The 288358-nt window shown below is 43.3% G+C and overlaps 6 protein-coding genes and 1 long non-coding RNA gene across 12 annotated transcripts in view; 3 read left to right on the top strand and 4 right to left on the bottom strand.

The window, feature by feature from the left end:
- Positions 1-29324, bottom strand: part of LOC144950132 (dual oxidase 1-like) — a 46814-nt gene extending 17490 nt beyond the window's left edge. Inside the window, exons 1-23 of the mRNA XM_078880197.1 lie at positions 29237-29324; positions 28572-28908; positions 17294-17403; positions 15439-15516; positions 14071-14235; positions 13587-13768; positions 13144-13351; positions 12685-12851; positions 12040-12109; positions 11514-11610; positions 10648-10714; positions 10452-10548; positions 9526-9686; positions 9012-9187; positions 7735-7853; positions 7012-7149; positions 6768-6881; positions 6081-6280; positions 5219-5407; positions 4805-5018; positions 4213-4306; positions 2621-2796; positions 1301-1373 (exon numbers count right to left, since the gene is read on the bottom strand). Of these exons, the coding sequence (XP_078736323.1) occupies positions 1301-1373; positions 2621-2796; positions 4213-4306; positions 4805-5018; positions 5219-5407; positions 6081-6280; positions 6768-6881; positions 7012-7149; positions 7735-7853; positions 9012-9187; positions 9526-9686; positions 10452-10548; positions 10648-10714; positions 11514-11610; positions 12040-12109; positions 12685-12851; positions 13144-13351; positions 13587-13768; positions 14071-14235; positions 15439-15516; positions 17294-17403; positions 28572-28908; positions 29237-29324 (3320 nt within the window). The remainder of the gene's footprint in view (positions 1-1300; positions 1374-2620; positions 2797-4212; positions 4307-4804; positions 5019-5218; positions 5408-6080; positions 6281-6767; positions 6882-7011; positions 7150-7734; positions 7854-9011; positions 9188-9525; positions 9687-10451; positions 10549-10647; positions 10715-11513; positions 11611-12039; positions 12110-12684; positions 12852-13143; positions 13352-13586; positions 13769-14070; positions 14236-15438; positions 15517-17293; positions 17404-28571; positions 28909-29236) is intronic.
- A 22013-nt stretch (positions 29325-51337) lies between these two features.
- Positions 51338-83247, bottom strand: LOC144949529 (dual oxidase 1-like). The gene is made up of 32 exons (XM_078879458.1): positions 83127-83247; positions 80741-80905; positions 79115-79296; positions 78043-78250; positions 76193-76359; positions 75997-76057; positions 74180-74276; positions 72852-72936; positions 72642-72738; positions 71345-71517; positions 70634-70809; positions 68673-68791; positions 67256-67393; positions 66981-67094; positions 66086-66285; positions 64978-65166; positions 64545-64773; positions 63893-63986; positions 63536-63711; positions 62651-62723; positions 61501-61563; positions 61022-61200; positions 59979-60209; positions 57903-58002; positions 57714-57763; positions 57252-57379; positions 56465-56618; positions 54483-54715; positions 53297-53458; positions 52933-53088; positions 52214-52342; positions 51338-51760 (listed from the first exon to the last, which is right to left on the bottom strand). Exons 1-32 carry the CDS (start codon positions 83245-83247, stop codon positions 51638-51640), a joined length of 4572 nt encoding a protein of 1523 aa, XP_078735584.1. The 3' UTR covers positions 51338-51637.
- A 7102-nt stretch (positions 83248-90349) lies between these two features.
- DUOXA2 (dual oxidase maturation factor 2) lies at positions 90350-101641 on the top strand. The gene is made up of 10 exons (XM_078879448.1): positions 90350-90486; positions 93532-93712; positions 94605-94662; positions 94984-95118; positions 96456-96666; positions 97457-97674; positions 99498-99605; positions 100294-100394; positions 100951-101026; positions 101314-101641. Exons 2-9 carry the CDS (start codon positions 93566-93568, stop codon positions 100978-100980), a joined length of 1008 nt encoding a protein of 335 aa, XP_078735574.1. The 5' UTR covers positions 90350-90486; positions 93532-93565; the 3' UTR covers positions 100981-101026; positions 101314-101641.
- A 1967-nt stretch (positions 101642-103608) lies between these two features.
- LOC144955776 (coiled-coil domain-containing protein 33-like) lies at positions 103609-195821 on the bottom strand. Its single transcript, XM_078885924.1, has 25 exons — positions 195780-195821; positions 189095-189280; positions 179065-179425; positions 173450-173925; positions 168362-168541; positions 152306-152469; positions 145536-145669; positions 142883-142992; positions 141656-141757; positions 138902-138993; positions 137573-137687; positions 133945-134074; positions 133398-133531; positions 131125-131196; positions 128106-128297; positions 118257-118498; positions 116660-116705; positions 114544-114739; positions 113790-113878; positions 110901-111032; positions 108660-108741; positions 106955-107073; positions 106231-106317; positions 105293-105409; positions 103609-104667 (listed from the first exon to the last, which is right to left on the bottom strand). The coding sequence occupies exons 3-25, from the start codon at positions 179336-179338 to the stop codon at positions 104617-104619; spliced, it is 3336 nt and encodes a 1111-aa protein (XP_078742050.1). The 5' UTR covers positions 179339-179425; positions 189095-189280; positions 195780-195821; the 3' UTR covers positions 103609-104616.
- On the top strand, positions 114664-118239 carry LOC144955777 (uncharacterized). The gene is made up of 3 exons (XR_013641808.1): positions 114664-114724; positions 116522-116605; positions 118213-118239. It is a non-coding gene; the product is annotated as an uncharacterized LOC144955777 (long non-coding RNA).
- LOC144955775 (receptor for retinol uptake stra6-like) lies at positions 168424-218177 on the top strand. 5 transcript variants are annotated; one of them, XM_078885920.1, is made up of 21 exons: positions 188129-188182; positions 189197-189271; positions 194046-194147; positions 194858-194994; positions 195803-195869; positions 196512-196597; positions 200333-200472; positions 201443-201609; positions 203757-203864; positions 204163-204236; positions 204420-204481; positions 205003-205064; positions 205182-205344; positions 206899-206974; positions 208441-208525; positions 209125-209173; positions 210244-210361; positions 211451-211552; positions 211999-212162; positions 213246-213389; positions 216243-218177. In XM_078885920.1, the coding sequence occupies exons 1-21, from the start codon at positions 188150-188152 to the stop codon at positions 216449-216451; spliced, it is 2223 nt and encodes a 740-aa protein (XP_078742046.1). In that variant the 5' UTR covers positions 188129-188149; the 3' UTR covers positions 216452-218177. The 5 variants fall into 5 exon arrangements, with proteins under 5 accessions (XP_078742048.1, XP_078742046.1, XP_078742045.1 ...); XM_078885919.1 differs by lacking the exon at positions 188129-188182 and adding an exon at positions 188282-188378; XM_078885922.1 differs by lacking the exons at positions 188129-188182; positions 189197-189271 and adding an exon at positions 168424-168504.
- Positions 218178-221415: 3238 nt separating this feature from the next.
- Positions 221416-231949, bottom strand: ISLR2 (immunoglobulin superfamily containing leucine rich repeat 2). Of its 2 annotated transcripts, none has more exons than XM_078885918.1 (2): positions 231129-231949; positions 221416-228664 (listed from the first exon to the last, which is right to left on the bottom strand). In XM_078885918.1, exon 2 carries the CDS (start codon positions 228628-228630, stop codon positions 226429-226431), a length of 2202 nt encoding a protein of 733 aa, XP_078742044.1. In that variant the 5' UTR covers positions 228631-228664; positions 231129-231949; the 3' UTR covers positions 221416-226428. The 2 variants fall into 2 exon arrangements, with proteins under 2 accessions (XP_078742044.1, XP_078742043.1); XM_078885917.1 differs by having other exon boundaries at positions 221417-228642; positions 231129-231947.
- Positions 231950-288358: the final 56409 nt, after the last annotated feature.

Below are 288358 nucleotides of genomic sequence, written 5' to 3'. Positions count from 1 at the left end.
GCAGAGGTGTGTTGTGGCTAACATTTAAGAGGCTTTTACAACTTAAAAGCTGAGGTAGCTGACGCAATGTCAAACTGTTCCGCGGATGGCAATAGATCATGTGGGTTGGTGCTGTGGATGTGATCGTCTAGTGTACGGAATAGTTTGCATATTACAACAGCCAATTGAGGGAGGCTTGTTTTCCTGACAAGTGAAAGCATTGGGTAAACAAGTTTGGCCTCGTAAAATGTGAAAACAAAATTGCGTGTTTCTTTTTTACGGATAAAAAAAACACGGCAAAACGCAGTCGAGCGCACAATCATTTTCTAGTTGCCGATGAAATAAAAAAAACATTTTAGGAAATTGAAAGCAATAAGGAATAGAGTATTGGGCACGCGAGTGGAACGGCATGGGTGACTTGACGCGTAATGTCAGTCATGTCACTGTTTCACGCAACACCACCACCACCACCACCCGCTAGCCATGAGCAATCACGCGCTCGTGAATGCTGACGAGCAGAGTTGAACCACTGACGATGGTGTCTCAAGCCACTCCAAACCCTCCACTACCTGTCCCGTCAACCTTATCCACATCTACAACGGCCCTTAAAGCATCGCTTAACTATACCATTAGTGCAGCGACGTACGAATGAGCACATTATTCTTTGGTTCTTTCGGTAAAGTCACGTATAAAGATAAAATAATAAATTAAATAATAGCATACTACTAGTATTTATTATTATGCTATTATTTTATCTTTATACGTGACTTTACCGAAAGATCCAAAGAATAATTCCTGCAGTCACGAAACCTCCAAAATTAAGATTGAATGAGCACATTTCAATTCGCATTTTAAAACAAACTGCAATGGTTTTGAACTTCACATTCCTGAGAAAAAGCGCTCACCCATCAATTTAGACCAAGATTACCGAGAAGGCTTTCTTATCGCTTAGCACACGGACGTGCATTGCGCATGCATTGACCGTTTGTCAATCCACTGTTGGATAAAGGCCTCCCCGTGCGATGCGGGCCATGTGAGTTATTTGACTATACATCATCACGCTGGTCAGTGCGGGTTGGTTGGGGGGAGTGGAAAACAACAATGGATTTTTCTGCACTGCCTTCTACTGCCCACAACACCGACTACACCTGTTTATCTGTGTGTGGTGGTCACCCTTCTATGTACTATCCAGGCTCAAGCCAGCTTAGCTTCTGAGTTCTGACGGGACTGAGTGATTTGGCCATCCGCATGTTGATGTGTAAAAAACATAGGAGTAAAGCCCATCAGAGTAAAAAAAAACACAAGTTTTTTCCAGTTTTACCTGTTGACATTTCTTTGTTGCATAAAGGAGACATTTTTCTCGAGTCTTGATTTAGGCTTGGGCACATTTATGCCTGCAAAGAATAAATAATGCACACATGATCCAGAATGAATACAAGTTGCTGTGATTTTTTTAAATGATCAGCGTTGCAAAATACTTTTCAACAGTTTGAAACCATGGCTAATTGTGAACAAGGCGAAGGAATTAAGAAAGAAGGAAAATATAAAAGGAGTCACCAATGCTGCTGTTTAAAAAAAAAGGGGGGGAGGGGCTATAACATGGCCTCGTGGAATGCGTTCGCCCCTCGTTGTAGAGGTTCTTGGTTCGAATCCAGCGGCTGCACTGGTTAATACTGTTGCTGTATTAACCATAAAACCCACTAAAAACACGTCACGAATACATGTTGTCCGCTTCATGGTGGCAGTTAAAGATCTCGGCGTCAAGGTCCCAAATTTGCAGAGTTTGAAAAATGACCCGCAAATCACTCGGTTGGAATATAGATAGCGATCAGCTCCCACTCCTGCAAACACTTGGCTAGAACCTCCTGAAAAAAGGAGGCATGAAATTTAATGAGGCTTTTCTGTGTAAATAAGTGTAAGCGAATTTAATTACAAAAATACATTTAAGTATAAAATGGGCAGACCATGCCGTGATAAAGATGAGAGATGGACAAAGTTTTTTTTTTATTTGAGTGTGTTTCTCTCCCGTTCTCCTAATTTTCAAGCTTGCGTACCGTACCACACGTCGCCCTACTCATTGACATGCTAATTTTTTCTTTGCCCCCTCCCTCTCTCCGCCCCCGCCCCCTCTCTCTATTTAAGGCCTCGTGACAGAGACGATCTCTCTCTCTTTGTGCCGAGGCGTTTTCTCTCTGTGTGTATCTTTGTGATATTTGTCTGCTTATATGTCTGTCTATAGTTTTCTGGTTAGATTTTTGTTGCTATTTCTTTTATACCTGATGATGATTGCTTGTGTTGCAATCGAAACGTCGTAGTATGCTATTATTTAATTTATTATTTTATCTTTATACGTGACTTTACTGAAAGAACCAAAGAGTAATCCCTGCAGTCACGAAAGCTCCAAATTAAGAATGGACAAAGTTAACCAAGGAGTGGAGACCACGAGAAGGCAACTGACGCAGAGGAAGACGGCAAAAGACGTGGAGAGACAATGACATTAATTGTAGGCTACTATTGGACCAAAACAACTAGGGAAACGAAGGAATGGAAGTATATGGAGGAGGGCCTTTGCCCAGCAATGGGATGTTACAGGCTGAGAATAAAAATAGTAACAACTTTGACCAATGGATAGATTGCACACCTTTGAGATGAATCTGCAGGTTGTTCGCATCTTGGGAGTGCTCATTCAAGATTGCGTGCAGGTCCTGCCAGACGAACATTGTCTTATTGCTGAGCCCATGCTCCATAAGCAACGAATTCAAGATGCTGTCCTCCTTTTCCGTTGGCAGCCTGTAGTTGGACATCTCTAGAAATGACCTGCACAATGGCGAAAGGGTAAGTATTACAAACATGATTTAACAGGAGTGCAAATGCATGTTGTGCGTTGCTGTACAAAATTGCATTTCACGCACATGCCCAAACACGTTTACAATAAACAAGCTGTGAACCTACGAATACGATAAGACACTAGTGTAAACAAAATATCATTATTAATGGCCAAAGTGATTTCCTGCTCAAATAAGATTTATTCATTCACTATTTATTGGTTGATATGTCGATGATGGCAGAGTCTTAAATGTTAGCCACAACACACAGTTGATTGGTGGTCACAATGTGTATTCCGTGAGGTAGTGGAATAAATTCCATATTCCTATGGCAGGGGCAAGTCTATCCATAGAACAAACACTGTTGACTTCCTCACAAAGTGGTGTTTATTTTATTGATCCCAGAGGGATGATGGGCTGAATCAACCCCCAAGCTAATATTTAAACCTGCAAACTGCTGATTTTGAGCCGCTTGCTCAACCGTTGAGCCATTTCGGAATGTTTATGAAACATTACAGCGTTGTTTACAGTTAATATGAAGTATTCACGCAATAGCAGCAGCACGGAAGAGATAGTGTATTTCCAGTATTCACATTTCATCGTAGTCTGGAATAGCTCGGCTGGCCAAAGCAACCTTTCCGTGATTTTCTTTTGCAACTATTGAAAATTTCTCCCCTCCATTTTCCTTCAAACAAACTTTTAAAACGTGCTTTTTACCAAGCCGATGCAAGGCCGTTGCAGTAGAACTCCTCCCAGCTGTGACCCTATTATCCGCCACACCAATTATCCACATGACCTCAAAAGTCCACGAAATCTCCCATTATCCGTGCCCATATTCTCCCTGTCGTTCGTGAAATTTGTTTTGTGGATAAGTTGAGCAATCTCGCGATAACGCAGCGGATAATAGAAACAGTTATTTCCATCCACCACATGACCGCAGATAAGAGGCGTTCTACTATATCGTACAGATATGCAGCAGACGCATTGGATGATGGTGGCCAAGTTAGCAGCAAACTGTACAACAATGTTCTATGAAAATAAGCCGATCCTATAAGATATTGTTTTTGTCTTCTTGGTTCTTTCGGTAAAGTCACGTAGAAGGGAAGTAATAAAATAATAAAAATAAAACATAATAAAACAATTCTCACGACGTTTCGGCCACAACGCAAGCAGCCATCCTCAGGCGTTGTGGCCGAAACGTCGTGAGAATTGTTTTATTATGTTTTATTTTTATTATTTTATTACTTCCCTTCTACGTGACTTTACCGAAAGAACCAAGAAGATGAATCCCTGCAGTCACGAAAGCTTTAAATCGAAAAATATTGTTTTTGGTAAAAAAAATATTTTATTAGTGTAAAACATTGGGGGAGGCGCAGGGGAAGGGTCACATATAAACTAGTATACCAACCTTAGCATTGTCCTAAACGTTTGGTCTTTCATGTGGCCATCACTGTTAATATCGAACATGTGAAACATGAGCTGGGATTTCTTCTCTGGAGTGCCTGGTCACGAAAAAATACATATACATTAAGAGTCATGTTTACATTATTTCGTCATTATTATTTCGATATACAACTTAAGATGTCATTAATATTCAATTTTGACTCAATACTACCTGTACATATGTACTGGCTTGATTAATGCAGTAAAGTATTGATACTTTAGCATTTTCATATAGACATTTTCATAATAAAGGATTTATGGTGTTAGATCACATAAATGTGTTATTAAACCATCACCCACCCGACACAGCCAATTCGTAAGCTTAGTCACTTAAACAAATCGTGCCAATTAATTACTACTTCAGCACACTGGGTGTGTTGGAGAGTAAATCCAGAACATTTACAATTTGAGTACGACGTTTCGCCGGTGATTTACAACCGGCTTAATCGGGCGATTTTTCAGCCCTATGCATGTTTAAAGAGACATGTAAAAAAAATGTTAAATAAAAAAAATAACAACAAGAAAACGAAACAAAACAAAAAATCTAATCATCTCACCATTCACGAAAATGGTGAGAATGTTGCGCAGCTCGCTGAAGGACAGGTATCCGTTGCTGTCCTTGTCCGCCGCGTGGAACATGCGCTGGAGAAAACTGGAGTCGGGCTTCAAGCCGAGCAATTCTCCCAGCTCGTCGCGGGAGAGCTCGCACGCGAGCGACTGCTGGACCCACGCCTGCGCGTCCAACTCGTCTGGCGAGTCGATCTCCAAAACCTGTCGAGTCGGACAGAAGAATTGTCAAGAGCCCAAATCCCGTCGGATTAATATGTCCCGCGGCCGGAGTCTTGTATGATAGTTTTGCCCCGTTAACAGCACATTAAAGTTTACAACCACAGTACTGTAGGGTGTCCAATCGAAGTATCATCCGTTATATATATAAAAAAGAAGACTGATGAAATAAATCTTGACGTTACCTTGGCAAAGAATGTTCTAAAGTACTTCTCCAATATGATTTGTCGTTGCGACTTGGTAAATGCATTTTTCAGCAATGTCTTTTCACTTCCCACGGATTTGAGAACTGTAAGAGGATGCAAATTGCTTATGCTGCTTTCTATTTTGTCTTCAAACGTTCTCCTCTGCATGATAGAATCAAAGAACAACACCTGGGGAAAAATATTAGTTCAAATTAATAAAATAAATAATACATTAAAACAATAACAATACTACATTTCATTAAGGCGCTTTTAAAAATACTCTCAAGTTGAGTAGTTGGACAATATTAAGAGAATGAATTCTTTGTAAGCATAGTATCATGTGAAAAATGAGAAAATCTTCACGGAGAGTCAACAGTGAGACTGGCCTCTACCATGGCAATGTGAAATGTCCACCACTAGCTGGGAGCCACCATTCAAGATGAGCACTTCCTCAGCAGAAAAACCTCTTTGACGTTCACGCATCATGCACATGTACAGGCCTTTAGCCAATCCACTGCTGAAGGCCTGCAGATTGTTGGAGAGGCGGGGAAGGCGGGGGGGTGAATTGACCATACCTCAATACGCTGGTTAGCTCAGGTTGGTGAAAGGAGGGTCCAATCATGGGAACGTGAAACCAGGAATCATGGATGTGAGGGCATCGAAGTACAGCACTCTAGTCATATTTATTTTGCTGCACTGCCCTCTGTTGCCCGCATCATGTTTACCAAATATCGCGCACTCGTAACCGTAACGGCATTGGCCTTTGACCTCTTGACGGTGCACAGCTCAACGCCGGTGCGCAGCACGCCAGGTGACGGTGCGATGCGGTGTGGCGGCTGCGCCGCTGCTGCTGCTGCCTCACCAGGTCGTACTCTTGGGGCACGTGCACCAGCAGCAGGTTGCCCCTGTCGTTGGCGGAGAGCAGCTCCACGCCCGACAGGGCCTTCACCTCCAGGCTGCGCAGCAGGGCCCCGGCGCAGTCCAGCACCTTGATCGACCCCGCGTCGTCGAACCTCAACCGCACGTCCCGCAGGGGTTCCTTCTTGCCCTGCCATTCGCTGGCTGACGAAGGCAATGCAGGTGAAGAAGCAATTAACGTCGTCAATCAATAAGTCACCTTGCCAAACATTTGAATGTGATTATGTAGAGAGAAAAAAAGGAGGAACACACGGCTCACAATGACACGTGAAATATTGGAGATATAAATTTGACTGTTAAGTAAATTAAGTGGGCTTGGACAAGACGCGTCGTTGGAATGAATGATGGCCGGCGGCCCAGAATAATATAGAAGTCGCAGCTAAGTCGGGAAACACACTCGAAAGGTAACCGCCACGGAGATGGAATGATGAGATCAGCTTGTGTAGGAGAAGGACGGATTGTTGCATTGTGGGAGCATGGAAGACGGCATTGACTCTAGGAGGCCTTCATGCAGCAGTGAATGAGTCATGGCTGCTGATGATGACTATGATGATGACACCAAACAGAATTTATAGAAACATCTACGCATTCACGTAGACGAATGAAATTGTTCAAAAATAAATGTTGGTACCATGATGCTCCTCCACTTCCGTCCTCATCCCTACGCTTGGCGTGTTCCGATTGCTCATCTTCTCAAAGCTCTTCTTCCGACGACGGGACACGTAGCACAGAACAACAAAACACACTGTCGCCCAACAGCACAAAAGGGGGAATTGTGAGCGTTGATAAACAAGGGGCAGACTTTAGCAACGATACTCTGAAAATGTCGCTCATGAGATGCTTCATGCGTTCACGACCGACAAAATGTCTCTTACGTGTGGGTAAGAGCAAGAGGGATAAATTCGTGATTATGAAGGTAGCAACGCTGCCCGAGAAGTAATCCATCGACTGGGGAGGTGTGCACGCCTCCATCATGTCCACAGTCAGCTGCTCCTGCTGTGCACAAGGGTCCCCTGATGGAGTGTACAAAACACAACAGCCCGAAACATGACATCGTATCGAATAATAAACAATATAATATACGTCATATCTGCATATATATACGTGCAAAATGATTCTATTATAACAGAATTGTCGGGATTTTTTTACGAGAATGAAAATTACTGTGCTATTATTATTATTGTTGCAGTAATTGGTACCACTTTTGATCGTCACTTTGTGGAGAAGGCGACAGTGGTTGCCCTTTGGTTAACCCCGGCCCTGCCATAGGAATGAGGAAATCCACCACTGGCTCAGGGCTGTAAATCAGAGATGTGCACCGATTCCTATTTTGAGCAAAAAAATCACTGAGCAGTGAATGCGTCATGGCTGATGACTTCTCATAACACTACCTTCAAAAGCGAAGATGATTCACAACTGATCAACACACAAGTGGTTCACATTGTGACTGAAAAACATCTGCCACGAGGACATGAGAACCAAAATATAGTCCGTAAATAAATCTTCGTGTTGGTGACTTACATTCTTCCTCTGAGCTGACAGCATGAACCCAAACACTCTGCAGCACAGCATTATTATTTTTTTTTGTCCAAACTCACCATCTTTCCAAAAGAAAACTTCACCCTGGATGCTGCTGTTGTCAATGTCCATCACGCTTTGCAGGACATGTGAGAACCTCGTAGCGAGCACATCCCTCACCTCGTCCTCCGTGAATATCCTGAACGGCAGAGACACGTCCCACTTTAAAAAAATATATAATTTTCCGTTACAACAATTTGTGTCACCCTTCTGCTGGATCAAGTGGGTTGACCACACTTCAGCAAAGTGTGGGGTTGGTGTAGAGGAGGCGGCCTGGACTATTTCAGAGAGAAGCGTGGTCACGTCATCCCGTTGACTGAGGGCTTGATCTGACAGTGAATTGACTAGGGGCTGTAAACTATCTGACATTGTCTCCTTAATGCTGGCTCAAGCAGCAAGACAGCCTGACTTGTCTATTATACCTGTAGAATACAGTCCACGATATTTAATTTGCCTAAACTGTACCCCATTGCAACATTGAACATTTACGGAATTTCAAACGTATTACATTTTCAGTTACACAAAGAATATACTGTGTACACTGTGGCAAGCTTAACATTACGAGTGAGCGACTCGCAGTCGGAAAGTTGCAAATTTAAATTCTCGCTGAGTATTGACTGAACTCCTAATCCTTCCACGGTCTATAAAATGACGACCACTTCATGGGGAAGTCAACGGTGAGTGTCCTATTGGTAGACTTTCCCTCGCCATAAAAATGTGACTCAGGACTGTAAACAAAATATAAAAAGCAATGGGCATGACTACCTCGCGACTTGCACCTTGAACACTCATTAAATACACTGGTCAACACACTTTTTCTGGCATAAGGTATTCCAACGGTTATAATGTAATTTTGGGGTGCTGATTCCAAATCTGGCATCAGTTTTTTGTCTATCACATCAGGTTTTTGAAATATCAAATATTGCATTTTCAATAAAAACTGCAGAAGAAAAATATTAAATAAATGTGGATATCTACATAAAATGATATAATAAACACACTATCCTAAAAATACAGCACCATATTTTAACACTAAAGCAGTCACTGACTCGCAACAACTTGCAATCATAAGTGACAGAGTTAATTTCGTGTAAAATCAATGAAAATGGAGTATGAGATGATAGATCGAAAGTATGAGATGTGATAGAGCGAATCTGAGATCAGATTTGGAATCAGCACCCTCAAATTAGTCTAAAACAGCTGCAAAAGTCCAGGCCAGAAAAAAATGTTTTTTTTGTTGACCAGTGTTATATTTTACCCATTGAGCAGTAAACGAGCACGAGTAGCAGCACCTCACCCGTTGTTGGTGTTCTCAAACCAGAAGCGGTCCCCGTCGCGGATGCGCTCAAACTGGTCGACGAGAATGCGCGAGAACAGGGGCCCAGGCCCCCCCTGGCACTCCATTAGCCCCCCCGGCCACAGCTCCAGCCGGGAGATGTCACCGTTATAGACCAGCTTCAGTTGATTAATCACCTGTTACACACACACACGGACATACACACAAAGACAAAGATCACCCGTATAGACTTTAACAGACTATTGCGGCAAGTGCTGTTAGCGAGCACCTATGAAGGCCGGCGTTTAAAAATATATTTTTTTATGTTCCAGTAATGCAAATAATTTCGTATTCCTGGAATTTGGAGATTGGTGAATTCGTTTAGTCACCAGGCTTGGGGGGGGGGGGGCTGTGTGGATCCGCGGAAATGTTTGCATCGGCTGAGTGGTCCAACAAAGTTTGAGAACCACCACCGTTCTCGAGGAACACCTTCCACCCCACCCCCCGTATTTTATACGAGACAATGGCCTCTTACCTCCGTGTTTGTGTGATTGAAGTCTTCCCATTCGGCGATGGGGGTCATGTGCAAGGCACGCCGCATTTCATTGTAGGTGGGCGCCCCGTGGTCTCGTCCTTGCTGAATGGTTAAGGCCATGAGGTCCGAGCGGGTGGCCTTAAGTGGCCCGTACATATTGTCTGCCGCGAGCAATGCGAAAAAGTGTACAACGGAAAGTGTAAGACGAACACTAATGCAATGTTGGTTTAATTAAGATGCGCTTCTGCGGCCGTCTGGAACGCTCTTCCGATATTATGAAGCCACTGGAGATATGCACTTTCACATCTAGTTTGAAAACTAATTTCTTGAGAACTGCTTTTGCGCTTAGTTTGTTGTCCCCCCCCCGCACCTCCGATTTGTACGGTTGGCTACATGCCGTGCGAAGGAGTTCAATATACGTGCATGCATGCACACGGTGGAGTAGTGCTGAAATATGAATCCGAAAACCCCCAGTTGAATTCCTGGCCAAGGCTAACATGAGCGGCAAATGATCTCAGAACCGTTCCTGGCTACCCACCCCTCTTCACCAACCCGCGCTGATCAATGTGGTGAGGCATGGCCAAAAAAAACCATGTCAGACAATGCGAGATGAGACTTTCATTTAAATGTGGATTAAGAGTGGTTGGTGTTCACATTGTGATGAAATGTTAATATTTGACACTTGGAATACAGGGTAATGTACAAAGGTTCTCAGACATACAGCAAGAAATGGAATTACGGCAATTTACGAAATTGTGTGCGGACTTATTTTTCTTTCATGCTGCAGAATTTATGTATATAATGTAATATTTTATACAATATCCACTCTTTTCCCATGCATTAACATTTACCCAAAAAAACGAAGACACTAAAAATATGACAAGCCAGGAAAGGCCTAAGAGGAGGTTATTTTGGGCCAAACTCACCTAAGAGGTCCTCAACAATGATGTGATCTTCTCGTTCAGCGATTTGAGATGCCATTCCCATGATGATTTCATCAACGTCTCGGCCAGACTCGAAAGGCTAAACATAAGAGATCGATAAACACATTTTATGACAAAGACGTAAACAGTCAATTATGTAATAAAAATATTGCATGAAAGTATAAAACCAAACAATTACCATGTTTGTCCAGAAGTGGTTGCATAATCGACTTGCGTTCAATTGATTAAAGCTGCAAGTTGCATTCCTGTGAAGAAAAAACATTCAAAAGACGTGATATTAATGAGACGTATTTAACGAAAAACTATTTAATAATTTGTCAGTCAACTGCTGGATGAAGGCTTCCCCAAGCCATGACAGTCATAGGGGTCATTTATCCATACTTCACCACGCTGATCAGTGTGGATTAATATATAAGTCGCCACTGAGTTAGCCGTGGCTAGGAATAAAACCCAGGTTGCCGAGTTCAAAGCATGCGAACCACTGCAGCAGACTTCACACCCGATGTCAAATGTTATTGTTAGAATTCGCCTTTCTTTTTGTTCATGAAAATTACCATCAGGTGACAGTGGGGTAATTAAATCATGATAAAAAAATTAGCTTAACATCGACACACTTACCGATGAGAAAATAAAGCAATGGAAATAATTATAATATTATTTCTTAAGCTCAAAATACATTAACAATATAGTATATGTAAGAATCAATGTATATATGTTGTATGCATTGTGCTTATGTCCCCACTACCGCCATTTGAGGTGCGGCCAATCAATGTACTGTAATGTAAAATAACACAATTGATTTAGCTCTTGGATGTGATGTTCGTAATTTGAGTCCACGCGCTGGAAGCGTTTTCGGGAACTGAAATCCAGTTCGGGAACTGAAAAATTCCGTTTTTGAAGAAGCTTCCAGCAGCGAAACATCGGGCATCACGCTGAACAACGCATGGAACAAATCAAACACACACCGGATAGCTATACACCACAGCCGCAAACACATACGTGGCACTAAACAATTGATCATTGAATCTAATTTGAATTGTTTACCTGCTGTAGACACCTGGCGGCATCATAGTCTGGTGGAATTTCATGGCAGCCACCTCAAACTCCACCGCAATGCCCGGGTGCACGTGTGGCTTGTACTCTGTGGTGCAGGGGAAAGCACTGAGACAACGTCTCATTCTGTATCTGTCTATTGCTCTGGCTGACAATTGCAGCCTTACATTCAATTCCATGTTTACTTTAAGAATAAATGCGAGACATTACAAAATAACAAAATCGCATATACCCAACTCGCTGGTGCCTGGTGTACAGGCGGATATGTGATATTTAAAAAGGGACATATATATATACAATGACAGCCACACCATTCACACATAGGTTACTGGGCAAAAATAAAGCACAACTGTTTGAAAACATGGGAGCGTGAGATTAAGAACAGATCACTCTGTGTGGAACGGTGGGATTTGTGCACAAATACTGGACTGGTGTGGGCGAATAATTTGTCAGGGCGAATAAGTCGCGGTCGGATACGTGAACTTGTACTGATTTATTTTCACTGCATATTTTATACCTTTGTATTCGGACACTTGAAAAGAGCTTCCATTGAGCATTGCTGGCAGCCATTCGTACAGGACAATGTTCTGAAATGAAAAGCAAAGGCAGTGGATGAATCTAATGAAAATCATGTAACAAAAACAATAATAATGTGCAGTCCTTCGTCCATACACTGCTGAATGAAGGTCTCCATTATTGTGCAATGTATTTACGAAATATGCACAATGGCCTTCAAGCGCAATTAAATAACGTAACTACATAATCGCATCGCAGCCCATTTTGTTGAGAAATAAATACCGCAAGTTACATTTTGAACAACTTTGCACGAAGCAATATGTACTGTACAGCATGACTATTTAGCAATGATTACAGTCCATTATTGAGTTTCCAAACGTGATTAAAACCCAATGGTAAGGAACTACGGGAAATTATTGAAGAAGTTAAATCTACAATACCATAAAATGTATTCAATGCTCATCGGAATTTAATTCTGTGTTCGAATGTTTGCCTATTCCTCAGTACCTATAATTTTTTATGTTGTTTTCAGTCTGTGCTGGTGCACCTGGCAATCTTGCTGGCTAACTGGCAAAATGGGACATTCCGTGTCACAAATAAACATTGTTTGATGTAACCAGAGACCCCTGCCAATAAAACACTGTACCTGGTACACGCCGACCACCCATTTCCGCGCATTTAGAAAGACATCTTCATCACTCCAATCAGAGTGCTCACTGTGGATCTTCGCTGCCCAGAAGTTGTGATAACGCAACCACACAGTGCCCAATGCTTTCAAGAACGGGTTTTCATTTCCCCGTGGATTTCCAAAATCTGCAAAGACAAATTGAACCGATTCGCAAGGTTGGCTACTACGGTGCGAAAGAAGTTCAACATACATATATGCATACACATCTTATCCCACCATAGGTGGCATGTTGATCAACTGTAGTGTGTCCATTTCATTCTCCTGGGCCAACAAAGGCTGGAGAATTTAAGAACCAAAACGCCAACCTCTGGATTGCAGCGAACTATTACACACTACTGCAGCATCCATAAATGGATCACTCTGTATTTGGGGAGTAGTATTTTGGAACTGTGAATGCGATGGACAATGTTCTGTTACCGTATACGGTTTTGTTTCTCGAGCTGCCCGTCTCGTAGGATGGGCAAGGGGCATCGATGAGCTGCAGAGAGCGGCCGCTGACAGGGGGAAGTGACTCGTCGTAGCTGCTTCTCATCATCCCTCTGTCAAACGTGCGCAGCGCCTGACACCAACTCCTCGAAGGCCCGTATATCGCACTGCCATCAAGCCACGACGTCACCTTATTCACCTGGAAGTAAAAACAAAACTCCATTGCCAATTCCATTTCCACAATTGTATGCCATTTCAAAACTGTTATTTCAATTTCCACAAAAAGCTATTTCATTACCTGTCCCCCTCCTGAAAATGCCCTGGGTTTCCATGAGGTCAGAGATTTCAATCAGCCACCTTGCAGGATATGCAAATCTACAGGTCACAATTGATTGGTTAATTGATCAATTTTAATGGGAGACTGCTCAAATTACCGGAGTTCTGGGGTTGTTGGTGGAGACACCGGTGGTCTTATCCCATTGGCTGCGCTGGAAGGGCAGGACTTTGTACGGGCTATTGGAGAAGGCTGGGTCCCCTGCTGGGATGGGGATGTTGAAAAACTCGGCAGGACAGCCCTCCCGTCTTGTGTCCATAATCTCGTCCATGATATGTTGACCTGCGATGGGCAAAACATGCGGGATTATCAACATGAAGCTCATAAAACAGGAAACTCATTCAAATAAGAGTTGCACTTGAGGAGTGAGGTCGATGATGGGCAGTAGGGAAATAACAATACTAAAACTGATCATTTACAGCCAGCCCTTTGTCAATCCACTGCTAGATGAAGGCTTGCACGTGACATCCCATCCATGGGGATTGTTTAACCATACTTCAAAAGTGAGCGAATGCGGTTCGACACGTTGTAAGTTGAAATCATTCTCATTATTGTGTATGTATTTGGGATGAGGGCATTTCTACCGAAGAAGACGGCCAGCACGGTGCGGTTGAGGGCCGAGGGAAGGCCGCTATCTCCCCGCATGACGCTGCTGCTCAAGCGACGCGCGTTGGGCACCGTGGGCTCGTCCCACATCTGGTAGACGCCATCGGCAAATGATGCCGGAGCCAGGCGGAGCAGCTTGCTCCCTACGGGCAGACGGGGGGGCACACGAAAGGGAGGAAAAGGAAGTTCATCAACGAAGTCAAGATCTCAAGAGGAAAATTGACATCGTGGCTAATGTGACTGCGAACATGACAACCTTGTCACTATCTTCTTGGATCTTTCGATAAAGTCACGTAGAAGGGAAATAATAAAATAATAAAAATAAAACATAATAAAATAATTCTCACGACGTTTCGGCCACAACGCAAGCAGCCGTCCTGCGTTGTGGCCGAAACGTCGTGAGAATTATTTTATTATGCTTTATTTTTATTATTTTATCATTTCCCTTCTACGTGACTTTACCGAAAGAACCAAGAAGATGAATCCCTGCAGTCACGAAAGCTTTAAATCGAAATGTAACCTTGTCACTACTTGCTTCCTTTTGCCCGATTCCCACAAACGCATTGTTATAATACTCTTGAATGTATTGTGATTTTTGTTGTTATTGCAATTCATTGATTGGCAGGTCTGGGAATGGTGGCATGTCGGGGGAGGTCACCTCTGCCGGTCGTGGGGGTACCCACACTTTATCCAACCTCCCCACGTGCTGATAGACTGTGGTGTACCCACTTAGACTGCTGGGTGGACAAAGGTGGCGGGGGGGGGGGGTTTGAGAATATTGCTCCGTTGTTTCAACTGGGAGATTGAAGAGAACCGGTGACTTCACGACAACAAGCCCGCGTTATAAGTGTATACTGTTGTTATGAACTGGTATTCATATTCTTGTTTTCTACTATGAATGGGTAAATAAGCTGATAGAATTGGCAGATGGAATCATGAGTTACTATTTGTTCTAACAATTATATTGATGTTTGTGTTTTCCCTATTGGTGTATTAAAATATAATCATTATAATGATGAGATATCAATGTATTTATTTATTTTTGATTGACACATCACAGGTCAACATCTTATTGAAATTACTGGTGTAAGAATGATGGAATATCAATATATTAAACTGCATACAAAACGAAGTAAACAAGCATTACCCACTGCTGTAATGGTCATTTAGCCAAGCACGTGAACACAATCGTGCTAAATTTCACTCAAATATATTGTTTTGTTATCTATGAAACTAAAACAAAGAGGATTACTACTTTATTCTTTATAGAACTACGAGTGTCCACTGCTTTTACGGTGGTAAAATCTTCAAATGTATCCCACAAGACAGTTTTATAAATCAGTTACCTGCACTTCCCCAGTCAATGTTAAGCAGGTTGTTGTACCACCCATCGTAATGCTGGACTTCAAAGTTGGGAAGGCAGTCTGTAAAACAGTTACATTCAGTGTTGAACATCGGCCATAGCAGCATTTGCTCTCAAGGAAGCAGAGCAGCAACGGCCAACACTTCAGTGAACAATGCTTATGCAGCAAATTACACCGAAGGTACATTTCCCATGCATTACGTTTTTTGTTCATAAAGGTAGCAAAACAAATATTTACGTGTGACATATTCGTAATAAAGGCTTTTGGGTAAGCTCGCGTAAGTATAAATGTGTCGTAACCATCCACCACCCGACACAGCCAATTAGTAAGGGATCTGTCAAGTAAACTAAACGCCAATTAGTGACTACTTCAGTCCACCGGTGTGTTGGAGAGTAAATCCACAACATTTACAATTTGAGATGTAATTACCAGCGAAACGTCGTACTCAAATTGTAAATGGTGTGGATTTACTCTCCAACACACCGGTGGGCTGAAGTAGTAACTAATTGGGTGGTGGAGGGTTACGACACATTTATACTTCCGAGATTTAACCCAAACAACTTTATTATTAATATTGGTCGCGAAAGCCTACGTGTTAAAGTGCCTTATATTGCCCACAGCAATGTTGATGATTATTTTGTGTTATATATAATAGTTTTGCATCACACAAGGACCCATATTTAACAGAGAGGGTCCTTGCCAATAAATATCTGGTGCTTTATCAGCATTAGTTAAAGCAAGTATGACTGCCAATGAGACACTGAAAACCGGTGAAAAGTTTGTGTTAAGCTGCAAAGAAATATGCGCTCCCAGAAGGCTTGTATGGTTGATGAGATGTGTACATTATTTTTATAAGCAGAGGGACATTTGTGATGGAAGGGTATTTTCTGTTTACTTCATGATTATTGTGACTTATATTCTTTACAACGACGCCTAGTTATTATTTTGTGCATTTAATGCAATGGGTTAGATTGTGTTTACATATATCCGTCCAATATACTTAACAGATTTCGAAGCGATGTGCTTTGCAAAATCTTAAATTGTACTGCACTAACTCGTGTGAATTCCTGAATATATTCATAACAGCGAATAGCCACAGGACCACATTGTAAGCATGTTTCACTCACATAGCAAATATTAGAATAATTTGTTTTTGTTAAATGGTGCCAATTGACACAGTTGGATGAAACGTGAAAAAGTGTTCCCTTCTAAAGCATGGTTAAATCGGTCAAGCAGTAGTATACATGATCCTTAAAAAAAACGCAACACGTTTGTCATTAAATGTTAACTTGTTTATCAGTAGTGCATATGACTAAAGAGTAATGCAAATCCAGATGATTCACAGGAAGCCACGCAATTAAATTGTTTAATAATTAGCAGTGGACTATGGCTTGGACACACGTAAACCCAGATGATTCATGGTATGGCACTCACAGTTATACAAGACTCGTATTTCAAACTGTCATTTACCTTGCACCATAAACACATCACTGCACTCATACACTTTGGTTCTTTCGGTAAAGTCACGTAGGTAGAAAAATAAAATAAAAAAATATAAATCACGACGTTTCGATCGCAACACAAGCGGTCGTCCTCAGGCGGAAAAATATATTTTATTTTATTTTTCTGCCTACGTGACTTTACCGAAAGAACCAAGAGTATGGATTTCTGCAGTCACGAAAGCTTCAGGTCAAGATTTCACATCACCGCATGCAATTGCTGGAAATTCCCAAGACATGTCATGTAACACCGCCAATGGTTAACAATGGTAGTACCTGAGATTAGGCTTATGTATACAAATAATTTATTTTTTCAAATGAGGAAATGAAATGCTAACCTCCAGACAGCCAAAACAAGCAGAAGGGCAGCAGAAGGATGGCAACCATCCTCCTTAGCGAGCTGGCTGAACAGCAAGCAGGAGTGGCCTCAAAGAACTTGCTGAAGAAACTGTGCAGATACAACAAATATATGCAACACATTAGGCCTGGTAAACATTGAACACCAAATGCACGTATATTTAGTGGCAGCCTGCGTATCTGTGTATCTGTTCTGTCGCAACCTAAGATCAAATTGTTTGCCAATGGCATAAGAAAATGTATCTCACCTACAAGGTTGTCGTTATTCACAAGATTCCAAACAATTCTTATTAGCATGATGAGGATTCCAAACGTCATGATAACACCTGTGTTTATTTCTGAAAATAGTATAAACGAAAATGCAATGCAAACTGGGAAGCCTCACTTGCAATTGTGATCGAATATGGATTGAAAGAGGGTGTCTTATGGGTGCCGTTGTGCCACAGAGGTTAGCACCACTGTGCTTTGAACCCAGTGACCTATGTTCGATTTCTGGCCATGGCAACATTTGAACTACTGCTCGGACCTGCCCCAGCTGTTGCTTCACGAACTCACACCGATCATCAGGGTGAAGTATGGTCAAATAACCCCATGAGCAAACACGGGGAGCCTTTATCCAGCAGTGGATTTTTTTTCGGATGTCTACGTTTGTTGAGAACATAGGGGCAGCTGCAAGCTCTCCAATTTGATGACAATTCACAATAGCGTGAGATTAACATTACACCAACATTTTACGCCTGGACAGCTCCGTGGATGATCTTGTTTGAAAGGGGCACATTCAAAGGTTCGGGAGTGGAACGACAGTCAATGTAAAACAAACATTAAACAAATGATAAACGCTTAACAGAATTCATATTTGGATGATTTGCTTTGTTCCATTGTGCATTCTCGAGTGCTCACACACAGACCGTAAAATATTTGAGCAATTTTTTTTATACGACTTAGAATTTAAAAGTGTCTCAACACCTTCCAACCCCACTGACCACACACACAGAACAATATCGGTGAATAAATATTATGGCTCTGCAAACACGACGTTGAAATGTCTAGGCAGCAATCTTTGCGGTTTCATACAGTGCAGCATAGCAGGTCAGTTAACATGTTAGTTACTATGTTGTCAACTGTATGACCTTGCTCATAGTGCGCTGCACCGTTGTGTAATCATCACCACAGACACGTGGGTCCTAAAGGGTCCCCATGAGGTTCCAATGCATGCATATGCCTCGGTGTTCAAACAGTGGAGTACAAAGGGGGCAAAATGGTGTGCAACCGAGGATGTCAAGAAGTAGAATATGATTGAGCGATCAGAGGCCCTGCCTTCTGAGCCCATTCAAGTTCATTGATTAGGTATAGCCCTGTGAGCCAATCGGCTCTTGAATCGGGTGCAACCGCAACAAACAAAAACATGAACAAAAAAACATCTTAAAGTGAATATGTGACTGAGTGCAAACAGAAAATCTAAGAAAAGACAGCAAAATATTGCAGAAAAAAACACCGTACACCAACGCTATGTGCAAAAATCCCAGTGGGATGCAAGTCAAACAACCAACAACAACCACAAGACAACTTAGATTAAGGCCATCAGTCTAACTTTGTACTACAACAAACAAACATGGCTAAACCAATACACCTTTCGAAATCACCAAAATAAAGCCATGAAACCAATTCCATCCCTGTAAAGTGCTCCACCTCCCCCTGACAACTCCACCTACTTGTTCAACTTTTCAATAATAATCTTCAGTTGCTGCAATGGAAATGTGTACTACACATTATTTCGTCTCCATGTCAACACATATTTAAATCTAATGAAGCTGTCTGCAAGCTCTGTTTTTGTTGTTGTTGTTGTCTAAAATTTAACTTTTATACATTTCCACTTGGAACAATTCAAAGCTTATGGCGTTTTCATGGGAAAAGTGGGGAAGTTGTCACATTTCAGTCCAATCGAAAACACAAATAAAATATTCGGATCATCCGAAATTTCATACCCTCGACCCGATGTTCAGATTTTCCAAGTTAAACAGAAAATAAGGGACATATCTTGTGACATATGATCTTTCTGCAAAAATCATGATTACAGCTCAAAAAGAGTGTCTAAGGCTGTTAAATAATGAATTGTGTAATCATTCTACAATGCTTTTTATACTTCAGGTATATTACATAAGAATTTAGCAATACATATATATTATAATAAACATTTACGTTACTAATGTAGATTAAACAAAATTGCTTATTGCGACAGACGAAAGACAATAATCTCTTGTGCGGTGTTTAGTAGGTAACCAGTCTCGGATGGATATACTGCACTATAGTATTGCTTACAATAGAGTATATTATTCATTGTAGAAGTCGTCAGATTAGCACATTTTGAAAAAAATTTAGATAATTGTTAATGAACGTTGCCCAGCTTCAGCGAGAATAAAACTATTGAACCGCAGAATTAAGTTAAATAATGTACACATTATATGCAGTTTAACTGAGAAATACATTACATTCCCGTAATTCAAGGTTTAATAATATAAAAACGGTATATACGTTTTTTTCTCCTTTATTCACGTAATTTCTATTACAATGTTAAATAGAAAAAGCAACTCAACTGGCTCAGGTAGCCCGGAGTCAATGGTGGTAATTCTCTATCCCTATGGTCTGGCCACTCTGCCCATAGCATAACAGCTGTTAGCCAAGGCATACTACGAAATAACAACTACGGTAGGTGCTGGTAGGTTATACATGACACACGTTCATTTAACTTAAAAATGTTAATTTTACAAGCGTAAATAATACTTACTGCGGTACAAACGAAGTGCCTTGATTCTTCTCGATGGAAGACGAGTGTAACCGTCGCTCGTCTGTCTAAAAAATAAGAACGACTTCCCTAAAGCAGTCTCACATATACCGGTATATATAGCGTGTGAAGATAACCCTTTAATGGTCAAGTTGAAAAGCCAGTGTGGACATAGGGTGCTTCAGGGAGTATGCAAACTAACTTCCGACTGCAGTAACAAACCTCATAACGTTCCTCTCGAAACGTGTACACACTGGGTGTGCTGTCAAGTAGTAAGTGTTACTTTAAAAGTTGTCTTATACAGCAGCATGGACATTACACAATGCTTTCTTTTTGCCTGTTACTATTATTTTAAGAGGACGTACAATGCGGCATTCACAGTTTAGTTCCACGTGTAATCACACACACATTTATTGTGAATTTTGATCACGCGGTGACCTCAACATCCATGTTGAGGACTCAATCTGCCAGACTGACCGCGTTTGTTTCATCCGCGCCGAATTCCACCACCCCACTGCAGGCTCCAAACCACCTTCTCTTCCTGCCTCTTTCCCCACTACTGAGATTCCCTCCGATCGTCTCTTTCCCAAAACTCTAAATAAGCTCGTTCGATGCATTAAAATGTGTCACATATTCACTTTAAGATGTTTTTGTTGTTCATGTTTTAGTTTTTTGTTGTTGCGGTTGCACCCGATTCAAGAGCCGAATGGCTCACAGGGCTATACCTAATAAATGAAACTTGAAACTTGAACTTGAAACTTGAACTCCTTTTTGATTTAAATTTCGATTTAAAGCTTTTGTGACTGCAGGGATTCATATTCTTGACTTTACCGAAAGAACCAAGAATATCCTTCTTGATGTATTGCAACTCTGCAAGGACGACGGGCCGAGTCAATCTCCGATCGATGTAATGTTAAACAGACTTAAAAAAAAAATAGATTGATTATGCAAGATCTATCAATAAAGCGAATACATTTTACAATTGGGGTGTGATGCTGATTGCATCGTTTTGCTTTGAAAAAACTAAAACTAATTATGACTGACATCGATGCTTATTTATAACGATGAGAATATTCTGAGTTAAATCTTGTGGTTTTTGTGGTCAACGAACAGACATGCCTGTTGCTGTAATTCTTCTTTGTCTCTGACATGACGCTGACCGTAAGAATAACAAATGTCAAATAATGGCTTCTCATCACAATCCACGATTATACAACACATACCACTGACATGTCTGTACCGTTTCCATGCTAACACAAAGTATGATTAATGGCAACGTTTAATCATGTAAAATAATATTTAAAAAAAATCATAATATAAAAGCATTCAATGCAATAGGTGGCAGCGGTGCAGCACCACCACTGCTGGTGGAAGGGCCTCCACTGGAGGGAGCTCGAGGAAAAATTAACCCGTTAAAACAAAGTTTTTCACTATAAATCCTTTATATGCGTGGCATCGGTTTTATTTTATTATTCATTTCTGTTTTTCTTGAGTAAGAGTTTCATTTTTATCACATTGGTATTTTAAATTAATTATGAAAATTTTTTTTTCCTAAAAAGTGGAAAATTTTGGAAAAAAATTTTCACGAAAATAAATTGTCACGCACAACGAGTCTGTGTGCAAAATGTCAGCTCGATTGGATCACGGGAAGTGGGTTAAAAAACGACCGAAAGATTTGCACGGTCGTAAGCGCGCAAGCAAGCAAGTGAACTTAATATAAAGGATTTAAAAATAAGAGAGCCTCTCCAGATGGCATTCGGCCAACTCTTCCTCACTATTTAACTTAACACGTGAACAAAAGTGCATGCAATAAGATCTATGACAGGTCTTGGAAGACCTCTCTAATTGAGCGAAGACAGAATCACAAAAAGGAATGTTCTCTGCAGAAACATAATTCAGAAATCCTCCAACTTCCCAGAAATGAAGCTTGTACAATTATATCTCAACAATAATTCTCATGATAAAATGCAGTACACTGTGACCACCCTACCCTCATGCTTCCCATATCCTATACTGGAACTTAAACACAGATTTTTTCATTCTATGCAGTTATGTATTTTCACAAATGTTAGACATATCTGATTGCATTTGCTTTTTTGTAAATATCGCGTGACTGCGATGCCAATGTTGTGTCGTATACTCCTGATGATGACGGTGGATTTTGGCATTCAGCTCAGGTGATCTGACCCAAAAATTTGTTTAAAATGAATCACAGCAAAAGTCGAAGAGCTTACGTGTTTCAAGTGATACTTTATACCTTGTATGCGTTGTTTTTTCCCAGAAAAGCGGATATAGTGCGCGTGTGTATGGGCACGCTTATTAAAACCCACTTCTAAATGTGGATTCCCTCCTGCACTGAATCACAGAGCACTCACAAAAGAGAACAATGACACGAAAGCAAAACATAAGACAGTTTGATGCCCTGTAGATCACAGGTGATCATGCAATATTCAAACAACACAAACGTCAGATACCGTCACGTTGTGAACTTTGTGGAACCTCGAGCATATTCCTCAACAGGGAAATTACTTTAAGGAAGTAAATGCCGATAAAACAATAATTTGCATGACAGGTGAACGATATATTGAGTCACACAGACATCATATTGACCTTAAGGAAAGATGTCGTTCAAGTTCACATGTAAATTATGTGCCAGTTATTTATGACATTGTTTGAAGTTCATATAAAAAAGATGGGGTGTATAGTAGCGTATTTTAAATAAAAGTCAATAGTCCAATGTACCCAACATTATGCTCATACGACCTTTAATATCTCATGGGAAAAAAACATGTTTCTACATTAATGTGTATATACGTCACAATGTGCGTGTGTGTGTGGGGAGCGGTGGTGTAGCGGGCAGCGCGCTTGCACTACGAACCTGGCGACCCGGGTTCGATTCCAGCTCACGGCAAACACCAGTGAGGATTATCTGGGCCTCCCCTAGGTCGACTCAGCCTCAAATGAGTACCTGGTGCGGTGTATAAACATCGCCGCTAGAGAGACAAAGGCGGTCGGGCGTGGTGCTGGCCACCCACCCCCTCATGTACCGTTCCGGCCTTCATAGGTGCTCGCTAACAGCACTTGCCCCTACAGTCTGCTAAGGCTATATGGGGGATCTTTGTTTTATCTCTGTTGTGTGTGTGTAAATTATGCTGAACTTGCAGTATACCATTTTTATTCGATCCAGATGACACTGCGACCTACGACCAAAATCACCCGGAATGCAATTGATGTCGTTAGATCACGGATGCTAATCAGCATTGAGCCTGGGTAGTGTCGGGATGGGAAACGACGATATGCAAACAAGTTGTCATCGGGCAGCAGAGGTCAGTGCGGCAAAGTCTACTGTTGTCCTGCCCTTCTATGCTCCCACGTCTATGCTCCCCCACCTTCATCAACCTCCACTGACTGGCTTCGTGAAATACGGTGAGATAACTCCCGTGACCTAAACAGGCATAGGCAGGCCCTCATCCAGCAGTGGATTGACAACAGGGCTGTACATTTACAAATCCACACGTAGACGACACTGCAGTAAGAACGCTTGACAGCTACTATCCGAATGCTGCCAATTAAATCCCCAGGCAGGTGCTCATGCCTCCTATCAGCAAACATAGACTACATCACACATAAAAGGTGGCCATACATCTATCGCCCATTATTTAAGTATTTGGTCACACAGCCCCCCGTGTGAATTATGCATGCATGTTGCACTTCTTTCGCACCGTACGTAGCCAACCGTGCTAATCGGAGTATGTTTGACTACACTTCACCATGCTAGTCAGGGCAGGTTGATGACGGAGAGGGAGGTAGAAAGCAGGTCCAGTCCAGACACATAAAAATAAACCCGTAAAAACAAAGTTTTTCACTATAAATCCTTTTATATGCGTGGCGGCTAGAGTCCTCTCGTCCTCTGGCTTGAGATGGCTGCCACCTATGGGTCAGATGATTGCCTGCCACCATTAAGCAATTGGTAATTAAATATAAAAAATAATTCCTAAAAAGTGTAAAGTTATGGAAAACAATTTTCACGAAAATAAATTGTCACGCACACCGAGTCTGTATGCAAAATATCAGCTCGATTGGATCACGGGAAGTGGGTTAAAAAACGACCGAAAGATTTGCACGGTCGTAAGCGCGCAAGCAAGCAAGTGAACTTAATATAAGGGATTTTAAAAACAACAGATCTCTGCCAAGGCTGGGAATTAAACCGAGTTGGATGATCGCCTCCCTCGCACTATGCCAGTCACATGCAGTTGTTTTTACCATACTTGACCATCATGAGACCTCCTTTGCCAGTATTAAATTATGATAATAGGGGCAAGGCCATAGCCATGAAGTCAACATTGGGGGGGACCAAATCTTCTAGGGGGTCTGGGGGTCCGTCCCCCCCAGAAAAAAAATCTAAATATGAAAACGAATTTCCTGCCTAAAATATAAAAAAAAAATCACTAACACATAGGATGGACCTTTTCATTTATTTTTCACAATAATGTCTAATAGTGTATTGTATTAGATTTAATTTTTTTATTTTTTTTACCTTTTTTTGTTTCATTGCATGTAATGGTAGAGATTCGGGATTAATAAAGTACAACCATAACCACAATAATATAAACAGAAATTTATTTTATAGCAATATATTGGGGGGGGGGGGGCATTTTGAGCATATTTTAATATTGGGGGGGATGACAACATGGTTGTATATATTGGGGATGTGTCCCCCCCCCAATATATATTATAATTACGGCCTTGAATAGGGGTTTCCCCTTTCTGCCAATAAAAAGGCGTCCTCTGGTCTAACGCCAAAAGGCGAACAGCACAAAGACTTTGTGTTGTGTACGCCTTTTGGCCTGCTCTGGTCTAACACTGTTTGAGACTAGGCTCTAAATAAAGCTGTCTCTGGTGTGGACCAATCAGTTTCAAAGACAATGCACATACTGTCACAGCATGTTTTTATTTTATTTGTTTGCACGTTCACCACAAGTACCTGTGGTTAATGCATTCATGATTCCTTGCAAAAGGTTTCAGTTTGGCGTTGTAACATCTTATCACAGCTGTTTTATTGCCACAAAGGGGAAAACCCCTATTGCCATACTTCACCACGTTGTTTCCGTGTGGATTTAGTGAAGGGTAGTTGGAGATCTGGTGGGTTGGGGGTCAGGGCATGCTCGGCTATAACTTGCTGACGATGTTCAATGACTAATACAGGAGGGGCATTTGCATGAAGTTTACATTTTAGTTTTCTCCCTCGTCGTTTAGTGGGGCAATCCACAACGACTCGTAACGTGGATGTGATGCACGCGATCGTTTCACACCACGTGGCCGACGATTTCGTTTAACATCGAATTCATTTCTGAGGAACGTGCCGATTGATGCTGTCACCGGCGATGTTGGTTGAACGTCAATAACGGAACTTGGGTAGCAGAAGATTGCTCGCCTTAAAGTGTTATGAGGGGGTGGGGGTGGGTTTTCCCCCTTGTTTCTTTTGCTTCACTCTGAACTTTTTTTCTCTTGGGCATTAATGGAATTGCTTTCTTTAAGTCAATAAGACACGTCGCATTGACTGACCATTTCGCACGAGTGACCACGCGTCCGTTGAACGGCAGTTTGGGTGTAGTGGAGTAAAATGCTCAGTACAACACCGTGGTCAATATAATCCATAATAGAGGTTTTTGAGTTAGATCGCGTAAATATATAAATGTGCCGTTAAACTCGCCACCACCCGACACAGCCAATTAGTAAGGTTTGTCACGTAAACAAAACATGCCAATTCCTTACTAAATTTGAAGCTTTCGTGACTGCAAGGATTCATATTCTTAGGTGTTTTCGGTAAAGTCACGTAGGTAAAAAATTTAAATTAATAAAAGTAAAATAACTTAATAAATAAATCACTTGATACAGCTATCGTGCTGTGACAGTTGCACCTGAAGACGGAAGCTTGTGTTGCCTCCGAAACGTCGTGATTTTTATTTTATTTTACTATTATTAATTTAAATTTTTTACCTACGTGACTTTACCGAAAAAAACCTAAGAATATAATTCGTTACTAGTACAGCACACAACCAGAGATGGCTGTCGCCTGATGATGCTGGTTGTAATTACTGGCGAAACGTTGTACACACCGGTATGCTGTACTAGTAACGAATTGGCATGCTTTATTTACGTGACAAACCTTACTAGTTGGCTGTATCAGGCGATGGCGGGTTTAACGACACATTTATGTTTATGCGATCTAACACCTCTATTATGAAAAGTGGTGGTACGCATACATCTCGCCAGCTTGGAAGAATAGGCCAATTACCCTCCCAAAGGGGCTCTTGACAGTTACTCCTAGCAGAGGTCCTTGCTCCAGCAGTGTAGTGACCAAGAGATTACAGGGGTTACACCTTGACTTTTTCACATTGCTACAACACACGGTATAAAATAACATATACATAAAAATAACAGGGCAAAACAGACACAAAATTACACGTATAGTCATGAACACTGCTACGATGTGTGCAGTAGAATGAGCGATCAACTAGTTGAGTACGAAACAAAGTACAATGGTAGGCTATTACAAATTTGCATGTTTGCATATTGATATCCCGCAAAAATGGACAGAAACCAATTTTTTTAAACAAATAATACATAACTCTAACTTAACTGCACGATAGTCTACCTCACCTGGACATGTACCACAACTTTTACGAAACTCAATCAAACCATGTAGCACATCCAGGAAACATTCACCAAAAACCCAGCAACATATATTGTAACCGGCCTTATGAAAATAAATCAAATAAGATCAACTCTATTAGAATGTGTTTAAAGTAGTAAAGATACTTTTTTTGTATTTACTGGATAAGCATTTCAAATATCGTAATTTTTATTCACTCGTGAAAATAAGTTATATTATGCATTTATTTATATTTCGTTCGTGTTTTGGGTTTCAATAAAATGTTTGACGAAGCAAATGTCAGCTTCAGGAGGAAGTTTAGGGGCACTCAGTAGGTTGAGCTTCACTTGGAATGCACGTCTCCAAACGTGCAAAGTTCACGGGCAATAAAATTCTAAATTGCATGTAAATCGCTAGTATTTTCCCTGTTTCAAAAATGTCTACGCCTATGCACTTGATTTTTCAGCACTGCCAGGTGGCCAAAACCCGGATTCGAACTGAGGTCAGTGCCTCTGATCTAACTTCATCATCATGAACCCCCTTGAGCCAAGCGGCCACCTCAGGCCCCACGTATGTAGTTGAGCACAACCTGAGCCACAACCAAATTGTGAAGCTCTGGCCTTACAATACATTTACATCTGACTTGTGGCCCAGCAGGACCAGAGCATGGAGATGATCATTTGTGAATTGACTCATGGGGACGCCACCGACATGACTAGGGGTTTTGCAGTGGATACTTGGTCATTGTTAAAAAGTAGGGCAAAACAACATAAAAAAGGGTTATCTAGAGCTCCCTCTAGTGGGGGCCCTTCCGCCAATAGTGGCGTCAGAAGGCAATTGCAGGGCTACACCTTTACCTTTTATATTATATGGCAAGTATGGTACAAGACACAGCACCACATTTGCAAATGTGAATATTTTTAATTTCCACTAATTTTTTTACAAAAACGTCGACAGGGCAGTATAGCAGGCTAATGCTTTTGGTAATGGTCCTTTTTAAGAATAAATATGCAAGTCAAATAGAAATAAGTGCATACCATTAAATCACACCATTATATCTTCTTGGTTCTTTCGGTAAAGTCACGTAGAAGGGAAGTAATAAAATAATAAAAATAAAACATAAAATAATAAAAAATAAAACATAATAAAATAATTCTCACGACGTTTCGGCCACACCATTATAATAATGTCCTGCAGTTGGAATACTATCCATGTCTACAATTGCAAACATGCTTTTTTGAACGACATACCTTGTTTCTACCAGCAGGTGGAAGTGGTAAGTAATATTGTGCTGGAGACGAGACATTGAGTCATAGTGGAATGACTCTCGGACTACACAAACTGTAGAGGGTTGCTTTATTTAGGGCGCTTCACGCAGATAACTTGGGCCAGGGATGGCACGCAAGTAGCGACGATGTGCAGACAGCGACGGCGTGAAGACAGCGACGACCCCGATCCCACGGCAGCCTCTCGCCTCCTTTTATCCCCGGCGTGGCCCTCACCCCCCTTTCTCGAACTTTCCGGCCCATTCTCGAACTTCCCTGATGGTTCCCCCTTGTCACAACTCGCCCTCTATTAAAATCAATCTTCTGTAATTACTCGTGACTGCTGGTTCACACACTGTCCCTGTACCCGCACTGTCTCCACACATGCACTGTCTCTACATCACCCCCCCCCCCTCCTTAAAAAAAAAACAGTCTTCTCGGCTATTAAAAACAATTTTACAGTGTTTGGGCAGAAGAACCGCTTAAACATTTTAACTCGACGTCCGACGATCGTTAGGGCGGAAGAACCGCATATGTAAAAAACAACCCGCGCCAACCCTGGGAGATCCGCCTCGTGGAATCGCAAACACTTTGACCGGGTCTTTGATGCTGGTCCATCGCTTAGGGTGGATTTCTGCGCCTCTCCGGGCAACGGGGGCTCGCACAAAAGCCTTGAAGGGGTAGGCTCATCCCTGGACTCTTTGGAGGAATTTGACCAGGCTCCAGCCAGCGGTCCATCGCATGTGGCGGCTTCTTGTGATTCCCCGGACTTCAAGGGCTCGGAAACTGTGGGTGGCACAACGCATTTTTCCTGAGGCACGGTTTCCCCGGCCGACTGCCCCGGCACATCGGACACACCGGTGACCGGCCGCACAAGACTTGGGGATGAGCCGTCTATAGGGGGATGAACATGTCGTTTCAGGCGCGACGGGATGAACAAACCAACGCCGACGTCCTGCCTGAATTCTTACGCACTGTGGCCGTTTGACTTCTACAAACCTCAACGGGGACCATCCTGTATGCTGTCGAGACTCCCGGAACGTGCAAGTCAGAATCTGTCTGGGCCTCATTAACTGCCTGACAGAGCATCGATGTTAAGGTTCTGTGCAGGCGTTCCACCATACCATATCTTTGAAGATGGTATGGCGACGCTCTAATATTTTTGTACCCATTACGTCGCACACTCCGTGCAGCAGTTTGGACGATAAATTCCAAACCTGACCTGTGAGAAGCTGCTTGGGGGCTCCCTCGTCCATCACGTAGCCGTGCAAAAATGCATCGGCAATGGATGCAGTCAAACCATTGGCCATCGGGAAAAATACTCTACCCCGACCAGGATCAATTTATTCCCCTTTTGTGAACTCGGAAAAGGTCCCAGGATGTCAAACGCAACCAATTCGTTAATGCGGGACACTGTGATGGACTGCAACGGGGGATTGAGACTTTCTCGCCTGTGGCTTTCGGCGCGCGAAATCAGTGCAACCTTGACCAAATGGTAGACATAATTTGACATTCCTGGCCAATAAAAGTCTCGTTGCAGGGTTAGCAAAGTTTTTCGATGCCCGAGGTGCATCAACTTATTTTCGTGTACTGCCCGCGTTAACCTACCACGTAGGGAGATGGAAAACACTATACACTGATGTTGCAAAACCTCATCCCACCTCATCAGCAGTCCTTCCTGGTTAGTTTTGGCGTGGCGCCGACGTTTCGGCCACAACGTAAGCAGCCGTCCTCAGGTGAAGACCAGGTCTGTCGGACAGCGTCTCCCCGACAGACCTGGTCTTCACCTGAGGACGGCTGCTTGCGTTGTGGCCGAAACGTCGTGAGAATTGTATTTTATTATGTTTTATTTTTATTATTTTATTATTTCCCTTCTACGTGACTTTACCGAAAGAACCAAGAAGGTCTTTCTCCTTTGACCCTGAGTCCTTTCTGAGGTGAGGTGTAAATTGAAACCATGGCCTCCTGTATACCACCGTGGTGTCCCGATTATACATCTATACTCGCTACCGATATACTGATAGAAACTGCACCACACAACAAAAACTCAAAGCATTCTTCATGACCACTTCCTTAAAATAAATAAATAAATGTGCGCGCAATGTTGCAAGAAATGGCCCTTCTGAACAGCATATAAACGAAAACTGTAGTTTCCCAGAAAAGATTAGCCTCAAAAGCAAAATCGAGGAAGGTTAGGTTCATTTAGCGTTGTTGCTGTATGTGTTGAAATTTGACAGCCAACCATAGTGTGCGCAGATAAGGAGTATGTTGAAACCAGTTCTGCAAAAAAAGAATGTACTATTTTTCGTTTTTACAGTATAATATTCACCATAAAATTATCGCTAGTTACATATTTTGTTAAACAAGGCCTCAGATTTACAGTATATTTCTGAACCTATATAGACAATTTTTTAAGATGCAATATAACTTTTAGTTTTCGTAAGAGATGTCAACGAGTGCAATACTCTAATGTACGTTTGGGAAGTATTGTAATGTTATTGCATTATTTGTTTCTTTCGTACATAGAGCATTGTACCAAGTGTAAAATACTTGTGAAAATCAAAAAATAGTTTATAATTGCCACGTAAGTTCCAATTTAATCAATCATGTTCGTAGTACCGTAGTAATTAATATAATTAACTATACAACCATTTGTTTAGCAATCTGAAAAGGAAATTTTATTTTTCATCAAGACTTTTTAATACTGTATGTGATGTATTAGATAAAATTTTAATGAATTCGATTCGCTATAAAAAAAAAAATGAATCTAATTTGGCTGGGAACATTAAACAAAGCATGTTTTACGAAGTTGAACTATGAAGGTCAACATTTGCAACTGAACGCCTGTAAAATAGTGAACGCAACATATGAGACAATTATTAAATACTCGCCTTTTGCCCGTCCAAGGACGGGTGTATTGCAGTAAATCTGAAACTTGCAAGCGAAAAGCAGACCGCGACGTGATATTCATTGCATCAATGCGTGTGCAGTTTGTAAGGGCGCGGTGACACACACCTATTTCAATTAAAGGTTATAATCCCTTGTTCATCACGACGTCCTTTTTACTTCGATGTCTCAGTAGCGTGACGGAGACCGCGTGACGTGAGGGTTCTGCCTTTGTAGTGAGGGTTGTGAGTTGACGCCGAGGAGGGGGGAGGAGGCGCCTCGCCCCCCCATGTGGAGTGACGTCAGCCGCTAATTATTGGGGGGGGGGGGGTCCATGTGGAGGACGTAACCTGTTCATGATTATTAATGAGGGGGGCTGATCGACGTGGAGTGACGTCACGAGCGTTGCACACGGACATTCTCGGCTCATTATAGTAGGTAATAATGGGGGGGGGGGGGTGTCCATTTGAAGGACGTCACCTGCGCATGATTATTTATGAGGGGGGCTGTAGGATTTGGAGTGACGTCACTTGCTTCATGATTATTAGTGAGGTGCGGAGTACTCCATCTTGATGATTATATTATTAATGAGGGGTGGGGAGGTGTCCATTTGGAGGACGTCACCTGCTCATAAATATTAATGAGGGGGGGGGGGGTGGATGTGGCGTGACGTCACGAGCGTTAAGGATATTCCTGGGTGATTATAGTAGATATATGCGTGGTTTGCAAATAAGTCTAAAAACTAATGACAATGTTACCCCCTTCCCACACACCTCCATTAAGTTCAAGACTTCACGGAAAAAAAAATCTTGAGAACAGAAGATGTTTGAACTGCAGATTTAACAAAATGTGGTAAAGCTATTATAGGGGATGTTTGTATTTCACTGGAAGTCTTAGTCCACGTGACAAACCAGACTGTAGAGGGAGCTAATGCCAACAAGAGTGGCAACATTACAAGGTTAACAGCATCAACAGTAAATGTAAGCATTTCATGAATTCGTCTGTATGGTGTTAGCCTGGGTTTTTCCATGTTTTAACCGCAGTCTTACCAGTTTTAAATGCAATGACTGCCATAAAATATGTACATGCACATGTCTAAAGTTATGAGGCAGGGTCAATTTCAGATGCCACATGTGTATTAAATCTGAAATATGTAATGGTAAAAATGGGCGGGGCAGCTAATGTTAATGTAAGTGATGGGCAGCGACCACGTCTGTGGTGGGTTTCCCACCAATTAAAGGGCTGCCAGGTAAAAATTAGCATGTTAATGTAAGATCGGTGAGCGGCCTCCATGGTGAGCGCGCTGAGGTGGCTATGTTAATGTGAGAGATTAGCATCTTAATTAGCTGCCCCGCCCATGCTGCTGACATTTGGGCTACGCCCATTTCAAACCTTTGTAAACAGTTTGCCTTTAAAAGCTAACCCCCTTTTCCTGATGACGAACGCTTGCGTTGCGATCGAAACGTCGTAGGTTTTTGTTATTTTCTTTGAACCTATCTACGTGACTTTACCAAAAGACCCAAAAATATGTCACTCCACATGTAGCACCCCCTCCCCCCTCATTAATAATCATGAAGAGGTGACGTCTTCCAAATGTACACTCCCCCTCATTAATAATAATTAGCGGGTGACGTCACTCCACATGGGGGGGCGAGGCGCCTCCTCCCCCCTCCTCGGCGTCAACTTACAACCCTCACTATAAAGGCAGAAGCCTCACGTCACGCGATCTCCGTAACGCTATTGAGACATAGACGTAAAAAGAATGTCATGATGAACAAGGGATTATAACTTTTAAAAGAACGAAGTCTGTGTCACCGTGGCCTTACAAATTGCACACAAATTGATGCAATGAATATCACGTCGCGGTCTGCTTTTCACTTGAAAATTTAAGATTTACTGAAATACACCCGTCCTTGGACAGGCAAAAGGCTAGTGTTAAATAGAGTGCGTCACGGTGGCGAGATGTGAATTACCTCGCCTGGTGTGCAGGAGTTTGTGGGTTCGATCCCGACTCTGACGCCTGCTACTGTATGTTTGGAGTTCTGCACGTCTCTCTCTCTCTCCATGGTTACGTGGATTTTTCGCCGGATCCCCCAGTTTATCCCTCCATGTTTAGAATCACGCGTTTAGAGTTTTTCGGCTGCTATACATTTACACGTGATAAGCAACTTGGTTGGGCTATCGTTTGTGGCCAGGTCGCTTCTGAAAAAAATATCTATATAGCTCAGTGGGCCTTACCTGGTGAAATAAGAAAAGTTTAGTTCAGTTTAACGGTGCTACTGGGACATGCTGGGGGATGGGGAAGGACAACAGACATTGCTGCAAATGACTTGGTGGACGCCAAGTTCTGTTGTCCGACTCTCAATTTTGATGCGTTAATTTGGTCACCGTGAAGTTATTTGTGCTGTCGAGGTAGACTTGCAGACGCCATGAACTCCAATACGCGAGGACTGCCTACTCAGCATTTGCTCACCTCGGGGTGAAATGGCAGTTATCGGTCACCGCTCCTTCTCGTCAAGTGGGCTGTCTGTACGAGAGGTGCAAAAGCGCAATGTGGGGCACAGCGGATCGTATGAAATGAAGTCGCGGGCCGTTCCTCGAACGTGACAGTCTTTGTATGTCCCCCCTTTTGAGTTTTCTTTCTCCGTTCCTGTATGCCAACCCATGTTCTTTTTGACAGTCTTCAACCGCTCTAACTTTTTAAGAACAGGAGTCTGTGAAGTAGAGTACTTGCAAGACAGTAAATGCATGGAAGGCCTAGGGTGTGGGAATTTTAATGCAACGGTGACTTTTGAGTGATTGTAAAATGCTGTTTTCACACCCTTGAATTCGAAATGTATTGTATCAGTAACAAGCTGGAAAGACATCGTTTTTGGTAGTGGGCATGGATCAGTAGTGGGCATGGATCACGAACGGATGGGTCTGCGAGGTGGTAGCAATGCTGATTGTAATGATGCTTCTCGATTTGAAGCTTTCGTGACTACAAGGAATCATAATCTAAATGTTTTTTCGGTAAAGTCACGTAGGTAAAACGACGTTTCGGAGGCAACACAAGTCTCCGTCATCAGGTGGGACCGTCACAGCTAAATTTACTGTATCAAGTGAGGAAAAATCCAAGAAACAAGCTCTTAAATACAAGTTAAGGGCGAGGGGGGGAGGGGCTTATCTGAATGTGGTAGCCAGGGAATGGAATGGTGGGGGGGGCGGGGCTAAAAGAGAACAATTGGTGCACCTCAACTTGGGGTTGCAGCCGATGTTGGCTGACAACTCCAAAATACAAAATAGCAGTACTGTTAAACGCTGGGGATGTCAACACTCGGTAAAGTAGACTAGTACCTGTCAAATAAGATGGTACAAATATGTGTAGTTAAATCTTTTTTACATGGTTAATAACATATTTCCAATGATTACTCAGTTTGTACCCATCATCACGGTTGAAGTTATGTCTGTGTTTGTATATCTGGATGGCTTCGTGTACAAACCTTTGATGGTAGCCAGAAGGTTTGCAGAGCACCTTGGTCTCGGAAAAGACAGTATCATGAGAGCCCACCGCGTTGATTGGCTTAGCAATGATTGGCAACGGCGGAAGACTCAATTTTGCCGTGTTTCAGATCTGACTTGTGCTCGCGGACACGATCGGAGACATGATGTTTCGTTTCCCCAATGTAACAATCACCACAGATGCAACTCAGTTTATAGATTCCAGGGTATTGCAAGTCAGAAATGACATCTTTTACAGATGCGATTAGATTACGGATTTTAAGTACTGCACTGAATCGGACTTGGATCTTATGTTTGTTTAGAATTTTGGAGATCTTTTTGGTCACGCCTGCTATGTATGGCAACGTGATCGTTTTGATCGGAGTATCCGTTCATCTCGAGGGCCCGATGTACATGTTTTAATTCACTGGCCAGGTGGTGTTGGTCAGAGATAACATGAGCTCTGTGGTGTAGTATTTTGATGAGAGAATTCTTTTGAGCTGGGTGGTGGTGGGACTCAGGTCTCAAGTAGGAATCTGTGTGGGTGGCTTTCCTGTAGACAGAATGTCCAAGGGGGGACATTCTGTCTACAGGAAAGCCACCCACACAGATTTCTATTATTTTATTTCTATTATCATTTTTTTTATTTTTCATTTTTACATACGTGACTTTGCCGAAAAAACATTAAGAGTTTGTAACGATGCTCCTGATACTGCTTCTAATTAATGATTATTCTACCGATGCTGCTGTTGCTGCTGCATCAAAACAATCTTACGCAATTCACACATGCACATCCATGAAACCATCATAAAACTTCCACATTTCCCAGCCAGTTGACTTGTAACATGTGTACAATTTCACGTCAAGATAGGATGACTTTTATCTGTAACAATAAAACATAAGACATTCATGTTCAGCTAATTGCTCTGGAGCAAATGGCTTGCACGTTTTACTATGAAGGTGCCTCTTGCTGCTCATCTAAAGTACTTGCTATTACCTGACTCCTGCAGTCTTGCATAGCTTTCAGAAGAGATAAATGATAACTCCTGCACATTGAGCATACTATCTCGTCGTGCATCGTCATGCTTTGTCATAAGAGAAACATGCGTAATATGTTTTATATTCGTGCCAACGTGCGGGAGGCCTGCACCGTATAATAATTCTGCATTTACGTTTCTTCCTGCAGCAAACTTAGTCACCTGCAATGTTGGTGTTTCTTGACAGCTGCCTGCGTGCAGACACGCAAATGTGTCTATATTTCACATACAGAAACGCCTTGTAAACGCATTGCCTATTTTAAGTGGAAACCAAAAATTTGCATGACTTGAATGGTATGGTATTTCTGACAAATGGAAATGTAATTTGTTGAAACTACGAGAGTGTAATGGATTTTACAGTTCGGTGCTCAATAATATAAGCCAGTAGAATGCCTCATTACCTTCCAAGTAAAAACAGAACTAAAAGAGATTTTCTTTTAAGGTTACAAACAACATTTCTTTCCCGCTGGTATTGTAATGGACAGGGATGCTCAGAAAAGCAGGGCAAAAGAGGCAATTATCCCTGGGCCTCACACAAAGACAAAGATCCCCCTAATAGCCTTAGCAGACTGTTGGGGCGGAACGGCATACAAGGGGTGTGGGTGGCCAGCGCCACGCCCGGCCGCCTTTGTCTCCCTAGTGGCGATGTTGGCACACCACACTAGGTACTCATTTGAGGCTGAGTCGATCTCGGGGAGGCCCATGACTGGCTAAGATAATCGTCACCTGTGTTAGCCGTGAGCGGAAATCGAACTCGGGTCGCACAGCGCTCTAACCATTACACTACCGCTGCTTCACACACAAGAAGCCCCACGACAGGGATTCTGCCCTGGGTCTCCAAACCCGGGCCTCAAGAAATATCTGGGTGGCCCTGATAATGGAGTATTGCTTAAATTCCGTCATTCTTATGAAATATGAAGTACAATGAAACAGTGGAACACTTTTATAGCAGCACCAGGAGTGGAGTTGGGGCATGGTTTACCATACAAGTCAAAGCATATGATCGAGGCCTGAACATGGGAAGTAATTGCAATTATACACGTGACATTGTGACAACATCGTGCTAATCTTGGCAGTCACATCAATGTAATATATCTGTTACAGTGTACATCTGTTTCATATACCGTAATTAGTAAAACAAGAATCACTTGAAAATTAAAACAATGTTTATATTACATTGTTTCAATTTTCATAATAAAGCTCAGTTCTTTCATGTGGAAATTTTTTACGTCTCATTTCAGTAAAAAAAAAGTTTTCCCAGTGTTTGCTAGTCATGACATAATAAAACATGACTTTAAAACTGATGCCATAGTTTTCTATCATTTAAAAAATATCATCATTGCATGACGACTTCAAAAAAAATTAAACAATTGTAAATATACTGCATACAATACATATCCATTGTGTGTGTGTATATGGTATAAGTATCATTTTTGTCACAAGTGCAGAGTAAACAGTTTGATTCAATGTATTGCATGCACCAATGAACCAATTTATCTGCTGTCACAACTCTTTTGTTGTTGTGCCTTTTGTTTTGGTGCCATTTCTTGTTGTTTTGTTTATTCATTGTTCTGCTTGTTGGTAGGGTTTTCATTTGCTGGGTATTGGCTGTAAGTGGGATTTTATCCTCATATTTATAATAGGTACACAGCGTTATGGGATGCTATTAGCACGAATGGCACTATATGAGATGAAAATAGTATTATTACACTAAACTATTAAATGTAGTATTGTAAGTTGAAGTGTTTAATTGACTGCACATAACTGCATGTACAGCTCACGCAGCAATGCGTAAATACGATGCAACGCATCAAACTTCACCGCTTTTGACCCTGTACACTTACAAAAAAACGAGAACACCGATTAAAAAATACTGTTTGACTATGGCATGCATTTGATCGCAGTGTTACCACATCCATACGTAACAAAGTATATTGTGACGGGGCATTCCCACCACTACTGATGACCTATTGCAGATCTATGCCGGTGGCTACGTGATTGTGTTTGTTTCCACTTGACACACATTGCAACATTTTCTTACCCTTATCTGTTTGGTGCAATCTGAGTATCCATTACTGTCATAGGCAGTCAGGACCCACCGATCTTTCCCAAGTGTAACGAATGTCGGTGACGGCTTTTGCAACATTTATTGCCTTCAACTGCAAGACCCTCTGAACAATAGTAACCCACAATCTTATTTCACTTCTCATTCGTTCGCTTGTTATGTACCCAGTACCAGCTCTTATCAACTGTCCCCATGCCTTTTACACTTCAACAAGTCAGATATCCAAACCAATTTTTTATTTCATTTACATGTGTAGTGGTGATACGCGCTGGGTGTATATGTCGTGTGCCAGCGCGTATGTACGGGTGTGTGTGTGGTGACGCGCGCTGACGGGGAGGAGCAGGCGTCAGTGCGCGGGTGGGGGTAGTGCTGCTGATTGGCTGTGTGCCGGTGACGCGCCCAGAGGGAGTGATCGGGTAGCAGCGCGGTGTGATTGGTCGGGGAGTGGAAACACGCGCTGAGCGGAACCGGATCGTAGGAATAGCGCGTGGGGATTGGGTAACTGAGGAGCGGTGCCGACGTTGAGGTCCGCATCCGCTCCGTCTCCCGGGAAGAAGGGGTATATAAGGTGATGCACAGAGGAGCAGGGGCAGAAGTGGAACCATCTAAGAATGAAGACGAAGGTGCAGAGATAGAGCCCGGAGAGGAGAGTAATGGAGAGTAATGGAGAGTAGAGGAGAGTAAGGTATAAGTGTGTAGCCAGCGAGAGAGAACGGTCTACACGAGCTGAGTAATGTATAGTGTGTAGCCAGCGAGAGAGAACGGTCTACACGAGCTGAGTAATGTATAGTGTGTAGCCAGCGAGAGAGAACGGTCTACACGAGCTGAGTAATGTATAGTGTGTAGCCAGCGAGAGAGAACGGTCTACACGAGCTGAGTAATGTATAGTGTGTAGCCAGCGAGAGAGAACGGTCTACACGAGCCGAGTATGCATACGGTGTAGCCAGAGAGAGAGGAAGGTCTACACGAGCCGAGTATGCATACGGTGTAGCCAGAGAGAGAGATGCAAAGTCTACACGAGGCGAGTGGAGAGTGTAGCAGAGGCGCAGAGTCTACACGAGGCGAGAGAGGAGTGTAGCCGAGGCGCGGAGTCTACACGAGGCACAGAGAGCCGGCAGCACAGAATCCAGAGTCAAGAGAAGCGCATTGTGAAGAAGAGAGGCCACGTGTTGTATTGTTACAAGTCAAGATTTAATAAAAGAAGTGTGTTCCCGTCAAGGAGTTTCCTGCCGTCATTTTCCAATACTTCATCTGGCGTCAGAAGTGAAACGGGCTTCCAAGTATGGAGACGAGGAAGACCCGTAGGACCCACGGGATTGACCGCGAGGAAGACCTGGACGACTCGGGGCCGCTGGTGGCGGGGGGTGAGGAAGAGGACTTGCCCACGCTGCAGGGTCCGTCGACGGCGCCGGCCGAGCGACCGGGGACAGACGCCGGGCTTCGTGAGGCGCACTCCCGACTGGCGGAGCTGCTGCTCGCCGCCGCGTCCATCTTGGCGGAGATCAGCTCGTCGGGAGGAGCGGGGACGGTGGGGGACATTTTACAAGGTCGCCCCGCAGATTCCCGCCAAAACGAATGGGGGATTCCCGCCATTGCGCCTGGGCCTACTTTTGGCGGGAACGGCGAGCGCCACGTGGTGGTGGGTTCCCAAGCGCGCGCATCGACGTCATCAGCGCGCGAGGGGGTCCGCCATCTTACGTCTGCTGCTGGAGCCGCCATCTTAGACACCGACGGACAGGCGGAGAGGAACCACGAGGCGGATGACTTCATTTTTCAGCAGCGCCTGCCCACGTTGTCAGCCTTCAAGGCGGAAGGCGGAGACTGGGGCCAATTTCAGCGAAGGTTTTTGGCGCATCAAGAGATGTCAGCGTGGTCCGATGCTACGGCGCTGCGGGCATTGCCCGCCATGCTGGACGACGATGCGCTCACGGCCTTCAGGGCTGCACGGAAGTCGGACCGCTCCACGCTGAAGGATGCGCTGGGGTTGTTGGCCAGGGTCTACGGGCCTCCCTCTACGTGCCGCCATCAGTTCTACGCAAGACGGAAAGCGGCCACGGAGACCGCGCTGGCCTATCGCACGGCGTTGCTGGCTCTTGCTGATGCTGCGTTCCCTCGGATGGACGAGGAGGGCCAAGACGCGATGGTTTTGGAGCAGCTGCTCAAGTTGGCGCAGGACCTGGGGGTCCCTATCAACACAGCTGACGAGATTGATATTTCTTCTTTGAGAGTCGCCACGAGTATTCAAGCGCACGAGGCCCTACAACGGAAGCAAGGCGTTGGTTGCAACGCTGCTGTCGTCGCAGCCCCGGGTTTGGTGGTCGCCGAACCCCAAGTCGTCAGCCCACGAGAGGAGGCGTTCGCCACGGGACGACCAGGGGACTGGAGGCCGGGGGCCCGGTCGCCTCTGCGATCGGGCCGAAAGTCGGAGCAACCAAGATCTACTCCGACCCTCGTCACGTGCTATAACTGCGGCCTCCGGGGCCACGTGGCGTCCGGGTGCCGCGCTCCGCGGCAGCGCGCCATGGGAGCTCGGCTGGACGACGACCGAGAGCCCAAGTCATCTCTACAATCCCCGGCAAGTCGCGGCACCTCACACGCTCGGCCTGTTTATTCGGCACACATGGGACGCCGCGTTGCGGCGGAGGAGGGCCGGTTAAGGTTCGGGGATTCGGTTCGGCGAGGGGGGTTCGGCCGGGACCAGGGAGACATTGAATGGGCGGAATTGGGGCATAGAATTGTGGCTGCTTCGGCGGGTTCGTCCGTTGTTACGGGATCTATTGATGGGGTTGAGATTAGGGTGTTAGTGGACACGGGGGCATCGGCAACTATTATATCGGACCTCATTTATAATATTCTTCCGGTCCAATGTCGTCCGCTGCTTCCAGTGGATGTGCCATTTTACGCCGCTAATGGGGGATCGTTGGGCATTATCGGTCAGGTTAGGGCGTCCATTTGCATTGGAGATATCAAATTGTCGGGACCCGTTTTCGTTTCGTCTTCTTTGGCAGTTCCGTGTCTTTTGGGCACTGACTTTTTGGCTAAAATGCCCATTAAAATTCTTATCGATCAACGATGCATTGAACTGCCATCGGGTCGCCGGATTTCATTTTTGATGGGCCCTACTGACATTCGGACGGCGTGCGCTACGATACAAGCGGTGGCGACGCAGACAGTGCAAGTGCCCCCGGGTTCACAGATGTTGATTCCCCTCCGGTTGCGGAAACCATGGGTGAGGGAGGCTTCGGGACAGAGTATGCTTTTGGGTCCTTCTAACAAGGCTGTCGGGGGTCTTGATTTATCGGTGGCTCACACTTTGGTGCGGGCTGACAGGGATCCGTTTGTGATGGTTTTGAACGCGGGGTCGCGACCAGCTGTCATTCCGCAGGGCACCGTGCTGGCTCACGCGGCGCAGGTCCCTGGGGATGATGGGTTGGTTGCGCAGGTGGGCTCGAGCCCTGCGCGGAACGTTGAGCCAAGGGAAGACCTTGAGTGGGTCCATTCGTTATGTGCCGCCTCGGACGATTTGTCGGCGGCGCAGTTGGGTGCGCTGCGCGAGTTGCTCATTGAATTCTCTGATGTATTCAGTAAACATAAGTATGACATTGGGTGCACGGATTTGTTGCACCATCACATTGAAACGGGCGATGCGGCGCCGGTCAGGCTAAATCCCTTCCGACTGAGTCCCGTGGAGAAGGAACATGTTCAGTCGGCTGTTAACGATATGCTAGAAGCCGATATTATTTCGCCCTCCTCTAGCCCGTGGGGAGCGCCTATTGTGCTGGTTAAGAAGCAGGACGGGTCCCTGCGATTCTGCGTTGATTTCCGTCGCCTGAATAAGATCTCTGTGGCTGACGCGTATCCGCTCCCCAGGATGGATGAGTCCCTCGATGCATTGTCTGGTGCGCGATATTTTTCGACTCTTGATTTGTTATCGGGGTTTTGGCAGTTGCCGCTCGACGAAGAGTCGAAACCTAAGACAGCATTTCGGACTCCAGGGGGGCTGTTCCAGTTTAACCGGTTACCCATGGGACTTCACTCCTCTCCAGCGACGTTTCAGCGACTTATGGAGCTGGTTTTGTCGGGCTTGCAGTGGGATACATGCTTGATTTATATGGACGATGTCATTGTTTTCAATAAAACGTTTGAGGAACACCTCCGGCGATTGAGAGGGGTGTTCTTGCGAATGCGATCGGCTAAGTTGAAATTTAAACCGGCCAAATGTCACCTCCTTCGTAGGTCCGTTAGATACTTGGGTCACATTGTCGATTCTTCGGGGATCTCCACCAATCCCGCGAAGACGGATTGTGTCGGTTCGTGGCCGACACCTACGTCCGTTTCCGACGTGCGTAGTTTCATCGGGTTTGCTTCTTATTATCGGCGGTTCGTTGAGCACTTCGCCACTATTGCAAAACCCTTGCACGCTCTAACGGCGAAGGGAGTGAAGTTCAAATGGGGACCGGAGGAGGAGGCCGCGTTTCGCTCCCTCCGGGACGCCTTGGTGGGTGCCCCACCCTTGTGTTATCCCGATTTTGCCAGTCCCTTTTTGCTGGACACGGATGCTAGCAACACGGGCATTGGGGGGGTGCTATCCCAAGTCGTTGGGGGTGTCGAAAGAGTTGTCGCCTACGGTAGTAGGGTGTTGTCTCCGGCGGAGCAGCGCTACTGTGTCACCCGTCGCGAGCTGCTTGCCATTGTTTTTTTTGTGCAGCAGTTTAGGCCATATCTTTATGGTCGTCACTTTACAGTCCGAACGGACCACGCGGCGCTACAGTATTCATTGAGGGTCGCCCAGCCCTCGGGCCAGTTGTCGCGTTGGTTGGAAGTCCTCCAGGACTATCAGTTTACGACTACGTACCGTAGGGGGTTGCGACACACGAATGCCGATTGCTTGTCGCGGTTGTTGCCTTGTGATGAATGCGCGTGTTTGTCGGGATCGGCGCGCTGTAAACCGACGCTTGCGGGGGAGATGGGGGCACTGGCTGCGACAGCGGGCGCACCGATCGGGGATGATTCCACTGCCTCTCAGGGTCGGGACTCGCTGCTCTCGCTGTCGCTCAGCGAATGGGGCCGCCTCCAGATGGCGGACAGCTCGCTGCTAGCATTGCGCCGCAAGGTTGGGGGTCCCGAGGGGGACCAGGAGCGTACCGGCTCCTATGTACTTGAGCGGGGCGTGTTATTGAAATGGGACAGTTTGTCCCGGCGGAACGCACTCGTGGTGCCTTCCGCTGTGAGGGGGAGGGTTGTCTTGGCGGCACACGAACGCCTCTTGCACTTGGGAGTTAACAAGACGCTTGCCCTGCTTCAGCGTGACTATTACTGGCCGGGAATGGGAAGTGATGTGGTGCATATTCTGAAGGGGTGCGTTGAGTGCGCCAGGCGTAAACCACCGGCCGTGGCAGCTAATCCACCGCTGCAATCTATTCAGGTCTCGCGTACCAACGAGCTCGTTGCACTCGATATTTTGGGGCCCTTCCCAGTCACGCCGAGAGGGAATAAATATTTGTTAGTGGGGGTCGAATACTTTACCCGATGGCCTATGGCGTGGCCTCTCGCTAACCAGTCGGCAGCGGCTGTGACGGATGCCTTCGTCCAGGGCTATGTCCTGGACAAGGGGGCTCCCGAACGCCTGCTGACCGACCAAGGTAAAATTTTTTCGAGTAAATTGTTGCAAGAGGTGTGCGATCTGTTGGGTACCAAGAAGGTGCGTACCTCCCCGTACCACCCGCAGACTGACGGGATGGTGGAGAGACTCCACAAAACCTTGACTTCCATGCTGTGCCAGCAGGTGTGCGAGGCACATGTAGATTGGGACCTGCAGGTCCCGGGAGTCCTTGCCGCGTATAGAATGGCCCCCCATGCAGCTACGGGGTTTTCCCCATTCTATTTGATGTACGGTCGGGAAGCTGACCCGCCAATAGAAACGCAACTTGGCCTGTCCGCTCCACGAACTAATTCTAATTTGGCAGAACATATTAAGTTTAATATTCACAAGCTGACAGAGGCGAGGGAGGCCGCGCGGCTTAATTCGCGGGCTCGCCAAATTGCTAATGAACGGTTGCGGGCACGGAAGGTGTCCATGCACGAATGGAAACCAGGTGACAGGGCCTGGCTGCATTGCCCTCAGGCACCCTTGGCTACGTCGCCTAAATTGTTGAGACCGTGGAGGGGACCCGTGGAGGTCGTGCGCGTTGCACGGCCCCAGTGCGTTCAGATAAAGTGGGGAAAGCGCCGGTGGTACGTTCACCCCTCCCGACTGAAACCGTTCTCGCCTCCATATGGCCTCCCCTTGTGTCGTGATGGCCGGGCGTGTGACGTGACCGGCGACCCAGAGGGGGAAATGTCTCTGCCTGATCCACACGTATTTTCGCCTGATCTGCTCCCAGGTGTCTCGGAACTGACAGCTGCCGATCACCGGCGGCCGGATCTCCGCGGCGGGGCCGGCCCTTTCAGGCCCGTTCCGCGCCGTCTGGAGCAGCCGGAACCGCCGGACGGTCGTCAGTGTCCCGCCCCATACGATGGACCAGCCAGACGGACTCGCGCCAGGTCGTGCTACTTTGCATGACCTGCCTCGTGAGGAGTCGGGGCAGTTGGAGCGCCTCGTCAATGCGTGTAGTCGCAGGGACGTGGGGCGCGTTCGTTTCGAATTTGCTCGTATCGTGTTATTGTTGACTTTTCGGGTTCATTGTCAATCTGTACATAGTTATTCTTGTTGTTGTTGTTGTGTTATGTTACGGGGCACACTCGGGGGGTTACGGGTTTTTTTTGTTGGTTGTCGTTTTATCGTCGCGGTTGGTTGTTGTTAGCAGCCGGGCCGGCTGCGAGCTATGTGGGAGGGGGTGATGTAGTGGTGATACGCGCTGGGTGTATATGTCGTGTGCCAGCGCGTATGTACGGGTGTGTGTGTGGTGACGCGCGCTGACGGGGAGGAGCAGGCGTCAGTGCGCGGGTGGGGGTAGTGCTGCTGATTGGCTGTGTGCCGGTGACGCGCCCAGAGGGAGTGATCGGGTAGCAGCGCGGTGTGATTGGTCGGGGAGTGGAAACACGCGCTGAGCGGAACCGGATCGTAGGGATAGCGCGTGGGGATTGGGTAACTGAGGAGCGGTGCCGACGTTGAGGTCCGCATCCGCTCCGTCTCCCGGGAAGAAGGGGTATATAAGGTGATGCACAGAGGAGCAGGGGCAGAAGTGGAACCATCTAAGAATGAAGACGAAGGTGCAGAGATAGAGCCCGGAGAGGAGAGTAATGGAGAGTAATGGAGAGTAGAGGAGAGTAAGGTATAAGTGTGTAGCCAGCGAGAGAGAACGGTCTACACGAGCTGAGTAATGTATAGTGTGTAGCCAGCGAGAGAGAACGGTCTACACGAGCTGAGTAATGTATAGTGTGTAGCCAGCGAGAGAGAACGGTCTACACGAGCTGAGTAATGTATAGTGTGTAGCCAGCGAGAGAGAACGGTCTACACGAGCTGAGTAATGTATAGTGTGTAGCCAGCGAGAGAGAACGGTCTACACGAGCCGAGTATGCATACGGTGTAGCCAGAGAGAGAGGAAGGTCTACACGAGCCGAGTATGCATACGGTGTAGCCAGAGAGAGAGATGCAAAGTCTACACGAGGCGAGTGGAGAGTGTAGCAGAGGCGCAGAGTCTACACGAGGCGAGAGAGGAGTGTAGCCGAGGCGCGGAGTCTACACGAGGCACAGAGAGCCGGCAGCACAGAATCCAGAGTCAAGAGAAGCGCATTGTGAAGAAGAGAGGCCACGTGTTGTATTGTTACAAGTCAAGATTTAATAAAAGAAGTGTGTTCCCGTCAAGGAGTTTCCTGCCGTCATTTTCCAATACTTCACATGGAGCCTAAGGTGGCCGGTTGGCTCAGGTGGTTCATAATGATGAAGTCAGATCAGAGGCACTGACCTGGGTTCGAATCCTCGTTTCAGCCCCCTGGGATTAAACAGGTTTCTATGTTTTCCTGCCTCAGCCGCTCTCCCGCTATATATATTTTTTCACCTGATGACGATTGCTCGTGTTGTGATCGAAACGTCGTGATATTTTTATTATATATTTTTTATTTTTTTTTACCGAAAGACCCAAATAATAGGTTTCTGAAGTGTAGTGAGTTGATAATCTCCCAAATATCAACGACTTACATAAAGGCCCAGTGACTTATGTGTTTTTATGCCGTAACTCATCGCTTTCTTCACTCCCATTGTCTATGCTGTATGGTCACTGCAAGAAAATTTGTGGATTTCACACCTGATGACGATTGCTTGTGTTGCAGTCGAAACGTTGTGAGAATTTAATTGTTTAATATTTGTTTAATTTTATTGTTTCCCTTCTATGTGACTTTACCGAAAGAACCAAGAATATAACATATACAGTATACTATAAAAAAATATATATATATAATTATAATAACACTTTGTGATCTTAAAATCTCATCATTGCTTCACTGATTCTTCTTTAAAAAGTTCAAATAATGTTGAAACAGATCATTGCTGTAACTATACATTGCAGGCATCAATGGTTACCTTTGATCTGAGACTGAAGTAAAAAAAAACTGTTCTACAATTTTGCTACTCACATGAATGCCGCCTCATAAAAAAGTGTAGTGACATTTTGTGGAAATGTTAATAAACTGTTCAGGTGTTTCTTATGAAATGACATAATTATCACCGTCAGCACGGAAACAAATATTTGATCACCAGTCCTCTTGCCTCTCACTTGGCCAGGTCACTTGCAGTTGTATCGCCAAGAATCAATTCATCAGGGACGTGCGGTCAGGGGAGGCAGGGGAGGCAGAGCCTCACCTGCCATGCTCCAATGAAAATAGCTGTTACGATAAGTAAAAGAAAAGAATGATCGAATGAAATAAATATTAAAATTTTTCCACGGATCTGTGTTATAAATTCCAATCATTTTTATAGTCAAAATCGCCAAATTTGCGGAGCTCCGCTGCAAATACAAGAAGTGACGAGAGGTGAGGCAGCGACGAGCTCAGCCTCCCCTCTGATTGTGCAACCCCTCAGTAACTGGATGGAGCGCGGGCAATAAGCGCGTGCCTGTTTCTATCTCAGTATGTCCCCAATGTATTCTTTGTAGACCCCTTCATTTCATGTCCTCGCCTTCCATACTCCAGGTAACTTATTTCACGTATGTGTATAAAGATATTTAGGCTCGCTGGTCTCGTCATGAAACGGCAATGAAAAAGCACCAGGGGAGGCAGCTATCACATCTGCCTCACTGAGGGGGACGAGTCTAACACGCCCCCCTCAGTGAGACCACGCCCCCTCCGCGAGGCCACGCCCTCCTCAGTGTGTGAATCTGGCTCTGACACGAGCCAGTGCCTCCCCAGCCATTGACCTCACCGCACGCCACTGCAATTCACAGTTATGCAAATAAGCACTTCCTCAAAACCACTTTGTTCTGTTTGATGGTATGAATCTAGCTAATTTGCCTAAACTATCCTATAACACCCAACTCCTTTATACAAATAGTTACCTTGTGGCTTCCTTTAGGTGGGAAAGACTAGAGGTGGCGAGGTGGCTCAGAGTTGAGAGCGCTGGAATGGCCCCACTGCTTTATTTACTTTTCTTTTGAGGGCAGTGTTATTGGTGTGTGTGTGTTTGGGAAAACAATGTGTTGTTTAATCTTGATTTGAAGCTTTCGTGACTGCAGGAATCCATACTTTTTGGTTCTTTCGGTAAAGTAACGTAGTTAGAAATAAAATTAAATATAAAATAAAATAAGTCACAACTACGTGACTTTACCAAAAGAACCAAAGAGAATGTGCTGTTTATGTAAAAATTAGCTGGAACCCCATCAAAATATTTAGAAAAGTCAGCTGCTGTATGATGGAAATCAAATACAGTGCAGTATGTATAGTGACATGTTAATAGGCATATTGACTTATTATTGTTACTCCAGGATTTGTTGTACAGAATTCATCTTAAATGTGGTGATGTGCGGGACTAACATTGTGGATGCTGTGATCCGCAAGGTTATGCAATTCTTTACTCCGCTTATTCACAAGGGAAAAACATGTGGATCATAAGAGGAATAAGGTCGTAACGAAAAGTTTTCATGGATCCCTATATCTCACTTGGATAATATTATCACAGATATGTAATGTAAGACATGTATTAACTCCAAGCATTCTCATACATTCCTGTTTTCCATTAAAAAAAAAGTCAAATTTGTTTGTGTAGAAGTATAAACGTTCATGAATTTGTAGTTTACTCAATGTGAATATTAGAAGCTGACTTCTTCTGTGCAGAAAAAATGTTTAACAAAAGAAAAAATTAAGTCTGTGTGTAGTATAATGTGTAGTACAATAATGTATTCGGGGCCGAAGGGTGTACAGTATAATACGCCTTTTTAAATTACACAACGCAAGCAGCCGTCCTCAGGTGAAGAACAGGTCTGTCGGAAAGACAGCGTCTGAATGAACAATAAACTTTGAATGAACATTCGGACGCTGTCTTTCCGACAGACCTGTTCTTCACCTGAGGACGGCTCCTTGCGTTGTGGCCGAAACGTTGTGAGAATTGTATTTTTTATGTTTAATTTGTATTATTTTATTATTTCCCTTCTACGTGACTTTACCGAAAGAACCAAGAAGATACTGCACTGTACTTTCGTTTTCCACACAACCAGAGCCTGGTCTCCACCAACTGATTTCACAGGCCCCTTCACCTTATAAACCCAGTGATGCACGCATTGGTGCTTGTGCGCCAACACTTGTTCACACATATGAGCCAAAGACCATTAATTTGTGCTGCCATCCCTTCACCTTGCATGCTCTCAGTTGGCTCAGCAGCAAGTGGGACAGGGAGGGGAAATGCTGTGATTGTACTTCAAGAGTCCTCTGGAAACCCAATAGCACAGATGCCAAGCATTTGCCTTATAATAATAATAATAGTTCAATTTATAACGCGCGCAAATTTGCAGACGTAGTGGCCGCAACTTAGAGGCGCGGAGCCAAGCTCAGAGTCGCTCGAAAGCATGATTGTAAAGTTGAGTTTTTAAGTCTCTCTTGAAGGAGGCGATTGAGGTGATGCTGCGAATGTGCAGAGGGACATCGTTCCAGATTGTTGGGGCTGCCACCGAGAAGCGGCGCATAAACATGACCATCCTGGATCTTGGTATCAAGAGGGAGGTCGTGAGTCGCGCTGCGCAGGCATCTGCCGTGTGCTGAGCTGCAAGTTGTCAATAATGAAGAAAGGTACGGCGGGCAGGCGGATATGAAGGCATGGTGGCAGAGGCAGGCGGTCTTGTATGTGACCCTACTGGCGATGGGTAGTCAGTTGAGAGCACGGAGACAAGCTAGTGAGTCGAGAAAACTTGACTTCATAGGTAGGTCGAATTCAAATTCTGTAAGTTGACTAATTTGTGTTCATCAAGAACAGTTACTCCGTATCTCGATATCATCGGTTCTCAGAGAATGTAAGCTGAGGTGAACCTTTTTCACGTCTCAGGCCATAATGTACACTTAGAGGAAGGAGTCTTGTGTATTAAGTGGTCTGCTTCGCTTGGTTTTCTATGACAATAGAGGAAAGGAGTATTGAAAAAATGTGAAGTGTTGCTCTCAAGTTCTCTAATGGACACCATTGACACTCTTAATTAAAGGCAAGTGGTTCAAAATGAGCTCCTAAGTGCTTTTCCAAAAACACTTTAACAGGTACAAATACAAAGTGTTGAGCTCAGTTCACCTCACGTAATCCCAGAGAGAAGGGATGCTGCTGTCTGCAGGATTTTCATTCATAATACAGGTTTTTTTTGTTAAAACTCGTAAATATATTTATAGTGCTTTGTCCATATATTTACGCTGTAAAAAGTGTTTTTGGAAAAGCACCTAAGAGCTGTAATATGGACGATATTGTTCGCGAAAGCCTACGTGTTAAATTGAGGATTTTAATTGTGTAAATTATAAGTTGACTGCACTGCATACACACAATTGTCATAATTTACAGTGCTTTGTCAAGACACTGCTACATGAAGGTCTCCCCTCTCCACGTCGATCAAAGCGTTAACCATACTTCACCATGCTGGTTAGTTAAGGTTAGCGAATGGTTGGGGGGGGGGACAACTGGTTAAGACATTACTCACCACTGACGCTAGCCAGGGGTGGGATTTGAACTCGAGGCGCAGAGGTTAGCGCAGTATGCAGCAAACCACTTCGGCTGGCATCTGACAAATGCACGGAGGAATTTGCTTTCTCAATTGAATGCTAAGGGTAAGGGTGTATTCGAGATATTTGCCTCCTCGTGAGAAGGTTAAATAAAAGATTATTCTTCTTCAAAAAGGTTTTACCCATATGGATTACACCCGCAGATAAACACACGTGCTTTTCTGTCCTATGGAAAGACAGGGTCACGGTAATTGTAATGTGGAATTCCCACCATTGAATTAGGACTGTCAATGGAGGCGAGCATCCCACAAAGCTCATTTCACACGGGGGGAGATGCTTTGACGTTTTTTTTACTGGTCCGCTAAGGTCGCTCTACCCACCAAGATTAGATCTATTCCCATGGCTTGCTGGCCTCCAAATGTTAACATGCACACCACTGTTCTAATTGAAATACCATGTTAAAAGGGTGCTGGCATTCAACAAAATCAAAACAGATATATATTCACTACGATAGATCATTTATTGAACCCATTCAACAAGAAATGTACACCAATGGTATTGCATTCAAAAGCGAACAGCTTCAAACAGATTCATTGTAAGATGATTGAGCTATAAGAAAACAATCCTTAATGCCAATACGAACGTTTTGTGGCGGTGCACCGGTAGTGAGGGCTATTAAAAAAGGCAAATTTTTGCAATAATTTTGTATTTTTCCTGGATCCGCAACTCCGGTCTGAAGATCTTGTGGGGTGGCGGTGCATCAAAATCAGTTCTCGTGATGTCGAAGCAGTTGGAAGACGAATGTCAGTTAAAATGTAGATTTTAGACTGTTTTACAAGGGCCGGTGTGTTATGCTGCACCAGTGTACAGCCAATACGTCCATATATATAATAGCAAAAAAATGAAACGAACATTTTGTAAGAACCTTAAAATATATACGAAAAAACTGTTGTAACTTTGTCTAAAAAGTGCAATATAGGAATGTATTATTTGGTATTAAGGAAAACAGCAAATCACATTTACACTTTGGTAGTAAAATGACCTAAAAAGCAATATTATGTTGGAGTATCCATTTATTGCATGATTTTTGTAGTTATGTTATGCACAAATCTCGTAAAATTAAATCAAACACACCTTTCAGTGATGCACTAAGCTAAACAAATTAACAAGTTAAACATCCTTAAGCAAGTTAGGTAGTCTTTAACATTAGTGATTTTTTTGTTGGTTCTTTCGGTAAAGTCACGTAGAAGGGAAATAATAAAATAATACAAATATTAAACAATAAAATTCTCACGACGTTTCGACTGCAACACAAGCAATCATCATCAGGTGTGAAATCCACAGCAACAAAATTTGATTATTTTTCAAAAAATTTTGCTGTGGATTTCACACCTGATGATGATTGCTTGTGGTGCAGTCGAAACATCGTGAGAATTGTATTGTTTATATATGTTTTTTTAATTATTATTTCCCTTCTACGTGACTTTACCGAAATAACCATGAATATGAATCCCTGCAGTCACGAAAGCTTTAAATCAAAATTAGTGATTTTTAAAATTGTTTAAGCAGTACTCGGTCACCACACAAAATTCCACCAAAAAAGGAAGTTCCTTTGAGAATCAAACTTCCACAATTATAATATTCGATTGATAATTACCTTGAAAATCATGAAGACCGATGGACATTTCCACTTCTTTTAAGTGATAGTTATTTCAAAACATATTTCTCTTATATTATTGTTAGAATGGAAACTGGAATAAGAAGTTCTTGTCATGGTGGACAAAGCGAGCCTAAATTCCATGTAAATATTGAATATTGAAAAGCCTTCCTTTAGGAAATATTATTCTGCTTATTTTCTGACTGCAAATTAATGCAACACAATCAAAAATATCACAACATAGCTGACCGTTTAAAGTGTACCACTTGTGATATAGTAAAATTCTAAAACGGTTTTCATGACCAGCGAGTTAATCATTTTGTTATTGATGAGTAAAATGTATATCAGGCATATGCGATGAGTGCAAAATTTGTGAATTCAAAAGTTCTCGTAATGGTGGACAAAGCGGGTTTGATCGCAGCGGTTTAACTGGCGGCAAGACTTCTCAACGGTCTTCGTGAGGCCCGGGGGTCCGCAGCTAAAAATGCCGACCGTTCCAACCTTGAAAACCAAACGACGAAACAACAACAAAAACAATAACAGCAAATCAAAACGTCAGGATCAGTTTCTTGACTTAACCTGGAAAAATCCGATGAGCTAAGAAGCTCTTTCTCGCAGATGTCCAGCACATGTCACACTCGTTACAATGCATAAACATTCACTTCGGCAAACTCGTGTGTATACTCAAAGGCAGATGAAAGTGCTTCTGTTCAGCTAATAAAAAATTAAGCTAAATAAACACATTTCTGAAGAAGAAAAAATACATTTTGCGTACACCCAATAACAGTAAACAGAAGCAATTGCACCAAAACGAGCATTGGATGATAAACCTCAAGTGATCACAACTGTAACTCCAAACAACATTCGATTAAGCCTTCTCTGAAGACAATAACTCAAAATCACTGTGCACCGATGAGATTGTACAAGCATATCTATCCGAATAACAAAACACACCTCTGGGTGCAGTTTCTGCAGGGAGTTGAGGAAGGGCACAAACTGCGGGCGGCCAAAGTGCGTGATGGAGCGAAGGCCCGTGAACAGACTGCGGTTGGACACCTTCTGGAAGTGACGCTCGCAGATGTACTGCAGGAAAAAGAAAGAATGACGTTGGTAAAGTTATTCATTGATGCTCGGGATGCTTCTGTAAGTGGATTGTTTAGTGTATTGGATTTGCAATGGGCAAGTTTCTTGAATCTTCCTCGCTTCACATCCACACTTCCGATTAGCACGGTCGGCGACGTACGGTGCAAAAGAAGTTCAACATACATGTACTCAACCGGCTGTAGAAATGGTTGCATCAAGTCGCCAGCGAGGGAAAGTAGGCCAAATACCATCTCCAATGGGCTCTCTTGAGCAAGCTATTTTTTGGGATGAACCTTTACATTTCATAGTCTAATACAATTAAGTGTCCATTTCTGCTTGCCGGTGAATGACATATCTGGTGTGATTCTACAACGTCTTTTTGGTTTGTACCGTGTGCTATTCAGCATGATGTACAACTGAATTTCAGTTCCTGCACTGAATTCCAGTTCCTGGAGATGCCCCCAGGACATAGAGCGAAAATTGTGCACGTCATTCCAGATAACACGCTGTACTACCCCGAAAACACCCACTGGGAGAGCTTTATCGCACAACAGCGGGAGCCTACGAGGTGATGGAGTGCTGTTGTTCACCAGCATAGTTGTGCGCAAGTCGAATTTCTCCGCGAACTGCGTGATGTAGATATGGATGGACACCAAGTCGTTCTTGTCGTTTTCTTCCACCTCCTGGATGATGTCCGTCAACCACTCGAACTGCCTCTGGGTCCGTGTCACCCAAATGAAGTACAGCTGTTCGCCCATCACACGCGATACCAAAAACAACATCCCCAATTTTTAATTCACCATCACATTTCCATTTACTACAATTCTGACATTAATGAGTCAACAAACCGAAGCATAAATCAAAATTGCTCACGGACACGAGAGTTCCGTGGTCTCGCATATATATTTTTTATTACCAAAGATTTGCTTCGACTTGAAAGTGCTCGTCACTCACCTTTCTGCAGGCAATGAGCCTGGCGTTAATGGAAGACTTGTAGACGACATCCTTGAGGATGGAAGCAAAGGGAGTGACTCCAATGCCTCCTCCCACCAGCACAGACACCTCAAAGTCATTCCAGTGCTGGTGGCCCTCTCCAAATGGACCGTCCAGGTATATCTGTACACGTACACAAAGACACAAATTATTGTCCGCCGTTCAGCCCCAGATGCACTCGTGTAGTAATGATAGACCAATCCAAAGATCACTGGTATGAAAGTTGAAACAATGGAGCAGATCTCTTAAATCCATCCCTGCCTCTGACCATCCAGTAATATAAAAAGGGTACTTCCTCGAGAAGTGGATCAGCAGGTTGCATGTGGTGGATTGTAAAGTGTGGGTATATCCAATTTCTCTTCCAAGAAGTCTGGCTAGTGTGGGGAGCAGTAGTGTAGCGGTTAGCACGCTGCGCTATGAACCTGGTGACTCGGGTGCGATTCTCGCTTACGGCCAACACCAGTGACGATTATCTGAATCGGTCCGGGGCCTCCCCTATGCCGACTCAGCCTCAAATGAGTACCTGATGCAATCAAACAAAGGCGGCCAGGCGTGGTGTTGGCCATCCACCCCCTCGTGTGCTGTGCCGGCTTTAATAGGTGCTCGCTAACAGCACTTGCCCCAACAGTCTCTTACAGGCTATGCGCGGAATCTTTGTCTTGTACATCCTATTTTCTTCAAAGAAGTCTGGCTAGTGTGAAAGAGTAGGCTAAAATACCCTCTGCTAGCGAGGCTCTCTAAAGCTTCTTCGTATGGAGGAACTTTCACCAGGAGTGGTGTGAGCAGGAAATTTTAGCGCTGCACATTTACCTTCACCTGTCGAATCGCAAGTCAGACAGGCAGCTTTGCGGCAGATAATTCAACTCACGAATCAGGAAGTTGTATGTTAATTCCTGAAACGCTGATAATTAAGCAGCGTTTCTCTTAAATGTTCGTATCAGATGAAATGTGGAATTTCCACTTTTCGGTCAGTTTCATCAGTTGAGATTTTTTTTTACTGCCCCAGACTTACTTGAGCTGGGACACATTTGTCCTTGCACTCGATCATTCCACATGAATGTAGTGCTATTTGTGAAATTATTAAACACGTGGCTTTACAAGTTAGCATTTGAAGTGACATTCAAATTATACATGTATTTCATCAAACCTTGGAGAAGCATCCATCACTGCTGATGCTCTTTGAAGAGTAGACTTCACGAAGGCGGGTGGTCCATGGGCCCGCAGCGCGTACGTGGATGCTCAGGGTGCCCTCATGGGGTGCGGACGTGAGCGTAAAAGGGTGGTACTCGCTCCGGCCCAGGGTAAGGCAGGCCACGCGCACCCACTGCCCAGACTTGTACTCAAATCCCTGCGGGCGCTTAAACTGCAGGTGAGTCACTCCTGCAAATCAAGGTCAGATCATGTAAGCGCTCGGTGACACGCCCATGACAGTCGCAGGCTCAGAATGACACGCACAGGTGCAAATACTGATCGTTTCAAGAGGTTACTTCAGGTCTACAAGGTTTGTCGGGGGGAAAAAAAAACCTCTATTACGGGAAAAAATTGTTTGTTAAAGGAATAGCTCTTTGATGTGTTTTTTTTGCGGTTGTACCCCCGTTGTGTTGTTCAGTATGGTGTCCCGATGTCTTTCTAAAGAAGCTCCCAAAGTGGAGTGAATTTCTCAGACAGCAGGTGGTAGAACCAGAAAACACAGAGGATCACGAACACGTCAGCACAATTGCGTACCTCCACGCTGCAGCTCCTTGCAGTCATTAGTTAGGTGCCAGATTTATGAAGCGCTGCTGTTGTATCTCCACGAAGCATATTTTTTCGATTTAACCAAGAATGTGCTTGTCAGACAGATACATTGTTTCGAAGATGGTTCGATTTCAAACCTATTTGAAGCTTTGTAACAGCCCAGGATATGGCTGGGTGACAACACTATTGTAATTTCGGGTGGGGTTTTTGGTGCTCATTGGTGTGTGACCACCATTTCACAAATATAATGAGCGAAGTTCACATACAATAACACAGCTAAACATACCTGTTTATGGGGGAAGTGTTGTGTAAAACATCGGTCTATGTCCAGAAATAAATTGTGGTCACATTCATGTTGGGTTCCCTGCCATGGACATATCTCAAGTATTTCAAAATACAATTTGTTGAGATCTAAATTACACACGTTAATATGTTTTACACATGCTATTGCATGGGCAGAGTTATTATTATTATAATCATCATCAGGTATGACCCAGGATAAACAATGAGAGTATTTTACTCACAATGTGAAGTTTGCCAGTTCAAATCCTGGCAGGGATTGAGCCTAACAACCCGACGTGGCTCTTAAACTAATGACCACTTTGTGAGACGTCAATAGTGCTCATCCTTTGCACGGACTTATTCACGCTGTAAGAATGTGGACAATCCACTACGAACTCAGGTTCACCAAAGGGGACGAGCTCCAGCCCGTTGCTCGTTTGAGCAGCGAGACACTGACTCCACGACGCTGTTTCATTGCGTTGAATCGATATTTGCGTAACTTCACCGGTGCTTACAAATAATTGCATGCCACACCCAGATTCCCTTACTTTGTCCTCGTTATGCTGCAGTGGCATGCAAAAAAAAACACCAGTTATGAATTATGCTCCGGGTTACCGGATGGCCTTCAGGGCAGTACTTGAATGTAACTTCCTTGTCCTTAAATATCACCAACGGAAACAAAATCTTCTTGGTTCTTTCGGTGAAGTCACGTAGAAGGGAAATAATAAAATAATAAAAATAAAACATAATAAAATAATTCTGACGACGTTTCGGCCACAACACAAGCAGCCGTCCTCAGGTGAAGAACAGGTCTGTCGGGAAGACAGCGTCTGAATGAAACACCACCACGCTTGGAGCGTATATTTAAGCTGGGTTGGAGGGGGAAGAGCGCCTTGACAAAATAATTTACATTCGTTTTATTTTTATTATTTTATTATTTCCCTTCTACGTGACTTTACCGAAAGAACAAAGGAGATGAATCCCTGCAGTCACGAAAGCTTTAAATCGAAAGGAAACAAAATCTGTACTCTCAAATTGCATGATGCATGCGACGTCAACATTCTGGAGACCACCGAGTGAGAAATGAGGCCCGCGGATGAGAGGCAGCACCTGAGGGAAGCAGCTCAGCCTTGAGCACAGTGATCTCCACCTTGCGTCGGCTCAGGCTCAAGAGACGGTCGCCCAGGAAAATAAGAGCTGGTGGCAGAAAGTATACGTAGAACATCGGCTTCTGGATGAGGCCAACACTGCCGTGCAGAATGGTCTGTGTCGGAAGGGCAAACGAGAAGAAATCAAATGTACAAGTGTGAGTATCAGCATTGCACACCAATGTAACAAGGTTGATAAAATAAAAAAAATAATAATGGAACCAGTTCGATTTATATGATCGAGACTTTATATCATCATAATCGTAACAATAAATGACAGCCATGTGTGAATGTGTTGTTGAAGGCCTCCCCAGGCCACGTGAGTCATGGGGGTTGATCACATCTTGTCATGCTTGTCCATGTGCTTTGGTAAACAATTAAAAATGGGGGTGGTGCCCGAGACAGCTTCAGATATTACTTGCCACTGACGGTAACCATGGTGCAAGAATCAAACTCAGATCACCCGCTTGAAAGGGCAGCGTAAATAACATGCCATAGTAGTTGCCATTGCAATTTCTGGCCATCGACACATGAATGCAACCTCCAGCACTGGTCAGATCTGCCAGCGGGGATGAGTGCCGATTGCCTAAATCAATGGAGACTTTTTGTCTTTTACATTCGATTTAAACAAATGACATGATCACCCGGGCTCTATAATTCGATTAATTCCATCCGCATGTTGCGTGACAATTCAAATTCATTATTGCATGCAACAAATGAGTCAATAGTTGAACGGAACAGCTTCCTACCAAAACATAGAGCAGGATGTACAGCTGGTGGGTTATCCAGAAGGCATTGAAGGTGTGACTGCGGGCAAAGCGGCTGGCGAATATGTACAGCACCGCAAGTACCGCCAGTATCAGCACACCTGTCATACCTGGCAGGGGATAAGTGATGGGACAGTGATCAGCACACTGATGAAAACAAGAAAGAATAAAATCCTCATTTACAATAATACGAACATATTGTGTCACCTTTGAACTAACTTACCCACGGGCAAGGTACACGGAAAGGCCAGCTCAAAATGTTACTGGAAAATGTAATCACCAATTAATCCCAGAATTGAGCAATATCATTCAGCAATATGCAAGTGAGTTGCTTTGCATACTGTTGAATGCCCTATAAAGAAGCCTTTGAGATAAACAGGTGTGTGCCTGCGAGCCGTGTAATGTTGCACGGAAATAAGTGAGTCACCATCCTGGCAAACGTACCCGGAATTGTTTGAAAAAACCACCAGTAGAACTTTTTAGGCATCTCGGACCTAAGTTTCAAGATAGAAGCAGTTGCACAGCATTCATTGACGTGGCAAACATAGCATCAAACGGCACATGAAGTTAATAGAGTAAAAAAACAAATGAATTCATGAATGAAAAAACCCACATTGTCATTGCGAGCCTCACCCGTCATTGAAGAACACGTTTGGGAAGAGGCAGGACAGCACGCTGAGTGGCAGCACTGAGAAGTGGTACACGTTCACGACATGGCCAATGCTGTGCAGGACTAAGGAAGAGACACGCAAAAAAAGGCATCAGATCAAATTGTGCACACTCCACAAATAGTATTACCACACAATGGAACCGTTAATATACACATAAAAACGTTTATTTTGTTTAACCCGGGCCAAACGCAAGAGGCCATGGTGTAGTCTCATTTTGTTCGAGTAACCTGGGTCGCCAGAACGACAAAAGTCAATGGGGTAAAGTACAACAGCAATGACGCGAATAACGAAAACAAATCTGAGGTCAACCAACCGAATTAGAAATCGGCGCAAAAAAAACAACCACATTTAAGGAGGAATCTAAAATTACTGCGCAAACATAAATCAGTCTTGCATAATGTGTGATACATTTCCCGCAGCAAACGTTCGCTTGGGTAATTTATTTTGATTGATCATTGTGCGTACAATGTGACAATTATTATTGAAAAATATTGGAAAGCTAAACTTTTTGTAAACATTCAAATTAGCCAAATATGCTGACAAATCACAGTGTGAAAAAAGCATATTGTTAGTCTTGGAAGTAAACAGACAAGGATTCACGGACTCTATGAAGCTCAATATTCAGACTATATTTGCATATTGTGACTTGATACAATCCTACATCATTCAAATTAAGTGGCATGTTTCCTTGTGTTTGGCACATATGCATGAGTTTGTACACTGATATAAATCTGTGTGGTGGTGGTGGTGGTGGAATGAAATAAAAATGAAAATATACAGGTTTGTAAAGGTAAAAGTCGTTTTTCATGCTTTGTCGAAGTGTGCAATCATGGATAGGTCTGTTTTTTTCATTTGATTTTCTGCTATGTATCCAAAATCATTTCACGAACAGAATTGCAGTTCACTTGGACGTTTGCTCTTTTTCCCTCTTCACCGAGCATTTGCTACGTGAAAATTTGGGTAAAGGTGCAGCCGTGCATCGACTTGTTCACGCCACTGCCGGCAAAAGGATGACCAACTAGAGGGAGCTCTGGAGAGCCCTTCACTTTTAGCCTTCTCTTCCCTGATGGCCATACATCTTGGTGGGTCACTTGTCAACGTTCTTTATCCTGACTCCAACATAAAAGTCCTGTTTAACACCGTATTGATCACGATACATTGTGGAAAAGTTGTAATATTAGACGCAAAAAAATGCAATGTTTTTAGTTTTTTTAGCCAGTATTCGGATAGCGCTGCATGCTGCAAGCAGATGTCTCCACGTATTTAAATTAATGGTGCTGATGTGGCCAGCGCATTGTTCAGCCTCCTTTGTCGCCTCAGTAGACAGTGCACCAAGTAACAGTCTCGATGTTTGACCGGATCCCCCCAGGAAGGTCTGGTCCACATTCAGATGTTCATTGATGTGATACATGACCAAGAACTACAGACAGGAAGCAAAAAAGTCAGTGCCAAATAAAAACACCACACATACCCTGACTGCGATAAGCGTTTTTTTTTTTTTACAAAATCATATTATTTAAAAAAAATCTTTATACCTGGTTAGCTGGCTGGCACGTGGGTGGTCAAGTGCGCACGGTGGTGACACCACACCTCGCACCACCACCCTCCACCCTGGCTGTGTATCCCGTATGAATTCAAGGACGTGCTAGCAGTATTTCAAACATGTTCAACTGAATCTTCGAGACACCACTGATTTCACCTTTCATAGCGTCACCCCCTCCGCAAGTCTAATTTAAGCGGATGCGTGGAAGTGTCGATTTGAAATCTGTAAAACTCTTTGTCATACATTGGTAGGTTTTTTTTTACTTGGGGGGGTGGGGGTGCTTAGGAGGTCCAGGAGTGCTGGTATTACCTTTGTCTCCCTCTTTCACTCCCTTATTTATGCTTCGAATGCCCCATTCACCACCACACACCCAGTATACAAAGCAAGCACATCCACGTCTGGAAAGGTTTTGATTTCAAATCGGTTTGTTCATTCTGGTGTCATGTGCTTTATTAATTTGATGAAGAATAAAAAAAATGCACTGCCTAAACTCACTGGACAGAATGACGGCGGTCATTGCGATGATTTTGTGAAATTCCACGGCCGAGTCGAAGGGGATGTAGTGGTTGAGCGCCGTCTCGCGCAGCGCCGTGATGATGTTCCGGCACATGGTGAGGAGGATGAACGAGTAGCAGAATGAAATCCCGGCCGCCGTGCCGCGCGACAGGATGATCCCCACCTCCGTCACCTGCCGGATCCCAAAGTGCTCTGCACCAACTGCGTAATCTATGGGTGAAAGGCAGGTGGAATTAGGAACAACGAAAAACAAATCAGCGAATGAAATAAACGTTTCGCAGCTAATATCAAAGCCAAAGTGGCCCTTGCCCAAATGAGCATGGGGGACAGTGCTCATATCCAATGGTGGTCCTGAGTCAAGTGGTTGATGAAGGAGTCAACACTTTGAGGTGTTTTTGAAGTCGCAACTTCTGCCTCTGAGACGAGCGCCGTTGCACAGGTTTTGTTTGAGTTCTCCAACGTGTGTTCGTGTTGTACCACGTTGTTGTTTGGCACGATGTCCTACGTCTCGCTCCGCATGCCGGGAGCTTCTTATGGATTCAGTAGCTCAAGGGAAGCTGCCAGCACGTGGAGCCGAACTTCATTCGTCATGCCGGACAACACAAGCACTCTGCCCAAAGCATCAGCGCGTGATAACAGTAAAAAAACAAATGTCAAAATGTTTCCATGCTCGATGTGCCAATGCTCGTTGCTGTTATACACCCTGAGGCCTTGGTGGAAACCTTACATTTCCATCATGGCAGCAAGCGTTTAAATATTCAAATCGTCATGCACCATCATTGGCCAACACTTCAATCCACTGCTGGATGAAGACTGTTCAAGCCACTGCTGGTTGAAGGCCTCCCAAGCCATCAACACCATCTCATACAGCCCTGCGATGTAACAATTCACTAGCCATCTATCTTTCTCCAACAACATTTTTTGATATTCTCCTGTAAGAAAAAATCGGGGGGGGGGGGGGGGTGCGGTGGGGGGTAGTTGTTGAATTTTTTTAATTGATCTCGAAGGCCAATGTGACTTACAGTAGGCGCGCTCGACCATGACGCCGGCCATGATTCCGTAGAAGATGACCACGCAGAAGATGTGGCGGCGGTAGTTTTCCACGTAGCGCTTGACGGCCTGCATCGACTGCCCCAGCTTGCTTCTATTATAGTGTTGACGCCGGGCTTCTGTAAACAAGCGACCTCGCGGGCTGTTCGTGCTGTAACAGGGAAACGGGGGGGGGGGGTAAAATTATTTATTCGCAAAGGCCGACAAAGCATTTCTTGCGGAGGCAAATGGTTATTAATTTTTCTCTCCAATGCATGCTCGGTTTGCACCGCTCCTTACGCAGAAAGCTACTTCATTCAGTTCCTGAAATTCCCAGAATGTGGAGCAAAACGTCAGACGTCGTGCCGAACACAACCCAAAGACATGTCGGAGACCTGTACTAATAAATCTAAGTACGAGTATATCTTATTTGTATCATATCGTTAAGAATGAGGGCATCAGTTTCACTCACTGTCTGTGCGAAGACTCTGCGGGCTTCTCATCTTGTTTACCAGCGACTCTCCCAGCATTAGAACTGATGGGTTAACACGCACACATACACACAAATAAAGCACATTTTGCATATGAAGCATATATGCATTTCCTATATGTGTATTCCATATACAGCACTTGGGGATGACATGACTGAACTAATACCATAACAAGACTTATTTATTTTATCACGAGTGAAAAGGGCAAGCTACACTTAAACTATTAACAGTGTACCCCTGCTTGTATGAGAATTGGACAGTGTTTGCATTCTTTATCAACCTTCAACTAGCAGTGGAAATTCAGATATTTGCATGGCAGAAGCCAGTCTTACCAACTTGGTACTGATTTTATTGACACTGAAGAGATGTGCAACTCAGTTGACCACCAACTGTAAATTGAGTTAGCAACTCTTTAAATCGTGAGTTGAGTGGTTTCTCTTTTTTTGACAGTGCTACCTGGCCTGATATTTAGATAATATGAAAAACATTTAAAAAAGTAAATAATTTGCATAACTTTAGAGTGAATGACTCCTTTTAGTGGAAGGATTTTGTTGTTCAACAAGTCACTTTGTTCGGTGTCTGGTGTTGTTTCCTCCGTATGCAAATAGATGAAACGTCCGGTGGGGTCTGGCCGCCTATGTTTCTGCAAAAGCACTCCGGCATATCATGTGTGTGTTCCAAGAGCAATTCGAGCGAATAAACACTGTTGCTTTTGGCAAGTGCCTGGCAGTCACACGCTACCAGTTTGTATACTTTTCCGAAATCTACACTCATCCAAGTAGACTTTTCCGCACCGGTGCGCCCTTCTGGGTTTTCAACTATTTTCTTTTCCAGCTTCCCTTTTTGACCGCGTTTAAAAGCCCCTCCGCTCCACCCACCCCTTAGCTCCAACACTGTAACAACTATGCAAAGCACCGAACGGTTTGAGAAACGATGTTAATGGATCCATGGTAAGTAAAGTTGGGGGGGTTGGGGGGTAGGGGGGTTGGGGGGTGGGGGGGCACACTGGATGTGCAGGCCTAAATGCGCGCACACGCGGCTCTGCGGGAGCGAGCGCGATTCCTCGAGAAGTCAAGTGCCGTGACGGCAGTTATTTATTTATTTATTAACGCGAGCGACCTCGCGATTTACCCATCGTGCGATTTGCGATGGTGGATGAAGGAGATGGTGTGCTCGATTCTCTTCGTCTTTGGCACGTGCATCCCTGTAAACAATGCAAGCAAATTTGGGTGAACACAATAGCCTATGCGAAATGAAGCATATGTGACGTTGTTTTAACACCAGGTTATCGTGTTGAAAATTTGTGTAATGTAGATACGTGTATACAATTTCTTAGCAACATGTACAAAAAATATATGACACCCTAATGAATTTGTATTGAAAATGCATTCTCAGTTTACCTGTTATATATCTTGTATATGTAATTGATATGCTCTATTTAAGAATGGCAGAAAATTCACTATTTAATTCTATATTTGCATATTTCCATCGAGCAATATGCAGCACAATTGTAGGTTTTATATTCGTTCCAATTATACATAATAGCGCGGTGCGAATGAAGTTCAACAAAGACAAAGATCCCCCGTATAGCCTTAACAGTCTGTAGGGGCAAGTGCCGTTAGCGAGCACCTATGAAGGCCGGAACGGTACACGAGGGGGTGGGTGGCCAGCACCACGCCCGACCGCCTTTGTCTCCCCAGCGGCGATGTATACACACCGCACCAGGTACTAATTTGAGGCTGAGTCGACCTAGGGGAGGCCCGGGACCGGTTCAGATAATCGTCACTGTTGTTGGCCGTGAGCGGGAATCGAACCCGGGTCGCCAGGTTCATAGCTTAGCGCGCTAACCGCTGCACTACCGCTTCAACACACACACACACACATTTTTGTTGAAACTGGAACAAAAAAAACCAACGTGGTTTCTTAATGCTTAAGTGATCGTATGCTATTCCACTTCCCCCCCAGAGTGCACCCTGACTGAGTGGTGCGTGGTGGCTTCGCAGCGGCGCTCTGTACCAGCGACGTGGATTTGCAGGTTGCTGGCATCATGGTAGTGCTCATTCAAGAGCTTGTGCAGGTCCTGCCACGTGAATTCTGTTTTGCCGTTGAGGCCGTACTCGCTGCACACCGAGTCCATGATGCTGTCCTCCTCCTCCTTTGGCAAACTGTAATCGGACAACTCCAGAAACGACCTACGTTACCACCCCGTAGACAAAGGAAAGAAAACAAAACGTGAGAAAGTTAGCATTCGTGCTCATTGTGAATGGAGAAACTAGGCTCATTACTATTGAGGCGAGTTATGAAAAAGAGAGCTGTATATGTGTCTCATATGGATGCGTGCGTGCGCGCACACGCACACTCTGGCTTACGAACCTAAGCATAGTTTCAAATTCTTTCTTCGTCATGCAGCCAGTTTGGCTGACTTCGTACATACGGAACATCAGCTTAGATTTGGCCTCAGCAGTTCCTGGTCACGGGAAGAGACAAGTTATTTGTCTGTATGCAAACACATTGGTAAGCAGCAGAGGTGTGGACTCGAGTCATGTGACTTGGACTCGAGTCAGACTCGAGTCATGAATTTGATGACTTGCGACTCGACTTGGACTTGCATAACAATGACTTTGTCCCACCTATGAGATGTGGACTCGAGTCATGTGACTTGGACTCGAGTCAGACTCGAGTCATGAATTTGATGACTTGCGACTCGACTTGGACTTGCAGTGATTATAAAGTTGAATGGTCAACACTCTGATGTGCTTTCAGGTTGTACCACATGTTGCATGTTGCATGTTGTCTGACATTTCTCTCCAAACTCTGGGAGCTTCTTCAGAAACTCAATGAGTGGGAGCGAAAAACGTACGACATCATTCAAAGCAATGCAGTACAACCTAGAACATAAACACACATACATCAGAGAGCTATAGAGCACAACGACGGAAACTGACGCAAAATTCACAGTCGATGCCGTTTATCAATTTCACCGCACTTAAAAATATATATTGTAACCTCAGTTTCAAGGTCTTACCTTTGATGAAGACTAGCAGCACGCTTAGAAGCTCGCTGAAGCACAGGTAGCCATTCTTGTCTCCATCCGCCAGACGGAACATGTGTTGCAGGAAAGTAGAGTCGGGTTTAAGGCCTAACAAGTCCCCAAGCTCACTGGGGGACAGCTCACACTTCACAGGTGACTCGTTCACCGGCTGGGCGCTCACATTCAGCTCGTCTTGTGGTCCAAATGATTCAATCTGCAAAACCTGCCACATCCAATACAATGGTTTGCTTGTGATCTCTCTGTAGGTGTGGATATCGATATTCTATGAAATATCTCCTGTGACGTATATATATACAAGCTAAACAAGAGCTGGTTTATTTGGTGCATTTTATTAATTGCATATTTCATTTCGATGGGAAAATGTGATAACAAATTTTTACATCACAGCAATGAATTATAATAATACCGTTGCAAAGATCTTTCTGAAGTATGTCTCCAGTATGAGTTGCCGTTGCTCTTTTGTAACTGCATTCATGAGCAGCAACTTTTCATTGCCACCGGATTTGGAAATGAAGTGACGCTCAAATTGTCTTAAGAATGTATCCAAATCTTCTTGAAATCTAGTTCGCTGTAAATCGGAATCAAAAAACAGGACCTGTGGAAGACAGAAAAATGTTAATATTTCGAACACAGGTAAAAAAAAAATACTGGATGTGATGACCTCTTGCCCTTCTCCATAAGTATATGGCAATTAATAGAATATTTTGGCTGTAATAGTGCTCAATTAAATGTATCCATGTATCTTGATTTGAATCTTGATTTGAAGCTTGAACTTCTTTCGCACCATACGTAGCTAACCGTGCTAATCGGAGGTGTGACTGTGCTAATCCGAGGTGGCCTACATTTTCACATTCATGACCACAGAACGAAGGAGCAAAGAGTAGAGTCAGCATTTTGACCACTGGCTCAGGAATCTTCAATGAAGATTCTGGACATGCTGCACTTGTTCCGGCAGAGAAAACACGTTTTTTTTGTTTAACCCATCAGTGTGCTTAACATAAGCTTAAGGCAATCCTTGCAAAGGCAGTTGGTGTACAACACACCGGTAGACCTCTGATGAGCACGGTTAGCTACGCACGGTGCAAAATAAGTTAAACATAAATTTCGATTAAAAGCTTTCGTGACTGCAGGGATTCATCTTCTTGGTTCTTTCAGTAAAGTCACGTAGAAGGGAAATAATAATAAAATAATAAAAATAAAACATCATAAAATTGTATTATGTTAAAACATAATAAAATTTATGTTAAAACATAATACAATTTTATTATGTTTTATTTTTATTATTTTATTATTTCCCTTCTACGTGACTTTACCGAAAGAACCAAGAAGAAGTTAAACACACATGCATACATTGAGGTGGTGACACATATCGTGCGCGGTATCGCACACTCGTAACGGCATTGGCCCTTGACTGCCTGACGTTGCACGGCACAACGCCGGTGCGCAGCACGCCAGGTGACGTCACGGTGCGGTGCGGTGTGGCGGCTGCGCCGCTGCTGCTGCTGCTGCCTCACCAGGTCGTACTCTTGGGGCACGTGCACCAGCAGCAGGTTGCCCCTGTCGCTGGCGGAGAGCAGCTCCACACCCGACAGGGCCTTCACCTCCAGGCTGCGCAGCAGGGCCCCGGCGCAGTCCAGCACCTTGATCGACCCCGCGTCGTCGAACCTCAACCGCACGTCCCGCAGGGGTTCCTTCTTGCCCTGCCATTCGCTGGCTGATAGACGCAATGCATTTGTACTGCAGGTAAAAGGTGCAGCCTTGCAATTGCTCGCTCACGCCACTGCTGGCAGAAGGGCCTCCATTGGAGGGCGCTCTAGAGAGCCCCTCGAGAAGGAATTTGTACTGTATGTTGTATCTTTTTTAACTAACCTCTCATTGCCAATTCATTGGTATTTCGAATTGCAAGTGCCTTTCACATTAATTTTCAGCCAAAACACGTGATTAAGTTTGAGAGGATACTACCGAAATAATGTATGGCTCCGTGAATTATTTTGTCCGGCTGCCTACCTCAATGAATACAAAAGATATCCCACACGTTCATGCGGTACCTATAATTGCTTTAGGCTGCAGGGGAGCTCTTTTATATCCTTGGCCAACATTTTCATATTCATGACCAAAGTACAAAAAATTCTGCATTGTGCTCATAGATTCCTGGTTGAACATTTCCATAGTAACCACAGTTATTCTATTTGCCCAGAAGTCCTCATACCAAAATGGAAAATTGAATTGTGAAAGCACATCGTGGTTTAAAGCAACAACAATTGCCATATGAGGCATGTAGCAAGTCACGCACTCACCCAGGCACAATTAACAGGACCAGAGCATAGTGTTAAATGGTGTTGCATATTTACATCTTTGTTACCTGCTCCATGTAGACCCCTTTCAAAAGTGTAACGCTCAATTCCTTACCACGAATTCCATCTGCTCCGGGCTTCTTTCCCGTCTTCAGCTGCTGCTGATCTTTCATTTTTTCAAAGCTTTTCTTCCGTTGGCGCGACACGAGGCACAACACTAAAATGCACACTGTTAAAAGAAACACAAAAATATTCACCACAGATCGGTACTTGGGAGATATCTTACCTTTACACACGTGTACAGTCCGGTTCTCAGGACCAGTTCGAATATCACCCGCCACTGTGCATCGTTACCATTCTATAGGGCCAGGCCTCGGTTTTTTTACGTACCTACAGGCAGCAGCAGAAGGGCCACGATGGTGGCTGCGAAGCTGCCCGTACTTCCTGAGAAATAGTCGATGGTCTCCGGGGGCGTGCACGGCTCCAGGTCGCTCACGGCGAGCTGCTTGGGCTGCTGGCAAGGGTTTCCTAACACACAATGAATTGGAGAGAAGCAGAAATTACGAAAATATGCATTTGTCCAGGCAAGCCTTACTGAGCCTAAAGATGTGGCATTTTTTTCAGGAGGGGTATTGCTTGGTGGGATACTGCAAATGGTTAGCACACTTGACGTGCATTCCAAGAGGTGACTTGTTTGATCTCCTGGTTGTGGCACTTGAAACAATGGTGCACGTCTCATGAATCCTCCCTGCCTGTGTCCACCCAGCACGAGAGTCAGTAAGATCTGCACGACGCGTGTGGCGGGGTGAAGTGTGGGTGGCCAGTGTGAAAGAGTAGGCCAAATACCCTTTTAGAGGGGCTCTCTAGAGCTCCCTCTAGTGGGAGCCCTTCTGCCAAGTGGCAAGAACAAGACATTACAGGGCTACTCCTTTAATAATTTTACTTTTGTTTGGGACGTGTTGCCAATTTATTGAATATTTCTGTCACTATTTGTGAACAGTAAGTGCAATGCCTGCAAGTACGTGGGCAGAACACTCAAGCGCCAGACAAGTAGGTTATTAACCCACTTGCTGCGCTGCCTCCTACAAATCCTTCATTCACCTTACGGTAAAGTCTTTCGCAAAAAAAAAATTAAGGTAGAGAATATTATTCCAAAGCTAGCACACAAAAGCAATGGAACACTTAAGAGAGAAAAAATTAACCCGTAAAAACAAAGTTTTTCACTATAAATCCTTTATATGCGTGGCATCGGTTTTATTTTATTATTCATTCCTGTTTTTCTTGAGTAAGAGTTTCATTTTTATCACATTGGTATTTTAAATTAAAAATGAAAAATTTTTTTTCCTAAAAAGTGGAAAATTTTGGAATTTTTTTTTCACGAAAATAAATTGTCATGCACAACGAGTCTGTGTGCAAAATGTCAGCTCGATTGGATCACGGGAAGTGGGTTAAAAAACGACCGAAAGATTTGCACGGTCGTAAGCGCGCAAGCAAGTGAACTTAATATAAAGGATTTAAAAATAAACTGCTGCGCCGGACACCTGCGCTCCTACATCTACGCTCCCCATCATCACCAAACACCGCAGCGACCAGCACGGTGAAGCATATTCAACTAACCCCCACTACCCGCACAATGTGGGGAGTAAAACCGACAAAGATCTGTGCAAGTGGAGTAATTGCGGTGACTGCGTTGCACCATTGTACTGTTAATTTTTGTGTTTTCATACACGGTCGGTGGGTTTGCCCTCCAATTCATCTATAGCCCCACTCGATGGCAAAACGCAGCGGACCTCTCGGTCGGCCTCACCGGCTCTCCAGAAGAACACTTCATCCTGGATGGTGCGGTTATTGACCCTCATCACGGCTTGCAGGACACTCGAGAATTTCGTCCTTCGAACAGCGTCCACGTCCGACTTCGTGAACATCCTGAACGGCAAAAGGAGGTTCCCCGTAGTAGACACGTTTCATCATCACCCTCGTTATCGTCGTCATCATCATCATCATAAGCTATGGCCAATCCACTGCTGGATTAAGGCCTCCCCAAGCTTACACCATGTCACGTTTCAGCATGGAACAAATTAAATGAGAAGGTATGTAAAGATTCATTGCTCTCACCAATTCGATCAATTCTTACGATTCGATATTTTTTTTAGATTGCGGTGAACGTCGCGCATCGAGTCGGCCGCTACGAATCGAGTGACCTCATTGCTTCCGACACACACACAGAGTCGAAAATAAGGGCTGCTTGTTTCTCACATTGCACAATTCGGTGCATGTAGGGTGAGAGAAAGAACAGAACATGGCTCGATGAATCCCATCGCATTCAATCAATCAATCTTGATTTTACGTGTCAATATCGCCCTAAATAAATTAGGCATGCCTGCACATTGCGGCAGAATGGCGACGATGAGCACGGTTGGCTACGTACGGTTCAAAAGACTTTCGATTTAAAGCTTTCGTGACTGCAGGGATTCATCTTCTTGGTTCTTTCGGTAAAGTCACGTAGAAGGGAAGTAATAAAATAATAAAAAATTAAACATAATAAAATAATTCTCACGACGTTTCGGCCACAACGCAAGCAGCCGTCCTCAGGTGAAAACCAGGTCTGTCGGGGCGACAGCGTCTGAATGTGCTGTCGCCTCGACAGACCTGGTTTTCACCTGAGGACGGCTGCTTGCGTTGTGGCCGGAACGTCGTGAGAATTATTTTATTATGTTTTATTTTTATTATTTTATTACTTCCCTTCTACGTGACTTTACCGAAAGAACCAAGAAGATGGGTTCAAAGACGTTCAACGTACCAACAAACTTAGAGCAACAGGAATGAGAAAAGAAACGCGTCATGCCCACAGCGGCTAACACCGACTGAGCAAAGTAAATGACAACCGAGCGCAAAATAAAGTGCAACAGTGCGCGATGAACAACATGAGAAATGTAAGCAGTAAATAAAAATAAGTAAACAGACAAGTTTTTATTTGAAGCGTTCGTTTTTTTATGAGACGGTGCCTGAAGGTGAAAGTATTCCCTTAATCTTCAGAATATTTTATCGAGCAATTTTTCCACGCATTGTTGCTGCGCGATCACATACAGAAGCCCACTGCACGTGGGGCATGATGTATAGTTAAAACATAGTGCATTATACATACAAAGGGACAATCAATAATTGTATAAAAGACCACAATGCATTATAATTCTACATGCAAATGTGGAAAATCTTTCACCGCGGCATTCTGCATGTCTGTATGCGGCCTACTGGCAATACAAGTGCCTGCCAACATGACAATTGGTTTTGTACCCTTCTATCTGGCAACAAAACTGACACCTTTTTTACAAGGAGTCATGTTTGCATAGACCACAATACCTGCAGTCGTAATGCAAACAAAAAACATAACTGATAATGTATGCACTGTCCTTGAAGATGATTGGTCCACACCCGAGACAGCTTTCCTTAGAGCCTAGTCTCACATGGTGTTGGACCAGATGACGCCAAAAGGCGCACAACTCAAAGACAATGCACCAACAGAGTATGAGAGCTCGGGGTAAGCATTTACACCATTGGAACCTCATTTGCCATGAGGTAACCAATGGTGCCTGCCAACAGTTGCACAAATACTATCTTTTTTAATCGCATATCAATTCCATCAGTGGCACTTCACTTGTATTCGAACACGAGTTGTTGTGTTTCAATGGCAATAAGTGGGTTACAGCGCCATTGCAAGAAACTTGGAACTCAATGAGCAGTAAACGAGCACGAGTAGCAGCACCTCACCCGTTGTTGGTGTTCTCAAACCAGAAGCGGTCCCCGTCGCGGATGCGCTCAAACTGATCAACGAGGATGCGCGAGAACAGGGGCCCAGGCCCCCCCTGGCACTCCAAGAGCCCCCCCGGCCACAGCTCCAGCCGGGAGATGTCACCGTTATAGAGCTGCTTCAGTCGCTCGATCACCTGATAAAAGACAAAGATCCCCTGTTTAGCATCGAAAGACTGTTGGGGCAAGCGCTGTTAGCGAGCACCTGTGAAGGCCGGCACGGCACCCGAGGGGTGGGGCGACCAGCACCACGCCCGGTCGCCTTTGTCTCCCAAGTGACAATGTTTACACACAGCACCAGGTACTGATCTGAGGTTGAGTCGACCTAGGGGAGGCTCAGGACCAGTTCAAATATTTGCCACTATTATTGGTCATGAACGGGAACCGAGCTCAGCGCAGTGCGCTAACCATTGCGCTGCGGCTTTCCATCTATGCAAACACACATACATACACAAATACAGAAAGATGTCATCAACATCAGACACTCCATCATCTTGTACACACATAGAGACACTCAACCACTTACTACTATAGGCTCGATCACGTAGGATAACTTTCCTGAGTGTTATAATGCACTCTGACCCGAGTTGAGGACAGAGCTAATGTACATATACTTTCATTCTTCTTGAGAAAACGTTCAAAAGGTTGCGCAAGACCGCACGTCGGACGTACCTCTGGATTTCTTTGACTAAGCGTGGGATTGATATCTTCCCACTTGGTGATTGGGTCCAAGTTCATGGCTTTCCGCATTTTAACGTAGCTGGGCAATCCGTGGTCCCGTCCACGTTGGATGTTAATGGCCATGAGGTCCAGGCGGGAAGCCTTCATAGGGCCGTACATGCTGTCTGTAGCAAGAAATGGGGAAAAGGCACGCGTGCAACGATTGTAATGGATTCTAGATTTGAAGCTTTCGTGACTGCAAGGATTCATACTCTTTAGTTTTTTCGGTAAAGTCACGTAGGTAAAAAATGAAATTAAAATTAGTAAAAATAAAATAATAAAATTCACGACGTTTCGGAGGCAACACAAGTCTCCGTCATCAGGTGGGACCGTCACAGCCAGATTTGCTGTATCAAGTGAGGCAGGGATTCCAAGATGCCCCCCCCCTCCCCCTTAACTTGTATTTAAGAACTTGCATCTTGGAATCCCTGCCTCACTTGATACAGCAAATCTGGCTGTGACGGTCCCACCTGATGACGGAGACTTGTGTTGCCTCCGAAACGTCGTGAATTTTATTATTTTATTTTTATTAATTTTAATTTAACTTTTTACCTACGTGACTTTACCGAAAAAACTAAGAGTATGATTGTAATGGACTGCCAAAGCAATTTCATACTGGTGAGTGAGGCATACATGAGTTACGATTGTTGAAGTGAGATGCAATGTTGTTGAAGGCAGACTGGGACAAAATGGCGACCTAAAACGATTATTGAGAGCAGGATGGAATTATTTTAGGGAAATGCATTTTTGTCACGAAAAGCCACTTATGAATGTGCTTGAAGAAATAAACAAAACCGATATTGTCCGCTATGGTACATGCGTCAGAAACATGGACATTGTGAGAGGAAATGAATCCAAATCTGAAAACTGTGCAAAAAAGCGTGGATAAATGCATGCCAGGAATTGCACTGAGATGAGGGAGCAAATGGAAATTATAGTCACCACATTGACTTAATGAAAGCAAATGGGGCTTTTGCTTTCATTGGCCATCATCATTGGAAACGATGGTGGCCAAAGGACGAGACCGGTGATGGAATTACAGCCGCATGAGGTGGACATGCTGGAGAAGGAGAGAAAACAAAACAACTATTGTAGAGAGATGCAGCACTGACATCAGCTCTTTTGTAAGAGTGATTGTGGCTTCACGGGACTGTCAGGTAGCGATGGTGTGGGGGAGGCCTAAATAAATTATGGCCGATGAACTGAAGCTTCAACCGTTAAGCAAGAAGCAGTGGGTCGATTATCTCACCTAGGAGGTCCTCGACAATGACGTGGTCTTCCTGTTCGGCAATTTGAGAAGCCATTCCGAGCACGAATTCATCAACTTCGTGTCCTGATCGGAAAACCTGATGAAAAAAAGGAAATGGAATCAGATTTTTCCGGAGAAAATGCAATGTGTATGGTGAATTTCACAGCTCGTTCAGCCATTTGAAAAGCAATTTAAAATAGAGAAAAATACCTCCTTGGTCCAGTAGTTGTTGCACATGCGGCTTGCATTATATTCAGACTTTGGATCAGATGGCTTAAAATTGCAAGAATCATCCCTGTGGAAAGTTTACATGAACAAACTCAAATCAATTATGCTAATTAACAACGACAACAAAAAACATGTTGATTCAACTCAAAGACATAACTATAATCATGAAAGACCTTAATTTTATTTTCCATAATGTTAATATCCAACGTGGGAAAGATCGGTGATGTGTTTTGTTTTGACAATGCATATATTATCAGAGCAAGTTTGTTTTGATGTTCACCACAAGTACGTGTGGTCCATGCGAACGTGATTCCTTGGAAAAGGTTTCTATTTGGTGTTTAAACATCTTAACACCTGTTTTATTGCCAGAAATGGTCAAACCTATTCTTGGTTTTTTTCATACGTTTTGTTTTGTTTGATATACGACCACTGGAAACCCAGTGACCTGAGTTTGAGTCCTGGCCTTGGCGAACATCAGTGGTGACTGACATCTGAACTCATCTTGACGATCACCTTCACCATCCTGCACTGACTATTGTGTGAAGAAGTATGGCAAAAAAACGTCCCTGACTGATGGATATGGAAGGTCCTCGTCTATTCATTATTATTATTATTATTATTCAATGTTACCAACGTGGACATTTACAGCATTAAGTAATGTGCACGTATACCCTTTTAAAAAAAAATCAACGCTGCAATTTTATTTCGATTATTCCTATGAAAATTTTTGTTCCACCATTCTGAATGACCCGTAAAACTGCTCATTGTTATTTTAAATGCGCATGCAGCGTGTTCGATCTCATGCACCTCAAACAACAAGATTGTCCGTTCTCAGGGATAGGGACCAATCAAGATCTGAACCGTGCTTCCATTTCAAATGATTACTAATTGCAATACCACAGGCCAACATATCACATGTAAAGGTGAAAAGTAAAGGTGCAGCCCTGCAATTGCTTGCTCGTGCCACTGCTAGTGGAAAGGCATCCACAAAATAAGAGAGCTCTGGAGAGCCCCTCTCGAAGACATTTTGGCCAAGTCTTCTACACTGGCCAGATAATAATGTATTATTTTAAAGCACCTTTGTCTTGGAATAGGGTGAGAGTGCCCACACTTTGAATGACCACACATCACTTGCTGATCAACAAAACTGTGGTGTCCCTGTTGATTTTTCTGGGTGGCAAAGTGGTGTGGGGATTTAAGATGCCTGAACATCGTTTGAGCACAGCTAAATATAAAAGAAACAATCACTGTCATGAATGACGACGTGAAAGGTCATGACAGTAATAAAACACAAGTGATCGTTTTCTCACCTCTTGTAAACTCCCGGTGGCACCATAGTGTGGCCAAACCTCATTGCGGCCGCCTGAAACTCCACAGAAATGCTGGGGTTCACCTGGGGCTTATACCCTGTGGTGCAATGGAAAGCATTTGTTCAAAATAATGCCTCAGTTGTTACATGTTAAATTCAGTACGTATGTGAGGGCACACTTCAAACAATATTAACATTAAAAATGGCGTCAAGTTAGTTGAGATACAAACGGTATGCAATAATTGGAGTAGGTTGGACAAAGTTTGCACAATTAAGCAACGGGAGTCACCACGTTTTCTGAACGAAACTAAAACTATTTTTATTTAATCAAGTAAGACCCACTGAGATATATAACTCTTTGTCAGAAGCGACCTGGCCGCAAATGATAGCTCAACAAAGTGACTTATTACGTGGAATAGTATAGCAGCCAAATACTCAAAGTGCTTGTTTCTATACTGTATATGGAGGGAGGACCTGGAGAAAAAATTCACCGGTAAAAACAACGTTTTCACTATAAATCCTTTATATGCGTGGCGGCTAGAGTCTTCGTCCTCTGGCTTGAGATGGCTGCCACCTATGGGTCAGATGATTGCCTGCCACCATTAAGCAATTGGTAATTAAATATAATTTATTTTTTCCTAAAAAGTGTCAAGTTAGGGAAATTTCTTTTTCACGAAAATAAATTGTCACGCACAACGAGTCTGTGTGCTAAATGTCAGCTCGATTGGATCACGGGAAGTGGGTTAAAAAACGACCGAAAGATTTGCACGGTCGTAAGCGCGCAAGCAAGCAAGCAAGTGAACTTAATATAAAGGATTTAAAAATCCAAGCGGCCACGGGGAGAACATGCAAACTCCACATATACAGGCGTCAGGGTCGGGGACGAACCCACAACCTCCTGTATACCAGGCGAGGTAGTTAACACTCTGCCACCTTGGGGCAACGTATGCAGGGGGTGAGAGCGAGAAGAGAATGTGCGATGGACACAAACAAATCGTAACGTTACTCCGTCTGATAATTGTTTATTTACCCTTCTATCTGGAAACAAAACTGACACCTTTTTTACAAGTAGTCATGTTTGCATAGACCACAATATCTGCAGTCATAATGCAAACAAAAAACATAACTCTGAAAATGTGCACTGTCCTTAAAGTTAATTGGTCCACACCCGAGACAGCTTTCCTTAGAGCCTAGTCTCACATGGGTTGGACCAGATGACGCCAAAAGGCGCACAACTCAAAGACAATGCACCATCAGAGTATGAGAGCTCGGAGTAAGCATTTACACCATTGGAACCTCATTTGCCAGTAAAAAATATGATAATTGGTTTTTTACCCTTTTATCTGGCAACAAAACTGACACCTTTTTTACAAGGAGTCATGTTTGCATAGACCACAATACCTGCAGTCATAATGTAAACATAAAACATAACTCTGATAATGTACACTGTCCTTGAAGTTAATTGTGACTGCAGGTATTGTGGTCTATGCAAACATGACTCCTTGTAAAAAAGGTGTCAGTTTTGTTGCCAGATAGAAGGGTAAAAAAACAATTATCATATCTTTTTACTGGCAAATGAGGTTCCAATGGTGTAGTTACTCCGTCTGTTTGGTCTTCAACGTTTGTTTTAATTTTGTTTAACATTGACCTAGTTAAGGCCCTCGGCGTTTGGGTGCCTCCTCCCTCCCTTTAAATGCACTCCAGGGATGCTATGTTTAAAGCTCCAATAAAGGCACCATGTGAATAAGTTACACGGATTGCGAACGGGGTGAAATTTCTGACCGAATTGAGGATATAATTTTAATGATGCATCGCTACCTTTGTATTCCGCCGTGTTCTTCCCAAGCATTGCTGGCAGCCACTCGTAGAGGACAATGTTCTGAGAAAAATATGCAACATGAAGTGTTTTACCAGCAGCGAATAGCTGGAGTTTCCAACATGTTCATCGGCATACAGTTGAGTAAGTGCTGTGCAATGCATGTTACGTCTCACGACTGGAAAGTGACCTCCCTACCTGATACACTCCGACGACCCATTTGCGTGCGTTTATGAAGAGCTCCTTGTCAGACATTTCTGGGTTTTCTTGGCGCATTTTTTCCGCCAAGTGGTTGTGGTAGCGCAGCCACACCGTGCCGATGGCTTTCAGGAAAGGGCTCTCATTTCCTCGTGAATTTCCAAACTCTGTAGCACAGAAGCACAATCGTATTTTTTCTGTCCCTTTCAAAGCGTGTCTCAAATCGATGGCATTTCATTCACTGTTTTGTGAAAATGGGATCGATGCCAACGACGGTTGTTACAATTCTAATTGTTCATGATTACGAATCAATACCAAATTTCACGACATGACGATTATCAGGATATGAGTTTTACAAATCTTTGTAATTGTATTAACATTTTTATTACATTTTTCTGTGCTTTGCAGTTCATCTCGTAAGAAAGAAAGGTTACTCAATGCGTCTTCAACGGTAGGCATATAATCTTACACACATCTGCCCCAAACGCCCACTAATAGTTATTCTGATATATAAAACTTATTATGCTAACAACGCACACATTTCTGTTAGTTATGCAACAAATATAAGATCAATAAACAAACTACGAAAGTTACAATCATAGAAGCAGCTCCACTGAGTCAAGGGACTTTGTTTCAGGAGGGTCCTGCATTGCGAATGTATTGTAAGATGTGTTCAGCCAATCAACGACGAGTGTTTACTATGCAAGCATGGAGAAAACCATAGCACCCGAAGAAAACCCACGAGCGCGAGGAGGCAACACTCTAGCCCGTACGAATGGAAACAGACGGCGATTAATCCATTTGCCGTACTGCCTTCTCCGGGCAAGCCAGAGAGTACGGTATCCAGGGGCGGTTTCTTCATTAGGGCGATTGGGCGACGCACCACCAATGTCATTCAACCACAGAGTCACGCTAGCCGTCACTGTCAGCCCCTGGATATAGTCCAATCAGCGTCATGTCACGTTCTGTGGAGTACCGCCTCTTTTTGGGCGATTTCACTACGGCTGAGAATCGCCCCGAGTGGCCCCATAGACTTACATTCAAAGATGTTTTTTTTTGAACGGGGGCGCTGCAATGCATTCTCTATGGCTTCCGGGAGGGCATGCACTAACGTGCTTACGTCATCATACGTGCTAACGTCATCATACGTAAGCACGTTTCATCCAACAATATAATTTATCGCCACCTAGTGGAATCTTTAATAAAATAAACTTGAGTGGTTTGTTTTAATAGTGAGTATATAAACAAACAAGATGTATTGTAAGAGTCACTTTATTTTTCATTAATATTAAAGAAGTGAAGTTGCCTTTACATGCTTAAGCTGTTAATTTATTCATTGCATGGGTGGACCTTATCAATCATCCAGACATTTGCCCCCCCTGAGAGATTTTGCAGGAGCCGCCACTGACGGTATCTCAACGCCCATGAGAAGGAAGTTTAACAACATCTGTACAATCCACCGACCCTCGCTCCCGCCTCCACACTGCTCGATTATAGGCAACGTCCATGGCCACCACCCGCCCCGCTCTGAAAGAATTACTCAATAACTCTGGAAGATATTTTTGCAAAGCACTTATTTTTTACGGCTAATATCTAAGGATTTACAACTCTACTTTTTTGCTTGCTATTTCACGAATATTTTGTCAGGAATTTAAATCAATAAGAGAAACACATTTCAGCAAATGATATTCACGAAATCACTACATTTGACAAAATGGACAACACAATTGCCGTATGGAACTCGCATCGTAGCACCCGTCGCAGCGTCGCCGTTATCGATCGCGGCAAATTCTAATATTGCTCCTGCGCTATACTTCGAGAAAGCACGTGAATGCAACCGGCGTTGTTACCGTAGAGGTTGCTGTGCCCCGAGCTGCCCGCTTTGTAGGATGGGGAAGGGGCACCAATGAGCCGCAGAGAACGGTCGCTGACAGCGGGAAGGGAGCCGTTCTCGCTGCTTTTCAGCATCCCTCTGTCAAACGTGCGCAGCGCGTGACACCAACTCCTCGAACAACCGTATATCGCACTGCCGTCAAGCCACGATGTCACCTTATTCACCTGGAAGAAACAAAAAAAAGCAAAAGGATTTGTTAAATATCAATATTGCCATTTCGATTTCCAAAACAATATGCTTCTTCATTATTTGTCACTTTTCACACTAAGCTATTACGTTTTTCCCCCTGAAAATGCCATGGATTGCATGAGGTCACAGATTTTAGGATTTCACTGAATTGCAAAGGGAAACCACATGTCATGTTCCTGCCCTGCAATTGCTGGCTCACGACACTGCTGGCGGAAGAGCCGCCCTGAGAGAGAGAGAGCTCTGGGGAACCCAACGAGACCCCTGGGGAGCCCCGCTCGAGACTATTATATGTCCTACTCCTCCACGCTCGTCAAGCATCTTGAAAAAGTTGGAAGCACCCTCCCTGTATACCCTCACCAAGTGTGGTGAACCAAATTATATACTGCTGGGTGGGTGGGGGGGTATTGAAGAAACCTGCCCATTGTTTAACACCAGCGTGGACCATGCTGAACCACGCTCAAACACAGCACGGGAGATGTGCCACGTACACGTTCCATAAATGCAAAATCAAATAATCGCCAAACTGCGACTGTGGTAAACCCCAAACCATCAAACGCATCACCGACGAGTGAGCCATCCACGCACACCCTCGCGGGATCGTTGAAATCCGTACAGTGTCTACTGGGGCCTTGGATTTGTTGAAGGACCTTAACATTCAGCTATGACATCATCTATATTAACTTTTGGTTCCACCCCCCCACCCCCTATGCCATACAAAAGAAGAAGAATACTCTGGTGGACTGGGTGATTCAACTCGTGACCCCTGAATTGCAAGTCCAGTGTGATAACCGCTGCTTTAGGTGCAGCAGCATCCCTATTGTGCAAATCACGTGACTTACCGGCATCCTCGGGTTGTTTGGGGCCGAGCCGGTGCTCTTGTCCCATTGGCTGCGCTGAAAGGGCAGCACGTGGTAGGGGCTGTTGGAGAAGGCCGTGTCGTTCCACGGGATGGGGATGTTGAGGAACTCGGCCGGGCAGCCCACTTGTCGTGTATCAACGATCTCATCCACAATGTGCTGACCTGTCACCCCCCCCACCGATCCCCCAGAAAAAAAGGAAAAACTTTAGTTGTTGCTTTTTTTTTCTTCTTGGTTCTTTCGGTAAAGTCACGTAGAAGGGAAATAATAAAATAATAAAGATAAAACATAATAAAATAATTCTCACGACGTTTCGGCCACAACGCAAGCAGCCGTCCTCAGGTGAAGAACAGGTCTGTCGGAAAGACAGCGTCTGAATTTCTGACAGAGCTGTTCTTCGCCTGAGGACGGCTGCTTGCGTTGTGGCCGAAACGTCGTGAGAATTATTTTATAATGTTTTATTTTTATTATTTTATTATTTCCCTTCTACGTGACTTTACCGAAAGAACCAAGAAGATGAATCCCTGCAGTCACGAAAGCTTTAAATCGAAATTGTTGCTTCTTTGTTTCATTCATAACTTACACACTCAAAACATATGCCACGTCAGCTATGCAGGTATATTTCTCAGGCACGTAACTATCTCCATGTGATCATTAATATTGACCTAGCTAGGGTGATGCAAATGTCTCACCAACCTGGAAGTGGTAAGACACGACCCCATCTCGTGTTGAAATGTTCTATGGAAAATATTCACATGCCTACCTACAAACGTTTCTTTTATCCTTATTTTACAATTTACTCGAGCCGTTTTTCACCAAGGTATAGCGATTAAGAATGTGATTGGAAGTCGGGGAATTGCGTACAATAATTTAAAATCTGTTCATTTTGACGAGACACATTTGCGTGAGAATTAATGTATTACAGTAAAACCATAAATGATTCTCAGACTATCTTCATAAATGTCTCGTTTGATATGTTTGGTCGAAGTTATAAATTAGTAATTTTGTTTTGTTTATAGGTGGAAGTACTGGGAGAAATCCCGACATGTGTATCTGAGAAGTAATTACAGGTCAGCTCACAGCTTTGCAGGCGTGAATCTCATGAACATAACCATCTCAGTGTGATAACAATATTTATGAAGAGTACATTTGGCATTAGCACCATTATTATAGAACGAGTCCATCATGACGGCGCTACATTTCACAGATAGGTATAGTCTGGCTTTAAGGATAAAAGTTAACTTCAAGTAAATCTACTAAATGTGGCAAAATTTTAACCAAACAGTGACGCAGGTACACATGGCATACTGCTTTTCAAATAACATCATAGGATCTTTAACATACATTGTGAAGAAGCCAATCTTAATACACGAGGAATATTAACCAGGGTGGCCACCAGGCTCGGACCGCGAACCTCTGCAATGAGCGGCAAAACCGCCACCGCTGGGACGTCACCACCTAATCCTGAACTCGCCTCCTATTCGACTGCATCACCATGCCTGGATTAATTGCCAAATATTCACAGAAGGGCCTCACGCAAATTAAACATTCACACAGCAGGCAGCACTCGCCCCGAGTGTAGGAAATTCATGACGAGGGTGGCCGTACCGAAGAAGACGGCCAGCACGGTGCGGTTGAGGGCCGAGGGAAGGCCGCTCTCTCCCCGCATGACGCCGCTGCTCAAGCGACGTGCGTTGGGCACCGTGGGATTGTCCCACATCTGGTAGACGCCATCGGCAAACGACGCCGGAGCCAGGCGCAGCAGCTTGCTCCCTTAGGGCAGACCGGATATAGGGAGAAGGGATGCGAGTGACGGGGATGTTGCAGCTCTGGGAGTATGATCACAACACCCGGAGAGTATATGAAATCTCATTCTGAACAAAGCCTGCAACAGTTGGTCAGTAGACCTGATCCAGCATGGTAAGGATAGGATTTTGATTGTAGCAATAGGATTGGTTTGATTCGTGATTCAGGAGTTTGATTCATGATTAATGAAAACTGTTGGCTACGTATGGTACAAAAGAAGTTCAACATAGATACAGTACATGCTCCTGTGAAAAACACCAAACAATAGACCCAATAATGAGGAAATTGGCCAAAGGTCCCAAGTAGGCCCCCTCCTTGAATAAAACCTCAAATTATTACATTAGTTTAAGTATTGAAAGTGAATTCTCATATTTTGGTGTTTTCACTGATAGATAGAATACATCTGCTTCAGAGCGAATTCACCCATTATTCTCAGGTCTCTTTTTCAAAGATGATACGGATCAACAAGCGATAACACAGGTCATCAGCTTTATAGCACGGTGGGCAAACCTTTGCACCACCGCTCCACCCTCTGACTTGTGCACGTTTATTTGAGCAGTACTTGTCCGTTTAAGCCTTGTCATATAAGCGTTGTAATTTCTGCGTATGTGCATGAACACATCCCCCTTTTGTGTCAACCCATTGCTGGCTTGGTGACCCAGGTCGCTGTTGTAAAACGAGACTCTTTCCCGGTGGCTCGAGTTGTCACCCGCTGAAACAGAGCAAACATTGAGCTTCAACTTGGACGAGAGCCTCCCACCCCACGCCGTGGAGAGATGTTAACTACCTCGCCTGGTATACAGGAGGTCGTGGCTTCAGTCCCGACACTGACGCCTGCTGCTGTATATTTGGAGTTTGAGTGTTCTCACCGTGGTCGTGTGAATTTTTTTTTTATCCGGGTACTCTGGTGTTTCCTTCCTCATTTAGAAACACTTGTTCAGAGTATGTGGCTGCTATACATTTCCACGCAAAATCAGCGACTCTATTTCTGACCTTCGCATATGATATTCACATATTATGAACGTTATGAGGAGAATTAAAAGTAACTGCAATAATCAAGAAGATGAAAAAATAGGTATTAAAACGGGGATAAAATAAAATTATTCCTGAGTGGGTGAGAAGGAGTGCACAGCTAGAATAATTAATATTTATATTCTTTGGTTCTTTCGGTAAAGTCACGTAGGTAGAAAAATAATAGATCCCGACGTTTCGATAGCAACACAAGCCATCGTCCTCAGGTGAAACAATACAGCAAGGCAGACTGCTAAGGCAAGAGGAAATGTAGCGAGAGAGCTACGCTACATTTGCCTCAGCAGTCCGTCTGCTGTAATGTTTGACCTGAGGACGATGGCTTGTGTTGCTATCGAAACGTCGTGATCTGTTCATTTTCTACCTACGTGACTTTACCGCAAGAACCAGAGTATGGATTCCTGCAGTCACGAAAGCTTCAAATCAAAATTAGTATTTACTTAAAACCTCACCCAGTTTTGTTTGCGATGTTATACTGCCAGTGTCCTACTGGTTACTATTTAGATGTAACGTTTTCACAATTTAATTACGATCTTTAAGTAATGCTACACAAAACAGGCTAGCTTATTTGTGTACAATGTGCCAGATGTCGGACGCGTACACGTTTTACTTTTAGATGTATATGCTCAACTCCAAACCGCGCCACCTAGTGGCTGTAAGAACAAGGCCCCTTGCCATAAAACGCCACCTGTTGTATATTGTTTTCCCTTTAAAAGCCACTTATTGATCAATATGTTGAGTTTCATTGTAAATTATTTGATGATGCACCATCATCATAGAACAGTGGTTGTTAGGGTCCCCTGTTTCTCTAGCATAGTAAGCACTTAAAATGTGTTCGCGAGTTTCAGAACAGACAAAAAAAATCATCCGCTAAAGCAGGCCACATATAAGATATTTTTGATGATCCACAAAATTGAAATTGGGGTCAATTTGAGAGTAAGGCGTCAGAAGAACGGCCGTGCGTCACACGGCATCAGGCGACGTCACTTTTGTTGAGCACGGAGTCACGTACAACGATGACACAATGTAACATTCATTAACTATCACGTGCTTTTACTTTTGACAAATTGCAGACGATTGCCATTCGGACTGCAATGGCAGTAGTATTGCCCTCTTGCAACACAATCATTACCGGGTGCGGTTTTGCAGTGACCGTTACCTGTGCTTCCCCAATGAATGTTAGCAAGATTGTTGTACCACCCATCGTAACGTTGGACCTGGCAATCTGCAGACGGAAACAATGCAGACACTTGCGTTAAAATGCTCGCCAAGAAATACATCCCGTTTTCAACCTTCCGTCAATCCACTGCTGGATGAACGTCTCGCCTAGCCATTTCGGTCATGGGGAGTTGTTTTTCCATACTTCACCATGCGGGTCGGGTGTGGGTGAAGGGAGTGCACCCAAGACCGGTTTGGATACCAATCGACACAGATGTTGGTCGTGAGCAGGAAATAATTGAGGGTTTTTTTAATCTATAAAAAAATGTTTATTCCATGCGCTACAAGGCGGGTCACTTCGTGATGCATTTTTGAAATAGGGCGCCTACTCGTCGCGTTAAACCGGTTTTAATCTGTAAACAATTTCAAATCTTTGGCAGTGATTTGTCAAGATTATCTCCTGTATAATCTGTCTTGAAGTAAAACAATACAATATTTCACATTCACCGCGGGCAGGCGTTGTGGATTCATTATTTAAGCAAAGGAAGCTAAATATGGCGATGAGACATAGTTATTAAAAACATTCATACAATAGTGCCACAGGAACGTATGCAACGGTAACATGAAACGCAATAAATGTGTTGTGGTGATGATGATGATGATTCCTACGACCATAAAAATATAGACAGTACATGTGACCGACCAACGACCAAAGCGCAACTTCGGCAGCATAAATGGACAGGAACTGTAGGCGTGAGACCATGTCAATAAAACACTGAGCTGTCGGGAAGCCCGGCATAATATGTAATGTAGTCACACGCATTGATTCTGAAACCAGACTGAGTCAATGACCCGACTGAGCCAGTGACGCATAAGCGTCATTGACTCAGTCGGGTTTCAGAATCACGATAGCTGTATCACAAGTAATCGTGCTGTGACGGTTCCACCTGAAGACGGAAGCTTGTGTTGCCTCCGAAACGTCGTGATTTTTATTTTATTTTTATTTTACTTTTATAAATTTTACATTTTTACCTACGTGACTTTACCGAAAAACCTAAGAATATGAATCCTTGCAGTCACGAAAGCTTCAAATCTAGAATCAATGACGCTTGTTTATTGTAAAGGGACAATATAAACAGCTTACCTGCTGCGGACAGACAGAGTAAACACAAAGAGAGAAGCCGGGTTGATGCCATTAAGTGCGCGTCAGCCGGGAAATCCCGTACTTTAAGAGCCGCTCGGTGTCAGTCTGGGTGGGTTCCTGTGAGAAAAATACACACAAAGGTATCATCCCGTTCATACATCGTTAGAAGTACAGCAGTTTGAGATACGTAAATGCAACTAAACACGCGCACACTTATTGCCAACGCTTAATTTCAGCCAGAACGGTCTGAATCACAGTCCTGGCAATTATTTTGGAACGCCACATTCTTCTAGCTTTGTCTTGCATTCGTGGGATTGTCGAGATGTAGGCTACACTAATAGAGGATTATTGTGGATGGAACACGTTGTACTCGAGTGGATGTGCCTTTTGCCGATGAGCTCTACTGAAAGTCAGCCTCGGAGCGTTCCAAAAAGAGACCAACGTAGCCCTGCTAAAGCGTATTAAAGACGAAACTATTTTTTTATTGTATTTTACCAGGTAAAGCCCGCTGAGCTATATAGCTATTTTTAAGAAGTGACCTGGCCACAAATGATAGCTCAACAAGGTGGCTTATTACGTGGAAATTTATAGCAGCCAAATACCGGAGGACCTAGAGAAAAATCCATGCGACGACACAGGGAACATGCAACCTCCAAATATGCAGGTGTCAACTCGTGCTCTCCTGTATAACAGGCGAAATATTTAACATCGTGCCATCGTAACACCATAAAGATCATGGGCAACGTTTTTTGGGGGGGGGGCACAGGGGGGGCAAGGCCCCCCCAAACTGGGCACCTTTATCAATTATTTTTTAGTTTCTTATAATTTACATTAAAAATAAATTGATAAATAGTATGCACCCGCGATTCCTAATGTGAGGGACAAAGTGAACCCGTGGACCCCCCGCCCCCCACCCCAAATATAGAAGTTAAACTCCGCATATGATGAAGATATAATTTATACGAGTTTCATCCCTCTATACCAAGTAATGTCCGAGCACATACACGTGTATGAGCACTCTTTGCAGGAGGCGTCCTGGCTAAATACGTACTGTAATTATTTGTGTTAATAATTGACATTTGTAACATCTACGAGTTTTCAATATTTTCCTGCTGTGCATTTTTTAAACTGACGATAATCCGTACGTATATACCCACTGGAGCTCACATTGCACGTACCTATGTCAGTAAATACACTTATAAACTGCCAGTTAAAGTATAAATTTACTGGCGTGTATAACCACCCGCCTACAAATAGATCTTAAAAGTCAAAAATGGAAATTCCCAACCGGTCAATTAATCAGAGTTAAGCGCGGTGTACTTTTTTAAATTGTGCAAACACCTTAAAGTTTGCAGAGCAGTTAACAAAGGACTTTAACGAGGCTGTCTATAGTCTATATATTTACAGATTATCTTCTATCTTAAGTGGCCCAAGGGTGAACTTTTGGTTGCTCTCTCACAAGCAGGAAAACAATGCACAATACATTAACAGTTTTTATACAAAACATAGAGGTGTTAGTTTTACAGATAAACCCTCTCAAAGCGTCATCATTCACGATCGATCCACTGCTGGATAAGTTTTTTTTTTACAGAATTATATTATCCAGCAAAGCCACCCGTTGGACTCGTTTTCAGGACGGTCCTCCGTGTGAGCTTTGAAGTTAAAACGTTTCTCCCAACGTAGACGACTTGTGGGAGGAAACCCAGAGGAGGGAACACACGCGCACGAGGGGCAGCACTCAATCCCCGTGCAGATGGAAACAGGTGGCGATTAGTCCACGTCGGTTGCCAACGCCGCCCGGCTCGAAGGACTCTGACAATTCTAAATTTGAAGCTTTCGTGACTGCAAGGATTCATACTCTTAGTTCTTTCGGTAAAGTCACGTAGGTAAAAAATGACAAACCGTTGCCGCCTTTCAGTGACCTTGCAATTTTAAAATTATAGAGAAAACCTGTTTTTTTTTCTCTCTCACATGCCTTCCACTAATCTCAATGCCCTTATTAACTGTTGTAACACGCTGTACTACGTCAGATATGAAGCCATCGTTTTAACAATACTGTATTCAATCTATTGAGGGAATCAAGTAAGATAAAAAATATCCCATTGAGTTCAACATACATACATTAAACAATCGATGTGATAGCATACAAGGATCGCCCTATACGATTACTCATCGACTTGCAGGGCTAATTGAGCCAAAATTAGTTGTCGACTGGGAAACTTTGTAAACTTGGGAGCATTTAATAAAACGGTTGTATTTACGACGGTGTGTTTCATAAAGCACATTTATGTTTTCAAATGAAATGCTGCCTGGGTCTTAGACAGGTTGATATGTTTTTCTTAAAATTACCTCTGGATGTGTGTTAATAGTCCAATCACACTGGGGATGTTTGTTAAATTCCTCAAAGATGTATTTGCATTCGAGCGCCGAATTACATTTTGGGTGAATACCCACGGATTATTATGAGAAACTACCAACGAGAAAATCCGTGCAGGTAGGTAATCAATTATTTCCATCTTCACTGATGGGTTCTCAATTGTTTTTCGTAAGTAGGTTGGAAAATACAAAAAAAAGATTAATTACCCCTGGTATAGATAGACAAGACCTACAGGGCTTCCTGTTATGGCAAGTGTTGTTCGCGAGACTTAGGCCAGCATGGTGCAAGATGATTTTATTTTCATTTACCAGGTAAAAGGCCACTCTGAACAATTAGATTTTTTCAGAGGTGACCTGGCTACACGTGATAGCTCATCGAAGTGTCTTACATCATTCGTGGGAATGTATAGCAGCCAAATAATCTAAGACGCACGTTTCTAAATGTGAAGGACACAGAGAAAAATCCACGAGACCACCACGGGGAGACCATGCAGACTCCACAGATACAGGCGTCATGGTCAGGGTCGAACCCATGAACTAGTACAGTGGTCCTCAAACTTTTCTTGGCTACGATACCCCCTTGTTGAATTTAGTTTCAACCGAGTACCCCCTTGCCTGACCCAACGTGGTTCTTGGAAATAAATGAATGAATAATGAACATCATTATTTTAACCAATTGTCCATTTTGTGAGGAATCATAACTAATTCTAGATTTGAAGCTTTCGTGACTGCAATGATTCATATTCTCAGGTTTTTTCGGTAAAGTCACGTAGGTAAAAACATTAAAAGTAATGACTAATTACTTTTAATGTTTTTACCTACGTGACTTTACCGAAAAAACCTGAGAATATGAATCATAACTATCTGAAAACTGCAAGCGAATAAAGCAAAATCAACGAACGCTTTGCATGCGTGACGCAATTTGTTCGCACTCAGTTCGACGCTCTTGGAAACCCACCATTGTTGACACCGTTGTAGGTCCACACATGCATTCAAATGTTTCAGTTTCATTCATTTTATATTGGCATATTCGTACATGATTATTCACCAATGACTCCCACGTACGATATAATGTCATACATTTATATAAATCACTTCACGTACCCCCTGGAACATTGCCACGTACCAAACCCCTCCCACGTTGAATACCACTGCACTAATGCATACCAAACGAGAGGGATAACATCTCGCGGTGGCGAGCCAGCTCCATCCTCAGCCGCATTTGTTTCCCCAGTGGCGGATGTTTTTTTTTTATTCACCACAACAGGCACTTATTTTAAAGCTGAGTGGACCTAGCTGGGGCTCGGGACCGGTGAATATGTTCCTCACTGATGTTGTTCGTAAGCGGGAATTGGAAGCGAGTTGGTCGGATTAGGTCCCAGCGCAGTGCACTAACCTCTGCACCACTGCTGCCCAAGAATAAAATGGGAAATAAGATAAAAACACACGCGCGCACATGCAACAAAGTATGAGTAAGAGACTTAACGTTTTTTAATACATCTGCAAAACCTCCCCGTGACATCAAAATTGAAAACGAATTTCTTTAGAACTCCTTTTTGAGTTTAGTTTGTTCTTGTAGCACGATTGGCTACGTACCGTGTGAAAGAAGTTCAACATACACACATACAAACGTGCCGTCAATAAAACGTTTTTCAAAGATTGATCGCAGCATTATCACTACCATATAATAATGTATTTCCTAAATGGAGATTAATAAAGCTGAAAGGCTAAAATAGCATTTTGTAGTGAGCGTGCAGCCTATCCAACACGTAGGACCACATTTAGAGGCGAATACACAGGTCACAGACCACGGAAAAAACATCGGTGGCGAGTGATATCTTCACCGGGTCTGGGACCATAGCCCTGCGCCAACCCAAAACTGACAAGCGTGGTGAAGTATGGATAAACGACCCCGAAGGGTGGACACACCACGTGTGGACGCATCCAGCAGCGAGTGGACGTTATATGAAATTACTTTTCATTTACACGTGTTTGTTTAGTCATACGTTTTGGTCATTTAAGGGGTTGTCTTGTCTTGCTCAAAAGCGACGATAAAGTAACTGTTCATACGTCAATTTAGAAATTGGTCATCGACAAAACATGTATACATTTTAATTCTTATCAGACCCCATGGTGTATATTGTAGTCTCCAGCTCTTTATTTTATTTTATATCGGTACTATTCTGCATAAAACCGACTATATAATAAAGGAATGGGGAAAACCGACTCGTATCAATAAACTATGCAATGTCCATGCCAACTAAACACAAAGGCAATTGCTAACGAATTCAAGAACGCACATTGGGGGGCACTCGGCTCAGTTTGCGTGTGTAATAAAATGTTTACAGGTTGGACAAAGTTATCGTTTTAGCCTACGGCAATGCGTCTATTTCGAGCCGTTGTTGTTAAGTCCAAGTTAAAAATAACAGTTGTAAACAGCCTATGTGTACTCTATGTGTGTTAATTGGAAGGAGGGGGGGAGAGAGAGAAGGGGGGGGAGGGTGGGATTCGTCCCATAGCGTCACTCGCTCGCTCGCACGCACGGACGCGGCGGGAGGACGTGTGCCGCGTGCGTGCGAATGACCCAAACGTAGTAATGGTGCATCCACACACACACACGAGCGAGCGAGCGAGCGCCGTTTCGAAATGTCGAATTCGCAATTGCGCACGCCGTTTAACTGCCACCGCAGCTGACAATTGCTCGCCTTGAGCGTCCGATTGCACACGCGCGCGCTTCCAACTAAGGCAGAGGGCGCAAACAACTTCAACGTCGGGCAACATGGGGCAAAACCATGAGCGTCGATCGATACCCACCGACGGTTGCGGCCAAGGTAGCTTCTGAATTATTTTGTTTTTTTTAAAAGACAACTCGCAATAGTCTTTGTTTTTTTCGGTAAAGTCACGTAGATAAAAAAAATATGAAATAAATTAAAACTCGCAATAGCTCAGCGGGGCCCTACTAATGCTGAAATAAAACAAAGTTTCGTTCGGTCAGTCCTCCGATTGCTTGGAGCCAATGTGCGCGCCGTTCGCCACCAACAGGAAGCAAATTTGACGCCTACAGCCGATGACTTTAATGGTCTTAATGAGCGAAGCGGCGCATACATTTCCGAAGAGGAAGAACTTTAGAAATCAATTGACCCTTTTAAATGCGGCTGTATAACAAGGTAGTAGTCGCAAGGGTGTTTTTTCTCGGTATTTTACAAGGCAGTTAACAATCATGTACGACGTGTGTGTAGGTGTGTGTGGGTGTGTGTAAAATATTAAACACAATACCTCGTGCTGTGCCGAGTGCGCTGTAGCCCGGCAATAGGGATAGCAGATCTCTGTGGGAGTGTAAAAAGCGGGGAGTTTTAAAGGGCTAGGTAGACATGCGCCCAACCTTCACCTGTCCATCCGCATCCGTTCTCACGTAGCTCGAGTGTGAGTTGGGCTCCACACTAAAATAAAGAAAGGGAGAGGCAAATAATTGGACCAATCTGAACGACCCTCGATCTCTCTCCCACACCACCCCTCCACACCTTCCTCAGCACCACCCTCCACACGCACTGGCAGAATTTCCCCCCGCCCCCAACCCCCTCTCTCCTCCTTGGATGCAAATTTAGTTTTATTGTTTGACGAATGCGTGACTTCATCAATATTCAAATCGCTTTGTTTCCGTGACCTATAAAGGGGAGCACCGATTTTGGGAGTAAGGTCACTTTATTGACAGCTATTGACCGACCCAGTTTCAGTTGGAGAATATAAAACACTGCCGGTGACCACCAACAGCGACAAGTCAAGGCGAACACTACGACCACCAACAGCGACAAGAGTCAAGACGAACACTACTACGATCCAGGTACGTCGCACACTTCACAGAGGAAGGATCCCCGTCGAATCGCAGAGCCGAGAGAATAACAGTTGCGCATTGTTGCGTTCAGGTACTGAGCCATATTTATGTTCACTCAAACTGTTAGAATTCGTAGGTGTTTTTTCTTCTTCTTCAATGTCTTCAATTTAGGACACTCGTGTTTTAACAGGGAAACGTCGTAAGTCTGGGGTGGCACCAGACGTTACCGAAGAAACCTAAGAGTATGAATCCTTGCAGTCACGAAAGCTTCAAATCTAGAACGTGAAGTCAATCCGACCGACGTCTCTCTTTTTTTTTTCTCCGAATGAGGAAAACTCGATTTTTTTTTCCACCAAAAATATATACTTAAACCCTGTGATAATTTACAACGTATATTTCCTCAGTTTAATGCTATTTTAGGAGCTTTAACTGTTATCGGAAAAAAAATGTGATTGTGGCTCTGACACGTGATACTGAATAACAATACGAAGACAATCCGACGGCAATGTGTTGTGTGCCTCCACTCACGTGAGGTGGATGGCTGGGTTCATTGAAACACACAGACGCAGCTTCGCGGCAAAAGCGATTGGTCTCAATAGTAAGTTGTCTTTCTGTCGATGTGTATCGACAACAAAAAAGGACATTCAGTTTCGGATTAAACAGATGTCATCGACATTTGACTCTAACTTTGCAGCACGTTGGCTACAACTTGAATTACAATTGCAACGAATGACACTTAAAGCGGATTCCATACTCATTTCTGTTGTTTCAATATTTGACGATACCCGTTTTTTTGTCGTAATACGCTCACCTAATGCCACCTGCAGGCAATATGAAGCGAGCTCTTTTTTTTTGCCGACCGCGCCTCACAATAGTAATCATAATAAGAATACCAACTCGCGATGCTGTGCGTACGTACGCACATGGTTTCAGACACCTGGCAATGATTGTGAACCTGCGTGGTCACACGGTCTCTTGACACACGCGTTGCACGCTGAATGCAAAGTGGCACAGTTAAATTGCGTAAAGATAAAAAAGCATACTTAACACAGACCACCGGTTTCCTCGCTTAAATATACGATTTGCTTCATCGCCTTTAATTTGATATGTGATGTAAGGAATGACTAATACACTGTATACCGAATGGACTTCTTTCAAGTTGTCCACTCTCCTTATTACAGTACTTATATTTTAAACATATATAATCAGACATTAGCTTGCGTTGCTTTTCGTGTGGATGGAGATTTAAAAAAGTTCAGCTTATAGTTAGTGCAGTAGTGCATTCTCTTGCAACTTGTATGTTTTAAAAAACACATTTACATTATCACGAGCACACCGATATGCGTTTTGACCATCGTTCTATACTAAAACATATGCGTGAAACAAATCTTGTCGTTACATCGCAACAGAAGGTACGACAAAAGATTTGGGTGGCCTTCAAGCTTAGGCTATCTTTGCTGATTGCTCTTATTGATGCAGGTTAATTGCCCACGCATCGCTTTTGCAAAAAATGTAAGCGGGCTTAAACAAATTTTTATTTGAAACTGTGTAGAATAATAAAACGACATTTGCTAACCATTTCACATGGGGATGATTGGACAATAGCTAACACGCATACAAAACTGCACGACAACACGCATTTGACAATTCGACACAGTACTTAGTTTGAGAAAGGTTATGACCAATGCTTAAAGTTATATTACGAAGTAAACTTAGGTACAAAACCTCGACCCTGTTATCGATTGTATTTATTCCCGAAACATTAAAAGTAGCTTAGGAATGAGATGTATTACGTAGGTAAGCACGGCTATGTTAAAGATAATGAAGCCAACTTTATTCGTGCATAACCTTGAACTGTGATATATAGACGACAAAGTGGATCGAATACTTTGGTAATGAGTGCACTTATAACTAACTACCCACATTAATTAGCAAACAGCTAATGAATTCAATACGCGGGCTTCAGTAAATGGTATCAACGTCGAGTGCTACCCATCAGGCTTGGTTAATACAGCTGTCCAAGTGATGTTTTTTATACAACATTTTAGATTGAACACAAAATGTGTGTGTGCAATGTAAGGTTGCTGTTTCATCATTGAATGTGTCATTAATATGCCCACTTTGTAATTCTACATTTATATTGTTCGTATTTCATGTACGAAACATTGACCTCCCGCCGGATATCTTCGCATACAAAACTAAAAACAAGCCCCAAGTTTCCAGTCGCATCACATAAAACTGCATTTCACCAACCATACAATATAACAATCTGAAAGATGTATGCATGTACTGCGTTCTGAAAAAAATAGATTTCTAGCTCAGTGGGCCGACCCTGGTAAAATAAACTAGAGAGATATTGAACTTTTTTTGCACCCTAAGTAGCCAAGCGTGCTAATCGGAGGTGCGAGACTTAAAAAAAAAAAGTAGCCAACTCCCCCTTCCAGACTTTTCCAGCTTTCACGCTCCACTGCTTTCTCAATAGCAAAGCCCCCCAATGCAAACAAGTAACTCCAAACGCGTCTCGCGGCTCTACAATCGGCCAAGCTCATTGCAACCGCAGGAGGGATTAAAACAATAACACTCCGAATGAAATCCTCAGGCAGCAATAAACGAACGTAGACTTCCATTGCAAGTACACCGCATTATATGCATGTAATTAGAAGAGATAGAGAGTTACAGCTATTGTTTAGGACTGCTGTTTTTGGCATTTGGATCGGTTGTGCCTAAACACACAGAGTCGGTTTAAGCAACCTAAGAAATTCTGTTTGCGAGCCTCCCCTTTAAATGTATGAACTCTTGGTGGACAACGATGCATGCCAGAAAGACAGAGATAAGAGATATTAATTAGCTGTGTTATGTGAATTCGATTATTACGATTACGTTCATTCAGATCTTAAGTAGAGCTGATAATTGGCGCATCTGACTTTCCTCAGGAATTCGAGTTTCCCCCCCCCCCTTGAGATGTTTGGCGCGGTAAAAATTCCCCAATACCATCAGCCACCACCCCCCCCACAAGGCATAGGCGTAATTACAGCGTTGGGTTTCATTGCGCAGGTCGCCCTCAAATCAGCCGGTAACAAAATCGAAGATGACAATCGGAGATGGCTTCCCTCCGTTCTACGGCGAGCGCCGTACAGCCGCCGGTGTCGACCTGGAGCAGCTGATCGTGATCGTCGTCTTCTGCGTCCTCGCCGTCGCCTTCTTGCTCATCCTGCCGGGCATCCGTGGCCGAGCGGTAAATCATCAGGCACTTTCGCCGCGCAACATTGTTCAACTCTCACCTACACTTCTTTTAAAATTGTGACTGAAAACTTTCGCGACTGCAGGAATTCATATTCTTGGTTCTTTCGGTAGTCACGTAAAGAGAAAATAAATAAATAAATATTTATATTAAAAAGTCTTTTTTATTTATTTGTAATTAAATTTGATTTTTATTTTCTATCTACGTGACTTTACCGAAAGAACCAAGAATATGAATTCCTTCAGTCACGAAATTAATTAAAATAAAAAATACTAATTTAATAAATAGAAAAATTTCTACATTACTTTACCGAAAGAACCAAGAATATACACTTCTTTTGTTTAAAGGCCGAGCGGTAAATCATCAGGCATTGTCCCTCCACATATTGTTAAACTCTCACCTACACTTATTTTGTTTTTAAAAACCAAAGGGGTCACATTTATTTATACAGAGTCGGCTGGCCAGATTTTTTTTATTTTATCTGCATGCACTTTAATTCTGTGCCTCTTCTCAAAAGTCACACCACCACTATCCGTAGCACATATATCCTCAATGCACGTATAATTAAGACCCATCGACTAACATAGACAGTATAAATGGTTTCATAATTCGTATAGGAATGGCAATGGGTTAGTGCAGTCAATGGTCAGAAGCTTTAGCTATTTTGCACACTGCGATTAAATAATAAAATTTACAATTATTTTCATTTCTGCAAAGCTTGAGTTTCATTGTGCATTATGTACAAACTACATCTTATCAATTATTGATGCGTGGAATTTGTTCCATCAATTACATGTCGACGAAAATTAAGTTACCTTTTGTAATAGAATGTGTATTTGAACGTATTATAACATTCCGATGTCATTTGATGTATCTGTGATTGCAGAGAATCTACTGGTTCATTCGAGTGCTCCTCAGCCTGCTGATCGGATGCATGATAGTCGGTAAGAAATCCGAAACGTTTCTTTACGCATTGCATAAATTCCACAAACTTTAATTACCTGTGAAGATGGGACGCGATTAATGATAAGCTTACCTACACAGATAAGCTTTGGGAAAGATATATTTACAACAGCGCGATATACATACGAATTGCAAAAAAACACAAAGTGTTCACAACATTAGTGCCACAATACAGTGTTGCTTGTGCAACATCGAGCATTAGCCTGTACGCAGTTAATCCGAAGTGGCAAACGCGGTTCGCACTGTGGAGATAAACGTTCGAACGATGGCACTCTGCTCTCCCCCGCCGCCACCCGCTTCAGTGGTGAACTTCCAGACGCACTGGGAGGTCGGCCACGTGGAGACACAGACGGAGTACCGCGTGGCGGATGGCAGCACCATCAAGGCGCGTATCGGCCTCGGCGTTTCCCTGCACGGCTTCAACATCACCCTGAAAGGTACCGGATAACGCCCAGCCTACGAAACACACAGCACCCCCCATCCACCCACCCATCCACCCACCGTGTGCTTGCAGGTTGTTCCCGCGTGTTGTTTTGGCACGATTTTGGACGTGTCGCCGCATGTTATAATGCACAGCCTGAGAAACCCATCATAGAGCTATGCGAGCACAATGGCGAAAACCTACATCGTGCCATGAAGCATGCTGCACCTAAGACCTACTACGTAAGAAGAACAGCACGATTGTTATTAACGGGAAGCATAATTAATGTCCTGGAAATGATTCAAGCAATACGTTGACTACTTAATGACCAATGTAAATACTACAGATTGTCTAGAAGGGATAGAAAGCTGGAATTTGGCATAAATATAGCCGAGTCAAAATAAATAACGTAAAAATTGGGCACCCAAAATTGCATCCCAGAGAATAAATTGGTTTCACTCGTAGGGCAGGGTGAGCCAGACATTTAAATTCCTATGTTGAACACTTACAAATAGACACTCCCCTGATCATCAGTGATGCAAGTAATTCACCCCCTGTGTATGTGTGTCAATAAAGCCAATGGAGAAATTACTTGCATTCACGCGTACACCCGCAATGCATATCATTTCTATTTTCTAATTATTTAAAATGTATAAAAAGTATTCAGCAACAAAATAAAGCGTCTCCGTCCAAAGTGGCAGCGCTAATCTCCATTTGATGCCAAGCCAATGCTGCAGATTCCACATTCATTTTTCAAGGACCATTGTCTAAATACGACCAATATTTACTTCCCAAAGTGATATTCATTTCATAAAGACACTATGCAGGGTGATGTATAGAACGCATGCTATTTGGTGATGCTGCATTGGTAGTGGTGCACAAGCAAACATCACAAAAAATGTGAAGACATTCGTCAATAAAACTGCCTTGAAAGGAAATCTGTATAATAGGTCCCGTTTGGCCTTTCTTCATAGCACATTCATCATCAGGTGCTATGAAGAAGGGCTGTCGCCATTAATAAGGGCCATTACCCAAAACGTCAGCTATTATATATTTGTTTTCCTTTAAAGTCAGTGTTATTGACATGCCATGGGGGAGATATTGCAATCCAGCCTTAATCGCACTAAACGATTGATTGACAACGCATGTAGGGATACCAGCGTGATTCACATCTGTTAATCCATACGGTAGGTAAATCATCTCTTTTAAATCTAATATTTATCTATCATGCAAAAGGAGCCTCAATCAATCCATCCAACGATGCGGTCAAGCCCAAAAATGACACGCGCGGTCATATCACCCCGCCCAAACCTCCTTATGAATCGCGTTCTGACACCGTCACTTTCACCACAGGAACTCCGCAGATTCAGCTGAACGAGATGATCGACTACAACGAGCGCTTCACTTGGCAATCCGGCAACATCGACGGCGACTACCAGCATGCTCTTCAGAGGGGCCTTCCCGTGCCCATCCTGCAGCTCGCCGAGACGTTCGGCAGCAACAGCGCCTGCGCCAAAGTGTCCCAGTACGCGCAGGCGGGGCGATACGCCTCTGCGCTCATTTGGTGAGGCCACAGCAGCATTTTTGTTGCTTGCCCAACATGCACGAGCGGATGTCGTACGGTTAAGTTCCATACAGCGTGTGGTTTTAACTCCCAAGTACAAAAAAAATTGGGGGTCTCTCTCCGGAGGCTGTGTTTTTTGGGGTCGTACCGCGAGCTGTTCGGCAAGGGGTCCGACGTTTCGCCGCACGTTGCTGTGAGCATCATTCGTGCAAACAACACGCGCAACAAACTCTAAAACGCCTCGGAGAGCTGTACGGCGCACAACTTCTGCGGAAGTAAAAAAGTCTTGCCAAAGTTTTTTGCCTAAAAAGCTCATCGACAGCACATCAGCCACCCCAATTGTTTTTTACGGTGCACCTTTAGTGAGAAATTCGCTTCCTCAAAAGCCATCAATTCTATTGACTCCCTGTCTCGGCTCAATGCCTTATTTTGCCTCTATGACCGATTGCACTTTTCTACGAAATAAAAATGGCCAGTTTCTGCACAGCATCGATAGATTGTGGCCGCATTTACATGCTACGCAAACCTAAATTGCATTCTATTGTTCGTTTACCATTGCGAGGGTTTAACAGCATCTGCAAGTATTATCACGTGTGTACCAACCGCCACCATTCCGCGGGGGTGGATACATCGAGGAAACGCGTCGGCCAGTTTTTTTTTCTTAAGGAACATCCGATGATGGTAAATGCTTCCCACGACTTTTGGCTCTTCTCGCGTGCATTCGCGAACGACCAAATCGAGCACCGTCGTGAAACCACCTTCCGCGCTGCGTCCACCCCAACCGTTGCAGGGTGGCGTTTGTCTGCTGGGCCCTCTCCAACTTGCTGTTCGTCATCGTGCTCCGCTACGGCGGCGCGGCGCTGCTCATGACCGGCTTCTTCCTGGTGACGGCGCTCATCTCCTTCGGATGCACGCGCCTCGCGCCGGTCTGCCAAACCCGACTGGGACTCGAGAGCATCTCACTGCAAACCACTTTTGGATACAGCTTCTGGCTCACGCTCGCCAACGGTAAGCGGAGGACAGCGTTGGACACAATGGTGTAGAACAAGAAAGAACAAAAAATAAACGATTCTAGATTTGAAGCTTTCGTGACTGCAAGGATTCATATTCTTGGGTTTTTTCGGTAAAGTCACGAAGGTAAAAAATTAAAATTATTAAAAGTAAAATAAAATAAAAATCACGACGTTTCGGAGGCAACACAAGCTTCCGTCACAGCACGCTCTCGAGCAATCGTGCTGTGACGGTTCCACCTGAAGACGGAAGCTTGTGTTGCCTCCGAAACGTCGTGATTTTTATTTTACTTTTATAAATTTTTTACCTACGTGACTTTACCGAAAAAAACCCAAGAATATAAAAAGAAACGATTGTTAAACGCTGCACGGAACGAATGACTGCAATGGCACGCTAATCAATACTGCACTTGTGCACCCGTTTGTATCAAAATCCCACCGATTTATTTACAGTGGGTGATTGTTAAAACCACCTGACCTAACGACAATTTACAATTTGATTATTAAAGCATTGCTAATAAATCGTTTGCAGCTATTGGTGTGTTAGAGTAGCAGTTTTTATTTTACTTTTATCAATTATAATTTTATTTTTTACCTACGTGACTTTACCGAAAAAACCTAAGAGTATGTTAGAGTAGCCTTGGATTTAAACCTGGCTTTGGCAATTGATTTTAACTAAGGTTGATTCTACTTATTTGAATAGCTACAGCGAAACATGTATATATGTCATCGGAAATAACACATCCCATTGAAGTTAAAATAGAGGGAAAACTTTAGCGATACCTAGTTAATAATAAAAGACGACCATAGATTACTGCCCAACCTTGTAGCCAACAGTATAAATACGCCTCGTATTATCCAATGTCAGGGATGCTACGATGGCGTAATAGTCGTAATCTCCCCGACAGCAGTTGAAACAATGGTGCAAGTTTATTCAATCCACTCACCTCTGTCCACCAAAATCCGTTGATTGGCAGTTCGCGTGTGGTGTGGTAAAGTGTGGGTACTCTCTGCCGCTTCCAAGACGTCTAAACAGTGTGAAAGAGTTGGGGATGTTCACTACCTCGCCTGGTGTACAAGAACTCGTGGGTTCGATCCCGACTCTGACGCCTGTACATTTGGAGTTTTTTTTTTATGTTCTCCCTGTGGTCGCATTTATTTTTCTCCAGGTCCTCCGGTTTTTCTCCTCCACATTTAAAACATGTTTTAGAGTGTTTGGCTGCTCTAAATGTCCACATGATAAGCCAGTTTTTTGGGCTTTAATTTGTGGCCAGGTTACTTCTGAAAAAAGAGCTATATATAGCTCAGTAGGCCTTACTTGCTAAAATAATAAAGTTTATAATAGTTGAATAAAACTGCCCTCGAGAGCTCCCTCTATTGGAGGCTCTTTATGGCAGGAGTGACTCGTGCAAGCACTTTAAAAAATGTATTTTACCAAGTAAAGCCCACTAAAAGCTATATATACATACATAATAGCTCAACGAAGTGGCTTATTATCATGTGGACATATATAGCAACGGCGTGTTTTAAATGTGGAGGGAAATACCGGAGGAACCAGATAAAAATCCACACGACCAAGAGGGAGGAATTCTAGATTTGAAGCAAGAGGGAGGACACGCAAACTCCAAATATACAGGCATCTTTAGGGTGGGGATCGAACCTACGGCCTCCTGTATACCAGGCGAGGTAGTGAACATCTCGCCACCGTGGCACACGCACGGCCGTGCCTTGACCTGCCATTACATGGTGTCACCGCCGTTGTTGAACCGTGTTATTAATTCTTACTAATTCCCCCTCCCCACCAACCCACTGCATTCTCAGCCGTGCTCTGCTTGCTGCTGGGAAGCCTCGTGATTGGTGCTCATCTCATGGCTCCGCACAAGCTGGAGGAGTTTTTCTCCAACGAGGAGGACGAGATGGAGGACCTTGGTAATGCATGCGCACGTCGTCAGCTATGCAGACACTTGCTTACATTAAAAACAAAACACGTGATGTCCCCAGAACAGCGCAGACATCAATTCATGCACACGTCATCGTACGACCCCTGCTGTCATTCCACTGCTGGATGAGGGCCTCCCCACACCATGCATGTCGTGGGGAAGGCAGGGAGCATAGAAGTACTGAACAACATATTTCTGCACTATCCATCTGCATCCTACCACTTAGTCTCTTGGCCCACAACAACATCCTGTGCACGGTGCTCATCACTCCAAGCACTGGTCCAGGCTCAAGCCTGCTTAGCGCTGTGTGTTCTGGCAAAATATACCACGCTCTTGGAGATTTGGTCATAGGCATCGATTCATTCATCCACACCTCCGATTAGCACGTTTTGGCTACATAACGGTGCGGAAGAAGTTCAACATACGGACATACATTACAGACCACGATGTGCAACAGTTGATATTGTTGCAGCTCTTTGCATTTTAATGGTTATGTAATCATTCAAAACATATTCTTAATAATCAAAATCAAGAAAACTAACGTTTTGATCAACCTAGTATTGCATTTCTATGCAACACGGAAATCATGTATGAAGTCTCAATAGTTCTGTATGCGCACATCAATTACATTACATGTTGCGTATACGTGAATTAACGTTTAATTTTTTTTTTCACAGATGAAAAGAAGCATAATCGTGTGGAATATGCCTACTTGAATGATGCGTTTACGACGAATGCTCTCGACCCATCAAAGGCAGACATAGCAGTGGCCGTCACGGTAAGGCATCTGGCCATGGCATTCACTTGATTCTTACTGCTTTAAATCCACAATGTTGGTAACGATATCACAGCCAACCCCACAGCAATTTGATTAGCTCACCATAGTGATATAAACCTTTGCTCATTTCTTAATGTTTTTTTCTCCAGATTTTTTGTAAAAAAAGAAATATTTAATCGAATTTGTACGTGCAGTTTCGCTTGCTCCATCAGCCTGCAATGCATTAAATCACCATGGCACCAGCACACGAGCCGATTTCATTGCTCCATCTCTGTGGTGAACGTCCCCCCTGGGAAGTTTTCCATCCCTTGGTTTCCACTCTATCATTATTCTTGATTATTAATCAAATTTAAAGAGGATGTCCATGCATTGCAAACAATCAATTATGCCACACGATTCAATGCCTAATTCATGCTCGTAATAGTTTATCTGAACTGGTGATTCGACGCATATCGTTAGATATTTAGAGATAAGGCGCATTGATTCATATGTTGAGATAAAGTGATATGGTTGTTTACATTATGTAGAGTAAATGTCCTATGCTCCTCTATTTCAGATTCCAGAGGCAATTAACACCCAGCTCTAACCATCCACATCTACCTGCAACAGGAAAACACTTTGTCTACAAACAGGTAAATGTTATTGCATGGCTTTGAGGTTATTCGCGTATATCATGATAGCCACGGGTCATTTAATCACGCATGATAAACATATAATTCGTATGTTCACAATACGCACATAGAATGGTGCATGTAATATTAAACGATTTCCTTACACCTTGTGTTTTCATAACTTATCTTATGCAGCATATCGTGCTTGAAGTAAGTGCTTTAAGTAAATGTAAACGACTTGTTGTATATGATTCGCCAGTGTGATCATGTTTTTTTGGTGTTTTCTTTTGTATCCCTTTCCAACACAGTCCAGACAGCGCAAGCAACTTTGAAAGATCTCTCACAGACCCGAATGTAAAATGTTACGGAAGAAGATTTGTGATGTGCAACACATTCCACTGTTTGAACGCATTGTACTGAAACAACCACACTGTCAGTGCAACACACTCCATTTCGCCATGTACTTTATAACGTATGAGATTTACAATATTTATAGTTATGTAATTATTCCATCAAATTGCACATGATGTATTTTTTTTACAAATACGTGCAGTTCTAACCTGTCGATTTAATTTACAAATTGTACCAAATGTATTAATGGGTAGAAGTAAAGTATTTATAGAATTCTTTTTATACGTTAAGTTTTAACCGCTACGTGAACTGCTTCTCATGGAAATAAATTAATTTTCTATGAAAATTAACATATGTATATTTAACAATGTGACCAGTAACTTTGATTGTTATTGCTTCATGTAGAAAACAATAAAAAAAAACCTTCAGTATTTGATTCTATTTTTCGATTTAAAGCTTTCGTGACTGCAGGGATTCATCTTCTTGGTTCTTTCGGTAAAGTCACGTAGAAGCGAAATAATAACAGGGAAAAACTAATATTTAATATAATAAAAATAATAAAATAAAACATAATAAAATACAATATATTTTATTATGTTTTATTTGTATTATTTTATTATTTCCCTTCTACGTGACTTTACAGAAAGAACCAAGAAGATATTTGATTCTATGTTGTGCACCATCAGAGTCGTCCTCTGAATGAACATACTTTCAGGGTACGTGTTTATCCGGCATCCAATAACTACTAAATACTGCTTAGGGTGTTTGGCATGTTCCACATTTCTTTTCCACGTGGTGGGAGCTTCTTCGGTTCTTGAAAGATGGCATGCGGTACACTCTGACAACAATGAGAGCTATCCAGACAAGTGTTCACGTCCAAACTTAAGAATGACCCCTGCATTTCTTAAGTTTACGTGAATCAGTTGTTGTATATATGTCTTTTTCAAAAAAATTATATGAAGTGTGATATTGCCTAGTTTTAATGTCATCGTTTTTTTGTAGACATATGTGGATTTAGTGCGTTCGAAGCATTCGAATGAGAGCTGGAAAAGGCTTAATCGCTTGAGCTTACAACTACCAATGACACAGACACGGAGACAAGAAGCCATAGGGAGGCAAAAGGAGTTGCAAACCCGACTGTTTTACTTGTGCTCATGGCACAAAAAACTCGCCACCCAAGCTACTAACTTTGTCCAAGTCTTGGCGTTTGGAAAATTGAAGCATTCAAAATCACAACCACTGCATGGGAATATTTTCAAACATGGTATTACATTTCGATGTAAAGCTTTCGTGACTGCAGGGATTCATCTTCTTGGTTCTTTCGGTAAAGTCACGTAGAAGGGAAATAATATAATAATAAAGATATTATGTTATTATATTATTTTATTATGTTTTGTTTTATTATTTTATTATTTCCCTTCTACGTGACTTTACCGAAAGAACCAAGAAGATGGTATTACATGTTAACTTGATAGCATATGCTGAGGATGCAGCTCAGGAACAAAAGGTTTCAACATGACTATTTTGTATATTCTTATGAACAATCACTGTTATCCGTACATAATTGCCACAAGGTATGGCATAAGCATGAGCAACTTAATTATAATTAAAATTCTGAGCCATGTTATACAATATTAGACAGGACTACATTTTATATGGGCTATGTAAAAATATGTTCATCACTTTCATATTAACCATCTCATCGCACCTGTGTATTGAATGTCGAAGTGAAGATTCTAACATTTAAACTCAAGACTGTGAAGCCTATCAAAATGATCGACGCGTCAATCAAGTTGGAGTTATAACAACATTCCTAAATGTTAGATTAAAACATTTTGCAATTCGGAAGACCACAGTAAAAATGCAACTAATTACAATTCCTCAGTTACATTGACTGCACTGTAATTTCACTGAGAAGCCAACACAATATCATCAGTGTCAACGTAGTACAACTGACGCGTTGTTCGATGTAGTTGGAATGTTGCAATTATAATAAGACAATCATAATACACAATGACGTTATTATAAAAGCAGTTGTAAACTTTTTAATCAACAAATCTACCCACGCATGGCTAACTCTTGTAAGCCAAATGCAGCATTTTTACACAGAGCATTTGACAGTAAATACCAGAGGTGGGACAAAGTCATTGTTATGCAAGTCCAAGTCGAGTCGCAAGTCATCAAATTCATGACTCGAGTCTGACTCGAGTCCAAGTCACATGACTCGAGTCCACATCTCATAGGTGGGACAAAGTCATTGTTATGCAAGTCCAAGTCGAGTCGCAAGTCATCAAATTCATGACTCGAGTCTGACTCGAGTCCAAGTCACATGACTCGAGTCCACACCTCTGGTAAATACAGTACATATATTTGTTTGTTCCAAATAATATTAAATACATAATCATGGATATAAAATATAGCATTTACATACATTTCATATCATTATTGAGTTGGAATATCAAATTAAGAACTTTCAAGATTCCCAACGTGAACAAGTATTGGACGGTGGCCATCTCCTCTGGTGGTCTTGATTTGATGGTGGAAATGACACGTTCTTATATTCAATAGAACAGCAGAGGAGCGACCTGAATAAACGTTGATTATTTTTTGCTGATCACTAATCCAAAGAAGGGCGATGGGGCTAAGGTGACCCTGGTCAGGGCTTAAACTCATCATCATACAATTTCAAGGTTGCAGTTATAATGAGATATACAGGGTGACCCAGCATACAGATAAGGCAATAAAACAATACTAATGTAGGGAGAAATAACAGAGAAAACTAAATTTGATTTCAAAGCCTCCACATGTTTCCCACCAATCTCACTCCACTTCTAATCATTTTAACTCTCGCCCGTGTAAAATATGAAGCCATCACTTTTACAATATTCAGTCACCTGCTGAGTTAATAAGCAAGCGAGAGGGTCGTTAGAAACCAGTAGGGGTATCTATAAATGAATCACCTTGTACATCGCAGACTAAATTAGTACAGTAATAGTAATACATTTCTAATAACCACATTATTATTTTTCAGAATAAAAAATAAACAAGCTATATTGATAAATAGAATGTGTGCAATGTGCAATAAGAGGACATTTAAATAATTTAAATATTTCCAATGGTAATAAAAAAAAATTGTATTGATGTAAACTCCATAATTGATTTAGTACGCATTTTTTTCCTTCAAATGCATTTCTCCACTGTGAATTAAATGAAAAAAAATATATAAGCTACCTCGATGTTCTGAAAACATTAATTGACCATTACAATGGATCCAACTGCCCATGCCTCCTTGGAGACTCCATGATGTCACTCTGAAACAGAATATTCACGTAACATTTATTATAGATAAGTAGAACTAATACAAATATTTCAATATATATGCTATATACAAATAAATAGAGGACCAAGCCAACTGAATCACTGTGAAGTCTACGGTTAGTTTCCCATTCAAACAATAAGTAAGAACAACCACGCAAATGCATGAATTACAAAACGCTTCCCAACATGTGTTCGTCTGCAGAAGTGTTTAATTAGCTGAATTGAAGCCGGTGGGTGGCTGTCAGGGCAAAAAACATTTGCATATTTGCAAATATTCCTTTTGGGTCTGGTGTACATCTCCAAGCTTTGAGCAACCTTTTGACACATTTATCCAGCGTTCAATAGGGTAAGTCGCAAGCTGCGCTCTATAGTGGAGGTTCGTCAATAATGGATGTTTTACTTGAGCTATCATGCCCTCTCTCTCTCCCAGGTCAAGGACGAACAGATGGACGGAGCTAATGCACACTAATGCTTTCAACCTTAGTTGGACAGTTGTTTTAACGTTCAATAACTTAAGCGATGTACGTCCAAACTCAGGCTACACTGTTTGTTAACATTGCTACGTCATCTATAGGCATTTCATGGAAAGGAATTAATTGACTGGCTTTGCCATCTTACTGGTGACGCGTCATCAAAGATGAGCGTAGACGTTCTGGTGAAACCATGCTGCCGTTCCGTCAGTCGGTCCAACAGGTCCTGCTTCTCTTGGCCCCATCTTCTCGCATTTTCCTGAATCTAATTATGGCATAAATGTAGAGAAGTCACGATCGTTCAACCTGATCATTTGTTCAATATTTAAGATGAGCGCCGCGGTGAGTGAACATGTGACTCAGAATCCGAATCTGTATTCAGACTGGAGGAATTCGATGAGCTATGAAGCTGTTCATTCCACAGATGTCCAGGCTGCATAGCGATGGCAAAATGTGCTGACTTTTTTTCGTATGATGAATGCTGTCCCACACACATCAAGTTGTGGATTAATGCACCAAAAAAAGTATCTGCCTCTTTCAGGAAGTATGGGGCAATGCTCTACAGCAAAAGTGGCGATGAGTCAGTGGTGAAAATTTACTTTCTAACATCAATGGTTCTCAACCATAAAATTAAAAAGTAGGACTCAATTGAAGTACCCTAATCTAATGACGCATGAGTCAATCCATAAAAAGGCACTAAAATTTTCAATATCCTGTAAGTCAGGGACAATAAAGATTGCTCAAACAGTTTGAATATGGTACCTGGGCAGTGGGTAAATTGATGCTGTAAAGGGCCTTTAAATCAATATATACCTGAAGAACAGGTATGTCAGAAAGACAGCGTCTGAACATTCAGACGCTGTCTTTCCAACAGACCTGTTCTTCACCTGAGGACGGCTGCTTGCGTTGTGGCCGAAACGTCGTGAGAATTATTTGATTATGTTTTATTTTTATTATTTTATTATTTCCCTTCTACGTGACTTTACCGAAAGAACCAAGAAGATGAATCCCTGCAGTCACGAAAGCTTTAAATCGAAATTCAATATATGTCGTTCTTGTCACGTGCCCAAAGTAGCTCGATCATACCTGTTCCTCCAGAGAGTGTGTGCGACCTTCTGCTCTCTCCAGTCGAGCAAGAAGGGCCAATTTCTCCTGGTCATGAAAGGGCTCCACCTAATATGAAACCAAAGAGAACCAATCAAACAAGCTTTTAAAACACATTAATCAAAATGTGGCATATGAAGCATTAAATAAATGATTACAATGTATAAACCGCACAGCGGGAATTTTTTTTAACAAAATAGAGAGTCGGTTTTCTCAGTTGTTTCAAGTAGCTCTCTCGTTGTGTTTTCGAATTGTATGACCTGTTGTTCGGCACGATGTCCGGCCTTTTGCTCCACGTGCTGGAAGCCAAAGGAGCTCCCAGTGATGCGGACAGAAACGTCGGACAAAATACCGAAAATGTGCTGTACGACTCGAAAACACATCGGAGACCAATATTTAAAGTTCAAGTTTATTTTATTTATTGCATAGCTGCTTCCATTTAGTCGGTTTCCTGGCTACTTTACGAGGGTGCATGAGCATAGCAGCAAGAAAAACAAGAGAGAAAAACATCAATATTGCACAGAACGAGTGCAATATTAACGAGTGCAACTAACAAACGAGGAATGCAAAAATAGTCCAGATACGAGAGCAAGAGGCACCAGAAAAACCTTAGGCACAGGTGGAAGTAATAAAGAGATAAGCGTTGGTCAATAACAGCATCAGGCAGGAAATGCTCAGGTCAACCATATACCGTAGGCATCATTACCATGTGAATGGTGGGGATGACATCAGCTGTCCGAATCATCTCAAGTTCATGCCGCAGGCGAGCATTTTCCACCAAAAGCACCAGCTGCACATCCCTGGCGGTGCGCTCACCCTCATTACCTGGCGGACGTCATAATTTCGCGTAAAGCATGAATACAATGTGGCTTTTGATGTACAAAAACACCTCATTTTCTAAATTTATATGTCGTGTTTCTTTCGCAATTTTTACTCCACTTGTCTGATCGACATCATGCACCTCCGATGAGCACGGTTGGCTACGTACGGTGCGAAAGAAGTTCAACATATGTACATACATGAGATGGTGCTATTGATATAAGTTTAATATTTCCTGTGGTGGGGACCAGTATCTTCAAATCCAGAGATGTGATTGGAGGAAGTCGTGACCCCCACCCCCCATCTGAGATTACACTCACGATGTTTTGATTGTGAGCCGAGTTTTTTCATCAACAGCACCGGTGGCTGTAGAAGCCCTGTACCAGAGAGGGGCTTCTGAGTGATGCCCAATCATGGATTCAGTCGAGATGAAATGTTTGAAGCAGAGACACATTTGCATATATTTTCATATTCGGGGTGGAACGATGCATCAAATCACTGATTAATATCAATTCTTCAGCTCACAATACAAGCATTGTTTTGCGTGATTCACATTTCACTCGGCACCGATGTTAGCCATGGTGAGTAATAAAACGCAGGCCTCCGGCTCCAAAAGCTGTAAGACTTCTCGTCGTATATTTTGTGTCTCTTTCGCAATTTTACTCCACTCGGATCAGCACGGTTGGCTACGTACGGTTGCGAAAGAAGTTCAACAACATACATACAGTGAGGGAAAAAAGTATTTGATCCCCTGCTGAATTTGTACGTTTGCCCACTGACAAAGAAATGATCAGTCTATAATTTTAATGGTAGGTTTATTTGAACAGTGAGAGACAGAGAATAACAACAACAAAATCCAGAAAAACGCATGTCAAAAATTGTATAAATTGATTTGCATTTTAATGAGGGAAATAAGTATTTGACCCCTCTGCAAAACATGACGTAGTACTTGGTGGCAAAACCAATCAATTTATAACATTTTTGACATGCGTTTTTCTGGATTTTGTTGTTGTTATTCTGTCTCTCACTGTTCAAAGAAACCTACCATTCAAATTATAGACTGATCATTTCTTTTTCAGTGGGCAAACGTACAAATTCAGCAGGGGATCAAATACTTTTTTCCCTCACTGTACATAGAGAACCGTGAAATATTAATGTGGACCTCTTGCAAAGTAATGGGTGGAGACCATTAACTCACGACACTTGAGAGCCCGGTGTAACCACACGTGGCCGAAACTTAGATTCGACTTCAGGATCTTAGCAGTGCCAACTCAACTATCTGGCCACACATGTTCTTGAGAGTATTCGGCTGCTCTAGACATTTCCACATGATAAGCCACATCACTGAGCTATCATTTGTGGCCAGGTTGCTTCTGAAAAAGAGCTGTATAGCTCAATGGGTATTGCTTGATAAAGTGAACAATAGTTTAGCTTAGTTTTTTTTACACAATTACTACATTTATGTCTTCTCGAATTAACCACCGTAATATTATTTACCTTGCTTTAAAAAATTACAATGCCTCTATTGCAAAATAACAACACTCGCACAATACTGAGAGGAAAATAGAATTACGTAAAAAATACAACATTACCTTTATGTGATTTGTTTTCAGTTTTTCCATTTGTATTTGATGCAACGCTTCTTTCCAGCAATTTTTCCATTTTTTCTATCACCTATGGGGATGATGGTAAGGACCGTCACTTCATGATTAATGCACGTGAAATTAAATTATAAATTAACTTTGCTAAAACATTATGAACGGTCATGGGCCACAGTTACCAATATTTCCAGCTTACCTGAAATGTTAGTTAATACAAATAATCATTAATTTTCTAAAGCATTCACGGAAATACTTTATTTTAACAGCACGCAATAGATACAACTCACATAACGAGTAATCGTAATGTCAATGTATAGCCTTTATCAAATACAACGAAGTTTGAAGCCTGGTAAGTAACTTTAAATTACACATCACCACGATAGACTGTGCATGGTATCATGAACTAAGATCCCAGCTGATAAAAAAATTCAACATGATAAGCCACTTCGTTGAGCTATCAGTTGTGGCCAGGTCGCTTCTGAAAAAGATGTAGTTAACTCAGTAGGCCTTATCTGGTAAAAAAAAAAATTGTTTCGCTCATTGGGCCCTTCCTGCTGAAATAAATTAAATCTATTTATCTATTAAATACCTTCGTTTTTAGAATACAGATTAGGCATAAACGACTGTCCATGAGAGTATATACATTTAAACTTTTAAATGCCTAAAACGACCTGCAATTAAATTATTACACTTCACCGCTTGTAAAGGAATGGTTTCTCATCTTCATCATTAAAATGGTATTGAAAGCGTAAACTTCCTCCTTTAAAAAAGCTACATTCTTGAAGAGACCTATACATAACATGAGGTCCACTACATTACTCCCAAATCTAAAATAAAAGTACGAAGCAATCTCAAATAAATAAAATATCTAAAAAAAATCATGCTTAAGTTAAGCAATGAGGTAGAGCAGTGGCAACTCATGGCACCAATTTGAGGAAACAACACATTTTGCATCGGGTTTCAGGGAATGTGTGCAGATAGTTCAAGTAAAACGCATTCCTGCGGAGGGAGCTGGTAGGAACGTTGGGTTGCTCGGTCAATGGCCAGGGTCAACGGCGGCGTGGTGTATTCCGCAAATATGCCCGACTGTGAGGGCGGGCACAAGCCGGCGTGAGTAGGTTAAACGTTGAGTTTTATAAGGGCACCACGGGGTGACCAGCCCCTCCCCACCCAGCCCCACTCCTCCCACCCCCCACCCAGCCCCACCCTCCCCACCCAGCCCCTCCCCACCCCTCCCCACCCAGCCCCTCCCCACCCTCCCCACCCAGCCCTCCGCACCCTCCCCTCCCCACCCAGCCCCACCCTCCCCACCCAGCCCCTACCCATCCTCCCCTCCCCACCCAGCCCCTCTCTCCCCACCCAGCCCCTCCCTGCATGACGGACGGACACAATAATCCCCTGTGGGCTGGTGGAACCAGTGGGTTCCTACCAGTATAACGCAAATGTGATGGAGTGTCTCTTCTCCATCAGACACGCGCATGTGGTCTCTGAGTCCCCAGAAGAACTAGTGGACACCCAGCACTGGTGGTTTACATCACGATACCTGTCTTCCAGTCATCAATGGAATCACCTACGAGCAACTTTGTGAAATTCCAATGATAGAGGCTACGTAATTGCGGTGGCTACTCGCTGCAACCTCGGTCAGTATGCTGTCGGAATTTGTGCCAAGCGTCGTAAAAACTTGAAGAAATAAAATATAAAGCATATATTTATGAAAACACCCCCCCCCCCCCCCCATTACTGCAACGGGCTGAATCTGCCCGTCGCAGGAACGTGGGGAAGTAACTGCTTTAGACAAAGGCAGTTCTATGACCTTCGAAATCGTACTCATGTTTGATATTGGCCAATAGTTTGTGGGGTCACAATAGCTAAGGCCAACTTTTTTTTTATTGCCTCTGTGGTCCAAGTATCTTGGGAAAGTAAACCTTTAGTTGCAGTGGGCTAACGCATGATGGTAAATATAAAACACCCACTCATGTTATAAACTATCTACACATTGATAGGTCTTACAATGACCAATGTAACATTACTCACACAGGGCTCCAGTTTCCTTATGGCCTCGTTTGGCTTGGAGATTACTCCTACACGAGTAGGAGTTTACTCCTACACGAGTCCAAGTCATTGGCGTGACTCAATACGACCCGATCGCCAGGCGAGACAATCCGTTTTGTTTACAGCGCGCGAGAGAACGTCAGTGGAAGCGAGACGTCTCGAAGTCTGCGGCGAAATCACCTTTTCCTGTTGCCGCACCGTGTCCTCCAGCCGTGCCGGCCGTGCTGCCCTCTCCTGGTAGCGCAGCAGCACCGCCTGCTGCTGCCGGTGAGCCTGCTGCAACCGAACCAGCTCCTTCTCCCGATCGGCTTTCTGCGAAACACAAGGCACACACTATGAGACATCTCCTTTAGCAGTGACAAAATATAGTAATAGGTTTTTACCCTTTCAACTGGTACAAAAAACTGACACCTTTATACAAGGCATCATGTTTGCAATAACCACAACACAAGCAGTCAAAATGCAAACAAAAATAAACAACTCTGATAATGATAGGCACTGTCCTTGAAGTTGAAAGGGTAAAAACCTATTGCTATATTTTGTCACTGGTAAAGGAGGTCTCATAGTGTAAATGCTTACCCCGAGCTCTCAATACTCTAATAGTGCGCTGTTTTTGAGTTGTACGCCTTTTGGCGTCATCTGGTCCAACACCAATGGAGACTAGGCTCTAAGAAAAGCTGTCTCGGGTGTGGACCAATCAGCTTCAAGGACAGTGCATATCATTATCAGAGTTGTTTCTTTTTGTTTGCATTATGACTGCTTGTGTTGTGGTTATTGCAAACATGGATGTATAAAGGTGTCAGTTTTTTGTACCAGTTGAAAGGGTAAAAACCTATTACTACAAGGCACACAACCAAGGGTCGATTAACGTCTAATGCTGGGGGGGGGGGGGAGGGCCCGTGGCCATTCAAGTTTTGACGGCTGCTCTTTGTATATTGAATGTCTTCCCTTTACCTGTGCTCGATGCCAAACATGCCATAGTTACTTATCTTGGTTATTTTGTTCAGTTATTTTTGTAAAACGACACGTGATCTGGTAAGATAAACATAAGTTAAAACCAACAAAATGATTTTAATTTCGGCTAATGACTGGTGGTAATATACATTGCTGTAAAGACCAAATTACCTTTATCTTATATTTATGTAGTTTAAAATCGGTAACCAAAAAATCGAGTCATTTATGACAGCGCTTCTGTATTGCGGTTCAACCATTATACAGTAGCATGCATGTTTGTGTGGTCCTCAAAATCCAATCCCAGGGCTGCGGCCCCTAAAGCCTCCACATGAATCGGCCAGTGACGATATCACAGCCAGCCCCACAGCGACTTGATGAATTCGTGGTCGTGGTTAAAACCTTTGCAAATTTTTGTAAAAAAATGTTCCCTACATTTTTTTTCTATTTTCCTTTCAGTCTTATTTGTACAGTTCTGCTTGCTCCATCAGCCCTGCGTGTAATAATTCACCCCCACTACCCCCATCTCTTCCACAGCGATGTGATGAAAAAGTTATAATTCTGGGTTACGAATCGATTCAATAATCTATTTTGTGTGTTTTGTTTACTCTTTGGTTCTTTCGGTAAAGTCACGGAGAAAGAAAATTAATGAAATAATAGAATACGACGTTTCGATTGCAACACAAGCAGTCGTCATCAGGTAGAACTCAATTTGAGACCGAGACAAAACACAGACACGGAGACACACAGACAGACACACAAGCAGAGAGAGACAACACAGATACACACAGAGAGAGACACACAACAAATCAAGTTTGTGTTTTGTTTGTATATTGCATTGTTTCATGTGCTCTGTTACATTTGGCATTTTTCCATTTAGCATTACATTTTCACACCTATGATTCTATGCATTTATAGTTTGCGGAAACATCTAATGTATTTGGCCTACTCTTCCACACTGGCCAGGTGGGAGTAACCACATTTACCCCTCCACCCACGACCTGTCGATCAACTAACTGTGGTGCAGTGGCGTCACTCGGGTTAGTGTCACCCAGTGCGGTAACTCATGGTGTTACCCCTCATGGACCTCCGCCCGTACCAGATCGTACAGAATCCTTAGTGTAATGTTTTTTGTACAAATGTTGCTCGTATATCGTAATTCCAGTATGTCACTGAATGAAATGGCAATAGTAGTGGCATAACTAGTAAAATTAAAATGACACCTTTAAATTACAATATTTCCTTTAATTACTACTTCATTCTCAAAAAAAGTTATTGATATAGATTCACAAATACTGTGTGTACTTGTAGCGTGTGCAGACGAAACCACGTGATTCGAAGCGTCATTGTAATTGGGTAACAATGAGAGCTCTGACCGGAGCGCATTAGAAGGTTCAAAAAGTAAATTAGCATCGAGTTTAGCCTTGTAGGTATATTGATTCAATACATGTAAGCTGGGCTTACGAAAAATGTTTTTGTTGTTATAATAAATGTCTGCTGAAACACTGCACAAACAATTAACAGACATACTCTTTGGTTCTTTCGGTAAAGTCACGTAGGTATAAAATAAAATAACATAAATCACGACGTTTCGGGCACAACACAAGCGTCCATCATCATGTGGGAAAGCATGGTCTGCTGCTGAGGCAGACTGTTTCAAAAGGTTTGAAATGGGTGTAGCTCAAGGGTTATAAACGTCGTGATTTATTTTATTTTATACCTACGTGACTTTACCGAAAAGAGTATGAATTCCTGCAGTCACAAAAGCCTCAAATCAAGATTTAACAGACAGTAATTTGGTGTCACTCACTCTGATGGTGTCACTGGGTGCGGTCCGCACCTCCCCCCCCCGCTCCCCCCTCGTGACGCCACTGCTGTGGTGTACACATTTATACCGCCGGGTGGACAGAGACGCGGGGACTTAAGGGCACACACTTTGCTCCATCTATCTCTCTGGCAAAAGAGAACCAGCAGACCTCTGGATTGCAAAGTCCACTGCACTAACCATTTTACCAAGGTAGCCATGTACCATCATAATTATTCATGGGCAATTGTAATTGTCATGGTTCTGGTGGATTCTTGAAAAGAGCTGCTAAAGTTACCGAAATAGAAACATACCCAAATCAATTCATTCTGCAGTTTTTGAACTTTTTCCTTGTAGCTCCGTAGAGTGACAGTCTCGCTCGCCAGCTTCTGTTTTAATTCCACTGAAAAAAAGGAAACACGTCAGGAAACCAATTATACAAGTCTCCATGAGGATTAAATACAATATACAACTCCTTCTCTTATCCGTGACCCTATTGCACACATTATTTCCACACATATAAGTGGCCCAAATCAGGATTGGTGTTAATTCCTGCATTAATCCTACACATTTTCATCACTCACTTGCAACTTCACACCCAATGATAAATCCACTACTGGTATTAAATATTGTGCCAACATTTTTTGACAGGACAGCAGGAAGAAGCTCAGCCCCCTCTATCCACTTAGATGCTACGGGGCTGCTCTCATTTAGAACTGCTGTATTGCCAGGTGTTTTATGGTATGTTGAACTTCTTTCGCACTGTACTTAGCCAACCGTGCTAGTCGGAGGTGCAGGGGAAGGACAACAAACTAAACACAAATAGCAGTTAAAAGAAATCGAGTTTTCAATCTAGATTTAAAAGTGCAAAGCTCCAGTGGCTTCCTCATATCGGAAAGAAGAGCGTTCCAGACGGCCGCAGAAGCGCATCTGAAAGAGCACGATGCGGTGACCGTCTTTGTCCGATGGCTAGCCAGTGTTGCCAGGTGTGTCGTGGTATTGCTTACAGAGTGCGAGAGTGGGACCCAGTGATTAGACCACTTGTGTTGGGAGGTGAAGGCCACCAACCTAGCCGGCCAATGAGCTCTTCCTTTGTCATGACGTCAAACTGGCCATCGCTGAGGAGCAAGCGTCCTGCATCCCTGTGCAGGCTCATCTGCCGTCGCAGCTCACTCTTCTCAATCTCCAGACGCATCACCTCGTTTCTCAGGGACAGGATGTCCTCCGCCATGCGCCGCATGCCCACACGGTACGTCTCCACTTCCTGCTGGCACACACCGATTTCATGCCATTGATGATGTGCATGGCACGTGCAGTTTTAAATAATGAATGATGGTGTTAACCAGGGCTACCTTGAAGTAAGGATTGTTGGCAAAAAGCAATACCACCAGAGTTCAAGATACACGTATCTATAATAATCTTATATCTGTAAACCCTAAATTCCTATAATTCTATGTACAAGTTCCTAATCATATGAACACTATCATGTGGAAAACATGAGGCGAAATGAATTTGATCTGCTAAAAATAATTCCTGGAACAGCATTCAGGACCGTTCCGGCTAAAATCAAGCACTGATTTGACCAATTCAGATTTCACATTTGGAAATCAAACCCCGGATGGTGCTGCTGCAGTTAAAGAAATTGAAATCAGAAGGTCGCCGGGTCAAACCATGGTTGTAATATTTACAAATCGGTCAGACCGTCCCTCCATGGTTAATAAAATAAATACCCCTTTGTGGGAAGTCTACAGTGGTTGTCTCATGCAAACGGTGGCCCCTGGCATGGCTCAGGGGCTGCCAGTGGAGGATTGCCAATAAAAATTGCATTCTTATACACATTTTCCTAATTGGACAAATTTTGCCCAAATAGTGGAGCAGATAACATGAAGTATTTCAAATGGTGATACATGCACCACATTCCTGGGGTCACTTCATAATAACATCAAAGATGGCCACCATTTTTCCAAGATGGCGGCAGTGTTCTTTGATGTTTAGGTGGCAGATTTTTTTTTCCTGAATATACACCGTTGTGGATATCTCTAGCAAGTGTCAATCTTGCATCGTACTCTTTGGGTCTTTCGGCAAAGTCACGAAGATAGAAAAATAATAGATCACGACGTTTCGATCGCAAGACAGGCAATCGTCTTCAGGTGAGAGAGAAGGCTCGTATCGTAGTTTAAACGATTGATGTAAAAAGCACACACTCATCTCCTCGACTAAATATCTATGGAGAAAAGTGTGTTTGTAATCAGTCGAAGAGATAGATTAAGGAATGAAGAAATTAGGAAAAGTACAGGGGCTGTTATTAAAGCAAAAGTAATTAAGTGAGAAAAGTGGCAGGATATGCCATGATAAAACCCCACCAGCTAATCCCCCCTCCCTCCCAGCTGGCATCCTCACAGCGCATTGATAAACCACGAGAATAACCAATAGTAGGTCGTAACCCAGAAAGGTTTATTGGTATAACTGTAATGATGTTGGAAAGTGTGTTGAAAATAAAGTTATAGAAAGAAAAATACTATAGAGTGGAGGCCCAAAAGGTGAAAAATAATACAGGGGGGTGGGGGGAGAGGTAGCATTTGCCCCTGTGGTGGCCATTTACAGTCCGACAACACTTGAAGGTAAAAGAATATGGTGATAATAAATTAAGAGCTTACAATAAAACGCTATGAGTGTTATATTTTATATTGCCCGAGTACAATTGGTATAATAAACATTACTCATCCGCACTATACACACCCATGACTTTGTGTATCAGTAGAGCCAGTGACGGACTGGGATGAAAAAATCGGCCTGGGCATTTTGGAAACACAGCGGGTCAAAATTGCCGTGTGATCTCATTGGCCCATTTGGGGCTGGTCCACAAAACACAAATGGGCCGGTGAGAAAGAATCTTGAGGTCCTGCCGAATATGGGGACTTACTGCCAACTGAGAGCGTAAATAAGCAAAGCGCGTGTATATTTTTATAGAATAGGATATGTTTATGTTTACGCGATCTAACCCAAAAAAACTGTACTTTGATCACATTTGCAAATTCTCCCACAGACCGGCCCCCCACTGGTCCTCGGAATGGACCGGCCCACCGGACAATTGCCCTATGGCCCAGGTCCGGGCCTGAATTTAGCCATGGTAAATATTCCAACATTATTGTTTTTGCATCCGCTACCAGCTCTATGTACCCACCTTAATCTGGTAATTGTGAATAGTGGTGATATCTCCATCACGGTTACTGAAACAAACAAAAACATGCACACAAATGTAACAATAAAGTACTGCATTGTATTTTGATTCAAAATCGTTTTTTGGGTCAGATCTTGTAAGTTAAACGTTTGTTGCACACCCCCCCTCCACCCGACAGTCAATTAATAATCTTGCCACGTGAACAAGTGTGCCAATTTATCACTGTTTCAGGACACCGGTCTGTTGGTGTACAATCAACAACATTGAACACATTTGGGTATGACGTTTCACTGGTAGTTACAACCAACAACACCAGTCAGTAGCCAGGGATTATACCACACTGTATTTCATTTCACAGCACTTATTCAGAATAGAGTACATTACTGTACTGGAATAAAGAACGGTGCTATTTACACAATCGTGAATACAGAGACTATTAGTTATTGCATACACGGCCCACAAGGTGGCGTTCTTAAACAATAAAGTGTTAGAATGTGTTCGAACCAAAGTCTACTGCAAGATTAAGAGTCACGCCATTTGGATTGCACCCCCCGGCTTCCGTCAGGATTTTGTGATGTGATCAAATATCCATCATTTATGAAATTAAGTAATTGAGTTGACGCGTAAACAAAAATGAATGCACCATCACCATTCAAGTGTGGATGAAACATTCCGAGTAAGCATGAGACCACGGTATTTTATTAGCAAATCATGATGAATTTTATCGCGTGCAAGAAGTAGCAATGATGTAATTATTCATAAGAGGTTTTTTTTGGGTTAGATCGCGTAAAATATATAAATGTGTCGTTAAAACCCGCCACCACCCGGCACAGCCAACTAGTAAGGTTTGTCACATAAACAGAATATGCCAATTTGTCACTAGTACAGCACACCGGTGTGTTGGAGAGCCAAGCCACAACATTTATAATCTGAGTACGACTAGCTTCATCAGGCGACAGCCAGATGTGTTTACATATTTAAGTGATCGAAACCAAAAAACCTCTATTATGGATATTGGTCGCGAAAGCCTGCGAGTTAAATGATATAATTAGACTGCGTGTCTCGATTTAAAGCTTTCGTGACTGCAGGGATTCATCTTCTTGGTTCTTTCGGTAAAGTCACGTAGAATGGAAATAATAAAATAATAAAAATAAAACATAATAAAATAATTCTCACGACGTTTCGACCACAACGCAAGCAGCCGTCCTCAGGTGAAGAACAGGTCTGTCGAGAAGACAGACCTGTTCTTCACCTGAGGACGGCCTGTCGAGAAGACAGACCTGTTCTCCACCTGAGGACGGCTGCTTGCGTTGTGGCCGAAACGTCGTGAGAATTATTTTATCATGTTATATTTTTATTATTTTATTATTTCCATTCTACGTGACTTTACCAAAAGAACCAAGAAGATAACCTGCGTGTGTTCTCCAATCTCTTCTTGTTTCTCAATGTAAGTCCAAGAATGCATCTGCCCACGCTTATTTGTGCCTGTTTCCATTGTTGTTCACTTTTATTAATGACCACGATCCTTTTTTGTCATGAACCGCACATCACGGCAGGTAGTGAAGCACTGACTTTAAACCGCAGGACAACATCTACTCACTCTGGTGGCTGGCCGTCATTTTGGTCCTGGTGAGCCTTTGATTTGTCCGAGGATGTGGAGTTCTTGCTTGATTGCAATTGGTGTGTGGCCGCGTTCTGTAGAGTGGGCGGTTGTTGCTGGGTCTGGGAGTCTGGCTGCCTCTCCGAGCGCTGCTGGGTAGGGGTAGCCACACGGAAGAGCTGCTCGAAATCGGGCAGCACTCGCGCCAGCGCATCGTAAGGAGGCAATGGCGGCGTCGGCTCCTGCGAATGAAACAACGGACCAAATTATATTGCAACTTTATAGCTGGGGAGGGCTGCAGAGGGCTGTGTCTCTCCCCCCCCCCGCACACCCACTGCTAAAGATGTAATGTTCACCATCAAAATGCTTTGTCAAAATAAAGGTTTTTTTGGGTTAGATTGCCATTTAGTTACTACTTCAGCCCACCGGTGTGTTGGAGAGTAAATCCACAACATCTACAATTTGAGTAGGAAGTTTCGCTGGTAATTACATGCAGCATCGGTGGGTGATTTTGCCAGAATTCTGGCTGGGGAAGGCTGCAGAATTCTGGAAAAATCGACAATTTTGCCAATTAGTTGCAAATAATTGCCATGTTTTGTTTAAGTGACAAACCTTACTAATTGGCTGTCTGGTGGTGGCAGGTTAACAACACATAGTAATAGGTTTTTACCCTTTCAACTGGTACAAAAACTAACACCTTTATACAAGGCATCATGTTTGCAATAACCACAACACAAGCAGTCATAATGCAAACAAAAAGAAACAACTCTGATAATGATATGCACTGTCCTTGAAGTTGATTGGTCCACACCCGAGATAGCTTTTTGTGTGGACCAATCAACTTCAAGGACAGTGCATATCATTATCAGAGTTGTTTCTTTTTGTTTGCATTTTTATTGCAAACATGATGCCTTGTATAAATGTGTCAGTTTTTGTACCAGTTGAAAGGGTAAAAACCTATTACTATATTTTGCCACTGGTAAAGGAGATGTCTCATAGGTTAACAACACATTTACACTTACGCTATCTAACCCAAACAACTTTATTATGAATGATATTGGTCGTGAAGTGTTGGTAAGATATTTAACATGCAAGTGGGCAATTGAGCGATGAACATTGAATGCAGCCTCTTTCCTCATATACATGAGGGTGATGAAACCTTGAGCAGAATGCTTGATACACAGAAAGCAGATCAAAGCGTTACTCATCCTGTTTAGTGTTTAACACTTTTTGTTTAATATTAATTGTGTTATGGAGTCGCTGAGCTTTTGAATGCCGCCCACTGCGTTTAAACAAGATCATGCTGCAGGATTGGAATAAGATTTGGTCTTATGTAATGAGAAAAGGAAATTGTGTGGCTTAAAGGAAAGCATACGATAAATCACACGAGCAACTGCAAGTATTTACAGAATTTACAAGAAAGTGTTTATCTGTTCAGCACTAAATTGTGAGCAACAGAATCAGAAACACGCCTTTAACCTCAATCGAACTGGAGGTTGCAGAACAATATGCATGGGCATTACATATATTTCCATACCAAACAATCCTGAAAATTGAGGGATTGCACCTCCGATTAGCACGTTTGGCTACAGTGTGAAAACGAACAATTTTTATTTTGGCCCACTGAGCTATGTAGCCACCTGTCCACAAAGGAAAGCCCTACGAAGTGGTTTATCACGTGCTGCTGTCAAACCCCGATGGTTTCAGATGTGTGGCGGCCCTCACACCGATGATGTCTTATCGGCGAAAGTGGTCCCCCTTTCTGAGAATTCGTGAATAACACTGGCGTAGATATTGATTGGAGAGAGGTGCAGCAGTTCACGGAGTTAACCAGAAAGTGGTGAACAAATAATGATGGAGAACACTGCAATATATATTTGGTAACGTAAGTAAAAAATAAAATGCATCTACATATGTTCGTTTACAAAATACGTGCATACATAAGCAGGTGTTGCGATTTAAATATCTCCCAGAAAATGTTAAGAATCCAATGTAGAAAACGAAAAAAGAATCACATAAGTGCATCTGTTCTGCACCTACAATCAGTGTTTTGTTAATTCAGAGCATGGCCACATGTAATTAATTTTCACATAATGCCTCTTTAAACAGATGCATGCTCTTGCTTAGCTGATGGGGTTAGCCTTTTTATTGGTGGCTTGTACATTGTCCAAGGAACATAATTTAGGCAAGCAAGGAGCATAACTTAATTGAGCCAGATGAGGCATGTTTATTCATGAGCAATTTACCGAAATTACAAGTGCTATCCATCTGTGGACATGGTGATTATTTTTCTACAGTTTGGCCTTTTAATTATCCAGTCAATGGAAGCAAACAGTAGGAAATTACTACAAATGCACACATTTTGATGTTAAAAGTTACACAAAAAAATGCAACCACTAATGGCACCTATGTGGGATGGAAATGTGGCGTTGGTGAGTAATATCCATACATAGCCATATACTCTTAAAACACAATGGCCACAACACTGTGCGCTGATGGATACATTTAATTGCAGCCCTCTTGTCAATCCACTGCTGGATGACGACTGCGGTGCTGTGTAAGTCATGGCGTTCTTTGACCATACTTCACCACGCTGGTCGATGTGGGCTGGGGAAGGGAAACCGAAGCCCGGTGCCGATGTTACTTGCCACTGACGCTAACCATGAGCAGGAATAAAATTCAGGTCGTTGCGTTAATTGTACAGGGGTGTCCAGATGCCCCTGTGACTCACACTTAATTCTCTAAAACGTCCTATTTTTAAGGTTCATTTAAAACAGAAATGAATATGCAAAGGCAATATATGCTAGGGGGTCAATTAATCGGAGGTCACGACATCTGGCCCACCCTATACAACAAGCGAACAAAAATGCCACCCACGACTTGCTAAATCGTGTGCTGTGCTGTATTTTTCGCATGTAATTTTTAATTTACTCTAACAAACTTACCATGAGAGGGAACATACCATAAAGTACTTCTATAGCAGGGTGCGTACACAGAAAATATCTTTCAAGGAAGACACAAATGCAATCTATTGGTCAGTCACCCAAAAACACATTACAGTGCTTATTTATCCAAAATTTGAGCAGTTATCAAACATCCAAAGCCATTGTTCATTAATTGAAAAGCACATAATAGTTGCTTCATTGTACCAAGATGTTTTCTCCCTACACGTGACTAAAAAGAAAAAAAACAGTGCATTTTATTTCCATAAACAGTCCTCCTGCACCCAGTAAGGTCACAGTCTATATCCAATATTCTTTGGCCTGCCTGGACCCAATTTGGAGGTCAATCGTAATCTGAGATACATTTTATGGAAGTGATAGATTTACACATATTAACAAACTTCAAGCGAGAGTCTTATCAGGTCCTGCAGGCAAGCAGTCGTGCCATGCGTACGCTGAAATACGGCCCATGTTTATGGCTGCACAGCCCCTGGAGTGATATTATACTGCCAGAATCTATTACCATCAGGTCAAACCAAATCACCTCCCTATTTGCCTATTGGTCTGTGGTGGTCCCTAAATTTTTAATGACTGAGATAGAGAATTTGGTTAGATATCAAAAAACACCAAGGCCAATGCCGGAAAGCAGACTGCTGTGTTGTTGTATTGTTTCCACTATGTGGAATATACACAACATTTAAAGAGTGTTTTTTTGTTTACGTGAGACTTTTGAAGTCATTTGTGGCTTTTTTTTTGACTTGTGAAAAAACATTAACATTTTCGACATTCCTCGGGATATATTTTATATATTTTGTTCTTTTGTATCCTTGCATATAAAAGGCTTTTACAGCAGCATGACAAAAGGGGAGAACATTTCTAAGCAGCAATTTCCGTTGACCTTCTGCTAAAAGCTTTCCAGGGTCTGAATGCCTGTCGCCTGACAACTTCAAGTGAGTGTGCTAGGCACATATGCATTAGGAAGACCTATGTACTGTCCATTAGCCAAACAGAAAAGCATGTATTCAATCCACACTGACATTGTATATGGGAAATAAATATGCATTCAAACATAAAATGTGCACCGTGTACTGAAAAAGTATATGAATGTTTAGAGCAGTGCTGTCGAATTATTTACGTAATAAATCACTCTACCGATCATCGGTTTTTGAATTGTCAGCTCATCGGATAACACGAAAATAGTTGATAACAAAAAAAGTGTCACCTCTGGTCCAGTCAGTGCTGCTGGATGTATGTTGAACTTCTTTCACACCATACGTATCTAACCGTGCTAATGGGAGGTGCGCATGGGAGGTGATGGCCGGGGATAGGTGACATAATTGGCACAATCAGCCTCGTCACACTGGGCGTTGCTTGTAGGGGGTTTCCTGCCTTCAGGAGGCAGAATATTGGGGTGGCTGGCATTTTTTAAAGAGACCCAAGTAATCTATGACAAAAAAGTAGTCGATTACAATGTACTGTCATTTATTTACTTTATCGACTACTCGTCTCAACATGTTATGCTTGTGATCAGAAATCGCAGCTTTAAATACCCAGTGAGATCAAAGTGTGTCCCTATACCCAAATTAATGTTGGGCAGTGCTGAACCCTGTTGGTGATCCTGAGGCAGTGGTGTAAAATCCACACCCATCTGGCCATAACCAGTCTCTCTACAGAATGAGCACTGTTGGTTTCCCACAAAGTGAATTCACAACATATTCGTGGGGAGTTGGGCCCTTAAGCCAGCGTATAACCTGGCCAGATTAATGTATTGGATAGTACATGTACATACACAGATTTGCCTCATTACGTATATCATACTCATTTGTAGGGTTTAGCAGTGGCACAGTAGTTAGTGCAGTGTGTTATGAAGCCGGTGAGTTTCCCAGCAATGACTTAACATCAGCAGCAATTGCCATTATTAGTCCTGCGCCGATTTTCATCAATATGCACTGATCGTCAGTGTTACAGTCAAACAATCCCCATGATTGATATGGCATGGGGAGGCATTCATCCAGCAATGGATTGATAGAGGACTGTACATTATTTTAATGTTCATGATTACATATTTATATGCGAAGGTGTTCTGAATTTTTGACGGTATGCACTACTAAGTATCGTTTTTATGATGCCCAGACCTAACATGGGAATGTTTTTGTCGAGTTAATATTGTACATACATACAGCATATATTCGATTTTACTAATAGGCGCAGCTCTGCAATTTCTTGCCAATGCCACTGCTGGTGGAATGGCCTCCACTCTCGGGTGCTCTAGAGAGCCCCTTCATAGGGTAAGTAGGCCTACACTTCCAGGCTGGCCAGAATTTTTTGGTTGAGGTGGGAGTACTCTTGCTTTACCCCACCACACACAAACTCTCGATCGACGAACTGCGATGCACCCATTTACACTTCTGGGTGGACAGAGGTGGTGAGATTTCACAAACTTGATCATTGTTTCAACTGCCATGCTGAGAGATAAAACTGGCAACAGTGTGCTTTTTGGTTCTTTTGGTAAAGTCACGTAGGTGAAAATAAAAAATAAAAATAAAATAGCCCACTACAGTAATTCTGTTTTTTGCTGTGGTTGTCCCACCTGATGATGGAAGCTTGTGTTGCCTCCGAAACGTCGTGATTTAATTTAGTTATTTTAATTCTTTATTTTTATTCTTATTTTATATTTATATTTTTTCACGTTAGTGACTTTACCGAAAGAACCAAAGAGTATGGAACCTTGAAGTCACGAAAACTTCAAATCTAGAATGGCAACAGTGTGCTAACGGTTACACCAAACCAGCATCACCGACATACAGTATTAGTAAGGATTCTTACACTGTTAAATATTAATTGAGGACTCGGTGGCATCCTGGAAATTCCTGAGTTTCAACAGGTGTACTGCATGAATAATGAGATAAATACAGTTTTACAAAGCCAACAAATAACACAATTGCTCACATGCAGTCTTCATTCATTGTCCAAATCCCAGTAAAAGCACTCTCTCCCATGAGTAAGTGGCTGTGGTAGTCATAATGTCACATTAATATGCATTGCAGACAGAGCATGAGGTTAAGTAGGTCGCCAAGAATAATGCACCACACAGTGATTTGTTGTGTTTCTATTATCCGACTGAGGATATATACAAATCCTCCATTTATTTACATTATTTTTTTTATATTAAGCAAGTATATCTATAACGATAAGAGTGCAGACACACTGTTCCCCTATGCAACGTGCACTCTACTGGACATATGCATTGATTACGTAAGAATGATATAAAAAGACGAGTGGTTTTTAACATTTACTGCAGCCTTCACCCCTTTGGTTCTCAATCGTAAACAAATGTACGTCAATAAATACATAGTTTTGATAAAACAAAGTAGTTTTACTTACGTGCCTGTGCTTAATTATTTTTTTAGATTTACTTTCTAAAAAAATCGAGCCATGTCTCGCACCCCAGGGGTTGCGTGCACCCCACGTTAAGAACCACTGCGCTAAACATATATGTGCCGTCTAGAGGGGTCTCTCTAGAGCTCTCTGTAGTGGAGGCCCTTCCACCAGCAGCGGCTTGAGCATGCAAGTGCATGGCTGCACCTTTAACTTTGATATTTGACCTCATGAGACAATCAAATTGTCCATGCAAAATTGGCTTATTTATGCTTTACAGGTGTATATACAGTACTATAAACACATATTACACATAAGTAGACCTCCTTTGCCAGTACCAAAATAGTGTTTATCCCCTTTTTTCTGGCAACAAAACTGAAACATTTTTACAAGACATAAAAAGGTTTCAGTTTTGTTGCCAGAAAAAAGGGGGAAACCCCTATTATTATATTTTGGTACTGGCAAAGAAGGTTTAATGATGTAGATGTTTACCCAGAGCCCTCATTACTTTGATAAAGCATTGTCTTTGAGCTGTACGCATTTTGGCGTCCTCTGGTCTAGCACTAATTGAGACAAGGCTCAAAAGAAAGCCGTCTCTGGCGTGAACCAATCAGTTTCAAGGACAATGCATATATTATCAGTGTGTTTTTTGTTTGCATTTTGATCACAAGTATTGTGGTTAATGCACACATGATTCCTTGTAAAAAGTTTTCAGTTTTGTTGCCAGAAAAAAGGGAGAAAACCCTGTTATTACATATTACACAGTGCCTGTGTGTGTGGGGCGTGGTGGTCCAGTGGTTATCAGACACAACTATACACATGGCAGCCCGAGTTTGACTCCCGCTCACGACCAAAAACAGTGGCGAATATCTGCACCCGGTCCTGAGCTTCCCCTATGTTGACTGAGCCTTAAATTAGTCACTGGTGCGGTGGGTAAACACCAGCACTGGGGAGACAAGGGCAGCTAGGCATGGTGTTGGCCGGTCTTCATCGGTACCTGCGAACAGCACTTGCCCCAACAGTCTGTTGAAGGCTATACGGGGGATCTTTATATGTTTATAATTTATATCGTGCGACATTATGTACCACGAATTTCTGCACGTTTTACAAGCAGTGAATTACTGATGATTGTTAATGCAGAGAATTACCGGTAGTAATGGCAAGTAATTGTGATGCATTCGTGCTGCACTGTGGCATTCTTAAAATAACGCAACATTTTGGTTGATTTCACGGTTAAAACGCGTTTTATTAGGCTAAATTATTGAGGCGCCTTTGGAAGTAATCAGCCTCCAGGGCAGCCCATTGTTCACGTGGGTAAACGGCGCTGCCTTTTTCCGTGCAAGACTAATGAAGGCATGGCCTTGAATACAAATACAGGTGGCATTTTATTGGTAATCCTGCTGATCCAGCAGCACACAGCACAGTTGCAATCAGCACTCGTTGGAAAATAAATTATTATTTAATCAGCAATGCATTTAAATCAGCAGGCGGCAGCTGGTGCATTTGAGCAGATGCTCAGTAATCTGGCCAGGCATATTTAAACTGCATGGTTTTTTTTTTGTCAAAGAGTGCAGATAATTATCATTTTCAATTTGAAACATTGTGTGGGATGTGATATTAAAGGAGCAACATAACATTATTTTCACAAAATCGTGTTTTATGAAAGGTGGTAGAGTGTAGGGCTCAGAGTCAAAAGGTTGCGTGTTCAAATCCTGGCTGTGGAATGATTCGGCCCATCATCTCTCCATGTCTGTAAAAACGAGAACCACTTTGTGGGAATGTCAACACTGCTTGTCTGACAGATAGACTAATTTTTCATATTCTTAGGTTTTTTTCGGTAAAGTCACGAAAGCTTCAAATCTAGAATAGATTCAACGCATTCCTACCGTATGAAACAGGCGATGAGCACTGCCTCAACGCTCATATGGGCAGGACATCACATTGACTCGTATAAAGTAAACCTAAATACTGTAGGAAAGAATACAATGTGTTATACACATACTAAAAACGTATTTTAACTGTCTACATATTTTTCACTAAACCTAAATAGACTGTTGGGGCAGGCATTATTAGAGGTGATAATCAACACTTGAGTAGTAGGACTAGCATAGTTGCAAGGCATTGGGCATGCAAAGGTGCAGCGATGAATCGAGTGTATTTCCATTTTGCAAGCTCATGAGATAAATCAATTGTGCATCTAAAAATGTATTCCTTATTATTCATGAAAATTGTATGTAAATAGTTTGTTTATGTTATATGTAGGCTAAGAGAGTGGGAAAAAAGCATACAAAGACCGAAAACAAGAGAAATTATAAGAGAATTATGTGTAAAAAATATGGTTCTTGAATTAAATCACGATTCTGAACCATGACAATTCATGGAATCACTGCAAGTGCACATCGTTCTGTGCGTAATAGCAAAGCTGATGTTGACACACCATATCAGAACTCAGTTTAGGCTGAGTTGACCTAAGGGAGTCTCAAATAAAATAACGTGGTCATAGGAATCGTTCCCAGATTGCTGTTATTTCAGTACAGTTTAGAAGTTCACTTACCATATTTCTGCTCTGCACGACACAATCGCACACTTTTACACACTGTACAAAGTGTGGCGCTTCAATTACTCTGTCAAGCCTGAGACATGGCTGGATGCTATTATTGTAGCACGCAGTAAGATGTAATAATCCATTTGTACTTGTCAAGTCTTACAAACGTCCTCTTTTTTAAGTGCGGTGATTATAGGAATGCAATTGTAAGCATAAATCATTGCCGGCTTTAACGAATAATTCAGTATTTGTAAGAATTGGATTCATCACAACTGCTGTCATATTTTAAAATGCCCGCATATTTCTAAATAATTAACATATTATTGAACAACCTTTAGTCAATCCACTTCCAGATGAAGACCTCACCATGCAGTGTGGCCACAGGGTTTGACCATACTTCACCACTGTGGTCAGTGAGGGTTGATGAAGGGGGGCAAGATGGAGGACTAGGACCGATTGATATATCGCTCACGAAAAGATGTTCACCGTGGCCAGGAACAGAACTCAGGTCGCCAGATTCACAGCGCAGTGCGCTAACCACTGCACCATCATTCCATTCACAAATGTATACATTATTTGTATATATATGTATGGAGTAGTATATTTATTTATAAAAAAAAAGTATTACTTTGGTTGGATAACATTTTTAATTAATGTTTTTTGGGGGGACCTGAAAATAATAAAACACATTGACCCATCATTCCTTTCTCTCGCCCTTTAATTTCTCTCGCTTTTCTAATTTCCTTTTTTTTTTCAAGCTCAAAAATACTGGGATACCTAGTCTAACGTGTTTACTCCGGTCACACTAACATCGTGCTCATGTTTTCTCCTGGCATATATTCGCATTGAAAGTACAAAAAATAAATAAAACATCAACCCACTGCGCCGTGTGATTCGTGCAAGGGTGGAAATTACTGTGCATGGCCACTCGCGCGCAAACGCAGCGAGGGGCCACAGACGGCTTCTCGAAGTGGTTGCGGCTACCTTCTGCGAGTGGCGAGCTTCCTGCTGAGGACCACGCGGTCTCCTAGGAGATGACCGGGTGCTCTCCTCCACCCCGTCTTCTCCGCCGTTGTCGTCGGGGCCAAACGGGGGGAAGAGGGGGGACACCGCCCTGGCATTGTTGAGAACTGGCAAGCTGCCGGGGCCCACCGTCGTCAACAGTGAGTCTGGCCTCTGGAGGGACGGACGCAATAAAGCAGAACAAACAAAAAACAAAGCAGGAAAAAAAGGGGCAAGTAAGGACGCTTCCTAGTTTCACAAGCGTGAAAAAACACACGAGGCGAAAGGTATTATCGAGTGTGAATCGAGAGTTGAGAGACGTGATAGAGACTATAAAGGCAAAAAAATAGGTCAACGCAATCGATACTCATTTTTTGTTCGTGCAGCAGTGAGTGCTTCAACGTCTAAGTTGTACGGCAAAGATAAACGCCAAATGGTTCAGCGTTGAAATGTACTTAGTTCAATCGTACCTCGTTACTCCACCACAATCACGCACCAAATGCTCTTTTCAGCCACAGGAAATAGCACAATTTATATGGTTTCAATACTCTTATATGTCACATTTAACAGTTATTCATTTTTGAAATAGGCCCGTGGACTTGGGCGGCGAACGATGCACAAACTACACAGCGCGAGTAAAGAAACGTGTTGAGACCCCTTTACGAAGACATGATACACACACACACACATGGATTTGTGGAAGCTACAAAACAAAGCACTCTACGTATTGAGCGTGCGGGGCCCCCACGAGGATGTGGTGTGGCCCACTGGTGGTGAATTATTCATTGTGCGCTCCTCTGCAGCTGAGGATCCGCAAAGCAAGTAGGCTCGGGCTGGCCACCCACCCACCCACGCCAGCTGCCTGCCTCGGACAGGTAGCCAGAAAAATATTGCCCCAGGGCTCATAGCCTTTATTAATATTCTATTTATATAACCTTTGTGCCTTGGGAATTTCATTTTGATTTTACTCTGCAGCGCAGCGTGGCATGCAACAAGTGCACAATTTAGGTTTGAAGTGTTTTATTCTTTTTAGTCGGAATAAATGTTTCCGTCCAAAATACTCCAAAGCATAGTGCTTACTCAGTGGCTAAGCAATAGCAGTAAACAGCATTCCCAAAAGCAACATGTATTGTAATTGAGGTATAAATTCATTTTAAAATATGTAATGGTCCGATAATGTGAAGAACATTAGGGTCCTATGTATTTGCTTTGGATAGGCTTTTAAAATGCGTTTCATATGACTTCACAGGAACGTGCTATAATACCCCCTTTTCGCATTATCGAAATTATTCAACGTTCACTTTTATGTAAAATCGTCAACAATAACTACCCATACCATTCCACTTAAAAAAAGGCAATAACCTCGATGCTGAATACAGGACAATCTGAGGCAAAACAAAAATCAGTTATCTATCTTGGGCAGAATGCACAATCATTGTCACTGTACATCGCTAGATAAATGGCGCAGTGGCTCGCGAGCACGTTCGTCATACGGCCGGGGATGTTCTGAGCGCGAGAGCTGTCAATCGCAGAGAGCCTTGCCACGGGAGCCGTTTTAATCAGCGCTCCGTCGGTCCCGCCCGCCACAGCCCACATCAATACCGCTTTTATGAGCTTGCCGAGAGCATCTACAGCACCCCCCCACCCCAAGCTCCTCATCATGCCGCTGATTAAAACGTCTCTCTCCTCTCATCACGGTTACGGTTATGGCGCATCCTTCCCTCTGGCGCGGATCTTGACAGTGACAGTTTTACGAGCGATGTAATAACACTAACATCAGCGGTTCCATTTTTTTCCCAACCCTTCTCTCTCTCGCTCTCGAATCGTATATAAGAATCCGCGTGCGAGGGCTCTCACACACCGCTTGCTCGCTCACTGACATGCACGCGCGCACAACGGCATGTTTGTGATTTAAAACTGTGAGATCATTGATATTTTTCATTGACGAGATAGAGCTATGTTGTTTAATATTAATAAATACAGTCCCATATCGTGATATTCTAGCTGTGCAGTTAAAATAGAGTGTTGTATTTTTAGGGTAAAAAAAATTTTTGGACGTTAAAAAAAACAGACACCCTGACAAATTGCGGAAGCAATTTCGGATGATAAATGTGCCGCTATGTGCCATGCACATTCTTGTCGGTGCGTGTGTGTGAAAGCGGAAGAAGATTACTATCTAGATTATTTATTTATTAACATTATTATCTATGTAGACATGAAAATAAATTACAGATCTCAATTCAGCCCAAGGGTAGCAAGCCTTACACTGGCGAGGGCTAAATTATTTCCTGGAATTGAACGAGGCAATCTAGTTACGAACAACATTACGTATCGTGGCCATGACCTTGCAGAATTGCTTCAAAAAAAAACTGTGCACTATTTCTTTGACCTCGATCTGACACACACACATATATAATTACATAATAAAGAGGTGGCCACGTATGAGGAAACACTCGAATCCTCTGCATAGTTGGATTCAATAATCCATTAGTGTGCTGCCTTTTGCTGGTTACCTCAAACACATTTTATTCTATGGGCAAACATATTGTTTCACCTGCGACGTAGAGATACGATTGCATGCATCGGTGAGTTTGCGGACGTGAAATTATGTTATCTGCACGGCACGTCTGCGTTTATTTTCATATCCATGAGCTTTCGTCGGAGCTAGTTTAATGCATGGGGCTTTAGGGTTTAGGATCATCATTCCAGGGCCTTGGATTCCAGGGTCGTAGATTTACGCTGGGTAATGTTGTATGTAATGGACAATTTGCTTTTGAAATTAGGCTTGCAGCCAATTATTAGGCTATTAAGGCATACTTTTTCAACCGAGGCTGAGAGAAATAAAGACGTCACAGTCACATTGAAAAGTGCAGCAAAATGCCAAGGCAGCGTCAAATCTCACAAACGTTTCGCAGCTTCTCCACAGATCACTGCAACGTTACGGTGCATTCTGCTTTGCTTTGTTAAATAATTAAGTGAAAAAAAATAATGTTTTACTCACCTCAGACTCAATAAGACGTAGAATCAAACCAACAGACGGAATGCCGTCATCCCGAGTCTTCAAGACTTTACTCTGCAATACAATAAAATAAAACAGAATTTAACTCAGTGTATTTGTGTGCTTTCTATTTGATAAAAAACATAACTCATGTGGCCTCCAATCCACAGGTTTTGACTTTCGCTCTGCTGGGCTCATCCAAAAGCGTTATGAATTTCAATTACCATTGCAGTGGAGTGATGGCTACAAGCAAACCGACAGCCAAGTGACTACCTTGTAATTATATTTTTTTAGGTCATGACCCACGATTTTATCTGGAAGATTTTAATAAAAATGCGGGTTATACAGGACATAAGGGCTGAGAGGGTATGTGCTTGCTTTTGTTATCAGCCTCACTACTTTCACATATCCATCTAATTAGGGTGGTGATACTAATTACAAATTCATCCATCCATACCAATGTGTGCTGTTAAAATCGGGCCCCAAGGAACTGTTAACGCTGTGGTGGGAAGATGTCGTAGGTCTATCAGAGGTGCAACAACAATGCTGTACTGAGTTACACAAAACACTCTAAATATACACTGTTCTTGCCCATCAAAAATCCATACTTATGAGAAGGTAACACTCAAATCCTCTGCACAGACGGATTCAAGAATCCATACTGTGCTGCCTGCTGTTGGCTACCTTGCACATGTTACTCTATGAAAAAAAACACATTGTTCTACGTGTGATGTGGAGTTATATTTTTCTGCATCGGTGACTTCGCAGACGTGAAATTATGTCACCTGCACGGCGTGTCTGTATTTGTTTGCATCTCTATGAGCTCTCTCCAGGGCTGGTTTAACGCAGGAGCTTTTGGCTTTAGGAGCTGCATTCTAATGCATCGGATTTTGAGCCCCCCACTCACAAATATTTAAGCAGCTTCCTAACGGTCGAAACGAAATACCGTTGCACTTTCATAAAACTAATATGTATATACAGTAGACTCTCGATTAACCACGCACCTGAAATTTTGACATAAATTAATAACACATTGATTTTCCCTTAAGCTCAAATTAATCATTTAAAAACAGTTATACATTCTCTATGGGAACCTCATTTGCCAGTAAAAATATGATAATTGTTTTTTTTTACCCTTCTATCTGGCAACAAAACTGACACCTTTTTACAAGGAGTCATGTTTGCATAGACCGCAATACCTGCAGTCATAATACAAACTGTCCTTGAAGTTGATTGGTCCACACCCGAGACAGCTTTCCTTAGAGCCTAGTCTCACATGGGTTGGACCAGATGGTTCAGATGGTCCAACCCTTGTGAGACTAGGCTCTAAGGAAAGCTGTCTCGGGTGTGGACCAATCAACTTCAAGGACAGTGCACATTATCAGAGTTGTGTCTTTTGTTTGTATTGACTGCAGGTATTGCGGTCTATGCAAACATGACTCCTTGTAAAAAGGTGTCAGTTTTGTTGCCAGATAGAAGGGTAAAAAAAAACAATTATCAGTTATACATTGTTAATCTTGGAAATGTTTATTACAAGTCACGTACTTAAACCGAACAAATATCTGCTCTGGTTAATACAAAATCCACGTGATCGCCTCTACAGTACAGTAGTTGCATATCTTTACAACAGTGGGGCGGAGTTTGATTGATTTTGATTGGCATGGCTCTGCTATCCACTTAGTAGGCGGAGTCTTCTGCACAGGAGCAGAAAAGTGTTATCACTGAGCACGCGCATCGATCGGTCGATCGTTAGGTTTTGGCATAGACATCTGTGGAAAATGCTGAATTTTTTTGATTATCCGTGATTTTGAATTATCCACAGCCGTCCTCCCCGTCATTAGCGCGGATAATCAAGAGTCAACTGTATATATTTTATTAAAGCCAAAGCATCACTATGTGAATAACTAACAGTGTATATGCTAACATTTCAATCGTTTTCTTCATTTTTACTTTAATTTAGCTTCACGTTTAAAAACTAGAAATTGATATAACCAGGGTAAACAACAATGGAGTGACTGGCTTCTGACTGTGAATGGCAATGGTCAAACATGACATTCCAGGAATTGAATATCCAGAGGGGCAATGAAAATAATAACTGCCCTAACGCCCATCAAATGTAATGTGGCCCCTGCTGTTAGATATTGTTAATCAAGGTGCTATGTTTATTTCCTGTTCTTCCTTACCCCCTCTTCCTCCTCCTATCATTTGGCATTTTCAGTTTTTTGTGTTCAAAAAAGACCCAACACGTTTGCCATGTGATCCACGCTCGAGCGTACGTGAACGGGCACGTGGTCGAGGCGGATGCCCCGCTTGCAGCCCTCCTCCATGAGCCGGTGGTACATGTCGTCTCCTAGCGGCACCACCGAGATGCCAACGGGGCTGCCGGAGTGCCAGCTTGCGGCGTTCATCACTGCCACGAAAAAGAGAGAGAGAGAGCCACCGAGGATTAAAAATAGCTGGCCATCGAGAGCCCAATTATGTCGCACTCCGGCATTCGTCTCCATTTGTGTTATCCCGTTGTTTCTTTGTACCACAGTCGTGTGTGTCGGCTGTTGTTCCACACTTCTTTTTCTGCTATAGTGTGCCAAGTTTCACACGTTGAATGTAAAAAGCTTTTTTTCTCCTCTATCAAATCAATGGCATTGACACGTTTTGGCAGCACACAGAGAGGCTTAGTTCAATCAAGCTGGGTTTGTTAAATAAATTTATAAATGTGATTGGAGCAATCGCCGCTGAAAAGCATTTGGCGGTGGATGTCATTATCGCTGCGAGTGATTGCGTTTGCTGTGAGGAGGCAATGAAATGTGTTGCAATGAATTGCACCTGTGCTAAGCTGGTAAAACTCTAAGATGAGCGCGGCATCAGCTGTAAAAGCGGTGGCGCAATCTCTGCTGTGGAACAAGAAGGTATGGTCCCATTGGGGCTGCTCCTTAGGAAATCCTCCAGCTGAGACCTACAGGGGAGCACATATCACACGCTGGCATCAGATACTATGACGAATGTTCACATGCTGGTGGCATTAACGTTACATCTTAGCTTTTTGGTAGCACACACCCTATGGGATGGACATCTTAGGAGTGTCTTTTGTTTTTATTACGTGCTTAATTGAACCCGCAACACAAACGCGACAGAGGGTAAACAAATCTGCGCGCGGGGAGCGGAGTGTAATTTAATTGGAAATGTACTTATTTATCCGGGACAGCCACACTGAGTCGTAGGACTCTTTCTCTGGAGGGTACTGCGTTGAGGCTGTTTGTTTTATTTTAATATTTTTCAGCAAATAAATGATGAGCGTGTATACAAGTGGGAGGAAAATGGAGCACCCGGAGAAAACACATGTGTGTAATGTTCACATGCAATATTTTTTTTTATTGTATTTTGCACTCCCTACTTTCGGCATACAAAAAAAACCTAACTTATTAACCGATGAAAGTAATTGTAAGTGACATGACCGCACGTTGACTTTGCTCTACAAATTTCAGAACTCTGAACAATCATTACAACTACACAGAGCACACATTTGGCCCGTAGTTGAAATACTATTACACTGGTCAACACACTTTTTCTGGCATAAGGTATTCCAAATCTGGCATCAGTTTTTGTCTATCACATCAGGTTTTTGAGATATCAAATATTGCATTTCCAATAAAAACTGCAGAAGAAAAATATTAAATAAATGTGGATATCTACATAAAATGATATTTTAACACTAAAGTTAATGACTCGCAACAACTTGCAATCATAAGTGACAGAGTTAATTTCGGGTAAAATCAATGAAACTGGGGTATGCCGATAGCATAAAATGAGATGTGATAGAGCAAATCTGAGATCAGATTTGGAATCAGCACCCTGAAATTAGTCTAAAACAGCTGCAGAATTCCAGGCCAGAAATTTTTTTTTTTTGTTGAGCAGTGTTATTCCTCCTTCACTGTGCCTGATAGAATTCTACGGGCCGATTGACGACCCAGTGCTCACCGATTAACTCCAGGTCGTTTGCTCATAGGTGGCCGGTCACCTCCTTAGCACTCCGCAATCGCTACTGTAATCGTCCCGTGAATGTCACTTTTTAATTCCTCCACCCATGTTGAGGATTTGGTGTATTGGAATGAATGTTTCATCTCACCCATACTCTGTTCAATCACAATACTGCAGGTTTCAAATACTTATTTTTCTGCTTTTTCCCCTGACGCTGCTCGGCGTTGGAATTCTCTATTCCCAAATTCCCACAACCTTGCTCAATTCAAGAAACGTACAGTGCGAACTATTATCTATCGTAACTTCAATAAGCGCTGTTTGTTGCTGGCCACTTGGCATTTGGGCCTTTGGGCCTGGGCTCAGCAACCATAACATCAATAAAAAAAAATTAGAATTGTAGATATCACTGCAGTGAAAGCAAAGCGAATGACAGTGTCCGTACTAAACGATGGCACTGGGTGGAGTTAAATCTCTTATTCGTTGGCCTCAGTCGTTGGTGAAAATTCCACATGCCTATGGCGGAGGGTCGTCTCTCAGCTGGACAAACACTATCATCCTATCATGTGAGCACAATTCTAAACGTGAACATATATACTCTTTGGTTCTTTCGGTAAAGTCACGTAGTTAGAAATCAAATAAAATAAATCACGACGTTTCGATTGCAACACAAGCAACCTTCATCAGGTGGGAACGACCACAGCAAGAAAAAATTGCTCATTTGTTGTAATTACTATCAGCAAAGTCATCATCATCAGCAATGACCATACCACTGCTGGATGAAGCCTTGCACAAGCTGTTGCCATTTCACAAGGTACTGCAATACAACATATCCACCTAGCATAGGCACAGGAGCTGATTTGATTGCTCCATCGCCACAGAGGGCATTCTCCTCGGAAACCAATGATTTCTCACGTGTATGAATAGTGACTGCATAATCGAATGCCATTATCGTGGAGCGACAAAGCTGCCAAGGCATTGCCTAACTACAACTGAACAAGAGAGTCACGTGCGAACCCACACTGCAGGGCTTCAACCTCAGGTGACCTCTTCATTTGGTCAGGCAGAACACAAGCCTATGAGGTTTCTTCCTGCCACGCAAATAAATCGTATGGCTTTACCCTCTGATTACCATCAACCCTTCAGCCTACCCCATTTCATAATCCCTGCGTACGCCAATGCAAAATCCACAGCGGAAACCTGAGGATATTCTAACAAAATAATGGGGCCAAAAAAAGGGTTTACCGGCAAACTGATTCTCTTAGGGATTGCATCAGTATTCTGAAGCTCAAAGCATTTTTCGGCATATTAAATTAAATAGATTACCCAAAAATTACAATGCATGTTTTGCCTCAAGTCCTTTACCGTCACTTAAGATGCAGTATAATGATTTATTGTGCTAACAGTAACAGTCATTGGTAGGAATGTAAAAAAACATGACAAATTCACACTATGGTAGTGTCCAAAATCAACTGATATGTGTGCTGATGTAGTATCCACCGTATTAATATTCTAGAATGTATTAGCCCTCTAAGCAGAGCATTTTGTAATATTTTATTTACTAAGGAAGCAGTCAGACATGATATGAATTTGAATAGGACTATGCTAATCTGCATAGATTTTGTGTGTGTGTGCACAAGTGTCCCAACTCATAAGGACTAGGCATGTGACAATGCATCTATTTATCGAGTAAATTCATTTTTATATTCATGATGCAAGTATCGAATTGTGTGTGGGGAGCAGTAGTGTAGTAGTTAGCGCGCTGCGCTACAAACCCGGCGACCCGAGTTTGATTCCCGCTCATGGCCAACACCACTGACGGTTATCTGAAACGATCGTGGGCCTCCCCTAAGTCGACTCAGCCTCAAATGAGTACCCGGTGCGATGTGTAAACATCACCACTGGGGAGACAAAGGCGGCCAGGTGTGGTGCTGGCCACCCACCCCCTCGTGTGCCGTGCCGGCCTTTATAGGTGCTCGCTAACAGCACTTGCCCCAACAGTCTGTTAAGGCCATACGGGGAAATCTTTGTCTTTGAATCCATTATTAATATTCAGGCTTGACCAAAAATGTACACATTTCAGAACCAATTATAAACAAAAGAACGCACTTTGAATTTCTAAAGCGTATAACTGCAAATGTTTCTCAAGACACTGCGCAAAACAGTTGGGACGTCTATTATGGGGGACTTATACTGTATATCTCTTTCAAGACTAAAGGCAGTCGGTCAAAGGCAGAGAAGATTAGCCTGAACATGAGCAGAGGCAGGAAGTCAACACCAACGAGATGGTAAAACATGGGAAGAAAATAAATAGTAGAATCATGAACCAAATCGCACAACACCCCGATTCACGATGCTCCATCGATTCTCTTGGCGGAGGGGAATGATTACGTGCCTAATGCGCAATTAGCCTGCGGAGCGTGGGAGGCACATTCATCGCTGGCTGTGGTTTTCTCGCTCGCTCGCATTATATCGGTACCTGCGGGTGGCCCTGGCTGGTCACCGTGTGGAATGCTGCCAAATGCTGCATGGGGAAATTAATTGTTGTTATGTTGATCCCGAAGGCCCTCGGAGTCCTTTGAAGCAAGGAGTTCCTTTGGCATAAAAATACGCGTCACAAAAAAAAACACTTTAGTTTTTCCACACATCTCCTATAAGAAAACAAGTTGCGGGGTAGGAATGAGATCTGAAAGGTAAATAACAAAAGCAAATCAAACAAATTATTGGCACCATTTGAAAGAATTGTGATGTGATATTCTCCGGATTATCATACAACTCAGTAAGTAAGCCGCAACCCAAACGTCAACCCGATGTGAGTAAAGTTATAAAAATATGGTCACACAGACAGACAGACACTTACTGAATTATAAGATGCACCCCCCAGCTTTTGCTCTAAAATACAGGGGAAAGAAGTGTGCCTTATAATATGGAGAAAATGCAGTATGTGCTATAATGTGCCTCATCTTTTAACAGCAAATTTGTATAATCTACTGATGGAACAAGGTCTCCCCATACCGTATCAGTTGTGGGGGATGTTTGCACATACTTTTACCATGCAGGGCAGTGTGGATTGAATGGATGGGTACCCAGGAGAGATCACTCACTACTTGTGTTAGCCGTGACCGGGAATGGAACTCAGGTAACTGGATTCAGAGCGCAGTGTTCTGGGCACTATGCCACTGCTCCACCACCATGTCTTATGATGTTGCGTGTAAAATAGAAACAGCTGAGCAAGGCGTTTTTTTTATTATTACCTCTAAATCCCATAACTTGCTCCAGGGAGGCATATCCAATAAAACGACAGTCACGCTATGAAGAAGTGAAAAAGTCAAGTGTGCACACGCAAGCGTGCCTGCACGTTCCGTTGTGAAAATGGGAATTGGACATGCTACTTTGCTGTGGTCATCAGTGCGTCAATATCCCGCAGATTAGCACTATTAAATATAACGATTATTCCTCGTCAAGTAAAGTAAAAAGAAATGGAAGACACAAATGACGTAGTTTGCAATAATGCAAGTGTTGAGCGTCAAACTATACATTTAACAGTAACCTTCGTCTATATTTATGTAATATAAAGGAACACTGGAAAGCAAGACCCACACAAAACTGTGCCACGTATCACTAAAGTTACGCCAATCTGAACATACCCACACACCTACCGGATTATAAGATGCACCTCCAACTCTTACTTTTTTCATGAATGACGCAAGCATCACCCTACTGCCACCCTTTAAAAATCCCACTTTGTGCAATGGACATCAATCATTCTCACTAAATCATAAACCTCGTATTTATTTTTGTTTTAAACCTGTAGCTGACGAAGTCGGGCACAATGCGGGCGGCCGCTAGGATGGGCCCTGCCGGGTCCTTCAGGGGCTTCTCTACGGACCGCAGCAGCACCTGCCATGCAAAACAACATCCGTGTCAGCTACTCACTCTCAATGTGCAATTGCCATACATAAAAAAAGACATTTTTGGGGGAGGGGGGGGGAATTGTACACATAGTAAATTGACCGGCAGTTGTAGTGTCTTCAGACAGCTTGTGAGTGGCGATGTACAGCTGCTCAATCTGCCCAACTAACGGTTTTGTTTTTTTGTTTTTTTAATTGTGTTTTGTGTACTGCGTATGTAAACGTGTTGTCTTGTCTTAATACGCTCCTGCAATTTGACGCTTTACACATTTAAAGTTTCTAATTACTGGAGAAATATGGTCAGTTCATTGGTATGAGTAAGATGGATTGTGGCATCACAAGACTGAGGGATTACAACAGTGCGGGGAGGCCTTCATTCAGCAGTGGAGAGACAATGGCTGCCACTGATAATGAGGTTGACATAGGATAATGTAATCCCATCTTTTTCAAAGTTGACTTTACATTTGTTCAATTTGGCAGAAGCATTATGTAGAGCCTTTGACATTTTCAGGTTACAGTGATAGAAAATAAATGAGTAAACGTATTATGTAAAGTTTCTGCAATAGTTAACTAAAAATATAATGCATAATTACCAATTACTGTGAATGTATTAAGCATTATAAGAATTGTAGAACTACCACTGGACGTTCCGTTATTGGTTTATTTGCGCTGAAATAATTGTTAATCCTTTGGTCAATAGTTATATTTATGATAATAAACAATGTATAGCCCCTTGCTAATCAACTGCTGGATGAAGGTCTCGCCACACCATATCAGTCATCTGGTCCAACACCATGTGAGACTAGGCTCTAAGGAAAGCTGTCTCGGGTGTAGACCAATCAACTTCAAGGACAGTGCATACATTATCAGAGTTGTTTTTTGATTTGCATTACGACTGCAGGTATTGTGGACTATGCAAACATGACTCCTTGTAAAAAAAGGTGTCAGTTTTGTTGCCAGATAAAAGGGTAAAAAAACAATTATCATATTTTTTCTTCTGTCAAATGAGGTTCCAATGGAGTAGCGGGGGTTGTTTGACCATACTTCACCATGCTGGTCAGTGCCAGTTGGTGAGGTGCGTGCCCAGGACCAGTTCAGATATTGCTCACAAGCGATGCTTATCCGTAGTCAGGCATCAAACTCAGGTCACTGAGATCACAGAGCAGTGCTCCACCCATGTGTATATATATACACACTGTGCACTAATCCATCTCCTGGTGCATGTCTATGACCCCAACCAACTGAGTTCCTTTCTTGATGTTTACCAATACTGACGAGTGTCCACAAACGCAAGTCAGCGGTAAAAATGAAATGTAAAATGAAAGGAATTACAGTCACATACATTAGTTACAGCAGTCTATCCTACTAAAATTATTTGCATTACATGTGCAATTTAAGCCAAGGCATCACATGGCATTATCGTCATTCGGCAGTCTGCCTACTCCACGTAAAATAATTTGATGCTTATTAAAAAAATTAGCATTTTTTGCTATGCTACCGAGGGATGGCCTAAATAAAAACCAATAGCCCAAATTTTGCACAAAATAAAATAAAACATGACAATAAAACGAGCCAGGCGTTGGTAGTTCATGTCTAAAGTACAATTGTGTTTCATGTGGGATTGGTGGATTGTGCACAGATCATCATGGTCACAAGACACCAACCTGCTGGGCTAAGAGGTGGTCAGTAGGCGGCAGTACAACAAGTAGGTTGCTAACATGTGTGGAGGTTTTTTAACAAAAATATCCCCACATATATGCGTGCGTTGTTATCCAAGTGGTCCAGATAATTCTCATATGAAAATCACTGCATACGATAAGGCATTGGCTAAACATCCCAAAAAAGGACACATCCTGAGAAATTCCAGATGCATTCGAGGCTTTCATGGATAAGTAGTGGACACTTGTTATTATTCATCATCATCACCATCATTAGCCAGGTCTCACAAAGCCTCTGCCAAATAATGCAATCCTGCGATGCAGCAATCCACCTAGCACCTGCACAAGAGCGTATTCATCACTCCATCTCCTTGATGGAATTCCTCTCGGATGCATTCTATTCCCTCGCTGCCACTCCATCTTTATTCTTGACCATCGGCCGTCATCCCCTCTTCCAGCGACGCATCCCGCCCAAGCCCACTTACTTTTCTTAACGAATTACGTCTTTAACCTGCAGATGTCCTCTAACCCAAGTGGTCATCTTTCAATCTCTTCGTGTAATTCCAACCGTCCATATGCCCCTGCTTCTCTACGCACTTTAGGGTTTTTGCATTATTATTATTATTTAATTCACCCTGGTGCTTGGAAGTAGAGCAAGGAAGTTGCGAGTTCAAATCCTGGTTGCGGGTCAACTCGGCCACAATCACCCATCCAGGGTCAATAAAATGACTATCACTTTCTAGATAAGTAAACATTAGTTGTCCTACGCAGATACTCGCCTCTGTCATATGACAGAAGAATTCCCACCACTGGCTCAGGACTGCGATCGGAGGATGAGCACCGCCTCAATGCTCGTTTGAGCAGGAAATCACTTTGTCTTCGATTTGTTTGTATCCTTACTACTACGCCTGCTAAAATATTGTAACAGGTGGAGGGGGCGGGGTGGAGAGACATTTTGGCGCGGGGGTTGAGGATTGTGCAGCCGCGCCTGACCTCCAAGCTGGTGAAGGCGAAGCCGTGCTGCCTGGGAATGGCCTTGCCCTTCCTCACCACGCTGGCAAACAGCCGGATCCCAACCGCGATCCGCTTGTCAGGCTGAGGGCACCCAGGACGTTTTTCGCAAGGGGGTCATTCATTATCAAAACACATTTTTACACGAGCGCTCAACGTGTCGTCATTCACGCATGCCACTGCATGTGTGTCTGTTGTTGTTTTGTGTTTGTTGTGCAATTCACGTGTGCGTTACATGCATAGCAAAAGAAGCACGTGTCGAGCAGGTTTATTGAAGTAACTCTTTCACGTAAACGTTTGCCATTTCATTGCAGTAGTATTCATTCTTCTAAAAGGTTCACGTTTTCCAATTTAAAGAACGCATCTGTTGTGTAAGTCATTGATTTAGATGTTAAAGTCTATGCACGTATAACGTAAACTTTGCATTGTTTTGCACATTATTCTACAGCCACCTTAAATTGCTTTGCAAACGCGTACATTTAATTACATTTGTTTGGCTACGTCAGGTGGTTGGAGGGTATTATGGCAGATCGTTTTGCTTGTGAATCGTAATGAATAATGAATCGTAACATTGGCTACGAAAACCAACGTGTTCAGTCAAACAAAGCCGGTCTGCATTATTGCTGTGTTTACGAATTCACACATGTGTGTGCTTTGCTTTATTTACAAAGTAACTGACGGTATTTCAAGGCAAGACCAACGATTTGTTTTGGTAAATGCACGACAAAATAGATAGCGCTAAAAAAACCAAGACATGCTTCTTTTCTACTGCCGTACATTATTGGAGCAGAAGTGACGTGGTGGCGAGATGTTTACTCCCTCGCCTGATATGCAGGAGGTCGTGGGTTCGATTCCCGCCCTTAAACCTGTATATTTGGAGTTTGCACCTTCTCCCTGTGGTCACGTGGATTTTTCTACGGGTCCTCCAATTTTTGCCTCCATATTTAGAAACAAGAGTTTGGAGTATTTGGCTGCTATAAATTTCCACATAAGCCACTTAGTCAAGCTATAAATTGTGGCCAGGTCACTGCTGATAAAGAGCTATATAGCTCAGTGGGCCTTACCTGGTCAAATAAAAAAAAAATTCTAGTTGTCTAGTTTACTTTAGGGAGCAGAGGTGATGGTTAGAGCAGAAACAAAATCACCAGAACAACTGAGCGAACGAGACGTTTAATTTCAGCTGCATGCGTTGGACAAACAACAAAATACCTTGACCAGTTCCAGGTGGTAGTGGTGGAACGGTTGCAAATACCAGACGGGCAACCTATAGCTGACTAGAAGCTCCTTGGTGTTTTCATCTGCCACGTTCACCACCACCACTGTGCAGGAAATGGAAATGTCAGTTTAACACGTAGACTTTGGCGACCATTTGAGAACATAACAGGAGGATATCTCCACAAATCAGGCTGTCGCCTGATGATGCTGGTTGTAATTACCGGCAAAACGTCGTACTCGAATTATAATTGCCGTGGGTTTACTCTCCAACACACCGGTGTGCTGTGCTCGTAACAAATTGACACGTTTGTGTTTACGTGACAAACCTTACTAATTGGCCGTGTCGGGTGGTGGCAGGTTTAACGACAAGTTTATATTTACGCGATCTAAACCAATAAAACCTCTATAAATGGAAATTATTTTACATGGATGAACCTGCTCGGCAATACGACCGCACTTATTGTGTCGTGTTTGTTTTATCGATATGAAAGGGTCATATAGAGGACATAATTCAAAACATCTGTCCACAAGGGGCTGTCAAATACGGGTAAAAGGCAACAAAAGAACACTGGGGAAGTGGTGGCACAGGAATAAGGGTACTATGATTACAAGCCTGACGACCTGAGTTCAATTCCTGGGCCATGGCTCACATCAGTGAATCGTGGTATCTGTCTTAGCCGGTTCTGCACCCTCCCCAATGCTAATTCTCAGGGAAGCCTCGTTTGTTTAAACAAAAAAAAATATGTTCGTGTGTAGTTTGTTGTCCCGCCACCCTACACCTCTGATTAGCACGGTTAGCTAAGTAGGGTGCAAAAGAAGTTCAACATACATACATACATGGAAGACTTCATCCAGCAGTGGATTGACAAGGTACTGTAGATTATATTAGTATAAAAAAGACACCTAACAGGCTTATTATAAAGACTAACATTTGAATGTGATAAGAACACTTGTTCCTCTTAGGGCATCCCATAATGGCAGAGTCTCCCTGTGTATAGATCATATACAACAAACATTGCACAATACACGAAAACCTGTACTAGTGCTCTCGAATAGAAACTACGACAATACTAACAAATGTCTATGTGTATAAAATGAATATTCTTTTGTTAACTCGATGGATTTATACCACTACAATACAAACGTTTAAAGAATGCAGTTTAATACATAGTGTGTGGGTATCCCCTCGTGTATTGAAATAGGTCAGATTTTGATTATCACGCATTGTGAATATAAATTATCTCAACGGCACATAATAATAGATACCCTCCGCCTTCATCAGTGTCAGTGTTGAAAAACATGTCACATCTTGGTCATATATTTTAATTTTGTAACAAAAAATATTTTTACTGTAAGTTACAGCCCCATTGTCAATCACCTGTTGGATTCATGACTGTAATTTGTAGAATACAGTCTTCAAGAGCATCAAGAAGGCTATTGTGTGTCTCCGGTGTCAAAAGCAGTGTCGGGATGAAGCAGAATGAGGTGTGAAAGTGAACCGTGGCCACAGGAAAGATGACCATTGACCACGTGATGAGAGGCAATCTCATCTGAAAGGCCAGTATAGAAGCCGGGTTAAATTGGGTTGAGTGGACAATGGCGTGTCAACTGCTCGATTAAGTATGGGTGACTCTTGCAGATACTTCGCTGAGGATTGGAACGCTAGATTATACCATGGTAGTTGAGATCGGGGATTTGGTTCAAGTGAGATATTTTTTTCCCTTAGGACGAAGGTAATGGCAGCAATTTAGAGGTGCAGAAGGTAATACGTAAATAAATAATGTTCCGCTTTAGGGCAAAAAAAACAATCAGCTTTGGGGGGAAAATGCTTGATTCAAGCCGGCATTTCAGTTTCGCTAATCCAATTCAATGGCTGCAGACAATTTCCAGGGGACACCCGCAGAGAGATTCGGAAAGAGGCATTCATGGGTAAATGCATTTCAAGTTCATGCCCGAAGAATGGCTAGGCCCTGCTGAATGAGAATGAAAACTGGGACATAAATGTGACACAAGAGCCAGTCACATCACGAAAGACAGCTCTGTCAATCAGTCGGCCTGAAGGTCATATTTCATTCCTCAACATTTACATGTTGAAATAATTTATTCCAATTACCCCCTACCCCAATATCCTTATTTATATTAGCCATGGTCCATAACAATAAAAATGGGCTGAGAAATGTTAGTCTGAAAGGGGTTTTGTTTTAAATCCAACTCTTGGGCGCAAATGCACATGGTACTTATCGAGAGTTATTCCAGTAAACTTGCAGGCGGTAATAAACTAACAATTAGAATCCAAATGTGTTAAGACAGCATGGCCAGGTTTAATCACACAAAGAGGTAATAAGCAAACCACCTGCAGTGCCCGGAAATGACAGCATACGGTAAGCCGGCAACCAAATTTGGGGAATGACCAATGGTCACGAATAATAACGGAGTGGCAGCCAAGTGACTGAACGTGTCTGAGAGGGTACCAACCGAGGAGATGGAGCAATGAAATATCAGCTCGTGAGCAGGTGCTATGTGGAGTATTACTTCGCAGCGATTGCAAGAGGTGGCAGCCGCTTGGAGAGGGCTTCATCCAGCAGTGGATTAATAATGATTGATGATGTTCATGACGACGATGATGCACCTGTTTATTAAACCATACCTTCATCATCTGCCTTGTTCTCGTCTATCTCCACACTGACGGTCTCCTCCCACGAAGGCGAGTGTGTGGCCTGGCTGCTGGCGTGCGTCACGCCCTGGGCTGCCCTGCTCTGCTGCTCGTCTGTGCCGCTCTTTCTGCCGGTGCAAACAATTCCAGAACGAGGAATAAATATCGCACAATGAATGTTTTCCAACATGCGTTTTTTCATCTTTTTTTAGATAGCATACGTAGGTTGAAGATATCGCGTTGCATTGCTCGAAGGGATTATGAGCTACGGTGAAGAATAATGATGGGGTGGCGGCCGAGGAATGGACGTGTCCGCTGTGGAAGGGAAGGAAGAAATCCGCAAGTGGGGTGGGTGTCAGGATCAGAGGAAAGGGTGAATATAATTGTGTTTTTACAAAGGCAAACTTACAATGAATATATGTAAAACCTAACACATACTGTACCAGCAGTGATCAGGGATTAATTTCTAATCGAATCCCCCCCCCCGCCTCAGAAATATTTTCTCAAGAGCTTGGCTCACAAACAGCTTCGGTTGAAATAAAGCCCTGGTCGTGGTCATGGTATGGATACACTTTCACCCACAATGGGAACGTGGCATTCCCATCAGTGCCTCACGGCCACCAGTGGAGATCAGCATAGATCCCGTGGTGATTTGAGAATGGAGATGCTGAACCTTTTCAAGTCTGTATCGTTTTTTTTACAAGTTCAATGTCATCAGGTGACTGCTGCATCTTTTTTTTTACCGGCCTACTCCAAATATAAATTACAAGGTAGTATACAAATAAGTATAGATTGTTTAATTTTACCTTTGTTCAAGTACGTTTTGTTCAACTTGTATAATTACTATACGTAAAATTGGCCCACAGTGCTACAGACCATCAGATTAATTAATTCAATGTTTCAGGCATTAACACTACTGTTCATATAATGCAAAACCACATGAACAGTGTCCATTCATAAACTATTAATTCAATCCATTTAAGAGCCAATTGATTATTTTTCTCTATCGTTCCTGCATTGTCCCTGCTTTGTACTCTATTTTCTTTGGTTGTTATGTTTAAAAAAGACATCGCAATGAAAACAAATACAATGAGCGAATAGCACATACAGTTTTGCCTAGTGCCATTCGCGTGTTGCTTTCAATTTGTGCTTCTGTAAATCCTGTAGAAAATTCCCTGTTCACACTGGCACGATGGAGCCATCTGTAATTGAATGCTAATACCAGCAATGCATTCCAGAAGCACAAACCGAGTCAGATGACTTCAAATCCCTCTAATTGGGCAAACAGGCCGAGAGGCAGGCTGGGCTCAGACGGCTGGCTAACAGAGGGTCCTTGTGTGTGTAGGCAGTCTCGGGGGGAGTTCAGCCTTATCCCTGTGATGTAATATTTATGGCCTGGACCTCCACGCGCTCCCTCTCAAAACACAAACTAAGCGCACACGATAGCCTCAAGCGTGAGCCGAGGCTCTCCAAAAGGGATTAACGGTGGCCTCTCCTTCCCTTCGCAAATATTCATCAGCCAATTAGCAGATCAGGTGGTTTCATGCCTAGAGGTATGAGCACATATGGTTGGATTCCAGATCAGATTTTCAATTGATGTGTGCAAACCAATTCTTAGCTCCAGCTGTACAAAATAGCACGGCTTTCCTATTTGCCACTTTACAGTAAATATTATTTTTCTCACGCACAAAGTAAATCTTCTGGTTATTTAAATCGCGTGCGCATCTTAATAATTTTCCCTACCCCAAAGTCATTTTGCTGGTGCAAAAATGTGTTGGCTTAAGTCATTAAAGTGTATTGGCAAGGTGAAGGGAATTTCCATTAAAATCAGTCGGAGAACATCAGCGAGGCATAAAATCAATATTAAAACCAGACCAGGCCTAATGAAAAATTGATGACACCTCACTTCCTTTCACAGTCTGGGCCGTGCCTGAAGGCCATGATGTTTTTTTAATGTAAAATTGTTCAATGTAAATTACATACATACAGAATTCAGTCCCAAACACATGTGGAATTTAATCGTTTCGACTACTCAAAAATAATACTTGCTCAGAAATGAGCAAACCCCCTTATATGTCAGTAATGTACACGTTTGTAATGTAAACAAGCTAAAATATTTTCCTTTGTTTCATGAAGTTATACATATGATGAAATACTATTTTACATTGATGTTTTCTGTGGCATTTTCAAACCGAAAAAGTGTGTAAGTATGAGCGTATGCAAAACATTTTTTTAAAGATATTCAAATGCTAGCCGTTTGAATGGGGTACAATTCACAGCCCTTCATTGCCATGCACAGTATTCCCATTATTATAAAATCACATGACATCTTTAATTGCTATAATATGTCATTGCCAATAAGAGAAATACTGCTAGTTGTATTTTTTTAAGGAATATTGAAATAGCATGCATTGTTAAACAAAAACTAAAAAACTGAAAATAATCAGTGTTCGTGATCTATGTGACTGTCCCGAAAGTAGATATGAATTCAAATCACAGTGCATAGTCCATGAGGTGAGAGCAGATATTTCACTTGTTCATACCAAAGTGATAATCGGAGGTGCAGGCGAAGGACACAAACTAAACACAATAAGCAGTTATAAAGAAATGGGTTTACAATCTAGATCTAAAGTGCATAGTTCCTGTGACTCCCTAATATCGAAATGAAGAGCACTCCAGATGGCCGCAGAAGCAGCATCTGAAAGCGCGTGATGCGGTGACCGTCTTTGTTCGATGGTTAGTCAAAAGACACTGCGAGGATGACCGGAGTTTGCGTGATGGTTTAAAATGTGGCCAATAGCAGTGAATTATGTGATAACCTTATCAACCATGTAAATACATAGGCACGACTAAAGTTGTTTTACTTTAGGTTTTACCAATTTATGCTCTGATCCATGGAAGAGCATTAATGTATTAAAATTGCTACTAAGCGCCCCCTGTTGAACAAGATTTCGACACGGTGCAACTAAGCTACAAAATACGCAGGATACATAAATCGCGATCCCAGAAGAGGGGAGAACAACATGTAAGTGCATCTTGTTGTTGTTGTTCTCCAACTGACAAAACACCGGAGCTATAAGTGTCCCAGGAAGATTACCCAGGACAACTACCTCAAAACAGAGAGAGCATTCTGGGGAAACTGAGAGAGGTGGCAAGCGCCTCGGCAAAACTCGCACTTAAGCCCAAGCACGTGCCCTCCTTAAACGTCTTGAGCCCCGTCGCAGCCTAAAACGCCGTGGACACCAACAAGGGTAGCACAGTCGGGTTTTTTACAATCGGGTTTAATTGTCTTTTTATATTAAACACGATCATTTGAGATTGGGAGAAATCCGGTTTAATTGGTTCTAATTGCAGAACCGCACTTCTCAACGATGGGCTTCATCCATTCCAAGCGAAGGAACTCACTGGCGGTGCCCACGATTGTGGAGGAGAAGCTCCTCGTGTTCATCACGACCAACCTGCCCGCCGCATTCTACGACTACCCCGTGCCCGACGGCCCCCCGAGTACGATAGCAGCACCGACGAGGAAGCAGCGTAAGCCTTGGATCAGAGTTTCGTATTCATTAAAGCAGGTTTTAATTCCCCAAAATCGGGTTTAATTGTATTAAAGAAAAAACCGGATCCTGCCGCTGGAAAAATCGGGTTTTTTTCACCCACGGACACCACCCACCACCACAATCTCCACACCACTATTGTACACGGCGTTGTTGTTATCACGTGACGTTGATAAAGGGTTGGAAAGCCTCATCGGTTAATGAATCGGCTCACACTATATGCACTGAATGACGTGTGTAAGAAGCAGTGTGCGGCCAACGTTGTTTATGCTGCATTGAAATGGGCTCACATAGCCCACATTAACCTTAAAGTCAATACCGTTCACGGCAAAACGATGTATATAATTAACGCTCGAGTCGAATCTCATGCCTGGTTTGCTACAATTCGAAGAATCGCCGAAGGTGAATCGTTGCACTGTCCTATGGCAATACACTTCATAATCATTGGTGGTGACAAGTTTCATCAGATCCTTACAAATGACTGAAATAACTATTGTTAACCATGATATAATCCCATTCATTTTCATGCTTTTTGTTTATGCACAATGAACATTCCGATACTGTCATATTTTTGTGTGTGTAACATATATGCTTTGTGCCAAAATAAGAGTTCAGTGGCAGCTGCACTTAAATATACCTCGAACGGTTGCCAATCATACAATGTGGTCAACATCGCAAGCTTAGGACTGGCAATATCTTCTCAATGGAAATTTGCACTAATCTCACAGGCACTCGCATACGACTGTCTCACTGACAACAGCTCAGACGAAAGATGACAATGTCAAATCAAGACACGTGCATTTGTGAACAAATTTAAGGCAACGGTACGAAACGCGCGCACGCTCTCGCATTTACGAATACCGATGAGAGACGTGAACACGACTAAACAACGACGCCTAGGACAACAATCAAGGCGGGTTCGTGCCTCTGCATGCATCCGAGCCTCTCATCTGCAGCCTGTCCATCTCCCGGCCCAAATAAAAGTTTAATGAAGCGGCGCATTGGGGACAAAGCTGATGATTTGCCGATGAGGTGGAGACGGACGTGCCGCTCCCCGTCTCTGAAGAGCAACGTAGTCGATTTGCAAAGCCAATGGGAAGGGATCAATATGCCTTCCATTATGGCCAAGGAATTTAGCAACAACATAGATTGGTGTTTAAGCACTGGTCTAATTGGCAGCGTTGTACCCTTGCCTTCAATATCTTTGGATAATGATGATAATGAAGATTGCGCGGGTCGTCTAGGTGTAATGTGTTAATAACATCTGAAAGGGCTCGTGATGGTAAAATGTCAATACACAGTGCATTGAGGTATACAGCATACGAGCAAACATGTATCACGTGCTCTAGTTTTAAAATAAAGTCCATGCGTAAGCCTTATTCTCTACAAATGGAATACGACAAGTCGAAATTAAGTCGTCCTATTTTGTGAATTCTACGGGCTGCCAAGCCACATCAGGGTTGCAGAGCTGAGTGTCAGATCAACTGTCTAAGGCCCTGCAGTGTGCGGGTTTTGCTCTGTCAAGTGCCAAACTCGTCACTATAGAGACCTAGAATGGAGGTCAAACGAAAGTGGGGAGCAAGAAATGGGCTTCTGATTCGGTGGGATTTAAACAAAGGCAGGGGCTGTCTCGCCGGCTGTCTAAACACAGTCAGCAGCGATGTCGTTGAGTGAGTAAGGAGGAAGAAATGCAATACCTCCCAATGCCTCATCAATAACGTCGAGTGACATTCACAGACAGCAATTATCGCTTGCGGTCAAAATCCTAAATATCATCTTATTTGTCTGTAATATTTGCGCATGTTAAGACTGAATATGCGTACTTTAAAGTATATTCGCAGCCAATTATACAACAGATTATAATTTTTTTTTTACTTTTGTTAAATAGTGCCACATATATAATTTACTTATTTATTTTTCATCTACCAGTCATACACATTTTGAGAAAACAACTGACCTCTTTCCAACATTTTAAATACATTTTACAACATTCCTGCATCACAATTGAGCATATACATGGTGTCAGAACTGGGTGGTTGAAATCTTGGCAACATATTCCTTGTGGCATTATCAGCAGAATGTCAGGCATGGGGGTTGTTTGGTCATACTTGACCACGTTAGTCAATGAATCAGCGAATGGGGGGGGGGGGTTGTATGGGAGATGCACCAGAATTGGTTCACGTATCATTCCGTTTAGAGCAGTGGTTCTTAGCCTGGTGATGCGAGGTGCCCTTTCTGGAGGTGCGAGACATGGCCACATTTTTTTAGAAGGTAAAGCATCGAAAGACAAATTAAGCACGGGCACGTAGGTACAATCACTTCGTTTCATCAAACCTTTGTAATTATTAACATACATTTGTTTCACGATTAGAAAACCAAGGCTGCAGTAAAGGTTAAGAACCACTGGTTTAGAGGGATGAAACTCAAGTGATAAAATATGAACAGTACCAGGTATACTAATAAGGGTTTTCCCCTTTTTTGGCAACAAAACTGACACCTTTTTGCAAGGAATCATGCTTACATTAACCACAATACTTGCAGTCAAATGCAAACAAAAAAACGTACTCTGATCATTTATGCATTGTCTTTGAAACTGATTGGTCCACACCAGAGACAGCTTTCTTTAGAGCCTCGTCTCATATGGTGTTCGACCAGATGACGCAAAAAGGCGCAGATAAAACTACCAGGTATATGTGGTGAGTTTGGTTTAATCAGCCTAGCTCAACCTGCTGTCTAATTATACTATTTTTTTTATAATGGATGATATCTTGCGGACGACATATAATATACATCTCCATTCTTCACAAGATTCTAGCCACAGCATTTAAACAGCCGATACAGACATTACACGTAGGGCAGTGGGGGAGAACCTATGCCCTATGATTGCATATCACGTGACCCGCACAGCCACGTGAGGCCTTCGATATTTATCCACCACTGCACCTTAGCCGCACTCATCGGGTACGAGAGGGGGGCCCACTTTCGACGTGGCGATACCGCATCCCTAAATTCGGCACGCTCAGTTACATCTGACCGACGCATGCGGTAATGTGCGGTCCCGCCTTTGGCGACACCAAATTTGAAAGTTTTCTTTGGCAATCGGTATAGGAAACAGTTCCACCCCGCCGCCGCCATCCCCGATATAGAGCAAGGAGCGAGATGGCGGCAATGAGGGATGATCTCCGCGCTCGCGTCACGCGCAGCACTTACACGGCGGCGAATGGCCGTGGGACTCCTCCGTCGCTCGGCGGGGGCAGGCTGCTCACGCCGTGGAGAATTAGCGTCACCATCTCCTTGCCCGGGCGCGACACGTGCCAGGAATTCGTGGCAGCATTGACGGGCGGCTCCGAGGGTCTCGCTGCTCCCTCCATTACCTGGGCCAGATGAATATTTCACATTGCTAAGGCACTGTGCATGCTCTATAGAATCACACACACACATGTACAAGTTACGGCGAGTGACATTGACAATCAAAAGCGATGGCAATTGTAAACATTGAGGTTAGTGTTGGTAGCAGATTTAAATTATTCTTTTTGTTCCATGTAGGAATTGTGCATTTATCTGTGCTGAATTATTGGCAATGAAGCTCGTTTTTTTCATGCACTATGGTTCAGCACAACTTGATGCAATTGTATGCAGTGAGACAGTCGATGGTGTTGATTTCAAAATGCAGTAGTGTGAATTAAGGTTTTGAAATATTCATGAGTAGGAATGCATTACAAGAACAACATGTAGGAAAAAAGCCTATGGTAGTTATCCAACTCTCCTGTCTTTTGCAGTAGATTATTTTTCAGTCACGGACACATTTCTCAAAACAGACTCCATAATTCTTGACAAATCAGTTCACGTGCAGGTGATTGGTGGATTGTTTAATCACAGGATTGTGAGAGGTGTTGGTGACTTAGGGGGGAACTTCATCCAGCAGTGGATTGACCATGGCTTACGATTATAAACATTTTTTACATAATTACTTTTGTTAAGGGTATGAGTAATATAATTTAAAGCACACTCAATTTACTAACGTAATCATTTCCTCAATAAACGTCACTCCTGATTCTCTTCACACATGGAAATATTACAACAATAAATGCAGCTATTTTAATACCATTTCCAAAGGTTCTCTTGACATCGCTGAATTTTGTATAAAAATGTAATAGTTTTGAGTAGTGAGATTATTTCCATATGCATATGATTTTAATTGTTTTTTACCGAGTGAAATTAAACATGTACCAACATATTTTCTACAAATATTTACGAAAAGGTTCTAATATCTTTAATATTAATTATTCAACGAGAAGTCTTACGGCTTTTGGAACCGAAGGCCTGCGTTTTACTTCTCACCCCATGACTAACATCAGTGAAATGTGAATTGTGAGCTGAAGAATTGATATTAATAAGTGATTTTATGCATCGTTCCACCCCTAATATCAATACATATGCAAATGTGTCTCTGCTTCAGAATGTATCCGAGGTTAAAACGAAAACATTTTATCCCGACTGAATCCATGACTGGGTGTCACTCAGAAGTCCCTCTTTGGTACAGGGCTCCTACAGCCACCGGTGTTGCTGATGAAAAAACTCGGCTCACAATCAAAACATCGTGAGTTTAATCTCAGATGATGGGGGTGGGGGGGTCACGACTTCCTCCAATCCCATCTCTGTATTTGAAGATACTGGTCCCCCACCAGAGGAAACATGAAACTTATATCACGAGCCTCTGGACACCGATGGGTATGAGCACCATCTCATGTATGTTAAACTTCTTTTGCACCGTACCTAGCCAACCATGCTAATCGGAAGTGTGAAGGAAGGACAACAAACTAAGGACAAAAATCAGTTCGAGACAAGTGAGCTTTCGACCTATTTTTAAAAGTGCATAGCTCCAGTGGCTTCATAATATCAGAAGGAAGAGTGTTCCACACGGCCGCAGAAGCACATCTCAAAGCAAGCGATTTAGTGGCCATCTTTGTTAGATGGGTAAGCATCTCCTCATGCTTGTTTGGCTATTGAAACACTAAACAGTTTTTTTTGTCCAAATGACCTGGAATGCACCCAATTCCATCAAATATCAGAAATAAAGCAGGGTTGAGAGCCCAGATATTTGCTGGATTGGTGACCAGCATTCACAAACAGGTTGCTAAAGGAGGCTGCCAGACTACATGGTGGGTAGCAGAGGGCAGTGCAGAAAAATAAATACATGTTGTACTAGAATGCTCTGCTCCTACTTCTATGATCCCCGCATTCAAAAGGACGTTCTTATTCAGTCCGGTGACCACGTTCTTATTCAGCATGATGTGGTCAAATAACCACACACAGCCGAGGAAGGTCCTTATCCAGCAGTGGATTGACAAAAGGCTGTAAATATACAAGTATATAAATTACAATTGAACATTTGTTTAAAAAATGATTGAGCCAACCAACTTACGACTCATGCCATTATATGTTCAATTGTCAAAACGTATCAGAAATATTGCAAATCGACAATGTGCCAGGGGGTGCTGATCCTTCTCCAAACTTTGTACTTATTCCTCATCTATTTTAAAATGCACTCTTGCTTCCCCTCAATCCCAATAGACCGGTCAGTGTTTTCACATCCATGTGCTCGCATCCTCAATGCAGAATATTCATGAGGTTCGATCCTCTCATTTCCCAGAAGGAGGCAGGTGCGGTGCTGCTGTTCCGGCTGGGTTGGTCTCTCTCTCCATGCTCGGCGAACCCCAATGTAGAAGTGTAACAGGGTGCTTGGAGTGTGTGATTTACTGAGGCCGCAAACCACACGGATAGCAACCGGTGGTGGTGGCGGCGCTAGGCATAAGCAAACCAGGCAAAATCTTCGGGCCCGCCACCCCCCCCCCCGCACAGCTCAAGGGGCCTTAGATCAATGAAAACGATGGAGTGCATAAAATGTCGGCTGAAATTCAAACCATGGGAAATCATAACGTCAAAAAAGTCAATGAAGCTCGCTCATCTCTATCTTGTCTGCATCTCTTCTCTCATCTCACGGCATCTCTGTGTTTTTGTCTACAATTTTTCTTAACTCACTACATCTAAATCTCTTGGCTCTAGCTCACTAGGAATTTAGAAATTGGAATCGGGCCGCAAAAAATAATTTGTGTTTCGGGCCCCCCACCCCCCAATGGGCTTCCAACAACACATGGCTAGCAGCCCCTCTTAATCTCTACCCCCACCTCCACACCACCATCAACCCCCCCTACCAAAGCACCCCGAACCAGCGGTCTCCCAAGGTGCACTGTGCCCGGTCACGGTGGCCCAGCCATCAATGTTTTGCCATTTCAAAAATGTATTTTTTCTTTCACCACCACCGCCGCCGCCTACTGAACCCCTAAGCCTCTCCCGCAAACTACTCCACAAAACAAGAGTTGTTTGATAAGCAAACCTACATTGTAAGACAGCTGTGAAGCTACTGTTAAATTATTGCTGGCGATTATTATCATTTTAAAACTTATTTGCAAAGTCTGCTGTTGCTCACAGAAAAAACGACAGAAACACGAGGCGGTATTTAACAAATGCTGTAAGTGGATTGCCTTTTGGATTTTATTTTTTTCGCCACGAATGTTCTCGTGCAGTACATCTGCCAGAGACACTGTGTCAAAGCCCCCCGCAATTGAAATGCGCGATCTTGATGTAATACATTTTTAAGGAACGTGTAAATCATAATCCACTGTTCCCGTTATTTTAGAAACCGAATCTACTTGAGTCCCCAAAGGCAGGCAAGTGCACCTATGACAGCCGCATGTCTAATTTGCATGTCTCTCCCATGTCTTCCGCATGAACTATAGAGAAGAAGAAAAACAATCATACTTGCAAGGTCCCAGTTGCAAATCACTAAGCTTTGTGCATCGGCAGTGAACACTACTAACGCATGCAATCAGCGCCAATTCCTTGGCGCACAATAGGTGTGGTATGGTCTGGCGGCATCTATGAATGCTGAAAAAACACGTACAGTGATGCGAGCTGTTACTTCAGTCTACTGCTGCCAGGAATAGATTGCTTCTCGTACGCTAATTTGTCACCAGAGCAGTGATTTTATGATGAACGTGTTATCCACCTTTGAACCTTGCACACTCTTTTAGCTGGTCAAATTAACAGCTCACTCTATATATTATAAAACTTATTAAATACCTCCCAGCATGAATGTAGGAAATGAGCAATAAACAATAATGGTGGTTGATAAAGTTTGGGTAAAGATGAAACCCAAGACTTCACTTGTTCACGCCACTGCTTCTGAAAAGGCCTGAAAAGGCCTGAAAAGGTGGGTATTTTGGCCTACTCTTTCAAGCTGCTGATTGACTAACCGTGGCGTATCCCATTCATATCACTGGATGGAGAGGCAATGTGAGATGTATTAAGAAACTCGGCCCTTGTTTCCGCAACCGCGCCGGGCGATAGAATCGAACCGGCGGCCTCTGCATTGGAAATCCAGTGTGGTATCGATTACACCACGGCGTGTGGAATGGACCGTGATATCTGCCTGCATCTAAAACCAATAAGCTAGACTTTTACGTTCAAGATTGGTGATCTGAGATTTTGTAGTGGGAATTAATTACGAGTGGAGGGTGGAGAAATGAACGTTCAACGTGTGTTTGCTAACACCGAGACAGCCAGAATGAATGTCCTGTAGGTCTGGGGAATTCGCTGTGATGGACAGCTGAGGGTTGATGGAAATGTTAGCCCCGTCATTGCAACATGAGCATTGGGTCACGTTCCCTCATCACGGCATACCCTGGGGAATGAAGGCCAGACATGAAACCAACCAATTTCACATTGAAATTGGCATTTAAAAAAATAAGAGAATTGCAATGTTATTTTTTCAAATGTTGCCATTTATAGATGAAACGTTTGGCGTGAAAAAAGGAGATTACTGTTTCAAACGAGTAAGCTTTGTGTGTGATCTTGTGATGTTACCAAAATGCGTTATCTGAGTAGTTAAATAAATAAATGACGGAATTTGATCCACACATTCTCAACACATATCTGTCTATTACAACTTTAATATCACTGTTTGTTGCTGGCTGCTTAGCGTTTGAGCTTTTGGGCCTGTGCTCAGCAGCTGTGATTATAAAGGAAAACAATCGAACAGAGGATGAAGGCCTTCCCATGCCATTGTCAGTCGAGGATATGTTTTCGTATCACGCCATGCTGGTCAGTGCAGGATAATGAGGGGGGGGTGTGGTGGCGGCACGAGTGTTTCTGATGCCACTGGCATTAGCCGTAGCCAGGAATACGAACTTGTGTCACCAGGTTTATAGCACAGTGGGCTAACCCCCGCACCCCCTAATTAGCACGGTTGGCTACGTACGGTGCGAAAGAAGTTGCAACATAATTTTGAAGCTTTCGTGACCGCAGGAATTACTCTTTGGTTCTTTCGGTAAAGTGACGTAGAAATAAAAAAGTTAAATAATAGAATACGACGTTTCGATTGCAACCCAAGCAGTCGTGTGTCTGTCTGTGTGCCTCCGTGTCTGTGTTTGGTCTCTCTCTCGAATTTAGTTCTACCTGATGACGACTGCTTGGGTTGCAATCGAAACGTCGTATTCTATTATTTAACTTATTTTATTTCTACGCGACTTTAACCGAAAGAACCAAAGAGTAAGTTCAACATACATGCATGATGAACATGCACCACCGCGTTACCCTCCCGTGTTTTGTTCAAGGTTTTAAATTGCTATGGCACGCGTGAGAGAAATGTGAGGATACACCACGGTGTCAAGGTCTCCGACACAGCCCAATACTCGTTTGAGAATTGAGACACTCAGCAGATAATACATGTTTAATGCCATGGAACTTTGTGTTTTATTGCTATGAAGCATATTAAAAAATGTTAAGCTCGACTCATATTTTGGGGGGGGTTTAAATGCAAACTTTAACGATCACGAAAGAAACCAGACCCAAACACGACTCAGATCTGGTTTCTAATTAGCATGGAAGCGTAGCATAGCCCCAAAGGCTAATCTAGGCTTGTATATAAAGAGAGAGCTGTTCTGTATAGAATATTATCAACGTAAAAGTGTTCCTCGTCTCTTGCCACTACTGTAAATGCCACATTAAATCCTATATGGAGCAGATGGGCATATCCATACGACCACCATGCTTATTTCCCTCAAGGTGGTATTCATTTTAATAATTATTGAGGTATAAAAGGCTGAATAGACCTCATCAAAAGGAGATGAAATTACCATTTTCTGACAGAGAAACTGTAGCTTTAACCAAAAGTGGACCCAAAAGTAAAGCCCTGCAAGGTATAAAATACACTTTCTGGTCGTCCCACGGGTGATTCGCTATGATGCTTGACATTTCTCTCTATGCACGGCAGAAGCACCCTGCACATGGAGCAAAGCGTCAGACATTGTACCGAAAACACATCGGAGAGCTCAACAGCACAACCTTGATACCAATTGCAGTAGTAAGGTGTTAACATATTTTTCTTCTCGTATTCCAAATACACATTTTCATCTACTCACCAAGTCAACGCTCTACTTCATTCAGAATGTTTCAAAACAAAATTGACCAAAACATTAATTGTGTTGGAACTTTTTTTTCTTATGCATTAATAAGGGTTCAGCATCATTCTTGCGAATACGATATCAGGACTTAGACGATCCATTCCACACCACAGGAAGCTGTGCCCAGCATGCCACTGCCATATTCCATTACACCACGTTTGCTCTTGATAAGTCGGCGTCAGCTGAAATATCGATTTCAGGCAGCATCTAATGTGCAGGGGCCAAAAAGTCATGAATAATGGAACAGCATTTTAAATCCTCAACAAACAATGAAAGCTGCACCTGCAGCAATAAAAAATTTGTTTCAAGAGCAAATCATCTCAATTTTTTTTATTCATGCTGCGCTGGAGTAATATACGAAAGGAAAGTGTGAAGCTCCAGGGTTTATATAAATTCTATATTTCATTCGCGTTGTAATGTCTGTTATGAGAAAAGCAAAAAATATATATATAAAGATTACCCGAGTTAGGCTACATGTGTACTGTTGGGACAAGTATTATTCGCGAGCACCGATGAAGGCTGGCACGGCGCACGAGGGGGTGGTTTGGCCATTCGTCTCCATGGTGCTGAACATTTACACACTGCAACAGATACTCATTTCAAGGCTGAGTTGACTCAGGGGAGTCCCAGCACCGCTTCAGAGAATCACCACTAATGTTAGCCATGGTCGCAAATGGAATTCGGGGCCACCCGGTTCATGGCACAGTGTGCCAACGACTGTGCCACCATCTCCCACGACACACACAAACACGTACACTTGCGTCAAACTCAACACCATCGTCATCTCCGGTAGGAAAACATAATTTATAGTACCCATAAAAAGCATATAAAATAAGCATCGATTATAAGAAACTGAAACACAGACATATGAAATTAAGTAAAACAAAATTATATGATGAATCACTTGATAGGCTGGAAATACTTAAACTGCCATTGTCATTTGCATTTGCTTGTAGTTGAACAACACATAATACATAGGTGTCTACCACTTCACCCAGTGATTAGATGAATTGTCACAATTTGGCGTCACAATTCAAGAATCAATTCCTTTTCGTCTCAATATCACCATCTTGTTCGTATTTTTCATATTCCTTTTCTCATTTGTACAGTTGTGTTCAATACGTGGGTATCAATGTAACATTGACATTTCATGTGCAATTTTTTATTTATACATAGTAAATCAATTATCATGAGCATGATTCTATGCATATCAATTGGTGATTCGTTGGGTGCTTACATGCCTAATAATACGCTAAATTGGTAGACAGAGATGTTTGAGAAAGGACTATTTCTGGAAACGAGATTAAGTTATAACGTTCAGATTAAGTTAGAATGTTCAGTTATGATGGAAATTACATGAAAATGCTAGGCTGTTTCATTTAGGCTGAAGGGCGTGAACACGCCTGCTCAAACAAAACAGACAATTTAAGAAACAATCCAAAAATATATTGTTTTAATCGAATCATGACCCCAAAATCGTGACAAATCGAATCGCGGGCAGGATGAAAAATGACCAATGTATGCCATAACGGATTTATCCATTTAAGCTTTCGTCTCAATACCAAGCCAATGAATTCACCTACCAGCCAGACTCTGCTCCTCTGTCTGTATATAGAGCCGCAACCCATAACAGCCAGGCACATCCGCAGGACAGGACCTACCCAGGCCGTATGCGACCCGACCAGGTCCCATGAACACGGCGAAATACACCGCTGAAGGCCCCCCTCGTTTGATGGACATCGTGAAACGCGACACACGCATGGTCAGCAAGCACCCGAGGAGAGCTGGGGTTTCTGGCATTAATGATTCCGTTGCTAACACTAATTGAGGCAGTGCTCCGTGATAAATTTATACACATGGAGCCCTTCGAACAAATCAATAATTCAATACAATCCTTTACTTGTAATTGGGATGGCTTTGCAGTGTTAATTAACGGCAAATGTATTCCTCTAGAATACGAAAGCAATTTACTTTTTTTAAAATAACAAATGGTTGAAATAATTGCGAGCAGGGTTGCATTGCAACGCTATTTTGAAACGCGTGCTTTCAGGCAGGGTGTTGGTGAAATGCAATAGACCCAATTACAACATACATCTGACAACTGCCTGATGCCGATAACTTGAATTATGAGCACAAGGCATACCATGTCATAAATACACGGTTGACTGGCTGTATGAACATGCCTTTGAAACTACAAATTATCCTGGCGATGACAGTGATGCACAGTAAAGTGCGTGCCAACCACTCGGCTAGGCTGTACCACCGCACACGACAGGGCAGGAGGCTATAAAAAAAGGACCGCAAATTAAAATTTGTAAAATGCGTGCACGCAACTAATTTTCATCTCACCTGTCCGCTGTACGGTGGAGGCAATTAATAACATGGAAAACAAGAAAAGGCAAGCGTCCAATCAATGAACAACAACAACGACGACGCGTCTCGTCGGTCGTTCGTGGCTTTAAAGGCAAAAGCCACTTTTGGCGAAGTGTTATTTATTTACTACATTCCGCCCTGCAGTAAAAGCTCATTCCATTGGCTGTGCTGCGTCGAGAGACCGAGGCTCACATTTCTAGGCAACGGGCCCACCGTGAGAGGTTTTCCCCCAGAGCCACCGTTGGCTGTTGCTTACTATTGTAGGTGCAGACCACATTCAATTGTCTGCGACTCTGTGATTTCAACAGCCCACGTTTCAGATAAACCGGTTTATTTTTCTTCCGGCAAATACACTGTTTGAGAAATGCATTTGCACAAAATACTTGATGCATTTGTGCTACCAAAATAAATTCAACATGTCCTCGCGTTTCAATGAGCATCGAGCAGCTATCATCTCCATCGCCAGTTTTACTGCCAGGAGTGAAAATTATTCCAAATTCCTATGGCAGGAACAAGTCCGACAAAGACAATGTTGACTTTCCACGAGGTGGTACGGCACTCATCTCGTTTGCCTGTAACACAATCAAACTGATGACGCCCGATCTCACCACGTATGAGACAGGTGTTGCAGGCTGTAGACATGTTACGTTGTCAACAGAGGGCAGTGCAGCGAAATGCAATGTTGTACTGTATTACGCACCCAAGTCCATGTTCCCCCACCTTTATAACCCCTCTTGGCATGGGGAGGCCCTCATCCAGCAGTGGATTGGAATAAGGGTTGTACACATGCACGTACTCGTTTTACGAATGAATGATAGGAGAGCATCGACCAGAAATGGAACTTGAAATCAAACACTCTCAAGGATTACAAGTTATATGCAGAGAAATGTTAGAAACACCGCAGTATATAAACCATTCCTATAAAGGCAGTGGCAGCTCAAGAAGTAACGTGAAGTCAACCAAATGAGTGCAAAATAAATAGCGCAGCATGCATTAAGAACGGGAGTGGAGCGGTACCGCAGAGCCTAGCTGCACCATGAACCCGGTGACCTGAGTTCAATTGCTTGCCACGGCTAACGTTAGTGGCGATCGATGTCTGAGCCGGTCCTGGACACGACCTTCACCAGCCCACACTGACCAGAGTGGTGAAGGGAGGCCTTCACACAACAGTGGATTGACAAGGTCACGTGACATATTAGAGTTTTACATTCCAAATGATGAACGCTATCTTACCGTGTTCATGAATATAGATACGCTATTTGATCGACCGGTTTAATTAAAAAATTGGTCAAACCATTTATGTGTAACATTGCAAATATTGTTGGTCGAAATATCACAAATTGTGCACGGACAGATTTCCAAGTAAACACTGCAAATATGACTAAAACCTCACAAGAATAAGTTCCCACACACAACCACCACCTTGCACAAGGCTATTGCACTCTTTAAAACTTACTGCACTTAACTGCATTATGATGAAATGTATATATATTGATAATCCAAACATGACGTGTGCACAAATAAATACATTAAAATCGGGTATTACAAATTTTTGGTTCTTTCGGTAAAGTCACATGTAACTAAAATTATCCTGGTATGAATGCATGCTAAGCTTACAAATTACACACCTAAATTTTGTAGATTACAATGCCTTTGTTACAAAAATGTTGTTAAATCATCAGCTGCCAATTCGGACGAGCAATTTTTTCTACATCACTAGCCTTTGAAGGCGTACTTATCTCAAAAACACACACACACGGGGGCTAGCTCGGCTCTGTGTGCGCTCCACTGGCAGTGCACAGCATGCTATTGAAAAATAAATCGAGTTTTTTCAACCTACGTAATCTAAAATCAGCCACACGTTGAGAAATATTAGTCATTCCCACCACCTCCCAAAAAAATCTCAAACATCGGCACGCGATCCTTATGGCGGTACCCCACCATAAGGATCAATTTCTGTAATATAAATGGCCATCTGAGTAATGTTTGGATGCTATGGTAAGTGTTTACATTTACAATGACGATTTTATATTCTATTGCAATGCAGTGAACGTATCTAAATGTAAACAGATACATTATCGACCTTATTGCCAAGTTGTGAGGAAATACAGTACATATATGCATAAGCAATAAATATATTTTACTACTCGACTATTATGTAATAAATGTCGTCGAAATGAGATTTTCATTGTGAATGTTTGTTCATGTGATAAAATGTTATTTAACAAAGGGAGAAAAATGTAACGCATACAGCCCAACTATATGTACAAAATTATGTTACCTACAACATAAATAAATATGATTTAACCACAGAAATTTAAAGTCACCACAAATTGTGTTTTCAGAGACCACATCAAAGAGCTTAACAGTACAACCACGACGACCCTCACTGTAGCATTCACAATATTGTCTTCTCATTAAAGCATTCGGTTCCACGCTTAATGAACCACCAGAGCTGGTAACAACAATGAATACCAATGGAGATACACATCACAACATCTCCTGGTTTAAGCAGGTGTAGCTCACAACTCAATGAGAAGAGAGAGAGGAAGGGGTTAGGGGCAGAGGTCACAGTGAAAAGGGCAAACATCCCAACACCCATAGACCATCCCACAAACCAAACGGAGATAAATCGGCTCCCCGCAAGCACTGCAATCTATCGCTTGTCAGCAGCGTGCCGGAGAGACAGGGCCTTATGTAAGCAATGACACGTACCATTAGAGTGCCAATTGGCCGCTTTGCCTTTCAATTACAGGGCAGCATCCGTGGGGCCTGGGTTGGAACCGTTAGAAACCTTGCCATTGGTTGTATTCCAGCACATAGAGCAAGCAAGGCTTTAATGCAGCATTTTGTGGAAATCATCTTTTTCTGCAAGATTTTGCTACGATTTTAATTGGTCACTGAGACATGTTTGCAAGCTTACAATTCTTATTCGACTAAATCTGGCAGAGAGGGAAATGCTAACCTAATAAAGATATCCACTTAAGTTACGTTGTGCAGCCTGCAGCTGATGCTGTATGTCTTTCCTCCTGAGCTGAAGTTGCACACCTTGGCAATTATAGACGACAGCAAGAACTATCATGAAACCCATAGCATCCCCTGACAGTGCATAACACTATCACAAATATAATATCAAATATAGAGGATAAAAAAAAACCCATCAAGATAAAATTTACTCCCCAGAAAAAAACACAGCTCAATCTTTCAGCCAACTATCCTTTGCAATAATGTAAAGCGTCGTTTGCAATATCGCACAGATGCGTGTGCTTCACCCCTCATAAGGAATTATCAGCGTGCCTCGAACTATCCAGACTAGAACTACTGTGGAGCTTGCATAGTCAGTTACGAGAGACAACAGCACAAATGATATTGTGCATCAGCGCAATAAATAAACCAATAGCTTCATTAATTGACTAATGCCTGCCATTCTCAATCTGAAAGCATGCCTATTCAATAACAGACACGGGGTTGTATTCACTTTGCTTCACCACACTGGTCCGTGCGGGTAGGTAAAGGGGATAGAGCATGATATGACTTGCCACTGATGCTAACCATGGCAGGGAATCAAACTCAAGTGTCTGGGTTCATAGCGCAGCGCACTAACCAGTGTGCCAATGCTCCGGCCCACACAAGCATGCGAAATGGTAATGAAATATCAACTACAAACTCCACAATTGTAATATTATGACAAGCATGGTTAGCCATGCCAATTGTGTTTCGTTGTCAGGCTCCAGTAATAATGGCTTTGGCACCGGGCATTTGCAGGCGTTAATAACACGTGGGTTGCTGCAGCTGTGACCCAACACGTTCGGCTCTTCTTGTTTGGTTTAAGCAAGCACTTGCTGCCAGAGACGGATGCATTCGCAATGCAAATAAGCTCGATATTTGAATGTGAAAGAAACTGATGCTGGTGTTGGCAGCGGTGCACAAGCACAAATAATAAAAGCTCAACATATAAATCAATAAATAACGCTCACTGAAAATCAAATAAATGTATAATCGGTCACGTTTCGGGCAATTAGGTTGGAAATTGCAATCCCATTTATAGGCTTAGTCAGCCCATCATTTCTCAAGGGTCCTTAAAATTAGTAGTACCACTTTGTGGAAAGTCAACTGGCTTATGCGAAGCAAATGTAGAATTTCCTCAAAAATACTTCAGGGTCAATAATGGTATGAATATTCTTTGGGTCTTCCGGTAAAGTCACGTAGATAGGTTCAAATAAAATAACAAAAAACTACGACGTTTCGATCGCAACACAAGCGGTCGTCATCAGTCCTATTAGATATCCTGATGACGGCCGCTTGTGTTGCGATCGAAATGTCGTAGTTTTTTGTTATTTAGTTATTTTCTTTGAACCTATCTACGTGACTTTACAGAAAGACCCAACGAATATGAATTCCTGCCGTCACGAAAGCTTGAAGTCAACATTCAATAATGGTAATTAGCACTGTGTCCTTGCTCATTTTGCTTACAACGATTCACTAAATTTATTTTGCCAGGAAAGGGCCACTGAGCCATTTGTTCGTTATCAGAAGCAACCTGACCACAAATGATAGCTGAACTAAGTTGCTTATCATGTGGAAATGTATAGCAGTACACTCACCCAGTCTATATTATAGACTGCCAGTACACTCACTCCGATTTAGAACCAGGCTACAGTCTACATTAGTATTTTTATTTTATTTATTTTTTTACTTTATTTTTATTCACTATATTTTTGTATTTTTTATATCTATGTAACTTTACAAAAAGAACCAAAGAATATAATTACCTTCTTATTTCAGATTCAATTATGTTCTGCACACTAATGCAGTTAAGCATTTGCACGTTTTACAATGCTCTGTCAAAAACTGTTGATACAGCATTCCTCGAAAAAATAACATTGAAAATACTATGTGGTGGTTATTCAATTACTTATTTCTGATGCTCACAAACATAGTTACATCATATCAGTGACTGGCAATATACATTCAAATACATTTTCACCGCAATAACATTACGAGTACAAAAATAAAGGATGTATAGCGAATGTGGGTCATTATAGTGCCAATCAATAGTCACTTAGAATGTTTAAATGCACTTGCACATTACCGCCGATGTGTGTTAGAGAGAATTTTGTTTTCAACACGTTGTCGAACGCAAGCGAATAAAATATACAACCTGTTTCGTGCTCATGAATTTAAAAGAAAAAATAATCAGGGTCCACTGTGAAAGCTATGATGCAGTGGTTCTTAACCTTTGCTGCAGCCTTGCAACCCCTTTGGTTCTCAATCGTGAAAAAGTGTAATGTTAATAAATACATAGGTTTGATAAAAACAAAGTAGTTGTACCTTATGTGCCCGTGCTTAATTTTGGTTACCTTCTAAAAAAATGTGGCATGTCTCGCGCCCTCAGAAAGGGCATCTCGCAACCCCAAGGGGTGCGTGCACCCCAGGTGAAGCTGTTTTAGTTTTCAAAACAGATGCATTGCGATATAATTTGAGCAGTTCGGCCAAGGTGCATCGCTCAGTTGCATGCAACCTCGCTGTACGTGTAGGTCTTTGTCACCGAATACATCTTAGAAGGTAATGTCAACCGACTACAGGAACGTGTTGCCATTAGTTTGAATGTTTACTTTTCTAATATAGTGCTTTCTATAAATAAATAAAAATGGGAAAGCCACCAAGCCGAGCAGTGCAAGCAGGCTGGAAACGAAAAGGTGTAGTTGTGCACCCACAAAAATGTGACTTTCAGACTGCAAAAGGTACGATTGTAACAATCGCCTTGCATGTCATGTGACATTGCCACACTGCATGTGTAATGATGGGAGAATGGCGCTAATTGTCGCTGTCCAGAAATCACCCCTTGCCTGCAGCATTATCATTTTTACGTTCGATATTTACTTTTTCCCTGGCGATGCCTCTGCTTTCCCTGGCTGACGTTACACAGCAACATGACGGACGATCCGGCAAGATATTTTTTGTTTTACAAAAGTCTCAAATTCTCCCCCCCCCCCCGGCCCACCCTGCCCACCCCGCTGCAGGCTCCACTTCCTCTCGCAGACGCAGTAGAATAGCCAGGAGTTAGTGAGAAGAAGAATACATAAATCTCACTGGGATGGATTTAGCATTTCTTGAAAGCTGTTTACCAATTCAAACACACGTTGTTCCGAGGGGAGCTGAGGACGTGGGCATGTCGGCGGAGAGAAGGGCACACGTGCTCATTATCCCCTGCCATTAGCCGTGCGCTACCGCTAATCCGACCGCTTTCTGGCCCACATTGGGCCACGTGACTTTCTCAACGCCACGCGAATCTTGTGTTCAGCGGGACCTGCCAGCCAACCGTTGCCCAGTGTGAGTGATCGCGTTGACCTTTGTCGCCGTTGAAATTCAGAGGTGAAACATAATCAGTCCCGAATTAATCGGCACTTAGACCTCCAAGGAAAGAAATCGGGCACGACTCCGCTGGGAGCGTCTTGTATAATGGACGCCGAGATAAATTGATTTATTCATCGAGGAAGTGTCCACCACACAAGTGTACTTGCATTAATAATGGGTCTACGCTTTAATTCGACTATTTCCAAGTGCACCCTATCTTCCTGTTCCTGCTGTAAAAAAAATCACTTCTGATCATTCACGCTACCCTACATCTCAATGGTTAGAGGAGATGAACGTAAACATCTCAACGCTCTATTTTTCAAACAATACGCCGTGCAATTGACCCAATGTATTAAAATTCTGCACGGGCCTGGGGGAAATTACAATCATTAACATTTTCAGAATGCACGCGGCGCCAGTCGTTCTGGATTACAATATCAGGTTTATGAATAATCAGGGCGTCTAATAAGCAAATCCCAAGCACACAGGTGCAAACAATTACCACGGTGGCGGGGGGGGGGGCAAGGGGGGGCTGACGATCACTGAAATAGAACGTGAAGTTGTAAATACAGGTGGCCGCATTTCAAGTCCGTAGCCATGGCGTCAATATTGGGGGAGACCAAATCTTCCCGGGGGTCTGGGGGTCCCCCCCCAGAAAAAAAAAATCGAAATTTGAAAACTAATTTCCTGCCTAAAATATTAAAAAAATCACTAACACATATGATGGACTTCTTATTTATGTTTTACAATAATGTCTAATAGTGTATTGTATTCCATTGCTCTGTTTTTTATGTTTTACCTTTTCTTGTTTCATTGTATGCAATGGCAGAGATTAGGGATTAATAAAGTACAACCACAACCACAATCCTATAAACATAAATCTATTTTAAAGCAATATATTGGGGGGGGGGGACATTTTAAGCATATTTGAATATTGGGGGGGGGGGGGGGATGTGTGTCCCGACCCAATATATATTATAATTACGGCCTTGCCGCATTTGCCAGCTCTCACGTGTTGCAGGGGCGAGGTCTCGGCACCACTGTCAGGAGAAACGATGCGTAGCGGCCCGCTGGCACGAGGCCACGGAGAGGCGACGAGTGGCTCCGGGGATGAGGGTGGAGACGGAGGAACCTGTTCCTCTTCCGACTCCGAAGGTGACGGGGAAGCGTTTCCGAACGGCTCCTGGACAGGCTGCAGGCCACACGCGCAAACTGTCAGATCCTGAACACAGAATGTCTTGCATTTTGAAGGTAAATGTATAAAAAAAAAATATGCCGACATTAATTATAAAGATTTAAACGAAGTGTGTTGTGGCACCGCTGCGTTGGCAGTGGCGCACAAGCACAATTTGTCAACAACTCTGCCTTAAAAGGAAAACATCTATATGAGGTGACATTTCAGGCAATAACCCTTCTTCACAGCACATACATTTAAGTGCTAAAGATCGTTATGAGGAACGGATATTGCCGGAAACGCCGCCTATTATATATTTCTCGTTTTTAAGGAAATGTTATTGACGAACGTGTTGAGTTCATTTTCGCTTACAAAAAAATTATATTGACATTTCAAACTATCAATTACACGCAGTAATCAACTCGCAATCACTCCGAAGGTTGCAAGTTCATCTTCCTGTTGGGAGTCGACATGGCCATAAGCCAATCAACCCTTCAGTCTGTGGGAAGTCATATATGGTCATAGGGAGACTGGCCCTGCCATACAAATGTCGAATGTCCATGTCTGGATCATCACCACTTAACAAGTGCTCATTTAAAGTAACATCGTACTTGTAAAGGAGCAGCCCTTTTATGTCAATCCACTGCTGGATGGGGGCCACCCCATGCCGTGCCAGTAAAAATGTGAGGTTATTTTACCATACCTCACCATGCTGGTCAGCGTGGATTGGTGAAGGCGTGAACCATAAATAGCGGGAGCCTAGAATGTAGAGTACAACGGTGCATTTTGCCGCACCGGTCTCTGCTGACCTGCACATAGCCCTGCATATGCAGCCTATAGCACCTGTGTTAAGCACGGTGGTCACCCATCCGAGCACTATCCAAGAACGAATCGTACTTGGATTCCAATATCCAATGAAAATGGGCACATTCCATGTGATTTTGTCACAGACAAAACGACGATGCACTTTAATGCTACACACGAGTTGAAATGCCAATAGATCCAGGGGAGAAACTGTGGCTTGCCTAGCTGGACAAAACGGCAAGGTTTTAAAGGACACGAACACTATTTATTTGGCACCTGATTTTAACACATATAACCTTCTTGTGTTTCAATATGAATAACGCCACTAGGACTTCACACAAGAACAGACGCTGCATGCCGTTAGAAGTCTACATTTTTTTTTATCCCATTCAGATCCAAGGGATGATGAATGTGAATGGATAATAACCGACGGACAGTGTGCCGTTTATCTACAGGTAAAATCATCCAGAGACTGCTCGTGCCGCTTGCTCGCATGAGATCTCAAACAGATAGAGAAATGGGCCATGCTGTGTCACAATGCCACTGCCCCCACCCGTGGTCATTAAATAGTCAGACACCAGTGCCGATTTTATCATCTGGTAGGGGACCTTTTCAGTTAAAATTGAGAAAACTGCGTTCATGTTCCCCGATCAATTTTTCATTATTATTTTTGTAATCATAGCAAAAAAAAATAAAACACGAGATATGTGATAAGATAAAGGAACCAAAATGCGAGTAATAACGCACCACTGGTGTATTCTGTCAGACAAAGTGCCGGCCAATGGACTTCCAATACATCAAATAAAACAAACTAAAATAGGACCACTTCCATTTAATGTACATAATGTAAAGGCAATTCAATAAAGTAACTGAAAGGTTTCTTGTCTTATGTCTTTTGTAGAAAACGTTGTTACCCATTGGATCAGGAGTAATCATATTAGGTACACAGCTCTGAAGGTACTTATGCCCCAAAAAGATTTAATTTTCACATCAAGAGCCGTAAATAATCGCGCCACACTGCAGTTTATGTGAATCTGGGGAGAAGTAAAAGCCCACCATCAAATGCGGTCGTGTCAGGCTGATTGATAATAACGTGTCCGGGTGATTAAATATTCACCAATCACGCTCCTTGGGAGCCGTAAAGTATTCGCGGATGCCCCCGGTAACACGAAGCAAGACAAGACGCCCTCCTCCAGCCTGGCCCGGACGAGCGCAATCAAAGCACATGGCGTCTCACGAATGACACGTGACCAGTCTACGCCGATAAATAACAAAAATGTAACATTGAACGATAAACTCTTCTATTAATACATAATACAATTTCACGATACTTTTTTTTACATGCTAATTGTGTCTCTCGGCACTGATTTAGCTCTATGTTTGTGTGTTGTCAAACGTTTATTGTCTTTAACCACGCTGGAGGTTGCTAGGAACTATACTAATAAAAAATGAATGTGCGTGTGTGCTCAGTCATTTGTGCACTGCTATGATCATCATGGCAACCCGGATTCAAATTCTGGACACGATCACCAGAAGGTGGCAAGCAGGTATCTGGAACCGTCCCAGGTTTCCCCTGGGTCAACTCAGCCTTAAAGAGTGTAGGTCATTAGCACTGGGCAAACAAAGGTGGGCAAGTGTCGCGATGGCCAGCCACTTGTATATAGTGCAAGCATTAATAAGTGCTTGCTGACAACGCTTGTCCGTTCGGTCAACGGTTTAACGGGAGTATAATTGTCATGGTTATGATGCTGCTGACGATAATTATTAGCATCAGACATTTTTTTGTATGTATGTTGAACTTCTTTCGCACCGTACGTAGTCAACCGTGCTGAACGGTGGTGCGCGGGACGAAGGCCCTCCCCATGCCGACGCCATCCCACCACGGTGGTCTTGTGATGCCACAATCCATCTCACTCCTCCACTTGGACCAATCTCATGGCTCTGTCTCTGTGGTGGTCTTACTTTCGGGCATGTCCCATCTTTTATCTGCCATCGTTCCTGCTTTGCGCAGTGTCCCGCCAATGTGATGTCTGACTTACACTCGCTCTCAATGGGTATCCATTTATGTGCGTATAATAAATATCAGAGGTGTGGACTCGAGTCATGTGACTTGGATTCGAGTCAGACTCGAGTCATGAATTTGATGACTTGCGACTCGACTTGGACTTGCATAACAATGACTTTGTCCCACCTATGAGATGTGGACTCGAGTCATGTGACTTGGACTCGAGTCAGACTCGAGTCATGAATTTGATGACTTGCGACTCGACTTGGACTTGCATAACAATGACTTTGTCCCACCTCTGATAAATATACAGCAGAATGTAGTAGTAGTATTATTAACTCTGCAATGGAGTTTAACGTTATTTATATCTCGATATCACCCCTTTGTTGAGCCTCTTTAAAAGAAAAATAAATTGTTGCTACAGCATAGCGAATGTCTATACACAGCAAGATTCTGATACCGTCTGTGTGCACGTGTGTGCTGATCTCAGTGTGTTTACATCCATCGTGGCCTAGTTCATCAGCCCTACACTCTTTAAGGCTGAGTTCATCAGCCGTATGTCGTGCGTGCGTGTCCAGCAGTGCTTAATGCGAACTCCACGAGCAGGTGTTCATTTCATGCAGGGCACATTTCCTTGGTGCAAGGGATGGCACCTTGTGGGTGGGACACCAGAGAGCACTGGGGCCTTTATAGAGGAAGACTGTCCCCTTGTACGGAAACATGGGAGGAGCGGTTTCAGAGATAAGAGCGGAGCCGCAACTTGTGCACTCGCTATTTTACCGATGAAGTAACTATTGGTGGAGAATATATTTGAAAGAAAATTATTTTTGCTCAATCTGCATTCATGCATATCCCATCCTTTTTTTGTTGCAAATGATGAGAGAAACCCGTCGCCGACATGGTAACAAATAGCGATAACAATGTGCATTGCTAATGTGTTCATATGCGTTTATATCTGCTCACCAAATGTAATTAACGTGTGATTCATTGGCGGGTGAATGCATAACGACGTTGGTTGGCCTCCCTTTGTGAAGGACAGGATGCATATATATTATATTATTATATATATCATATATTATTATAATATATTATTAATATTATTATATTATATATTATTATATTATTATATTCTATTATTAATATATATATATTATTCCCATTGGCATCGTGCCATTTTGACTTTAATCATTTTATACAGTAAACATTTTTTTTTATAAAAATGTATTCTCTATAAAGCGTTTCCGTTTAAAGGAAAAATAGCCATCGTTAATGGCTCCTTGTATTTCTCTTCATTTTAATTCATGCAAAACAATTATCACAGAAGTTTCATGACTAGCAGCAATCACAAAATTCAATATATATTTTTCAAGCAGCATTTTCACAAGGGCTCCGCACATTTTTTTTATTTGCCAAGCCTCATTTTCACAGCTCGGTGATCTTGCCTTCCCCTCTTGCTGCTCCATACTGCCCGAGGCCATTTTCAAGGACGTTATTATTGCAGTCCGCAGGTGTTAATTCTGACGGATATTAAAACGATATTCCCCACAGACATCACTCTGCCACTGCAGCTCAAATCCAATTTTCATTGTGACCAGCGGGACAGTTTCCCCGTGCCTGGAAGTTTTTGCAGCCACTCCAGTTCAGCCCACAGGTACAAAAGGCAATTTGTGACAGAGTCTTAACCCCGCGGTTCATCATGAATTAAAATCAACTAAAACTTTTGACAAATATTGCACGATAAATTGTACTGCGATGTGACTGAAATGTTAATTATATTAAAATCATTGAGTGGGTGTCTTTAAAATAATAATATTAACATTAGTGTCTTTTATTTTCCCAGGGTGGTCTCACTGAATCTCAAGTGGATACTATTTTGTTTATGAGATATACATCTTTGGGTAAATAGCGCAGATATATTTTCATTAATTACATTTCAGGACCACGAGAGATGGAGGTAAATTTGGGAGGCCTCCATCCATCGTTGAATTTTCCATGGTATATGATGATCGTCATGGTGCTAGTAGACTGATTCAAAACATACTGTGAAAACTAAACTATCCCATGCGCATGAAGCCCAACAACAAACAAGCGGGACTAGACACCCTTGGCAGACTCACCTCGCTGGCAGGTGAATCTTGACGCACTGCCGAATCCCACGAGGCTGACACCGCGTCTGCCCCGACCGCGGGCCCCTCTCTCGATTTCCCATGAGAATCCAAGTCGCGATCAGGGTCACGCTCGGGGTCAGACTCGACCTCGTGCTTCTGCGCCGTCTCTGGCGGAGGTAGCGATAGCGGCGGCGGCGGTGGCAGGGGCTGTGGCGGCAGCGGCTTGTGCTCGTGCAAGGCCACCTCGTAGGCGAGGCGGCCGCAGTGCATGGCCAGCTCGTCGCGCCGCACGCGCAGTAGCGCGAGCACGCCGCGGTAGCGGTACAGGTCCTGGCCGCGGCGCGCGTACAGGTTGATGCGCGGCGTGTCGGTGCGCGGGTAGATGGCGAAGAAGCCCTCGCCCGCGCGCTGCCGCTCTTGGCCCTCCACGAGCGTCGCCACCGCCCGCAGGCGCACGTCGTGGTTCTTGTCGTTCTTGCAGAAGCCTGGAGGAGGGGGCATGGCGAGGAGCAGCGGGAGAAACGGAAGCAGCCTGTAACACCTGATATGCATGACGATCGGTAATCACGGCACTATCCAGGTTTTTTTTACCTGCTGAGCCAAGAATGTCTGTGTGTCCCGCGCGTGACGTCCTCCACATGGACCCGCCCCTCATTAATAATCATGAGCAGGTGACGTCACTCCACATCGAACAGCCCCCCTCATTAATAATCATGAAGAGGTGACGTCTTCCAAATGGACACCCCTCCCCCTCCAATAATTAGCGGGTCACGTCACTCCACATGGGGGGGGGGGGCGAGGCGCCTCCTCCCCCCTCCTCAGCATCAACTTACAACCCTCACTACAAAGGCAGAACCCTCACGTCACGCGATCTCCGTCAGGCTGTTGAGACATCAAAGTAACAAGGACGTTTTAATGAACAAGGAATTATCACCTTTAAATGAAATAGGTCTCTGTCACTACGCGCTTACAAATTTCAAACAAATTGATGCAATAAATATCGCGTCGCGGTCTGCTTTTCGCTTTCAAGTTTCATATTTACTGAAATACACCCGTCCTTGGATGGGCAAAAGGCGATTTGCAGATGATTTGGTGATAGGCAACGTGCTTAGACTGCAGGAGTCACGCACAACGATGACACGTTTTAGAATGAAATTTGAACCATGAATCCGCCAGAGATGTATATTATTTGCTTAAATTGTGAATCGCAAGTTTTTCAAATGAGCGTGAATTGCCTCGCTCGCTATTTCTCTATTTCTTTAGAGGTTACGCCTGATGATGCATATGAGCAGGACTTAAAAGTATCCTTCAGTGGTTCAAATGCCGTGGCTGCGTTGCAGCCTGCAGACTGCCGACACAGAAGTCCAATCCAGCATAGAATAGCCTGGGGGAGTTGTTGATCGTTTCGCGATGCTATTGAATGCACGCCGCTTTCTTTGCGCCACACTGCGATAAACGTTGAAGTAGCGGTGCCTCGTACCACCGTTGATGAACAATAAATTCACGACTGCTGTAGTACTTATGTGAGCTCTTTCACTTTCACAGCAAGCCTCACCGAGTGCTGCCTAATCGAAAAACGCATGAATACGTTCAGATAGTTGATTGGATATAGGCTTCATATTCTTGGTTCTTTCGGTAAAGTCACGTAGAAGGGAAGCAATAAAATAATTAAAAAATATAAAGCAATACAAATTATCACGACGTTTCGACTGAAACACAAGCAATTATCATCAGGTGTGAAATCCACAGCAAGAAATTTTGAAAAAGTGGCCACTTTAATAAAAAAAAAATCGAATTTTCTTGCTGTGGATTTCACACTTGGTGCTGATTGTTTGTGTTGCAGTCGAAACGTCGTGAGAATTTCATTGTTTTATATTTGTATTATTTAATTGTTTCCCTTCTACGTGACTTTACCGAAAGAACCAAGAATATGAATCCCTGCAGTCACGAAAGCTTTAAATCAAAATTGGATATAGGCTGTTAAAAAAATGCATTGCTGTACCTGCTACTCGTGTGGTATTAGTTAATAGGATCTATGCTGAGCTGGATAACGTTTTAAGTATTAAGGCATGGCCTTTTGTGTATGCGTTTGAGCTGCAGATGTCATCCGTTGAGCCCTCGTAACAAGCGCCCATTAGCGCACCTTGTGACATGATGCAGACGAGTGAACGTAGGTCACAATTAAGAAGAAATCCCCATAAAACCCAGATATTGACTCAGAAAATAAAATAAAAATACAAATATAACCATTTGTCACAAAAGCGCCGAGTATTTGTTAACCGCATCTGAAACTTAATTGTGTTTACTTAACAGCCATTCATGACCACGAAATGAAAGAAATACAAGGGCAACACTATTTTTTTTTGCATGTTCTGCAAGAAAAGGGTAATCCTGTTACGAAAATGGATAACTGGATTAATGGTCAACCAAGATGATGGCAAATCCTATTAGTGTCCTTTGTGCGGGTTTGTGTCCGTACATTGCCGGCAGCTGAGAAGGTTTCCTACTGCATGCGGTGCTGGTGGAGTGAGAGGCAGCGGCGTAGAAACCCGCGTGGATGAAACGCGAACAGAAACGCAAACACCAACGCCAGTGAATGCGCCACCCAGGAAAATCTATCCGCAACGATTGTGGAATATGTATTTGGAAACGTTCTTGTTGCCGGTGTTGTCACATTCATTTGGTCTGCCCTCTATCTAATTCCACGCATGATTTTAAAGTTAGTGTTAAAGTGTGTTAGTGTCTCGATTTAAAGCTTTCCGTGACTGCAGGGATTCATATTATTCTTAGGTTTTTTCCGGTAAAGTCACGTAGGTAAAACATCAAAATTAATGAAAATAAAATAAAATAAAAACAAAAATCACGACGTTTCGGAGGCAACACACTTGATGCAGCTAATTCGGCTGTGACGGTCCCACCTGATGACGGAGACTTGTGTTGCCTCCGAAACGTCGTGATTTTTGTTTTTATTTTATTTTATTTTCATTAATTTTGATGTTTTACCTACGTGACTTTACCGAAAAAACCTAAGAATATGATGCCTTGCAGTCACGAAAGCTTCAAATCTGGGATTCATATTCTTGGTTCTTTCTCCTCCTCTAACCCAGCTTAATATACGCTGCCAAGCTTGGCGGTGTTCATTGGGACGCTGTCTCTCCGACAGACCTGTTCTTCATCTGAGGACGGCTGCTTGCGTTGTGGCCGAAACGTCGTGAGAATTTTATTTTATTACGTTTTATTTTTATTATTTTATTATTTCCCTTCTACGTGACTTTACCGAAAGAACCAAGAAGATGTGTGTGTCCCCCAAAATATATATATCATCAGCTACATCGGTGTGTTCAAACAACAAATAGTCCAGCACACCATTAAAACAAGTTTTTTTTTCAAATGCAGCACACGGAGAGATGTTTATCGTGCATTGAAGACAGCGGGACCATTATCGGCTTGTGTGTGTGTAGTGTGCGCTGATAAATAATCATTGAACAAAGAACAGTGTGCTGAGAGGATAATGTAACAAAGATACATGTTGATGCATTTATCCACAAACTAAAAAGTTAAAATAGTGGTTCTAAATTATACAGTTTTTTTTTGTATTCTATGTTAATTTATATATTTTAGATCAAATGCATTTTTGAGTATTGTAAAACGTGTTTTTTTCATCTTTGTTGATTTTTACAATTACGGTGTATTTTTTTCTGCACTGGGATATGTGTAATGTGCATACTTTTAGAAATAGACATTGATTCTCAAAATAAGTTCTCAACTGCCTATGGAGTCGATGCTTGTATTAATGTGTACTCAACACCTGCGTGTGGAGCAGTAGTGCAGTGTTTAAAATTCTGCACGAAATTAGACGGAACACACATTGAATCCCCGCGACGCCCAGCAAAAATCTAATATTGTGAAATAAATAGTTCACAAGTTGTGCAAATAGCTTCTCCTACGTATGCAATCAAAACAGTTAATGGTTGGGCATACCAATTTTGTACCAAAAGGTCATACGCAAAAATATATTTCTATTCTCCCCACCACACATTATTATGGGCTTATATGCTACACTTGTGTGCGTATACAGTACCTCGCGGTCAAATTCATAATTACATAAACACGTTACGATTCAGATTTAAATTTAGAAAAAAACGTAAATTCTACAAATTGCTTTTAGTTTCACACGTAGACAATTTGGGCCTAATTCATGCATTGGTCGAAAGGCAATTTGCACAAACATGCCATGAAGTAAGTTTCTATTTAACACGTAGGCTTTCGCGACCAATGTTATTCATAATCAACGTTTTTGGGTTTAGATCGCGTTATTTATAAATGTGTCGTAACCCTCCACCACCCGACACGGCCAATCAGTAAAAATGTGTCACGTTGACAAAAGACAAATAGTTCACTGCTTTAGCCCACCGGTGTGTTGAAGCCACAACATTTACAATTTGAGTACGACGTTTCGCTGGTAATTGCATCCAGCATCATCGGGCAATTCGCCAGAATGGTGAGGCTCTGCTGTGTCTCCCGTTCTTATATGAGTTAATGAGTTAATGATGACGTCACCCTGCTGCTGCTCTATATAAGAACGGGAGACACAGCAGAGCCTCACCATTCTGGCGAATTGCCCGATGATGCTGGATGCAATTACCAGCGAAACGTCGTACTCAAATTGTAAATGTTGTGGCTTCAACACACCGGTGGGCTAAAGCAGTGAACTATTTGTCTTTTGTCAACGTGACACATTTTTACTGATTGGCCGTGTCGGGTGGTGGAGGGTTACGACACATTTATAAATAACGCGATTTAAACCCAAAAACGTTGATTATGAATAAGTTTCTATTATAAGTACATTTTTCGAAATTTTAACTAATTTCTCTGGAACTGATTTTTGTTTTTAGTTTGGTGTCCTTCCCCATGCACTTCCGATTAGCACTGTTGTCTATGTATGGTGCAAAAGAAGTTTAACATACATACTTACAACCTGGCTCTATAAACATAAAAATGTATTTAAAAATGATTTCTTCTTACCCATTAAAAAAGACCAAATGAACCTAATGGCGGGACCCCGGGGTCCCATAATCCCCCGGCTCTCGCATCAACTGCGTTGCGGCGTCATTTTACGTCTGTTGAAGGCGAACGGTGCGGCAATCTATTCCTCTCGACGAGCTCTGCACGATGCGCTAAACAACATTTCTCAGTTTTGTTTCTTCTGCGCGTTCGTCCTCGCCGATGCGCTTGGACGACGCGACAACAGAACGATCCGCGCCAGGCGGGTCGCGGCGTTGATGTGCGCGGTGGGACGGAGTCGCCAAAAAATAAATAGATTCATTGCGATTTTGACTTCCGTTTATTCGGGACCCCGGGGTCCCGCCACAAGGTTCATATATATATCTTCATGCATATCAATTCCAATCATAACATCAATTACAACCAAGACGTCTTGCCAAACGTGGAAGAGTCGACTAAAACTACCCTGTAACGGGGCTAACAAGATGTCCCTCCAAGTGGAGATCCGTTTTGCCAGCAGCGGTGTGAGGCGTCCCTTTAATTAGTGTGCTTTTTACGCAGATTGAAACCTCAAAAGAAACGCGTCGCAGAAACAGTGCCGATGCAACCAGCCCTCTAACCTGCAGGCAGGGTGAAGACAAACTTGCTCTTCTTGAAGCTGTAGGTGGCGGTGAGGTTGGCCTGTTCCAGGACATCGGTGGAGACAGCATTGGTGCGCAACACTTCCCTGGAGCTCGCCTCACGCATCATCACACCCTTGCCCGCGCTCTCCAGCAAAGGGTTCTCAACCATCAGGCGCAGTTGGTAGCGGCCCTTCTCGTTGAATTGCACGTTCAGGATCTCAAAAACGAAGTCCAGTCGCTTCTCCTCAATTTTGAGCTTGGTTCGGGCCATCTCGGTGTTCGATAGCAATGTTTTGTGGGGTTGTACTCCTTATATCCTTTTGTATTGCGATGGGGTTGAGCCTAGATACAGCCGGACCTGAGGATATTCAGAAGATGTTACCGTCAATGTTCGGTACAACAACAGCCATTATACAACTTGCATTCATATTTTGCCTGTAATGTAATTAATGTATCAGAGCTCAGTGTTTAAGCCAGATACCCATGTGAACATACAAGGGGCAGTTCTTATATAATTTAAATGCACAAAAGAACATTTCATTTAATTAATGATTGCTAATCTATGTAAGTCGTACACAGATTATAACATGAACACGCAATCAAGTCTAAGTAAAGCATAACTACAGATTCTTTAATGTCCCTTATAGAAAATACAATTTACAAAAATACAATACAAGAAATACAATTACTATTTCGCCAGTTTGACTTTCTTCATGTTGGCAATAGTATATATAAATACGTATAGATACAAGCAAAAAGTCCTTATCCCTTATAAACCACCATCTAAAACAGAATTCAAAAACATATTGCCGTAGTGAACACAGAAAGAGGACAGTGCCTAATGGTGTCATCACTATAAAGGACTCTTAAGAGAAAATGTGATTATAACAATCAATCAGATAAACCTAGTTCACCCTATCAGCTGAAGGAAATGGCTTAGGTCTCACTTTGGCCTTCCCCCCCCCCCCACCGATTGTTGAGGTCAAATGGGGCAAGTGCTTTCAGAGAGAACGCTTGATTGAAGCCTCTTTTCCCACTGACACAGCCTCTACAAACCGTAGGGTTGACAAATGCCAGACCACACGCAAGATGTAATTTTCCACAAAGAATTTAGGCCAGCAGCGTGCGTCATGATTTGCAGCTTCACGAGCACACTCCATGTATCTCGATTTAAAGCTTTCGTGACTGCAGGGATTCATCTTCTTGGTTCTTTCGGTAAAGTCACGTAGAATGGAAATAATAAAATAATAAAAATAAAACATAACAAAATAATTCTCACGACGTTTCGGCCACAACGCAAGCAGCCGTCCTCAGGTGAAGAACAGGTCTTCACCTGAGGACGGCTGACAGACCTGTTCTTCACCTGAGGACGGCTTCTTGCGTTGTGGCCGAAACTTCGTGATAATTATTTTATTATGTTTTATTTGTATTATTGTATTATTTCCATTCTACGTGACTTTACCGAAAGAACCAAGAAGACAATCCATGTAGGCTGCATAGGCACGCCACGAAAGAGACGAGGAAGAGCAACGTCGCAAAGAAACGCGCACTTGCCTTGCGAGGACAAGTGTCCATGCGATCACAGTGCAGTCAGTGCGTACTGCCTAGCGTTTGTTGTGGGGGGTGGGGGGGGGCTGGCTGTGGAGGACCCGCATAGCGTTTTCTCCATGGCCAAAAAGGCAAACAACTCCAAGCTCACCCCACAGTTACAAGCTGCAGCTATATAAACAGCAGCGTCTTCGAACGATTTCTCGCAGCCCACGGCTCAAACAGCATCGTAAAGTCAAAGCCGAGCAATTGGCCCTGTAGCGGGGAATTATGGACACGTGTGAGCTCCACGATCAAAGGAGTGGTTTGATGCTATCTGTAATGGGCTTCACTTTAAGCATTACTCCCATACCGTCTGAAATGTGGCAGCATTTAAATACGTATCTAATTACGCATCGAATTGTAAAGTAGATCATCACCGTTGTCATTATCACCATCAGCACCTGTGATCAATACAGTATACTGCCGAATAAAGTGTCCCCAAGCCTTCGCCATCCCTCCATGGTTCTGAGATGCGACAATCCATTTAGCACCTGCACATCGGCTAATTGAATCACTCCATCTCAAGGGTGGATGGACTCTCAGGTGAGTTTCCTCTTTTGGTTGTCAATCCATCGTTGATCTCAACCGCCAGCCACCATCCCTTCTAGCAAAGTGTCCTGTTTAGGCCCTCTTGCTTTTCCACATGACGTTTATTACTGGCACATTCTCTCTGATCTCTTTCCGTCTAAAATCTATTCCAAGCACGCATCTCCCCATGCCTTTTTGGGCAACTTTCATATTTGGGTTTGTGATCTGCCACAAGTGTAGTCGGGTATTTCTTTTCACAGCAGGAACCATGGCCAAGTCATTTTCTAGCAAAAGAATTAATTACAACCACAAATACTTGATACGCAAAATTACCTTCAAAAGTTAAGATAAACTCAAAGGCGAGAGGTAATATTTATGACTGGTTTAACAATCTCAAGCTGTGATTAATGGAATTTAATTGCAATGATCTCATCTCAAACAGAGGTCAACGCCGTTAAAAAATGCACTTGATTAACAAAATTTGGTAAATAACGATACGGCAACTTTAAATAATGCAATTTTCTTCCTAACCCTTTCGTAAAAATGATCCAATTTCTTGAAAATTGTAATATGCCTATCAACATCAAGTTGGTGTAGGCCTGAGGTTCAGCATGACAAAAAAAACCTTGTCATATATATATTTTTTGGTTCTTCTCATATCTCTCGTGCTTTTGGATGGTAGCCGTGTGGAAGCCGGATTACCCCAAGGTGAGATAGTAGCCTACACACTGGCACACTCCATCGTTGAGGGGAATTATAATTGTAAGCTATAATGGTTCATATTCAATGACACGCGTGTTCACTCTTTATGAATTCCACTTACGCGTATAGCACAAAACTAGAGGTAGGAGAACGTGTGCATAATATTTACAGACTGATTATAGAAATAGGTGGAGGAGGAGTGGTGGCAAAGTGGATCATGACCAGAACTAATAACTAGGAGACCCGAGTTATTTTCCCAGCCATGGCTTAAATCAGTGGTCGAGTGATACCTACATCTTTCTGACCCCCCTCTTGAATAACTCACACTGATCAGCGTGAAGAAGCATTTTCAAACACTCTCGTGACCGACACAGCACGAGGTGGCCTTCATTCAGCAGTATATTGACAAAGAGCTGTGAAGAAAATGCTGTTTATAGGTTAACCAGACTTTGTATCTTCTGTATGTACACTTTGAGTAAAGATTAAATGGAAAAGCAATGAAACCAAATAAACATTGCTAACAAAACTCAACCTTATCCAAAGGCTCACAGAGACACATACAATGTGATAAGTTCAACAAATACAGCGGAAAACATGTCCATATGAATGGACACAAATCGTATAATTGGCAACTGCAAAAGCTCCCTTCCAAAAATCAACCTTTCCAGTTGAACTATGAATAAAATATTTACTTCTTAGACTTCCTCTCTAAGAAAAATAGAACAAATGACGTCTATTCAATGTTTTTGTCTCATTATCTCAAGTTCTAGCATCAAAAAAACCCTGTCTTGCTAGAATAAGCAGAACACTATTGTCCCATCCAAAATGCAAGGACCTCATCTGTTTTCTGAAAAATCATGGCATCTAGAAAGATAAATAATCAGCACGGGGTTATCGTAAAAGTTACACAAAACTGGATAAACTTTTCATGAACCAAATTTGCCCTGGACTATGAAAAATACACTTGGAACCAACACACGCAATACATGAACTGAACTTAAATAAGAATTTGTATTTCATATAATTTAAATTTCGCTATAAATATATATATTAATTACCCAACACTTTAAAGATTCCATATCACCTTTTTACCACTTGCTTTAGTTATCTACAGAAAAATAATCACATTATAAATTACCTTTTACGTTATTTCAACTAAGACCATTCCAGGTATATTTCAATAAAGTTTCATGTTGAATATTGTATTAATACCACTCTATTTTAATTATCATCAATCCTATTCTTAGGTTTATTCGGTAAAAAAAAACCTAAGAATATGAATCCTTGCAGTCACGAAAGCTTAAAATCTAGTATCATCAATCATTGATGGTATACATTTTTATTTATATATTAAGCTTTAAAAGACAGCTCATCCTGAATGTCCTCTCAGACTCCACTGATGTTAAACTCCAACTCGGTCTTTGGTATAGCTTCACCAGCAGCAGCATCATCATCAGTCATTACATATCCACTGCTGTATGAAGGTATCTGTACATCATCACCATTCGACAGTCCATCGAACTCCGATACGCGAGCTGACTACATCACCCCACCTCAACGGTGAACTTCTTCTTGAGAATGTTCCTCCTTTAACTGCCACACCTTTGTTAGTCTCAACCACTGGCCATAATCCCTTCGAGCAACATGCCTTGTTCTTAACAGTCACCGTGATCCATAATACAGGTTTCTTTTGGGTTAGATCGCGTAAATATGCGTCGTTAAACCCGCCACCACCCGACACAGCCAATTAGTAAGGTTTGTCACGTAAACAGAACATGCCAATTCGTTACTAGTACAGCACACCGGTGTGTTAGAGAGCTAATCTGGTTGTCGCCTGATGAAGCTGGTTGTAATTACTGGCAAAACGTCGTACTCGGATTGTAAATGTTGTGGCTTGGCTCTCCAACACACCGGTATGCTGAACTTGCAACAGATTGGCATGTTCTATTCACGTGACAAACCTTACTAATTGGCAGTGTCGGGTGATAGCGGGTGTAAGGACACATTTATATATTTGTGCGATCTAATCCAAAAATAAAACTGTATTATGGATGATATTGGTCGCGAAAGCCTACGTGTTAAGTCAACGTGATGTTTATAATGTCCTATGTTCGCTGATTCATGTGTTCTTCTTCCTGTAATTCCAAGCGTGTGGCACTCCATCAAATACGATGTGAATCACAGAGCATTTGTAGAATGTGATCAAGACCATGCCATTTTTGAGTGCTGCCCGTGTGAGTGCAGCTGTGGATTAATTCTACTCCAGACAGCCATTTGAGCACAATCTATTAGAGGATGGCAGCAACCTCCTCGTGTACAGCATTGATTTGCCTCCCGTGATATCGCGTCGAACTTTGCACCGCAGCATTTATTTGCCCTTGGTTACGGCGCTGTTGTGTGCTGCATTCCACTCTTCAAAGGGACATTCGAGCGTTGCTACATATCCAAATTGCCCAAAGCCTAATGGTAAAAAAAAAAATCACAAATCACAAATGAGCTTCACTACACCCATTGCGGAAAGCTTTGCATGCAGAATTTGAGCTACGACCATTAAATTCAAAAATGGTTCCATTCCATATTGAGTGCTTTTCACATCGCATGAAATATGCAAATATGCAACGGCAATACTACCGTGTAGGGTTTTTTTTGCGGTTGTTTTGGACAGCTCTCCGACGTGATTTCGGGTTGTGCGTTGTTCAGCACACTTGTCCAACGTTTCGCTCCCAGTACGCTGCAGCGTATCGTTGGATGTCACGCCAAAATAGGGAGGCAGCTCGACTCTTAAACACATCAGAGACTTGTGTAATTCGTAAACACACAGGCCTATTAATTAAGACACCATTGAAGCAATGCACTTTTAAATCAATATTGCAAACTTCTTTTTTTAGAACTGATTTTTGTGTTTAGTTTGTGGTCCTTCCCCCGCATCCTCAATTAGCAAGGTTGGCTACGTACGGTGCGAAAAAGTTCATAACGACCCACACTTACTAATCGGCTGTGTCGGGTGGTGGCGGGTTTAACGACACATTTATATTTCAGCGATCTAACCCCCCAAAAAACACTTTATTAGAGACCCACGCTTGCTCACAGATGAACGAAAATTAAGAGCCGAATTATATTCTAAAAATATTCCACTCAGTGCACTCCGACCCCTGCGGTTGGGGCACGGATTGTAATCTCGGGACACGCTGGGTGTCGTGCAGCGACGACGCACGTGTGGAGCGGAGATTGCATCGGCTCAGCGGGGATAGGGGGGGGGTCCCATCCTCACGCACAAAGGATGTGCAGGCAATGTCTCCGTGGGGTGACGCTTCTGTCCTGAGCTATCAAAGCCACCGTAGGAATATTGACTCATCCCCATGTAAACACCCCGAACGAAAATTGTATTTCGAAAGAGAGCAAAACAGGAGCTGTCGACACTGTCACGTGAACTGTTTCATCTAAATTACGATTCCCATTGTCTTTATCTCCTGGGTGTGAACACTCCTATCTCTTGCAAGATTTCTGGCCAACATGGAAGAGTAGGCCTTCTAGTTAAGGTCCTTCTGCCAGCAGCGGTGCGAACAAAACATCACAGGGCTCCACCGTTGCCGTACAGACGTTTTTGTAACGTCAAATATTAATTGTTAAAAACAGAACCAGGATTGCGGTGCATGTTAACATGGGGCGGTTTGTAAATTTGTTCAATAGTCACCCTATGTATGTTTTCAACGTTTCTGTAAACTTTATTTGTAATTGTTTATTTCATACATTTGTCATTATTTTTTACGATTTCACATTAATTTATGATTGTGTAATATATTTTTTTTATTTCTCATGTGACGCAGTTGCTTTTGTGCGTGTTTCTATTCGCAGCATTCCCGTACTTTATTTTATTTGTTTGCCCTTGCCATTGTGTTGACCCAGGTCACTCGTGAAAAGGAGACTATCCTGGTCTCTTGAGTTCTCACCTGCAGGTTAAACAAAATAAACTTGAACTTGGTGGTGCAGTTAGAGCACGTTGCTCACCATGAGCAGGTTGCAAGTTTAAATCCTGGTTGAAGGTTGACAGAACATCAGGCTTCCAGGGTTGATCAAATGTATACTACTCGATATTTAGTCAGCAGTGCTTGTCCTGTGAGCTTTCCACTGTAAACTCGGAGCCACCACCACAGCCACTATGGATGAGCACCACCCCATTACCGTACTCGTTTTAGCAGAGATACTTTTACTTGACGTCACGTAAATTAAGTACCGTGAATACTTTTGCACAGAGTGGTATAAGATTTGTTTACCGTTTGCTGTGACATGGCTCAGAAACATGGTGATACAGAAAGAGGAACACGTGAATTGAATAACGTATGCATGTTAAAGACGTCATTCCCAAGTTTAAGTAAGTTGGCTTGGGGAGGACAAGTCGCTAAAAGGACCGATGGCCAAAAATTATGGAGCGTGAGAGATTCGCAGCCAAGGAATGGCATGCAATCCGAGGTTACATCCACTGAGGAAGAGGTGGAGCAATGAAACCACCTCATGTGCAGATACGAGGTGGACTGTTTCATCACAGAACCATGAAAGATTACGATGACTCGAGGAGGCTTTCATCCAGCAGTGTATTTTGTGATGGCGGATGCTGATGATGATATAAAATGTAGATAAAATGACAACGAATGCTAATTCAGCAAAGAAAACAGTAAACTCACAGAAATGATTCTGCTTGGGCTGTAGCACAAGACATTGTGATTTTTAAAAAAATTCAGGCAGAAATGGTTCTGAAAAGATGAGAAATTAACTCTAAATCCCGAACCTAAAACATCACCCATAGCCTCTTGAGATAACACGAATGGCAGACCACGCCGTTTCAATATTGATGTCAAGACTTATTTCAAAACAAATTAAGTATTTGACAAGTGTTGCTCTTCACCCAATGTTCAAGACATTGTCCTGGTTTCCCATCTCTACAAAGGGGGTAAATTGGCAATGCGATGTGGTTCGGCTGATGCTCTTAGCTGACTGCCACGTAAACAGACTGACTCTGTAAGTGGAGAAATGGCTATAAATTGCACGTAGCCTTCCATGCGGAACTCAGCATCCAATACAAATCTTGGCTTTTATACATTCATCAGAACGCCCTTTTTAAAATTAATCATCGGTTAATTTTATAATTTATGGTATTTACGCTCTCTCAATGCTTCGCACCTGAATCTGCATTTGCCAGTGCACTTAATGCAACAAAACATGGAGAAAGAAAAACATGAGCATATCTTCACGTTTTCATATTATTGGGTCTTTCAGTAAAGTCACGTAGATAGGTCAAAAAATATAACGACGTTTCGATCGCAACACAAGCGGTCGTCATCTTCACGATTTCACTCTTCCCAAACCACCAGATTTGACAAACGCAAAACGGCCGCTCCGATTTTTTTTTCTGGCTGTACCGCGGAAACTTCCACCCGGCACGCGCAGCAAAACGATGGGCATCGTGCGGAAACAATGCGCCGGTACAAGCAGAGAAAACCCCCTTGGAGCGCCGTACAGCAGCACGAAGCCGCAAACACCAAGGAAGCAGAGGCACAAATGGCCCTTTGCAATAAATAACTCAAAATAATCATTGGCGTCAATCGTTCGAGCAACGTTTCACGATATAATTTTGCGTGGAACTGGGACCCCAAAGTGTATGGTGAGGACCCTTTGCCTGTAAGATTGGAAATTCACCAACATTGGTTCCAGCAAACTTGACTGTGAAAACCAGTCCAGAGTTTGCATGTCTTGAAGCAATGCTGCTGCAAATTATGCACCCCCAGAAGGCGGTTCGTCTGATGGGTTGCGCAATAAATATTAATCTTCACGTGGAGAGACAGATTCATGAACGAGACCTCTGCCTATTTACTTTGTGAGAAATAACGTTACAAAACGCGGCAAGCGTTTTTTTCCCCAGAAACATTCTGAAGCCTATAGCAGCTGCTGCTGTGCGATTTTCCTAGCCCGCAATTACAACAACAGCAACAAGAGGAAGACTCCAACTGCTGCCATTGCTTTAAGGGAGGTGACATTTACAGCGACACAAAGCAGCAGCCGTCGACTCAGCATTTCTGCCGGGGTGAGTGGCAACACAAAAAAAAGGAAATTAACTCTGCTAAATTCCACTGCCCCAATAGCAGGGGATGAATGGCTTCCAAGTCTTGTGCCGTTCCGGCTTCCAGTTAAAACTTAAAAGGGCACGTGCGATCGTGCGTGCAGCTTTTCATAGTCGGGACTTGTATCGGTTACCGCATTCCTCACGATGGCTGCCTGCCGTACGAGCCATCTCTCTCAGGTCTCATCTTTCCCCATTTAATATTGTACTCGATCGTTTGCATTAGAGAAGATAGTTTTTGTTTGTTCCAGCCGTCGTTTTGGTCTCGATACGCTGGGGGTCTCTCAGTGGCGGGGCATTGAAGATGTTCGGCTCGTCTCCGTGTCAATCAACGTCGTGTGCCGTGCCTTGCAGGGGTGGAGAAGGGAGCCCAACAGTAAGGTGGAAGGGCAATTGCTCTCTGTTATAACTTGTTTAGAAGTGCCTTCTGTTTCTCTATTTACTCTCTTCTAACCTAAATTTCGATTTAAAGCTTTCGTGACTGCAGGGATTCGTCTTCTTGGTTCTTTCGGTAAAGTCACGTAGAAGGGAAGTAATACAATAATAAAAATAAAACATAATAAAATAATTCTCACGACGTTTCGGCCACAACGCGAGCAGCCGTCCTCGGGTGAAGAACAGGTCTGACTTGTATCAGTTACCGCATTCTTCACCTGAGGACGGCTGCTTGCGTTGTGGCCAAAACGTCGTGAGAATTATTTTATTATGTTTTATTTTTATTATTGTATTGTTTCCCTTCTACGTGACTCTTCCAACTTTTTCAGAGCTCGCCCTGGGAATTGATCGAGTGCCATGAAGAACTCAATAACCTTGCTGGAAACGCAACGCAATCATACGCAACGTCGTGTTGCGACAACGCATCGCTCTTCACATCACAATATTCAACGTTACGTTTAATTACATGTACTCTTTTCACTTGCAATGGCTTCATATATTCTACCAAATAATGAAATGAGCAATTATCTAATCATAAGTCATTACTTAATAACTTACGATCGGTCACTTTAAAGTGAATATCACTTGGATGATAAGACGATAACGGTTTGATATACCTTAACGATGAATGCGTGTGACATTATATTTCTAACTTACCTTTTTATCCTTCGGTCACACTTTATGACAAAATCCACCGCTTTGCGTGTGCGTGTGTGTATCTCTCTGCTTGATATCCAAGCGCGTTCATGTGTTAAATAGAGTCCTCCGTGTTGTGGGGAGAGCGAGAGTCGGCATCCAAGGCGTCAGAAGAAAATCCGCGTCACGGCTCCATTGGTAACCGGGCTGAGAAATATAAACACGTTTGATTGAACCACGGTCACACCACCACACACACACACAGAGCCGGCAGCAGCCACCCACACCACCGTGTTTGCTTTGGTGACAATCAATTCGGTTCGTAACGCAAGAGTGAGTGTGCACAAAGCAGGGGGGTGGGGTGTGTGAAACGGAATGGTCAGTTTCGATGGGCACCCTTTTTTCTTGTTGATAAACCACAATGAGATACATCCCTGACTTTAAACAATCCTTGGCGGCGAAAGATTATCTTGGCAAAATCCTGCGACGAACAAAATATATTCTACCATTTTCAACCGTCACAAATACTACTTAAGCAGAATAAACACGTATGATAAATGGCTTATATATTATTTTTTCTGTGTTTAAACGGACGCTGTGTTATTTTGGCAGCGTCGGTGTACAAACACCGTGTCAGGCAGCGACTCCACTGTTGCCAAGACACAACGCAATCTGTTGACGAGCGTCCCGGGAATGAACTGGGGTGTGAATTTGGAGTGTTCCTTAACGATGCACGTGCGGGTAAGATATGTTTGCTGTTAGCGATGCGTTGCACTTTTAAACGTTGTGTTGAAACAAAGGCCAAATATACAAAGTGTTTCGCCGATAAAAGTGAGCATTGGGATGCCACTCGTGTCTGCTGGCAAGACTGAACCGGCAACAGACTTGCTGCATTCACGTGGCACGGGTCAGTTGCTCCATAGGAACATCGGACAACCGTTTGTTAGCAACTCATTTAACTTCAACTTCAACTTACATGTACAGCCACGGCTGGATGAGGGCCTCCACATGCTGTTCAGGCTGTTGGGGTTTGTTTGACCACCGTGAACCAACATAGACTAAACACAAGCAAAAGATGCGTGTGTTGCACGGTCAAAAGGTTTGTTTTATTGTTACATTGATCTGTACTGAGACACCTAAACAATAAACATTCGACGTGTGTGTAAGAATACGGTCTGCGAGCACCGGCTCCGCTCATTTGAGGTGCAGTGAGTTGAAATGGGTTGTTAGACGCTAAACACCTGTTGTAAACTGCACACTATGAAGCTTTTAAGAAACGCTTTAATTACAGATTGCAACGCGCCTCTGTAACGCACAGCATCAGCTTTACACCACACCACAGGTCTTTTTTGGGGGGGTGAGTGGGGTTGCAAGTGCAATTTAAAACCATAATGTATCATCTAAAGTGTGTGCATTACATCGAATTAGGTTCTAACGACAGTCAGCGAGAATGCGTATCGCCGTTGCATTAACGTAATTGCACGATATTTTTATACTTTAAAAAAAATCTGACTCAAAAAGCCATTATCAGCTTCATGACAGTTAACTCGAGTGTGCTCCGTTGCAGGTCTGCTGAACTTTTTTTTGCTTGAGTTTGTTATCATTGGTATCGCTTTCAGTCGGGAACTTTTAAATAACACCCGTAAACATTTAACACTCTTGGCTGTCGACGCTGAAGTTATTTTTTTATCAGCCGCTGTTGCCATTTTGCGAGATAAGACTCAAGGATTCTCTGATAAGCGAGTCACCCTTTTGTGATACTCCACCCCGCGGTGGGTGCCTGTTTCGCTCTTCAACCGGACCGCCGTGTGACGCCTCTCATATCGCGACGCAACTGCCACAAACTCCACGGTCTGGCGACTTAACAATTAAAAAAACAACAGGTGAGTTGGCTCTCATTGTTCTAAACATCTCGGCAGTGCAACACTACAATTCTTGAGGAGCTACATCATCGCTGTGGGAATATCTACGCACGTTGGTTCGAGGACTTTGTATTGTGAGCTCGATGTGTACGTAGTGTGTACATGTGCATTCATGGACAGACAAAGGAAGGGAGAGAGAGAGAGCTCAAAGTTTCACGGAAAGACAGGGCTCAAAGTTCTGTGCACCCAGAAACATAGGCTGCATGTTCTATGCTTAAACCACAGGTACGTCGTTTGAGTATGAAAAATTGGTAATTCACTGATTTTAAAAATACGTAAAAAACACTGCTTTGTTTTAAAAGAAAGTGTTCAAAAGTGTTGACTGTATTGTTAAATGCGTGTCCTCATATGCCTTAAACTATGTCCTGTTTTGGTAAAAAAGATCCTGTATATATTCAAATGGTGTATCACTCTTCCTGGTTCTTTCGGTAAAGTCACGTTACTTTACCGAAAGAACCAGGAAGATTAATCCCTGCAGTCACGAAAGCTTTAAATCGAAAAATGGTGTATCACTTTTAAGTGATTTTAAGTGTGCTGGACGATTGTCTGCTCTTTCTAATACGTTTGAATACGTTAATGCCTTGCATGTGTGAAACTGCCAAATAATCCATGTATATAATGTTTATGGCGAATGATACCAATACTGTAACTGTGGTACTCTTTCTTTTATTACCCGTTATTGCGTTAGTATGTACTTATGCACATGGCCTTGTGACTTCAAAGTGAACCTATCTTGGCACAAGTATTTCGCTGGCGTCAGTGTTGCTGTTCTTATATAGATGTGCACATTCTTGCGTGTGCCAGTGGTTAAATATTTGGCGTGAGACAAGACTTCATAATTTAATAAGATAAATATGCACATCACGTTAAATATGTAAATAAGTAGTTTGAGAGTCTCCAAAAGAAGAACGTTTTAAAAAAATGTTCCTGCGCACGTTGAATGCGTTGCATAAGTTGAACAGCGAGTCGATCGGCCGCGCATTCAGTGGAGGGAAATTTAGTGGCCAGTAAATATCCAGCCAACATAATAGCACCATTGTGCGTCTGTTGTGTGTAATTTACGGCAAAACTCTGAAGTGAGTCTTTTTTAAAAAAAAAGCTGAACGAGGAGGAGGAGGGGGAGGGGGGCGGGGGCTGCCACGGCCCCCATCGGCAGGGAAAAATGCCTCCAATGCTCTCAATCCTTTAATGCCCCGCACATTCACAGGCATGAAAACCGATAGTGGGCTCTGCTGAGTGTGTCTGGGACAAACAAAAAGCTCTTTTGCTGCACGGTGGCTTCTCGCGTGTGAATCGACTTGCGCTCCTTTCCCAACATCTGTAATGGGTTTTACTTCAAAGGAAAATAAAATTAATGCGTAATTAAATATCGGTCCCACGTCCATCATTAACACGGGCCAATGTTAACGACGAGTGTGGGTGGAAGACGTTGGGACAAGTGCAGAACCTTGCTTTACGTTTATGCATTCATATAAAGTGACTTTATCACATATAGTAGTATGAGAGGAGCGGTGGCACAGTGGTTAGTGCACTGGGCTACAAACCGGGTGACGGGTTCAATTCCCAGCCACGGCTAACATCAATGGCGCCTTCACCAAACTTCATTAACCAGCGTGGTGAAGTATAGACAAACAACACTCATGACCAGGCCTTCATCCAGAGGTCAATTTACAAAGGGTAGAATATAACACATATGCAATGACGCCGACACACGCCTTGCTATTCGGAGCCCTTTTATTCGGACGCAGCGCCAGCGACTACTCCCGGGACTTCATTCTTGATGCTCGAAGCTCGTCCTCTTCCAAAACGTCCCCTTCTTTTATACCCCCTCGAGCCCCCTTTCTGGAAGCTTCGCTCACCCCCCCCCGCCCCCGCCACTTCCATTCATCCAACCCTCGCCGTCCTCCTCCTCGAACGGGTTGTCAACCATCGCACCGACCGTCCACCCTTTGCTTCCACGCCTCTTACGTAAAAAAAAGATATCCCCTCGAATGCCCTTTTTGAACATTCGCCCCTCGACGAATCACTGTGCACCGATCCGAGGCACATGGTTGCCTGTCCTGACTGTCCGTTTGCACGCACGCTTGTTGCTGGTACAGTGGTCTGTTTTGCCTCGGTCGTTACACGTGGATAGTTGCATGCGTTTAAGTTTGTCAAGTACAAGGGCATTGGAGGGTTCTTTTTGTTTTTAATTCGCATCACTCCAATGTCCCTTATTTTACCGAGTGTTACCAAACTCGCATCGTAATCACCATGGCACACACTTTAAACGCAGTTGTAATTAAAATTAGAAACATGGGAATTTCAAAGCCAACGATGTCACCGTCTCTCACAGCCCTTCGATGTGACAATCCATCGCTCGCACCTGCGCACAAGCTGATGGGTCAACGTCCTCCCGGGCACTTTCCATTCCTTGGATGCCACTTCGTCACGAGTCTTAACCACCGCCCATCGTCCCTGTTTTTAGTGAGGTGCCCTGTCCAGCAAGCCTACTTACTCTTTCTTAACAGGCAATGCGATGTCTCTAAATTGTGTATGCCCTCAAGTATTGTGGTTAATGCAGACATGATTCCTTGTAAAAGGTTTCAGTTTGGTGTTTTAACAACGTAACACCTGTTTTGTTGCCAGAAAAAAGGGGAAAACCTATTCTCATATTTTGTTACCGGCAAAGGAGGCCCCACGATGACAATGTGTTCTCACGTTAATTTTCACAACATCCTCAACAAACTTTGAGCTTCGCGCCAGAGACAATGTTTTACAGTGCAGAGAGATGAGCAAGAATCATTATTATTATTATTTGCAAGTGGGGGATAAGCTTGATGAAGCAGTGCTCACACAAGGCCCTGTTTGGTGGCGTTGAGCGTTCTGCAAACTCGCCCGCGCGCGCAATGAGCGACACTTGTGAGCGGGCCCTCTTTGGCTTTCGTCCAGGCTTTCAGTTGAGGAGGAGTAATGGGGGAAGAGTTGGGATTTAATTCGTTGCCGGAGCTTTAGGGGATAAACTCCGCCTCTAACAGGATTACGTTCCTTTCGCTCGCACTCTTGTGCAGGACTTCGTGCCGAATAAGTCGCTCGCCCCAACTGGGAGGTTGCCGCGACGTGTGTTCCGCGTCAGGCGGCCGCCCGGTGGTGCTCGCTTGCAGGACGCGCAGGTGAGTTTCTATCGCTTCTTGATGATTTCGAGCAACTTCCACAGCACGCTCGTGTGGTTCGCTTCGGTGAGAAAAGTCTCGGGAAGTGCAGGTGAGGTCAACGATGTATCGACATTATTGTAGTCAAGCACACAGGTGGCTTGATTATGCTACACAATGTAAGTAATAATAATAACAACAATTTACAGTCCTTTGTCAATCCTCTATTGCATGAAGCCCTCCCCATGCTCTGTGCATCACGGGGTTTGTTGAACTATACTTCACCACACTGGTAAGTGCAGGGCCGATTCAGATATCACTTGTCATTGATGGCCGAGAAGTGAACTCAGGTCATCGCGTTCACGGTGCAGTTCGCTAACCACTGCTCCACCGCTCCACGTGGCATATTGCTGCTGCACACGCACAATACATTCAGCGTGATAATTGGCACATCACATGATGTAAGTTCCTGCATTCTATTGTCTATATTTCTCCCACATGTATGACACGCGTAAACCAACTGTGTGTGGCCGTATCTTGGCCAAGTTTTATTTAAATTAACTACGAGTGTGTAATTCTAATGTTGACGTATGTCAGCATTGGTCATGTTAGAGTTACTTACGCTGGGCTTTGCTTGAAATTGCTCCAAGCCAAAATCGTAAACAGTTGAATCTCGATGCAAGTGTCCAGTGTGAATTTTAAAAAATACTTTGTCATTTCTTTATTTTCAGGTACCACTTCAAACCAAGCAGCAAGTGGAGTCTGATAATATAAAAAAAATAAGCAGAATGGCAGCCCTCAACGAAACAGACATGAGCTACGACTACTACGAGATTGGCGTAAAGCTGCCAGAGGAGCCAATAGCCACGTACGCTCGGGTCAAACACATCGCACAACCGCATCGGACGCAGCGTGTCACGTGAACTTGGACGGTGCAATGTTACACACACACCCAACATTGCGGCGCGTGAAACTTACTGCTACATACACCCATACCAGTGTATGGCAGACTTCTAGGGGCAAGTGCTGACAAAGATCCCCCGTATAGCTCTTCAACAGGCTATTGGGGCAAGTGCTGTTAGTGAGCATCTATGAATGGCGGCACGGCACACGAGGGGGTGGGTAGCCAGCACCACGCCCGAGCGCCTTTGTCTTCCCAGTGACGTTGTTTACACATCGCACCAGGTACTCATTTGAGACTGAGTCGACCTAGGGGAGGCCCAGGACCGGTTCAGATGAGCGTCACTGGTATATGAACACACTGCTACACACACACCGCACCGTACTAGCACAGCACGTAGAACACAAATGCTACACATACAAAAACACTTAACACGTAGGCTTTCGCGACCAATATTAGCCATATTAGAGTTGTTTTGGGCTAGATCGCATAAATACAAACATGTCGTAAAACCTTCCACTACCTGACATACGATTGTAAATGTTGTGGGTTTACTCTCCAACACACCAGTGTGCTGAACTAGTAACTAATTGTCATGTTTCGTTTACATGACAACCCTTACTAATTGGCTGTTTCGGGTGGTGGTGGCGGGTTTAACGACACATTTATATATACGCGATCTAACTCAACAAAACCTCGAATGGATACAAAAGCGTGGTAAGCAGATAACAGCCGTTTTGTGTTAAACTGACCTTGCGTTTGCGTTTTCTTTTAGGCCCGAACCACCGTGTGAACCCAAGTTCAGGGGAGACTTCCTCCATCCTTGGGTTGGCGTGGCATCGGTAAGATCACCAAACAATAGGCGCTGTCACGCTCCCCGATGTCTTTTCTCGGATTGTGCCGCACTGATTTCTCTTCCTAAAATAAACTCCCCCGGGCACGCGGGGCGAAACATCGGACAATCGTACCGAACGGCACATGGTGGAACTTGAAAGCACATCGGAGAGCTGTGCGGTAGCACAACCACGAAAACCCTACTCAGCAGTGAAACATCACTCGTGAAAAGTACATTCGCTTCATGTCGTTGATCTTCATCATGGGACCTCCTTTGCCAGTAACACAATATGATAATAGGGTTTTCCCCTTTTTTCTGGCAACAAAACAGGTGTTAAGATGTTAAAACACCAAACTGAAACCTTTGACAAGGAATCATGTCTGGATTCATCACAATGCTTGTGGTCAGAATGCAAACAAAAAACATACTCTGATAGTATATGCATTGTCCTTGAAACTGATTGGTCCACACCAGAGACAGCTTTCTTTTGAGCCTCGTCTCAAAACGGTGTTGGACCAGAGGACGCCTAGAGGCGTCGATCTGTTTCAAAAACGTGTTTGGTATTATGGAAGTGCTTGTTTATAAATTTGTTTACACGGAGTGTATATTTCTCGATAAGATTTTGAGCTCAAATGTGCTTCGCCCACAGCTCGTTTGCACAATCGGACTTTCCTTCATTGTCAAGCGACGGCAGTTTTGTAAGAATTGCTCCAAAGGATACCCGGGTCTGTTGGCGTAAGTACACGGCATTTTTACACTCATACTTTTTGGTGTTTTTTTCGGTAAAGTCACGTAGGTAAAAAAATAAAATAAATGAAAACAACTCAATTAAATCACGACGTTTCGGGCGCAACACAAGCGTCCGTCATCAGGTGGGAAAGCGTGGCCTGCTGCTGATGCAGACTGTTCTAAAACAGGTGGTAAAGCGTGGCCTGCTGCTGATGCAGACTGTTTTAAAACAGGTGGTAAAGCGTGGCCTGCTGCTGATGCAGACGGTTTTCACGATGGACGCTTGTGTTGCGCTCGAAACGTCGTGATTTAATTGAGTTGTTTTCATTTATTTTATTTTTTTACCTACGTGACTTTACCGAAAAAAACAAAGAGTATGACTCCTTGCAGTCACGAAAGCTTCAAATCTAGAATACGCGACATTTTCTTGTTGTGATGCACATTTAGGGTGTGAAAAAAAGGCGTTCTAGTATTGCGCGGTATTTAACACGTTAATATGTTGCTAGTAATGTCAATTTGTGGTCCATCACGTGACTAATAACAAGGTTTCAGTGTAATTACACCGGGTAAAATTAAACTAAACTCTTTACTATTTTTATCTTTACTATTTTGTTTACCAGGCAAAGCCGCCAGAGCGACTACCGCTTTTCCAGAAGTGATCTGGCTACAAATGATAGCTCAACCAAGTGGCATATCATATCTGGGAATTCATAGTAGCAGCCAAATACTCTAAACGCGTGTTTCTAAATGTGGAGGGAAAACCCGGATGACTCGGAAAAACATTTCACGTGGCCACGGAGAGAACATGCAAACTCCGAATATACAGGCATGAGAGTCGAGACCGAACGCACGACCTCCTGCAAACCAGGCGAGGGAGATAACATCCCGCCACCACAAGCGAGAATAAGAACCAAGGCACAGAATTTAGGGGCCACATTCATAATTTACGTAAATAACAATCAGTTATATCTAACCAAATTAAAATAAAGCTATAATCCATTGCTCGAAACCTATCCTTGAAGTTGTGGCACTTGGGTTTCTGCAGATTTGTTCTGCAGAATAAAAAATAATTGACGGAACTTTTTGCTCGTGAAACACTTTTTGAAAGGGACTGAACATGATAATTGGTTTTTTACCCTTTTATGTGGCAACAAAACTGACACCATTTTTTACGAGGAGTCATGTTTGCATAGACCACAATACCTGCAGTCATAATGCAAACAAGAAACAACTCTGATAATGTATGCACTATCCTTGAAGTTGATTGGTCCACACCCGAGACAGCTTTCCTTAGAGCCTAGCCTCACATGGGTTGGACCAGATGACGCCAAAAGGCGCACAACTCAGAGACAATGCACAATCAGAGTATGAGAGCTCGGGGTAAGCATTTACACCATTGGCAAATGAGGCATTATGACTGCAGGTATTGTGGTCTATGCAAACATGACTCCTCGTAAAAAGGTGTCAGTTTTGTTGCCAGATAAAAGGGTAAAAAAACAATTATCATATTTTTTACTGGCAAATGAGGTACCAATGAGGGACTGAACAGTTATTATCACTGGAATAATGAACTTGAATGATCTTATCACTGTGTAAAGTGAAGCGTCAAAAGCTGGTCCTGTCTCTTATCGAGAAATATCTGCACAATAAAATGATGTCATTAATGTCGAATCGTAGATCAAGTCTGGTATAATATATTTAATTGTTATTGCATTGAATTGTATACACAATTGTAAATGTACAGCCCATTTTTTGTCAATCCATTGCTGTATGGGAACGTCCTCATTTGGTGTGGGTCATGGAGGTTATCCGAACATACTTCACCTTGCTGATCAGTGAAGGCTGGAGGTGGGGAGCATAGATGTTGAAGCCTAGTATAGTACAACAATGGATTTTGACATACTGCCCCCAATGTAGCCCTGTAGCAAGCCTACCACATCTATTTTATGCATGGTGCTCGCCCATCCAAGCATTGTCCAGGCTCCACCCTGCTTAGCCGACGAGATTGGAAATTCCGGGTGATATCGTCATAGCCATACATATAATTGGCAGGCTGAATGTTAGCCCATCATCTCTCTGGGGTCGATAAGGTGAATACCACATTGTGGGGAAGTCAACGTTTGCTGTTTTATGGAGAGACTCTCTCCCCATTGTAAGAATGTGGAATTTCCACCACTGGCTTAGGGCTGTATGTACGGTATGTTGACCTTTTTTGCACCGTACGTAGCCAACCGTGCTAATTTGAGGTGATATAAACAAGAGGTAAGCACCGCCTCGATTCTCACTTGAATAGGAAATTAATTTGACTTTTGAAATGTAAGCGTTAAAAATGCCCGAGTATAAACTGACTGACAGCTTTGTAAGGACTAAGGTTTGCGGATTTCGCACCCAACTCAACTTTTTAGAAATGGACACGATAATACATTTCAACAAAGATATGTACCAAGATTTCGAGTGAAAAATAGGTGCTACCATGATCAAGGTCGTTGTTTACAAGATTTTCAAACATTACACGACATTTTATATTTTCTTTCAGTTACTGTTAACATCTAACTTCAGTAGATGTATTTGTGAACCAAAAACAGATTGTGCTATCTGCCAGCCACTTGAAACTGAGACTGGTATTTGGAAATCATGGAGAACAGGGTACATTTTACATGCAAAACTTTACGTCTAAATTATAATAACAATCATCACCATGTGTGCATCCTTCAGCCCCTACCGTATTGTTTGGATTATAAGGCACACCGTATCTTTCCCCTGGATTTTAAAGCAAAAGTTGTGGTTGCGTGTTATAATCCGGAATATGTGTAACGTTATTGACTCCGAGCATCTCGTAAGTCCAAAGAATAGGGTAACATCCATGGAACAAACAAAAAATCATCAAAGTAAGCTTAGCACTCAAAGGGGCATGCTCATGTCCAGTCCAAAGCTCAGAGGCAGTGGTGGAAATTCTGTATTCCTATGGCAAGGTTCAGTTTTTCCACGGAAAACCCACCGCTGAGTTCCCATCAAGAGGGACATCCGATGTTGTGGGAAATCAGCAGGAGGAAGGAATGAAGGCCGGAGTCACCCCATGACCGGAATTTGAACTCATGTCCTTCCGGTTGTGCAGCGGGCAGTCTAACCTCTGTGATGCTTGGATGTAACTGGACCCTCTAGAGTGAAGCTACAGGCTCGGGAAACACAACAATACCTACACCCCTATAATTACTGTAGGTTCTAGCGAGTTAATTCTTTCGTCTTTTGTGGAAACTGTCATAGCAATGAACAAAAAAATCTATCCCAAGACACTCATACACCATGCCTACATTCAAACAAAGACAAAGATCCCTCTTATAGCCTTAACAGACTGTAGGAGCAAGTGCTGTTAGCGAGCACCTATGATGGCCGGCACGACACACGAGGTGTTGGGTGGCCAGCACCACGCCCGGCCGCATTTGTCTCCCGCGTGGCGATGTTTACACACCGGACTGGGTATTGATTTGAGGCTGAGTCGACCTAGGTGAGGCCCAGGACCGGTTCAGATAACGCACGCACGCACACACACACACGCGCGCGTGCATTCCTTCCACCCACCACATTCAACGCTCACGCGAATCCCAAAGTGTTTTTTTTTCGTCTGCGATGTGCATGATAATAAACCTGACCAGACTAGCAAACGCGTATGAAGAGAAAAAAATCCTCACCAGCTGTGATGACATTAAAAAAAACAACAATCCATCTTTTTGAACTTTGCAGGCCCGTCCACTTCCTCGAAAACAGACCCAACCGCAAGCTGTTCGCGGCAGGCTTTGGGGTCGTGCTTTGCACCTTGTGCCGAGTGGCCTTCCTGGACTCCCCCCTGCCCTTCGCAACAGGAGACAGCAAGGAGATGAAAGGTTCATCGATTGACCGTCCAGCGATCCCGGACTTGATTGACACTTAAAACACGACTATGTTTTACTTTATCGAGCGATATTAGCTCTTTTGCAGAAGCGACCTGGGTCACAAATGATAGACCAACGAAGTGGCTTATGATGTGGAAATTTGTAGCGGCCAAATACTCTGAACGCGTTTATGTCTCAGTGTGGAGGGGAAAAAACCAGAGGAGCCGGCGAAAAATCCATGCAAACTCCAAATATAGGCATCAGGATTGGGATCGAACCCACGCACTCCTGTGTACCAGGCGAGGTAGTCAAGATCTCACCATCACGGCGTCCCGAAAAGTGATGCCATAAACACAGGGATGCTTCCGTGGTGTAATGGTTAAGTCGCCGATTCAATTGGATCTCCGGGCGCGGCAGTTGAAACAATGGGAAAAAAATTTTTTAATCCGATCCCCCCCTCCCCCGCCTCTGTCCACACGGCAGTTTCCTCCCGCTTGTTAATTGGCTGAAAACATCTTAAACTAAAAACGCAATGCAGGGCCCTCCTGAACCAAATAAAGTTCTGCTGTGCAAATGTGGCTCTCCTTTGTAATTAAATAATTAAGCAAATGCTGGGTTGACTGAGTATTGAAGACCCAGGACATATTAAAATATCACTTGTCGATGTCGTTATAACAACATTTCCGTGTACATAATCCTCTCGAGCGGCTCCACCACACGTGTTTTAAAAAAAAATGGCACAAAATGTGCATGCACGCTGCCAGTTATTCTGCAAGGCATCGTACTTGCTGCTGCCGCTAGCGGTTGCACAATCATGGGAAGTGCTTCAGTGCTGGCAAGACCACGCTTTCGGTGTCACGTCGCCATGGCAAGCATGCTCGCAGAATGCTAACGGACGAGCGATGAGTCAGTGTGTATGTAACGAGCGCAAAGGCAGTCATCGCTGCTCTTTGTGTGTGTGTGTTTTTTTATCCGTTTGCAGAGCTGCTGAAAATCCTCGCCTTCCTCTACTACACGCTGGTGTACTACCCACTCATGGCGTGCGCCACGGTTCCCAGCCGCCCCTCTCACATCCTGGGTGCCCTCTTCTCCTGGTTTCACCTGGCGACCCTCATCTGCCACAAGATCGAATGTCCACGATCTCCCACCGTCAGTGTCGAGCCCGCGCTTATTTAACTCGTGTTTTATTTAGTTATTCGTATTTGAGGTTTTTTTGGTTTGTTATTCTCCCCCCCCCCTTCCCCACCGCCAATTTCATCCCGGTTGTTGCTGTTGGCGTATCGTCACGAGATGGAGGAGCCATTCGGATATCTCGCAGAGCAGTGCGACCCTTCGTGTTAGAGAAGGGCATGCGGAAGCGGATGTCAGGGAGCTACCTCTGAGATCCCTTCGAGAGTTGTGGTCCACACAGCAGGGAGCAGCACTAGTCCTGCTCACTCTGGATATGAGAGTAATGTTTGTGACATGACAGCAAAATTGGAGGTTTCCCCTTTTTTCTGGCAACAAACAGATGTTAAGATGTTATAACATCAAACTCAAACCTTTTACAATGCATATATGCATATATTATCAGAGTATGTTTTTGTTTGCATTCTGACCACAAGTATTGTGGTTAATGCAGACATGATTCCTTGTAAAAGGTTTTAGTTTAGTGTTTTAACATCTTAACACCTGTTTTGTTGCCACAAAAAAGGGTAAAACGTATTCTCATATTTTGGTACTGGCAAAGGAGCTCCCATAAAGTAAAATTGTATTTTAATTCCCAGAGCGAAAATATCGGCAAATTTAGATGCCGAAATGTATCCTGCGTTTTAGTTTTCTTTTGTGCAGTAATTGGCAAACTGTGCTCTTGTACTCATGCACACAGAGCACAAGAGACATTAGGAAGGCGCACGTGCAAACATCTCCTCCGTTCAGTACATTCTAATATGCATAGGAAAAAAGTGTGGATCCTTAACTGGATGAAGTAGATTTTTAGGTCACTTAAAAAACGACGATGTGAAAATGCGTAATATATGCATTTGCTGCATTGATATATTTGTACATGTGCAAACCTTGTTATCTTCGCTACGATCCGGTTTATAAAACACGCGTTAATTATAATGTCACGCATTCAATTGCAGAACATTTTAATTTGAGTATCCTAATTAAAAAAAACTTTTTAATTAATGAAAAAACAGCATATATTTTTTTTTTAATACGATAAAATACATTTAACACTTAACCTTAAATACTTCCCAAAGCCTCACAGTATTCGGTGGTGAGATGTTATCTCCCTTGCCTGATATACAGAAGGTCTTGGGTTCGATCCTGACCCTGACGCTTGTATATTTGGAGTTCGCATATTTTCCCTGTGGTCACGTGGATTTTTCTCCGGGTCCTCTGGTTTTTCCCTCCACATTTTGAACCATGCGTTTAGAGTATTTGGCTGCTATACATTTCCACATGATAATGCACTTCCTTGAACTATCATTTGTGGCCAATTCGCTTCTGAAAAAGAGCTACATAGCGCAGGGGGCCTTACCTGGTAAAATACAAATTATTTTAGCTTAGTTTACTCAAGTAATTTAATTCCACGTTAGTGGGAAGGTGTCCGGAGAGGTTTGCCCACTGAGGAGATGGAGTGATGAAATCGGTGTATGTGCTCATGCTGGGTAGATTGTTACATCTCACGATCGCCCAGAAGTTACGGCGTCTAAATGAGGCATTCATCTAGCAGTGGATCGAACACAGCTGATGATGATGACATGCATGAAACCACATGAAAGCTAAGGCCACTGAGATAGAAATATGATGTTGAACTACCAGCAAATTCAGCAAGACCAAAGCTCTCTCACTCGGCATTCTCACTGCTGTGTGACTGACTGTGGTCTCAGACAACAATACATCGATCTTGAAAGCCGGTGCAGAGCCAGTGACCTTCGGTCTCTAAATTTTAAAATCTCCACTCTCTGTGTCCCATCTACCGGAGGTCGACGTTTGATTACAGAAATGCGTGGAGTGTCGAAAATTCAGCAGCATTCAAATAAACACGGTACCGTAACCGCGTCATCTGAGAGGTCGCCTACCGAGCAGACGGAGGCGATGAACTCGGTTTTCGTGCCTGCGAACGGTGGATTGTTACAATGCAAGGGATTGTGAGAGGCAGCTGCTGTTTGAGGGAAGCCTTCATCCGACAGTGGATTGACCGTGGCCGATTACGAATCGCATTGTTGAAATGGCTGAATAATTGTGAGTATGACACATGATGTGTGTGTGTGTGTGCGCGCGCGTGTGTGCGTTGTTCCACATTTCAGTTACACAGCTACTACGACCTACTATCCTCGCTCCCGCAAATGCTGTGTCTGCTCTATCTGAGCGTCCGATACCCCATTTTGTTGGTCTCAGCATGCAAAAAGCCGGTGGTAAGTGTGGCTCACAAATAACTGGAAGCATGTCTCTCTCTCTCTCTCCATTTCATTGCTCGTAATGCAAACGACCTCGGGTTCTCTCTCGCGTGTGGTTGAGCAGATTCTAGGAAGTGCTTTACGTCACAAAACATCTGTAACACAACGTTATAATTTCATCTCTCCAGTGATGGGAAAATTCTGCATCGCAGAAGTGCCACACGTTTTAAGTGCAATGTCAGCCGCGTTCACCATTTTCAAGCACGCGATTACAATGTTCATCTTTTTTTCTTCCGCAAACCAATTTCCCTCCTAGTATGGCTGCCAAGAAGAGGATTATGAGTCACAGTACGTCAGATGGCTGTTCAAAAGTAAAGCTCCGAACGTCAGGTGGTGGTGCACATTATTAATTGCCAATTATAATTGCACGGAACAACTTTGTTCGAATGCGCCGCATTCTGTTTGTAGCCAAGGATAATGTTGTTTTCAGCCGGTTACCTGCAGTTATTTATTTGCACCGCCATTTCAACTTAACGCTGACGTTTTGCCTTGTTTTTTTCGCTTCTCTTATAGAAAAACAACCTCCTTTGCATTTTCATCGCTCATAACTACATATATGTCCTCCCAGACAGAAGGTAAAATGTAAAAAATAATGCATATTGGGAGTAATATACGCAGTACTGTATTGTATATAAAACCACAATTGTATATTGTTTCAGGAAAAGTACTTATGTTAATAGATGATGCGTATATTCATGCTATTAAGTAATTTGGTTTTGTAAAATCCACACGAACAAATACAGGGCCAAATTACTTTGTTGCAGCCTGGCACTCATAATTGGACTAATTTTATACCCGTATTCATTTCTACCACGCAATCTTCGCCCTGGCAAACAGCAAATGGGTATCAACAAATCAATAAATAATTTACTCCACAAGTTAACCTACCAAACGTGCCCTCCACAACTTGACTGCCATTATTTGAGTGGTTGATAAACATAAGTTCAGCTTGGTGGCTGTTTTATTATTACCACCACAGTAATGTGCATCTTCCGGTGGAGTTTACTCCCACAAGCGCTCCCTTGGAGCACGAAGACACGAACGATTCCAACACAGCGGTGTTCTCAATGACCTTTACCATCGTGTTGTCGAACAGGCTTTTGCTACCCGACCAAGATGGTCATCACAGCGCTTATCTCTGCGATCACGGTCTACCAGGTAACAATTGTTTGCAGCACCTACCTTACCCGCAAGCGCCTGAATGAACGTCGTGGATTTGAGTGAGGGCGTCACTGACCAGCGGCTGCATCTCTGCGTGGCTCTGCATGTCTCCAGGTGGCGCTGGTGCTGGTGGTGTTGCTCGTTCCACTGTTGCAGAAGGTGCGCTCGGGCGTGTCGGTGGACATCGTGTACCTGCTGGCCGGGTTCGGCGTTATCCTCTCGCAGGACAACGCGGAGGCCGTGGAAATCTTCAAGCACTTCTTATGGGTCCTGGAAGGTACACACCGGCAATGCGAGATGCTCGAAATGCAAGAATAAACTTTAGCAATTAATATGAAACTAAAACTAAACTGCGCATTTCGATTCGAAGCTTTCGTGACTGCAGGGATTCATCTTCTTGGTTCTTTCGGTAAAGTCACGTAGAAGGGAAATAATAAAAAAACAAAAATAAAACATAATAAAATAATTCTCACGGAGACAGCGTCAGACGCTGTCTCCCCGACAGACCGGGTCTTCACCTGAGGACGGCTGCTTGCGTTGTGGCCGAAACGTCGTGAGAATTATTTTATTATGTTTTATTTTTATTATTTTATTATTTCCCTTCTACGTGACTTTACCGAAAGAACCAAGAAAATAAACTACGCTTTCTTTGGGTCTTTCGGTAAAGCCACGTAGATAGAATTGCTGCAGTCACGAAAGCTTCAAGTGAAGATTTAAACCACGTTTGTGTTACCAGGTAAGGCCCACTTAACTATTTTTCAGAAGCGACCTGGCTACAAATTATAGTTCAACGAAGTCGCTTATCATGTGCAAATGTACAGCAGGCAAGTGTTCTAAACGCATGTTTCTAAATGTGGAGGGGAAACCCGGAGGACCTGGAGAAAATTGCACGTGACCACGGAAAGAGAGAAGCGCAAACTCCAAATATACAGCAGGCGTCAGGGTCGGGATTGAATCCATGACCTTCAAATCTATTGCTGGATGAAGGCCTCCCCACACTATGACGGTCATAGGGGTTGCTTGACCATAGCTTACCACACAAGTCAGTGTGGTCTGGTGAAAGGTAAAAACGAAATGGTTCAGATGTCACCGCTGATGTCAGCTGTGGCTGTGAATCAAACTCAGGTCCCCTGTGGTCACAGAAACCTTCATTAATATCGTAACATTACATCAATGAGGTTTTAAAAAAAAATACCACACAATTTAGATCAATAACGCTTTAAAGATACAATCATGGGGAGTATCAAGCCTGCTTCTTCTCCTTCTTCTGTCGTATGGCGTTTGAAAAAAGGCAAGAGGCGACAATTGCTCTGTTGATGTACACCATTCCACGGCTTCCTGGGTAGCTGAGTGGAGCAGTCCACTCGTTCCACCAGACAACGCACTTTGTATTGGAGTAGGCGTCATTTACATACGCCCGATGGTTTGCACCTCACCGGGTTCATCTTCCATGAGTGGAGGGAAATATCCACACCTTGGATTGTGTTGTTCTGATGCCGTTGAGAGAGAGGTCCACCGTGGCATCACGACTGCGGAGAATGACGAAATCAAGAAGAAGGCCACGGGCGGTTAGGACGCGTTATGAGTACGAGCCCGGGTGGATGCCGCACTTGGCGATGCTGCACACGACGCAGTAACGCCACCTCAAGGAAGAGAACCACGGCGGAGATTTGTCTGGCCCCCCAATTGTCGCGAGACGAGCCCACGGAAGGAACAGACGACGATGATGAAATGCAAGCGTGATGCGACACATTTAAACGTTGTGTTTGAGCGCAGTGGCCGCCATTTATTGTTAAAGTGTGCCCAAGGAAACGTTGTTTTCTTGTCGCAGTGTGCTACGTGGTGAGTGTCGCAGCTGCTTGCTTTATCACCATCTACATGCTGCTGAGGACCTATGCGATGCAGAGGTACAAGACACATGCGTGACGTGTGTGGCAATGCACACACACACACACTGTCCAACGTTGCATCTACAATCATGCAGCGGCAATATTTGTATGCTCTTTATTATTTTCCCACGTGAGATGTTTCTTGTTTACAACTACAAGTAGATGGTATACAATGTGTAATTTCGGGCTGGCTGTCGCTTTCGATAACGTGGCGATGATTAATCTAATAAGTAAATTCTTATGCTCATGATGCACACACATCTAATTGTGCGTCGAAGAAGTGATCATTTATCGCCTACACAAATTGCATGCAAATAATATGGCAATGTTACAGTCAGGCTAACACAGTCAACAGAGCTGTAGAAACAATGCAAACAATTAGCGAGAAAGAGAATGGAGTCGAATCGTGGCCATACATTACGACAATTCATCAGTTCATCATGAGGGTGAATAGATATGCATCCTAAGTTTCAAACAATATTGCTCCCGTGATTGAGAGATCACAAAGCACATTTTATGAATAGGTCCATTGTGGTCCTCTTGTCTTAGATCACCATCAAATTAAATTTTGAGCAAATATGAACGGCTCTTGTCAGACAGCAGCATCACTGCTGCTATCAAACAAGCGGACCACAATGCACTTCTTCAGGAAATGTATACAATGGCTGTGTGGCTTTGTACACTTTTTGTTGTCTTCTTTGAAACGTATGGTTTTCCAGCCTGCACGATTATCCGTTTATGATGGGCTTTCTCATCATTTACAGATTTTATTTGAGTTACGCACCTGCGATCCACACTGTGGTTCGAGCTTGCGACTCACAATACGAGGTTTGCAAACTCAACAGAACCCGATTAAGGGGGTAACATCAGGCAATCACCCCCTAGGGGTCAATAAAGTAAATACCATTTTGGGAAAAGTCAATAGTCGTCCTGGAGGAAGATTGTTCTCCAGAATGAGCACGGGGGATATCCCCACATGGCCCCGGGCCACCACAAAGATAAGCATGACTCCGGCGCTCATTTGAGCATGGAGATGCAAACATCGGAATTTTAAATGAGAATTTAGCATTGTGGCCTGTTAATTTCCATTATTGCATGTGGTATAAAACATTTACTCGTGGCAAGGTGTAGCACTTAACTGTTTTTTTTTTTATGAAAGCCATTAGCACATAATGGGTATTAATTAATACTGGTGCTTGGGTTCCTGGCAGTAAATGCACCAGTCAGCGGAAGGAATTTTTATTTATCACAACTCTTGTTTCTCCATCATCACACAGCCCACCATCCCTTCAGGGCCGATAAAAATGAGAGACTCGCCTCTGTCATATAAATGTGGAATTTCCACGACTATCTCTAGGAATTCTAAACATGATATGAACGTTGCCTCAATACATATAACTTGGACTATCATCACACAATCTACTTGTTCTCTTTCTAGACCTGTCTTGATCATTGATATGTTTTTTTGTCTTTGTCCTTAACAGAGAACACCTCCTGGCAATGTACAGAGGAGACACGTCTGAGATCATTCCAAAAAATCAATCATTGCCATCTTCAGGATTGTCTGTGGTAAAGAAAAATAATTTTAAGAATTATTTTAAGAATTTAAGAATTATTTTAAGAATTATTTTTCCAATCCTGTATTTATGCTTGATGCCCATGTAAACCCCAGCAAGCACTGAGATAATGTGCTAGCCAAGGCTTTTAGTTTGTAGAAATATAAATGTTTTATACTTCTGTCTATTGTGTGAGTGCTATATGTTTTAAATAGTATAGTTGCCTGTCGATATGTACAGAAAATGTTGTGTTTAAGGAATACAAATCTGTTTTTACAAAGCCCCCACATGTAACACATTTTTGTGAGACCTTATGCACGTGCAACAATATATTCCACTTTTCAACATATCACACTAGTGAGCATGTTATGCTGAGCTTGTTTGCTGGTGCTAAAGCATATGCATGACTTTAAAAATACATGGTTCTTATAATTACCGTTCAACTATTTGGTGAATTCTATTCGACGGCTCATTAAAATTCCGGTCAATGCCTTGTGCAAAAAAAAAAAATCTAAAACTAAGAGACTCGTGCAGGCAGAGCAGAAGCAAAAAAAACACTATTATAAAATAAATCAATAGAAAATGCTGATTGCCCCTTTAATTATTCACCAGGTGTCCTGGATGACCTACAGTGGTTTTCAAACGGCGTGCATATTCCTGGGTAAGATTTACTCATCATATAAAACATCGCTAAATACTAAGGCATTCTGAATGCCTCGGTTGTAATATTTCACTGGCTCGTGCCACTTTGTTTGCGTTTTGTTTATTGCATTTTGTTTAATTATCCAGACTCGTGAAATATAAATAAGGCACAGATGCCCAAAGCGCTGCATATGCATGAGGGAGCATGAACGCAAATGTAAAGAGAGTTTTCATTTTTGTCCAGGGTGCAGAAACCATTTCCTTTTTCACAATATTCAAGCCTTCAATAAAAATGAACATTGTCAGCTTCCGAATCAAATTTAAAGAATGAAATTAGATTTTTAAAAAAGACGAACCCACTTTTTCTTTGGTCCATAGCTCCATTCTGAGTTTTCTTAACAAAAAAAATCCCAACTCAACAAATCTCTTTGGCAAAATGCACATCAGGTTGATAGACTTACTCGTGTGTTCATGGTTACAATTAGAGTTGCGTCACGTTATGGCAATACTATGGTATACCATATATATAATACATATAAGGTCCCGTACACTATGAAATCTACAACAATCGTATCGTCCGTTTTGCGAAATATTGTGATGCAGTAATTATGTTTGCTCATTGCATGTTTCTTAACCATCCCCTAACAACATATTTGTGAAATAACAAACCCAACATTTACATTTATAAATAAATAGCTATTATTTATCGAATTTAATCTTTGTAACAAAACATTTTCCAGACTAATGGAAGGCGTGGTGATAATACGACAATCAATTCTACAGTTTGCGTAATAATTTAATAAACATATGACGTAACTTAAATTGTGCGTTATAAATTATAATCATGAAAAACACTTATGACAGACATACGCTGGGTGAGCTGCAGTCGACAAATATTGAAGAAATTTTTTTTTCCGACGGGAAATCCTTGCAAAAGTTCAAAAACCCAATATAATAAAAATGTGAAATACAATTTCAAAGTCACGGCAAAATGATAACCGCCATGAAATATATAACCGTACGGCATCGTGTTGCGGAATATAGTATAGCGGCAGGAGTGGTCGCAGTGCTCTCCTTTATCGAATGCAGGGTTCGTTATACAGGCGATCATCTACTATATCTGCTCCATGGCGATTGCGTTCCTGCTCATCATCCCTTCCATGTACGGTCTCACAGCTGTCGCCCTCAACATCGTTCGGAACATGTGGTGAGTTGCCCCAACGGATCAACATTGTCGGTATCTTATTCTTTGGGTCTATCGGTAAAGTCACGCAGATAGGTTCAAAAAAATTATTAAATATACACTACGACGTTTCGATCGCCAGGTGGAGAAAAAAAGGTTGAACCTATCTACAGTACGTGACTTTACCGAAAGACCCAAAGAATATGAATTGCTGCGGTAACGAAAGCTTTAAGTCAAGATTGTTGTTATCGTCGTTATAGCCGCACCCCCAACCCCACCTCCCTGTTCCATGCGCAATAGCGGACACGAATCACAAGAGCATTACAAACCAGTACACGCAAAGCGCACAGCGATATATTGACATGGTAAAGTTTAAAGAAGGTGAGGGTGCAGCCCTGCAATGTCTTGCTCATGCCATGGCTGGCATAAGGGCCGACATTTGAAGGAGCTCCAGAGAGCCCCCCTGGAGGGTATTTCTGGACTACTCTTTCACACTGGCCAGACATTTCGGAAGAGGTGGCCGTGCCCACACATTACCTCAACGCAAACGACCTGCTGGTCAACTCTGGTTGCACCCATTTCTATTGCTGGGTGGACAGATGTGGGGGGAGGGGTAGTGGGTTAAGAAATGTGCACATTGTTTCCACCGCTGTGCTGGGAGGTCGAACCAGTGACCACTGGATAGCAAGTCCGGTGTGCCAACCATTGCACCATGGAAGCCTAATTTGGATATGATGTGGCTGTTAATGCCATGCTGGTGGTTTCATTTGCTCTGCCAGAGGGAATTCGAGATAATTTATATTCGTTGCCATGCACTTCACTGTATTTCATCCATAAAATGAACGAAACGAGTTAGTCTCGTGACATTAATGAGTGATGCATAATAGGAAGGACTTGAGAAGGATGCTATGTTCCAATTTAATCGGTAATGAACCACCCATAAACTTCACCTGAAGGCACTCAGGAGTACGGCTCTGCCCACTGCAGGTGACACTTCCAGGGAATTTTACAGCCACCGTCTCTCGCACAGGAGCATGAATATTAAAGCGTGAGCATCGCTTTGCCTAAGCAAACCCGTTGTGCCATGCTCATACCGCATTGTTCTTGCCGCAGGCCCTTCTGGCTGATGCTCGTGCTGGTCATCGTGGTTCAGCATCTTCTTGCCAGGCTCGTCTTCCTGAAGAAATCCGAGCACCATTCCTCTTTGGACAATCTGTACGTTTTTTCTGAAATATATTTTTGCGTTACACACAATTTCATCGAGCCAATGGCCCTTTGTCGTTGCTCGAAATGTTATGTTTTTTTTTTACTTTCAGGGGCAGTTATTGACGAATGTATTGAGTTTTTTTTTTGTTACTTGCACAACAAAAGCAAGATGGGTTAAAGACGAGGACTACAATGCACTTAATCAGGAACTGCTGATGGGATTTTTAGCGTACTGCACAAAAGGCTCGGTGCTCTTTATACGGTTTTTGTGTCGTGTGAAATTTAACAATTCAATTCCCGAAGAAGCTCCCAGCACGTAGAGCGTTGCAACCGGAAAACACATCGAGAGAAGCAGCGCGGCGCAACCGCGAAAACCGACGCAGCGGCGTATCCCTACGTGCCCCGGTGATTTAATTCACGTCGCTTTGTTCACTTCACCCTGTCTGCCGTTTCAGGCGACTTCTGTACATCACCACATACATGCTGTTCTGCTATAACATCTTCGTCGGGGTGCTGACGGGGTTGTGGAGGCTGATCATCACTGCCATGTACAACACGGTCCACCTGTGCAGGATGGACGTGAGCCTACTCAGCCAAGGAGTGGCGCTCTATGACCCAGGCAAGCCGAGACAATCGGAAAGGGCATTGCACTTTCTTCATCGCAAGATATCGTTCGTTACGTTCGGCTGCACATAGGGACTGGGTCAGCTTGCACGTGTGCGATTGTCAGTTCTCGGAAGCGAACAAAATAGCGCCGGGTTAGTACTTGGAAGGGAAGCGGCCTGGAAATACCTGTACCAGGTGTTGTCGGCTTGGGTTGCAAGGTGGTTGGGTGCCATCAGTACAGCAATAGAGCTTGGCATGAGAGCTCACGGATTTAATATGTGTATTGCAATCGGTGGGAGACATGTAGAGGTTTCGAAATTAAATGTTGATTTCTTCCGAATATTTTAGCAAAGAGATGATGATGATGATAATGGAAGTTGCATGGAATCAATGAGAGTACAACCACCGAGCAGATGGAGCAACAAAATCAGTTCATGTGCAGGTGCCAGGTGAATCGTTACATCTCAGTGTCGTGGCAGGTGGCGGCGGCGGCTCGCTTAAAGCATTCATCCAGCAGTGGATTATGGGTTGACCACGGTCTACGGTGTGGATATATAATTGGAACACCAGCTATACGACTGGGCACCGGGGCCGGATTAAGATGTTGTAGGTCACTGGGCTACAGGTAATGTGAGGCCCCCGATATTTTCAAAAGGAAAACAAATACATATTCTTGGTTCTTTCGGTAAAGTCACTTAGAAGGGAAATAATAAAATAATAAAAAATATTATAATAAAAATATAAAACAACATATTTTTATTATTTCCCTTCTACGTGACTTTACCGAAAGAACCAAGAATATAAATCCCTGCAGTCACGAAAGCTTTAAATCAAAATGTAAGGAAAACAAAGTTAAAGAAAAATATAATTTATTTTCACATGGCTAACAAATAAAAATTCAGCATTCACAATTGAAATAACTTTTCACTTCATCTCTGGAGGCCCTCTAGCTGACGGAGGCCCCTGGGCTGCAGCCCCTAAAGCCTCGGTGCCTTTATCCGGCCCTGCCAAGGCACATATACAAATGTACAGACGAATGAGCGGTGAGTCGATGGCAGTGGGGTCGAGCTCGAGAGCGCCCTGCCTCCCCGCGCAGGCTACCGCTGCTACGTGGGCTTCCTGCAGCTGGAGGCGTCGCACGCTCACCCCGTGGTGCGCGCATTCTGCAAGGCCCTGGTGAGGGCGACGAGTAGCAGCAGCTGCTCCGCCAGCGTCGTTCCCACCCGCGACGTGGAGGAAGGTGAGAGCTCTGTCACCTAGCATCCCCACCATCCAGCCCCACCACCGATCCACCTCGGGGGCAGATCTAGAAACTTCCCCACGGGATGGGAGGCGGTTCTCAAATTTCAGGCTTTTTAAAAATAGGGTCCTATATTTATATGAGAGAAAAAAAATGTCAACGTCATTTCGCTTGTAGATTTCAATAACGTGCCACATTTTGGGTCTGCCACTCATCCACCTGCCACGTATGCACGCAACTGGAAAATACTGAAGATTGTGCATATCCCGGGAAATATTTGAAGGCGGACCTGGATCAAAATTATTACATGAAAGCCTTTGTAAAACTGAATTGTATGACCGTATTAGAAGTTGCATATCAGTGTGTCTCCAGGGTAATGTTGTCAATTATTGCATATCACCTGCAAAGATATGGATCAGAAACAGGGACAATAACAGAGGAGATGGAACAAAAGCTGAAAATAATCCCAAGAAGCATGGAGAGAGATACTCGCTTGGAATTACGGGGGGGGGGGGGGGGACCAGAAGATCGGGCGACGCAAAATATAAACAGAACGACTGAAGAAACATGAAGAGGAGATGTCGCAAGAAGGGAGGGAGGGATGGCTGATGGATGACGACTGGCGATGGAATCGCAGACAAGAAGATCCCCACCAATGAAGATGGCGCAATGAGATCAGCTCATAAGCAGCGGCAAGGTGGATTGTACAACAGCCAGACCTCCAATGGTGGCAACGGATGTTGGAGGACTTCATCCAGCAGTGGATAGAACATAGCTGATGTGATACAAACAGCTTTCCCTGTACTGCGCAGTGTTTTCCAATGAAAACGAAACGCATACACCGGCGCTCAAAATCGTCGAATCGCTGTGTAAACATCGACAACGTTAGCATGAACAGGGCGAAACAAGCCAGTGGGCACACGCACGGGCGCGTACATCAAAAAACAAACTGATATTCAAAGCAACATATGGTCATGCTGAGAGGCAAATTGGGATTAGCTCATCATGCATAACAAACAGTGCCCGGAAGGTATCAGGTTACATCAGTGGGGGTATCATGAGATTTTAATCGAAAGTGTTTTTTTGGTTGTTGTTGCTGTTGTTGTAGTAAATATTACAAAACTTTAAACCTGTTTCCAAAAGGTATGCTTAATGCACGCGACTTTTCACGACCTGTTCCCAATTTGACTTTGCTGTATGATGCTGGACAATTGACGGTCTGGGCCTTGAGGCGTCAGCTCAACAACGGCGTCAATAGAACGGCGTGAAACAATCACAACACTGACGACTGACTCAGCACGGGCAAAGTTGTCTCATAGCGGTGGACTCCCGAAGAGATGTCGTCGTCATCATCAGCCATGATCGATCCAGCGCTGAATGAAGGTCTCTCCCGAGTCCCTGCCATCTCTCTCACGATCCAACGTAATAATCCACCGAACACCAGCACACAGGTGGATCTCGTCGCTCCGTCTTCTTGGTGGATGTTCAAACACAACATCGCGTTGCGAAATTAACTGCCACCACGCACCGATGTTCTCACCATGTACCGTGTACACTATGCAAAGACGTAATGATGTACCGGAGCCAAAATTCATTTCGGCGGTTTTTAGCGTCACATTATTTCACGCCACTGAATTCATAATTTCACGTATTGAACGTTCGGCTTAGAAATAATACAACATCTGTCTCAGGAAAATTACTCACTTTGTAACTGTGAAGAGGAGCGAATTCCTGGTATCGGTGCAATTTTTACTAATTCTTTTGTTGGCAGCAAAATTCAACATTATTTGAGCCACAGATTACGGTGGCTATGCACGCTCGTAATGGTGAGCCGTGGAGGCGAGGGTTTGTAGATCACAGAAATGTCGTGAAACTACCCTTCCACTGAGCGTCGAGGTCACCACTACACTCAACTATTTCTTATTTTACCAGGTAAGGCCCACTGAGCTATCTAGTTCCTTTTCAGAAGCGACCTGGCCACGAATGATAGCTCAACGGAGTGACTTATCACATGGAAATGTAGAGCAGCCAAATAATCTAAACGCACGTTTCTAAACGTGGCGGGGAAAACCGGATGACACAGAGAAAAATCCACGCGACCACGGGGAGAACACGCAAACGCCAAATATGCAGGCATCAGGGTCAGGATCAAACCCACGAACTCCTGTAGACCAGGCGAGGTAGTTAACATCTCGCCACCGTGGCGCCCTTACCATTCCCTCGCTTGCCAGGAGATGGCAGTACAGCAAGTGGGTTCATTTCAATCTCTTGCCATCTGTACAGGGAGTTGCTGCCTCGCCCTGCACCCTCCCCCATTCCCCCCCCCCAACTTTTACGCTTGGGTGTTCTCAGATTACTTCAGTTTTTCCCACATGTGTAAGCATTTCTTAATTGGCTGAAACCATCTTCACGCATGAGGACTGCAGAGCTTGGAAAATTGTTGGCACCGGATCATCAACGTCCTGGCTGCCTTCCCGCTTGTCTGTGGTTCCTCATACCTCCAAGTCGTTCTTTATCTTTGAGACTAAGTTAAATAATAATAATAATAATCTCAGCAACAGTGACGTCACGTATCATCAAGTTAAATCACTAGAGGGCACTTTTGGCAGGAAATAGCACTGAAGCAATGCCAAAAAGTAACGTAAATTTTCGGAACAACGTTTTTTGGGATCATCCGAAATGTCACATTTAGGCCAGGTATTCTGCTTTCTTTTCCTTTGAAATATTAAATCCAAAACATTAAATCCAGAGAACACATCGCTGCAGAAGTGAACGCATCGTCAGCCAAATCCGTGCGCTGACGGTGTGGCGGGGTTGGGGTTGGTGGTGGTGGTGGTTATCTGTCGTCACCAGCAGGAGTGCAGCTGGTGCAGCGCAGGGCTCAGGGCGTGCGGCTGCTCCGAGCCCACCAGAGCCGCAGCCGCTGGCTCGTGGCCTACACCCTCCTGCGCAACCCGTGCCTGCTGCCCCGCAAGAGGACGTCGCCGCCCGCCCAGGGGGCACACAGCACGAACACGAACGGAGGAGGCCTCACGGCAGGCGGCGAAACGGAGAAGATGTGACCACGCCGAGGTCGGCGATGACGCGCGTCCCGTTTGAGTGTTTATAACCGTCAGTAATGTTGGTATTGGCACCGTTCTTATAGCGCGACACGGTGGTATTTGCACCATTCGTACAGCGCTGGGTTATCGTGAAAACCATCTTGATTTGAAGCTTTCGTGACTGCAGCAATCCATACTCTTTGGTTCTTTCGGTAAAGTCACGTGGGTATAAAATACAATAAATCACGACGCAACACAAGCGTCCGTCATCAGCTGCTGAGGCAGACCATGCTTTATTTTATTTTATACCTACGTGACTTTACCGAAGGAACCAAAGAGTATCATGGATACGTTGGTATTTGTACCATTTTTATAGCACGAAGGCTAACACGGCGGCGCTGTGTTTCACAGGCGTTTAGTCGACAGTAGTTTCTCAGGAGGGCGCGATGCTGCTATGCGGCTTTACCCAATTCGGCAATTGGCGAGTCATATTTCAAATTTGGCCCGTGACGCTGGCACACGTGACCCACTATTATATAGAATAACGTTACATCATGGGACCTCCTTTGCCAGTATCAAAATATAAGAATAGGTTTTCCCCTTTTTTCTGGCAACAAAAGGAGGTTATCTTTTGATACTGGCAAAGGAGGTCCCATGATGTAGCTGCTCACCCCGAGCTCTCATTACTCTGATAGTGGCATTGTCTTTGTGCTGTGTACGCCTTTTGGCGTCCTCTGGTCTAACACTGTTTGAGACTAGGCTCTAAAGAAAGCTGTTTCTGGTGTGGACCAATCAGTTTCAAAGACAATGCACATACTGTCACATCATGTTTGTTGTTTGTATTTTCACCACAAGTATATGTGGTTAATGTAGACATGATTCCTTGCAAAAGGTTTCAGTTTGGTGTTTTAATATCTTAACAGCTGTTTTGCTGCCAGAAAAAAGGGGAAACCCTATTCTTATAGAATAACGTTACAGGATCTTTCGCGTCCATTGCTAGTCGAGACTGCGTGCATTTATGGTTAATACACCCGTAGTATTAACCAGGGCGGCCATAGGGCTCGAACCGCAAACCTCTGCAACAAAACGACAAACGCGCTCCCGCTCGGCCACGCCACCGTTACATCATACAGCATCGCTCGCCAATGTATGAGTGTTAGAAGCGGTAGTTTTGTAATTTTCAGTGGCCTTTCTGGACAGAACTACACACCTTGCATGCCTTTCGACGAGATATATAGTGAGTTACAGGGTATATAGAATTAGCCTTGTCGAATTTGCGTTACATTACACGGCGTCGTAAATTGTAAATAAATCTTAGGTTGAAGCCACTCTCCCCCCATCACCCCCCCCCTCCCCCCTTAACCAGTCTGAATGGACCATCGTGGTGAAATATGGTCAAACAACCTCCATGACCAACGCGGCATGGAGAGGTCCCTATCCAGCAATACATTGTTCCTATTGCTAATTATATAGAATCAGAATGCACATGTAGAAGCTTTAGACACAGCAGGTTAATATACGATGGAGTGACAGATTTTGTGCAAGTGCAATTAAACCATATACAAGGTGAATCCATAGCCTAGATTTTACATGAAAGCACGTGTACACAAACAACGGTAATGTGAATCATTGTAACCCCACATGCCTGGATTTTTGTAACTCTCTTAAAATATTCACTGCTTTCGTGATTAACACTGCATGAGTTAAAAACAAATATATGAGAAAGCTACTAACGCTCCTCAACATATCGGCGTATTAATTGCTTTCCTTGTTATATAAACCGGCGTCGATGACGTGCGCATGGCGAGTCTGTTTGATTTATATCTGTGTACAAATCCCAACGCCGCTCTCTCCCCCTTAAGCTTTCATTGGTAATGCAAGTCCTTTGATTATAGTCGTAGGTCTGTGTAGGTACATTTAGTTGTCGCATCCATCAGTCTTCTCTTCTCTTAGAAGACTGAATCGTCACCGTACTCGACTTATTACAATGACGAGCTCGTCCGCAAAGAGATGTTGACGGGGTTTGGCTGCTGGCGCTGACGACAATGGTGTGCCGGATACGTTAGTGGTGTTAACAACAACAAAAAATCAAGTTCGTTCAGTTAAAGTTCATTTACGTTATTACAAAAAAAATTGTGAGAATAACAACAGGGAGTCAGGATTTGCAGTCGAATGTAGTGGAAATTATGAAACTAAACGAATTAAAAGACAATTTTTATTTTAACAGGTAAGACCCATTGAGGTGTATAACTCTGTGTCAGAAGCGACCTGGTCACAAACGATAGCTTAACGAAGTGGCTCATCGTGTGAAAATGTATAGCAGCCAAATACTCTAAACGCGTGATGTTGGATTATAAATGTGGAGGGAAAACGCGCAGGACTCGGAGAAAAATCCACGCGACCACGGGGAGAGAGACATGCAAACTCCAAATATACAGCAGGCGTCAGGGTCGGGATCGGGATCGAACCTACGCACTCCTGCTTACCAGTCGAGGTAGTTAACATCTCACCACCATGCACAGACAATGTACAAAGGTTGAGCAATGACTACTCCAAAACAAGCGCAAGAGAAGATAGACGTTTAGACACGTGGAACCGCTCGTGCCTGGGTGCCTCTCGTTCACAAAGAGGGGCGGTGGGACAGCGCCTTCCCTGACAAAGTGTCGCGCTAATCAGTGTGTCCGACAGCAATCGAAGAAAGGCTGGAAGCCTAAAGCGGAAATTTGCTGAGGTCGTAGTGAAGTGGGTACTGGGTGTGTGGCCGGGTCTTTTTTTTTTTCTGGCCGCTCTCATCCATCAACAGAGCTCATGCAATGATTAAAGCAGCAGAGGGTGGGGTTTTTTTGTGTGTGTGCGTTTAGCATTTGCAGAGATGATTGCTAATCGTTCACAACAGCACCATTGCACAATGTAGCTCCCTGAAGCATCATTTTTTTAAAAATCTAAACCAAGTGCAGAAAATGTTACATCGAATATTTGTCATTTGCCAGAGTTTTAATTTGTATGTGCCAAAATAACAAACGGCAAACAGATAAAGCTACTCTCCTTTCACTGTTAATTTTTTTTACAAAATTATGAATGCAAATTTACACGAATGCCGTTTTAATCCTTTGCTGCAAGTGCGGAATATGTGCAAACAAAGATCACCCGTATAGCCTTGAACAGACTGTAGGGGAAAGTACTGTTAGCGAGCACCTATTCAGGCCAGTACGGCACACGAGGGGTTGGGTGGCCAGCACCACGACCGGCTGCCTTTGTCTTCCCCAGCGCTAATGTTTACACACCACACCAGCTACTCAATTAAGGCTGAGTCGACCTAGGGAAGGCCCCGGATGTGTTGCAGATATTCATCACCAATGTTGACTGTGAGCAGCAATTGAACTCGGTTTCGCCAGGTTCATAGCGCAGTGCGCTAACCACCCCCCCCCCCCGCCAGACACAATACATTGCCACACCAAGTCACACATTGGAAATGCAGTGCAATAACGATACTGTACTTGTAAAAATATGTATGTACCATGCTGGCAGTGAGCGTTCATTAGCGAGCTTACAAAAGAATTGAAAAAAAAGATCTGAGTTTGTGCTAAACAACGAAATCCCTAACACTGGCAGATCATCCAGACATTGAAAGTGTGCAGTGTGAGAAACGTAACACTAATGAGACGAACCAAATTGCATGCAATACTCACTTGCTAAACCATTAGGGGTACATATACTGTACTTTATTTCAATTCAGCTATATAAATTGCCATCAGAAAACATGAATATAACACGAAGAACAATGCACCGTAATATATATTTTGTTAATGAATGTATCAACATTTTGTTTCCCGATCTACTTTTAAAAATGCACACGCTGACAATGTAGTCAAATGAAACAGGATGAATAGAAAATCAACTTAGCTTTGTTGTATTACCACTTAAAGTTGTGTTGCTCCCCATTGTTTATGGACATATGCATGCACTAAACATTGCATGGACCAAAACACACCCACGGTGCATAACCAGACGTGCACACACGCACATCATTTACAAAGTACATATACCACTGCCTTGCCTGAACACAACACCCAAACGTGTTGCATTTGAACAAATATTACCATGGATTTCATGTTTAAAAAAAGAACGTTTCATTTTACGCGTTTATTTGCACTTTGTACAAAAGACAAGGTAACATCACGGACATCGAGGCGTCTAAAAGTTAAGACTACACATACACACGCGTTTCATCAATATTGAAAATATCTACCAAAAAAAAAGATTTCATCCGGCCTGTTTTAAGCAAGTCGTAACTGGACGGTGTTTGCTCATGAAGGCTGTCGAGCTTGTGAAGGCATCGACAGCAGAAAGTACCGTGGCCACAATTGCCGTCGAGCGATTCGCGAATTGCTGAATTATCCTACAAAAAGCTGACGACAAAAAAAAAAACATCACGTGGAATACGACGATTTCCATCAGATATTCAAAGCGAATCCGGGCTTGAGTTCTGAACAGTCCTTGGAATGGGCGATCAAATCGAATGACGGGAGCGGTCTGAATTAAAGATGTAGATTCCGATAAGGAATTAAAACCAGGTGAGATGCGAGCGGCTTGGAAGCGTTGCGGACAGCCGAAAGGCAGTGCAGCGAAATCAATTTTCTTTGGAACTGCATTCGACCAAGCCGCAACCGAGCAGCGTGGTCAGCGAACACCGGTGAGCCGCACGGCATGGTGGGTGGAGAGCGTTGCCACCAAACCAGGAGTGGAATAGCAACAACAAAAACTATACAGTATATATACATATTCTTGGTTCTTTCGGTAAAGTCACGTAGAAGGTAAATAATAAAATAATAAAAATAAAACATAATAAAATAATTCTCACGACGTTTCGGCCACAACGCAAGCAGCCGTCTTCAGGTGGAGAACAGGTCTGTCGAAAAGGCAGAGTTCTCGACAGACCTGTTCTCCACCTGAAGACGGCTGCTTGCGTTGTGGCCGAAACGTCGTGAGAATTATTTTATTATGTTTCATTTTTATTATTTTATTATTTTCCTTCTACGTGACTTTACCGAAAGAACCAAGAAGATGAATCCCTGCAGTCACGAAAGCTTTAAATCGAAATTTATATACACATCCTTAGAATAGTATCCGCATGTCCAAACCCGAGCTATGCATCAATGCTTTCCACGTGTTTGCTGGCCATGGGGTGATTTGTGAAAGCGGTTGCTTGTAAGGCAATTTATTAATGCACTGTGCGGACTACGAAGAGAATGAGCTCTGGTTTCAGCAAGCAACGTGAACAACAATCTTGTAGTAATAGTGTGGTCTCAATGTGTTTTTTTTCCCCCAGGAAGGTCTTGGCCTGGGGATATTAGACTAAAGTCCATTTGGGCACATGGTATACATGGGAGAAAATTTGATTGCACCGAGAAACTCACACACAGAAGACGGGGGGGGGGGGGGTGATAGCCCTACTTGCTGTGCTGCCTTCTACTGGACATCATCTCATTCGCCCTCGCCGAGATACTCGCGCGACACCGCAGGCGCACGGTGCATCACCCACCACGCCTGTCACAGCCACGTGTGCCACGTGTGCCACGTGTGCCACGTGTGCCCCTGTGTCCACCTCGCAGTATACACGTGGAGTTGACCAGCAGGTCGCGTGTATGGGGGGGGGGGCGAAGGTGTGTGGTTACTTCCACCTCGTATTCTTTGGGTCTTTCGGTAAATTCACGTAGATAGTTAAAAAAAAAACTACGACGTTTCCATCTACGTGACTTTACCGTAAGACCCAAGGAATATGAATTCCTGCAGTCACGAAAGCTTTAAGTCAAGGTTTTACTTCCACCTCGTTCAAGACGTTGTCTGACCCGCTTTGGAAGAGTAAGTCAAATACCCCCCCCCCCCGCTCCTTCCTCTCGACTCCGACGGAAATTTGAGAGCGCTCCCTCGTCACCCAATGGTTCTTAACCTTAACTGCAGCCATGCAGCCCCTTTGGGTTCTTCATCGTAAAACATTTTTAATAATGTTAATAAACATAGGTTTCATGAAACAAAGTAGTTGTACTTACGTGCCCGTGTTCACTGTGTGTTTTCGATGATTTACCTTCTAAAAAAATAATCTGGCCATGCATGTCACCCCCAGAAAGGGCATCTCGCACCCCCAGTGGGTGCGTGCACCGCAGATTAAGGAGAAGCACTGAGCTTCATCTTCTTGGTTCTTTCGGTAAAGAAAGATTTTATTATTTCCCTTCTACGTGACTTTACCGAAAGAACCAAGAAAATGAATCCCTGCAATCACGAAAGCTTTAAATCGAAATTTAACCGCCACTACGGGGTGGGATTCCACACAACTTTACGCACAAGTAGTACTAATCGCATATCTGCATTTCCCATAAATATTCTAAATTCCTCTTGATATGCAAATTATTTTGTCAAGGCGCTCTTCGCCCCCTCCATCCCAGCTTAAATAGTCGATTCAAGCCTGGGGCTTGTCATTCTGACTCTGTCTCCTCGACAGACCTGTTCTCAACCTGAGGACGGCTGCTTGCGTTGTGGCCGAAACGTCGTGAGAATGATTTTATTATGTTTTATTTTTATTATTTTATTATTTCCATTCTACGTGACTTTACCGAAAGAACCAAGAAGATGAATCGCTGCAGTCACGAAAGCTTTAAATCGAAATTTAACCACTGAGCTCTCGAAGGAAGTTGTCCCGCTCTGGCACGCTGGCCAGGCGAGCACCGTCTTGGAAGAGGTTCGAGAGAACCCCCACACCCGACCACGATACACGCGACCTGCTGCCGGTCACGCAGAACTGCTGCTGCTGCTGCCGCTGTGACCTGCTTCGAATCGAGCGACCCTTCCGCCAGCAGAGTGGCGAGATGAACGGCCACGGCCCCAGTTTGCGGAGTGGGGGGCACGGGGGGTGGGCAGCGGGGGCGGGGGGCGGGGGGTCAACCACCCCACCTAAACTGAACGCCTTCACGAATTTATATTCAGTAGTTTACAATTAAGATTAAAACGCAATTATATGCACCCGCGATTCTTATTGTGACGGACAAAACGAAACACCCCCCCCCCCGCCAATATAGAAGTCAAACTCCGCCTATGGATGAACCTTGACCCCTTTTTTTCGTTTGCAATGATCAGCGGGGAATTCGTGTGTCTTCTCCCTCCTGCAAAGGCAGAGCCTTACGAATGGCGAGAGTCGTCGCACGCGTACGGATGTACAAAGCTGTGGATCACAACTGTATGTACAGGTTTGTAAACAAAAAACTTTCACCTCAAGTGAGCTCATAATGAAGGGTTTTTGAGTTAGATCGCGTCAGTATAAATGTGTCGAAACCCTCCACCACCCGACATAGCCAATTAGTAAACAAAACGACGTTACTATTTGGCGTGTTGCCAAAACTATTTGGCGTTTTGTTTAAGTGACAAATCCCTTGTCAATTGGCTGTGTCGGGTGGTGGAGGGTTTCGACACATTTATACTTGGGCGATCGACCCAAAACTTTTATTATGAATAACATTGGTCGCGAAAGCCTGCCACGTGTTAAACTCTAGCGAGCTGTTGTTGCACATCTGCTGTGCCTCGTATCCCAAGTACGTACTCATACGCAGACGGGTAAAAAGATTTTTTAAAAACCTTGAGTCGAGCCGGATGTTTGCCATCACATGAAATCCATCGTAATAATGAAACCAGGAATAGCATCGATCCTCGCCCCTAGTGTGATTTTAAAAAAAAACACGCACAAATTATGCGACCGATTTAGTTTACATTGTTTAGTTCGTTTTTGTTTAAATAAAAAAAACACACACCCAGTAAAATACACACGAGAAACAGACGTGTCTAACGAACTTGTACAAATGTTTATAGACTGACGTTATTGTACATGTTTTTCTCAATGTTATGCTTCACAACATAGCATGTTGTTCACTATAGCTTGTCAAGGCATCGAAAGTGCTAATAGGAAAAAAGACATGACACTGAACTGTCGGCTTATATATATACTGTATATATAATCTGCCTTGAATGCACAGAGCCACGTACTTTAACCGAAAAACGGATGACATCTAGAGCACAGCGCAATTCGAAACAAGCAACGCCAGTCAACCCTGTGTTGAGTGTTTCACGAATGTCACTCCGAGACTACGTTGCGTACATCGCTAAAGCCACAGCGTTAAGCTACGTTACAGACCAAGGGATTCATTTCAACCGGGGCTGAGCTCTGGAAAATAACCCCCCACCCCCTCCCCTCCGCCCTGTTGTCGAGGTAATGGCAGGGTTGTAGGTAGAGGGGAAGGGCGAAAATTATTCCATGATGAATTAAATATTTCCAAACGACAGCCGCGCACACTTAACTACACAGGGAGCGTTCAATAGACGGCCACGGCATCTCGCGCTTTCAGATGCGCTTCTGCGGCCGTCTGGAACGCTCTTCCTTCCGATATTAGGAAGCCACTGGAGCTATGCACTATTAAATGATCGAGATTGAAAACTCATTTATTTTGAACTGCTGTTTAGGTTTGGTTTGTTGTCCCTCCATCGCACCTACGTACGGTGGAAGGTTGGCTACGTACGGTGCGAAAGAAGTTCAACAAATACGTTCCGTCACATCCGCTGGAAAATACAAGTGGCAAAAACACAGAAATCTTCAGCATGTGTGTCCATACTCTTTATTTTACACCTACGTGACTTTACCGAAGGAACCAAAGAGTATGGATCCCTGCAGTCACGAAAGCTTCAAATCAAGATCATATGTGTCCATTGGACAAAAACTGAAATCTGATTTAGGTAGTAAAAAAAGACACGGACGCTTTTGCGACATGACTGCCACGCGTAGCAAACTGGCGAAGAACCGCGCTGTTGTTCATGGCAGGTAAAGTGATCGGTGCGTGCCTTGATTGGGTCGTGATCGACATGCAACGAGAGGCGGTTTGTGCCCCCAATGCACACAATCCAGCCAGACCACAAGTACTCTTTAAAAACAGGTCAAGAACTCAGCATCAACCCATGAGTTTAGTTTTGTTACTGTCGCCTACACCTCGTATAACTCGGCGGTAACGTATACCCTTCAATAGCAATGCGTTTGGATGGAGCGGTGGCGCAGTGGTTTGGTTAGCGCGCAGCGCTGTGAAACTCGACCGCCCGAGGTCGATTGTCGACCTCACGTCCGAACGACATCGATGACGAGCGTTAGCGGAACCGGTCCTCGACCCGCTCACCCAGAAGAGGATTGGCAGAGGGCTTCACCGCACATTCATTCAAATTGAAGTGGACTACGAATTGAAACGCGTGATGTCGCCTCGATGCACCCGAGTGTGTGGGGTGTGTCGCGTCGCGCCGCTGCCGAATCGGCCCGAGTCGTATGATTATTATTATTCTATCGCTTTGCTCACCCCTTGGTGTTTTGGTTACATCTGTGCCGTCTACGAGGGTTGATATGGGCTGGGGGGGGGGTGTACAGCCACTACATACACTCGAATTATCGTCACCTTTTGAGACACATGGCAAAGCCGATTGATACATACTCTTTGGTTCTTTCGGTAAAGTCACGTATTTTATTTTATTTTATACCTACGTGACTTTACCGAAAGAACCAAAGTGTATGGATTCCTGCAGTCACGAAAGGTTCAAATCCGATTGATAAAGTAAACAGCGCGCAAGTGTGTGGTGTCTATATGTGTGCGTATCTTAAGTTGAATACCGTAAAGGACACAAACAAAAAAGTGTTTGTTTGCTTAAAAAGACCATTCGCGCGATCTTAAACAACAACAACAACATCAGAGGGGAACCAGAGCGGAGCCGATCGGGTCAGCGGCGTAGCTACCATCGAGTGTGCCGGCGGTGCAACTGCACACGGGCCCTATGAGTGGAGGGGCGGAGGTGCCCATGCGTCGGATGAACGAGGGGTAAATATTGAACAGTGGGCTCTCCCCCCCCCCCCCCCATTTCTTTCCTCTGCACCACGGCCCCAATGCCCAACCGCGCTACGCCACCGAGTCGCCTCTCGCGTCTCAGCGAGCCGGGTGCTTGTAGTTGCCGTTGATCTCCTGCGCGATGTTCACGGCCTCGGCGCCCAGCGGGAGGCGATCGCTGCACTCCGACTCGAGGTCGAACTGGACGGCGTCGTCCTTGCACCCCGCGGGCGCGATGGACGCCTCCTCCTCGCTGGGCTGGAGGCTCGCGTGGTCGCCCACTTCCCCGATGGAGTCGCACATCGAGTCCCGCTGCGCGCAGTGCACAACCCGCTGGTCGCCGGCCACCACCCGCGCGGCCGCCTGCGCCACGCCGCCTACGTTGCCCGTCTTCTCCTGCTGCTGCTGCGGCTTCTCCATGGGCTTGTACGTCTTGGCGCGGTACTGGTAGACCAGGTGGCAGCAGGCGGCGCCCAGTAGCGGGATGGTGGCGAGGCCCAGCAGGAAGGAGCTCACCACCACCATGATGAGCAGTGACGGGATGCGCTTGCGCGTCTCGAAGGGCACCTGCACTTCGCACGACTGTCCGGCGTGGCTCAGGCACAGCGTGTACTGCGTGCCGGGCTTGAGGCCGTGGAAGCGGTAGAAGTGCACCTCGCTCTGCACCAGCGACCACTGCACGGGCGACGAGTCAGGCGCGTCGCCCGTGCACAGGTACATCATCTCGAATTTCGCCGCGGCACCCAGGTTGCCGTTCGCCTGCTGCTGCTGCTGCTGTTGCTGCTGCTGCTGCTTGAGGGCCGACCACCCCCTGTCGCCCTGGCGCACAGGCAGCGCGCGCTTGGTGTCGCCGCCGCGCGGCACCGGGGTGAGCTGGACACGCGCGTCCGTGTCGGACACCTCGAGGGCGATCACCCCGAACTCGAAGCGGTGCCGCTGCTCGTAGCCAAACGCCGGCACGGGGGTCCCATTCAGCGCCTGCTCGAGCGGGGAACCCCCCGCGTGCTTGAGCGCGCACGCCGTGTTCACCGGGGTCGGGAAGGGCGCGCCGTGTTCGTTATAGTCGTAGTCGTCGTCGCTGTCGCCGTGGGCGGACACGTCGTTCCTCTCGACGAAGCCGCCGGCGCGATCCTTCCCGGCGCCTTTCTTGTCGGTGATGCTCGCTTGAGACGAGGCGTACTTCCGTTTCTTCGACGTTCCCGGGACGAGGAGCGGGTTGACTTTGGCCTTGCCGCGCTCGTAGCCGCCGCGCTGCGCCAGCCTGATCCGAGCGCTCGCCGAGCTCTCCCCCATGTCGTTGGTCGCCACGCAGGTGTAGGCGCCTTCCTCGCTCTCGCTCAACTGCGGGATGAGCAGCGTCCCGTTCCTGAAGGCCATCACGCGCTTGTCCAGCACGTCATTGGTCTCGACGGCCGCTTCCTCGGGGACCTTTTCCTCGTCGAAGACCCCCAGGTCGACTTCGCCACCGTCCTTGCGCAGCTTCCACGAGACGGTGGGCGCGGGGAGGCCATCGGCCTGGCAATCGAGGACCACGGCGAAGTCCGGGTAGAGGCGAGTCTCGCGCACGTCCGGGCTGCTTGTGAGCCGCACGGTGGGAGCCACGCACTCGACGTCGGGCATCTGCTGCACGGCTTGCCCCTTCAGCTCGTCCGGCTCGGCGCACGCGATCTTCTCCTTGCTGGGGATGTCGATCGAGGTGGTGTTGAGCCACGCCGGAAGCCAGCGCGCCTTGCACGAGCACCGCAGGGGGTTCTCGTAGAGAAGCAGGTGCGAGAGGGCGTGCAGGTTCTCAAAGGTGCCTTCCTCGATGGTGGCGAACAGGTTGTGGTGGAGACGCAGCGATCGCAGGTCGGTCAGCGTCTCGAATGCGTCGCGAGGAAGGCGCGCCAGATTGTTGTTGTTCAGCTTGAGCACCTGGAGGGCCGTCAGGTTGCGCAGGTCCTCCCACGAGAAGTCGGCCAGCTGGTTGTTGCTCAGGTCGAGGTTGCGCAGCTGCACCAGGCCGGCCAGGGTACCCTTCTCGATGCTCACCAGCTCGTTGTGGGACAGCCACAGGGAACTCATGAGCGGAATCTCCTCGAAGGCGTCTCGTGATAGGCTACGCAGGCGGTTCGCGGATAAGCTGAGCGAGGTTATGTTCGCGGGCAGCCCCTTGGGCACCGTCTCCAGCTGCTTGTAGGCGCAGTTGGCGATTTGGTGCACGAACTTGTCCAGGCATTTGCAGGGCTCCGGGCAAGCGGTGGCCGAGCGCAACGAGGCGATGCAGCCGACGACCAGGATGATCAGGCGCACACGCACCATCTTGTTTGCGCTCTACAAACCACAAAACACGGCACTTACACACCGCGCACAACGCGTGCTGTTTAACACACTCGTAACATGTCTTTATAGACAAAGATAACAACTACATTTTAGAGCCGGAACGCACGCACGTTGTAATGATGAAGTCGTTACTCTATTTGCAAGACAATATACTTGAATTCGTGGACCGGTGGCGCAGGGCTTAACGCACTACGCCCACGAACTCGACCACCTGAGGTTGATTTCTGTCCATGGCTAATACCAGCGGCCAGTGATGGTTGAATCGGAATTGTACACCCCCCCCTATCCCCGATTCATGAACCGGCACTAAGCAGCGTGGTCAAGTATGGTCAAACAACCCCTGTGAGCGACGCAAAAAATGGGGAAGAGGCCTTCGTGCATTACTGAATTGAAACATTCTACAATTATATTATAATACTTGAATATTTATTTTACTCATTAAGATGAGTAATATAGCCTTAAATTGTATAATAACGTTGGTGTTTATTACATAAGTCTTACATGGGGTTTCACTTATTATGTTAAACGTGGCGTAATTACGGCGAGGCTTACATTACCGTGTATTTTAATAGCCCAATTTAAAGAAACACACACAATTCACAACGCACGCATATTTCACGAATCGTATGCAATGTTCCATCGAGAATTCAGAGGCACGGAGAAGCCAAAGCTCACCGTCCCTCGTACGCCAGCCTGAACAAGCGTGAGCCTTGATCATTCGGAAAGTTGTTGAGTTTTAGACATTTCATTTTTTATTTTAAAAATGATTTAGAGGAAGGAAAGAATAAAAAAAAAACAATATGAATTGTCACTTAGCAGAAGAGAAATGCTCCAAAGTGGATTGCGTTAAATTTGTTCGGAATGCGCATCTTAAATTTCGATGTTTTTTTTCAGAAACATCAAAGACAACGGAAAAAAGCATAAAAAAGAACGTGCAATATTTTACATTATGAAGCAGCTAACACGTTATAGATCCATACGCGTATAGAATCCGCATTCCATACGCGTATTTATTTGCCAAAGATCACCACATTTTGGTTAAAGCGACTAACTAAAGCTCAGAAATAAAGTGTTTTTTATCTATAACGGCGTATAAATGCATCTGCATCTCACAACTGGATTCTTGATACAACGAGGGTGGTACATTTGCACGTTAAAAAACGGCCGAATCGCTTCGTCTTGCCGATTTGGTCAATTCTATTGATAAATCGTGCAGTTTTCACCATAAAAATAGAGAAAGGTAAAATTGTCTAACACTTGCATGTAGGACAACACTTGTTTGTGTGCAAAGCCACGGCTATTGTAATTGCAGCTATTCTAATGAAAACCAGCGCGGCCAATGTGTAAAAAGTAACATTCATAGACGCTATGTGTTCTGTTTCAAAAGCGGCTGTCTTTCACTTGCACAGAGATCTATTTAAAGCGTATGCAATTCACTTTCATTTGCACATATTTAATTAGTGAATTGCAATATTCGTTTGCAATAACTAAAATCCTGTGTATAGAGGGGTTATGGTTTAAGGGCAGTGCAATACGAAACGCAATATAATGCTGCCGAGGTCGGTTCATGACATCATAACGTTATGGAATTCCTTTAAATGTATTTTGGAAAGTGGTTTTGGCTTCAGCATTTTTACGAATTGATATCGTTCGTTTGGTTAGGAATAAGGCACCACATTCAATGGAAGCTCGTACTGCATGCCTTGAATGGGACCTCTGGTTCAGCACCGTGTCGCTGTCCAGGGTGCTGACGTTACATAATCCGCAGCGCTGCTAAAGCCACGCCTTACTTTACAACTATTAAACTAATATTAAACAAAAACACACATTTTTAAATAATAGCGTAACATTGCCTTTTACTTATTCTTGTAATATTCCTCCACCCCCCCCCCCCGCCCCCCTGCGTCGCCTTCAGCCTCGATGTGAAAACGTTTGCAACACGAATGACTTCAATGTCACATTGCAAAGATGTCAACGCGCGGAGGCAAATTGTCCGTGGACGCAACGTTGTTGTGCGCTACACAATCTGTCGACAGCCGACACCGTATCTGAGCGCATGCTTCATTCACCACAAACAGACGTCTTTAAGTGCACATTTATATATTGAAAAAAACACAAATGCTCGACCCTTGTTGTTACGTAGAGGCTGGAGGAGCTCAGCAAATCGCACGCGACGAGCTGTTGAGCCAAAATCATGCGACGAGCGATATAAAGTCTATATCCACAATTAGTGCACACAACGTGTATACAAGCGCTTTGAGACGTGGCTTACACAACTCGCATAGATGTTGGGTGATGACCACCTTTAGAGATTAAGCGTTAACGTCATAGAACACACACACAGGTGACTGCATGAATCAACGAGCGACTGTCTTAATACACGTGTACTCGGCTGCGAACGAGATTGTCCAAACTTAGTATCGTAGAAATCAGGGTGGGTAAATAAATCTGCTCGGGCGTTTCCCCATAATTCTTACCTCGACTGCGCAGAACCTCGACCACAGGAACCGATCAGTTGTTGTCAGAGCAGCTCATGACTTGCTGCTTATTCACTTCAAACGAGAAGCGCGCGATCGATTACCGAATCAGCAATCAAACGCGTTTTACCCCAATCCTAAAACATTCCGTAAGTGTCGGCAGATTTTATTTATTTGTATTTTTCATTTAGTTTTCTTTATTTCAACGAAGGGGGCTCCAGGCGACGCGGGCTGTCTTCCCTCAAAAGAAGCTCATAGAAGGAGGGGAAGGCAGAGGAGGGGGTGGCGGCACTGCAGGAGGAGGAGGGAGAGGAGGAGGAGGAGGTGCGGTGATGTGGGTGGGCGTGCAGGACGACGAGTTGAGAGCCTCTCCCCGCATGTTGAGCGCCACGCTTCGGAACGCACATTTGGCGGCGGTCGGAATGAGAATTTGACGGCGAACAGCGCGGACGCGATCTACAGGTTGACGAGCGGCGTTACGGCTGCGGGTCGCGGCGCAACAACCACGAGTAGCGAAAAAGCCAGGGACGTCGGAGAGCTATAACGCGCACCATGCATCGCACACAGATACATTAGGGCACATACTATTACGTAATTTAGATCGCTGGGCTTTCTTTCACCAAGCGATCGCGCGTCCCAACACCGATTCCTAAAACGGGCGTGGTGGTGGTGCCCGCGTCCTCTATCGGGGGGGTTGGTGGATCACGCAAAGATCATCGTGTACGCGGCAAGCCGCCTGCCTCCAGGTGCCCCGTAGAAGTCAGTACGACCAGCGGAGGGCAGACCTATTTGTTTGGATTTCGGGGCGTTCCCCCCCCCCCCTGCTATTGTATGAGGCTTCTCCAGGTGTGCCGCTTACTCCCGGGCGTAAATCCATCAATAGAAAAGGAATTCGCAAAAAAACACGTTAAGCAGGTCCCCCCCCCCCCCTTGGAGCCGGTCGTGAGGCTTTCCTGGATAGGTTAAAATATTTGTATTCTAAGCGTAATCATGAACCTTTTCTCTACCCGACACGGTTAGATATTATTACGTGTTTTTCTTTCAATTCTCACGCATTGGCGGTTCGCATTTTGGAAGCCGTTTATAGTTCACTATTAAATAAATGTATTGTAATTAAAAACGTATTAATAGTCTCACATTTTCTGACTATATAGTTTAACCAATGAAAATTTACCACGAGGAATGGTTCTTCAATTTAACAAAAGTGCAACGGCTTCGTTGCAGCGTTATTCAATCCACACGTTCTCTCAGCTTCACACAACAAAAATAACGGTTAGTGTTTGCAATAAGTACCACGATTATGATATTAAGTTTAATCGGTCATTATCTGCCGTCTCTATACACCATCGGAAGCCACAATTGCTTAAATGGCACTTTGGCGAATGGCCATAATTTTAGCTCAGGACAGTTTTACACACACACACACCCTGGATACCATTTGCACGGGATGACTACATTAGTGCTGCTATATTCACACGCCGAACGACAGCGATAGGACTAAATATAGTTAGGAGGAAGTGTAAATGTTTTCTTTCTACGCCACCCATAACCGGATGCTCTCTACTCTTGCCAATTACATAAGAGGCCAAGTGCCTAATCGCCCCTGTGTTGCTCGATTATGTACAACATTTCCAGTCGACGGTGTAATTTGGATGCACATTAAGGATTGGGTAAAGAAACACGCCGCGTGGTCAACGTTGTGCAACTGTTATTTTAAGGCACTCACAGTCTGAAAGAAAGAAGCAATAATTGAAGGCAACGCGGCTCTCTATGTAATTGTTTCACACGCAGCGTTGTCGCAGTCGCTTGCATCCCAAGTGAGGTTGCCCGGCTTTGGTTGCGCCTTTGTAGAAATCCTTCTCCCGATCTTTCGCCACGCGCTACTGCGGGCATCGTTTCTCCTTCCTTTCCTATGGGAGGGTGGAAGTAGCTACATTTCTCGCGTGTATTATCGAGGTATTTAAATGTCATTCAAACGGAGTCGCGGGCCGTGCTGGATCGTGGGATTGATGGTCTGTCTCTGGTGACCGCAGCAGTCACATTGCGGATTGTTCTTCGTTTTCCTTTGATGGAGGAGGTGACCGCGTCTGCCGTGCCCCAGCAACGTTTTCTTCTCTCCCGAAGCTGCCATAATTGGATGGTTATATAGCGCTGTGTTGATGCAGCCAAAAACAATTGTAACACTCTTTCAGAAGTGGCGAGCCAGTTCACGCGCAGTTCATTCCCACAACCGACCTTGTCCCAACGACGAGCAACAACGAAGCATGCCGGCACGTCTCATATCAAGTTGATGGTCAGTCTCACGACATCATAGAAAAAGTATTAAGTAGCAATTTTACGCATATCTCAATTGCAAAATCGAATGAGAAAATTATTCGCAACCAAATGAGAAAAATGCATAGCCGTTCTATGTAACTGTGCACTAACCAAGTTACTTTTGGAGGGGAAAAATGCCAATGGGCCTCAAATGGTTAAAGGTCATCGGGAGAGAATAATTATCGGCATTAACAGTGCGTTGAGGTTGCCAAAATTCGTGAACTCTGACTCGTACTCCCTTCACGTCTCCCATGACGGAACAGCGCTTTCGTATTCCAAAAAACAATGCACTTTAAAATAAGCGTCGTCGTCACGGTAGACGTCATACTTTACATACCATATGTTTGTGTTTAGCGACGCGTGTCAATCCACTGCTGGATTAAATGTCTCTCCTCGTCGTGTCGGCTCTGTGAGATTTCTTTTTTTGTTTGTTTGTACACATACTTCACCTCTTCGAGGTGCTCTCTACAGCTCACTCGTGGGAGGTTCTTCCTCTAGCAGTGGCATTCGCGTGCAGTTGCAGGGCTGCACCTTTGCCAACCACCTTAGCGTCTTTTATGCCATTAAGTCGATGTGCAATACAATGCACTTCGCGAATTCACGACATATGCATCCTGTATAAAAACTATATGTAATAAATAAAACAGGGCATGAAAATTCACGCCATTTCCTCTCCATAAACCCCACTTGATGTTAAAACCGGCGCTTATAGCACGCTTGCTCAAAAGCGCCCCATTCCGTATTGAGCGGTGATATGCAAATAAATTTGACATCGCTGGAAATTCATTTGCTCAGCCATAAACCATACACACACTTTTACATCCAGTCAAGAACACACAAATACGCACACGCGCACAGCCTCCTTCACACAGACCACTGACCATGACGTGGGTCTGAATAAATCGGGGACAGACAACTTAACGATTCGATAAATAAAATGTAAAATAAAAATGTATGGGGCAATTGACATATGCATAGGCCTACCGCCTAAAGCACACGGGCACCGACATTTCGCGTGAAGGGGATGCAACTGCTCCAGAGATCACGGACCGCAAAGCGAATCTGCGCGAGACTGGGGCAGAACGACGTCCAATAAACATTTTTTTAAAAACAACTTACGGTGGCTGTTCATTTCATATAGTCCGGTCGTGAGCCATTGTGATACGGGAGTTGCTGTAGCGACAAGCTGCACGCCACGTGCTCAGGTCTATATCACACGTGCGCTTGTTTTGACATCACCCGGCAGGCGCGCAAGCACTCTTGGTGCATGCAGACGGGTAAAGGTGAAGTCCCTGCAATTACCTGTCAATACCATTGCTGGCAGAAGAGCCTCCACTTTAGATGAAACTCTCGAGTCATTTAGCAATGAGTTTTGACCGATTCTCCCACACCCACGAAGAGGTTTGAGTAACACACACACAGGCGACCTGGCGATAGACTGCGGTTTACCCGTTGATGAGGCGGGGAGAATTAAAAAGGAACTCGCCCATTGTTTAAGCTGCAGCAGCGGGGGATCGAGCCGGCGACCTCCGCATCGCAAGCCCAGTGTCTTAACCAATCACACCGTGGTAGCATCACACGCGGGTTAAGTGGCCGCTAAATTCGTCACCAAAGGACGTTACCCCGCACAGCGCTTCGACAGTACGTGCAACTATACTCTTAGTTCTTTCGGTAAAGTCACGTAGGTAAGCAAATCTGGCTGTGACGGTCCCACCTGATGACGGAGACTTGTGTTGCCTCCGAAACAGTCGTGATTTTATTGTTTTATTTTATTAATTTTAATTTCATTTTTTACCTACGTGACTTTACCGAAAGAACTAAGAGTATGAATCCTTGCAGTCACGAAAGCTTCAAATCTAGAATTAAGTACGTACAACTACTTACTTTAGAATGCATTTTGTCCGGCAAGCCTCACCGAGCACGAAGCCTTTTTTAAAGGAGGGTCCCGAATTGTGATGATGTTAGGCCAATTCCATTCATTCTAGATTTGAAGTTTTCGTGACTGCAAGGGTCCATACCTCTTTGTTTTTTTCGGTAAAGTCACGTAGGTAAAAAAAGAAAAATAATAAATTGTATTAAATCACGACGTTTCGGAGGCTACACAAGCTTCCGTCTTCAGGTGGAAACGTCACAGCAAAATTTGATACAGTAATTTTTCTGTGACGGTTCCACCTGAAGATGGCAGCTTGTGTTGCCTCCGAAACGTCGTGATTTCATTTAATTAATTTATTTTCTTTTTTACCTACGTGACTTTACCGATAAAAAACAATTCCATTCATGTTCAGCTTTGCACCCACGTGAATCCACCGAGCGCACATTCAAACATCCGAACAGATAGATCGGCGAGTATACGGCTCGGCTACCGCCATTTGGCCACACCTTAGCCCAAGCCAACAACTCATGAAAGCACTTTCTCTCTCTCGCTCATCCACCTTCTAACGAGACTCAGATCTGCTTCGCTTCCGAGATACGACGCCGACACGCGCATCAAGTCCCATCTGGTTCTGGCAGTGCAAATGAGAAGTTGGACGGATGCATGTAAGTATTCCAAACGGGGTTGAGAGGTGAATGCGATTTAATATTGCTCCTTTAAGTCTCCGCAAGCTCGGCAAATGCTGCGCATTGCACAAGTCATACGTCAATGTTAACACACGTCGTGTTATTTGGAGCACGAGGCGCTATCGCGTCGGACTAATGATGGAGCGAGGCTCGTGACTGCGAGGATTTACTGGATCAAAGAAACGGAGTATAAACGTGGTCCCGTCAAACTGCCAGATAAAGATTGCCCCCCACCACCACCACACTCCCGCACGACGTCGCCATCCTTCAACCGTGCGATGCCATCATCCATCTCGCACTCCGAACTGCACGCGAGCTCGTCTCGCCGCTTCCCGCGACCCTCGTGTTCTCCTCGGCCACGTTCTCGTTTGACTGCCATCCTGCCCGTCACGGGTCTCCCGCCATCCGTCGTCGTCCGTTCTAGCCGTGCCCTGCCCCCAGCCCACTCACTTTCTCGCACCGTCATTTGCATGCGCTCCTGATTCGCATCGCTGAAAATGGGTGCGGCCACGGTGGCTGGGAGATGTTCACTTCCTCGCCCTGGTATTCAGCAGGTCGTTGGTTCGATCCCGACCCTGACGCCTGCTGCTGTATATTTGGAGTTTGCGTGTTTCTCTCTCTCTCCGTGGTCGCGTGGATTTTTCCCCGGGTCCTACGGGTTTTCTCCTCCACGTTTAGAGCATTTGGCTGCTAGAAATTTACACAAGATAAGCCACTTTGTTGAGCTATCATTTGTGGCCAGGTTGCTTCTAAAAAAAGAGCTATATAGCTCAGTGGGACTTACCTGGCAAAATACAAATTGTGTTAATAAAAGTTCAGCTTATTCCGAGATGCATTTTTTTCTTCCAAAAATATGTTTCCAACAACAAAGAAATGCATCCTTCAAGAACTGTTATATTGCTACTAATTTAACAAGCGATAATTCAAGTATAGGCTTGGCCTTGTCGACTATGGTATAGTTGATGTTTGTAGCGGGCAATACAGTTCTAGAATAATGTTGGATCTTCTATTGCGTATGGTGCGGCATTGACCTCCATGCTGAGACGGTACCTTCAGCCTCATCCGTCCAGACATACGCATCGAATAGCGCACATTCTTACACTTTATAAAATTACAATGTATACAAAAAAATGTATAATTGTTATTACGCGTTTCGAACATATGCATCGTAAGAGTGTGTAATCAATATCGACAAACCAATAATCGAGGGCTGGATCCATTTGATTTATTTTTAATTTTTATTTTTTCACCTACGTGACTTTACCGAAAGAACCAAAGAATATGGATCCTTGCAGTCACGAAAACTTCAAATCGAGGGCTGGATCCATTATATACACCCCGAATAAGTCGGGCGGTGAATCCATGCAGGCGAAAAGAGTACGGGCCGTGACATGGTGGCGCTCAGGCATAACAGAGAGCTGACTCCGTCATACGGTGTATGCATCACGTATATACTCAACCCACAACGAATTGTTATTCCTCAAATTAAGTCCACAATAAATACTTCCCGATTGTACGCACTGCGGAGCTGTGTGTAAATATGTGCACGAGCCATGATCCATCTACTGCTGGACGAAGGTCTTTCGTAAGCCGGCGTCATCTCGCACGGTCTCGCAATGCAACAATCCACCGGCTCCTGCATGGGAGCCTTTAAATCGCCACATCTCAGAGGATGGTGACACCCTTCCAGGGCGCGTTCTAACCCCACACCGCCCCCCCCCCCTTCATTGCGTTCCGTCGTTAGTCTCGACCAGCACGATTGCATAGTATCTTTTACCAATCGCGATTCCCTTGACAAACATTTAGGTGCACATTTTATTACTATTAAAACTAATTTCATTTCACCAAGGCCCGGTGAGCTACAGAGCTGTTTTTCAGAAGCAACGTGGCCGTCACGAATGATAGCCCAACGAATTTGCTCTTCATGTGGGAATCCACAGCGGACAAATACTCCAAACGCATGTTTCTAAATGTGGAGGGAAAAACCGGATGACGCGGAAAAAAAGATCCACGCGACCACGGAGTGAACAGGCAAACTGCAATTATACAGGAGCCAGGATTGGGTCGAACCCACGACCTCCTTCATACCGGGCGAGATATTTAACATCTCGAACACGTGATATTAGATCTCACTCACTCTCCATCGATGTTCGCTACGCACGATAATCGAACTATTACAATGCTCCACGCGTTGATAGTTTGTATTCATGAAGTAACGGATTCAATAATGCATGTTGTTCAGCTAAAACAAAGACTAAAAAGCTTGCTTACAACGAGTGACACGTTGAAGCATGACAGAATAGCCTCTTCATAAACACCGTGATTTAAAGAAACTAAACACACAGGAACTTCAAAATAATTTTGCGTGCCCCTCCCCCTTCCCCGGTGGCTTACATCAACATACCGAGTGGTTCCCAGCTCCGTTGATGACATACTTTGTTGTCCCCCCCCACCAACACCTCCGATTAGCACGGTTGACTACGTGTGGTGCGAAAGAAGTTGAACATACAGCACATGCAGTCGGTGATAGAAATGTCACGTTCTCATCAGGCCAGGAGTGGGCCTCGCTCCACGGTTACGCCCCCACAGAGGAGCGACTCTATGGACTCAACCGGGAGTTGAACTCGCAACCACCCTCCAAAACTGCGAATATGCGCGTTATTTACCAAGCACAGGTACAATATGCGATCACTGCGTTGGCAGGTGGTGCACAAACGTAAAAACTAAAACAAAAAAATACACAATTTGTCAATAACGCTGCCCCATTAAAAAAAAAATGTACAGCATATAACAGACGACTTTTGGAAAATGTCAGTCTTCACAATAGAGAGATGGGCGATATTTTAGGTACTTCTTTGAAGGGCAATTTCACGTCACGTCGCTTATTATGGGTTTTTTGTGATTTTATTTCAGGAGCAGTTATAATCAGAGCACAATTTAACCCGATGTTCATTAAAAAAAAACCTCAGTGCAGTCTGTAAACCGATTGCATACATGTCTTGTATATGCAATGTTCGTTTTGCGACCCACGCTTTACGCACGAGCGTAACGCCGTCTTCACAGTACAGACACCACCCAGCTCTCACGGTCCCACGACGCATACAATACCCTCAACTACACCAGAATGCCCCTACCTCGTCTGTGAAGTGAAATTCGAGACAAATATGGCATCTTCTTGGAACAGGGCACGCCAACCACGGTCCAACCGAGCAGAATTTGTTTCACACCCACACGCGCCAATGCAACCACACGCAACATCTCCACCGCCACCACAATCCGCACGTTTTCGCCTCGACGCCGTCTCTGAGCCTCTCCCAGCCGTGGCTCCCTATTAATGCAGACTTTTGGTGGAGCCCCAAAGCAATATCGCGTGTGCCCACGGGTCGCTTTGCACAAATGTACCCCACGGCAGTTTACTCGATGGCCAGTTCCACGTGCTCTGCTAACGAGGAAAAGCCGGTGTTCGCTGGAACTGTGTGTTTTTTTTTTGCCTACGTGCATGGGGCAGTAATTGTATTCGTATCCCGTTCATTAATCTCAGAGGATTTGTGAGAGGTGGGCGGCTCGGGGGAGGTCTTCTCATTCAGCAGTAGATCGACCATGGCTGATGATGATGCTGAGTAATTCATCACGATACGCCCCCGTGTCCGTGTGGATTCCAAAACGTGATGAAGGCAGTGCCCTTTTTCCTGGCTTTGTGATTACCGTCTACGGTATTTCGCGAGTTGTGGTTGCATGCACGCGTCTGGGCACAAAGATAATTTAGGAAAGTATTTATGAGTCGCGTGACGCCACGATTTCATCGGTGGAGTAAAATGTTTTTCCTGCTCGTATTGGGCAGCACGAATAACGCACAAGCGAGCCAGTTCAGTTGAACTCAACTTTATTTTACGTAGCGCCATATCACGATAATTACCCTAAATCACTTTACAAGGTTACAATCATCCAAGAGTAAGCAGCAACAAGGAGTACATTTACAGCCACAGAAAACATGAACACCAACTTCGGCATATCGAGAAACTCGTAAAATGTACGCACAAAAATACACGGTTTAATAATGCAGTTTTCCAAAAAAAGAGGGGATTTACCTCATAACAACAGATCGGGGATATATAATGAGATATAACTAGAGGGAAAAGCTACACATATAATGGATTCGTCCATGGGCGGAATTTGTGGGCAGGGCACGGGCATGGACAATGCCGCCCAAAACTGCACACCTTTATAAATACATCTTTAGTAGTTTACAATTAAGAAAAATATATATGGGCAAATTATATGCACCCGCGATTGCTAACGTAAGAGACAAAGCTAACCCCTGACCCCCCCCCCCCCCCCGAATGGAGCCGTCCTTAGTTTATACATAAAACTCTCAAGGTACTGGTTGAGTAAGGGTGCATCAGTGCATCATAGCTGAGAGAGCGTCCCCCAAGTGTAGAATTGTTTTTATGGATAAGAGGGACAATCAAACATGAATCACAGGATCTCAGATGCCATGTAGGGGCATACGGGGTCAGGAATGCATCGCTAAGTGGATTATGTGAAAAAAAGTTACTCAGCGTTAATTTGGAGCTTTCGTGACTGCAGGAATTACTCTTTGGTTCTTTCGGTAAAGTCACGTATAAAGATAAAAGAATAAATTAAATAATAGCATATTACGACGTTTCGATTGCAACACAAGCAATCATCATCAGGTATACATGAAATAGCAACAAAAATCTAACCAGAAAACTATAGACAGACATATAAGCAGACAGATATAACCAAGATACATAGAGAGAGAGAGCAACACATAGGCACACAGAGAGATTTTTGTTGCTATTTCATTTATACCTGATGATGATTGCTTGCGTTGCAATCGAAACGTCGTATGATATTATTTAATTCATAATTTTATCTTTATACGTGACTTTACCGAAAGAACGAAAGAGTAGTAACTCAGCGACCATTAAGCGATTGTCTTCCTCTCTTAGCCACTCTGCCACCCTGACTCACCAACCGGGCGCTCCAGATTGACCCCTAATATGTTTCCCTTTGCACGTTCATGTCTGTTTAAATAAACCTTACTTAAAATATATATTAAGTTTTAGAGAATGTAACGGGGGATCACAAGACATCTGGACCGTGAAGAAGAGTCATTGCCCACAACGCCTCTTGTTTTAAACTTTTTCTTTTTAAGGCAAAGCAATTGACGAATGTGTTAAGGTTACTTTTAACTATTCATGGGGGTTAGTATATCAGTGAGGTATGCAGGGCCATTATTGTGAGGTTATACATAGAACGTTGTACACGATTCGTGACTTTACAGGCAGTCATTAAAGCAGGGGTGGGGAACCTTTTTTCTGCCGAGGGCCATTTGGATATTTATAACATCATTCGCGGGCCTTAAAAAATTATCAACTTAAAAATGAGCCTGTTATATTTGGTCAAACATTTAATTAACTCACCCCTAATGTGATGGCGGAACTGCTTCTCTTTGGTGAGGCATGGGTGATGTTAGCTGGTATAGATGGTGTTGCTACTACTCGCAACTGCTTTTCCAGGTTTGCTCCTGAGATTTATTGAATTTCGAGTCCCGCCTGCGGTTGGCTTGGCAGGGCCAGACCAAATGATTTTGCGGGCCTTATACGGCCCGCGGGCCGTATACATTAAAAGAATCCAATGTGATGGCGTTTTGTGTAATATTTGGAGTTTTGTGTATTGTGCTGTGATGATGTGTGTGCCAACGTTATGTTGTTTACCTTGTGTGGGTGTGTAAACATCGCCACTGGGGAGACAAAGGCGGCCGGGCGTGGTGCTAGCCACCCACCCCCTCGTGTGCCGTGCCGGCCTTCATATGTGCTCGCTAACAGCACTTGCCCCAACAGTATGCTAAGGCTACACGGGGGATCTTTGTCTTTGTCGTTTGTTGTTGTTGCCAACGTCATGTTCCACATATGCCAAATTATATTCAAACAACATCCGCAAAATATTCAATTCGGAGAGCACGTGGCGACATCTCGCCCACTCCTGCCAAACGTATCGTTGTCTAATCTTGATTTGAAACTTATCGTTGTCTCTTTGAAAAGAGTCAGTGAGGGTAAATCGGGAGAGAATTCCCAAGTCAAAAATGGGGGTTGAGCACGAGAAAGGGCTTCCTCGTTGGCGTTTATGTCAGCTATGTACCGTTGGCGACCTCTAGCGGATGGCCGTTTCAATGTTTTAAATTCGCTTGTCGCTTAATAATATACCGTAAACGCACGCGCCCAGTTTTAAAATTCGATTATGTAAACGAATCTTAGTTGACGTGTGATAGCTCAACACATTCGTTAATAACCCTGCCTTAGAAAGGATATATATAATAGGTTACGTGCAGAGCAATTGTCCTTCTTCGTAGCACGTAAAATAATAGCATCATAAAAGAGACATTGCCCGAAACGTCGTCGAATGTATTTTAAACACGTCCAACGCGACGCGCTAAAACATTAACCGCTACCTGCTTCGCGTGGAATACGCGTACACACGTGTACACGCGTGGCAACATGTGTGCACGCACACTCTTGAGGTATCAATCATCCGTGAAAAATTGCTTCACGTGCTCATCAGAATCAGACAAATTCTGATTGTTAAATTTGCAATCGGCTCCGATCAACGCAGACAGCGTTAATTGCTTGGCGCGTCACGTGGGACGTGGTTAACAATGAACGTGTCAATTTGTATTATTTGTTTGTGAGGAAGCAAATTGGTAAATGCGGAACGACGTGGCGTGGTATTGGCTCCGCGAGCACTGGAGTTTGGGAAACCCGTGCTGTAGAAAATCAATGTTTGTGCCTAGAGCTCCCTCTAGTGGAGACCACTTCGCCAGCAGTGGCATGAGTAACACAATTTCAGAGAAGGCCCCCGATTACATGACATTAATAAAACATAATATTGATGATGATGATGTTGTTTTAGAGGCGAACTTGTCACGTGCTCAGAATAATATACAGCACCCGCACAAAATAGACAAGTAGTCGAGTCAATGAAGGAAATGGTCAAAGCACAGCCCTTTCCAAACAGCTAACACATATTAACTGGAGCTGCGCACATGGCAATGAAACGCACCCACGTTTTAATGCGCGGACGTACGCCCAATTGGTTTTAGTACACAACGCTCCAGTGGTCACGGAAGGCCTGGCATATAAGCAGAGTAAACACAACACAATGGAGCAATGCGCCTATTTAGAGTCAATTTACAATCAACGTTTAAGTCAGGCGTCATTTACTTTTCCTTACCGGCTGGAGCGGTGGCAAAGTGGTTACCGCAACTGCGCTATGAGCCTGTCATCACTGAGTTGTATTCCCAGCCCAAGTGGTGAAGTGTGATCAAGCAACTCCTGTGACCGACGCTGCCTGTGTCTTTAACAAAGGTCTGTAATTAGTTTACTGACCTTGATGAGTGATGGTTTGCACCAGCCCAAGCATACACTGACCAGAGTGGTGAAGTATGATCAAAAAGCCCTCGGGCCATAACCGAAATAGTTCAAGAGGCTTTCATTCATGGGTCGTACCTACATCGTATGTTCTTATTTTTACAAGCGTGAAATTGTTTTCTCTTATGGATTGGTATGCTACGAGGTTGCACTTAGGTCCGCATTTTTTAAATTTACTATGCGCTACAGAACAGATTCATGTTGAAACTTACATTAAACAATTTACATGCCATTATTTCGCTTTAACAGGATAGTGCATGGCGAAAAGAAATATGTATCGCCGATTTCACACCTTCTATGTGTTAAGTTTGATCGCACTAAACAAGAATACGCGTGATGTAAGGTTTTGTTATTCATTATTCTTCAGTTATTGCTTTAGATACCGTAACTGGTTTTATACATAGGGCTTAATTCAAGTGTTGGCAGAAGGGAGTGTTCACGGACAATCTGGCATGACAAATTGCCAAATTTACCATTTCTTTTCACCGATTTGGTCATTTTTCAAGAGAAATCTGCAGAAAACGAATTTCCACTTACAAATGAATCAGACTTTATATTAACAAAAAACATCTATTCAATGAATGAATGAGTGAAGGACAAAAAGTGGTGGCCAGTAGGCAGCTGTTCACCCTTTGATGAAAGCCAATATTAGGCAAGGAAGTAATGGACATTGGTCAGTTTGGCAGGGAGATCTTATTACAGAGCCGGAAAATTTATGTTGATTTCAAGAAAACCACCATGATTTATGACGTTATTATTTTCCCCTTCTTGATACAAATTGTTTATACACTGGACAAATGTTTAAAATGTTCAGCTAGCCCAGCAGATGGCAGAAAATTATTACTCAAGAATTGTGTATAATTTGAGTACTGAAGTACAGTCCTGTATTTCACAATCATCAGCAATGCTCAATCCACTGCTGAAGGAATGCCGCTGTCTCCTCGCACGATCCTGTAACGTAATAATCCACCAGGCACCTGCACATGAACTAATTCCATCGCTCCATCTTCTCGGTCGACGCCCGCTCTCCCTCTCTCTCTCTCAGACGTGTCCCATGACAAGATTTACCGAGAAATGTTTCGCATTCTAAATGTAGACCTGGGGATAATTGGCGCAGTCAGCAATGAGTGACATTTAATGCGGTCCCCGGCCAATCCCCGTCATCAACCCGCACTAACCGGCATGAAGTGTGATCTGAAAACCTCTATTACTTGGGCGGCCTTCATGTATCAGTGGGTTAACAAAAAGTTGTGTTTTTTGTATCATTAGATATATTGTTAATGTAGAACGAAATGTGTTTTACTCAGTAAACGCATTTCATGAATCTCCTTCTTTGCATAAAGTAAAGCACTGCGACATAGTTTCACCTCGGTAAAGTCACGTAGGTAGAAAAATTAAACAAAATAAAAAATAATAAATCACGACGTTTCGATCGCAACACAATCGGTCGTCCTCGGGCAGAAAAAATAATCCAGCAGTGGAACTGCTGAACCAGCAGTGCTGAACCTTGTGTTACGAAGCAAGATCGGGGGTACACCAGCAATTGAATTCAGCAATGAGTGAGAAGTGTTGACCACGCCAAGAAGATCGTAGTCAAAGCAACGACACGTGCCGGTTTGGGCTGGAGCAGGGTCCGATTGTGAATAAAATGGGTTTCGAACACGACGTTTTTAGATGTTTTTTTTTGTGTGTGCCAAATTTCACGCTCCTCCACTCTTTGTATATGGCAGCAAAGGGCCGGGCTACCTGGGTAGTAGTGGGCGGCTGTTGGCTGAGACGTGGAGGGGGGCCTTTGGTGCAGTTGTGGGGGGGCCCAACATCAGAGAGAGGGAGGGGGGCCACCACCACCCACCCCTGTACCGTGCCCGTTAGACTGCTGCTCGTTGTCCAAATCTGATCCAAACACCCGCTGCCATTCCACCAGAGACACCTGCCTACGGGGACGCCCTTTTCAAGAGAATAATTTTGCAAAGCTCGGACGAAGCGAGGATCGCACGGCGGGTTTGTGTGGATTGAGAATTGGAAATGTCGAATTTGCGAGCAACCACCTTCGTGTTGCTTTCCTTTGCCCCTCAAGAGCTTAACAAATGCATATTTGCATGGCCGACAGCTGCCTATCCAATTTCGCCCATCTCCCTCTCCCCTCAACGGCGTCTTTCCCTGTTAAAAGGCTGTCGACGGTGACTTAACAATCTTTGCTGCCGTCAAACGTCTCGACTGATAAATAAAACACCTAGATATGCTGTTAAATCTTGACTTAAAGCTTTCGTGACCGCAGGAATACATATTCTATGGGTCTTTCGGTAAAGCCACGTAGATATAAAAATAGTCAAAAATATCACGACGTTTCGATCGCAACACAAGCAATCGTCTTCAGGTGTTTGCTGAAGACGATTGCGATCGAAACGTCGTGATATTTTTATTATTATTTTTCTATCTACGTGGCTTTACCGAAAGACCCATAGAATATCGATATGCTGTTGTCGTGCCTCGGTTTGCCATCACGACCAAATTGCCCGATGTTTGACTCATTGTGCAGTGCTGTTTGTGAGCGTCAGTTGAGACGGGAACACCGCACAGCGAGCGTGTGCAAAGCTGCATGTCTGTCTGCTTGATGATACTCATCTGACACCAGTGGCGGAGCATGATTGTCGTGGGGCCACGTGCAAGGAATGAAACTGGGACTCCCCTCCGATGCCCTCCCCCCCCTTCATAGCCTGGCACCTGGACACCTCCAGCCAGAGCCGTCCCTAGGGTACGGCGAATCGGGGCGACCGCCCCGGGCCCCGCGCTTTACGGGGGGGGGGGGGGGCTGCGCATTCGACGTCACGGTTTCAAATGTAATACTTACGCTTTAGTTTGAAGGCATCGGTTGTGATTTGCCCCGGGCTTGGTTCGGACACATAGTTTGTCATTTGCATCGGGCATGGCAAGAAAATTAACCCCATTGTCCGAGATCATAAATTGTGCATTGTGCTTCACGTAGACATCAATCCTCCGCCCGCAGCACACAGCTCCAGCAAGAGCAGATGCTATTCGCCCCTAAGTGGCGGCGATGCCACTGCGTCGCTTGCGGCTGGCAAGGTGCGGGTTGAATCCGCGCGGAGAGACAATGGCTCGCTGACAAGTCACGAGACCCAAGTGTGTGTTTGGATGAAGAGACTGTGGTGGTCGAGCAGACGCACCACCTGCTTCGCCTACCGTGCCAACTTCACTGCGCTTTAGCCACGAGACGCTCCGGTCATTGCTCACAACAACAACGCACCGACGCAGCAAAAACAAAACAGTTTTGATTAAGTGTATTGGACGTAGGCATTTATTGTATTCGCGGTTTCGCCTTGCAGAGACGGTGCGGTGTTGTGAAATTATTCGAGCGGTGCAAGTAATGGTTGTGCATGTATCAATATTGACCATCGCTGACTCGTGCCAGCCCTTCATCGGAAGGTTATTACAACACAAATTACTTTGGGGGTAAATTAAAATGTATCAATATGAGGATAATGTGCATTTATTTTTAATCGCAGGTTCTCCGTTTAATTACATTTTGTATGCAGCTTAGTATTCAATATATAGGTATACTAGCTTTACTACCGGCTTCGCCCGGGACTTGGATTCACCACGCCCGGCCGCCTTTGTCCACCACCGTATGTTGTCGATACTATATACAATCGTATAAGTGAGTTAGAATGTGAGTTTAAATTATGCCCAATTTTATATCCAATCGTGGAACTACTGATTAATATTCGGACAAGCAGCAACTGTCATAAAACATTTTCGAAACTACACTGCAATAAAGTTTTGTTATCTCCTAAAAGTAAAAAAAAAGTATTCACCATCGTATGTTGTAGGGTTTTCATTGACTTGACGTTTCCCTCTGTCGATACTGAAATTTAAGTGCGTACATTTGCATACATTTCTGGGCTGAACAGGACTGTGCATCTGGCAGGTAGTCAGAAATTTCGATGTCGCTACTCGGCTGGAAATCGTGCACAGTTATGAATTGCTGGTGGGCACACCACAATATTCTGACAATTTTTTTTTTATTGCTTGGACTGAGCCCTATCCACCTTTGAGTCACCAATAAAGCAGGGCCCGTCTCTCATAATTTTGATTTAACGCAGCCATTCAGTCCCTTCAGGCGAAGGACATTCTGCATGGAAACGGCCAACAATCGGTACGTGATGGAATGGCAGCAACAGTAAACGATGCTGACAATAATAGGTGCATATGCTGGCTCTGTAACGATAGACACGGTATGATATATCAGCACCGTGTATGAATGTTGACTTGGAATGCAGGTGCTTTCCCAATTTGAATCTCGCCGTTTTTCACGTCTCCCGTGTTCATATTGCAATTTCAATGACCCCCTCGCCTGGTGGTTACACACATAGTCTCCAAATGTACGGAATGAACAGATGCCCGACTGAGAAAATAGCAGGGCGGGTGGAACTCGAGTGGAAGTGTCTCTCTGCTCAGGCGAGCGTTTGGGGGAGCGGTCCGGAGCCGGCAATGGAACTACCGCATTCCAATTTTATCTCCGCATGACAACTGCCGTCGAACGGTACTTATTTGATCGAACTCGTACAGATGATAGGGCTGAGGAACACCCCCAACCGGGGATATGAGCTCGCAACCATCCAATTTGAGGCAAACACTCTCTCCAATGTGCCACTCGGAGAGAGGACGCTTTTTAAAAAGAAATTATGGCAGCGAAGGCGAGATGGATGCGCGGTGTTGCACTTCATGCAAAACCTCCTTGCTGCAGATGTGCTTCTGATTTTACCTGAAGGCCTCTAGGTCGGTCAGCCGACTCTCAGTTGCCGAAATACTCCTCCGAAATCGACTGCATCTTACTTAAGAAATGGCAGGCTAACAGGTGCGCACCGAGCCTCTCTCTGAAACATGGAAATTACACTCTTGCTGAATTTTTATGGGAAATCATCTCTGGATGGCAGGTGGATATGTTTGACAAAACATATATACAGCATTTCAAATCTACACACGGTACACTTTTGTCGTGGCACGGTGTTCTTATACAACAAAATAAGGTCTTTCGATGAAGATTTCCAAAGTTTAGCATCGTGATACAGACATAAGAGACGACAGCGTTCGGGAGGTCGTATTTAGGGTAATTGATCCTCTTCTTAGGTAACGAAGAAATATGCTTCACTTGTTCCTTGACCGGGGTGCGCTGGTGTTGGAGGAACAGGGCAGAATATTGTGAAATATTGATGTAATCTCACGTGAGTTGTGGACCATGAAAGCACGAAGGCTGGCCCATCGCCCCCCGGTAAATCAAGGGTGTCCTGCCGATCTCTAATACAGTTACTGCAAGCAAAGCAGGTGACGTTGGGATGAATACACCAAACAGTAAATCAGGTCCGTGCAGGAGATAGGTCGGAGGATGAAATGATCTCTTTCCTCCCTACCCCCCTCCCCCGTTTGCCCTCTAGGAGGCAGTCAGCTAAGATTCCAATTTCAAGGCTCCCCGATGTGCAGCAAAGGCTATTGATTTCAGACTTACTAGCCCAGTTTGTCCCAACATTGTACGTTTAGACAGCAGGATACGACTTTGTCTGAACTAGTCCTTACATGACATATTTCAACGCGGGCAAACAGTTTGAAATTGGTACGGAGCAGCAAGCTGTATAAAGTGCACCATTACAAGCAGCAGCAGCAGGAATGATCTATCAACTTGTGGACCAAGTCTTCCAGACAGAGACGTCATCGCTTATGGTCTCGCATCGTACGTATTCCTCGCTGTGATCGGGCCTTGGCGGATATGTTTTTGTTGTTTGATTAACTTTGGTCTTTGCGCCACATTATTATTGTGCCCGAAATTTGGAGAGAAAAAACGGGGTCAAAATTGGTTACGGTCATTAACTCGCACGCATGCCAAGCTGGGCAAACGGTTGCAGGTGATGGAATGCCGCGGCATATGGCAACCCTCGGAGGAACCACAGCCAGGCCTGATAATAAATGCAGAGTCTCGTGCAAGCCTGGCTGCCCTAAGATTGAGGCCAGCGGAGCGTGATGAGACTGATGCTTCGCTCCTTAAACTTTACGCGTTATAAGAAGCCCGCAGCAGCAACTGGGAGTACATTTCTTTGCGGTAATATGCATTATGCAATTTTTCGCAGCTTCTATTCACGACGGTTTTACCGGCAGGCTGCATCTTGTTTTTAGGCGCGCGCGTTACAATTGAACACATTTTTATTGCTGTTGTTCGTGATTACACATTGCGTTTCTTTGTCGTCGCTCAAAGTTTGCTGCAGTGTAATCGTGATATATATGCAAGATATAATGAAATGCCTCTTGTTACTGAAGGCCGACTGGAGTTGAAGCGACGAAATAAAGAGGCAGACGAGAGCAGGTCGCAGTGATTTTTTTCGAAAAAGCTGAAACTTGATCGTGAAAATTAAACAAACATACGTGCCCGATAAAATAGTGTTTTTAATCATTGCCTACCACCTGCTATGGCATCTGCTTTAGAAACACGATAATTAACAACAACAACAACACAAACATGAAAACGACGACTGAAATGTGTTCCGAGAAGCATGGAGCAGTGTGTGAATGCTTGGATTTACATTGACAGATGGTCCATAGAAACTTGTGCACATATTTTAGACATTGTTCAAGACACGTCACAAGAGGAGGGGGGGGGGGCGATGGCCGACGGTCAAGAAGAGCTACGCGAATGGCAACCGAGGAATGAAATGCATTACGAGAGTACGTCTAGCAAGGGAGATGGAGCAAATAAATCAGCCGCTGTGCAGGTGGCCAGGTGTATTGTCACATCGCACAAGTGTGACGGATGGCGACGAGCTTGGGGAGGCCTTCATTCAGCAGTGGGTTGACCACGCGGCTTATGATGCTGATATTCTGCATTGGCTCGCCAGTGTTTTTTTTTACGGTGCCTGACGCTGGCAACTCAGCGGTGATGGTCCCCCGATGTATACCAGACTACGAACCCCATTATCCTTCTGCTTGAGGATGAATCGTGCCGCTGGGTGTTTGTAAATGACTTACCCCCAGCAGAGACGGAACCACGCAACACCATTAATGATGGCCCAAAAAGTTGAAGAGAGAGAGAAAAACAACCTATCATGAGACAGAGGAGGTTGTGTGGGGGGGGGGAACCAAAGTGGTGAATGAGAATATGTTTTCCCCTTTTTTCTGGCCACAAAACAGGTAAAGTCTTAACTGGCTGCGATGTTTCCATCCTACCTGCCTATGTCAGCTGTTATTTCCGACTCTCTGTGTGTGTGTCTCTCTCTCTCTCTGTGCATCTCTCTCCGATCTCTACTCCAGTGACCCGGGTGCTGCTGCGGGGTACACTTTCTGCCGCGCCTCCTCCCCCCCTTCTCTCTCTCCCCCTTACAGCCGAGGCCTACTATACACTACACTATACACTACACTATACACTACACTATACACTACACTATACACTACAATATACACTACACTATACACTACACTATACACTACTATATAACCTCGTGCCACGGCAGATCTGTCGCCTACTTCTGCAGTTGTTTCTTGCTGTGGTTGTCCCACCTGATGACGATTGCTTGTGTTGCGATCGAAACGTCGTGATCTATTATTTTTCTACCTACGTGACTTTACCGAAAGAACCAAAGAGTAACAAAACAGGTGTTAAAATTATAAAACACCAAGCTGAAACCTTTCACAATGAATCATGTCTGCATTAACCACGTATACTTGTGGTCAAAATGCAAACAAAACACATACTTCTTCTTGGTTCTTTCGGCAAAGTCACGTAGAAAGGAAGTAAAAAAATAATAAAAATAAAACATAATAAAATTATTCTCACGACGTTTCGGCCACAACGCAAGCAGCCGTCCTCAGGTGAAAACCAGGTCCGTCGAGGCGACCTGAGGACGGCTGCTTGTGTTGTGGCCGAAACGTCGTGAGAATAATTTTATTATGTTTTATTTTTATTATTTTATTACTTACCTTCTACGTGACTTTACCGAAAGAACCAAGAAGATGAATCCCTGCAGTCACGAAAGCTTTAAATCAAAACACATACTCTGATAATATATGCATTGTCTTTGAAATTAATTGGTCCACAACAGAGACAGCTTTCATTCGAGTCTAGTCTCTAACGGTGCTAGACCAGAGGACGCCAAAAGGCCAGAAAAAAGGGGAAAACCTCTTCTCATATTTTGATACCGACAAAGGAAATCCCATGACAAAGTGTTAAATGTTAATAAGTTTGATTTTATTCCAGCGAAATTTCCACACGCTGCTCCTGACTCATGAACAACGAGGAACAAGTGCGATGCTAATTGATAATTGGTTTTTTTACCCTTCTATCTGGCAACAAAACTGACACCTTTTTTTACGAGGAGTCATGTTTGCATAGACCACAATACCTGCAGTCATAATGCAAACAAAAAACACAACTCTGATAATGTGCACCGTCCTTGAAGTTGATTGGTCCACACCCGAGACAGCTTTCCTTAGAGCCTAGTCTCACATGGGTTGGACCAGATAGAAGGGTAAAAAAACAATTATCATATTTTTTACTGGCAAATGAGGTTCCAATGGTGTAAGTGCGAAGCTGGTGGCGAGGCCAAATTTGGCCCCGTGTTTTGTCCGAAATCCAACATTCGCAACCCCGCTCACGGGAGCCGCTCACAGTCGGATCACTTGAGCAGGTTCCACGAGAAAATACAATTGCGTGGCGCCGTGTCGGACGCATAAGGAATGAGCGGGAGATGCAGAGAGACGTGAGCGCGAGCAATGGATACAGATTCATTCACACATTGCCAAAGGCTGACAAAATGAGACGTACCGACAGAGTCACACATTTATACGCAAAGACAAAGATTCCCCCCCCCCGGCATAGCTTTAACAGACTGTTGGGGCAAGTGCTGTTAGCGAGCACCTATGAAGGCCGGCACGGTGCACGAGGGGGTGGATGTCCAGCACCACGCCCGGCCGCCTTTGTCCCCCCATTGGCGGTGTTCACACTCGTTTGAGGCTGAGTCGACCTAGGGGAGGCTCAGGACCGCTTCAGATAAGTGTCACTGATGTTGGCCGTGAGCGGGAATCGAACTCAGGTGGCCGGGTTCGTAGCGCAGCGTAGCGCTAACCACTACGCCACCGCTCACATGCGTTGTGCTATGCAGTGCTTTTCATCACAATCAATTTACGCACTTCAAGCTGTAAATATCAGTCGTCCTTTTACAACCGTAATCGGCCACCACATCAGCCACAACTTTGTGTCGTGCGAGATGTAACACAGACATATACTGCAGCTGCTCCGAAGAGCTCCGTATAGTTCGAGCAAATGAAACCCTTTATCCTTGTGTGAAACGTACAACACGGTTGATGACAAATGACACTTGCAAACACTTATTTTATTTTCCTAGTTTGACTGCCTCGCTACGAGTTCCGTAGAATAACGCCACTTCACAACAACATTGATTTCATTACAGGCTCTTAGATTAAGAGCGTGTGTGTGTGTGTGCGCGCGCTCATTCCAACGAGAACCTCACACTTTCTGGACGCTATCTCCCCGGAGTCAATTTGAAAACATAACCCGGCTTAGTTGTGCTTGTAATCACATTGAGAGACAGAGGGACACATTGATTAGTAGACAACAAATATAAATGTGTCGTTAAACCCGCCACCACTTGATATAGCCAATTAGTAATGTTTACTCTCCAACACAGCGGTGTGCTGCACTAGTAACGATTTGGCATCTTTTGTTTACGGGACAAGCCTTACTGATTGGCTGTGTCAATTAGTAATATTATGGATAATATTAGTCGCGAAAGCCTACGTGTTATACTGCACATACATCATTCCAGCTGTTAAAACATGAAATGGGCTTCGGCAGGACACATTGGTTGAGAAGGAATGATGGTCGATGGTCAACAATCGTGATGGAGACGCAGCCAAGCAATGGAACGCGTCCAGGAGGATGGAGTGACACAATCCACACAATCGTGTCGTGTGCAGGTGCTGCTCGGTGGCTTTTGGAAACAACGGATCACGTGAGATGGCAACGGCCTTGGGAGGCCTTCATCCAGCAGTCGAATGATCGTAGCTGGTGATGGTGATAAAATGACGTATAATCGTATCTTCTTTATAGTTTTATACCTGAACAGCTACATATTTCATGTGGTGTGTGGAACTGCTACGGTGAGAGGGCGGGCCGAATATAATATAACCTGCAGAAATACAAGTTCGCAGGACATTTTTTTATGAAACCCGTCTTAACCAAGAGAAATCAACCCGAACCTACCCATCCAAGGGGACGTTCAGAACCTCCCAAAGTCGATATTGAAATTCTTCAATCCGCTTAGTGCCCACATTCAATCACGATGCACAGTGTAGAGCAACTTGGGATAGTGCCAGCAGCCCTAACAAGTACCACATCGCCAACCCCACAGAAGAAGCTCCCAATTAACATTCATCCCGCAAACAGGTCTGCATTGAACCGCATCAGAACATCGTAGATATCAGCTATCTCCTACACCGTAGGACAATTAAGCATGGCCCACAGTGTTACCGCCATCAACGATATCACACCGTGGAGCAAAACATGCATCACCGCTGCCCTTTAAAAAAAAAAATTGCTGGCAAGATTACAGATATTCATCGGGCTGCTCTTGAAGCCATCCACTGACTTACTCACCAACCCTGATCAATTCCCCGCCATACAAAAGAAGAAGAACAGAGTGTAGCTTCAGACTCGGTCGACTCCCCTGTGAAACGACGCGTGTCCATCTGAAGCCAGTAATGCACTTGCACAGCGAGACGTCTGACTTTCTGACGCGCGATATGCATTGTTTAGTTTGTACTCTAAATTAAAAAAGCAGCAAATCGGTAATCCACAACCATGCCGCAAAATAAAATAACGTAGCAACAAGAGGATTTTGTTTGTTTTTAAATCACAAATTAATCTGAGGAATCACGCCAAAAAATAGATTCCCATAGCAGTGTCTGAGAAAGGCCTTGACCCCTATGCAGAGACGTGGTGGTAGGCAGTGGATGCAGCAATCTTAAAATACATTTTTGACTTAAAACTTTCGTGACTGCAGGAATTCATATTCTTGGTTCTTTCGGTAAAGTCACGTAGATAGAAAATAAAAAATTAAATTAAAAATAAATTTAAACGTCGTGGGTTTTTAAAACGTCGGGAGTTTATTACTTGTATTATTTTATTATTATTTTATTTAAATTGTATTTTCTATCTACGCTACTTTACCAAAAGAACCAAGAATATAATCTTAAAATTGATCAACAGCAAACCGCAATGTTTATATCCTCCATTTAATATTCCAGCTCTCTACCGCTTGGAAACCAGATAGTCACTTACTCCAAGGTCACGGGGTGCAATAATGCATGACACGAATGTTCCCTCTATGATAATCTGTAAAAGCTCTACAACACCCCTCAACAGTAGAACAAATTTCAACTCCTGGTAGCTAATGGTCGCCGTCAAAAACATTAGCATTATGGTCGCCACGGTGACAAAATGTTAACGACCTTGCCTAGTATTTACAGGAGGTCGTGGGTTCGACTCCGACCCTGACGCCTGTGCATGTGGAGTTTGCGTGTTCTCCCCGTGGTCGCGAGGATTTTTCTCCGGGTCTTACGGTTTTTCCCTCCACATATAGAAACACGCGTATAGAGTGTAGGGCTGCTCTACATTTCCACTTTGTTGAGCTATCGTCTGTGGCCAGGTCGTTTCTGAAAAAGCGCTCCATAGCTCAGTGGGCCTTACCTGGTAAAATAAAATAAAAATGTTTCTAGTTTTATAACGGTGTTTGTAATTTTTAAAACGCTTCAGGTGTGTTGAGGCGGAGCGGTGGCAGAGTGGTCAGCACTCTGCGCTCATAAATCCGGCGACATACGTTCGATTCCCCCGCCTTGGCTTACAATCAGCGGCGTGAAATATTTGACCTGGTTCTGGGCACCCTCATCACTAAATTGCACTGAACAGTGTGATAGCACGGTCACTGAAGCCCCATGACTGAAATGGTGTGAGCCAGATGCCTTTCATCCAGCGGTGTTTTATCTGCGTACACTGTACAAACCATTGAGCACTCAGCTTTCCTAGAGGTGCCCGACCTATTTATTAATTCTGGTTCGATGGGTTGTAAGCGGGAACAATTTTCGTAAATTTACACTGCCAGTTAATTTTAGGTGGGTTTATTTATTTAACGATACAAGTTTACAGTAAATATAGCCCTGTATAATGTATTGACTATCACTATGGTTAGTTTCATCAATTGGGTGCAGCAGCTGTGCTGCAATTAGGGCATGGTACTTTGAACCCAATGACTTAGCTTTTGCATCCCAGCCAAAGCTCAGATCAGTGGCGAGCCATTTCTGAATTGGTCCTTGACCCCCACCCCCACCTTCCCCATTTCACCAACTCGTATGAACCAGCATGGTGAAGTATGGTCAAACAACCACAAATTACTGAAACGGTGCAATGGTGGCCTTCGTGCAGCAATTAAAAAGATGAAAGAGTGAAGGTGAATGAATTGCATTTTGCATAAACATCATGGAATGCACTGTGATGATATCGTTTTCAGCGATCATTTTATTAAAATCCGTCGAGATAACCCGACGCAGTGTGTTTTGCCCTCGCCTTCATCAACAATTGTGCTCAGCCTGCGATTTAATTCGAGGCTTCATTGATTCCATGAGAACCGGAGACTGGTGTGGGGAAAAAGCAATTACCTTAATATAAAAAAAACGTATAAACATTTACACTTCTAAGTTGATGAAATCCATCAGAAGAGCTCTTGCATACCTTCGTACCACGTCCAAAAAAAAAACATTTAAAGTGACACATTACGTTTACGCACGTACCGCATGAACACAAAAAAACATACGGATGCGTGCGAATCATCCGTCTGAAAAGCTCAAAATGTCGTTTTAAATTCTACGACGCTAAATATTTAATTCCACGTTGCGTGTAACCTTGCTCTGTATGACGCATCTATATACTGTATGCGTGACCTTAATATTTCCCGCTGCCTGATGTATATAGAATACATTTCTTGTCGCGAAAAGTTCAGTTCACCCCAAAGAGCTATAAGCAGTTCCTGCAAATGTTGGCTGTCACGGGTGATTAATGCGATGGTAATTCATTCTAATTTCGGGCTGTGATTTGGGGGGGGAGGAGCAACAACGTCGGCAGTGACGTTTGAGAAACCCTGTGTACAAGCTGTTCTGAGTCATGGGCTGTGCGTGATAAATGAGCGCGGTATTGCATTCTATCATCACAAGCAATACATCCTTTGATAATATGGCCTTGGGTTCACTTTGGACGAATGCAAGGGCAGTATTAAATGTCACGCTCCACCTAATGATTTGCGAATCTGTTGCAGCTGTCTGCTGGAGCACAGATACTATCTCCTATACCGGGAACTAGAACATTGAATTACGTGTGATATACTGTACGCATAAAACATTAGGGAAATTAAGACTTTGCAGTGGGAGCGGTGAATTTGGCGACCGATGCATTGCAATGGCAGGAAATCTTTCAAGGAAACATTTTTCGTCAATTCGTTGTACATTAGTTGCATTCCATCGATTTGTTTTTGTTTTTCAAATCTATCTGCAGAAAAGACGCACATTTACCTTCTTGCAGATTCGCTTTGGCATTTAGGGCGGGGTGGGGGTGGGTGCTGCACATGTATTCAAGTGATTGCTTGCCAGGGCATCGCAGAGTTCGTTTAACCATCATCTGACAACAAAAATCATGGATTTATGAGCAAGCTAGAGATCACCCAACTGTGTTCATTTGTGCTTTAGGTCCAACCATTTGTCCTCATCACTAGAAGTGTTTGCAGTATAATTATCCTTTTCCACTCTACTGCGAAGTCTATCACGTACGGACAACACCTACGGTCTGAATCAATGATATTGGGTGATGAAGAGTGCCAAAATGTGCTATTAATAATTAAGGACATTGAAAACTTAGTGCTAAGTGGATTCATCAGAAGCGTTTTTGTTCAAAGCCATAGTCATTTCAAGACTCGAGCAATAATGACATTTTTGCAGCCCTGGCTGAATTGTTCAGTGTTTCCCGAATGATTTCTGCACCCAGGCAGCTGGTGTCTGGGAGGATGAAACGATGTCACGTGGAACTGCACGGACTGCTGTTTCTGATCCTTGGTATTTTTTTTTAAATCACTACACTGTTTTTTCGTGACTGGCAGCCCATCAGTTTAGTTCTGGCCCAATGATTGATTTAAAAAAAAAACACCCCTGCAAGCCCTTTTGACGAGGCTCACTGTCACAATCGTGGACATCAGAACATTGCATGCAACAAAGCAGCTTTCAACCACTACGTTTAGGGAAAATGTATTTATCCAACGAGTCAAACGTTTTTCAATCTCCATTGAGTCTTCGCCATGCACTAAGATGCAATGGGTCATTCAAGACACTCAAACTTACCATGTAGAACAAAGCTGGCAAGACGTTAAGGTATCATGATGAAGTTTAACACCATTCTGGCGAATTGCCCGATGATGCTGGATGCAATTATCAGCGAAACGTCGTCCTCAAAAATTGTAAATGTTGTGGTTTCACGTTTCAACACACCGTTGGGGTAAAGTAGTGAACTATTTGTCTTTTGTCAACGTGACACTTTTTTGCTGATTGGCCGTGTCGGGTGGTGGAGGGTTACGACACATTTATTAATGACGCGATCTAACCCAACGCGATCTAGCCCAAACAACGTTGATTATGAATATCATGATGAACAATGATGAACATATATGTTTATTTTCCTCCATTAGCACAATTCCCAGCATCAAGTCTGCAGACAGCAAACCAGGTAAGACGCTGATTTATTCAACATCCAAAAGTTAAAATGTGTATTTGCTCAATAGAGCACAAAATGGCACTGATCTCATTTTTTACAGCCCTTCACTTGCGGTGGAAATTCCACATTCCTATGGTAGAGGAGAGTTGTTGTTCCATAGGACGACCACTGCTGACGACCCCCACATATCAGTGCTCATTTCATCAACCCGAGAATCATGAGTGCTCAGTCAATCCCTCACTCGGATTTGACTCGCACCCCAACGATTGCGAGAAATGCACTTTGCCGCTGTGCCCTTGAGCCACACACTGTTCAACAATACTCTGTTGGAATCGACCGTCGTAATACCTGTTTTGGTTATGTAACGTTGCCAATTAGGTTAGACATATCATTTACTAAATTTTGATTAAGCCGATGCATAGGTCCATAAAAAAGCCAACACATTGTCAAACATGGAACAACATTTCATGTTTGTCAAGGCAAGCCAGCGATCGCTTGATATTCAAATCAAACGAGGTCATATAGCAATTCACGTGAGATTAATGTTTTCCTCTCAGCCTCATTTTCAGAACAATGTCCAGCATTCCAACCAGCCACCAGACAGGCTTGGATTCAATGCAATATTCCAGTTGGCAAAGTAACGCATTTCTGAATTGTGGCCAAGAACAGAATTGAAACTGTCACCTTAGATATCCTAGGGCAGTCATCAATTCCCAAGCATGGCAGCACATTTTGATATTGCTATGAAGAACGAGCATCTAACTTTATTCATGCCATCGACAGATGCCAAACCAATTCACATAGCAGCGGATTATGCAATGCAAATTTGCACGCACGCCTAAATAACCATAATAATCAGAACATTTACGCAACCTACCCACAAAAATGCGGTAAAATAAAAAACAGAACTGTATGAATTTCGATTTAAAGCTTTCGTGACTGCAGGGATTCATCTTCTTGGTTCTTTCGGAAAAGTCACGTAGAAGGGAAGTAATGAAATAATAAAAATAAAACATAATGAAGAACAGGTCTGTCAGACGCTGTCTTTCCGACAGACCTGTTATTCACCTGAGGACGGCTGCTTGCGTTGTGGCCGAAACGTCGTGACAATTGTATTTTATTATGTTTAAATTTTATTATTTCATTATTTCCCTTCTACGTGACTTTACCGAAAGAACCAAGAAGAAGAACTGTATGAATTCTAAGTTCAGCCATGCGGAATTTTTTTATTCCCTAAATTAACCAACATGAGTTGCTTTGTCTCACTTTCTTACGTATTCACAGCCCTCTGTCATTGCACTGCTGGGTGAAGGCCTTCCCTCCATCGTGTTGGTTGTGGGTGTCACTTTGGTCAAAATGCACCATACTGGTCAGTGTGTGTTGGTACAGAGGGCAGACAGCCAGGACTCATTTTAGCCGTGCCTGGAGATTTAAACTCAGGTGGTCGTGTTCAAGGTGCGGTCTGCTAACCACTGCTCCGCAGCTCCACGAACATACCTTATCACGTTGCTGGCAACACAGTTAGCCGATCTTTCTCATGCTCATTGAGACCTCCGCATTAAAAAGCGTGCATCTGCGCCTGAAGGAGATGCCCATAATGCCCGAAAGCCAAATACCATTATCAATTGACCCAAATCTGCCTCTGAACGTAAAGCCAGATTACAAAGCCTTTGCTGCACAGCATTGAAATTGTGTTTGTTGATATATAAATGACGTCTTGTCTTAAGATGCAGTTGCTCTTAGATTATATATACTCTACATACAAATGCTATTATATAAACTTGCTTGTTGTGCAATAACGAAGGAAGTGCTTTTGCAAGTGTCTTTGCTAATTGGTTTGCATCAACGTGGCTGATCCATCAATTTGTGACCTTCCATAAATGCATGACTTTTAAAGATTTCCGAGGATGAATATCCATTGGGTTTTTTTTTGTCATGTGATCACAATAATAGCTGAAATGTTTTTAAATATATTATGTTCTTATTTTAGGCAAGAGCAGCAATATAAATAAGAACCAATGCTGTTAAAATCGTGTAAGTTACATGTTTGCTCTTTCATACATGTAAATTAAAATGTGAATAATAAATCAAATGCATTTAAAATAGAAGTAATCAATTTTTTTCTTGCACTATTCAAACACAACATATCGCCATTATTGGCATGACATTTACCACAACATCACGCCAAAACCGGCTGCCGTTAAGCATATTAATACAATCTGCCTAACTTGCATGTAATGCTTATCGTTGTGTAGTTATTCCAGTTCGTATTGGCGACTTGATGCTACTAAATAATTGTGGTTGAGACTCACAAAAATTAACCCGTAAAAACAAAGCTTTTCACTATAAATCCTTTATATGCGTGGCGGCTAGAGTCCTCTCGTCCTCTGGCTTGAGATGGCTGCCACCTATGGGTCAGATGATTGCCTGCCACCATTAAGCAATTGGTAATTAAATATAATTTATTTTTTTCCTAAAAAGTGTAACATTTTGGAAAAAAAATTTCACGAAAATAAATTGTCACGCACAACGAGTCTGTGTGCAAAATGTCAGCTCGATTTGATCACGGGAAGTGGGTTAAAAAACGACCGAAAGATTTCCACGGTCGTAAGCGCGCAAGCAAGTGAACTTAATATAAAGGATTTAAAAAGAGTGGCAATCACGAGGAAGATGTTAGCTGGTGTGCAGGAGCGACATGGATCGTTCCATCGTGAGATCATGAGAGATGGCAACGGCGTGGGAGGGCCTTCATCCAGCAGTGAATACATCCTGGCTGACGATGATGAGGATTATGATCATGATTATTGCGACTAATGTTTACCTGACCAGGTAGCCCTGCGGAAATAAGAGCACCTGCCTTACAATTGGAAGTTGGTGAGTTCAAATACTCGTCAGGGTTCGACATGGCCTGTCACTTCTCTTTTCACTGATAAAAATCACTCCAGTATTGCGTTGCGACAAATCAACAGTAGTAGTCTTGTCCAGTCCAGCTCCTATCTTGGAAGATGGATTTATTTACCATTGGCTTAGGGCTGCCAATGGAAATAAGCGACACCCCAATAACTCGTTAAAACAGAGAGGTACTTTGACTTTATTGTGTAATGTCTCAATGTATGCTCATTTACTTTGTGCTTCCCATTGTTTGTACATTATTTCCACGACCTATGAAAATTATTGTCGAGAATATAAATAAATCCAGTTAAATCCAGTATTGTCAAACGATCCTCATGACACACGTGACATGCAGAGACCTTCACCAGCAGTGGATTAACAGAGGGGCTTTATATTTTACTTGATTTACGTGTCGTATAAAGAATGTCAATACTCGTTCTACAAGCTTTAACCACGGCGAATTGTATAACAATCCAGTACTGTAGCTCATTTTAATTTCTCGGTTTTAAAATCTTTGAGGTTACGTTTGTATGTACACATTAATGCGTTTTTATTGCTTGTTCACATGTGAAGTCGGGAAACTGTTTCTTATTCCCTAATTATTTTACCGGTGTTCATTTACCAACATTTCGACTGGAAATGTAAGCCATAACTATAAATATAGTAATGATGGCAATGCTGAGTCAGCAACAGCGCAATTTTATACAATTCCTTCTTTGTGTTTTTTTACATTTATAGTAAAAAAAAACTTGCGAATGTGAACCGTTATTGATGGCTTACTAAAGCGTGTAAAAGAAAATACGACATGCGTAAATATTCAATATTTACATTTATAATTGCCCTTCCGATTTAGCAAAAACATTTGGCCTGCGAAAACATATCTGGGTCCACCAGTGAATTCTAATAGCATTACAATTTAATACAAAATAATAATCATATCAGTAAGGCACCACTGCAGCAGCGTATACACAACACTAATGAGTGTTTTTCTCTTTCCCGCAAGCTACATTCGGCAGTTTACTACTCAATGTGCGAATATTCACGGTGAATCGTTACATTCAGGAGCGCTGTAACAGGATCAAATTAATCCGCGACAGAATGAATGATAAATTATGTTAATATTTTAGGCCCATATATAATTTGAGACCACTCGCCCAAGGGAGAGGCGACCGGGGCAAGCCGGCCCATCCACAAACACCGCCCTTGTTTAGGACCACTGGTCGCACATCGTTGTACGGTTTGATGTAGCCGCAGAGCAACAACTAACAGTTTAACACGAGCGCTTTCGCGACCAATATTATTCATAATTAAGGTTTTTGGGTTAGATCGCGTAAGTATAAATGCGTCGTGACCCTCCACCACCCGACACAGCCAATTAGTAAGGGATTTGTCACGTAAACAAAACGCCAATTAGTTACTACTTAAGCCCACCGATGTGTTTTGGAGAGTAAATCCACAACATTTACAATTTTAGTACGTTTCGCGGGTAATTACATCCAGCATCATCGGGCGATTTACCAAAAGCGACGAACAATTTCACGTGCAGGTGTGGTCAAGCCAGCAGATAACCGCGTCCAGGAGCAGCCGGGTGGTATCGCTGTGATGTCTCCTTCGTATTTGTGGATCGGGCATTGCGTCGTAACATGTTGTTATAGTATGTTCTGAATGACCACAGTGGCACACAGGAGAGCCCATTAGAATATACATGGTGGTCCAGATGTCTTGTGGCCCTCCAAATAAATGACCTCTTAAAATGTTTCTCCCTTGCATATTATTTCGTGCATTAAATAAACGTTGTTTAAAACATATTCAGTTTTAGAGAATTAAATAGGGGTCACAAGACATTTGGACCAACATGTGGAGTCAAATATGCACCATGCTGTACATTCATAAAATCGATTTCACGAGTAAAATGGCACCAATATACCACTGGTTGAGATGCATTCCATTTTCAAAGACGTTTTTCATTGGGCTCTTTTAATTCATGTTATTCATTTATGGTGGTGGTGGTGGTGGAGCCACTGATTCTATGGTCTGTCATTAGCACTGTTATTACGGACATTATAAACTCGTGTATCTTGCAAAGCATCACAACACTTGCCAAAACGTTTTCTGGCCAAGCTGTATAAGCCTGATCATTGTGTTGTGAATGAGGTTTTTGTTTCTACAATTAATTAACACCTCATTGTCATGCAATTTCAATGAGTGAAATATTTTGGAATACTGTATATAAGTTATATTGACATCGCAACATCACAGTGTTTGGAAACAAGCATGTTAAGGAATATTGGCAAATGGTGGTGTCTCCTAAATACAACCACAATGCAGCACTGCATTTCTTGAATAATTTTGCAGCATAAATCCCAATACAAATTTACCCAGAATGCACTTGATCTCATTATATTTCACAAGATAAGCAGGTTTGAGTCTGGATATTTGCCTTGGAAGGATGACCGCTACGCACACGAGGTTTGGTTTCGGCTGTTGCGAGGATACATTGTGGGCATCAGAAAGCAGTGCAGCAAATGGCATTGTTGTACCATACCTATCTCCACCCACGTCTGTGCTCTCCACATTCACCAGCCCACGCTGACCGGCGTGCTACTGGATTGGCTAAATAACCCGATACGACCCCCCAGAGAGTAGGGAAACCCTCATCCAGCATATTCATATTCTTGGTTCTTTCGGTAAAGTCACGTAGAAGGGAAATGATAAAATAATAAAAATAAAACAATAATAGTCTTACGACGTTTCGATTGCAACACAAACAATCATCATCGGGTGTGAAAGCCACAGCAAGAACTTTTTTGAAAAAAAGTGGCGGTTTTTCTGCCATCGAAACGTCGTGAGAATTTTATTGTTTCATTTTTATTATTTTATTAACCCTAGCCCTAGCCCCAGCCCCAGCCCCCAGCCACCAGCCCCCAGCCCCTATCCCCTAGCCCTCAAAGAGATATCCTATGACCATCAGCTTCATAAAAATAAAACACCTCCCCGGGTTCCCTGTGTCATCGCACGCTCTTCCCTTTCCATTATCCATGGGCAACGAGGTAGTTGTGGAAAGGGTGGATAAGTTTCCATACCTCGACAATGATGCTCATGGCTTACTGTGAATTTATCAAGGAGCCGATTGTTTACTTTACCCAGGAAAGCCTCAGGATGATCCTGCATTGGGATATTTTGATAAACCCCAGAGGGATGTTTTCGAATTGCAAGCCGCGCTCTTGATTTACAGAGCCACTAGAGTATATGTAATAATATTATACAAGATTATAGAATTACATATTGTAGTGTTATTGACAAATGTGTTTAGTTTGTTTTGTGCATTGTGCTCGTGTTTCAATGAGAGAATTTCGAAGTATCTTGACCAAACCAATGCCCTGGCAACCCCCCTTCCCCCCATCTTAATACTCACCAAAATCAACCAATTATTAACTTCCCAGATCTGACAAAATCTGGTGCATTCAGTGTCGTGGGCATCAGCTGCATCACGCTTTGTGGTAGCTGCCTGAACTATCGCTCCGTATTAAATTGTGGATCTTCTCAGCCATCTCCATGCCCTCTCTTCTCGATGCCTGAAAAGTGTGGAATCCTATTATGAAAAAAAAACTTTCGTGTTTTTTTTTATTCGGTTGTTGTAACGTTCTTTCCCGTCCCGACTTGACATTTTCAAGAAAGAGCTCTGTAGCTCATCGAATTCCTCGGTCTACCAGATTGACTGTTTCATCTCATCCACACAGCGTTCGCCCACCACACTGAAGGCCACTGTTCTCTGCCATCGTCTCATTTGCCAAGCTCGTGCTCAATTTAAGAAATGTATGAACTCTTTGTCTATTACGTCTTCCAAAGTTATGTTTTTAGGCCAGCCACTTGACGCTTTGGGACCTTTGGCTGGTGCTTTAGCGTGGGTTGGGTCAAGCAGCCTACACACCCAGGCACCGCATCTCCCCACAATCTGGCCAAACAGCCACTCTTGTTTGGCCAGATAGAGGAGGAAAAAGCAGGCACGACATGGGTTAGAGCAGATATGTGCTGATGCAGCACAGGAAAACCTACAACCAAGTAAACTTGGTGACAACTGGTACAAAGACAGCCACTGCTTTCAGATGTGCTTCTGCGGCCACCTGGAACACTCCTCCTTCCAATATTAGGAAGCCACTGGAGCTATGCACTTTGGGATTTAATTTGAAAACTCGTTTTTTAATAGCTGCTTTTTGTGCTTAGTGTTTTGTTCTTCTCCCGCACCTCTGATTAGCATGGTTGGCTACGTGTGGTGCGAAAGAAGTTCAACATACATGCGTACATAAGAATGACTTTACTGGGCATCTGGTACCAGTCACCCCCCGGCACCAATAGGAGGGGCAGAAGCAAGTTGGCAGAGAAGGGAGTGTGAGCGGTGCGACTGCCAGTCAGTCACACCGATCAGTTAACCTTTCAGGCCCGGGTCTGTCCAGTGAACTTCTGCAAGGGAGATTTTCACCGCTTTACATGACCTCAAATTCCACCGAGTCTCGTACAAGCGCCATGGGTGCATAGTGATGCCACCACCACGCAGTGGTGACTAACAGCTGTTGTTGCTGTTGGCATCGTGGTTCATGCGCTACATTACTCTCCCTTGTCTTTTTTTGTTCGATCGCTGGCCATGCGCAACACCAGTGACTATTGCAATATGTACCCGGCCTAAATATCCTCTGAACTAAATAAATAAGTTGGTGATGGCTGCTGCTATATTGGCAGTGGTGCACAAGCACAAATATCATTTAAAAACCCCTACACATTTGTCAATAACACTGCCTTGGAATATAATGTTATCAGAGGCAACATTTGGGAAATTACTCTTCTTCAAAGCACATAAAACGGCCATTGCTCAATGCTTTAGGTAGTGCTATTGACGGACACGTTGAGTTTTTTTTTAATTCATCTTGGTTGACTAAGCCTAACATGAGTGATTGGCACACTGTGGTCACACTCAGTAAAGGGGAGATAGAGGTGACCGTGGCGTGGTTTATAATGACCTCAGTGGTTCCCTTGGATCCCATGGTGACTTTAATAAGTGACCATTCACCAAGAGTACGTGTTGTCAAATAAAAGGACTGGCCCTTGTCATAAAAATGTGTAATCTCCACTAATGTCTCTTGGCCATGAAAGAAGATTATCATCACTGAATAATTAATTGAACAAGGAGACACTTCGACTTTTACGATATTTTGCTGAATACCGACATATTATTTGTAAGTACTTATAGCAATGTGTGTGTGGATGGATGTGTGTATGGCGCAGTAGGGGGTACAGCCTGGTGCATCTACCAGTCCACTCAGTCAGCCAACCCATAGCACATGGGTCAGTCCCGAGACCTCACTGTCAGCGAGCCTTCGACACTTCACGTGGCCTCAAAGTGCACCTGGCCTGGCACAAGCGCGTGGTGACGTCACCATTACTTACTGGCGAATGGCGGATATTGATGTGTATGGATCAATACAAACCCGGCGAACCGAGTTCGATTCCCACTCACGGCTATCACCAGTGACACTTTTCTGAACAGCTCATGGGCCTCCCCTACGTCGACTCAGCCTCAAATGAGTACCTGGTGTGGTGTGTAAACATCAACACTTGGGAAGACAAAGGCGGCCGGGGGTGGTGTTGGCCACCCCCTCGTGCGCCGTGCTCGCTAACAACACTTGCCCCAACAGTCTGTTCAGGCTATACGGGGGATCTTTGTTTTGTGTGTACGAATGTGCAAACGCAATAAAATCAGATTTGTAAAAAAAATCCATTCAAGATATATACATACACACAAAGATCCCCCGGATAGCCTTAACAGACTGTTGGGGCAAGTGCTGTTCGCGAGCATCTATGAAGGCCGGCACAGCACATGAGGGGGTGGGTGGCCAACATCACACGCGGCCGCCTTTGTCTCCCGAACGGCGATGTTTACATTTCGCACCAGGTACTCATTTCAGACTGAGTCGACCTAGGGGAGGCCCAGAACCGGTTCATATAATCGTAGCAACCAGCGGAAATCGAACTCGGGTCGCCGGGTTCGTGGCGCAGCGCACTAACCACTACCCCACCGTTCCCCACACAGGCAAATCCCACGGTCTCACTCGGACATACATTGTGCACAGCAAGCCGACTTCAACTTAGATTTTTTTTTGTCACCGCGGTAAACACCAACACGATGACAACAGTGTGCAGTAGATGATGGCTTTCAGGCAGTGGTGATGTTTTTGGCAAAGGGTTGAGTGCAATCACATCTTCATTCATCAGCATGCCGGACACGTTTAGGACGAGTGCGGTAAACCCTACTGTACCGTTTTTTCTGCACCGCTGACGAATCATGATCAGACTGAATACCTCCTCTATTTGCGGCTCTAGCGCAAATGAAAACGCAAGCACTTAATTTTTAAAATGCCCCTTGTGTGCGTGCCTGTAAAGGGAGGTTTTCACCATGAAGAGAATGAACTCCAAATAGTGGAATTTTTGTTTCAACATATATTTTTAAACTAAATGTAAATATATTTTTTAGTGCTATACGTGCGTGCGTAAATTAAATGATATTAGTTTGGGAAGCCAGTATGCATCAAAGTTTTCACGATCGTGAATACTGTATCGGTTACGACTAACTAGACAAACACATTTACAATTCACACACCTATAGCCATTATAGAATACGGGGCCTTTATTTAGCGCGTAAAATAAATTAGTTTTACCTGTAAATTAATCACGTAACTTAAACAAAAATCCGAGCTGTTTTTTTTTTGTTTACGCAAATCTCCCATTAAAACCAACGACTGGCAAATGACAGCAGCTGCGCTCCGTGTTCCACTGTGCGACTTTCATCGAAAAAAATAAACAATGTTTGTATTTTGTGACCCCCACATCACTAAGGCAATTAAATGTGTCTTCCGAGGGAAGAAAGCTCCATGTCTTCTTCACGGTTTGCACCCGGTCTACTTTCTGAACTCCTTTACTCATGGCTGTCAAACATCCTGTGGGCAAAATTGTAAATGCCACTAACGTATAAAAAAAAAATTGACAGATGTACCATTTTTTTGTCCTCACGAAACGTGACACTTCAACCCGGCTATTTATTTAATTTATCCATGGGGTGCACGGATGGCTCACTGAGATCAAACAAGCCGGCGTGTTTCTTGACATTTCACAGGCATTTGTTGAAATGCTAAATACGCTTGTCGCATAACTTGCTCATAAATAAACTCCAACAAGCTCGGTGCGGACAACTTGTACCTTATTTACATCATGGGACCTCCTTTGCCAGTACCAAAATATGAGAATAGATTTTCCCCTTTTTTCTGGCAACAAAATAGGTGTTAAGATGTTTTATCTGTAAATTAATCACGTTAATGCAGACATGATTCCTTGTTAAAGGTCTCAGTTTGGTGTTTTAACATCTTAACACCTGTTTTGTTGCCAAAAAAGGGAAAAACCTATTCTAACATGTTGTACCTTATTGTAAAGAAATTGCTTTTTTTATTACAGCACTTTACTGCCATTTGACCGTGGATACTGAGGAAACAGTGACGTTTATGCGTTTACAAATTACCTGTCGTTCGCAAGGTTTCCAATAGCAAGTATGAGAAATAATTAGGTGTACTTGAATATAAAAAAATGAAGTCAATGACCACTTAACAAGACGTAATTGTGTATCTTTAAAAGCCACCACCGGCACCATAAGATGGTGTTTTTTGCATTTTTTATACCTCGTTCCTGATTGTAATTTGGATGGACTCCATAATCACAATAATCTTACTTCCACTTTTAGCTTATGATCAGGTGACATTTGGACCCAGACTTGTTCCGTCCGATTTGACGAACCAAACAAATTCCAGTTTCAGATCAATCAGATTCCGAACTGAAACTAAAGTTATGCACCAATTATAATACAGTAATTATTGTGATCTCTACATTGAGTCAAACTTAACATCTCTCAATGTTCGACGGCTTGTGCATCAGATCTTATTTATTCATGATGTACTTACAAAGAAATCCGCAAATTACCTGCTGGATCTCCTCTCTGTTTCAAATAACAAATTTGACCTAAGGTCTTCGTTCATTTACCAGCTTCACATTCCCTATTGCCGTACAAATACTGGAGGAAGGGCCTTTGCTATTGATGCCCCCAGGGTCTGGAATGCTATTGCCAATAAACTGAAACTTGAGTCACTACCTATGAGATCTTCACTCAAAACTGCTTTAGAGGAGTTGTACACCCTTAGCTGCCACTGCAATTCAGTGGCCTAAAATACAATGTTTCGCTCCGGATGATCGCTGCAAAGTATGATCTGTGTTTTGATTTAGTGTGCTGATCTTAAAGGTGCATTGAAAAATGTTGACACTCCTACTGATGCTCCTACTGTTGTGGAGTGACTCATGCAGCCAGCTATGGCTGCAGAGTTTGGTAGTACATGTTGTTTACGTCGTTTATTGTGAAAATTCGGTCACAGTTCTTATGATCACTGTTTCATTGCTTTTATGGCTTTATTTTGGTGATTTTTGAAAAGGTTTCGGTTTGGCCATGTTTGTTTGTTGTAGTACAGAGTTAGACTGATGGCCTTCATCTAAGTTGTCTTGTGGTTGTTGTTGTTTGACTTGCATCCCACTGGGATTTTTGCACACAGTGTTGGTGTACGGTGCAATATTTTCCTGTCTTTTCTTGGATTTTCTGTTTGCACATAGTCACTTTAAGATGTTTTCTTGTTCATGTTTTTGTTTTTTGTTTGTTGCGGTTGCACCCGATTCAAGAGCCGAATGGTTCACAGGGCTATACCTAATAAATGAAACTTGAACTTGAAACTTGAATAAAAAAAAAACTCTAATAATTGTTATGGTACTTTATTAATTGCATGCAATTATGTATTCTCTCTCAAAGGTAATGCACAAGATTTGTACTATCTTGTGGCTTTCGCATTTTACACAATCACCAAGGCAGATGCCTAAGGGCTGTTCACAGATGCTCGTGGAAGCTATAATTGACAGTGAAATTTAGCCACCCTGTTGACACCATTACGTTGGCAAAAAAGAGCTTTCCCGTGGGCTTTACGCGTGCAAATCAATCAGCCATTGGAAACATCAGCCAGTTTAAGTGATTGACACATTTAATGGACCTCATAACTTTAATATAAGTGCAAATTTTCATGAATCTATTTAATACAAAAAAAACTATGCAATGCACCTCAAGAGAGTGGAGGGCCAAAGTTCAATGAAGACGATGCAAGCGGAGTTCGTTCATTCAAGCCGGGCAAGCAACGTACCGCAAACGTTGTGCAAGTAAATCGAAAGTGATAGTGCAGCCATCTGTCAGGTTTATCTCTCCGATGTGTTTTCGGGGTTGCTACTGGAACTGAAGAAGCTGGAGCATAACGTCGGAAGTCAAGCCGGAGAACGCGCTGGGTACAACCCGGAAAAAAAACACACACACACACTTTGGAGAGCACCACAGAGCAGAGACGCAAAAAAAAATCCATTGCAGCGGGATTATCTGTTAAGTTCATACTCGCAGTCCATATTAAATCCATTAACTACGATCTGCGTGTGACCTTTCACAGCAGGATCTCTCATTGAAGATCGCCCTTTCCTGCGTACAAAATTGTCCCCTAAATGAGGTCTCGCCTTCTTTACAAGGAGACGGCGTTCTCCGCTTTAGAAAGCAATTGGGGGGAATTTGATTAGGCTTGGCAAGCGAGGCCTTAAAATAGAGATAACAGAGGAGTGCACAGATCCAGTTAACAACCAGTTATACTGTACACCGGTAATGAAAATTACCACCCATGTTCGGACTGCTTGTAATGCACGGAGCATTTGCACACAGCACAGAAACTGTTCAGCTTTTCAAATTCATGTCTGTGGTTTACGGGGCAGGCGGGGGTGTTACTCGCCGTGACCGTTGTACCCTGGCATTTGACGCAGCACTCCGCTGCAATACTGAACTTTAAACAGGTCGTTCAAGCCCGCTTGATAAAGTGAAACATTTTTATGCCCGTGACATTGAAGATAGCATCCAAAAGGAGATCCATTCCGTCACTTCAAAGTGCAGAATAAATATAAATAATGGTGAAACTTTTGGAACGCCTCTTTTTTCCCCGTGCCTCTGCATGAAATTGCATGTTGTACCCTGTTAAGCTACACAAATTACTTTCTGAGATAACCCGTGGAAAAGACATTGTAACCATGCAAGGAGAACTGCAGTCACGCAATTTGGAAAGAGTCCAAAAAACAACACAATTACCTCGTGAAAATAGAAATTCACCTTCGTTTTGAAACTTTTACAATTTTTGTAATCGATTGTTATTCATTCGAGTGATAGTTTACTAATTCCCGACACAATTAAAACAATGTATTTCTATTTCTCTACTGTATAGAATACATGCATGCCATCGTGATGATCATCAGCCATGCACCAAGGTTAGGAATTGGTGTACCTCTCGTTTTACGCGGGGGTTGCGTTCTTGAAAAAACGGCGTGTAACTCAAAATCACATAAATCTAACATAATTTCCCCATAAGAAATAAAGGAAATGTTTGGGGTTAGGGAGAGCGTACTATCGAACCTCATTCTTACGTCTACATATTTCACCGTTTATAGTTCATATTATATTTACAATACTTCCATATGTCTATTAAAAATCGTAACAGCTTATATAAAGCAATAAAGTGGTAAAGAAAAACAAGGCAAAAATATTTGTTTCCGCTCCAGTAAGATGAATACCGGGACATATTGGGAAGGCAAATGTGTGCACTAGATAACGTTCACGAGGACAAGATCTTCGAAATGTCACGCCAGGAGGAGATGCTGCTGACTGTCGCTGCCCGAGCCCTGCGGTGGCTGTCACGCTGCTTGCACCTGAGGCTTCGGAACTGAACTTTGCCACTCGACTGACGATCAGCCAGAGCTGCGCGTTCCGTACACCCATGGGCCAACGCGCCAGAGCTGCGCGTTGTTTCAACAAAAGTGCACCGTATCACAAATAAGTAATATTAAAAAATACACTTTTTTTGAAACACGCTTTTATGAAATGTACTAGTAATGGAAGAACTCCACGACTCCAAAAATTGGCCCCGAAGCTTGCCATAACGTAAGGGACCGTGGACAATTACAGCCAACGTTAGTTTACCGTGGACAATTAGAGCCAAGCCGAAACATAACATATAAAAAGAATGTTTAAAAATATATATATTTATGATAGAATATAGTATTGTCATCAGTATTACATAAGTATACCAAGTTTGCAGTCGATACCACATTGGGAAGTGGGTTAAAAATTGAGTTACAAGATTTAAAGATACAACAACAACAGACAGAGTGGGTTAATAGAAAGCGTGTAATTAAAAGAAGTGTGAATTAATCGAACGAGCTATTTCAAAATCGCGCGTAAAACGCGAGGCGACTGTACTTTTCACTCCTATCAGTTTCTTAGAATTGTTTTTTTAGTATTGTTTGCTGGAACTTTCTGACCCACCCCTACATCTATAAAAAAAAAGAGCTTCATAGTTCATCGGATTTGTCCAGTCTCAATAAAGAGTATTATTCTGATGATTCTGAAGCAGGATGTAAAGTCCACATTACTACGGCAAGGGTCAGTCAAAACCATAGAACAACTGCTGTTGAATTCTTACAAAGCAATATAGTACTGATTTTATCAACCCCGGTGATGATGGCTCAGTCGACCTCTGCCTGAGATTTCTGCATGTAAGCCACGCACTTGACCACAGAACCACCCTCAATTTGTCAATAACACTGCCTTAAAATTTAATAAAAAAAAAATAAGCGACGTTACCTAGTATATATTTTCCTTTTAAAGCAGTGTTACTGATAAATGTGTATTTTTAATTAATTTATGCCTGTGCATTACTGCCAATGCAGCAGCATCACCAAATAATGTATAATTTAGATAAAGTATCCTTGTATATACTCATGTTTGAATAAATGTAACTATCTTGTTAAAAACTTGGAAAAGTTTTCAAATTTTAAAAATATATATTTTAATCCCCTTGCACACATAGATAAGGGCGACATCATTAGAGGATTCCACTACGATCCTCTAAGCGTAGGCTACGACTGTGCTTCTCAACTCCAGTCTTCACAACCTACAACTGTCTGCTTTTCCTTGAAATTCAAACTAAGCGAGACTGCGCAATCATGGAAACCGAAACAATGGGTACTGCTAGAGTATGGCTCGATTTGAGAAACACGTCAAATCCCCACGTGAAATTTGGCAATTCGTATTTATTTACTTAACACTTCAATTCTCTCAGTGTGAAACAGAACAGCTTTAGAATATGAACGCAGCTTATTGAAGCTTATTCGAGTTACCCAGTAAAGTTAATACCAAATACATTTCAATACACAGCCTTGCATTGGTTTAAGTTAATGAGCAAACTGTGAAGAGGTTAACAATACTGGACTGGGATTTGGAAAGTAAGCCACTCTTTTTTATGTTCTCAACAAAATTGTGCTGATGGTAACTTTCACGTGCATCAGTGATTAAATACATAAACCGTTTCAGTTAATTAAAAATAATTGCCCATTTATTACAGAGACACGGTGTAAAGTGGAATAAATCATAGTACATAAATTGATTACTACCAAATACTCGTGGCACATGCATATTAATATGTATATTGCTCTCAAATAATAAGTGAATGCTGCCGTTCCAATTAGTATTGGCTTATACCCATGCCCTCTCTATTTGTAATGCTACCACTGGCAAATGGGCCAGTGGTAGCAGCCCACGCTTCTAATACGCGTTAGATGGCACAAGCAATCAAGAGCTCCGTCATAAATAATTAACATTTTACAATGACATTCAAAAAAAAAACCCCACAGCACACAACACAAACAAACCAAAGACATAAACATGTAAGAGGCACGGCAAAATGTATCTCTTGAGGTTGGATTTATTACGGAACTTTGATCCCTTGGCTGAAATCCAGTTTTAGTTTTTTAAGAAACTCTATTTGGATTAATATTCTGCCTGGGGCATGTGGGGGAGTCAGAGACGATAAAATAAAACGGTGAGGGGGCCCCATGCTGCCGACCGGCCCTGGGATGGCTCTGCTGCTGCTGCTGCTGCTTCTTTTTCTCCTCCTGCCTTTCTATCCAAAAGTCAGAATCCCCAGCATCACAGTGTCTGCCACAAAGGACACATTCTCTCAGCAAAAGAGGAAATTGTAATGCTCTGCCCTAGGACATCTAGTACAGATTCAAGAGAAGATTACATTTTCTTCACATTCTCATCAAATTAATGCCTAACTAAACTCCATATTACAGTGACGAGGTAACACAATATTACAGTGACAAGGAGGTTTTTAAAAGGTGTTTTTAGTTTCTTTTGTTACATTTCCAAATCCAAATTTCGATCAATGTGACTGAAATTGGTGATGTGAGGAAATAGGTTACGTGGCATGAAGGCTGTGCGCATAAGCGCTCTTGTCCTTGCCTAAGGTTGTAGAAGGAGCCAGCATATTTCCTGGATTCATGTTTCTGATAAGGCCAAGATTAACAATGAGAGTCACCAGTGACTGAAGCCTTGCTCGTTGGTGATAGGGAAGTCTAAACACTGTACAGTATTGTTTTTTTCCTCATCATCCATATATTTTTTTTCGTGGGCTTGATTCCTGTATCAGCAGAAAGGCAATTTCTGCCAAATTTGTGCTGGGTAAAATGTCCAATTCTGCCAAATATTACAGGAAACTGCCTTTCCACCAACACAGGAAGCGGACGCCCAGATGAAATAGAAATGTTATGAAACTTCTTTTACGTAATATAAAGGCCAGCTGCACATATGCACTGCAAACAAATCTTGACTTTTGCAAGAGATAATTATTTCCAGGAGCTCAAACAAGACAGATCCCAGGATGTCCACTCAGCAAGCATTTGAAATCAAGAGATGTGTCTGCACCACAAAAAAAAATGAAGCCATCCCTGACACGTGCCTCTGTAGCCATAGCAACTACCTCGTACAGTAAAAGGTGCAGCGCTGCAATCCCTTGCTCACACAACTGCTGACAGAAGGGCGGCTTCCATTTGAGGTATCTCTATTGTACCCCAGGCCAGACGTGTTGGAAACAGGTGACAGTACCCACAGTCTACCCCACCACATGTGACCTGCCAATAAATTCACCGTGGTGAATCAATGTACTGCCTTGTATCCTGTTTGGTGGACAAAGGAGGCTGGTATTTAAGAAACTTGCACCATCGTTTCAAGTCGTGCAGTGACTTTTGCAAAAACGTACGTGGCAACCACTTGTACATTCATTGGCAAATAAAATTTCAGCCTATTCAAATCGTATGCTGATATTCATTTGCATTGGTTGATTTTCGTGTAACCATGGGTACGTGTATATTACACAATATGTAAACAACCACCAGAAGAGCAAATTGCTCATCAGACATTCACAAGAAAGGAGTATTGTATATTCATGGTAAAAAAAGTGTGTAAAGGTTGAACTGCAATGCTGTACGTCTTTATTTCAATCGTTTTAGACCTTAAAGCTTTCGTGACTGCAGGGATTCATATTCAGATTCATATTTTTGAAAGAAACGTTGTGAGAATTTTATTGTTTATATTTTTTTAATGTTATTGCTTCCCTTCTACGTGGCTTTACCGAAAGAACCAAGAATATATAGGCTGTATTTCTGTTATAAAATGTGAGTGATTCTTTGGATGCCTTTTCAGATTTGCTGCTGCATGTTGCTCGACACGAGGTTCGAAATTTCGCTCCAGGTATTGGGAGCTTCTGCATTTAATTGACTGAGCAAGGTTACTTTCTTTTCCCCTAGATGATATATCCGCTCAATTCATAGAGCTCCACAGCACAACCACAAAACCTAAGCGCGTGGTGCATACAATTCACATGTGTTTGGGGGGGGGGAAACACATACTCGGGTATAAAGGATGCACAGTACATCTAAATATTAAAAAAGAGTAGCGTACTCTATTCACAATCTGGGGTTTGACTGCTTGAACCCAGGCATACATATTCAAAAGACAGATGGTGAAGTTAAAATGTACGAGTTGGTCAATATTTACGTTTATTTTTGAAATAAATTCATTTGAAATGGCATTACAGCACTCTTGCTTTGAAGAGGGGAAAAAAATACGACATATTACAATGCGTATCTTGCTTACGGCATATGTCACTGCATACAGCCTTTAGCCCGGGCTTCCATGCTGAGCAGCTGAGTTAGAAGACACAATACTTCACAACATGTGATCCACGGAGTGACTCACTCATTAATCCAAAATCCCCCCTCCGCTGGGATGGTCGGAGCTAACAGCAGAAGATAAAATAAAAACAAGCGTAGGTAAAGTCACGTAGAAGGGAAATAATAAAATGATAAAAATAAAACATAATAAAATAAAATTCTCACGACGTTTCGGCCACAACGCAAGCAGCCGTCCGAAACGTCGTGAGGATTTTATTTTATTATGCTTTATTTGTATTATTGTATTATTTCCCTTCTACGTGACTTTACCGAAAGAACCAAGAAGATGAATCAGTCACCTGCAGTCACGAAAGCTTTAAATAGAAATTTAAGCATAGGTAATCAACGCGTTGCAGCCCAAAAATCAAACCGGGGGGCTATCACTTATCCGTTCAGCATGCTCACGTCTACATGACAATGCCTATGCTGTTCGCAAGAGCACCTCGGTGACGTGTGCTTGCAATTATGAATATGCGCAGTAAAACATCACAGCTCTCGTGTGCACGTTGGCAATCCACTGCTGGATGTTGTCCTCCCAATCGTCCCGCGAATAGTTTTGCCCAGACCTCACAAATACCGGTCAGTAACGGGTTGGTCAAGGTGGACAGCACAGACGTGCGATGGATTTTGCCGCACTGCCCTTTGGTGATCACTCTTTAAGCCACACGGTGGTCACCGATCCACTCACTCTCGAGGCTCGACTCTAATTTTGCTTCTGAGACGTGACGAGATGGGGCGCATTCCAGGTGATTTGGTCATCGACAGCTCTGAAATCAGCGGCGTCATTTATATAACTCCGTACGGTGGGATAAGAAGTTAAACATACATCCTGTGCTGTGATGTGTTCTGCTCATAAAACATGCTGTGTTTGGGGGCAGACCTGCGTCAATCACAGGATGCCTATGATTAGATCATCTTGGTTTACCGGCACGAATAGTATGGCTATCAGTAATGCATTTCTGAAATAATGGATGATGAGGTTTTCTCTACAATATTTGCAAATTTCGCATTAGATGTATTTTTTAATGTTTCCAACAGATAGCATCCCCACAAAATCACGCAACTAAGGTAGAAGCGGAGCGTTTTAATTACAATTTACAAATTACTTTGTTTTCACTTCAACACACGATGCACTTCATAGCTACGAAGGTTGGTTCAAGTAAGATTTGCATTCTTAAGCACACCTGGTTTAAAAAAAATGCATTACTTCATGATTTTTTGTAGTTGTAATACCATCGCGGCAAAGCAGCGAAAGGAATAAATATTACAGCAGCGCAAATGCTTCAAAAGTTATTAATGCAATTTTTACGTGAATTAATTATTCAAGAAAAATAATGCCTTTGAAATTACGTTCCATCACTACCCGCTGATTATTGCGCGTGACACATAACATCACAGTGAATGAACTGCGCTCCGACCCACGGTAATGGTATACATGAAGCCTTCCTTCCAATCCCCTCGAGAGCCAAGTTATTACTGCTACAGTTGTGTGCTGCTATTGAGATCCCTTCTGCTATTGCTGGTATTGCCTGACCTCTGCCAATTTTAGTTGTGAGATGGCGAGCTTCATATATATAAATATCTCAAATTAACTTCTTGGTTCTTTCGGTAAAGTCACGTAGAATAGAAATAATAAAATAATAAAAATACAACATAATAAAATAAATTATTTATTATGTTTTATTTTTATTATTTTAAAATAAAATTATTTTATAATGTTTTATTTTTATTATTTTATTATTTCCATTCTACGTGACTTTACCGAAAGAACCAAGAAGATGAATCCCTGCAGTCACGAAAGCTTTAAATCGAAATCTCAAATTATACTCTAGTTATGCTTTTTAGTCAATTCAAAGGGTGATGGAGAGCCCATTCCAAGAATTCCCTCGTACATTTGGGAATTACTGCAATACGATACAACACAACAGCACTGCTGCACTTTTAATTATTTTGGATTAAATCTCTCTATTCCAACAGTAAGATTAATATCAGAAGCGCTCTCACAGCTTGGGGAGGCCTTTCTAAAAAAAAATGGATTGACCACGGCTTATGATGATGATGATGTAAATCTCTTTTGCTGTGTAATACATGGCTCATCACATTACTAATAAGAGCTTTACAGGATATCCACGTTGTATTTTTCCTTAAATAGAGTAACCCCTGCCATAAGAACAAAGAATTTATGTCAATGTCTAAGGGATGCCAACAGAGAAGAACTTTATCTTGTACTCATTTCACGTAACTTTGATACCGTTTATGCAACGTTAGCCTTCAGAGCTAAGCTAGGCTGAAATAAACGAAAAACCAATACACTTGGATTCAGGCCATTGAAAACCAAATTATTTTGCAATACGTGGTATATTTGTTAGTTATCGATTCGAGTGGCAACACATCACAGGAGATAGGATAAGCACTGTTTACCAGAACTTCAAACACTATATCCCACGACCATTATAAATTCTATTATACAGATAAAAGGAACATGGAAATATGATGTCATGTTGACACCCATCCATTTCTAAAACAACGGTGTAAGCCCCAGAGTAGATCAATTGCTGTGCAACAAATTTCAGCATGCCGAGTGGCGCCACGGTGAGCGAGATGTTAACTTGCTCGCCTGGTATACAGGATGTCGTGGGTTTGATCCCGACATTGACGTCTGGAGTGTGCATGTTCTTCAGAATGACTTTGGCATAGAGTGTGTACAACATTGTGATGTTGACATCTCTCATGGCATGCTGTACCCGTTTTTCCCTCCAGAAAACAAGATATCGTGCAAATGTTTAGTCACAACTTGTCTGCCTTCTTTCAGGATTTCAGCTTGGAATTGTATTTCTTCCTACAGCCATTCCTGATGCGAGGGAGGCAATTGTTCTTTTAAGTTCCCTTATGGATGGCTCTATATCAAGCTTCTCGGGAGGTCTGGAGCCTGGGGTCACATTCAATGCCGCGAAAGAATCAGTGGTTTCACATAAAGAGAGTTTGTGTTCCACCCATCATTGAATCTGTTTCTTTTATCATTGTCTCCACTGAGAGAATTGAGTGCGGAAATATTCTTGGGCACCAAAAGGTTTGGGGAGGAAAAGACCAAGATGTTTGGAAGCCAGCACAGCTACAAGAGATGCCAGAGGTGCAGAGCAGTTCTCCCATGTACGATTTGACTTCAGGGTTTGCTTCCCTCGCCTTTGTTTAAACAATAACTGGCTGCCACACAGCAGTACCAGATGGAGTCACTCCTTTGTGGATATGGTTTTCCATATCAGTGGATATTTGGCAATATCTCTTGCCGCTGATTGCGTAGCGGAGTTCCCGGTTTAATCACCGAGCACAAGGCCTGCTGCAGGTTTTACTGGGCTTATGTGGTACTCGTCGCAGGCCTCACAAACCTGCCCTGGCAGGATAAACACCACTCAACAAAACCTCAGACACCATATCCTATGAACATTATAAATGTCATCATGGAGATAAACGGAAGGTTTGTAAAACATAAAAAGTATATATTTTTAAAAGCATGTTAATTAAACCTTCTCAACGGTCATCCGTATTTACTCCAATTTACTTTCATTGTGAATCATGGTTTTTAGCCGATTAGCCTTTGACAGGGATATTATCACAGCATCATCCCCCCTCTGTCAGTATTCAGACAAATGGCATTCACGAGTCTTGGCAGAACACGTGACCATGGTATACACAGGATACAACACTGCTGCAATCACTCACAGTGATACGGGCTGAGGAATGTCCTCACATATGTGCACCGTCTCCTCAAGATTCACAGCTATACCTTGCTGCTGATTGACTCATTGATAACCACACATCTGTTCTCTAAGTTTGAGAATGTATCTTCTTGGTTCTTTCGGTAAAGTCACGTAGAAGGGAAGCAATAAAATAATAAAAATAAAACATAATAAAATAATTCTCACGACGTTTCGGCTACAACGCAAGCAGCCGTCTTCAGGTGAAGAATGAGACACTACCAAGCTAGGAGCTTATATATAAGCTGGGTTGGAGGTGGAAGAGCGCCTTAACAAAAATAATGTGCATATGAAGAGGAATTTAGCATATTCATGGGAAATGTGTAGGAGGTGGGCGGGAGGGTTTCAAAGTCATATTATGCCCATGCATTATGCAGGATCAGCAGCACCAAGGGGGGGGGGGGGGGTGCAGGGAGTAGCATTAACAAAGGAAAGGAATGTTAATGATATGTAGCTGCAGTTACTAAACAACCACGTAGAAAACTAAAGTATAAACTACATAAAAAACTAAAGTATAAACTGCATAACACCATCAGTATACTTACTATACTCTACAATAAGCTGAGTTACTAACAGCAAGTAATGTTACTAACAGCAAGTAATATGCTAAATTCCTCTTCATATGCACATTATTTTTGTTAAGGCGCTCTTCCACCTCCAACCCAGCTTATATATAAGCTCCTAGCTTGGTAGTGTCTCATTCTTCACCTGAAGACGGCTGCTTGCGTTGTAGCCGAAACGTCGTGAGAATTATTTTATTATGTTTTATTTTTATTATTTTATTACTTCCCTTCTACGTGACTTTACCGAAAGAACCAAGAAGATGAATCCCTGCAGTCACGAAAGCTTTAAATCGAAATTTGAGAATGTAATTTCATTAAGGATAGGAGCCCAAGACTTCCAATGCAGGATCTGAGTGATGTTGGCTAAATGCAGACTGGCACAGGAGTAATAGGCTGGCTCTCCCGGCTTTGTGTATTTTTCTTTAATGAAACACTATTCTGAAATGCACACGTTTTTGCGGAACAAGTCTCACTTAACTACTATTTAATAAACTACTTATCTTTAACCAGGTAAAACCCAGTGAGCTACATGGCTCTTTTGTGTTAAGTGACCAGGCCACACACAAATGATAGCTCATGTGGAAATGTATATCAGCCAAATACTCCAAATGCATGATTCTAAATCCACGCAATGACAGGGAGAACATGCAAATTCCAAATATACATGCATCAGGGTCGGGATCGAACCCACGAACTCCTGTGTACCAGGCGAGGTAGTTAACATCTCACCACCGCAGCTTCTTCTTTTTTTTATTGAATCCCTTAGAAAATATATCTCGGCACAAATTGCTGTAAAAAGTATGTAAAATGCACAATTTAAAGGTATTGTTATATTGCTTCATCTTTTGCCGCCTTAGCCGCGATCAACTTCAGCCGTGCATATTTGACAGGTACCAATTTTGAGTACAATGCAAATAAAAATGTAAAAACATCGAAATAGGTGAAGGTTAAAATTACATATATTGTGATTGTTAACTGTAGTTTGGAAGTCACTGACAGAATAAAAAAAGACGTTGATGAATGTGCAATTGTAATGACAGCAGCTTCTCTTCAGTTAAACGAAAAATTATAATTGCTTGAATTGACTGCCAAGGATGCACATTGAGGGCAGTTTACCAATATCGCATTCCAAAGGCAGCATCATCAAACGTGGGCTATTTTTCAGATGTGACATTGTATGCTATTTTGTTTTCATGCAAATAAAACTGAAACTGAGGATGCGATTGTATACAAAATAGCTTTAAACAGTGTTAATCTTTAAAATATCCATTAAAACATACAATGCAGCTATAGTTTAGTTATGTTGTCAACAGCTCATTGTTGATGCATGTCGAGACGATTTATTTTTGCTTTGCAATAATACTGTACGTGATGTATTGAATGCATTTGTTCCAAAATGTTACAGTTCTGATAGTGTTCATTTGTTACAGTATTTACCTAATAACGGCATCCTTACATCTATAACTTTACAGACAATCGTTTCGCTGATTACTTTTTCGAATTGATGGCAATGTGTGCGCGAGTAAGATTCTCTAAAATATCAATACTCTATGGAATGTGCGAAATGACCGATGAATCATGCCGAGCTTCCATTAAGGTGACGGATGCGGCAAAGTTGGGGATATTTATTGCAATAAGTAATCAATCCACTAACCCCTTAATCACACATATTGGTTGCGTTAAATAGCACAAGTCTAAATAGTAAACAAGCAATGCATTCGTTTGATGTGTATAATAAAGTGGGGTTTTTTTTAAAGAAAAGCAATGTTTTTTTTTCGATAAATACATGCCATGTATAATTAGGATTATTTATTAAGGCTCCATTTACGGTATATATTCTTGCAGAACATATACCACAATCAACCGAAATATGAACCCAAATTGAAATGACAATCACTACATTTAAATACATATTCATGTATACAGTGTGGCGGAAGTGTACTAATGGTTACATTTTAATGTACAATTTTATTGAGGGACTGTGTGTTGTCTTGGTGTGGTGCTGTTGTTATGCTGTTTCGCCCTAGCTTGCATTTAGTGTTGAAAAATGGGCAGGAATGTATGTACTTGTGTGATTTGTACTTATAATCTTTATTAATCCTATTAATTATGTTTTAGTGGCTTTCTATACTTTGCACTCATATCGTTTTTTTAAATCCTTTATATTAAGTTCACTTGCTTGCTTGCTTGCGCGCTTACGACCGTGCAAATCTTTCGGTCGTTTTTAAAACCCACTTCCCGTGATCCAATCGAGCTGACATTTTGCACACAGACTCGTTGTGCGTGACAATTTATTTTCGTGAATTTTTTTTTCCAAAATTTTACACTTTTTAGGAAAAAATAAATTATATTTAATTACCAATTGCTTAATGGTGGCAGGCAATCATCTGACCCATAGGTGGCAGCCATCTCAAGCCAGAGGACGAGAGGACTCTATCTGCCACGCATATAAAGGATTTATAGTGAAAAACGTTGTTTTTACGGGTTAATTTTTGTGTTGCTCTATCTTGCTGACCCGCCCCTACTGGACATCTGTGAAAAAGAGCATCATAGCTCCTCGGATTCCTCCAGAATAAATAAATATTCTGATTGTGATTCTGGGGGGGGGGGGGGAGGTGGCAGGGGGGGGGAGAAGTGAGCAGGGACACATTGTACACTACGCTACGAGCCCAGTGATTGATTCCCAGCCATGACTAACGCGCGTGGGGAGTGATATTTTAATTGGTCGTGGGCACAGCACTTTCTTCACCAACACACAATGATCAGCATCACACTGGCCAAAACAAAAAACACCCCGTGGCTGCCACAGCACGCAGATGCTTTTATCCAGCAGCGGACTAATAAGCAGGTAGAATTTAGTTATGAATTTTGTTATTATTAATTTATCCACGAATGTCTCACTGATTCTCATGACTCATTTGATGAAATGTTTGCTTGAAATGTGCTGCAACATCCTTTATCACGTTAATGTTTTGAAGAAAACCACAGCTCACAGAAAAACAAACCTCCAAGCGATTTATTGAAGAAAACTAAAAGACGAGTTACTTTATGAAACCTAATTATACAGCTTTCCTAGGTACATATTCAACTGTGTTCACCTAATGTACCCCACTAGCAGATGTGTTTAATTGTTAAGCGAGTCTGTTTATATGACCTTTTCCCTTTCAGGAAGTGTTCCAAAGGCAGATATCATCTGTGCATGATTTACCAACCCTACACAAGTCACTGGAGTTAACGGCGTGTACCGCGACAACAAAACAAAATTATATTCTTCTGAAAGTCAAATATATACCACAAAAAACACGAGAATGTAATTTTTTTTATCAAGTCTTACAATTCAGATGGATAAAATCATTTTTAAAAATGTTCTGCCATTTAGACGATCCACTGCTAGAAGAAGGCCTCCGTCTGGTTGTGGGTATTACTTGACTGTAGTTTAGCATGCTGGTCATCTGGATAGCCATGGCCAGGTATGTAACTCAGATCTCCAGTTGCAGTGCTAACCGATTAACTCCCCGCCCCACCATTAATTTTGTTATAAATACACTGTAATTATTTCATTACTTCTAAGCAAATGAACGTACAGTATTTTTAAAGCTCGTGGATGTAAATTGATCTTCCATTTACCAATGACTCTGGGTGTGCATCCGTGATTTATTGAACACGTGCACAAAAAATAAATCTTGTGATGTGTAGTCCGACTGTGGGCTCCTACCTTGGCACCAAAATGTAACACATTCTACCTAGATCAAGATCTTCCTTGCTTACCACCCCTCCCCCCGCACTTGGGACAAAATTATTATTTCTAAATATTAAAAAACATTTTCATGGTAGGCGCGCACAAGAGTTTCAACAGAATATAAGGACAGGCTTCACTCACAACACAACCACACAGGATGCCGCAAAGTCACGTGCAGCCTTTAGTTGACCCAATTACTGAAGACAGCATCATACATTGGTGAGACGACACTCTCTTTGGTGGCGAAAAATAACGAAAATATGGAACCGAAAAATATCTCTGGACAGAAATAGGGCATCAAAAACATGCACAGCTAGATCTCTTCTTCTTTTTGGCAGTCTCTAAAATAAATGTTTTGAGTGTGCCTGTAATGCTAAGACTGGCCAGTTTCCGTTGTTAATAATTAAATTATGTATTTCATTAAACTCTTCTCAATTCACTCCAAATATATACAGCTTAGTTGAGCTGTGTCACATTTTTTTGCACCAGGAAACCAGCCAACCATTTTCTCTATTCTGCTCAATTGGACCGTAGATAAAGATGTCATCATGGCCAAAGCTGCCGATGCTACCTAACCTCGCCAAAACTCTGTATTCTATATCAGATCCCACAGATGCTGCACAATAAACATTGGACCTCCAAGATCTACCCGAACAGTACCCCTTGTACATTATTCCCGTAGATACCTTCTGAAAATGTAAAAGCACAAACTATGAAATTATATCCATATTAGAGGTTTTGTGGATTAGATCGCCAGGTTTGGCTGGCTGTCGCCTGATGAAGCTAGTTGTAATTACTGGAGAAACGTCGTACTCAGTTTATAAATGTTGTGGCTTGGCTCTCCAACACACCGGTGTGCTGTACTAGTGACGAATTGGCACGTTCTGTTTACGTGACAATCCTTACTAGTTGGCTGTGTCGTGCAATGGCGGTTTTAACAACACATTTATATATTTACGCGATCTAACCCAAAAATCTCTATTATGGATGATATTGGTCGCGAAAGCCTGCGTGTTAATACGTAATTATAAATACGACTTTTAAAATGTCTTATCATGCATATTGGAGATAAAAATCGCAATTGTTTTAAAGAAAGTACTTTAACAAAACATGCAAGTTGACCATTAATGCAAATAAAATGTGACTTGGTGAAAACGTTGGCTAGGCTCACACAAGATAACTAAATAAGCGGAATTGAAATGTAATGACACCTTACGTCTCAACTGATTACGTGAATCAACGTTTGCAAAAGTGAACGTTATGGATCGGTTTGGGTTGGGGTGGTGATAAAAGGGGTAGAGCCAAGGGCTGATCATTTTAAACCAGCCACCAGAGGTGTGGACTCGAGTCATGTGACTTGGACTCGAGTCAGACTCGAGTCATGAATTTGATGACTTGCGACTCGACTTGGACTTGCATAACAATGACTTTGTCCCACCTATGAGATGTGGACTCGAGTCATGTGACTTGGACTCGAGTCAGACTCGAGTCATGAATTTGATGACTTGCGACTCGACTTGGACTTGCATAACAATGACTTTGTCCCACCTATGAGATGTGGACTCGAGTCATGTGACTTGGACTCGAGTCAGACTCGAGTCATGAATTTGATGACTTGCGACTCGACTTGGACTTGCATAACAATGACTTTGTCCCACCTATGAGATGTGGACTCGAGTCATGTGACTTGGACTCGAGTCAGACTCGAGTCATGAATTTGATGACTTGCGACTCGACTTGGACTTGCATAACAATGACTTTGTCCCACCTATGAGATGTGGACTCGAGTCATGTGACTTGGACTCGAGTCAGACTCGAGTCATGAATTTGATGACTTGCGACTCGACTTGGACTTGCATAACAATGACTATGTCCCACCTATGAGATGTGGACTCGAGTCATGTGACTTGGACTCGAGTCAGACTCGAGTCATGAATTTGATGACTTGCGACTCGACTTGGACTTGCATAACAATGACTTTGTCCCACCTATGAGATGTGGACTCGAGTCATGTGACTTGGACTCGAGTCAGACTCGAGTCATGAATTTGATGACTTGCGACTCGACTTGGACTTGCATAACAATGACTTTGTCCCACCTATGAGATGTGGACTCGAGTCATGTGACTTGGACTCGAGTCAGACTCGAGTCATGAATTTGATGACTTGCGACTCGACTTGGACTTGCATAACAATGACTTTGTCCCACCTATGAGATGTGGACTCGAGTCATGTGACTTGGACTCGAGTCAGACTCGAGTCATGAATTTGATGACTTGCGACTCGACTTGGACTTGCATAACAATGACTTTGTCCCACCTATGAGATGTGGACTCGAGTCATGTGACTTGGACTCGAGTCAGACTCGAGTCATGAATTTGATGACTTGCGACTCGACTTGGACTTGCATAACAATGACTTTGTCCCACCTATGAGATGTGGACTCGAGTCATGTGACTTGGACTCGAGTCAGACTCGAGTCATGAATTTGATGACTTGCGACTCGACTTGGACTTGCATAACAATGACTTTGTCCCACTTATGAGATGTGGACTCGAGTCATGTGACTTGGACTCGAGTCAGACTCGAGTCATGAATTTGATGACTTGCGACTCGACTTGGACTTGCATAACAATGACTTTGTCCCACCTATGAGATGTGGACTCGAGTCATGTGACTTGGACTCGAGTCAGACTCGAGTCATGAATTTGATGACTTGCGACTCGACTTGGACTTGCATAACAATGACTTTGTCCCACCTCTGCCAGCCACCATTGATGAAATGTTGCCTGTGGAAAGCAGTGATTGACTAACATAAGAAGTGGGGGCATTTCCAAGGCAATACAAATACTCTACAGTTTCCTCGACCTGATGTCAAGGACACGAGGAAAATAAAACCTTGGTTGTTATTGGTGTGAGACACGGAGTTCATTAGACATTTAATGGGTAGGAAGCAGGAGGCACTTTAAGCTTGGGCCTTGTTAGTTTCTGAGTGTCTTTTTTTTTTACAAGTGAAATAGCTAAAACCTCAGTGACAGCCATTGATATACTGTAATACTAATTTGTAATGATAATTTGATATTATCTGTCAGAAATGAACATGTTTGTATTTTGTTGTGCCTGTATAAAGGTTATAATAGCTTGAGCCTAGTTAGTCTTAACTTAGGCCCAAACAGTACACATACACAAGACATGACCCTGATGTTTAGTACCTGCAATGTGGTGGTGTCAAGACTTTATACATAATGTAAGACACGTAACATTTACCAGCATCTATGCCTAAAATCACGTGTGAACCCTGTCTTTAAAATGTTTTAACATCTGGTGGTTACATACTATGGACATAACTAAAGAGAAAAAAACTCAGCACAGTCCTAAAAAAAATGGGGTACAATATTTCCAAGACAAAGATCTTCTGGGTATTACGAAATCAATAGTGCAATTACATTTATCTTGAGCAAAAACCAAATGCCCATATCCTCTTATTGTACATCTTGTATACAAATAGTTGGAGCATTTATTTAAAATATATACACTGTGTGCACATATTTATATATTCCATCCTGTTGTTAATGCCATTTTTGGTTCACTGGCATGGGTATCTATTTTTTAGATAATTAATGTGTAAAAGCGTTGGCCAATGATAATAATTTCTCCATTAATTTGCTATGTGACGTAATGCAAAGTGGAGTTAATTAAGTTGGAACAACTCCACTGCCCTTTTGTAATAACAAACCATAATTACTGTATGTTGTAAAACATAGTTAAAATAAAAGACAAGTTATTATAAACTATATTTAATACTTGTCATGCAAAGCATATGGGTCACCTTGAATGTGTTTTTATTCAGTCCTCACTGGATTTGTAAAACACTGACCATGAAACTTAACATACTTCCTTCAAT

The sequence above is a fragment of the Lampetra fluviatilis genome, chromosome 3 (genome assembly GCF_964198595.1).
Source record: "Lampetra fluviatilis chromosome 3, kcLamFluv1.1, whole genome shotgun sequence".
NCBI lineage: Eukaryota > Metazoa > Chordata > Hyperoartia > Petromyzontiformes > Petromyzontidae > Lampetra > Lampetra fluviatilis.
Note: the sequence above shows the minus strand (reverse complement) of the source record. Positions and strands in the feature narration are given on the sequence as shown.

What these genes read in the sequence shown, in the direction of transcription:
- LOC144955775 (XM_078885919.1), top strand. Translation starts at nt 188,307, where the DNA reads ATGTTCGGCTCGTCTCCGTGTCAATCAACGTCGTGTGCCGTGCCTTGC. An exon ending in CTTGGGTTGGCGTGGCATCG is followed by an intron (nt 195,870 to 196,511) that starts GTAAGATCACCA and finishes CTTCGCCCACAG; the next exon opens with CTCGTTTGCACAATCGGACT. An exon ending in GGATACCCGGGTCTGTTGGC is followed by an intron (nt 196,598 to 200,332) that starts GTAAGTACACGG and finishes TGAACTTTGCAG; the next exon opens with GCCCGTCCACTTCCTCGAAA.
- ISLR2 (XM_078885918.1), bottom strand. Translation starts at nt 228,630, where the DNA reads ATGGTGCGTGTGCGCCTGATCATCCTGGTCGTCGGCTGCATCGCCTCG.
- DUOXA2 (XM_078879448.1), top strand. Translation starts at nt 93,566, where the DNA reads ATGACAATCGGAGATGGCTTCCCTCCGTTCTACGGCGAGCGCCGTACA. An exon ending in CGGGCATCCGTGGCCGAGCG is followed by an intron (nt 93,713 to 94,604) that starts GTAAATCATCAG and finishes CTGTGATTGCAG; the next exon opens with AGAATCTACTGGTTCATTCG. An exon ending in GGACGAGATGGAGGACCTTG is followed by an intron (nt 99,606 to 100,293) that starts GTAATGCATGCG and finishes TTTTTTTCACAG; the next exon opens with ATGAAAAGAAGCATAATCGT.
- LOC144955776 (XM_078885924.1), bottom strand. Translation starts at nt 179,338, where the DNA reads ATGGCCCGAACCAAGCTCAAAATTGAGGAGAAGCGACTGGACTTCGTT. An exon ending in TGTCTTCACCCTGCCTGCAG is followed by an intron (nt 173,926 to 179,064) that starts GTTAGAGGGCTG and finishes CCCCTCCTCCAG; the next exon opens with GCTTCTGCAAGAACGACAAG. An exon ending in CCACGGCCATTCGCCGCCGT is followed by an intron (nt 145,670 to 152,305) that starts GTAAGTGCTGCG and finishes TTGCACCGGCAG; the next exon opens with AAAGAGCGGCACAGACGAGC.
- LOC144949529 (XM_078879458.1), bottom strand. Translation starts at nt 83,247, where the DNA reads ATGTATTTCTTGGCGAGCATTTTAACGCAAGTGTCTGCATTGTTTCCG. An exon ending in GCTGCTAGTCTTCATCAAAG is followed by an intron (nt 63,987 to 64,544) that starts GTAAGACCTTGA and finishes TCCCGTGACCAG; the next exon opens with GAACTGCTGAGGCCAAATCT. An exon ending in TGCAGAAACTGCACCCAGAG is followed by an intron (nt 51,761 to 52,213) that starts GTGTGTTTTGTT and finishes TTGGTTTTCAAG; the next exon opens with GTTGGAACGGTCGGCATTTT.